The sequence below is a fragment of the Sphaeramia orbicularis genome, chromosome 9, assembly GCF_902148855.1.
Source record: "Sphaeramia orbicularis chromosome 9, fSphaOr1.1, whole genome shotgun sequence".
Classification (NCBI taxonomy): domain Eukaryota; kingdom Metazoa; phylum Chordata; class Actinopteri; order Kurtiformes; family Apogonidae; genus Sphaeramia; species Sphaeramia orbicularis.
This window is the reverse complement of record NC_043965.1, coordinates 47,829,356-48,117,713: the sequence shown is the minus strand read 5'-3', so window position 1 is coordinate 48,117,713 and position 288,358 is coordinate 47,829,356. Positions and strand designations below refer to the sequence as shown.

The following is a 288,358-nucleotide window of genomic DNA, read 5'->3' as shown; positions in this document are numbered from 1 at the left end:
TTTATTTGTTATCTTGAAGTCAAACAGAGGTAACTCATTTTTATTATGGAAGCAATCACTGGTAGCAGTTTATAAGATTTGGATCAGAATAATTCAAACCTTACACATTCCACCAAAATATACTCTGTTGGTGGGACTTATTCTCAAATATTGATTCTAATTTCGTTTGGTTTGTGTTTTCATTGTAAACATTCCATAAGGTGGTGCTATATCCTCATGCTGTGACAGTCAGATCATCATTTACATTTTTCCCTCACCAAAAAACTTTGTGGCACAATAAAACCACACAGGCTACAGATAACTTCCATGTAAAACAACTTAACTGTAAAATTTTCCACACAAGAACATTTTAACAGTACAGAAAAAATATAAAAATAATAAATAAGAATAAAATATATAAGTATATAATAAACTAGAATAAAACGAGGACATTGATAAAATGTGAATGCAAAATTGTACTACCCTACATGGTGTTTGTACACCTGAACTACTTTACAAATAGGAGTTGAGCTCCTTGACTCAAATCCACATCAGAACAATGTAAACAATAAGTGTGAACAAATTAACGAGATCCCTGGAATAATAAAGCAGTGCCATCCTATGTGGGTTCTACTGCCTCTCCTTCTTATCCTTTGGCAAATTTGAGTTAAGAAAGACAAGTGATCTGTCTTAGAGAAAACCCTTTCAGATGGAACTAAACAGAGCTTCTATACCATGACTTTAGTAAGACTGGGGTACACCAGGGCCCGGCTTTTCCACCACATAAGGGGATCTTCATTTTACGGGACGGCTGTGGCTCAGGTGGTAGAGCTGGTCGTTCAATAACTGAGAGGTTGGCGGTTCAAGTCCTGCTCTGTCCTAGTCAGTCCGTTGTGTCCTTGGGCAAGACACTTCACCCTCCCTGCCTCCAGTGCCACTCACACTGGTGTATGAATGTTTGGTGGTGGTCGGAGGGGCCGTAGGCACAAATTGGCAGCCACGCTTCTGTCAGTCTGCCCCAGGGCAGCTGTGGCTACAAATGTAGTTTACCACCAGAGTGTGAATGTGAGAACAAATGACTAATGGGTCAACAATGTAAAGTGTTTTGGGTGTCTAGAAGAGCGCTATATAAATCCAATCCATTATTTTAGGAAGACAGCTCAAACTTGGAAATGTCATTAGTCGTTACATGAAGGCAGCATGGACAACTCAGACTCATGGGGCACACAGGTGACGGCAATTTGAATATAAGAACAGCTTGCAACTGCAAATCAGTTCTTATCGTTATTTTAAAAGAGCCGTTCAAAAGACTTGATTCGTTTGCGAACATCACACCTTTATAGAGAATGTGTGGTTATACACTGTAATGGAAGTCAGATAAAAAACAGTCTGGTTTTAATGGAAGTCAATGAGGCATTTTTAGCCACAAAGGTTTCCAAAGGGAGCAACTGACACTACATAAAAAATACTGATGCAGTCAGATCTATTTTGTTAATAGTCTTGGACATATCCAAGACTAATCATCACCAAAGGCTCATCTCCGTACTATTTTTTTATATAGAAAGTCTTAAATGTATTGTGTTGTACTTTGTAATAAGTAATTCAAATAAACTGGCATTTAAAGGGTTAAAATCCTGAAAATGATCGAATGTTTGGTAATTTTTATAGCAGTTTTTCTTCATGTACATTTTTTGCCATGAAGGTGTCCAGAGGGGGGTAAGATCAAGCAACAATTATGTAATCCTACCCAAAAACAGTCAGTGTTGCCAACTTACTGATTTTTCAGATTTTCTTGCAGAGTTTGGAAAGTTTTAAGCCATCAGTGTGCTATACTTTTGTGGTGTTTCTGAGCAAAGAATCATGATGACCTTTTAGCATGTTGCAATACAAGTGGTGTGATAGGAAACTAGGCTCCCTCTCCACTGTTAGAGCAGTCACTTTGTACAAGCTGTAGAAAATCTGCCTTTGTGACTCGAGAATCATTGTTTTTGGAGGAAACTGGGGGGATAAATATGTGACCTTAATTATCCATCTACGCTAAAGATTCTGTTGTTGGAGATGTCATCTTAATACTTAGTCCTTTAACTTGGACAGAGTGGGGAGAGCTGCAGAAAAAAGGCGTGTTTTCAAATTCTGACATTTTTTTTCCCCCCTGATTTCTTCCTCCTGCATCTTTAATGATTTTCTTGTATCTGCTTAGTGACAAATAGAGCATTTTTCTACATGGTTCAGCTCTTTTCCCTTAGTTCAGGATGAGAATGTGTCTCAGGCTCTCTGCACAGACTTTTAATTACTGGAGCAGTAGCTCATTTATTTAACCAGATCAGCTCATGAATAAGCTGGTGACATAATTTACGACAAATGATAAATTCCCTTTGTTTGCCCAGAAACTCCTCAATTATGAACTACTTATGGCTGTTTAATTTGATATTTTGCAAAACAGAGAGTTTGTAAACTCATATGTAAATGGTGATATGATGATGTCACAGAACATGCAAGTTAATGAGACATTTTTTTTTCAAGCAGCTCTTTTGCATCTTTTATGTTGAAGATAAATGGAGATAAACACTGAACACTCTAGCTTTCAACAAGGAAATGTTCAAGTGTCAGGAAAAGTTAGATGGGTGTGAGGTCCAATATTCTGGATGAATCTGCTACAGAATGAGTGTGCTAGAAAATATTAAATATCTTGTTTGGCGAATGTTGTGGTTGTAGGACACTCATTGTTTATATGTCTTTTTTTTATATTGTATTTATGTTGTATAAAGGTTTTGAAATGGAATGTATTCACAGATGCATCAGCCAAATGTGTTGTTGTTGGTCAAAGAGACCCTCTCTGCGAGCCGTGAGTGGTCTTTTACATTTTACACTTGTCTTTTTAATAAATATAAAGTCTTCCACAGGAATGGATAGTATTTAAATTTGTCATGTCTTTTTGTGTTCACAGCTCTCTTCGTTGATCTGGAAGCAGATTTTCATGCCAGGGTCCCTGTGGTCATTTGCAAAGAGAAAAGAGGTGTGTTTGCATTTCATTTGGTCCTAGATATTGTTTAATTTTTCAAATCAAATGTATTGCAAAATGAAGTTCATTTTTGTTTAACTAAACCTCCCCTACAGTTCATCATTTGAAACACTGACCTTAGAAACAAAGATTATATTGTAGCCTGAAGAAACTAATTTGGCAAGATATCCCTTTGGTTTGTCCGGTTTAGCCTTCCAAAGCCCCATGCTATGTCAAGATGATGTTTGAATACATTTTAGAAGGCATCAGTAAATATCTGGTGAATTGAAAAATAGTGAATGTATCCCTTGACGCATGCAGAACGGCATTAAATCACTTCTGAAAACTGAAATGGGTCATTTCCCCCTTCAGTGGCCTGGTCTGCAAAGTGAGTGCGGGGAATGAAAATGCATTCCAAACCACCACCTTCCTTTCTGCCCTCGCCAGTCAAGAGCGCATCCTCCTTCCTCTGGTCGTGGGCCTGAGACGCTGGGCCCAGGTAAGTTCATAGTTGAGGTTGTAACCTATGAGAGGTTTGTTTGTGTAAAATGATTGATGAAATTGATGAGTTTGTGTTTTGACTTAGATTTGTCAGATTGACCGTCCAGAGGAAGGCGGACTGCCACCATACGTCTTTGCTCTCATGGTTATCTTCTTCTTACAACAGCGTAAAGAATCTCTCTTACACACTTATCTGAACCATGAGGTGTGTTTATTTCTATTTACAACCTGAAATCAATTAAAATAAATACCATATTTTTATGATTTGGTGCTTTCTTGAGTAACTTTTTTTTTTTTCTTTAGATTAAGGTGTTTTCACTGAGCAGGTTGTCAGACTTTAGCCTGAGTCATGTAGAGGATGGACATTTACACTGGGTCTACACTCCACCCTCCTCCAAAGAATCATCACAGCAAGCTGAAAGCTCCTGTATAAAGGGAAAGGTAATCGCTTTCAATGATTTACAAAGCATTTTAATAGTCACATCCTCAATTTAACAGAGGACTGTGCTTTTACTTTTCCATCTGTTAACTGCAAACAGTCTTCAAACAGGTGAATCTAAGCTCCCACTAATTTAGAATGGGTTTTAAGGATCAGCCTGCAATTTAAACTGCAGCATTTTCCCATAGCACCATCTGTGTGAGCCACCTCAGTCTGGAACTAAACAAACCTGAATCCATCTGTAGACTCTGCATTAGACGTAGGGTTGGAATCCATCTAACGCAGGTGGTTTTCACATCAGATCCACCTCACTCCAGAACAAAACCTCACAAAATACATTCTATTACTCAGTTTCCCATTAATGATGCAGACCATGGTGGACTGTCATAGTCTATGGTCATGTCCACACAAACAACATCTTTTCCTATCCGATCTTTTTCTTTGTCATTTTCAAAAAGTGCTCCGTAAACAGTAATTTTAGGAAATATCTGCATCCATACGAAACTAATGAAAACAATGTAGTACTGATGCCAGACCCGTATGGAGTGTTGTACTACTCTTGCAAAAAACGGAGGAAAACGACATGGAGCATGTGCATAAGGTTGCTTGGTTCTACCGGGTATGATCCAATATTTCCTCCTGGTTGCCCCTTCTATTTGCCCCCATCCAAGAGCATATAGTGAATATGTTTTCTATGGTTGGTTATTGCTCATTGTAATGAAGAGTAGCCAAGATTTTGATTCAATATTTCCAATAAGCTCAAAGAGCTGTTGTAGTACAAGCACTACTCTGTAGTTGTTGTTATTGTGAAGTGGTGTCTTGCTTCTGGGGTGGAAGGTTAAGAGAGGTGGGGCTGTGACATCGTTTTAGAAATGTTGCAGTTTGGTCGTACAGACATGAAACCGGGGTTTTCAAATTTATCCACTCTGGGACACTGTTTCGAAAAGTCGCGGTTTCAGTGTCTGAAAACGCCTGTTTCATGTTGACAAAAGGCCTATCCGATACAAAACTTTTGTGGATAAAACTATAACAGTCTTCGTATGGACAGGGCCTGTTCCTCCACTGTCGTCTTACAATCAACTGAAAATAGTGTGTTGAACAGTGTCGCATTCAGCCACGTTGCTAACTACGTAAAGTAAATTTGGGGCAAAGCTATCTTTATAACACACAGCAACGTCAATGATGCTTATCATACACACTTTTACAATAAGCAAACAAACAAACAAATAAATAAATAAAAGTGTGTGTGTGTGTGTGTGTGTGTGTGTGTGTGTGTGTGTGTGTGTGTGTGTGTGTGTGTGTGTGTCTGCACAAAATATACAACCAAACCAAGAACCAACAGCCTCTGAAACCAGGTCACAGCTGCAATTGAGAAATGAACCTACCTCAATAAGAGACAGATGAAAGCAACCAAGAAAGACCTTATGAAGCAAACAGCTGATCAGTGTGTTTATTCCTGAGATGCCCACCGGTCAGTTCTTTCTCTGATCACACACTAATTCTCACTGCATCAGCATAACTCTATAATGAGCAACCAACTCCTGAGAAAAAGAACTTCAGTACTTGGAACTTGCCCAAAGCAAAAGGGTGATATTAACAGAACAAAGACCACACAACAACCATGAGATGCAGCAGAGCTTCAAAACAGAACTGAAACTTAATGACATGGTAATGGACACACTGTATCGGTCAGTTATGTTACCTGTGCAAAATTCTAAATACCTTTATAGTAAAATGGAATAATTTTACCATGTCGCTCATAGTATCACATGTTAACCAACAAGTCAAAGCAAGAGGACAATGCAGCAACATAACTTTTACAATTTTATTGTCCAGTCTGAGGCTGAAAAATCAATAATGAGCATAAAAAACCTTTTAAATCTTCTTCACATAAACGCATTACAAACACAAATCTAGAGCTAAGATCATCATAATCATGGTCTTTTATGTGTATCTGACTTTCCCTACAGGTTCCCCTAGTGTTTCAGAGCCCCGCTCCCCTGTGGAGGTCGGTCTCCTGTGGGTTGAAATGCTTCGTTTCTATTCACTGGAGTTCAACGTGGCGGACAATGTGATCAGCGTGCGCACTAGTGCCGTCCTCTCCCGAGAGATTAAAGACTGGCCAAAGAAACGCATCGCTGTAGAGGGTAGGAAGAAGAGTTTTTCTGTTTGGTATATTGAAACAATGCACGCGAGTCCATGGAGGAAATACTCAAATTGAGTAGGAGTACCACTGCAGGTTTTCAGCTTAATTTAAATTATTTGATATACTGTCATTTGTAGAAACTTACAAGCTTGATATTTACACACTAAAGTCCAGTGAACCTGAAATGGTAAAGACAGTCTTTGTAGAAAAGGGCATTACACCTTTTTAACATATCAAAAACATGAGTGGATCAAAACAAGACTTTGTGCTAAAACATGCCTATTACTCATTAAACAGAGGAAAGTAGAAATAAAAACCTGTGTCCTCCTTCAAACAAAGGTCTCATACCATCTGCAGCTGAGAGGAATAAAGGAGTTAAAGTGGTATTTTATCTTAACATGAGAATTTGCTATTTGGTGGAGCTGTTATAAAATCTGAGTCTAATCTTCTGTTTTAAAAGTTGTTAACATTATCCACTAGGTCAAATCTGTATCTAGAAAGTAACAAAAGCTGTAAAATGAATGTGAGGAAGATCATGGAGTGGTAAAGTCAAAGTTGCATTAAATGAAAATTCTCAAGTACCCCAGTCATACGTGAATGCAGAATTTAACTATAAAGACCCAGAGCTACTTTTGTGTCAGTTTCCAAATGAACTTTTCTCTCTATTTATTATCTATTCTATCAAGACTTCATCACATCCCACATTAGTGTCTGGACTTAGTGCATCAATTAGAGTAAATAATCAGCCTTGACAAAAAAACAAAGGAACGGCCTGGATTTAACTAAGCAAGTAGTTCAGATCCTTCCATGGGTCAGTACTGCAGTGGTTCATAATGTTTCAGCTGGAACAGGTTATTGAACTCTAACTGATGAAGTTAAGTGTCCTCCCATGCCTTTAACGTCTAAAAGATTGGACAATGCCAGGATTGATCAGGATCATCAGGTTTTTGACAGAATGGTTCAGGGAGAATGAGACATCATTTTCACACATGGATTCGCCTCCATAAAGTCTGGACTCTAATTTGGGATGTGATGAAGACTTGATGCAGCGGTTGACTCTCCATCATCAATAATCCAAAATTAATGCAACTATGGATGGAAAAAATATTATAAACCTTATTGTGACACTACATAAGCATTATGTGGCAAAAAAGATGTGACAGTGAATGTCTCCTGTAATCAGAACCAAAGGTGGTGCAGTCAAATATTGCATGTAAGACTTTTTTTTTTTTTTGGCCGGGCAGTGTATTATCCTCTGTATTTTGCATTTTTTTTCTGTGAAAATCGGGTATTTTTCCATAATTTACCAATCATATAGATGTTCACAAAACCTCAGAGTAAAGTTGACTTATATTTTTAGAATATCAGAAACAGAAAACTGAAGGAAAAGTGAATTTTTCAGAAAAGATATCAAAACTGAATGTAAAAACACTCATTGATCCAAGTCCATGGGTTTTACTGGTGAATCAAAGTTGTAGAAGGTGAGTGTTCCCACGGTAACTACGGAGCCTCTGGATATCCAGATGGGTCATAACTGATGACCATTAAAAGATGACAAACTGCATTTTACACCAGTTATTTCCAAGTATTGATAGGATTAATGGATCAACAGGTATTAAACAGTTCCATCAGTAGATGGTTTAAGTTGCCAGCAGCTGTTTGGGTCTTTGAGGGTTAAATAAAGGTACTTGGTTACTTTCCTCCACCAGTACTAGTAATGTTATGTGTTAGGGAATATGATTGATTATTTGTGTTATGTGTGTCTAAAAGGCGAACCTTTAAACTGTAGGAATACTTTGTTTGGTATCTATCTCTTTTCAGACCCATTTTCTGTGAAGAGAAACGTGGCCCGTACAATGAACAGTCAGCAGATGTTTGAGTACATTCTCCACTGCATCAAAACAACATATAAATACTTTGCACTGCCACTCAACACGTCGGCTGCTGATCATAAAACAAAAGCACCACATGGACCTGTTGAAGGTGCAGACGCTAAGGATGATACTGAGGAACTCTTTGGCCTGTCAGATTTCAGTCTCCTCACTGTTCAGCCCCAGTCTGCAAGTGAACTCACAACTAAAGAAAATGGTCCTGAAGACGCCGACTGCATCATTGAAGAGGAGGAAATTGAAGAGGACAGCGACTCTGATGATGAAAGGGAGAGGGAAAAAGTGGACCGAGGCAAAAGCAGTCTTTCTGAAGATGAGGAAGATGATGACGAAGATGAGGAGGAGGATGATGATGGTGTCATACGGGCCAGACAACACTTGGATAGCTTCACTACAGAGGATGAGGAGCTTTTTCCAGTGGATGAAATATCAGGGGAGGAGCTCTTGTCTGATGAAGAGGGTCCAGATTTGGACACACCTGGCTCCATGGATGAAGAAGATGAGGAGGTAGAGGAGGAGATCACACCTGCCAGTCCTTCACCTCAGCTCGTAGTGAAAGATAAACCAGGAAATAAAAACCAGAAACGGAACAAACGATCATATGAATTCACCAAGCAAGCTTTTACAAGAGGCAAGGTAAGTCCTTCACAGGGTAGAAAATTAGTATCATTTTAACATAAAATGATGATTTAAAGAGTTGGTAAACCCCCAGGCATTCTTCCTCTGACCTCTACATGTTGAATACCTGTTATTTAAATGGGCTAAAGAAATACAGTCTTTCTATTAATTGTTCTGGTGTCAGCTGATGTTGCACAGATAGAGATGAACCAGAGGGTTACCGTCTTCAGTCCTTTACGCACTGGAAGCCTGATGAATAAATGACAGAAATGCAAAATATGCACCTTCAGATATTTCACATCAAAATGACTCACAGTGGCTGCGATAAAAGTTGGCAACAGTTGACACTTACTGAATAAACGGTTTGAATATATTTGCGCCATTTTACAAAAAAGGTGATTCAGCATCACTTCAAGTCTCATCTGCACCCTTTGTACAAGACATAAATGTGTTTGATTGACATGAGGTCCACATTACAGACAGTCCATGCCACTCTGGTAGCTGTTACTTTTGTTGATGGTACTCCACACTTTGTCCTTATACATCATTATCTTTTATGTATTTTATACTCAACACAGGTGCTAGGAATCAACACTACTCTATTATGGTTGTCACATGGTGTTGGTGTCAGATAAACAATTGAGCTATGCCTTTATTTGGCCGGCCAGGGCTCAGGAGGTAGAGCAGGTCATCCAAGAACCGAACAGTTGGTGGTTTGAATCCCACTCTGTCCTAGTCATGTGCCATATGTCCTTGGGCAAGACACTTCACCTATCTTGTGAGTGTCATGCACACTGGATGTATGAATGCATATGAATAGTTTGGTGGTGGATACAAATGAAGTTTTCCACCACCAGAGTGAGAATGTGAGAGTGAATGAATAATGGACCAATAATGTAAAGCTCTTTGGGTGCTGTGAAAAGGGCTATAGAAATCTAATCCATTATTATTTATTGAAGCTGTGAAAACTCAGAAAAAATGACCTTTTTCCATAAAAATAAAACATTTTTTTACTAGATAATATTTACCAATGACAAACAATAGCTCGCAAAAATGAGGTACAAAGTAAATTTTAAAAACTCTCCGGTATGTAAAGTTCTTTCCTCAAGCACTTTACTAAAAGTGAACTGATAGTGTATGTCTTTGCTCTTTCATTTGTTTCTCTTCATTCTCTTCTCTTCACTGCTCTGCCATTTTTATCTGTGGTGTTGTTTTTGTTGGTTTGCAGCTTAATTTAAACAGAAGCTGCATCTGTGTCTGGTACAAACTCCAGTGTCACTGGACACATGTTCATTAGCTGTGATACAAAACTAGTTAATTCCAAATGATTTTGGTGTTTACAAATAAACATCGAGGTTACCAACAATAAACCAGTGAATGAATCCTTTTGCTTTTGTTACCTTTAACCTTCTGTAACTGCATTTTTAAGTTTTTTTTTTTCTGTGGTCATCAGGAGTTTACCGACACTTTAAGTTTTAAATGTTGAATCTGTGGCAAAGCAGCCTGTTTTTAAGTTAAAGTCTGTTCAATCTTTTCTCAGTCCCACACGGTTGTGTGCAGTTTATGCAAGCGAGATGGTCATCTGAAGAAAGACTGTCCTGAAGATTTCAAGAAAGTGCAGTTACAACAACTGCCTCAAATGACACCAGAGTTTCTGAGGATCCTTAACCAAGTTTGTGAGCAGTGCTACTGTGAGTATTATGTGTTGGCATAAGTCTGGTAGAGTTTCATACGGTCTTTCATACACAGCTATTGCAGATAATTCATTTGTCAAGCCAGGGGTAGTTGTTTGTTTACCTGTTTTACTAGTTTCAGCTACTTCCTGTAACCTTCGTCAGGAGTGTCACAATGATCTTGCTGTGACGTGACGAAGGCTACAGAAAGTAGCTGAAACTAGTAAAGCAGGCAAACAAACAACTACCCCTGGCTTGATAAATGAATTATCTACAATAAATGTTAGCATAAGTGTTTTGTACATAGACATAAAAAGTCTACATACCTCTGCTAAATTTTCAGAATTTCAAAAAAGTGAAACGAAGGTTATGTCAGAGCTTTTTTCAGTGCTATTGTGAAATTGAAACCTGTATGGTGAAGGTGAATTATATCTTTTTTTTTTCTACAAGGAATACTGAAATTTTGTAAACCGTTCCATAAAATACAGTTCTTAAGCTAAAAGATGAGCCTATTTGAGAAATGATAGGTGAAACTTACATGTTTGACACTGTTCACTTTGGCTTGATCTGGCCCTAAAGTGACTCATAATATTCAACTTTTCCTGACTACTACTTATATGAAGTATTTTGTGCTTGGAGCTCGTATTTCTGAGCTTAACTCCGTTTTTAATCTGTCATATTGGTTATAATATACTGATGTCTGCTTTAAGGTTTCAGGTGGGTTTTCTGTAAAAATCCCCACCTTCATTGTGTAGACAGGGGTCACCAACCCTGGTCCTCGAGGGCTACTCTCCTGCATGTTTTAGATGTTTCCCTCTTCCAGCACGCCTGACAGTCGTTATCAAGCTTCTGCAGAGCTTGATGATAGGCTTATCATTTGAATCAGGTGTGTTGGAAGAGGGATACATCTAAAACATGCAGGATAGTAGCCCTTGAGGACCAGGGTTGGTGACCCCTGGTGTAGACCTTTGTTCCCCCCTCCTGCTCCTCTACAACTGTAACAATGTTCCACATCCATGTCCAACACAAACTCCATATAAACACACATATTTACCTAGAGCAACTTTGAAGGGCCCAAACAACTGTGCAGGAGGAAAAAACCATCACTCAACATGATCAATGGTAGGAGTGTGTAATTCTGTGTCTCTTTTAGTGGACTTTGCTCCAGATGAACTCGAAGTGGGCGTAAGGGAGCACATTCTGCAAGACGTGGAGATCTTTGTCAGACGACAGTTTGCAGGTGAAGTAAACCACTCGTTTAGCTTTGAGCTACCAGGATGATGAAATGTCCATTTTCAAATGAAAATGAGAATTGGGAGGGAAATGTACAAAACTGTTGTGTGTTTTTGTTTTTTAGGGGCAAGGCTACAGCTCTTTGGATCATCCAAAAATGGCTTTGGCTTCAGGCAGAGTGACCTTGACATCTGTATGGTGCTGGAGGGACAGGACAGCATAGGTGTAAGTTATTTCATTCCATCTCTGGGTTAATTTAACCTCCAAAATGTGTATATTGTGGGGAAAAATCTATAAAAATTAGGTTTGAATATAAGTTTAAATTTGGATCAACGTTTCTTCTAATTACCATTAAGTCAACCTGTTGGAGGAGAAAAACAAAACTGATGTAATTGGTGAAGTCATTTGTTGGTGTGATCTAATGTTTTCTTTGTTTCTGTCAAAGGATGCTGACTGCATTAATATCATTGAAAGCCTGGCAAGACTGCTAAAGAAGCACCCAGGTTAGGAAAACTAGAGTCTTGTTCATGGTAAAAACATCTTATGTGATGTTCATATGGCTTTGTTTTTGGAGTAAATGGTACTGAATCATTTAAGATAAGAATTCATTGATCCCACCACGGGATGTGTGAAATGTCACAGTTGGTAGCAGCCACATTAAAAAAGAGGATTAAAAAAAATAAAGTGCAGAAAGAAATTTGAAAGAAAATGTTAATATAAATGAAGTATTCTATAAATTAACACACTGCTGGTCAATGTAACTGTCAAATTGGATTGTGCACAGAATTTAACTTTAATGCTGAATTTGTTTTCACACCTGTAACACTCTCCAGGTCTGAAGAACATCCTACCCATCACCACAGCCAAAGTCCCCATTGTCAAGTTTTACCATGTTCAGACTGGTCTGGAGGGAGACATCAGCCTCTACAACACACTGGTATTCAGTTCACTGTTAATTTTCCATCCTGATAATATGCTAATTCTTGGCTTCTTTTTTACATAATCGATCAATTGGAAAAAAATAATAAAAATTCAGACTAGTCCATGAACAGTGTCAGCTTTGTCTCAGAACATTTTTTCAAGATGAGCTTTTTTTCTCCTCAGGCCCTCCACAACACACACCTGCTGGCATCTTATGCTGCCATTGACAAAAGAGTGAAGATTCTGTGTTATGTCATGAAAGTTTCGCCAAGGTGAGACAGCTGTACACCCATACACATGTGTGTGAAGTCATAATAATGCAGATTGTGTATTTACTTTGTGTATTACCATGATGTTTTCCCCTCTCATAGATGTGTGACATTGGGGATGCGTCCCGTGGCAGCCTCTCCTCTTATGCTTATACCCTCATGGTGCTCTACTTCCTTCAGCAGAGGAACCCACCAGTTATCCCTGTACTGCAAGAGGTACTAACATTAACTAGAAGATACCATTAGGCTCTTGAGTTTTACTTAAGTAATGGCAATATCACTTTTTTTTTTTTTTTTTTTTTTAAACATATGTACTTTTTTATTTTAACAGTAGTTATAGAAATAAATAGATTTTACACAATGATTCTTAAAATGCAGGCTTGTACTGCCTTTATTTTTATATTTTACAAATCCTGTCATGCAGCTCTAAAAGCATTCATTAAGATGGAGCTGATTACAGTTTTTAGCACTTGTTGCTGTAATTTCCCCTTCCCTCTATCTGTAACCTTTTGCTGCAGATCTATGATGATGAGAAAAAACCCAAGGTACTTGTGGATGGTTGGAATGTCTACTTCTTTGATGATTTAAAAGCACTGGTGAGTATTTTAACCTAGTTTGTGTATGCATGTCTATAAAAACGATGGCGTCATAATAACGTGTCATGCTTGGACTTGCAGCCCAGTCGGTGGCCACACTTTGGACAGAACACTGAGACGGTGGGGGAGCTGTGGCTCGGCCTGCTTCGCTTCTACACAGAGGAGTTTGACTTCAGAGAGCATGTGGTCTGTATCCGGCAGCTCGCCCGACTCACTACCTTCGACAAGCAGTGGACATCCAAATACATTGTCATTGAAGGTCAGTACGTGTCATTTAAAGCTGCGTATGATTTTCGTCATCAATTTTTCATCAAATATGTAAAACCCGAGTCATAGCCTAAGCATCACGAATCTCTAAGTCTTTTCGTGGTTACTCACCTGAATCTCTTCCCTCACGGTGAACAATTTCGAAGTGTACTCCACCATAAATGATATATTTGTTACAAACAGAGCCACTAGGTCACTCGGGCATTTTCTGAAATTTGTCGAGACTTGCACTGTGGGAAGCGGAGCTCCACGCAGCCGCATTATGGCCGCAGTGGCAACAACATGGAAATGGCTTGACTGCCTCTTGCTACTGCAGCTGCATGGAGCTCTACTTCCCACAATGCACTTCGCGACATGTGTACTGTTGTGTAGATTTTCTGGTATAGTAGGAACCATGACATTTAGGGTACTGGTCCACATTAATGTTTAAATCACAGCCCTATGTTGTAAACGCCTCCCTGTAACTCACTCACTCATTCTGTCCTCTGGTCAGGCTGTGAAAGTACAGGCTGTAGCCGACGCTATTTAGTGTAATTCATTACTTATGGGACACATTTTAATTTCAAAGAGCAGCAGACTATCAACTGACCTCCCAGTAGCATAACACAAGGAAGTGGGTTTAATGCAGAAGCTGTAGCAGACGCTGGAGCCAGGTCAAACCCACCAATAGAAACTCTTCTCTCATCCATCACCGTAGGACCTGCCCATTAAGTGCAGTTTAACTCACAAGCAAAACTTTTGAACTCGCAAACAAAGAGGACTGGTTTCTAAGCAAAATTATCCTTTTTTTGATTACCACTTACTGTCTTTTGCTCTCAAATCTCTTTTTTTGGTTGGGAATCTATTCTATTTGATTGATGAATAAAGAAACAAATCTCTCCATAGTGAGCAGGTTCTGTTCACAGTATTGTGTGAAAACTTTCTTTGGTAGATTACCCACAGTATTTTAATCTGTCAAAATGATGGACAGCCTTCAGAATTTTCCGTTATCTTTTAAAAAAAAAAATCTGTCAGTGATGGAATATTTTCAGTTAATGGGAACTCTGGTTTGGATATATTTTCAGTATGGACTACAACCGCTGCTGCTGACAAACAATTATGGCTTATGTACTCGGGGAAATGTTGGTTGAAAGTCTTACATGTGCTGATGTCGTGACGTAACCAGTTATAGACGTAACAAATTAAGCTGGAATTAAAACGGGTTGTAGAAATCCACTTGATTTTTGCCAGAATTAATATAAAGAGCTTTTCAGCACCTGGAGGTTTCAAATTCAAACTGTATGAAACTATTGGGGTCCAAATACACAAATAAATGAAGCAAAGACTAATAAAAGTGGGTTTAGCAAAATATGACCACTTTAAACACTGTAGCTTTAAGTCTTGCTTTTAAATGTATGTTCACCAAAAAAGTAATGGACTCAGTAATCAGACATTGAAAAACTACAAAACCAACATAGGAACCATAAACGCTAATGTCAGCTGTGCATCCTGCTCAGGACCAGACACCCACAGTGTGTCAGTGTGGAATGCACACTAACTAAATATCTTCCTCTATACATAATCTGGGTAAAACTGTTTCGAACTGTTACTTTCATAGAACATAGACAAGTGAAACTGAATGAGAAGTGGTGTGAAAAGGGTCTATTCAGATAATTCCTGGACAACTGTTATTTTCTTCTTTTGTGTTCATGTTGCAGATCCATTCGACCTGAATCATAATCTTGGTGCTGGCCTTTCAAGAAAAAGTAAGTTACACTTATATGTGCTTCTATTCAACTTTTTCTTGTCCTCCAAATATCTTTTCTCTTAGTCTCACTTTTCTTTGTTAATCGTCATTAAACAGTGACCAACTTCATCATGAAGGCCTTCATTAACAGCAGAACAGTATTTGGCACGCCGGTCAAAGTCTTTCCTCCAGAGTACCCCACTATGATGGTTGGTATTTGCCTTCTAGACACCAAATATGCATCGGGTTGGCATTACCTATTCACTAACTTTGTACCTTATCATGTGTTCAAGGAGTATTTCTTTGACCCTGAAGTTCTCACTGAAGGAGAGGTGGCTCCTAACGACCGCTGCTGCCGCATCTGTGGCAAGATCGGACACTTTCTGAAAGACTGTCCCATGAAGAAGAAGTGGGTTCTTTGACAGGACATGTTTGAATCTGTTTGTGTCAGGCTGATGTGTATATATTGTATGAGTAATGCTGTGGATAATTGTGGTCAGGTCCAGACACAGACGGGACCCAGAGAAAAGGCCCGAGATGCAGCGAGACCAAACGGGCCCAGGAGAGGACGCCAAGGAGCCCATCAAACACAAGAATGAGCACTGGAGGAAAAGAGATGCACTGGAAATGCGCTGCTGCTACCTGTGTGGATCAAGTACCCACATCAAGAAGGACTGTCAGCAGTACCGAGGCCCTGCAGGTCCACACCACCTCCCCCTTTAATACTGCCTCTATCAGACACATCACATGCATACGTGATGCCAACTTAGCACGTTTTGTAGCTAGATTTAACAACTTTTCAGATACCCTAGCAACTTGTTTTGTTTGGGTTTTTATCAAAAAGCCTGTAGTAACAAATTTAACTACTTTTAACATTAACTTGTAATCTTTTCTCATCTTTGCAAAGTGACTCAAACCCTAAAACTCACCCATTTTCCTGTAAATGACACCAAATGATTTCCTGTGTCCCAGTCATATAAACTCAGTATAAACTCACGGTCTGTCTGTAGATGGAAAAGTCAGTGTTTCACACTTATGCTCCTTTTCCACTGCACCTCTCCAGCACAACTCGACTCGACTCCACACTGTTTTAGTACTTCTCACTTGGGTTGTACCTGGTAACCGTACTTTTTTTTCGTACCACCTTTGGCGAGGTTCTATCTGATCTGAGTCTGCACTGAAATTTCACTGCCAACCCCTAATTGGTCACAGGGAGTGTTGTCGCACATGCTGGTCTTCAGCATCATACTTCTGTATGGCTTTCATGACTTTCCTTTGCTTTTCAAGCGTGTTTCGTCTCGCCACATATCCGTTTCTGGCTCTCTCTCGTCTCACCTCTTCTGTGACAAAAGCCACAGACCAAGCAACAGGTGCAGCATCACCTCGGATGTCATCCACTGTCGTTACTGTTCGCTGAGTGAGACTAAAAACGACATCACGACAGTTTTGACTCCGCTGACCACACCCATCTCATTCGCGCCGAGGTGATACCAATTGCAGTGGAAAAGCGACAGCATTGTACCAAACCTTGTAGAGTCCGTTGAGCCAAGCTGAGCTGGTACCATGCAGTGGAAAAGCAGCGTAAGACACTTGTTGGTATATTTAGTGATTTTTCAGACCCCTCTAGAGGACTGTTTATCCAAAAAGACACTAGTGACAAATCCTTTCCCTTTTTCTGGTGTTATTGGAGACTTTTGGAGACTCTGACGTGAAAACACGTATGGTCGTTTGTCTAAAACAAATCACTGAATATAAATCAGTCCCACTGACATTGTCAGTTTTCTCTATTGTCTCTTTTTTGTCCATTTCGATTGTTCATGTCAACAGGAACATTTACAACCAGAACATTTGTAATTTCAGTTTTATTGTGACTTGTCATCTCCTAAGTGGACTGTAAGGTTAAAAACCAAACCAAACTGAAGAAAATGAAGAGAAAAACTAAACCAATAAATCAATAACTAACTTCAGGTAACTAGTCCAGAGTGTCTCTTTTGGGTCACTTTAGCCGGTCCCCAAGCCAGATAAAGGAGGACGGTTGGAATTGGGACATTAAATAAAAACTAGAATTGACAGAGTATAGTTCATTTGGAATTCTAAACATATTTAGGCTATTTTTATTCTCACTTTTTGTCTTTAATACATGTTATTCCTCTGTCCTCGTCATTACAATTACTTGAACATTTACAATTATGCAAATTAGGTGATGTTGTCATTTCGTAACTTCTAGTGACTTTTTGGACAGAAAACGGATACTTTAATACTGAGGAGTTGGACATAATCCATACAAATAGCAGATTTTGTTTTTTGTTTTTTTTTTAAAGTGTAAGAGCTTAGTTTTCTTTTAGTCTGTTGCTTGGTTTTAATTTATACCGGTTGTTGTTTGGCAGGAAATATGAAGATGGAGAACTTTCCCTCTTCTTCTTCTGGCCACTTGAGAAATTTGAGAGAACGAGAGAAACAGGTAGGCTTTTCTTTTTTTTTGGTCAGATTTTTGTTAATCCCTTGACAATATGGCAGCCACCAAAGGACACACTCTGTGCTTGTGCCTTTTTGACTAGGGTTCCCCCATACAAGAAGAGAAGAAGAAACGGAAGCAGCAACATGTGATATTGAGTCCGCAGGCAGGTATGTACATATGAATCCTACTCAGCCTGAGCCTTCAATTTACACTGGTGTGAAAGTGCAGATGTTTAAGTAAAACTGTGAAGTCATTACTGTTGAAAAACCAAGGTAAAACAGACTGACGCACAACAGAACAAAAAAAAACAGAATTTTCACCATATTGTCATCTTGTTTGGTGCAGGAAGAGACGGTAAAACAGGCTTCTATGGGAAGTGTTTGCATGAAGAAAAAAAAATTATGAAGTTCACTTTTCCACCAAACGCAGTAACATTAGACTTTCTTAATTCAACCATGGGGAAATTTCACATTTGACAGCAGCAAATACAAATCTAAAGTGCAGGAAGACAGAAAATAAGCTAAAAAGATACAGGTGTGAAACATGAAATCTAAAGAGAAAACAGAAATCTGCTGTTTATATGAATATTTATATAAATTTAGATTAGACATAACTAATATATACATATTTACAATATAGGTGCACATGGTGTGATATTGGGGGGGTCAAGATAAAACTGATTTCCTGTTTACATTTTTGACTCTTCTTATTTACAAACACTAACAATGTATTCAAAAATAATAATGATAATAATAAACAGTTAAAAGATATCCCAACATTCCACAAAATGTTTGGGAAACCGAAGACCATACACCAAACTTTACATAAACATCTCCTAAAGGACCAGATTCCATATAAACTTTACACCATTTACATACATCAAATATGAGTCATTTGCATATTAGTTTAGCCTTTTTATATAAACATTCCCCTAATCCTCATTTTCAACAAAAACAAATGCACTGAATATTTCTGGCCTTTGCTTAGTTGCACCACGTCCTCCTGTTGGACCATGTCCTCTTGCTGTGTTTGATCTTTAAATAATATATGGACATCTAGTTATTTATCTATTTATGAACATATGTATTTATTTATTTCATACAAAACCCTAATAAAACAGTGTGTTACCTCTGTCCCCGCTGGCGTTGGGGAGCTGAGAACCACATCTGTGTTGGATCTGCTCCATGTCCACAGTCCTAATCTGAAACTCACTCTGTTTAAAAGATGACAAAGTCCTTTGTCTTCTCCCATGTCCGGTTGTCTGTCTTCTCCTATAGGTTCTAATGTTAACATGTAATTATAAGTTGATATTTTTAAACGCAAGTTATTTAATAATTAAAAAAAATATAATTTATAATTACATTGACACAATTTAATGAAAATGACTTAATAATTTGTCCAACAAATTGCACACTCTTGTCAGGATTTGCACCTGAAGTCTTCCACCCAGAGGATGGATGTGTTACTGTTACACCACAAGAGTTGTGTTTTTGTTTTTTCTTTGTTTTTGTGTTTTGTTTGTTTGTTTTTTTCACAAACATCTTAGATTCAGAGGATGTTTTTGGTTGGGGGGGGGGATTAACACAAGCACCTGAAATTCAGCTGATGTTTTTTTTTTTTTTTACAACAGCTTGAATTTTTTTTTTTTCCTTAAGTTACATTGGCAACTATATTTTTACATGTTTCCAACCTGCAAATGATTGATTTGTTTGTGTATGAAAATGTCAGAACTATTAACTGTTAAGGAACACAACACTTAACATAAAACAAGTGTTCACCAACAAATATTGTCATTTTTACTAACATTACACATTTTTACAATGTCCATTCTGAGATGGTCTGACGATACTGAACCAGTACACGTCACGTTCAGTCTTTTCACAATTCAAACACAAACACTCACATAGCACAGAAAAGGACACAATAAAACATGTATATATGTTAATTTTTTTAACTTACTCTTGGTGTCACGAACAAAACAAACTGCCGGTAAATTAGGTCACCTCAGTATGACAACTGAGCACTTAAATGTTTGAACAAAGTTGTCAACCTTGTACTGTAGCCATCCAATCAGAGGTGAGCTTTGCACGGCAGCCAGAAGGTGTAGCATATCCTCAGCACATGTCACCAATCAGGGAGCTGTCCGCTGAAGCACGATTTCTCAGAATCTGACAGGTTCTTTTGCTCCGCTTGTTGGCAACGTTTGGACCTGTGTTAGGATCTCGTTAGGAATTGTTGGAGATGTGTTAGGACTTTGTTCGGAACAATGAAGCTGTCCAATGCTGCAGGGTGAATGTCCACTATAAATGTCTCTTTATATCTTCCTCCCGTCTGTGATTGTCTCCGTGTCCCTCTGTTTCCACACGGCCACTGCTGTCTCCCTCATCTCCGTGTCCGACCCATGTCCCTCTGTTTCCCCGTGTCTGTGTCCCTCATCCACTATTTCTCAGTTGCAAACTCGAAAAGGTCCCTCTGAAGTTTCATCCTACCTTGAATTGTCGGAGTCTGTGTCCATTTTCAATCTTTAAGGCTTTTGAAACTGCATTGAGCTGGCATTTTCCCAAAGTGAATGGTGTTTTATACGTTGCTATGGGATACAGGGGATTGAGTTCAAAAACTTTACAACCAGTCCTTCATTTTTCTGGAAAACCTTTCTGTTTTCTTTTTTTGGACTAAGGAAAGCAGTTCACCTGATCCACAACAGCGCCAACTACAGTATAATAGTGAAAACACAGAGTGATGGAATATCTGGTCAATGGCAGGGAAAGAGTCAACACACTGAACCGAAAAATAACACAAAAAACATGAAACCAGAGCAGGGTTATTATCGTTAACGAAAACTAACGAAATGACGAAAACTAGAATTGAAAAAACATTTTCGTTAACTGAAATAAATAAAAACTATAATTAAAAGAAAAATAGTTAACTAACTGAAACTGTTTTGTGTGTTTACAAAACTAACTAAAATGTATAAAAATTATGGATAAAATTCCTTTGGTTTTCGTCTTTGTAAATGTCAGATTGATTTGAAATGGATTTATTACATTTGAGCAATTAGCTAGTGGCACCATACGGTACTTCACGGTCCGTCACTTCTCCTCACTTGTCGTTTAAAGTCATCCCCACTCTACCTGGAAACATGGAGACTAAAGTTGGGAGAACGCAGTAGAGTCCTGTCTGGGATTTATTTGAATACGACGGCGAAGATATGAAAAAATAAAACTAAACTAAAACCAAGCATTTAGAAGAAAATGAAAACTAATAAAAACTAGCAAACCTGCTCCAAAAACTAATTAAAACTAACTGAATAGAGAAAAAAAGTCAAAACTAAATAAAACTAAACTATAATGAAAAATCCAAAGCTATCACAACCTTGAACCAGAGTAGGAAAAGGTTAAAGTCACACAGGTGAGGTTGTGCTGAAAAATAACAAAGCCAAAAGTCAAAGTAAACAGTGTTTTAATTCTAAATATCCAGGCAAAAACAGCCAAGATACATTCAGACTCTGAAGAGTAAAGACATTTCCACATTTCCCTCAGGATTTGGTGTTTTTATTTTACTAGACGCTCTACATCCCACGTCTTATTCTTATTCTAATTATTCTGGAGATGTCAGGCTACGCCATACAACGACCCCTCTGAAAATCCAAAACTACCCCTTTTTATATTCATCATTATGATTGTAAATAAAGCAGGTCCAGCGGCACCGATCAGAATGAAGGTGTGTAACAGTAGATGTTTGATCTAAACCAGGGGTGCAGACCAGAACTCATTTTCTTTCAGGGGCCACATTCAGTCCAATTTGACCTCCAGTGGGCCGGACCAGTAAATTAATAGCATAATAGCCTATAAATCATGACAATTCCAAAGTTGTTTATATGCAAAAAATGATTAAATTATGAAATCATTTACATTTTACAAACTATCCAAACAAAAAAGATGTGAATAACCGGAGAAAACTGAAATTTCTGAAGAAAAATAATAAGAAAAATTTGATCAATATTATGCCGCAATTTAGGATTTATACGTGCATTACAGATCAGATCTACCAAGACACAAAAAGGGCAGAATATTGTTAAAATTACACATTTTTCTGTAGACATTTCAGGTTGTTCATATTTGTTCAGGTTATTGACATTTGACTATTAAAGGATATCAGAGTTTAATGTTCTTTGCAGTAAATCAAAGAGAAGAAATTGGAGTTGACATTATTTATAGGCATAACGTCATATCTTTTTTCACATTACACCAAGAACAACATTTGGAGTCATTATTTCTACGTTATTATGCTATTATGTTCAAGTTTGACACCCTCGACTGTTAATATCTTCTGCACTTTGCAAAGCGATCCCGCGGGCCGGATTGGAACTTTTGGCGGGCCAGTTTTGGCCCCCAGGCCGCATGTTTGACACCTGTGATCTAAACCCAGTGTGTGTGTGTTTTACAGGTAGTTTAGCCTGTCGAAATATGGGTCGCTCTGGTCCCAGGAAGAGTCCGGTGGAATAAACGGCAGCTGTTTGGAGACACGAGCTGCACAGACCACATGGTGTTCTACCACACAACCGGAGTCCAGACCCCCCCACCCCTTAAATCTGAATGGGACTGTAGGGCTGATAGGAGCCCATTAAAAGCCAAAGCCAGGACGCCTTGACTTGAAGCCAAATAGGGCCTTTTTATGTGTGTGACTGTGTTGTTTTATTTTGTTTTGTTTTTTTTTTCCCCCCCTAACACCCTCCTCCTCAGAGGAGCTTTTTAAAGTTTTAATTTTAACCAGACAAGCCATTTTGCATCCACCTCTCGTCATTGTTTACCTACACTGCCAGTCAACTTCTTTTAACCCATTACATTTCAAATAATTTCAGTGTAAATTGGTGTCAAAACTACAAAATAAGAGAAATGGGTATAAGTAAATTGAGAAATGTCTGTTTTATAATGCTAAATGGCTTAAATCTTTGAAAGCTTTATTATAGATTTCAGTCAATGGTCTCTCAGGAGTTACCCTTTTAACACTGTATAGGCACTGGTGACAAAAAAAAAAAAAACACTGCTGGTTGTACAAGTGAAGCTCACATTTTTCAATTTACCCACGTACCTCCTGTTTATTTATTAAATGACAAGGTTTTATGAAGAATTTTTTGTCCAGAGTTACTTGATTGTTTAAAAAAAGACCTAAGTTGTGGAGTCATGAATGGCAGTGTACTTATTTGTAATGGCCAGGATTTGTTTTTATTTTTAACTTTTTTATGAATTTGTTTTAATTCTCTGCACTGAAATCCATCAGTCTCTTTTCTTTCTTGCAGCATTGAAAGCAGCTCCACCTATGTCTGTGTGCTTTTGTCTGTTAGAAGAACCATGCTGTTGGTATATTTCAGGATCATTGTTTTAATTTTGTTGATCCACATGGTTTTATAGATGCTGCCCCAAACTGCCTGTAAGTATGAACTGAAGTAATAGTAAAAATTAACTTTTTTTTTTTTTTTTTTTTGCTAACCTGGTGTGTATATATCTCCAAACAAGCTAGGTGTTGTGTTGTAAGTTAAGTGGACGAGCACATGGTGAGCCAGTTTCATGTAAACCAGATAAAGTAATCCAGTTCAGTTGATGGCATACACTGCTACAGTCTCTTACAGATTAACTAGAGGTAATCTCAGTTGAGTGGGAAGAGAAATATATTTATCGTCTCAAGGCTACGTTTAGTTATGTTGGTGCCACAGATTTGTAGCTGCATGGTCGGGGCCCACGCCCGTGAAAAAATTTGCTGCTAATTGATGTCTGAAAGACCTGCTTATCCTTCAACTTCAAAAATGGCTTAATTGTTGTCTTAATATGGTTGAATTTTATTAAAAAAAAGTTGTGTTTTTGATGGTATTGTAACTTTTTTTTTTTTATTTTAGTTCATCAAAATGCTTTCTTCAATGCCAGCCTTAAATATTATTTTTGTGCTGGCCCCTAATGGGAAATTTAATTTGTTATTAAAGAACCCTGATCCTGCCAGGAAAGGCTTGCATTGCAATTTATGTCTCAATCAATTAAACTTAAGTCAAATCCCACTGAGAAATGTTATTTCATTTTTTCCCTGACAGAAAGGATTGAGATTTATGGAGCATATTGTTTCCAGGCCACAACATTGAAGACAAATCTGTATCATTTTGAAAAAAGCTGCTTATAATAACACATTTTCATCTGATGATTCCTTTATGATGATTTTCATATTGTAACTGTTTTCATTTGACATCCTATATTTTTACATGAGTTTTCACCTGTTATAACCAAAATTTTTGCTATGCTATGAATTATTACAACTTTATAATGCCTTGGTAATACTCAAGTTATTATCGTTAGTCTCAAAGTATAGTTGCCCAAGTCATACAGTTAGGTCCATAAGTATTGGGACATCAACACAATTCTAATCGTTTTGGCTCCAAACACCACCACAGTGGATATGAAATTAAACAAGATGTGCGTTAACTGCAGACTTTCAGCTTTAATTTGATAGTATTGACATTCCAATCAAGTGAACGGTGTAGGAATTCCAACAGTTTGTAAATGTGCCTCCTACTATTTAAGGGACCAAAAGTAATGGGACAATAGGCTGCTCCACTGTTCCATGGCCATGTGTTTGTTATTCCCTCACTATCCCATTTACAAGGAGCAGATAAAAGGTCTAGAGTTCATTTCAAGTGTGCTATTTGCATTTGGAATCTGTTCCTGTTAACTCTCAATGTGAGATCTGAAGAGCTGTCACTATCTGAGTATTGGAACAGTTTACCGCTCAACATAAGGGACTCACAATCATATGCCTCCTTCAAATCACAACTTAAACATTGGATGAAGGAAAACCAAGCCTGTGACCATCAGTAGATCACCCTCACTGTGTTGTTCTGATGTTTTGCATTTCTGTCTACTGTCTTTTTATGATGTCTTTTACGATATTTTGCCTTTTTGTTAACTGTCTTTTCTGTCACCTGCCTCGGGTCTACAGATGGAAATTAGCACTGCTGCTACAATCTGGCATATTTACAGCTGCAATTGTTGTAGATGTTTATTAATATGCACTGTCCCTATTAAATAAATAAATAAATAAATCAGTGAAGCAAGCCATCTTCAGGCTGAAAAATCTAAACAAACCCATCAGAGAGATGGCAAAAACATTAGGTGTGGCCAAATCAACTGTTTGGAACCTTCTTAAAAAGAAAGAATGCACTGGTGAACTCAGCAACACCAAAAGACCCAGAAGACCACGAAAAACAACTGTGGTGGATGACCGAAGAATTCTTTCCCTCGTGAAGAAAAACCCATTCACAACAGTTAGCCAGATCTAGAACACTGTCCAGGAGGTAGATGTATGAGAAGACTTCACCAGAGTGAATACAGAGGCTCCACAACAACATGTAAACCACTGGTGAGCCTCAAAAACAGGGAAGGCCAGATTAGAGTTTGCCAAACAACATCTAAAAAAGCCTTTACAGTTCTGGAACAACATCCTATGGACAAATGAAACAGAGATAAACTTGTACCAGAGTGATGGGAAGAGAAGAGTATTGAGAAGGAAAGGAACTGCTGATGATCCAGAACATACCAGCTCATCAGTGCAGTATGGTGGTGGTGGTGTCATGGTGTGGGCATGTACGGCTGCCAGTGGAACTGCTTCCCTTGTATTCACTGATGATGTGACTGCTAACAAAAGCAGCAGGAGGCATTCTGAAGTGTTTCGGGCCATAGTATCGACTCATATTCAGCCAAATGCTTCAGAACTCCTTGGGCGGCGCTTCACAGTCCAGATGGACAATGACCCAAAGCGATTCCATCACAAATGCTCACAAGACAAATGCCCACAGTTTGTAGTATGGCACTATTCCAAAGGGGGAACTATATGAAGCATGCAAATATTGCAGATATTTTAAGTCCACATGTACCGCAGATATCTACATATGTACTCAGTATTCAGTTGTTAAGCAACAATAGTCCAAATAGTTATGTCATTGTAACATTATTGAAACAGGATCTGAATTAAGCCTTTATTAGATAATAAGCCCTGTGATGAACTGGCGAAATGTCCAGGGTGTACCCCGCCTTCGCCCATAAGTAGCTGGGATAGGCTCCAAGCGACCCCCATGACCCTAGTGAGGATAAAGCGGGGTCAGATAATGAATGCATGAATGGATAGTAAATCAAAGAGAAAATTGTTTGTAGGATTTTGTTTTTCAGACATTTTTTAAGAAACCTCTAAGAATTATGTAAATACTCAGATCAATCACCCATCACATTTGAAAAACTCCTTTAGTGTTTTATTAGTATTGATTAATTAAAATTAAAGTAACAGTGTATACATACTACAGTTTTTCCATCTACAAAGACTCAGCTTTGAGTAGTTGAAATAGCTTATTTACAAATAAGTGGATTAATTTACCTACTAACAGTCATGCACTATTTAGTGTTAAAATTCCTTTGTAGTTGATTGATGTTTCTTAATTAGGTAATTAACTTTGCAGAGTGATAGTCACACAGCATGCACTGTGTATCACACCTTGTGTACTGTTTGGGCTTGTAGTCAGTGTTTGTACTCAGTTAAGGCTCACTGCCTTTTACCTCCATCCCATAAAGGGTTGTGTTGTCCACACCTTGATTTCTATAATCACTGCTGTATGCTTTCATATGTCTTTCATCCCTTTGATTTGATATTTGCATGCTTCATATGGTTCCCCCACTGGAATAATGCCATACTGCAAACTGTGGGCATTTGTCTCTTTTTTCATTAAGGTTGTGGGCATTTGTCTGCGCACCACCCAAAGCGTACTGCGAAAGCAACCAACGAGTTTTTTAAGGCAAAGACATGGAATGTTATGCAATGGCCAAGACCTGTGACCAGGTTTAAAAACTCCACTTCCTGGTTGGGGAGGGGCAGGACCTCGCCCCTCCTATCAGACCACACCCAACCATTTAAGAGGAGGGATCAGGCCCAGCCCATCCTCTTTTCCTCTGTTTGACTGGGAGCATGTGGCCTAAAGAACAGACTAAGACTTAAATGCATTGACTGGATAGATCAGACCTGGGCATTGTAAGGCCCAGGGGCCACATGTGGCCCGACAGCAGACCCTAACTGGCCCACATGAGGTCATTGGTAAATTAAAAGTCAATGCAAATATATATCATCATAACAGACGTAACCAATACAACACCACTGCTTTTATTTTGAAGGATACCGTTTTTTCCACACATACTTTTTGTACTTGCATAAAGCTTATGCACTGGTAATGGTAATGTCCATGCTTTTGGCCTCTCAATTTTAGAGAACATTCAGTTCCAGAAGGCTTTAGCTGTGAGGGACATTTTTCTCTTTTCATGCAGTGCATTGCATAAATGCAATATTATTACAATCTGAACTAAAAATATTAATGCCATTGATCATTAAATAAGGTTTATCTGTCTGTAATGTTTGAAAACTAAGATGACTATTCATAAGCAAGGAAATGCCAGCAGGGATTGCTTTGAATAACAGAGTTGTATTCTTTATTTGAAATATTGTTGAAATATATATATGTAAATATATATATATATATATATATATATATATATATATATATATATATATATATATAAATTTTTTATTTTATCTTTTTCCAACTTTATTGATAACATTTAAGTACACAGGATAAAAATTTAAACAAACAACAATATGTCAAAAGGGAAAAATCATTTGAACATTTAAGTTTAAGAAAATAATGAAAGATACAAAGCATAATATACAAATAACAGTATAAAAAAGTAAATAAATAAATAAAAATAACAGCTCTAACAAATATAAATAAATAAATACAGCAGAGAGTCCAGTCAGTATTAAATAATTGTTTATAAATAGCCAGGGTGTTAGAGCTTTTTTTTTTTTTACTATTATGGATAAATTCTAAAGATTTAATGTAATTTTTAAATTCCAATTGGAAGATTTTCAAATTTGGACGTGTTTTAGTGTATTTATTTTTATGTATATGAAATTTTCAAAATAAGATAAACAAATTCACAACAAATTCTAAATTATGAACATCGTGTTTAAAATATGTAATTACATTTTGGGATGTTATTGTTATCTTATTATTACTTTTAGATATGATATATTTTTCAATTTTGGACCAGAAATTAACAGAATGTTCACATAAAAAGAATAAGTGTAGAGTATTTTCAGGGTAAGAATGACAAAAGTTACATATTTCTTCCACATCAGAGAATCGAGACAAGATAACATTGGCGGGATATATGTTATGTAAAATTTTGAGATGTCAAATTCTAATTTTGTTTGTAATACAGTATTTATATAGTAATGTCCATGCTTTTGAGCACTCAATTTTAGAGAAAGTTAAATTTCATAATACAACGGCATTTTAGGGCCACATGAAAAAAAAAAAACCGCTTGTCACTACGAGAAAAAAGTCGTTATATTTCGAGAATAAAGTCATAATATAATGAGAAGTTGTACCAAATCATTGATGTAGAACTTGGAACATTTTGTGACGTTCTGCTGTCATTAGTCTGTCCTCCATCTACACATTAGAATAAGGACTTTGAAGTGAGTCTGCACACATTTGGGTTTGTTGTAAGAACTGAACTGATTTGTAGTTAATTTCCTCTTTTGTGGAGGAGAAACTGGTGAAGTGTTCATCTGAAGGACTATTAGTGGAAACACCAGAGAACTAAACACAGAGGGTCCGTGTTTCTCAAACAAACTGTGGGGATTCTACTCTGAGTTTTTCAGTCCAACACAAGGGAAAGTTACTGCTTCACTTACTGCCTTCGCCGTAAAGCCGGAAACTGTCGAATTTTCAAAATATTACGAGTTTAATCTCATAAAAGTACGACTTTATTCTCGTTAAATAATGACTTTATTCTCATGAATTAACGACTTTATTCTCGTTAAATAATGACTTTATTCTCATTAATTAACGACTTTATTCTTGTTAAATAAAGACTTTTTCTTTTTTTTAAACTACGACTTTATTCTCGTGGTGACAAGCGTTTTTTTTGTGTGTGTGTGTTTTGTTTTTGTTTTTTTTATGTGGCCCTAATACGCCATCGTACCATAGTGCTTTACCTTTGGGGGAGATTCTACTCTTTTCATGCAGTGTATTGCGTATATGCTTGTTATTACAGCTCGAGCTAAAACTATTAATGCCATTAATCAATAAACAAGGTTTAACTGTCTGTGATGTTTGATAACTAAGATGACTTTTCATAAGTAAGAAAATACCATTAGGGATTGCTTTGAATACATAGCTGTATTCTTTATTTGGAATTGGAAACTAATTTATTGTCATAAATTGTTCATATTATTGTTGAAATAGATGTTCCCTAGTTTATTATCCTCATCCGTCTTTAGAAGTTCTGTAAGCTCATTTGCTCTGGTTCCCGTCCTTCAAAGTATTAACCAATGGTTGAAGTGTGTGCTCGTTAGAGGCGGGTACTTAGCTTCTTGCCCCACGCTTGCGTAATATGTTATGGTTTTAGCGAGCAACATGTCTGCCTCCATGGTGCGGGCGACCGTCCGAGCGGTCAGCAAAAGAAAGATACTGCCAACTAGAGCCGCACTGACTCTAGTAAGTGTAAAACTGATGAAAAAGTTGTCTTTAACATTTTGCAAGCCGTCCGCTTTGGCTTTAACTTCAGCAGCTGGCAGGAATCGTTACATGATTTGAAGTTACCTAAGCTAGCTAACTAGCTAGCATATGTAACTTGAGGGTAAACGTCAAATACGTACCAAGATTCAGGGTTGTCTAGAGCTTTCCTCTATCTATGACTTGTTAACAAGGTATAGATAATGACTGGTGTTTACTCCTGATTTAATTGAGTTAATCTAAATGCTATAGAAACGGTTCAAGAAGTTGCCAACTGTTAGCTAACGGGTTACTGGGTAATGAGTCCGTGAACGCCCCATCTCCGATTTTGTGGTAAATTCATTCGCAGTATGATTAAGATAAAATTCTAAACTCAGAATATAGCTATCTGTGATATTATACCAGACTATAACCCACAGTACGTTGTTTGTCATTTGGAGTGGGCATTAAGCCGTCCACTGGTGTCATCCTTTTCTAGCATTGTCACTTTTGGAACATCATAAATAAAGCTTGATCATCTTCACATGTATTTTAGGTATCTTAGTAATCACGTAACGATGTGAAGAAAGTCGGATTTATCACGTTAAAACAGCATGGCAGTCAGGTTTAATGTTTTATTTACTGGCTTATTTGTCAGGGATATAGTACATTAACTCACATTTCTGTAAATGCACCAGAGTTAGTCCAGTGGCAGTTTTTCATCTGCAGTCACTGAGCAAATATGAAAATGTCACCGTAAACAATAAAATAAGGTTACAAAAATCCAATACAATGGACAACTGATCAAAACTGTACACAAATATCTAAACAGACAAATACTAAAAGAGTGTTAAAATGCAATTAAACAATACAATGCTCATTAAAGTAATAAAAGGAGATGAGTTACAGAGTGAGACTTGGAAAGTGCTAATGTAAGCACCACTGCTTATTAATGAACCAATTCTGTAAGTGAGTTTTGAACATATAAGAAGCAAGTAAAATAAGTAAATTTTATTCATAGAGCACTTTTCACAGACAGAGTCACAAAGTGCTTTATCAAATCAAAATCAAATCAAATTTACAGAAACCCAACAGGATCCTCCAGGAGCAAACACGTGTGACTGGTGACAGTGGCGAGGAAAAACTTCCCTTTAACAGCGGAAACCTCGAGCAGACCCAGACTCCTGGAGGATGGCTGTCTGCCTTGACCAGTTGGGGTTAAAGAGCGAGGGTAAAGGAGGAGAAAGAGAGAGCGATAGAGATATAGAGGCGGGGGGAGAGGGGGGAGGTAGGGGGAGACACATGGAGTACATGTAACACTGTAAAGTAGCAACTTTACATTGCGAAAAACGAATAAAACAGTACAAGTAAAATACAATTAGAATACCCGTAAAACACAATAAAGTACCATTAAAAACAATTTAAAATATGATGAATACATAAAGTGCAATCAATTTGTGATGGCCCTGTGTCAGGTGGGAAATTAAGAAGTAATTTTTCTGATGCTCGCTGGGATACAGTTCAACTCCAGTGCAGCTGTAACTGCAAATGATGACCGACCACATACATTTGTCTGAGTGGAACTATGCAGCTGCACTTCTCGTAACATGGTCCACTTTTTATTAAACTTCCAGGTACATCAATAAAGCTAACCCACAAACATATAGCAACAGTTTAGTGGTCACAGATGAACTGATTATCTTGTAGACTATGTTCAGACAGACAGCAGCACTTCTTTGGGAAAAAAAACTATTAGTGTTTTATCTATATCTGTTCAGCAAAGAAATTTTCTGATGGTGAATTATCAACCACTATCAAGCACTGCCAGTACTGCTAGTACAAGATAATGTTTTGCGCACTGTGTTCTGAGCTGATAAAGGCCTGAAGTTTTGGGATGTACCCAGCCGTGAGCAGAATTTTGTCTTATTTTTAAAATTTGCAAGGGCTGTGAACAAAAAAAGGTATAGCCACTGCAATAATTAGCTGTAATACAAATAACATCTGATTTTTTTTTTTTAATTAAAGTTTATCAGTAAGATTATGTGACAAAATTTGCAGGAGGTTATGTTTTTGCTGGCATCGGTTTGTCTGTTTGTTTGTCTGTCTGTCTGTCTGTGTGCAAGATAACTCAAAGAGTTATGGAAAGATTTGGATGGAAAATTTCATGAAATGTTGATACTGGCACAAGGAACAAATTATTAAATTTTGGTGGTGATCGGGGGTGGGGGGGCCACTGATCTGCTTTGGCGGAGGTCTGCGCTCTACGAGTGCTTCTCTAGAAAAGAGAGCGCAGACCTTTGCCAAGGCAGACCAGTGCCCCCCCCCCACCCCCGATCACCACCAAAATTTAATCAGGTCTGCACTCTCCGAGTGCTTCTAGGAGTTTGTGTAACTAGATAATAACATCAAGCAACACTGACAAACATTTCTAATTGAGAAGGCTGTGGTATGTGCACTTAATGTGGAAGGCTGACGAAGAGCCACTGCATTGAAATGTCTCAGCTACAATAATGGCTGTTCTGTCCACTTCAGACAGTCCATGAACGCACCATGAACCCAAAGTCTTCTGTCAGCTGTAGATAAATTCCAACATCAATGTAATGTTTGGACATTTAACCCCAAGATGAAAGCGTTGTATGTAAAGTGCAGGAGGACAAACCAGTGGATTTGTACTGGCAGACCTTGGTGCTGATGGGAGTGGTTTTTCCTGGTTTTACTGAATTTGAGAACAAACAAATAAAAATAATAGCACAGAAAATAAAAACTGATATATATTTATTTTTTTAATACTTTACAGTTCTGTTTTTTTCCAAGAGTTGACATCAAAGACAAACACAGACTGAATTAGTAGAATGAATTTTACCACCATCCTCATTCACTACTAGGAATGTCATGATACCAAAAATTCAGGAATCGATACCGATACCACTAAAAGTACACGATTCTCGATACCAGTACCTCAGTAAAAAAAAAAAGAAAAAGAATCCTAAGAACCCATAAACTTAAACAAGATATACTTTAAGTATTTGCATTTAAATGAATATTGCTATTGCCTCTAATGCTCTCATCTGCGCGGGGACCACAGTCTGCCTGCTGGTGACTGCTGGTGTGGTTTCTTGTCAGCATTTCGTATTAGCGGTGGCCTGAATGGGCCAGGCAGTAAAAACTGCATCGGGTCATTGGACCAGTGCCAATGTGGAGCCCTGATGACATTTATTGTCAAATGTTTAATACTTAGTCATGGAACTCACCTTGAATTCTTTAAACAGATCTGGGTGCCTGTCTCTAAGGTGCTATGCTAGGTTCATGGTATCCCCCCCATTTGAATTCCACAGTGGCAGCGTTTACACAGTGGTTTATGTGTGTCCATAACCAGATTGTGGTCGTCTACCTGAAATTCTTCCACACACGACTTTTGGTCCTTTTTTGTCCATTAGACGAGGCGGAGCTTTAGCTGCAGCTGTGTCCATTCTTTCATGAGTTGCTGTACCTGTTGTATGTGTGCTGTCAGTGCGTACCGCCCCCATCAACTCCAGAAGAATAATAGCCTACCGATGGTATCGATCCTTTAAAAAATGAGTATCTGCAGGGTTTTTTTTCATCATAGTATCAAATGGTATCATGAGTATTGGTTCTCATGACATCCCTATTCACTACACTTGAGTGTAGTGACTTCAGTCTACTAGGTGGCAGTAACAGACCTCTAACCTATTTGGACAACCTCATATATGCACAAATTAAGGATAAGAAGAAGCAGTAGTGAAGCAGTGCTTCTCAGGTTTAATGAAGTGAACACATAGTTCTGATTATGAAAGGCTGAAGCAGTGCCTTCATCAGCTTTGCTGTGACTTTAACACTGTTGTCTTATCTATGTTTTCAGCTCCTCCTCGTGTTTCAGGTCCAACATGTTGTAATATTGGTGCAGTTTTAGTTTTCTTTGAGACTAAAGTTACCACATCCCTCTCATCACCTTAAAAACACATGGACTTTGTAGGAAAGTGACACAATGTGCATCTGCTGATGTGATGTTTGTGTTTACAGTCAGGGTGCATCGGTACACATCGTACGGTTTGGTACACCCCTAGCGGTTCAATATGAGCATGTACTGTGGTACGGCTCATTTGTCATTTTAAAATGACATTTCCAGACAACTCATGTTTATATTAGAGCTTTGCAAGACGACTGACTTATAGAACTCTTCTGTCATTGGCTGGAGCTGGACGCAGAGTCGGCTGTGCACTGCACCCAGCCATTTGACTTGAACAGAACTCAGATCCAGTTCTGAGTAACGGCTCATTTATGCTCTACATTAAAGATGCAGACGGACAGAGCGCTCTATCCGTCCCCTGCTTATATTACATACATAATTCTTTCAGTTTTCCAGGAGCTTGTGGATCTGTACCCAGACAGAGAATTGTGGAACTTTCAAAGAGTGTACGAGTTAGTGAAAAACTTAGTGACATATTTATGACAACTACCCTTAATTATTAATTAATCAATATTTACATTAGTATCCACATTAGTAAAACCTCCTCTGTCATCACCATGTTTGTTATTATTGACTTTGTTCTTCTTCGTCTCAAAAAACTTTACTCCTCTTTGTGGTATTTGGCCAGTATGGTAATCAAGAGCGGTGCCCTCTGGTGGATTGATTGAAAAACGGTCATTCTAACGAACAGGATGCATTAAAGTATGAAGGAACTGACGCATGACAGTGTTAGGAACAGACGTACCTATTTACCTACATAAAGCGATCATAAATGATTATTAAGGCTCTCCATCAACTTCCAGTTACATTTTGGCACACAGCTGGGCTCTGCATCCGAACTGTACTGTGAACCGTGACTCAAGAACTGCAATATGCACTGAACCATGGCTAACCTGTACCGTTGCATCCCTCGTTTACAGTAAATACAATGTTGTGATTATAATATAATGTTGTTCTAATGTTGTGTTGTTGTCATAAGTTGATTAGGTTGCTCTGTTGTTTAATACCTTGATGCCATCAGGTTGGTTTAAGACATATTTTCTTTTGACACAGTGTCATAATGAAAAACATTGGATTGAGCCAGTCTGAATAAACCAAACCTGAACTGGAAACAGACCAAATGTTCAGTAATATAATCGATTCATTTGCTTTTTTTTGTCCAGTTGCACACATACAGATGGACACACAGCTGTTACAGAGGTTAACACCACTGGGCTTATGTAGGTGATGTGTCCCATATGTCTGAGCGTTAATCCAATCACAGGTCCACAGATGAGACGTACACCGGCCTAACTCATAAAACCTATGGATCCTGTATGTTGTTTTTCCTCATAGTATAATGTTTTCTTCCTTTTTTCTCCAGACACCTTCAGCTGTGAACAAGATCAGGTTGTTGTTGCAGGACAAGCCACAATATGTGAGTAACTCAAACATCCAGTGCGTTTGTTTTCCTGCATCAAAACAGAATATCTAATATATGTTTAGTTTGTGCCAACCACAGGAATTTTACTGAGGAAATTCTTATGTTTGTGACACATTTCTTAATTTTTTAATGAATGAATTGTTAATTAACTACTGGTATTTTTTACATAAAACATATCCAGTTGGATTTCTTTAATATCTTTGTTCTTTATTTTAATAGGCTGCTGTTCTTTGTAGTGGATTCCATGCATCATCAGTTTAACATATAATGGTATTATTTTTTTAAGGATAAACACATCCATGAAGCTCTTTCTACAAAGAGAACGTATCATTGATTTAAGAAAACATGTCATTTCAGTGTAAAATGTAAGTGTCCACTGAGGTGAATGTTATGAATCTGTGATTATTTTCTGGGAAACTTCAGTCACTGACACAAAATGACAAAAACCATAAGGATTAGACTGAACAAACTGTTCCCTAAACTGTAGATTATTAGAGAATTTCTTTGTAAAAACATCTTCATGATTCATTAAACAATATATCAGGTTAAAATAATATTTTATTTATCCCACAGTGGAGAAATTCAGGTGTCACAGCAGCATTTACAGTAAAGTGAATAGAACAAATATTAGAAACATGCAACAATTAAAGAGTTGGAGTCATTACTGCAAATAATGGAGCTTTAATTAAAGACTGAATAAGAGTGCACTGTGGTAATGTCATGCATGAAAGGGTTAAAATGTTTTATTACCCCTTCCCCCAAAGGGGAGGCAAGGGATTTTGTTTTTGGTTCAGTTTGTTTCTTTGTTTAACACTTTAGTAGTAAAACTATTGGTTGAATTCATACCAAACTGGGTTTATAGATTGCCAGTGACCCAGAATAGATCTCATTACATTTTGGGAAAAGTAGGTCAAAGTTAAAATTTTTTTTGAATTTTTAAATTTTTTTTCCCCCGTTTACTTATAATGGCTGAAATTACAAATATCTATAAAAAACATTAATTTGTTTCAATTTACTTTAAACTTGGCACATATATAGAGGCAATTGTTATACATCACTCTGACATAAAGCTAAGGCGTCTAATTTTATATAACTGAAACGACACAAAATCTTTCTTGAAGTAATCTCGATGTTAACCCTTTTTTGGTTCAAATGCTGACATTACCATGCGTACATGTAAACTATATTGCCAAAAGTATTTGCTCACCTGCCTTGACTCGCATATGAATTTCAGTGACATCCCATTCCTAGTCTATGGGGTTCAGTATGATGTGGGTCCACCCTTTGCAGCTATACCAGCTTCAACTCTTCTGGGAAGGCTGTCCACAAGGTTTAGGAGTGTGTTCATGGGAATTTTGGACCATTCTTCCAGAAGTGCATTTGTGAGGTCACACACTGATGTTGGACAGAAGGCCTGGCTCTCAGTCTCCGCTCTAATTCATCCCAAAGGTGTTCTATGGGGTTGAGGTCAGGACTGTGTGCAGGCCAGTCCAGTTCATCCACACCAGACTCTGTCATCCATGTCTTTATGGACCTTGCTTTGTGCACTGGTGCACAGTCATGTTGGAAGAGGAAGGGGCCAGCTCCAAACTGTTCGCACAAAGTTGGGAGCGTGGAATTGTCCAAAATGTCTTGGTCTGCTGAAGCATTCCCAGTTCCTTTCACTGGAACTAAGGGGCCAAGCCCAGGTCCTGAAAAACAACCCCACACCATAATCCCCCCTCCACCAAACTTTACACTTGGCACAATGTGGTCCGACAAGTATCGTTCTCCTGGCAACCGCCAAACCCAGACCCGTCCATCAGATTGCCAGATGGAGAAGCGCGACTGGTCACTCCAGAGAACACGCCTCCACTGCTCTGGAGTCCAGTGGCGGCGTGCTTTACACCACTGCATCCGGCGCTTTGCATTGCACTTGGTGATGTATGGCTTGGATGCAGCTGCTCGGCCACGGAAACCCATTCCATGAAGCTCTCTGCGCACTGTTCTGGAGCTAATCTGAAGGCCACATGAAGTTTGGAGGTCTGTAGCCATTGACTCTGCAGAAAGTTGGCGACCTCTTCGCACTATGCGCCTCAGCATCCGCTGACCCCGCTCCGTCAGTTTACGTGGCCTACCACTTTGTGGCTGAGTTGCTGTCGTTCCCAAACACTTCCACTTTCTTATAATACAGCTGACAGTTGACTGTGGAATATTTAGGAGCCAGGAAATTTCACGACTGGATTTGTTGCACAGGTGGCATCCTATCACAGTTCCACGCTGGAATTCACTGAGCTCCTGAGAGCGACCCATTCTGTCACACATGTTTGTAAAAGCAGTCTGCATGCCTAGGTGCTTGATTTTATACACCTGTGGCCATGGAAGTGATTGGAACACCTGATTCTGATTATTTGGATGGGTGAGCCAATACTTTTGGCAATATAGTGTATATAGACTTGATTATATCAGGACACGTATAGACATGATGACATCAGCTGGATCGATGCCAGAATAAGCCACAATACATGCAAGGAGTAGGGTTTGTTGTGCCTGGCACCACTTATTATTATTGTTATTATTATTATTATTATTATTATTATTATTATTATTGAAACTGTTGGTGGTTTTGTTGTAATATCAGTACTTTACAGGTGAGAAGATAAAAGTATTGTCTTTACCTGCTGAGTTTCTCTTTTCTCAGATTGGTCTGAAAGTTGGAGTGAGAACACGTGGCTGTAATGGGTTGACTTACACACTGGACTACACCAAGGAGAAGGACAAATCTGATGAGGAAGTGATGCAGGATGGTAAGCTTCCCAACGTGCACTCTGAATTTGTTGGATATTAAGTATTGAACATTTTCTTGTCGTTCTGTTCCAAAGGCGCCCGGCGTCCATGAGTTCTCAAATGTGTTATGTAGAACTGTAATGATTCGGGCTTGATTTACTGGCAGATGTTGGGGTTTCCTTGCAGGTGTGAGGGTGTTCATAGAGAAGAAGGCCCAGCTGACCCTGCTAGGAACAGAGATGGACTTCGTGGAGTCGAAGTTGTCCTCTGAATTTGTCTTCAACAATCCCAACATTAAGGGCACGTGTGGCTGCGGGGAGAGCTTCAACATGTGATGGTTTGCATCAGCCTCCATCCTACTGCTCCCGCCCCCAAACCCTGACAAACTAAGTGACTGCGAGTGTTAATGAGGGATTTGGACACGAGGACCCGCGGTCGTGCCTGAGCTTCTACCACAGCTCTTCCTGCCAAACACTCACCACTCACACAAACCGCCAGTCGTTATAAGGCCACATACGCACATCCATCGTTAGAGGAAGTTTTCAATCCAGTCTGGTAACCAGCGTCACCTTGGCAACACTGATTTTAGGTTCAGATACCTCTAATGTCTTCACCTGCTCTTTTTAATTCTCTGCTCTACATCTGCAGACCTCCCTTGGACCTCAGAAAGGACCACGTTGCAGTGTTTCTGATGTAGTCATTAGCTCTAATTTTACATGTACGCACATTATATTTAGAAATTCAATCAAGTCACACCATGGTTTATTTTCAGAAGGAAATGGTTCAGCATAACCCTAAACCTAACCCTCAATCACTGTAAAACAGTGTCACCATGTCCAACAGCCTGCAAAGGGGAAGAGTCAGAGTGTCTTGGACTGCTTTACCAGTGTGTATAGTCTTTGAACAGAAGTTAAAAGTATATATTTATCCTATGTGTAAATATTAAGAATGTACATTCACCCTTGAACCACGCAAACGCACAAAAACACGCACAATAACATGTAACCCTCATAAGTAGAGTACATGAGGTGTTGTTGGTTTCTTTTTGCTTGATCAAAACCAGAATTTATGTTTATATAGACTGTGTGCTCTTATGATTTTTGACCTGTGCAATATGTCTATGTACATATAATATAATAAATAAAATATGAAGTCATTTCAAGTTGTGTGACTTGTGTGTTACATGAACCCTCGATGACTTAAACAGCTGCCAACGACCTAAACCATCTACTGATCTAAACTGTTTAATACCTGTTGATCCACTAACCCTATCAATCCATGTAAATAATTGGTGTAAAATACAGTTTGTCATCTTTCTATGGTCATCAGATATGACCCATGTGGACGTTCAGAGGCTGCTTCATGGAGTGTGTGACTGAACGCACGTTATTGGCCAATTAAGGCATGTTGTTCATGGGACTGGTTATTGTTAAAGATGTTCATCTTAATTTTTTTCAAAGTGCAAATACAGCAGTTTCAAACCATCTCCAAGTGTTGTAACAATATATTTTTGCCTCATTGCTTTTAATTGTATCTTAACTGAAATGGGTAGATTACACACACAAAAAAAATTTACAATGAATATGATCACGGACAGTGCTCCATAGACCTGGCAGCATTTCAGCACAACAGGCTAGGATACACACTGGAGGTCTATCCTCAAACATAGACCACATTAGAGTAGTCAGACATTTACAACACTTACACAACCATTATTACTATTAATAATAATAATAATAATAATATTTGTGTAAGTTATCATTTGCCCAGGTCATCATTCCTCTTGGTGGTTCTTGGTTCAACTAGACTCAGTTAAACCAGTCCATCTGAACTGAGAAGAACTACCAATAATAATAATAATGAATATTGCCCTCTTCATCATTAGGCATGTTAATAGTCCCCCTTTTTTTTGGAGGGGGGCACCCACAGGAGGAAATTTCACATTCACAAAAGAATCAAGACCAACAACTCAAGATCGTCTAAACCAGGGGTGAACACACTTTAAAAATGACCATAACAAAGTGATGCACGTCCACCATATGTTAATGTATACCATATATATATATATATTATATTATCATACTTTTTTCTAGCTGTCCTACCTCCACCCCTGGTCTAAATGCATTGTCCATAGTGTCAGTGTTAAAGACACTTGTCAGGGACGTGTCTGACTTTAACAATAGAGTGAGTCATGGATAAATGTGCATGTTTGAAGGATAGACTCTGAAATTTATATATTAAAAATAAATGACTGAAAACACATACAATGTATTTTTATTTAAATTAATTCATATTCTAAAATAGTAGTGCATGTGTTTTGGCGTATCCTAGTGGTGGTACGTGGTTATAGCATATCCCAAAACTGACTACATACTGCACCATGAACCCACATGGATCCTCTCCTTACTGAGGAGCTGATAACACTGAACTGGTGTGTATTGAATGTCAAAGTATTGATGTTTCTTCTTTCATTTTTCGAGTTAAATTGGACTAAATATCTGCAGTATTTGCACACATTTAAGTATGAAATTGCAGTATTTATTATTCAAGATCTGGTGTCAGACTGTAAATGCAGAAACCATCACCTTTAAACTCTTCATCTCTGCCACTGGAGTTGAAGAACTGTTTTCCAGCCAAACACAGAGGATGTAATAACTGCATTAAAAGCATTTGGAAGGTGGAGGGAGGTGGAGCTGTGCTGTCATGGCGACCCTCAGTGTCATGTATGCAGAGAGGTTCTTCAGCCCCATCTGGTTTTGTTCTTTGTAACACCATTATGTCAAAACTATTGCACCAGTTTTTATGACCCTTGGTAAAACAGTGGGATACGAACCTAGGACGAGCATTTAACTTTGGAACAGATGCACTTTTGAATAGACCACCACAGTGTCTGAATGTCCAGAGGAGAGCCCCACCCACTCTGAAGGACCTCAGTCTCCTCAGCAGGAGGAGGTCACTCTGGTCCTTCTTGAACAGGGTGTCTGTGTTGTCAGTCCAGTCCAGTCCAGTTTATTGTTGAGGTACTTGGTGGAGTCCACTATCTCAGTGTACCAGCCCCAGATGTTCACCTGTGTGTTGGGGGGTGTAGTCTGCACAAGTCAATCACAATCTCCTTCGTTTTCCTGGTGTTCAAGAGCAGGAGGTTCTGCTCGCACCAGTTGGTCTGTGATGATCCCCCCTCCCCCCGTATTCCTGTTGGTCTGTGATGGCCCCCCTGTAGTCACAGCCAACAATGCTGGTGTCATCAGAGAACTTCTGCAGATGACAGTGTGTAGACAGCGATGTTGTGTGTAAAGTCTGATGTGTACAAACTGAACAGGAATGGTGAGAGCACTGTCTCCTGCCCCCCCACCCCCCACCCCTAGGGGACGGGGCCCCGTGTTGCAGACTACCACATCTGACACACAGTTGTGTAGTCTCACATACTGTGGTCTGTCAGTGGGGTAGTCGGTGGTCCATACAGACAGGTGTGGGTCCACACCTGCCTGAACATGACTGTCACAGTGGGAGGGACTCCAGGAGATAAAGGGCCTGGTGCAACAGATAGATGACAGCATCATCCACCCTGATGCCTGGACGGTAGGTGAACTGCAGAGGGTCCAGTGTAGAGCTCACCTGGGAGCAGAGGTGGACCAGGACCATCTTCTCCATGATCTTCATGAGGTGGGGGGTCAAAATGACAGGTCTGTAGTGGTTCAGTTCACTGGGGTGGGCTTTTTTGGGTACCAGAACCACACAGGAGGTCTTCCACAGGACTGGGACTCTCTCCAGACTGAGGCTCAGGTTGAACAGGTACAGAACCACCTCACTGAGCTGGTCTGGACTCTCCCTGGACCACCTGGAGCAGATGCCGTCTGGGTCTGTGGCTTTCCTGGCCTTCGTCTTCTTCAGCTCCCTCCTCACCTGGTCCATAGTGATGGAGAAGGGAGTGGGAGGTGACTAGAGGGGCTCCTCTGTGACATCTACACCACCCCAGAGAACATCTACACCACACTGAAGAACATCTACACCACCCTGGAGAACATCTACTCCACTCAATGTTTCAGGAAAGCCTCAAACTACTACTCAGCACACAAAATGTTTGATCTTCTCCCATCAGGGAGAAGATACAGGACCATCGGACCCCAGAGCAACCATTACACTGAACTCTGCAAAAACTGAACACATGAAATAATCAACAACAACCAACAATGTGCAACAATCATTCCCAACAATGTGTAATAACCAGTAGTGTGCAGTAACGATTATACTTACCTCTGTCCTCTGCACTAGCTAGGTATAAATGTGTGACTGGACTGAATGTGTGTGTGTGTGTGTGTGTGTGTGTGTGTGGGGTGTGTGTGTGTGTGTGTATGTGTGTGTGTGTGTGTGTGTGTGTGTGTGTGTGTGAGGGTGTGTGGGGTGTGTGTGTGTGTGTGTGTGTTTGTGTGTGTCAAGGTTATTATCATTAACGAAAACTAACAAAATGACGAAAACTAGAATTGTAAAAACATTTTCGTTACCTGAAATTAAAAAAAACTATAATTAAAAGAAAAAAAAAAAAACGATAACTAACTGAAACTGTACTGTGTGTTTACAAAACTAACTAAAACGGATAAAAATGATGGATAAAATTCCCTTCATTTTCGTCTTTGTCAGTGTCAGATTGATATGAAATCGATTTATTTCCCTCAAGCAATTTTAGTTGCTGGCACCATAAGATATTTAACGGTCCGTCACTTCTCGTCACTTGTGGTTTCCAGTCGTCTTCTGGTCCCCACTCTACCTGGAAACATGGAGACTAACGTTGGGAGAAAACAGCAGAGTCCTGTCTGGGATTTATTTGAATACGACTGTGAAGAAGAGAAAAGATATAAAGAAACTAAAACTAAGCATTTAGAAAATAACGAAACCTAATAAAAACTAGCAAACCTGCTCTAAAAACTAATTAAAATGAACTGAATTAGAGAAAAAAAGTTAAAACTAAATAAAACTAAACTATAATGAAAAATCCAAAACTATTGTAACCTTGGTGTGTGTGTGTGTGTATGTATGGGGGGGGGGGGTATTGTGTTTTGTTGTTTGTTTGGTTTTTTAAAAAAAATGTAATACTATTTAAATATTTTGCGTTGTATATTCCCTTTTTTTTACTCAAGAAGTATGGTGTCTGTAAAGTGAATCAGACTTTGGTTGTGTATGCTCTGTGTAGACAGTAGGAGGACTCTTCAACCTGGTTAGACTGGTGAGTTTTTGGGTTATATGTCAGATCCAGGGAGCCCAGACTGTGGTCATTACCATCCCTGCCTGTGAACATGACCCACAAACAGGTGTGCGTTTTCAGACAAACATGTGTGGGTCATGGGAGAGGGCACAGAGTCCTGGGTAATCACAGGTGAATTACAGGTGGAGGCTGAGTTTGAAAGCTTCTACTGCTCACCCTCATCCTCTGTACCTCTGACTCACTCTAAAATGCTCTTCTTTGACGTGCCCCTCCCCTCCCCTCCCTTCCTCTCCCCTCCCTTCCCCAGTTATGGTGGTCTATAACAGCGCTTTCATCTCAGACCTGCTGAGAAAACAGGATCCAGAACTGAGCACAGTGAACCTGAGAGGAGGATCTGAACACACCCCAGGTAAAAACAAACTCTATTACTGTTCACTGCTTTATTTCAGTTATTGTATTGAAATATGGGCCAACACATATATGAGGAACATAAAGCCATTGTTTTTATTACAGAAAAGAGCAATAAGAATCATGTGTAATGTTAATTTCAGGGAACATACAAATGAGTTGTTTATGAAATCAGGATTGTTTAAGTTTAAAGAGTTAGCTGAATTAAGGACATTGTTGATTGTGTTGAGAGTGACAAACAGACTTTTGTAAATTTGCATAGATTGTTTTAGTGTCACAGGATGAAAAACATAGAAGGAGGTTTAATTTTAAAACAGCAAAGGGTTCGGACTAATGTGAAGCACATGTGTATTTGTGTTGTGGGTGTCAGGATGAGGAATTCTTTGGCAATGGAAGAGAAGAGCTGTACACATATTTTTCAGTTTAAGAGGTTGTATAAGGACAGAGCAGAGAAGCTTTATAAAAGCATGTCATGAAATAATTTTACTAATGCATTTTGGATTTGTTTTACATTTACATTTATATTTACATTTACATTTATGCATTTGGCAGACGCTTTTTTCCAAAATGACTTACAGGGGAAAACTAATCAAATCAATCAGTCAATCAAATTTTATTTATATAGCACCAGATAACAACAAAAGTTATCTCATGACACTTTATATATAGAGTTGGTGAAAACCAGACTCTAAGCCAATTTACAGAAACCCAACAGAATCCCAACAGTTTTATTTTCATTGACTATCATGTAAATTGTTGTAAGCCCGAATTTGTATTTACTAAAATGCTTTAATTACAATGCACTTAAATGATTTAAGTTTTATGATGTTACTATAAAATGTTCAGTATATTCTACTAATTTGTAGACATAGTTGAAAGTACGAAAAAGTTTAAGTTGAATGGAATTAAATCACTAAGTTTTAGTCATGACCACACCTTTTTATCTTTGCATTGCATTGTGGGTATTGGACATGTTGTTGAAAATGTGTTATTTTTCTGTGCAGGGGTTCAGTGGGGTTGTGGTGTTGGTGTTAATTTGGATTTAATGTATGTATGGCAGTGTTTATTGGCCTTTTTGTGTTTGTTTTTGTATTTTTGTAGAGCTGCACCATGAGTCAGAGCCAGAGGAAGAACAATGGCTTTCCTGTTCATCTAAAACTGTTAATATATAAAGAAAACTACATATCTTATTGAGGTTAAAGCACTTACCTTGTGGATAAATGACTCTGCACAATCTTCCATTTGTGTTATGATATACAAAACTGAATAATTCCATAACTATTATAATCCGGTATAGGATTTTGAGTTTGATTATTTTAAATAGAAATTGTTCAATTAATGATAAAATCATCTGGTTGCAACTGAGAAAATCAGTCAGTGTAACCTAAAATGCTGAGTTGAATGGTTGGATAGTGGGGTTGATTTTACAACAGATTTAAAGTACAAATAACTTGTCTTTTAGTGTTTTCTACTTAATAGTTTAAGTTCAGTACTTTGAGCATTAAAGTTTAACCTACTTAAACCAATTGATTAGTCGATCATTACTCAAATCATTTAAGTGTAAGTAAATTTTTTGAGTAAACTCTACTTATCTGGGCTTACAGCGTAATAGCTGTAACGGCAGCTTATCTGATGTAAACAGATGTTTCAAGGAAGGGGCAGGTATTAGAAGTTTTCTTCATCCTGCTCCTTACCAATCATTTAGACTGGAATGAATAAATAAATGAAATAAAATGTACCTGTTGTATTACATTACATCAGTGGTTCTCAATCTTTTTCTGTCGGGCCCCCCTTTTAGAGCACGAAAAATCTCCAAGCCCCCCTCAACATTGTACCTGTGGTGCAATTATTACTTTTATTGAAAGAAACATCAATATTGTAAAAATACTTTTTGCTTTTCTTGAATAATTTGTTGTGCAAATTAAAAATAACGTAGATTTTTGATTGAACAATACAAATGAACTCAACAAGACTGCTCCCTGAGACATTATTTTTCAAAATAAAAATAGGAAATGTGTAATTATCTTACAACTATGACAATAAGGTAATTTTTTTTTTTTTTTAGAACAACAAACACATTTTGGTAACAAAGACGAACATTTTAACAATATCAGAGGCTGCAATGAGCCCGTTTACGTTGCACATCTCAGAACATCAAAGTGTAAACTGTACAAACTGTGCAAAAACAGAAACATTGCACATTTTTCTTTTCCAGTCCAATCCTTGTCCACTCTCCCAACCTAAACTCTTTGTCTAGTCTAGTCACAGATCACCATGGCAGTAGATTTGTTTGTTGTGCATCCCTAAAATGAGTCCAGGGTGCTCCAATGCTAAAACATTACTTCCACCTGCTGCATGTTCTAACCTGAAGAAAAAATAAACACCTAGGAATGATTCCATGCCCCCCCTGGCAAGCCTTCGCACCCCCCTGGGGGGGCCCGCCTCACTTTTTGAGAAACACTGCATCACATGTAAAATAGAAAGAGTTTACTTTTGATATGTGTAACATGTTTGTGTTTTGTGCAGGCTTAGTCAGAATTTATTTGGACATGTATCAGATTTGTTAAACTCACTTATGGGAGCTGACGTGAAAATTTAGAGTCAGTGAAAAGATATGGTAAGGCAGGGGTGTCCAAACTTTTTTTAAAGAGGGCCAGATCTGATAATGTGGAGATTGCCAGGGGCCAGTGGTCCCTTCAGACATTTTTTAAACAGTAAAAATTACGTATAAAAGCGCTGTTCTACAACAATTTTATTTTCATTGTCACAATATCATTTTTTAAAATGGCAATGTAACCAAATCTAAGCCACTCAGGTGTGAACAAATTAAAAAAAAAAAAACAAACATTTCTGCCTTCCTTTCACATCTGGAGTCAGATCACATAGAACAAACTGTGTGGAGTATCTTAAACGTCCAAGAAGTTTAAACAAATCTTAACCCCACATTCATTTTAAACATGACTTATATGAGTAATCATTACTCATATATTACTCAGTAATGCAAAGTCTGTTAACATTTAAGATGAAAACATATGACTCTTACTCTTGTCTTTCACAAAATCATTCAGAAAGTAATATTTTGTGTCACATCTACAAGTGCATAACACCAGCAGTTAGAGGCAACTAACCTGGCAACTTGGTAACCTGCCTTGGTGGCGAATTCACTGAACTCCAGGTTCACATGAAGAGTCACTGTTGTGAGTTTAAAGCAGCTTGAATTTGCTTCACTTTTTCGGAACGCTCACTCCCTGCTAGCTTGTCGTATGCGTTAGCATGTTTTGTCTGCTAGTGTCTCTTTTACATTGAATTCCTTAAACAAGGCAACAGTCTCTTGACAAATTAGGCAAACATAATCACCTCGATTTTCAGTGAAAGAAAATTGTAATTCCCATCTCTCCTGGAAGCGGCGGCCCTCACTGTCAACTTCGTTTTTTTATTTACAGGCGCCGTGGTTAGAAATTAGCGAAAAAGGTTCACGGCAAAGTCACAGAGCCAGATAGAGTTAGAGTGGTGCTGCCACCGAGAGGTGGAAGGAGAAACTGCATTTTGAACCTTTTATGATTCATGTACTCGGATCAACAGTCCAAGCGGGCCATAAATAATATAATATAAAACCCATGCTGTGGGCCGTATAAAATCTGACCGCGGACCGTGATTGGTCCCCGGGCCGGACTTTGGACATGCCTGTGGTAAGGGAAAGGAGTTTATAAGTTGAACTTCATCCCACTCCTTTTTGAATATGTTGCCTTTTTTATATTATTTTTTCTTGTTATACTGGTTTTAAAGGTTGATATTCAGAATAAACAACCACTCAGTCGATTGCTCGTGTGTACAGTTCTGACACCATCATGTATCTGAATGAAATCTGCTTAAATAGATTGTGTTTCCTCTGAACGGTCAGATGAAAGCAGCCAATCAGAGTGTGGCCTGTGATTCTGGCTTGAACCAGACGGCAGCGGTGACGGCCCAGGGTCCTCCGGTGTTAGTCGACGCCTGGCTCGTCCCCTCCTTCTTCGGCCTGATCATGCTGGTGGGTGTGGTGGGGAACGCGCTGGTCATCCACGTGGTGACCAAGCACCAGCAGATGAAGACCGTCACCAACTTTTACATCGGTAACATCTGTGACAGACGACAGAGGGAACTAGTTGGGCTTTTGTTGAGAATGAATTGACTGGTGTTGAAGTGTTTGATGGTTTGTTGAATTGCTTCTTATATTTTCCAGTAAACTTGGCCACCACTGACATCCTGTTCCTGCTGTGCTGTGTGCCTTTCACCGCCACGCTGTACCCTCTGCCCAGCTGGATATTTGGAGAGTTCATGTGCAGACTCGTCAACTACCTTCAGCAGGTCTATCTATCTATCTATCTATCTATCTATCTATCTATCTATCTATCTATCTATCTATCTATCTATCTATCTATCTATCTATCTATCTATCTATCTATCTATCTATCTATCTATCTATCTATCTATCTATCTACCCACCCACCCATCCCTCCCTCCCTCATCCATCCATCCATCCATCCATCCATCCATCCATCTATCGACCCATCCACCCATTCCTCCCTCCCTCCCCCCTCCCTCATCCATCCATCCATCCATCCACCCTTCCTCCCTCTATCCATTCATTCATTCATCCCTCCCTCCCTCCCTCCCTCCATCCATCGACCCACCCACCCACCCATCCCTCCCTCCCTCCCTCCCCCCCTCCCTCATCCATCCCTCCATCCATCCATCCATCCATCCATCCACCCACCGACCGACCCTTCCTCCCTCCGTCCATCCCTCCCTCCCCTCCCTCTCTCCTTCCCTCCATCCATCCATCCATCTATCGACCCATCCACCCATTCCTCCCTCCCTCCCCCCTCCCTCATCCATCCATCCATCCATCCATCCATCCACCCTTCCTCCCTCTATCCATTCATTCATTCATCCCTCCCTCCATCCATCGACCCACCCACCCACCCACCCACCCATCCCTCCCTCCCTCCCCCCCTCCCTCATCCATCCCTCCATCCATCCATCCATCCATCCACCCACCCACCGACCCTTCCTCCCTCTGTCCATCCCTCCCTCCCCTCCATCCATCAATCCATTCATTCATCCCTCTCTCCCTCCATCCCTCCCTCCATCCATCCATCCCTCCAACCACCCACCCACCCACCCTTCATCCATCCATCCATCTATCCATCCACACCTCCCTCCATCCATCCACCCACCCACCCTTCTTCCCTCCACCCATCCATCCATCCATCCATCCATCCATCCATCCATCCATCCATCCATCCATCCATCCATCCATCCATCCATCCATCCATCCACCCACCCTCCATCCATTCATTCATCCCTCCCTCCCTCTCTCCTTCCCTCCATCCATCCATCCATCCATCCATCCATCCATCCATCCATCCACTCACCCACCCATCCCTCCCTTGCTCCCTCTATCCATCCATCCCTCCCTCCCTCCCTTCACCTTGTGTGTGTTTCCAGGTGACAGCCCAGGCGACATGCATCACTCTGTCTGCCATGAGCGTAGACCGCTGCTACGTGACCGTCTATCCTCTACAGTCTCTGAGACACCGTACTCCACGCATGGCCCTGACCGTCTCTGTGTCCATCTGGATCGGTATCATAAACAAACACCATGCACATGTACACAGCTGTACAACACCACACAGTAGCACCACTGGTTCCAGCTCCTCAGTATTAAAGGATTTATTTTCTGTCCTAAAAGTCTCTAGAAGTTACTAAATGACATCATCACCTAATTTGCATAATTGTAAATGTTCAAGCCCTGCGATGAACTGGCGACTTGTCCAGGGTGTACCCCGCCTTCGCCCCTATGTAGCTGGGATAGGCTCCAAGCGACCCCCGTGACCCTAGTGAGGATAAAGCGGGTTCAGAAAATGAATGAATGAATGAATGTAAATGTTCATGTAATTGTAATGAAGGATGTAGGACAGAGGAATAACACTGTGTTAGAGACAAAAAGTGAGAATAAAAACAGCCTAAATATGTTTAGAACTCCAAATGAACTATACTCTGTCAGTTCTAGTTTTATTTCATGTCCCACTTCCAACCGTCCTCCTTTATCTGGGCTTGGGGACCGACTAAAGTGACCCAAAAGAGACACTCTGGACCAGTTACTGAGGTTAGTTATTGATTTATTGGTTTGTTGGTTTAGTTTTTCTCTTTATTTTCTTCAGTTTGGTTTGGTTTTTAACCTTACGGTCCACTTAGGAGACGACAACAAATCACAGTAAAACAGGAACATTTACAACCAGAACATTTGTAATTTTCAGTCGACAAGAACAATGGAAATGGACCAAAAAGAGACAATAGAGAAAACTGTCAATGTCAATGGGACTGATTTATAATCAGTGACTTGTTTTAGACAAACAACCATGCGTGTTTTCACATCAGAGTCTCTAATAACAGCAGAAAAAGGGGAAGGATTTGTCACTAGTGTCTTTTTGGATGAAGGGTCTCTAGAGGGGTCTGAAAAATCACTAAATATACTGTAACACCCCTGCAGTTGATGACGCCCGAGACAGAGTATAGTTCTTTCTTTCTTAGTTCTTTTAGTGCTTTCAGGCTTTATCAATGGACTAAGCAGACAGAACACAACTTAGGCTGCTAAAACTTGTCAACTGAACAACCACACAGCCGTAGGTCTCTTTTCTTTTCTCCCACTCTCTCTGCACATGTGCACAAAAGGCCAAGGCACAGGAACAAAACAGTCACTGCATGAACATGAATACCCACATAATGCAGAAACTCAAAAACACTCTTAATGTGCTTAACACAGGGTATCACAATACTTACTCCAGTTTTTCTCAGTGGTGTTGGTCCATTTCTCAGATCAGAGTTGAAATTCTCAAAACTACTCGTTCAATCTTCACATCATCGTGTCACTTGTGCACGTCAAAAAAGCAGTTTCTCATTTCTTCGAACTAGTTGCAAATACTTTGGTACATCCATGCAAATGATCATGTACAATCCTCTGCTGTTTCGTACATTATCAATTGCTTATGTCATGTTCATCACACTGTATTCTAATGGGTCTGTGTTGAATAGTCTCACCCCTCACAACATTTAGGCATTAGTTTATCACATAAGTCTTTACATGCAAAATGGTGGAACAAGTTGTCATAATATATGAAACATATTTCTATACATTTCCATTAGACTTTTTTTCAAAATCTGTCCTTAACTGGATAAGCCACTCTAAAAGATTCTTTTCATGCTGTATTGCAAAAGAAGATATTCGTTGTGATGTGGATGAGAATGTGTGGACGAACAGAACAGTAACATCAGGAGGTGTAGGAAGACTGCACTGGAATTCCTACAGCACTGCATGGACAGTTTTCCCTTAGGAGACTGTCCTATGTTCACATTTCTGCTTTTGTTTTTTTTCTTTGTGCTACGCAGTGCTGTGTTTTCCTTTCTGTATCACAATGACATGGTCTGTCAACAATTTACAGTACAAACAGTAAGAGTGTAAATGTGAACCTTGTCCAGTCTCTTGAAATCAGTTTCCCACATACACGAAGGTAGAACTTACATTTTACAGTAACTGTCATCACTGCCATAGTTGACATCAGAACATCCCTCCAGAGTCCAGTGTTATATTGACAACATGACTAAACAGTTAATCTGTCTTATCCGTACACAATAACATAAGGAATTGTCATTCTGATGGCACTGGCATGTTCATTCACACAGATATTTACTTTTGAGGGATGAACTAAGGATTCTGCCTTTTGCAGGTTATCCATGGTGTTTTGCTTTTTGTATGAATTGTTCCGAGAAATGCATTTACTGTTTTGCAAATGTGGAGGGTGATTTGAGAAATGTACCAAAGCAAAAGAGAAAAACTGTAAGTTTGTGTTTGTTCCTGACTGAACAAATGACCAAATCTCAACTAAAAATAAAAAATAGTATTAGCTGTAATCCTGGGGTGAAGGGCTCTGACTTCAGAGGCGTTTGGTTTGGACAGTGATGATGATGTGACTGATAGGGACAGTCCCGCTGTGCTCCAGGCTCTTTGCTGCTGTCCATCCCAGTGGCGGTGTACCAGCGTCTGGAGGCCGGATACTGGTTCGGTCCTCAGACCTACTGCAGCGAGGTCTTCCCCTCCGCCCGCCTCCAGAGAGCCTACATCATCTACAGCTTCCTGGCCGTGTACCTGCTGCCCCTGCTCACCATCAGCGCCTGCTACGCCTTCATGCTAAAGCGCGTGAGCCGGCCCAGCGTGCATCCAGTCGACAGCAGCTATCAGGTAAGGACACACACACCTGCGGACAGAGAGGAGGGGGTTTGTGATCAGAACATGGGTGTCTTCTTCCTTCCAGCTGGAAGCTCAGGCACAGCGTTCGGCCGCCGTGAGGGCCAGAGTCTCCAGGATGGTGGTGGTGGTGGTGGCACTGTTCCTCATCTGCTGGGGCCCCATCCAGGTCTGCATCCTCCTGCAGGCCTTTGGCCTCCGCAGTTACATTCTTTACAAAGTAAGCCTGGTGTTCATTTAGAACCACAGTGCACTCATATTTGTCTGTATCTATGTTCATACAGATGACAAATTAAAGGTCCAGTGTGTATGATTTAAGGGGGTTTAGGATAATAATAATAATAATAACTTTATTTATGTAGCACCTTTTAAAAACAAAGTTTACAAAGTGCTTTTGACAGACAAAGCAGAGGGCACAACAGCAGGATACAAGATGCAAGTAAAAACACTAAAACAGAAGCAACACAATAGAAGAGATGTGTACAACAAATGCAAAAACGTGACACTTTGAATAAATCAAGTGAGTACAAGTAAAGAGGGCTGGGATAACGTAACATGACGCTGTCAAATCAATGTAAAAATGAAGGAGTGAGATAAGACAACATCTTGTATGAGAATATAAATTAATAATCAAACAGGATAAAATTCAAATTTAAAAAAATTAAAATTAAAAATGAAAAGGGACAAACATCACATAAAAGCAAGTCTATAAAAATGTGTTTTATGAAGTGATTTAAAAGATGTCACTGATTCCTCAGCCTTATCTCCTCGGGTTGGCCATTCCAAAGTCAAGGGGTCCTGATGGAAAAGGCCTTTTCACCTTTAGATTTAAGCCTCGACTCTGGAACAGCCAGGAGCCCTCTGCCCCCCCGAGGATCTAAGGCTGCATACTGGATCGTAGTCAACTAATATCTCATCTATATAGCTAGGGGCCAGACCCATTCGAGCTTTAAAAGTGATCAGTAAAATCTTAAAATCAATTCTAAAACACACAGGGAGCCAATGGAGGGATGTGAGGATAGGGGTGATGTGATGTCGCCTGTTAAAACCAGTGAGAAGGATGATCTAATTGCAGAACTTGAAAATTATGTTTTTAGTATATTAATTATGTATTTATTATATTAACCCTTTCATGCATAAACTATGAGAAACTTAACCAAGATTTTATTCTAGACATTTGAGCATGAAAAAACAAAAACAAACAAACAAAAAAAAAACTATGCAATTGATTTTTTATGATCCTATTTTTCATGGAGTGATATACTATAGTGACTGGACTGATATATTGTGAGAAAACAATGAAATAAATGCTGATAATCTGATGTTTTCTCACATTTTAACATACCTACATGGATATAATATGCAAAAAAAATTTAAAAATTTTGTTTACCAATTCGCAATTTTTTACGTTCAAACATGTTACTGCAGATTAGGTTTATCTAGAACAGCAAAGTTACAGTAATTGTATGAATGTCAGCGTATGGGATGATGTATAAGTAGCCGCTGTGTTGGCTGATATGGAACTAAAACAACAAAATCCATGAATATACAAGAGAACACCTCTGAACAGCTGTCCACTGTAGTGACCACTGTGCATGAAAGGGTTAAAATATTCATGAAAATGGAACACAATGATTTGCATTTCATTATAAACCCATATTCATCCACAGCTGAACACAAAAAAACATGTCAAATGTTTAACCTGAAAAAATCTGCCATGTTAACAAAGATTGAGGCAATTTGGAATTTGATGAAAACAACACAAAAACAAAAAGTTGGGATGTGGCCATGTTCACCACTGTGTAGAATTTCCTCTTTCAACAACAGCCCATAAGACGAGCTGCTGCAACGCCATGTGTTGTTTATGTGGTTTAGCTTCATCCTGTTGAAATGTGCCAGGCCTTCCCTGACAAACACATCATCTGGATCAGAGCATCTTTCACTGCCTTTCAACACTGATGGTGCTTTTCCAGATGTGTCATCTGCCTGATCCAAAGACACTAATGCACCCCCATACCATCAAAGATGTAGGCGTTAGAACAGAGTCAGATGGCCCCTCTCCTCTTCAGTCTTCCTCAATCCACCTTTGGCCCAGAGCAGACTGTGGCATTTCTGCATATGTTTATATATGGTACCTTTTTTGATGCCATATGTGGGGAGGGGGTTGAATCTGTGTTGCATTGTCATTCTCTACAGTAGCTCAGAGCAGATCCCACCACTGTTTCCAACTCCTCAGTAGTGAAAGTATCTGTTGTTTGTCCTAAAACTCAGTAGAAGTTACTAAATGACATCATCACCTAATTTGCATAATTGTAAATGTTTATATAATTGTAATGAACAGTGGCGGCTGCTCGTCTTTCAGACAGGGGAAGCTCATTGTCGGCTTACATCAAAAAAAAATTGTCAAGTTATTTAAACATACATTCGTCCCTCCGTTCCTTTTTAAGAAAATGCTCAGTGACCTTATCGTACCAAGTAGGCGTCTTTTCCAGGGACTGGACCAGTGTCCTCTGAATGTCCAGCAGAGCTGGGCTGCTCAGACGGCCTTGGCCCATTGTGTTGTGGGTGTAAGACTTCAGCCTTTTTAAACTACAGATGCTCCTTTCACTCCGACCTAGCCGACAGTTTGATTGATTTAACTATCTACAAAACGATATTCAACTCGAACAAGAAATGATAAAATTATGTAACTGAAACAAGAAAATGCTGAAATTATGTTAAATTGAAACAAGGAAGTCCAATGAGTGTGTTTTATTTACAGTGCAAGAAGTGAACGGGTAATTTCGTAGTGGTTTCTCTGATTTCACAGCAGAATGTGTGACAGTATTAAACTGAACTGTGTCAGTGAAGGAGTAGATCTCAAAATAGCTGTCAATCAAACGGGATTCAGCCTTTCGACTGATACTCCAATCAGCATGTGAGATTCTGGCGTCCAGCCCGGCCGAGCTCCGCCCACAGCTCCATTCACCCCCAGAGACGCCCAGTGTCTGGGGGCGGGACAACATCGTGGCATTTATCCAATTACCGTCCAGTTTTGAGGCAGTGAAAAAAAACTGTTCCACTCAGTCCCATTGAAGCCCAGAGACGCCCGGCGTCTATGAGCAAATGCACTGAGCAGAGATCGAATGAGAAAACAGCGCAACGGGAATGTATGAGAAGTGAACAACATCGAGTCCATTGATTTGTGATAAAGCTGATTCTGAACGAACTCATCTTTGAGATGAACGTGTTCTAACACATTTGTAGTCAATGAAATGTCAACACAACCGTACATATTTAACCATTTAATTTTCATAATTTTAGGGGAAGCCAGGTTTCCCTTGCAGTCTGTGAGAAATCGCCTCTGGTAATGAACGATGTAGGACAGAGGAATAACATTGTGTTAGAGACAAAAAGTGAGAATAAAAACAACTGAAATATGTTTAGAATTCTAAAAAGAGCCAATAGAAAAAACTGTCACTGTCAGTGGGACTGATTTATATTCAGTGATTTGTTTAAACAACCGTACATGTTTTCACATCAGAGTCTCCGAAAGTCTCTAATAACACCAGAAAAAGGGGATATATTTGTCACTAGTGGTTTTTTAGAAAAAGAGGCTGTTGAGGGGTCTGGAAAATCACTAAATATACCAACAAAGTGTCTAAGTGGGAAACACTGACTTTTACAGCTAAGTTGCTCAGGTAGTCTGAAAAGTTGATAAATGTAGCAACAAAAGTGCTAATATGGCATCAGTGGACCCCTTTTCCGTTTAACCTTTGGTTTTATAGCAGGTTGCTAATTTTTTTAAGTCTATTTTTGCAATTTAACAAATAACTTTAAAAATGTCTTTAACATGCCGTGTTTATCTACATCCAAAAAAAAAACAAAACATGAACATTCCCTGACTGACATATGAGGTGACTTTAAATGATCCTGTGTTCTGTGGAAACTTTCACACGTTGTCTTCTGTTTGACTCTGATTCACAGCTGAAGATTTGGGGTCACTGCATGTCATACTCCAACTCCTCCATCAACCCGCTGGTTTACGCTTTCATGGGCAACAACTTTAGAAAGGCTTTCAAGCACGTTTTCCCCGCTGTGTTCATGTGGCAGTCCCGGAGGAGGGTCCGAGTCGGGACCATGGAGGCAGAGGAGGGAGGGGGGGTGGATCCCCAGGCACCCAAAGGACAAGCAGAGATGCACTTTCTTTCATCTGGGTCCTAAAGGCCACACTGGGCATTTGGACACTGGGTGCTCATTCTTTATTTATAGCTTGTTGTGCAGATGAGGACAGTCTGGTACATGTGTGCACTCTGAACACACACACACACACCTCAACACACCATTAAACACAACATGATACAAATGGTGTTATTTGATGATACCAACCACATCAGACTGGCACAATGTGGGCTTGAAGAACACGTAAAGAGCAGCAGTAAGTGACAGGTTTAGACACACAGAGAGGAGCACGGGTCATGTGACCTATCTCTTCAGAAACACAGTCCAGTTCGGGGCCTCTCGTGACATCTACGATCTGCTCAAAATACAATTATCTGTCACATGTTCTGCATTAGTCAGACTGGCTAATCAGTTGGAAAAAAAAAACATGAAGCTTTTGGTTTTATGTTCTTTACTTACTGAAGTGAAAAAAGTTAGATTTTAAAGTGTCACTTTTCATTCACTTTTTACTCATATTTAACTGCATGTGTCTGCTGAGAATAATGAAGGTAAAAATGGAATTATCCTCTGTGTCTGACGTGGTTGTTAAACTGTCCTGTGACCTATTCCATTATTTCCTCCAGGTTTCTGACATTTGGGTCAGCCATAAACACATAGACTAAAGTCAGTGTAATAACTTAGATAATGAATCCTCTGATCATACTCATTGCTGGACATGTATTTATCCATTAAAGAGCCAGAGGATTTACTTCTGAGTATGTATTTAGGCTGTATTTATTCATCCTTGTGTACATGTTATAATTTGTAAAGTCATGTCCATTTGAAAGCACCTTCATCTCTATATTCACTAGTGCTTATTAATTACAGACTCTTTGTATAAATATCTCACACGAGTTGGAACCATGTCCTTTTTACATTAACTTGAATGTCCAAATATGGAATAAAGAAAGGAACAAATAAAATGAAGAAACATTATTGTAGGTTTTCCAATAAAACCTTCTACTTGGAGCTTATGGCTGACTTGTGTTAAAAGAGTGTGTCCTCCACAAAAGTTCGTCTTCTTTGATTGATTAAACAAAAATACGAAAAAACAAAAAGCACATACATACAAAGTTCCACTATTTACATTATACTGTCCAAAACACAGCAAAAATACATATAAAACGTCCACAACACTGTCAGAAAAACCGTCAGCTCTCCTCGGCCCTAATGCCATATACCCTCCAGACCTGTCGCACACCCCAAGCTCCACCCATTGGCACACACAACAACCAAAACACCTTTTTAAAATGAAATTAAATTATAAAATCACTAATCAGTAATTAATAACAGAACTGAAATTAACAAATGGCACCTATAATTATGGTAACAAACATACTAAGACTTGTTGAACGTAGAGAGTTGATGGACAAACACTGAGTGCATTGAATGTTTCACCCATGTGTCCTTAATGATTGTGTATTTTGTTTCACAGAAGTCTGAAGGCCAGAGAAATTAATTAACCCTTAAAGACCCAAACATCCACTTTTAACCTAAACCATCTACTGATAGAACTGTTTAATACCTGTTGATCCACTAAACCTATCAATACATGAAAATAACTGGTGTAAAACACAGTTTTTCATCTTTTTCATGGTCATCAGATATGGACGTTCAAGGCTCCGTAGTTACCGTGGAAACACCGTCATCTTCTACAACATTTTTTTTTTTTATTAGTGATAGTTAACAAGACAATGACACATAACACATAAACAAAGGGAAACTCAAACAAATAAACAAACAAACCAAAAACAACAACAATGACAGAGTATTGACAAACAACAACAACAACGTCATATTACAAAGAAAAAGATCATAAATGTAAATAACAACTGAACCATATAGCTTGGTTAGGGGTGATAGGGAAAAGGGGAAGAGGGAGGTGTAAAATATTTAATAATACCAGTAGCCTAATTTGCTAGAATTATTGTGGCAGCGGTGGCGGCGGAGGCAGTCACAATACTACTAGTTAAACTAGAAGCACTCGGAGAGCGCAGACCTCCGCCAAGGCTGATCAGTGGCCCCCCCCGTGGGCCCCCCCACGCCAAGGAGGTTATGTTTTTGCCAGGGTTTGTTTGTTTGTTTGTCTGTCTGTCTGTTTGTCTGTCCGTTAGTGTGCAACATAACTCAAAAAGTTATGGACAGATTTTGATGAAATTTTGTGGTCTGCGCCCCCCCCCCCCCGTGGGCCCCCCCCCCCCCCCGATCACCACCAAAATTTAATAATTTCTTCCTTATCCCATTTCCAACAAACTCTGAAAATTTCATCAAAATCTGTCCATAACTTTTTGAGTTATGTTGCACACTAACAGACAGACAAACAAACAAACAAACAAACAAACAAACAAACAAACAAACAAACAAACAAACAAACCCTGGCAAAAACATAACCTCCTTGGTGGAGGTAATAATTGAATATTTGTAACAATGTATTTGTATCAGTTATTATCTGTTTTGAGTTTATATGAATCAATTTAAATTAATATGGAAATGGGGGGGTGGGGGGTGGGGGTAAATAACTGGTGTAAAACAAAGTTTGTCATCTTTTCATGGTCATCAGATATGGATGTTCAGAGGCTCTGTAGTTAGCGTGGAAACACCGTCTTCTTCTACAACATTGATTCACCAGTAAAACCCATGAAGTCAGATCAATGACAGTGGATGGACACACTGGGTTTATGTTCAGTTAATAATAGATTTGACTGAAATAGTCACTTCTTCTTCAGTTTTCTCTGTTTTGATATAGTAGCCCTTGAATTTACTTTTAGTTTTCATCCACGTCTACATGTTCAGTGAATTAAATGTAGGAAATTACAGGATTTACACTGAAAAAAAATCAAACTAAAGAGGATAATATTATAATAAATGGAGATAAATCATTTAAGAAAAGTTAAATATAGAGAAAATTTAATTCGGGAGCTGACACAGAATTACCACAGGGTCTTTCTGGGTAAAAACACAGAACAGCTGTTGTCCTGTGGGTAGAACACACCCCCAGTTCCACCCAAAGTCACTCCATCCTCATTTAGGAGATAACAGAAACCATGAGCCTTTCTTTGCTGGAGGAGGTCCTCTACTACAATCCTTGTGAGTCTTTAAGATCTACAGAATGACCCAGGCTGTGACAATAATAAACTCATTCAACCAGTGATTTATACATGGATCAGTTTTAAAGTATCTACATTTGTGGATGAAAAATTTTCCAAATGAGATTAAAATATTTAACATAAAAGTTGAATTCTCATGACCACATAGGCCAAATTTAACAGCCTTCTAAGTTAAAGGAGTAATATTTTGCTTTTTTAAAGGGAACTATGCATTTTAAAACATGTCCCTGTGGTCTACATAAACTGTAAATGCTCTGCTTGGGTCTGAATTCTTCATTAATTCAACTCCACAGGTCCATCTTCAACCCTATTTCTGAGTAATGACACCAGAAAGGTCATTTTGAGCGCTGGCCCTTTAAATGCACATGACCCACTTCAGGCCCCGCCCCCTCCAGGTTGTTGGCTGTGCTGCTCTGTTCCGTTCAACCAACAGCTGAACATTTTAGGTAACTGGCTCGAAGTTTGGACATACAACCGCTGCTGCTGACAAACAATTATGGTTGGAGAAATGTTCGTCAGAAGTCTTGACCTTATATGTGCAAATGTCATGATGTAACTAGATATAAAACGTAACAAATTAAGCAGGATTTCTAACAGGTTGTAGAAATCCACTCAATTTTTGCCGGAATGAATATAAAGATAACTTTGCAGCACCTGGAGGGTTCAAATTCAAACTTTTTGAACTATTAGGGTCTAAATACACAAATAAATTAACCAAAGACTAATAAAAGTGGGTTTAGCAAAAATATGAACCCTTTAAAGGTGGCGTTTCCACCCTCTTGGACTTTTAAGCCAGCTCCATAACTCATTCCAAATGAACTGTACTGGAATCCACAGAAAAAAAAAAAAAAATGCTCCAAATTTTCTATGTCGCTGTCACAGAACACACAGTTGTTCACTTCAAAGTTAAATCTTATTTTTAGAAATTCATTGGCTGGATAAATCTCATTCATTATTTTGAAATGGACCTGTTTCTATCAGTGTTCTAAGTGATACTCTCTTTTTAAAATTTTATTAGAACTGTACTTCAAAGAACACAGTTAACAAAGAACAAACATACCATCGACAAGGCCACATGAACTTAAAACAATCTTAACTTAACTCTTAACTGAAAAGGGGAAGTAGAAAACAAGACACACAGAAAACAAAAAATAAACAAATACAAAGTGATTCTTTAAAGGGGTCATATTTTGCTAAACCCACTTTTATTAGTCTTTGGTTCATTTATTTATATATTTGAAAGTTTGAATTGGAACCCTCCAGGTGCTGCAAAGCTATCTTTATATTAACTTTGGCAAAAATTGAGTGGATTTCTACAACCTGTTTAAATTCCTGCTTAATTTTTTACATTTATAACTAGTTACATCACAACATTTGCACATATAAGGTCAAGATTTCTGACGAACATTTCTCCAGTACGACATAGTTGTTTGTCAGCAGCAGCGGTTGTAGTCCATACTGAAAATATGTCCAAACATTGAGCCGATTTTTTAAAATGTTCAGTTTTTGGTTGAACGGAACAGAGCAGCACAGCCAACAACCTGGAGGGGGTGGAGCCTGAAGTGGCTCATTTGCATTTAAAGGGCCAGCGCTCCAAACCACCTTTCTCATATCATTACTCAGAAATAGGGTTGAAGATGGACCTGTGGAGTTGAATTAATGAAGAATTCAGACATCAAACATCTTCATCATTATTTAAAAATCATCTGAAAAGGACTATAATGTGCAAAAAAAATGTAAGGCTTTATACCATTTATGTTTATGTTTATGTTTATGCATTTGGCAGACGCTTTTTTCCAAAGCGACTTACAGGGGAAAACCAATTAAATCACTCAATCAATCAAATTTTATTTATATAATGCCAGATCACAAAAAAAGTTATCTCATGACACTTTATATATAGAGTTGGTCAAAACCAGACTCTAAGCCAATTTACAGAAACCCAACAGAATCCTCCAGGAGCAAACACTTGTGACTGGTGACAGTGGTGAGGAAAAACTTCCCTTTAACAGCAGAAACCTGGAGCAGACCCAGACTCCTGGAGGATGGACGTCTGCCTTGACCAGTTGGGGTTAAAGAGAGAAGGTAAAGAAAGAGAAAAAGAGAGAGCGATAGAGATAGAGACTGGGGGAGAAGGGGGGAGTAGGGGGAGACACATGGAGGCAGTTGAGGATAAGTGAGTGGTGATGATGAGGGCAGGGAAGAGGCAGGACCACCACAGCAGGTCCAGAAATAATTCTGGAAGAATCTGTGATAATCCTGGGAAAAACCCTATTAGAATATTTAAGATGGAATGTTTGGAAGTGCTAGGATAGGAGGTGCTCTCAGAAGAGCTGGGTCTTCAGGAGCTTCTTGAAGATAGGCAGGGATGCCTCTGTTCTTGTAGCACTTGGTAGAGCGTTCCACCAACGTGGAACGACCCATGAAAAGAGCCTGGATTGTCTTGTACAAGGTCTGGGGACCACCAGACTACGTTCCCCAGACGAGCGGAGTGGTCGTGGGGCGACATAAGCTTTTATTAGTGCACCTAAGTAGACAGGAGCAGACCCACGGAGAATTTTGTAGGCTAGGATTAAAGATTTGAATTTGATGCGGGCAGCTATGGGTAGCCAGTGTAACTCAATGAGTAAGGGGGTGACATGTGCCCTTTTAGGCTGATTGAAGACCAGACGCGCTGCTGCATTCTGGACCATCTGTAGTGGTTTGACAACACAAGCTGGGAGGCCCGTTAGAAGAGCATTGCAGTAGTCAAGGCGGGAGATAACCATAGTCTGCACCAGGAGCTGGGTGGCCTGTTCGGTTAGGTATGGCCTGATCTTTCTTAGGTTGAACAGAGTGAAACGACATGATCGGGTGACAGAGGCAACGTGATCCGTGAAGGTCAACTGATTATCAATCATGACTCCCAGGTTACGTACTACACTGGTAGGAGCCAGAGGTATGGAGTCAATACTGATGGAGACGTCCTTCTGTATGGTTGGCTTAGCTGGGAAGACCAGCAGTTCAGTTTTGGACAGGTTCAGCTGAAGGTGATGGGCTTTCATCCATGCAGATATGTCAGAGAGACAATCTGAGATCCGCACTGAGACTGTGGAGTCATCAGGTGGGAATGACAGATAGAGCTGGGTATCATCACCATAGCAATGATATGTGAAGCCGTGTGAGTGGATGATCTGACCGAGTGAGGTGGTGTATATGGCAAAAAGGAGGGGGCCCAACACAGAGCCTTGGGGGACCCCCATGGTGAGACGGTGAACTGCTGATGTGTGCCCTAGCCAGGACACACTGAAGGACCGACCAGTAAGGTAAGATTGAAACCAGGAGTGTGCGTGGCCTGTGATGCCCATGTTCCAGAGTATGGATAACAGGATATCATGATTGACAGTGTCAAATGCTGCTGATAAGTCCAGTAGAATGAGTACTGAAGACTTGGCTGCTGCTCTAGCCTCTTTCAAGGCTTCTGTCGCAGACAACAGAGCCGTTTCAGTGGAGTGGCCGATTTTGAAGCCAGATTGGTTGATGTCAAGGAGGTTATTTTGGGAGAGGAATTCTGTGACCTGTTTGAAAACTGCCCTTTCGATGGTTTTCGAAAGGTATGGGAGGAGTGAGACTGGTCGGTAATTCTCCACTTGAGTGGGGGTGAGGGAAGGTTTTTTGAGTAGTGGTGTTACCTGCGCTTGTTTAAATACTGTAGGAAATGTTCCTGATGTCAGTGAAGCATTAATCACATGTGTGATTGGTGCTGTGATAGTAGGGGCTACAGACTGTAAGAGGTTGATTTGTATTTTTTTTTTTTACTTTAGATTATTATTTCAGTTATATCATGTATTTCTTCTTCTTTTTTTTCCCCCCTGTGTATTGTTTACTTCTGGGGAAGTATTTCTATAAGCCTTTTTTGGCTTCTATCCTCTCCTGCACAATGGTGTTACTTGCATAAAAATTGTCTTTAAATTTTTTTTTCTTGCTCTTTGTGATGTGCAAATAAGTAAAATGGGAAAAAAATACACCCAAACATAACATTTACAGTTTATGTAGACCACAGGGAAATGTTTTAAAATCCATAATTACAATTTAAAAAGCAAAATATCACTCCTTTAACAATTAATTCTCTGTAAAATGTTCTTCATATACACTACCAGGCAAAAGTTTGGACTCATCTTCTTATTTAAATGACATGAGATGGACCACAGATGGCCAAAAAGTGCTCAGCATCATTTGGAATTCCTTCCAGACTTTTGGAAAACATTTCAGGTGACAACCTCATGAAGCTCATCAAGAGAATGCCAAGAATGCACAAAGCAGTAATAAAAGCAAAATGTGGCTATTTTGAAGAATCTAAAATATAAAACATGCTTTGAGTTTTGTCACACCTTTTTAAACTACATAATTCCATATGTGTTCATTCATAGTTTTGATGCCTTCAGTGAGAATCTACAATGGAAATAGTCATGAAAATAAAGAAAAAACAGGTGAGTCCAAACTTTTGCCTGGTAGTGTAGTTTGACAGTCTTATTACATTTGGGGTAGTCTATAAGCTTAATACTGCATATGTAACGTTCAAATTCAGCCAGAAGTCTGTGTAAACTGGGGGTCATTTTCAACACTCTGGAATTTACTAAACAATAGTAATAAGTTGATAATTTACTCAATACTGCTGTCTTGATGAATAAAATATGTCATAACAGACTTACAAGTTCAAAGTGTCTCTCTAAATACACAGTACCTACTGTTTGTTTTTGCTGTGTACTGCATACAGACGTGGAAAAAAAATATTAGACCACCCTTGTTTTCATCATTTCTTGTTCATTTTAATGCCTGGTACAACTACAGGTACATTTGTTTGGACAAATATAATGATAACAACAAACATAGCTCATAAAAGTTTAATTTAAGAGCTGATATCTAGCCTTTTTCTGTAGTTTTCTTGAAAACCAAAATCACTTAACTCTTTAACCCTTTCATGCACAGTGGTCACTCCAGTGGACAGTTATTCTACAGCTGTTCTCTTGTATATTCATGGATTTTGTTATTTTAGTTTCATATCAGCCAATAGAATACACAAAACACTGCAAGTGATAACATTACTGTAACTTGGCTGTTCTTGATAAACCAAATCTAACATGTTTGAGTGTAAATCAATTCCTTGTTATTGTTATTAGACTGTAATTAACAACAAAAGGTTTGGTTTTTTTTGTTTGTTTTTTTGGCATATTATCTCCATGAAGTGACCAGTATTGGAGTTCACTACAAAGAAAAAGTTAAGGATATTTCTTTTTGTTTTTTGTCTTTTTTTTTTTTGTTGTTTTTGCCATTTGTAAATAAAACTATGTTTGGTCATTAAAAAAATGTGTTTCAATTCAGTTCACACACACAAAAAAGTAAAAAGCATTGTGCAAAAATCCCAACTGAAAAAAAAAAAGCTCCAAAAATTTTAAATATCCATAACTTTTTGTTTTTAGTGTATGTTAAATGTGAGAAAACATCAAATTAGAGGCATTTAATGTTTTTAGTTCATAGTTTTCACACAGTCTATCAGTAAATACACATTTCGTTGCTTTAAAAATTAAACACACATTTTTGCAACTCCATGAAAAATAGCTTCATTAAAAAAAAAAAAAATCAAAAAAATAATCTCATTGGTTTTTAAATGCCTAAAGAGGAATAAAGAAAAAAAATCTTGATTAACGTTCTCATAATTCCTGCATGAAAGGGTTAAAACCTGATGTGTCATTGCTGACACACCCTTTGCATATGCAGTTTGGATGGCTGTAACTCTTTCAATGTTTGTGCCATTGGAAAAATTCCAACAGTTTCTGAAACCTGAGACGTTGATCTTCATAGGTTTTATTGGGTCATTGTGGTAATTTTACTCATGCCTGTACAAGAAGCTGGAGAAGAAGCTGTTATAGCAGTATTATAACATGCAGTAAATTGTAAATGACTGCTAGAGTTTGAAAGATCTGGGGGGATAAGGTGCTCTGGAAAAATGGGCAAATGGACTCACAGCATATTTTCTAACCTTTTTATAGTAAAAATAAAGGAAAAAAGTCCAGGTGGACCATTTTAGGCTTAGGGTTTAAAGGGTTACAGTCTTACATCAATAACTATGGCACTGTACTGACAAAAACAGTGCTTTTAGGCATTCCATGTTTTCTTTTCTGCCTGTTTTAGTCACATGATACACACAAGAGTTAGTACTTAGATAGATAGATAGATAGATAGATAGATAGATAGATAGATAGATAGATAGATAGATAGATAGATAGATAGATAGATAGATAGATAGATAGATAGATAGATAGATAGATAGATAGATAGATAGATAGATAGATAGATAGATAGATAGATAGATAGATAGATAGATACTTTATTCATCCCATAGGGAAATTTACAAGTACAGTACTTGATTGCATAACCATTGTTTTTGGTGTGTTTTGGTTCTAAGTCTCTCTCTCTCTCTCTCTCTCTCTCTCTCTCTCTCTTTTTTTTTTTTTTTGTTTTTGTTCCTAAGTGTCTCTCTCTTTTTTTGTTTGTTTGTTTGTTTCTAAGTGTCTCTCTCTCTCTTTTTGTTTCTAAGTGTCTCTCTTTTGTTTGTTTGTTTGTTTGTTTCTAAGTCTCTTTTTTTGTTGTTGTTTCTAAGTGTCTCTCTCTCTCTTTTTTTTTGTTTCTAAGTGTCTCTCTTTTGTTTGTTTGTTTGTTTCTAAGTCTCTTTTTTTTGTTGTTGTTGTTTCTAAGTGTCTCTCTCTCTCTTTTTTTTGTTTCTAAGTGTCTCTCTTTTGTTTGTTTGTTTGTTTGTTTGTTTGTTTGTTTGTTTCTAAGTCTCTTTTTTTGTTGTTGTTGTTTCTAAGTGTCTCTCTCTCTCTTTTTTTTGTTTCTAAGTGTCTCTCTTTTGTTTGTTTGTTTGTTTGTTTCTAAGTGTCTCTCTTTTGTTTGTTTGTTTGTTTCTAAGTGTCTCTCTTTTTTGTTGTTGTTGTTGTTTCTAAGTGTCTCTCTCTCTTTTTGTTTCTAAGTGTCTCTCTCTTTTTTTTTTTTTTTACTTTTTTTTTCTTTTTTTTTTGTTGTTGTTTCTAAATGTCTCTCTCTCTTTTTTTAAATTTTATTTTGTTTGTTTCTAAGTGTCTCTCTCTCTCTTCTTTTTTTTGTTTGTTTGTTTCTAAGTGTCTCTCGCTCCCTGTCAAACCGGTCTGTGAACATCACCTTCTTCAGGAACGTGCGTAAGTGAGCGCGCCCGTACGCGTTGTCTCGTGGCGTGACAGCGGCGCCAATCAGATTACGTCAAAAACACACTAACCAATGAGAGGCGACATCCGGAGACACATGTGACAACAGCCAATAGGATGGCAGGATGAGTACTGTGGAACCTGTGCTGCTTTTCTGGTGTCGGAAATATAAACACTGTGTTTATATGTTGTTTACATTTCACAGGGTTAGCAATAGCCATAAAAATAAATCCACTTATGCACTTTTAATTCTTTTTTAATGTCATATATTCACATTTAGTATTCTTTAATAGTTACAAACACAGTCTAGGGCTTGTACTCACTTTTTCCTGTTCTATTTTTTTGCGCAGAATCGGCAGCGGGACTTCCTAAAGAGCACCTGAACGCATCATTTAATAGCCGTCCACGCTGAGGGTGGGAGTCCACAGACACCAGACTGAAGAGGAAGACACACCATCACTCTGAGTCCAACTGAAGCCAACATCACTTGGTTCCAAACAGTTTTAGATTATGGAGCAGAGACAAACCATTAATTTCGGCGCGGGGCCTGCGAAACTGCCGCAGTCGGTGAGTTTGGATCATCATGGTGCTTTTACGATGCTTTAGAGAAAACCTACGCAAGACGAGCCTACAAACGCATCACTGGGATGTTAAATTGCTCTTTTATCCACAGCTGTTATTTGTGGATAGAATATTCTGCAGATGTGTGTTCAGTAGGATCACTTTCAGGATTTTCCAGAGGCTTTGTGATTTTCTGCTTTTTATTTATTTATTTATTTATTTATTTATAATCTTAGAAAACAGAAGTGTATATTTTTCTGATTCCTTATGAAAATGTCTGATTTCTCTCTTGTAACGACTGAGAGCTGTGCAGATCCGGTGGAAAACAGTGTCTGTGTTGATGCTGTTTTCGGCTCGGCTTCTGTCAGCAGCTTCCAATGGCTGAAAACACTGTGTTGAGTTGCATCAGCCTCATTCATTCATGTGGAAACCTGCGCCTTTGTGCACAGAAGCAGCACCACATGCAGCCTGCAGGGGGCGCACAACACCACGTCTGCCTTCAATTAAATCAGGGGTGTCAAACTTATTTTAGTTCAGGGGCCACATTCAGCCCAATATGTTCTCGAGTGGGCCAGAACAGTAAAATAAGAACAATGAAAAAAGTAAAATCACACTATGGTAATGTTTACATCTACAATATTTCCTTAAAAATCTGAATAACATGAACAACTTGAAATGTCTTGAGAAAAACAAGTGCAATTTGAACATTATTCCGGCTCGGTTTATCAATTTATAATTTACACATGTGCATTACAACTTACATGACAATTACAAACACACAAAACATGTAGTAACAGGCAGAATATTGGTAAAATTGCATTTACTTCATGTAAGACATTTCAGGATGTTCATATTCATGCTACTCACGTTTTGTAAAAGGATAGTTTGTAAATATAAACATTTTCATGTAATTTTACTTTTTTAAGATAAAATCTGCAGTTGTCATTATTTATAGGTTATTATGACAATATTTTACTGCTCTGACCCAATTATCATCTTATTAGTCTGTATGTGGAACCTGAATTAAAATGGTTTTTACACCATTGATTGATAATTTCTTCAGTGTAATTTTTGCATTTCACAAATTCATCCTACGGGCCAGATTGGACCCTTTGGCGGGCCGGATTTGGCCCCCGGGCCGCATGTTTGACACCTGTGCACTAACTCATAGCTCTCACTACAGTCTGTCTATTTTCATCTGGTCTATTTAAATCAGGAGGCTCAAACTCATTTTCCTTCAGGGGCCACATTCAGCCCAATTTGATCTCCAGTGGGCCGCACCAGTAAAATAATAGCATAATAACCTATAAATATTGAAAACTCCAAATATTTGTCTTTGTTTTAGTGCAAAGAAACTCAAATAAATTATGAAAATACTTACTTTTATAAACTATCCAAACAAAAAAAATGTGAATAACCTGAAAAAACTGAAATTTCTCATGAAAAATAAGTGCAATTTTAACAATATTATGCCTCAACTTATCATTTCTACATGTGCATTATGGAACAGATCTACAAAGACACTGAACACTTAGCAACAGGCAGAAAATTGTTAAAATTGTGCTTAATTTTCTTTAGACATTTCAGGTTGTTCATATTTGTTCAGGTTATTCACATTTTATTGTTACAGGATAGTTTGTAAATGTAAATATTTTCATAATTTAATGTTATTTTTTGCACTAAAACCAATCAAAACTTTGAAGTTGTCATTATTCGTAGGCATAATAATATTAGGTAACATTTTTTTCACATCAAACTGAAAAGAAAAAATGTGGTCCTTATTTTTTGTAAATTATTATGGTATTATTGGTCTGTATGTGGAACCTGAACTAAAATGAGTTCAACAGCTTTGACTGTGGAATTTTTGTACTTTGCAAATTCATCCTATGGGCCAGATTGGAACCTTTGGCTGGCTGCTTTTGGCCCCCAGGCCGCATGTTTGACACCCCTGATCTAAATGGTCCTAAAAACAGTAAAATCACCCATCTTACTACTTTTTAATTTAAGTATTAAGTTCTGAAGATGTAAAATTATAGACTGCAGAACGCACACACTACTGGAAATGCTCTGCATCATATTTATGTATGTATTAAAGGTACTGGAGAAAATGTGTGACTTTAATGATTATTTCTTGCATTGCTTTTACACTAAACGACCTCATGTTGCAACAGACAGATGTGTTTTTGTCCTTGTCAAACTGTCCTTAAGGTCACAGACTTGACACACACTTCATATTTTGCTGATTTACCTCTTAACAAGTCTTGTATTGTATCATCTTCTTATTCACTTTTGGAATAGCGTACATGTAATGCAATCTGTTCCAGGTGCTGCTCCAAGCACAAAAGGAGCTCCTCAGCTACAGCACCACTGGCATCAGTGTTCTGGGTAAGTGAAACTAAAGCACAGGAGACACACAAGTGGCATTATTTCTGTGAGGTTGCACAGCAGAGATTATCTTTTAAACCTCATTAAATAACTGTAACCAAAGATATAACACACCACATTTAAAACTGTCTTAAAATGAAGAGATTACTGTTAAATCTCTCTTTAAACCTCAGTTTAATTTTGTTCTAAATACTATGACACTGACAGTGAAATCCCATTAATATGTGCACCAACGTAAGCTGTAAAATTATACATGATGTAGTTAACCTTTTAATGTGACCTTTTTGCTCAAACACCATTAAGTTTTTACATTCTATGAGATACCCATAGCACTCAATTAATTCAGCAGCCAGGACGTTTTCTCTGAGGAGGTTAGCCAGCTAAACTTTTTGGTGGCTAATAAACAATGCAACCTTTAGTTACTCACAGGGATGCAAATATATTAGTGCTGGGCAGCGATTAAAATTTTTAATCGCAATTAATCGTGTGGATTTCTGCGATTAATCGCAATTAATCACATAGTTATGGGGGTGGGGGGGTGCCGGCATCAACAGCGTGTTTTGCCTTTCAGTGATATTTCAGACTTGAAGTACTCTGGTGATAAAAATAATTCCACGTCAGTGCTTCCAAACAACTGTGTCCTTCTCAACCCCACCATGGACATTTAAAATGACAATGTCCATGGAACAGACTGCTACTTTCCTCCATGTTTATGCCCCCACCAGTTTATTTCTGCTTGTGAGTGATTGACAGGAGTCTTAAACCCACTAATAAGTACTAATACTAATAACCCCAATAATATGTGATGTTCAGTTGTTCAAAGCAAGCAAAAGGGGCCCTGAAGTGGTCAGAATAAGTTGCACTAACGTATGTTTTGTCCTTTCAGTGTTACCGTAGTCAGTTCAGACATAAGAAGGAACTAACAGACACATTTCTGTCACTCTGTTTGTATGGCCTGTGAGTATTTTATGTTCAGTTGTTGTAAGAATGAATAGTATAAAATATATATAGGCTGGCATATTATACCTAAACACAACCAATGAATTTACATAAACTTAACATGAGCCTGCATGAAGAATTAGTAACCCATCTCCGACTGCTAGCATAAACAAATTGGCTTAAACATGTTAATAACACATTGTAAAAAACACATCCAAAATAACGTCATAAACATGTTTCTAACGGCACATTTGCATGTGAAATTATTTAGCAAACAATAGAATGATTGATACATACAGGCGTTGCTTCTGCAGGAGTTACACAAAGTTTGATTCAGCATTACTCGGAAAGTTTGCTTTCTCCTCTCAGCTCTGTGCATAGTTCACACAGAGCACCGGCATGTGGAGCACCAAAATAAAAGAATGAGTTTCAAAATAAGAGTCCGTATGTATAAATGAACTAAGACTTGCTTGAAAGGTAGAACGGCATTAACAGGAGATTAAAAAAATTGTCGCCGTTATTTAGTGAATGAGTTAACGCGGTAATAACGTGTTAACTTGCCCAGCCCTAAAATATACATTTTTTATTAATTACATTTCTTAAAAACAATGACCTGGGCAAATGAACACCTACACAGACATTTTCTTAAACACTTTATAGTCAGTATTAACTTAAAATACACTGTTGAGGAAGAGCCATTCTGTGGTTGATTGAGCAAAATAGTCAGGTTCCTTAAAGAGAATTTGTAGGTTCGTCTTTTGTGATTGAATTGCTTCTGTATCAGCTAGAAGTGACCATATTTGAACATAAGAAGAACTATGGGAGCCCAAGGGGTCAGAAGTGCACTAGAATACAGACTCAGTAAAACAAAAAAACTACATGGGGGGCAGCCATGGCCTAGATGGCTGGAGAGTCGGCTTGTGACTGATGGTCACTGGTTCAATTCTCTGGACTGGCAAAAGGTTGTTGGCTCATGTGCCCTTGAGCAAGGCACTTAACCTCCCTTTGCTCCCCAGGCGCCTGATATGGCGAGCTTCTAGTATGCAGTGGGTGATGCATGATCATTTCTTGGTGCTTTTTGAAAAAAGTTGCTCTGGTTGTCTGAAAAGTTGCTAAATCTAGCAACAAAAGTGCTAAGTTTGCATCAATGATTTGTTAGGAAAAATGTGTTTTATAAAGCGAATGGAAACTTAGAAAGTCCAACTCTGCAGTCGAGTGAGTTGTCCAACGGAGCCTGACATGGTAGAAATTAAAATTTTGTGTTTGCTATGAAATCCTATTTTTAAATTCAAGTTTTTGAAGAGACAATAAAGTAAAACAGATTAGACCAGAATGAGTCCTGGAATAAAAGGAATTAAATGTAAGTCTATGGGAGCTTGGATTTTTGAAGCGAACCCCAGTGGCATTACAACTGTTTAGGTGTTTGTGCACTGACTTCATTGTGGAGCTGAGATCCTTTTTTCCCAACAAGCTTTAAGTCAGGCAGCCTCTCTGTTTTCTTTTGCTCCATTTGATCCATTGAAACAGTCTGTGTGGTACTGCCAGGAACTCTACTGTTTTGTTTCCTTTGACTGTTCCGTGCCGTCGTCTTAAGGAATATGGGTGCTTCTATGAAAGTGGTCCTAAAAACAGGACATGAGGGCATAAAATTCAAACCAGATGTAGACTAATGTTATGAAGCAAGTTTGGAAGCACTTTGGGTCTATTTTAAAAATAAATACTTACTGAGATAAAAGAGAAACTGTTTTTTCAGATAAAACACATTTTTATATTATATTTAATACAAAAATCCACATGTAACACAGTCAAAAGGACACGAAAATTACGTGCTACTGTTTTTTTGAATATCTCTTAATTCTCTCACAGGTACATTTTGGGAATTGAACTAATTATGCAAGGCAGAGTGTTTCACAAAAATGACCGCTGTTGCAAAATCATTTGCGATTTATATGTGTTTAACTGGGCAGGTTCTGTATGTAACGCAAGTGGACACAATGAATTACATACAAAACCTGGAATGAGACTGAGATTCATGAAAAGCCCAAATGTCTGGATTAGAAAAAACACTAGGATCATCAATTTTAACACAGTGTCTTTATTTATAGCAGTGTAAAAAACCATTTACAGCCATGTTTTCCAGATCAAATGCACTGACACCTAGGTAGCTTTTCATGTCTCAATTTTGGTCCTATTTTTGGCCCCAATATTTTATTAAAAATTCATTAATTTTGTGATGGCTCAGAGCAAGAGTACATTTTTTTGCATTTATCTGAGGTCATCATTAGGTACATCCTGGGAAGAAATATGTCTAAATTTTTCTTTTATTATTGGGTCTAAAAAGCTGGCAAAGTGCCAGGTACCAAAATGTACCCAGTTTCATAAAAGCACCCATTTTGAACAGTGTTTGGCTCCTGTTTTATACTTACTGGTTTCTGCAAATCAAAAAAATTGTCTTTACTTAAAAAAACACTTAATAGTCACTTTAGAACTTCAGTCTTTGCTGTTGAGGTGTTTTCCTACATTTCATGTTTTTAATCCACTGTGTCTACTGCCATGTAAGAGTTACTGATACCTTACCTGTACAGGAGCACTTGGATCAGCAGCTCATCAGGCACATCAGGCCATTGTTTGATGAAACATTTAATCACTGCGTTTGTTTCACCAGAGATGAGTCACCGATCATCAGACTTCAACAAGATCCTGAACAAGACGGAGAGTCTGATGCGAGAGCTGCTGTAAGTGTTTACGCACTCATTCATTTCCTTTTCTAATCCTCTGCAGGTCTGAAGACATACACACGGACGTACACATACACACAGACAGACTTTATTTGTCATTCCAGATTTTAAATCAAAAATGAAATTTCGATGCAGTTGACTCAGGAGGCAGCAGCAATAAATAAAACAGGCTTTATACAGGGTAGAGCCCGACCGATTAATCAACATCGGCCAATTTGTAGCCAATGTTTAAACTTTTTTGCTGCACAGAGATTCTGTCGCTCGCTGCTCCTGTGTATCTGTGCTGCCCGGAGAGTTAGAGGAATAGTAAAGTGTGTCAGTTTCACTTTCACCTCCTCTCTGACAATCACCCCCCCCCCCCCCCCCCAATCACGGCCAATAGTTCGTCCGTGTCACTATCAGCCATAACCATCACAACACAACTTGAAATCCATGTGACGTGGACGTGAACCGACGCGATGTGTCTGCATATAACCATATCCAGAGCCGTTGAATACTCTACAACTCTGACTGCATCATATTATATAGATACGTTCTAATCCTTCACGATCTAATATCATCATATCACACACCCCTATTTGCTTGTCAGTGATATTTTTTAGGCAAAAAATGAGAATAATTTTCCAGAAAAAAGGCTTTTTTTATTTTCTAGTAAATCCTTTTTTAAAGTGAGCATGTAATTAAGTGAGTTTAGATTAATGAACTTGATTACTTAAAAAAAATACTTAGTAAAATTATTTTGCAGATATGAAGAGTTATTTGCAGAGTTTCTTATGTTTGATTTCATTCAGTGAGTTTTCCACACCACATTATTTCACAATAAAAGCCCTGTTAAGAAAACAAGGGGGCTTTTAATTTGAAACATGTACAGGAAGTGTTATTTGTATCAGTAGCAGCATAAAGAGTAGATCTTTGTGTGCTATTTTTGGTGAATTTACCCACTTTGTCATAGATTATTTTTGTCATAGAAGTACCAGTACCAGAAAAGTCACTACTTTATGTTTTATTTAGGCAAAATCTCAAAGGATGGTTTAGGAAATGTGATTTTTGAAGCATTTTATTCACATAATTGGTGAAATAAAAGACTTGTAGATGGACCCCTTCTTTCTTTCTTTCTTTCTTTCTTTCTTTCTTTCTTTCTTTCTTTCTTTCTTTCTTTCTTTCTTTCTTTCTTTCTTTCTGTCTGTCTGTCTGTCTGTCTGTCTGTCTGTCTGTCTGTCTGTCTGTCTGTCTGTCTGTCTGTCTGTCTGTCTGTCTGTCTGTCTGTCTGTCTGTCTTTCTTTCTTTTATTCATTCATTCCTTCCTTCATCCCAAACTGGGACATTGGACTACAGCATGACAAGCAGTAATAATCTAATTCAAGAATAACAAGTGGTTCCAGGCGCAACACACCCCACTTCTCGCACGTATTGTAGCTTATTTTGGCATCGCTCCAGCTGATGTCATCATGTCTTTGTGTATGCTGAAGTCAGCATAGACGACATAGGTAAATTTTGCCTATTAAAGTAAATGGGGAAACAAAAGATTCCTAAAAAATTTGAACTTTGACCTACTTTTCCTAAAATGTAATTACATCTATTTTCGGGTACAATCTATAACCCAGTTTGGTATGAATTCAACCAGTAGTTTTACTGCTAAAGTGTTCACAAACAAACAAAGAAACAAATCGAACCAAAAACAGCACCCCTTGCCTCCCCTTTGGGGGGTGTGGTAACAAATCCAACACAAGACCAAACACATTACACATAAGAAAAACTCACCGTGTCTGAATTCTTTTGGACTAGTTGAACCAAATGTGCAGGTTTGTGTTTCATCAATAAAAAACATCAGTGAGACTTTCCTCTGTGTTCTTTTAAACATCTTCTTTCTGTGATACAAACTTTCTGCTCCTTTTCCATTAGTCTGTTTCCTCTGTCTGTGATGAACTCTGGGGTGGTGACTGTAAACAGTATCTGATCTGTGTCCACAGAAATATCCCAGACAACTATAAGGTGATGTTCCTGCAGGGGGGCGGGTCTGGACAGTTCAGCGCTGTTCCTTTGAATCTGATTGGCCTGAAGGAGGACAGGTGTGCCGATTACCTGGTGACTGGTACATGGTCGGCCAAAGCTGCCAAAGAGGCGGAGAAGTACGGCAAGGTCAACATCGTCCATCCCAAGTTGGATAGTTACACAAGTAAGTCGGTGTGTGTTTGTTTATAGGGAAAAAATTAGAGCTGAAATGATTAATTGACTGGAATCATTTAAAATATGTACTCTTTGTTTCGTTGGTTCCACTGTTGTTTCACACAGATGCTTAAGATGCAGATTTTGTGGTCGGGTACTGTCCATGCATCCCATCCTGCATTATGGTTCAACTTCAACCGATCCGATTGTCTGGTCCTACCTGGACTAATTCAAATCAAGCCATATTTTATTTATAATAATTATATCATTAGAATTATAATTTACCACGTCCATCCATCCATTTTCTTCTGCCTCTCTGGGGCCAAGTTGCAGAGGCAGCAGTCTAAGCAGGGATGCCCAGACTTCCCTCTCCCCAGACACCTCCTCTAGCTCCTCTGGGGGGATCCCGTGGCATTCCCAGGCCAGCCAAGAGGCGTAGTCTCTCCAGCTTGTCCTAGGTCTTCCCCGAGGCCTCCTCCCAGTGGGACATGCCTGGAACACCTCCCCAGGGAGGCGTCCAGGAGGCATCCGAAACAGATGCCTGAGCCACCTCAGCTGGACCCTGTAGATGTGCAGGAACATGTATAATTATATAATTTGGTGATACCAAATTATAACCAAAGTTATCTGATGACACTTTACATTTAGAACTGGTCTAAACCAGTAAATCTACTGGTCTCCAAGTTCAGTCTGCCAGTGCAGATTTTATACCTCCAGTTGTGTCTTGTTTGACCTTTTGTGTTGATGAATCTTCATGTGGGTTGTATGAGTTGGTGATTGTCATTCGTGCTGCATTAGCGCGGTCCCTCTGTAAAGTCTGGCCTCGTATCCAAGTGTTATATAATGAACAAAGGGGTCCAGTAGCAGTGAAAGGCTCTGGAATGCAGCCTGCTGTTCCACATGGTTGGACCCCAGAGGGGCTGTCAGTAGAACTTATACATCCAAGTATGTCTGCAGGCTGGGGAAGGTGTTCTGAGATGGAATTAGAAATATTCAATTCATTTAAATACACTTTGGTATTGTTCCCACTTAGGTATTAAAATACTTCGTCCTTCTTTGTTCTCAAAAAAACAAAAATCTGACTACACATCTATGTCCACATGAAAACACAAAACACAACTTGTGTTTTTTACCAAAGTGACACAATCCTTAGTCAGTCAGAAGCCAGTTCACATTATGCACATACGCTGTGGTCCTCAATAATATGGACCAGTAACTGCATTTATGTGGAAATATGTGAAAAGTCCATCCCACTGTTTGAACCATGTCTGCATTAAAGTGCCTCATGTTGTAGTTTTCTTAAAGGTCTAAATCCAGTGAAATATAACTGAAAAAATAGACAAAAAGACGCCACAATGCACAGAAACAGACAAAGGCTCCTCAAATCTATGTTACCAGACAAAATGACTCGATCGACTCAGATGTTTGAGTTGGATCTTGTTGGAGTCAGAAAAGAGGAACTGAAGGATTCAATGGTAAAGGTTTCTATTATTTGTACTAACAGTTGCAGTAGTAGTATATCCACTGTTAGTACTTGTATTTGGATTAGTAGCATTAACAGTTATGGGTATTTATTTAAGTAGTTAACAGCAGTTTTAGTTTTTACCCCTGCGCCAACTTCAGGTCGAAGGGGTATTGTAATCGTTTGGTCGTCTGTCTGTCCGTCTGTCTGTCTGTCTGTCTGTCTGTCTGTGTATTCTACAACATAATCACATTATCTGAAGAATGCGTTGACATATCTGCACCACATTTATACTGTGGATGCATGTTGGCATGGAGCAGAAGACTGTTGAACATCGGTGACCTTGGCCTACTTTTTCAAGGTCAAATGGCCTTGTGCAGTTACAGTATCTGAGTACTTTCAAATATAAATATGTATGTTATACGTTTTACACAAAGACAATCTAATCTGAATTATAGGGCAGGAACTTTCAACAGAACCTTACACTATATTTGGCCGAGAGGGATTAAAAGTGTGCAGCAGGTTATTTTTTAACAGTGCAGTTTGCTGTGCATCCAAGTGTACCCCCCCCCCCCAGTAATCTACCTTTCTCTCGCTCACTCTCTCTGTCTGTCTCTCTCTCTCTCTCTTTCACTCTCTCTGTCTGTGTCTCTCTCTCTCTCTCTCTCTCTCTGTCTCTCTCTCTCTCTTTCACTCTCTCTCTCTCTGTCTCACTGTCTTTCTCTCTGTCTCTCCTTATCTGTCTTTCTCTCTCTGTGTCTGTCTGTCTCTGGCTGTTTCTCTCTGTCTGTCTCTCTCTCTTTCACTCTCTCTCTCTGTCCCCCTCTCTCTGTCTCTGTCTGTGTGTCTCTCTCTGTCTCTCTCTCGGTCTCTCTCTCTCTGTCTGTCTCTCTCTCTTTCACTCTCTCTGTCTTTCTCTCTGTCTCTCTCTCTCTGTCTGTGTCTCTCTCTCTTTCACTCTCTCTCTGTCTCACTGTCTTTCTCTCTCTGTCTCTTCCTATCTGTCTTTCTCTCTGTCTCTGGCTGTTTCTCTCTGTCTGTCTCTCTCTTTCACTCTCGCTCTCTCTGTCTCTCTCTCTGTCTGTCTCTCTCTTTCTCTCTCTCTGTCTCTCGCTCTCTGTCTCTCTGTCTGTCTCTCTATTTCTCTCTCTCTGTCTCTCTCTGTGTCTCTTTCTCTCTCTGTCTGTCTCTCTTTGTCTCTCTGTCTGTCTCTTTCTCTCTCTCTCTCTGTCTGTCTCTCTGTCTGTCTCTCTCTCTCTCTGTCATCGAGCTCTAGAACATTCCTGACAGTCTTCACAGTACAAAGCCTTTCCTGTTCCCTGTGTCAGCAGGTTTTTGGGTCATTTACTGTTAAATGTGATGTATCAGGAGCACCTGAGTGATGACCACTGTAAGACACAAGGATGAACTGAGCAGGTCAAAGGTCAACTGTTCTGTCCATGTCATTTCTGCCTCTAAGTGGACGTGCATGTTTCAGTGTTCAGGAGTCTGACATGTCAGTTTAGTGACAACTTCCATTCCACTAAAAACACACTTAAGTGGTTGGCAGAGGGCGACAACTGCCACTTCATGTTTAGTATTATTTTTTACTTATTATCTATATAACCATTACTTAGTTATTTATCACCATTTATTGTAATATTTTTAGCATTTTTTCCATTGAAAATCATTATATTATTATTATTATTATTATATCAAAACAGAGAAAATTGAAGGACTTTTTCAGCAAAATATATCATTAATTCGAAATAAAAAGAAGTGTCTACAATCATTGTCATTTGTCAAAATACATGAACCAGTGTTACAGAAGACAATGATGTTTCCATGTCCACTACAGAGACTATGGATATATCTGAAAAAAAAAAAAAATCTGATGCTGTTGAAATACTGAGAAACTGCATTTTACCTGAATTATTTATGTGTATTGACAAGATTAGTGGATCAAAAGTTCTTTAAGGGGGTCATATTTTGCTAAACCCACTTTTATTAGTCTTTGGTTCATTCATTTGTGTATCTGGACCCTAATAGTTCATACAGTTTGAATTTAACCTCTCCAGGTGGTGCAAAGCTATCTTTATATTAATTTTGGCAAAAATCAAGGGGATTTCTACCACCTGTTTGAATTCCTGCTTAATTTGTTATGTCTTATAACTAGTTACATCAGGACATTTGCACATATAAGGTCAAGACTTCAGACGAACATTTCTCCGAGTACAACATAATTGTTTATCAGCTGCAGCGGTTATAGCCCATACTGAAATTATGTTCAAACTTTGAGCCGATTGCCTAAAATGTTCAGTTGTTGGTTGTATTACTGAACACAAGTGGCTGAACAGGACAGAGCAGCACAGTCAACAACCTGGAGGGGGCGGGGCCTGAAGTGGCTCATTTGCCTTTAAAGGGCCAGCGCTCAAAACCACCTTTCTGGTGTCATTAGTCGGAAATAGGGTTGAAGATGGACCTGTGGAGTTGAATTAATGAAGAATTCAGACCTAAGCAGAGCATTTACAGTTTATGTAGACCAGAGGGAAAGGTTTTAAAATGCATAATTCCATTTTTTTAAAAAAGCAAAATATCACTCTTTTAACAGTCCAGTTAGGTTCATACTGTCTGCTAGAACTTATGCAGATTTCCTTTTCTTATTTGTCAGACAGATGGAAAAGAGTTAATTCTCAAGGTAAAAGAATTAACTCTTTTTCTATCTGTCTGACAAATAAGAAAAGCAAATCTGTATCACTCCTTTAACATTTGAGATCAGTTGATGCTTTTGGGTCTTTAAGGGTTAAAATAACCACAACTGGCTGTTTGCACAGAAAATGCGAGGTCTGTCTCCTTTCACATCCATAGTAATGAATAGAATAGAATGTCTTTATTGTCATTGTATAGGTACAACGAAGTTACAAAGTGCAATTGTCCTAGCTGCCATAAAAAAAAGTATAAATAATGTATATAAAAGAGTATAAAAACTAAAATATAAAAGGAAAACTCTGACGGCATAAATATCTAAAAATAGGACCAATGCCCCTCTAGCTTACCGGCCAAATTAAAAGCTTTGGGAAATGTATCCAGATGCCAGATGAAATGGAATTAGCAAACATCAGCAAACTTAAACACAAACTTAACAGTTTGTGATCATAAGCTGAGTGTTACAGCTCAAATCCCTTATAGTCATAGTTCTAGTTTTAAATGTATTAACCCTTGCATAAACTTCTATATTTTATAATGTCTATACTGTACATATCTACAAGGTTTCTGTAAGTTTGATGCACAGTTAATTTATTCTTAGAGATCGATGGTCTTTTTCTGTTCTTAAAATACAGTGAGGAGATAAAATGGGAACCAACTGAAAAAATAGGACCAATGGTCCTGTAGCTTACCGGCCAAATTAAAAGCTTTGGGAAATGTATCCAGATGCCATTTATTATCACCCAGTTATGCGTATTTATTATATTACAGAAATAGCCCAAGTTTTGGTCATATTCCAATCAGATCTGTAAAAAATTCAAATTCCAACTTGATATCATTGATACTTACTGATTTATTGGATCAGTCCACTTCCTATCTGTTATAATGGGAAAATTTTCAAAGTGGCACGAAATCCAGAATCAGATCTGGATCGAAATAATTTCAATACCTTGTGTTGACATCATCATACAGAAGCTGTATACCAAGTTTGAAATCAATCAGAACAGGAGTTTCGGAGAAAAAGACGATTGAAATTTTTCCCCATAAGAGCCCATGTTAAATTTTCCATAAGTTCCCGGATCCAGAAGAAGATCCTGATCAGCATGTGGACATTATGTTTTGGTCATCTCCCCATCAGGGCTGGACTGTAGAAATTTACACTTGATATCATTTATATTTACTGAGTTATTGCATCCATCCACTTCCTATCTCTTATAATGGGGAAATTTTTCAAAGTCGCATCAAATCCAGAATCAGATCCGGATCCAAATAATTTCACTAACTTTTGTTGACATCATCATTAAGAAGCTGTATACCAAGTTTGAAGTCAGTCAGAATTGTAGTTTTGGAGAAGAAGACAATTGAAATTTTTGTAACGGACAACAGACGATGCATGACGACAATGGCTTACAGGCGGTCAGTCGGTAAGCTAAAAAGCAGCATAAAAAAAGAGTGTTACTAGAAGTACAAAAGACACATAAAACATCATCATATACTCTGGACAACATTCAGCATTCCACACAATTAGTTAATGTCCAGCAGTATTCTGTGCAGTTATGGCCCTGGGATCAAAACTGTTTTTTAGTTTGTGCCGGCCTTTAGTGTCTGGAAACGTCTGCCAGGGGGAAAAAGTTCAAAAAGTGGAAAGCCAGGGTGGGTTGCATCTCTGATGATATTCCGTGCCCTCCTGAGACAGTGGGAACTGTAGAGGTCCTCCAGGGAAGGAAGGGGGCAGCCGGTGGTCTTCTGGGCCATAGTGATGACCCTTTGGAGCGCCTTCCTGTCTGTACAGCTCCAATGCCACACACAGGTGCAGGACATCAGGATGCTTTGTATGGCACATTGATGAAAAGACACGAGCAGTTTCTGGGAGAGATGGTTACTCCTGAGAGTCCTCAGAAAATAAAGTCTCTGCTGTGCCTTTTTAATGATGGCTCTGGTGTTGGCGCTCCAGGTCGGGTCATCCTCGAAGTGCACGGCCAGGAATCGGAAGTTGGAGACCCTCTCCACACACTCCCTGTTGGAACCATTTATATTATTTATTAATATTTTGGATAATGGTAAATCAAAATAAGGCCAATGGTCATATTGATTAATGAATTATGATTGATTTCATGTTGTTTTCAGCTGCTCATGCCCTCCTCCTGATCGGACCGTCCTCCTCCTGTGATTAGGGAGAGAGGACAGCTGGTTCAGGCCTTTTGTCTGACTGTCATGAGGAAGGAGTGAGGAGTGAGACAGTTTATCTACCACTAAATACGCTATATCTGCTCAAGGAGTTTTTTGTTTGATTATTGTGAAGTTGAAGTCAACCACGGAGAATATTTTTGGTGGTGAAAATAAATTTTGATCATTTTTTGAATATAGAAACATCTCCGCGAGTGCTTATTAAGGAATTTTGTGAGTCAGAGACCTCCTCCTCAGACTACTCTGCAATTTTTATTTTTTACCCTTTTTCTTTTTGAATGCAAGAGTAGCTGTAACACTCCCCACCAATAAACAGGAGCTGAATGTCTGTTTTTCTCCTCCTGAAGTCTAAGACCATCTCCTTCGTTTTGGTGGTGTTCAGGATCAGGTTGTTGTCCTTGCACTGCACCAACAGCCGTTCCACCTCGTCCCGGTATGCGGACTCATCCCCTCCTGAGATGAGCCCTACCACAGCATCACCTTCATATTGTGAACAGTTCTGAACGTGTCTCTGTTTTCCTGCAGAAATCCCAGAGCCCAGCAGCTGGACTCTGAACCCCTCCGCCTCCTACGTCTACTACTGCTGCAACGAGACCGTTCACGGCGTCGAATACAACTTCACCCCTGAAACAAACGGGGTGGTCCTGGTCAGCGACATGTCCTCTAATTTCCTGTCCCGACCGGTGGATGTGTCCAAGGTCAGACCTCTTTCCTAAATATTTAGGTCAGCTTTAACATCAGACTTGGCTGTCTTAAAATTTTAGGAATTTGGTTTTCGAGATGATCCGTATCTACACCAACATGTGTAGAAATACACTATAAAGTAAGAGATAGATGTACTTTATTTATTTCCAAACTGGGAAATTACAGTGTAGTGGCAAAATGACACATACAATAAAATTAGAACATAGAAGACCACAGCAAACACCAGTAAAAAAAGAAATACAACACAAGAGCAAACACTATACATAACAAATTAGAAGTATAAAAAAAATCTGGGTAGAATCTGGATGATAACTGTACACTGCCAAAATCAAAATCTTACCAAGTGTATTTTTCTCATTTCTAGTCAAAATGTCTCATCACACTTAAAATAAGACATAATCACCCAAAGAGTAACTTTTCAGTGAGATATAATAACTTATTTTTAGACAATAGATCTTGAAAATCTTATTTCAAGAAATCTTACCAGATTTTTTTTTTTGAATCAAGCAAAAAAATCTTGAAATAAGCAAAAAAAAAAAAAAAACTGCCAATGGAACAAGTGAAAATTATCTTGATAAAATTTCTTGAAATAAGATTTTCCAGATCTATTGTCTAAAAATAAGTTCTTATATCTAACTGAAAAGTTACTCTTTAGGGGATTATGTCTTATTTTAAGTGTGATGAGATATTTTTACTAGAAATGAAAAAAATACACTTGGTGAGATTTTGATTTTGCAGTGTAATGTGCTAAAATAGAACTGTAAGGTGCAAAACAAGTTGTTATATTCAGTAAAATTAAACTACCTGTTGTGAATGTTCATTGGTTTCCATTTCATAGATCCTGTATAATCCTAGCAGTTTCGTCTGTAACTTCCATTATATCTCATTGTTGAGTACTAAGTCACTGCTCCGTCAGTCAAACCTGGTCAGACACATGTTTCCTTCTTCACTGGCTGTTCCAGTACCAGTACTGACCCAGACTGGTTGTATTGTCCCATTACCTGGGCTCAGATGGACTGGTCACTGACCCCGTGCAGCAGACACCAGTCTAAGATGACACATTATCCCCCAGTGCTGGATCTCTAGGACAATGGTGGAATGGAAAGGTTTTGACTGAACAAACAACAAACACCAACACGTACTTTAACTCAGTCTGTGTCACTGACTGGCACTGGTTAACTGGTGCTGACCGCCTGGAAACAACGATGGTACGTCACTTACAGCTGAGTTACAGAATGCTGTGACTACATCAGCTGAAGAGAAAAAGGGTCCAGTCATGCACCTACAAGTGTGTGTTGCTGTGGTTTTATTGTATAGAGGAAGCACAACAGTCTCAGGGATGCACCGATACCGATACGAGTGTCGGCATCGGCTCCGATACTCAGTGTGTGTACTCGTACTCGTAAAAGTAATCCGATACAAATGCTCCAATACCACTTACGGCCGTTTGACATTCACAGTTCAGTGCAGCAGGTACGAGGAGGAGGAATAATGTGTGGGGAGTGTGAAGAGTGTGGAGATTTTTCAAAATAAATGACGGTGATAAAAGTAACGCTGACTGACAGTAACGTTATAGACACAGACAGATACAGACGCAGCGTTCTGTCCGTGCTCTGCGTACATTCCATCCGTTTACCAGGTGCTCACAGATGCGTAAACAGAATGAAAAAACCAGCGGGAGTACGGAGCAGTGCGGACCGCCGCCAACAGAAGTGAAACCCAAACTTATCGCTCATTTCTCTTTTCTCTTCCTGCTGAAGCTAAACTGTTAAACCTTACCAGTGAAAACACTGCAACATTAGTATCACATTAGTGTTACCTCTGTCGTCTCCATGTTTGTTATTACTGACTTTCTTCTTCTTCTTCTTCAAAAACTTCACTCTTCTTCGTGGTATTTGTCCAGTATGGTTAATTCAGAGTGGCGCCCCCTGGTGGATTATTTGACAAACGCTCATTCCAACACATTAAATGTCAGTAGCAGCACTTTGTTCCAGTCAGACTAATGACAACGACAATAAAGCACATTTACAAAAGGAACTAAGAACTGGAATGGGATTATTAAGCACTCGTATCGGTGCTCGGTATCGGCAAGTACTCAAATGTAAGTACTCGTACTCATACTCAGTCTGGAAAAAAGTGGTATCGGTGCATCCCTAGTCTCAGTTAAGCATTCCTTGTATTTTTAATTGCTTTGCTTTAATACAAGTTTTATGATGGAGCCGTCAGGTGAGCTCCCCCTGTTTTAAAGACCAGGAGCTGTCACTGACACATGGAGCCATAAGTTTAATCCTGAAAAGCTAATCAGTGGACATTTATCTGTTTTTCATCTGTAGTTTGGACTGATTTTTGCCGGAGCTCAAAAAAATGTGGGTTGTGCCGGAGTGACCGTGGTCATTGTGCGAGAGGACTTGTTAGGACACGCCCTCAAAGAGTGTCCCATCGTCCTGGACTACAAGGTGCAAGCTGAAATGAACTCGCTGTACAACACGCCACCATGTTTCAGGTACAAGGACGCTTCTACTGTTATTAATCACTTAACTCTGGGGTGTCAAACATACAGCCTGCGGGCCAAAACCGGCCCACCACAGGGTCCAGTCCGGCCCATAAGATGAATTTGTGAAGTTCAAAAATTACACTGAAGATATTAACGCTTTCATGCATGAATTATAAGAACCTTAGTTAAGATGTTTTTTTCCTGAGTGTTTTTATTCGTCTTTAAGCATGAAAAAACAATGCAATTGATTTTTTTTTTTTAAATGGATCTATTTTTCATGCAATTACAAAAATGTCTACTCAGCTGGACATTATGTGTTTGATTTATAAAGCAAAGAAACATGTATTTAAAACGCAATATCAGAAAGTGATATGCTGTGTGAAAATTTCATGCAGCTAATCTGATGTTTTCTTACATTTTATCATACTGTAATACTAGTTATTTCTCACTTTATGGAGATAATATATTTTTAAAAAAAAACCTTTTCGTTTAAGAAAACTGTTAATAACAATTAGCAATTGATTTACACTCAAACATGTTAGTGCAGATCAGGTTTATCTAGAACAGCAAAGTTACAGTAATGGCATGAATTGCAGTGTATGTGATGGCGCATAAGCGTCCACTGTGTTGAACTAAAACAACAAAACCCATGAATGTACAAGAGAACAACTGTAGAATAACTGTCCACTGTAGTGACCACTATGCATGAAAGGGTTAACAATCAATGATGTTAAAATCGTTTTAGTTCAGGTTCCACATTCAGACCAATATGATCTAAAGTGGATCAGACCAGTAAAATAATAACAGAATGACCCATAAATAATGACAACAAATTTTTTTTCTCTTTGTTTTAGTGTAAAAAAGTAAAATGACATGAAAATGTTTACGTTTACAAACTATCCTTTCACAAAAATGTGAATAAACTGAACAAATATGAATAACCTGAAACGTCTTAAGAGAAGTCAGTGTCATTGTACCAATATTCTGCCTGTTATTAAATGTTTTGTATATTTGTAGATCCTCTGAGAACTGTAAGATCTAATGAACATGTGTAAATGATAAACTGAAGCAGAATATTTGTCAAATTCCACTTATTTTTCTTAAGAAATAACATGTTGTTCATGGTTATTGATATTCTTTACTCTAAAACACAGAGAATAGTTTGGAGTTGTCATTATTTATAGGTTATTATGTTATTATTTATTTGGTCTAATCCACTGTAGATCAAACTGGGCTGAATGTGGAACCTGAACTAACAGTACAGGTGATATGATGTCTCTGATCTGACCTCACATCAGTTAAACCTTAACTTTGTACCAAAACTCTTCATATTTCACCCAGAGGTAACTCATGCTGCTGTACCATTACGCCCTCTGCCATAAGACATCTGTGTTGGAACTGAAGTATTACAGGTTCATACATTGTTTTGTCTGTTTTGGCTGGTTTTCTATAATTTATTGTTGCAGGGAAAAATATGAGGCATATGTCTGACAGCTTTTATACTCAGTTACATATTAAGGCCAAACAAATACAGTAAATCTGAAATACAGCTGTAAGCTCCATGATAGCTCAGGGCTACATTTTTGGTAATATTTGCTACTTGATTGATGTGCTGTGTCCATAATTCTGAACCATGGTGTCCTCTGTCTATGTTTGTGCTGCTTCATTAGTATCTACATTATGGGCCTGGTTCTGGAGTGGATCAAGAACAACGGCGGCAGTGCTGCCATGGAGGCTCTCAACAAGCAGAAGTCGTCTCTTATTTATGACATTATCAACAGCTCAAATGGTTTCTATGTGTAAGTATCAGAAAATCCCAGCAGTGGATCTATGAATATATGTCTAGGAACTTTGTAGGACAGTTTAAAGCATCATCACATTATCACTGTAATGGACAAAGTAATATGTTTCAGCCTGTTTTATTTAGATTAGATTAGTTTAGATTAGGGATGCAAAATATTGATTAATTCATAAATCACTAGTTGGTTGCCCTTATCGATCGATTAATGATTAATTGATAAGAAGCGATTTTCCCGAGAACCTGAATTTCTTTTTCAATATGGTCTATAAGAATAAAAGCTAAATATTATTTATACACTTCATGAAAAAAGCATGTCATATTCCTTAATGACTGACTTTTTGAACCATTGGATACAGTCAGTGTTTCCTGTGGAATTCATCTGTTGATGTGGCGGTGTGTAATGGGGGATGCACGCACGTGCGTTTGACCAGTGGGTGGTTGGGTGCATGCTCGTGCATTTCGTTGAAGACTCGCACGTGCACAGTACGGCCGGGGGATGCGTGCGTGTTGGTTGGTAACCGTGTGCATGCATCACTTTCCGTGCTACTTCTAATACTATGGGGGTACGGTGCAGTCCGTGCCCCTGCAGAAGTGAAAGCGAAACTTTCACTCATTTATCTTTTCCCCACCTCCCGAAGCTTTGCAAATGCTCGACATACCTGTGGCCCGGATCAGGAGCCTGGAGGATTTTTTCAACTTCTGTCTCACTGACCGTGGACTACACCAACCTCCAGGGAAAACGCTCCGATACCGACCACGCATTTGTGCACGTATTTATTCAGGGGTGTACCGCTCCCACAAAAAGACAGGTCAGCCTGTGCTTGGCTCCACCATGTCCATAAAAACATTCTAACTCATCAACGCCATGATCCGATTCAATGACCGGCTATCCCAGCCGCGGACAAACCGGCAGCCTTCGGACAGGAGTGGACAGGTGTGGACAGGTGGAAAAGGGCAATTGACCAACAATTAATAATTTAATCGAGCAAATTCTTATTGACAATTAATTGTTAGTCGATTAATTGTTTACATCCCTAGATTAGATTTGATTCAATAAAACAAATTGCAAGAATTTATATTTTGCACTGTTGGATCTTAAAAAGGTTCTAAGTAGAGTTTCAAAATGCAAAAAGAAGAAATGGGAGTGAGACAAAAACAAATTTGCAATAAGCAATTTATTAAAAATAATTAAACTGAAATAGGCTGTTCATCAGCCCATCAAAGGTTTAAGAGCACAGCCTTTGAATCCACATTTTTGCCCAGATTTTGGCTTTTAAAGTTATTTTCTGTCAGACATTCACACTGTCATGACCTCCTGATGCCAAAGGCAAAAAAGCTTTCTCTCTTTGAACATGGTCAGATTGTTGAGCTGCATAAAAAAGGCCTCTGGCAATGCATCGCTGCTGAGGTTGGACGCAGTAAAACAGTCATTTTGAATTTCTGAAAAGATCCTGAGGGTTATGGAACAAAAAGTCAAGTGGTAGACCCCAAAAAATTTCACCAGCGCTGAGCCGGAGGATCTGATTGGCTGTCTATCAAGACATAAGACGATCCTCGCTCCAACACTGTTCGCATCTGTTTTTATTTGACTGATTTCCATATTTTTTTTTTATAAATACAGACATATAGATGAACTGTTAACTCTGTGACATGTAGAGTATATAAGTGGTCTGATCATCTCTGCTGGCTCTGTTGGTCCAGGTGTCCCGTGGACACAGCGTGCCGAAGCCGCATGAACATACCGTTTCGTCTAGGAAAGAAAGAAGGGGACGAGGCCTTGGAAAAGGAGTTTCTAGATGGGGCGTCCAAACGTGGAATGATTTCACTCAAAGGACACAGGTTAGAGTTGGTTGGAATACTCGCCCCTGACTTTTGTTGGAAGTCAGTTATGTTTTTGTGTGAGGTTGTCTGTGGTGTTACTGTTTCAGCTGTGATTCGTCTCCCCCTGCAGGTCAGTGGGGGGAATCCGTGCATCCCTCTACAACGCTGTGACACTGGAGGACACTGAAGCCCTGGCCAGTTACATGACAGAGTTCCTGAAAGATCACCTTTAAAAACACCACTCATGCAGACTGTTTGCTGTAAAAAAACAACAACCCTTTGGTTTATGTTTAGTGTGAGATCCATGTTGGATCTGGAAGGTGTTCCTTTAGACACATGTTTTGTAACACCCTTTCACTGTTCCTGGAGCTTTAACCACTGCTGATGCCAGTACTGTCTGTCTTAAACCTGTGATTCCTAGATATTTTACAAACTTGTTAACTAACACGGTTTAATGTACATATAATAGGTTATTCTTGTTACTTGTATATTTACATTCCAGTAAACATAACCTGGCGATTTGTCAATTCTCTTAGATGCTCTTTGATAGTTTAAAGGTATAATTTGTAATATTTCTACTATCATGGATTAATAAAGTAACTAAATGCATCATCAGAGTGTAAAGATGCAGCTGATTTGGTGTAATGTCAAAGATGTCAAAGTTTTTCTTATGCTTTGCAGAGATATTCACTGCAATTATACTTCTCTTTTTTCTTTTGTTCAGACAAGGTATAGGTTTTTAGATGTTACCTGCTTGACAGTTTTGACTGTGACTCCAGTCTTCCTCAGAAGCATCATCCGACATGCTGCTGACGTGTCATTTATCAGCTGGTCGGCTCAACGGACCAATCAGAGCCCGTCGAGCCGACCGCGCCTCCTCCACCTTGGATGGTCTCTGGAGGAGGGACTCCCAGGTGTCTTCTGAGGAAGACTGGAGTCACAGTCGAAACTGTCAAGTAGGTAACATCTAAATAACTATAACTTGTCTGAACAAAAGAAAAAAGAAGTATAAATACATAAACAGAAGACAAAATGAACGTCATTAGCGATATTCACTGCAGTTTTCATGCTAATTCAGCTTCAGCTTTGCACCTCTAGAGGCACAGACACTCACTGTACATGTCCGGTCTGCCCTTAATGACAAGAAGCAACGTTACTGTTCAGGTTGGTGTCATAGATACATCAACATACAGTATTAGTGCTGCCGCAATTAGTCAACATACAGTAATTGACCATGAAAATTGGTCAACAATTTTTTTAGTCGATGACTGGTTTTACTGTTGACCACTTATTTGTTTTTGGCTGCGGCACCTGGGAATCATGCCGGCATTGGCACCTGCACTACCTCAGAGAGAGAGAGAGAGTCCCCTGTCTTATAAGCATCTGATAACCCCCCCTCCCAGGTCTGCGGATCTGTGTGCACCTGTTCATCCCTTTCCATTGTATTAAAAATAAATTGGACACAAAATAACAAACACTTCAATTTTTAAAAAATTATTTAGATTTGTCGACTCATTGAAAAATTAGTCGAAAAATATTAATCATCAGAAAATTAGTCATTAGTGGCAGCACTATACAGTATAAGTGTAGTATGAGCTAATACTGCTAGCTTACCAATGCACGAACCACAGTTATAGTTAGCATCTTCTTTTAAAATGCTACATCAGAGGTGGCCAACCCTGGTCCTGGAGAACCACTGTCCTGTATGTTTTAGATGTTTCCCTCTTCAACACACCTGACGGTCCTTATTAGACTTCTGCAGAGCTTGATGATAGACTCATCATTTGAATCAGGTGTGCTGGAAGAGGGATCCATCTAAAACATGCAGGATAGTGGCTCTCCAGGACCAGGACTGGACACCCCTGTGCTACATCTTGAAACAAACTATTGACCTTCAGAATGTAATGTAACATTCATCTCATTCCAACTGGTGCTGATGCACAGAACTTCCACTGACAGTTAGTGAACACTATATATTGTTTGATGGTCAGAGACTGAACAGAAGCAGAGTTATATGTGTGACATTTTGGGCTGAAAATGCATCTCAGAAAAGACCACAGTTTAGAGCAGGGGTGTCCACTCCTGGTCCCCGAGGGCTACTATCCTGCATGTTTTAGATGTTTCCCTCTTCCAGCACACCTGACGGTCCTTATCAGGCTTCTGCAGAGCTTGATGATAGGCTTATCATTTGAATCAGGTGTGCTGGAAGAGGGAAACATCTGAAACATGCAGGATACCGGCCCTCGCGGACCATGATTAGACACCCCTGGTTTAGAGTTTAGTTAATGAATGATAGTTTGGTCTTTTTACATTCATGTCTTTGTCTCTTCTGTATCCTTTCCTCCAGTTAAACACTGTATACTCATAGTTACACCCAAGTGTAACATCTGTGTGTATGAACACAACTACACCTGCACCATGTCAGACAAAAAAAGTACAACAAAGTTTAACCCTTTGGTGTCTGTACTAAAACTCTGGCTTTGCTGCAGCTGTTTTCTTGCTGATTAACATTTATTTGTCTCTCCAAACCCCCAGATTCCTTTGACAAATCCAGTAATCCTACAGAACTCAGTAACTGCCAGTTCACAGCATCAACAGTCGAGTTTGGAGTTAATTTGATTAGAAACTAACATTAAAATGCACAATAACCGTTTTTTTAAAGCAGCTAGGTGGTTTTGATGAAAGTTTCAGGGCTTCAGCTCTTCAGCCAGTGGAAGTAGAAGTGGTAGAAATATTCTCTACGTCAGAAGTGACCCACTCTGGTCTTAGAGAGCCACTATCCTGCATGTTTTAGATGTTTCCCTCTTCCAACACACCTGACGATCCTTATCAGGCTTCTGCAGAGCCTAATGATAGGCTTATCATTTGAATCAGGTGTGTTGGAAGAGGGATCCATCTAAAACATGCAGGATAGTAGATTTCAAGGATCAGGGTAGGTCAGGGGTCGGCAACCCTGGTCCTACAGAGCCACTATCCTGCATGTTTTAGATGTTTCCTTCTTCCAACACACCTGATGGTCATTACCGGACTTCTGCAGAGCGTGATGATAGGCTTATCGTTTGAATCAGGTGTGTTGGAAGCGGGATACATCTAAAACATGCAGGATAGTGGCTCTGTAGGACCAGGGTTGCTGACCCCTGGGGTAGGTGATCCCTGCTCTAGAGTTTCTACAGATGAACAGTGAAGACAAACGCCTAAGACTGCTGGTGAAATGCTGCCCTCTGGTGGAATGAGTGAATCTTAAACTACTGCTGTTACTTTGGGCTGATCCATTTTTCGGGTTGCCACAGTCCCTTCATGTCCTCCTTCACCACATCCATAAACCTCCTCTTTGCCTCCTGTCGATAGAGAACATCTTCATCATCCTTCATATTTACTATCCCTCCTCTGCACATGTCCAGCCATCTCACTCAACCTCTCACTTTGACCCCAACACCGACGCCAAATTAGCTTTGTGTTGTTACATAGATTGACCAATTGAATAGATCTTTATTATCACAGTCACAGGAATAATGAAAATTCATTTAGCAGCAAAAACAATTAGTGCAAGAAAGGACTATATAGAAAATGTCACAGAATACTGAAAAATGTCAGCAATGTACAAAAGCTACAAGATAAAATATTAAATGTACATATATGACTGAAGTAGCCACTACAAAAACTACTGAAATATACAAAAGCTAACTCTATACGACAGCTGAGCAGTGACTTTTTTTTCTAAAGCTCCTTGAAACAATTTTATCTACTTTTCAAATCTGTTAATCTTTTCTCATTTTTGTAAAGTGACTCAAACCCTCAAACTCACCCATGTTCCTGTAAATGACACCAGATGATTTCCTGTGTCCCAGTCATATAAACCCAGGGTCTGTCTGTAGATGGAAAAGTCAGTGTTTCACACTTAGACACTTTGTTGGTATATTTAGGGATTTTTCAGACCCCTCTAGAGACTCTTTATCCAAAAAGACACCAGTGACAAATCCATCCCCTTTTTCTGGTGTTATTGGAGACTTTTGGAGACTCTGACGTGAAAACACGCATGGTTGTTTGTCTGAAACAAATCACTGAATATAAATCAGTCCCATTGACACTGACAGTTTTCTCTATTGTCTCTTTTTGGTCCATTTCCATTGTTCATGTCGACTGAAAATTACAAATGTTCTGGTTGTAAATGTTCCTGTTTTAAAGTGACTTGTCATCTCCTAAGTGGACCGTAAGGTTAAACATAATGTGGACTCACTTGAAAACCCTTGGCGTTCAGTCCACGCCAAAGTTTTTGCACATACAGACAGACGGATGGACGGACTGATGACCTGTGGCAGGGGCAGAGGGTAGAAACCAAACCAAACTGAAGGGGAAAAAAATAAGAGAAAAACTCAACCAATAAATCAATAACTAACCTCAGTAACTGGCCCAGAGTGTCTCTTTTGGGTCACTTTAGTCCAGTGGTTCCCAACCTTTTCTGGCTCATGACCCCATTTTAACCCATAAAGACCCAGTGTGACTTTTGTGTCAGTTCCCAAATTACTTTTCTCTCTATTTAACCTTTCCTAAATGATTTATCACCATTTTATTATAATATTATCCTCTGCATTTTGCATTTTTTTCTGTGAAAATCACTATTTTTTTATTTTCTTATTTTTAATTCACTGATCATGTAGATGTTCATCAAAGCTCAGATTAAAGTTGAAGGTTGTTTTTTAAAAAACTGAGAAAACTGAAGAAAAAGTGACTTTTTCGGAAAAAATCTACCATCAACTGAACATAAACCAAGTGTCTCCATCCACTGTCAATGATCCAGCTCCATAGGTTTTACTGGTGAATCAATGTTGTAGAAGATGACAGTGTTTCCACGTTCACTATGGAGCTTCTGAACATCCAAATGGATCATATCTGATGACCATGAAAAGATGACAAACTGTATTTTACACCAATTATTTACATGTATTGATAAGATTAATGGATGAACAGTTATTAAACAGTTTAGATCAGTAGATAATTTGGTCTCCGGTGGATGTTTGGGTTTTTATGGGTTAACATCACAAATTTCTGGTGACTCCAGACATTCAAAACAGAGACATTTTTCTTTGCTAAAAATTTGTTTTTGATCATGTAATAGATTGCTATACTATGTTACAAATAAACATTAATTTTAGACAACATTTAGTCTATATAATGAATATTATTATGGACGGAGGCAGAAAAGCCAGGTGTAGATTACTGCACAAAGTGAGAATTGTATTTTCCTTGGTCAGGATATGTACAGTCAGTCCAGCTTGGATTTACAAGGCTGACAATTAATACTGAACAAACAAGAACTCAAACTATGAATTATGAAAGAGCTGCAGCATCTGAAACTGACCACAATGAACATTTGAAAGATAAACAGAACCACAGTGCTTCAGTTCCAGACTCACAGTTTGTCATGTACTTTATGTATTGGGATTGTGTCTCTCAACTCACAATATATTTTTTATAAGTAAGTTGTTTTTTTTGTTTTTTTTTATCAATTACCAAATTTTTCAGGTGAGCCCAAGGTTGAAAAACACTGCTTTGATTGGTCCCCAAGCCCAGATAAAGGAGGACGGTTGGAAGTGGGACATTTAAAAAAAAAAAAAAAAAAACTAGAATTGACAGAGTATAGTTCATTTGAGTTCTAAACATATTTAGGCTGTTTTTATTCTCACTTTTTGTCTCTAACACAATGTTATTCCTCTGTCCTACATCCTTCATTACAATTACATGAACATTTGCAATTATGCAAATTAGGTGACAAGGTCATTTAATAACTTCTAGAGACTTTTAGGACGGAAATCAGAAATTAGTGCAGCTGTCTCTGAACCATAAAAACTACATTTGTGAATCCTAATATTACACATTATTCCTTTAATAATAAACATAAATCCTCTCTTGTTAAGTGTAAAACATCCAAACTTTTCTGTTCTGTGCTGGTTTCCTTGAAAAATATAAATTCAAAAGTATTTGAACCTTAAATCAATGAAGAATAAATCATTCAGGAGACAAACACCACAGATGAGATGGAAACCTGGCCAAATAAAATGAAAGATGGAACATGTGAAGTAACACCTCCACCAGTGGAATGCCTGTTGTACTATTACAGTCTGTTCCCTGTGGGGTTGATAAAGCACTGGCCCCTGACAGCAGGACCAGGGTCTGTGCTGGTCCAGGTCATGACAGAACCTGGGTCTGGTTGTATTCCGTTCATTCAGGCTGACACTGACACTGAAGACGCTCCTGTACACCTGCACTGATATGGTTACACCTGTGACCTTTGACCTGCCTGGAGGACGGAGCAACACAAGAAACACACCAGAAGAATAAAGTTAAACAACACATACAGAAAAGAGCACAGTGTTATTATGGACCAAGGAAAGACACACTGATGGGACTGTGTGTACTCTGGATGACTGTATTTTTATTTTTGTGATTCTTAAAACAGAACCAACTGCAAACACTTAAAGTTTGTTGAACTCACAAAGAAGCAGAGCGACCTCTGTGTCAGTTCACAAATTAATTTTTCAAATATTTAATTCAGTGATGTTCATTAAAGCTCAGATTAAAACTAAAGGTTAATATATCAGAAACAGAGAAAATGGAAGAAAAGGTGAGTTTTTCAGCAACATTGTCAAGAACAAAAATGAAACCTGACTAAATATCACATAAGATACATTTGTCGCCTTTAACCCTTAAAGACCCACAACTGTTGTTGTCACAACTTCCAAATGATGTGGTTTTTTTGTCTTTCCCATGTGATTTATCCCTATTTATGATGATAATATTATTCTCTGTATTGGCATTTTTCATTGAAAATCGTGCATTTTCCATATTTAATTTACTGATCATGTAGATGTTCATTAAAGCTCAGCAAAGAGCGTAAAGATTGTTTGATTCATTGCCTTTGTTCTTTGGATGCTGCCAGCGGGAAACTCGCCTTGCCCACGCCAAACAGACGCTCACCTTCCTCTCCGAGTACTTTTCTAGAAAAGAGAGCGCAGACCTCCGCCAAGGCAGATCAGCCCCCCCCCCCCCCCCCCCCCAACCCCAATCACCACCAAAATGTAATCATTTGTTCCTTGTACCAGTATCAACATTTCCTGAAATTTTCATCCAAATCCGTCCATAAGTTTTTGAGTTATCTTGCACACAGACAAACAGACAGACAGACAAACAAACCAACACTGGCAAAAACATAACCTCCTTGGCGGAGGTAATAAAAATGGATTGGACTGGATTATTTATGTTAGGACACCTACCTCAAGTCCAGTCCTTGCTGTGCGACCAAACATCAGGAAGAAGGGTGTATATTTGGTCGAGGCCTGTTTCTGAGTACGGATGCTGAAAGCCACCAGGTATTCATCCCAGCTGTTCTGTTGATCATTGATGAGTTTGCTGAGTCGCACTTTCAGAGTCTGGTTTGTCCTCTTGTCGAGACCATTGGTTTGGGGTGGTAGGCAGAAGTGACACTGCGTTTGACACCAAACTCGGCACAAACAGCAGTGTTGACCTCTGCCACAAACTTCCTACCCTGGTCTGAAAGACGAGGAGGAGGTTTACCCCATCTGAAAAGAAAACATGCCATTATGTAAAATCATGGGACAATATGCAAACGTCATTTAATTATTTACAAAAATACATTCCACTTACCGACAGACAAACGTTTTGATTTCCTTTGCCACACCCTGGGCACTTTTTGTTGACAAAGGGAAGAAATCCACGAACTTGGTGAAGTGATTTGTGAACGTCAAAATGTACCTGTGGCCCCTGGCTGTTTCTGGATACAGACCTGTGCAAAATATAAATGTTTTGTACATGCAAACAGTTTCCAAAGACAAACATTAATGAATAGTATCGAGTAAATAACTTGCCCATGAGCTCCATGCCCAGTAGCTCTAGGGGCTCTTTCACAGTGATGCACTTTAACTCAGGGGCCTGACTCTTAAGCTTCATGTACATCTGACACTTCGGATAACTAGATACCTCCAAATAAACTAAATATTGGACATATACTATGGTATACAGATTTGAAAAACATCTTAACTAATATACATGTATTACTTGTATCTGTACATTATGTGCATATGCATATTGTGTACTAACATATTCAATCACATCTACCTTCATGGCCTTCCACCAGCAGTGCTGGATGATCTTTCCAGTTGTGGCATTAAAACCACTATGTCCTCCCATAGCACTACCGTGGTACTGTCCAAGGATGTCCTTCACTTCGTAAGGGTAGACCACTGCTTTCATCAACAAAGAAGCTGACATACGACACATCAACTGATCTGAAACATAAAAATTAATAAGCAACCATTCAACAGAAAACATTAACTCAGGGTGTTTGCTCTTTATCCACATAAAAATTCCAGACTTTTTCAAAAGTGCTATTTTTCCCCAAGACCTTGACTATATGTACTATTATACTTGAGTGTCTACTTTTTTGGTTGAAATGGTACCTGTTGCGTGTAGTAGAAAAATTCATGTTGATAAATGTATGAATGAATGAATGCATAAGTCGCAGTAAGTTATGTTTTATTAACAGAAATATTTTCAAAACATCAGAAAAGTGCATGGATATCACATAAACAAGCTTCACTAAAGAACAGCCACAAGTCAAAACACATGAAGGTATTGATGGATGGATATATAGTAAAGTAGCAAATTTAATCAATTCATAATAACAATTACCATGTCGGCCAACAGGTCTGTGTACAACCTACTGTAATTACACATCATTTTTATATGCTTTCCTCCTGTGTTTCTTATGTTACAAAATAAGAAACCCGTTGTGTGTAGTGGAAGGGTTAACTTAAGTTTGTGTTATAAGGCCACATAATTAAACTGCTTTTTATTTAGGCTCCTGTGTCATCTGGTGGAGATCAATGTAAATACACTGACTTGAAGTTTACTGAAGTGTGAAATGTAATCAAGATCTGGAAAATAGCGTCTTGAAATTCCATACTTTTTAAGACTTTCAAGACCTGTGCAAGAACCTTGTAATAGTTTAAATAATACACATGACACAGTATTTCATGACTTAGTGTTACTGTCCGGGAAATGGGTCTGGGCTTGGGTTCTGATGTTGTGTTTCTGGGCTTTCTTCAGTTCAGGGGGATACTGCCCCCTACTCAACTATTTGATCAATATCTCCATCTGCTCCTTGAAGGCAGACCTCTTCGACTGCATCTTGAAAAATCTGAACATGATCTGCACAAGTAAAGTCCATCTGACAGATTTCACTACCGGGTGACTAACAGATGTTACCTGATGGGAGCATGCGCAGAATTCTTACAGGGTAAAAGACACCTGGCTATAGAGGGAATGCACATATGTCACTGCCCCCCTGGGCCACGCCCCTCTAAGTCAGACTGAGTGGCAAAAACAAACCGGCTCAACATGGTGGAGCATAGCAGTAACTACAGCGAGACCCGGAAAAATGTGGAATATAACATGAAATTAAAGACAATTGGACTGGACATGGATCCATACTCACTATTCTAGACACCGAAAAATATGAAAAATATGTGGGGTGTCTTTTTTTCTATTTTTTAACAACCATGCATCAAGCATTTTTAACCCTTTACACTGGCGGCGATGTTGTCCCAGCTAGCTGTGATTGTAGACCGGCTAGCGGCGATGTTATCCTGCCGAGCAATGGTTGAATCCCGGCTAACGGCGATGTTGTCCCGGCTAGCGGTGGTTGTAGCCCGCCTAGCTGTGGTGCTGTCATGGCTAGCTGTGGTTGTAGCTTGGCTAGCGGTGATGTTGTCCCAGCTAGTGGTGGTTATAGAGGGAATGCACATACGTCACTTCCCCCCTGGGCCACGCCCCTCTAAATCAGACTGAGTGGCAAAAACAAACCGGCTCAACATGGCGGAGCATAGCAGTAACTACAGCGAGACCAGGAAAAATGTGGAATATAACATGAAATTAAAGACAATTGGACTGGACATGGATCCATACAAGCTACCAAACAACAAGTGGTCTACGAACATTGATATGTGGACAGAAATCACGTATCCTGACATTTATATGAACCTGATTTCAATGCCGGGAAAATCCCCAATGCAAAGGCTGAAAGCATACAAAAGCCAAAGAGTTGTTGACATCCTGGTCATCGTTAATTAGAGGATTCCAGCTGGTGAGTGCTTTCAATTCAACATACTATTGTTTTGGAGGTTTTCTGTCAGTGCAGACGTATTTTCTTGGCGGTAATTTCCAAGGTAAAGGCCCAACAGTAGTGCTCACAGTTCACTACTGATTTACTGGAGTTGAACCCTTAGTATTGACCCAAGTGAGTGGATGATCTACTGGTACTGTGGAGATTTAAGTAGAGTTCACATCAAATACTTGATACAACACAGATACAACAGCTTTGTGCTAGAGTACCCCCTTATTTGGAAAACTAGGTTAGCCTCAGTTTAAGCTAGTTTACAAATTATGTAGAGCACAAGGTTCAGAATCACACAATTGAAGACAAAAACGTTTCAGTTATGAAATATAGAACTAAATGACAGATGCTAACATTAAGAGCTTTACTAAGAAGTAACGTTAGCCAAAACCATGTGTAATTGAAGGTATGATTTTACACAAGAATACAGCATAAATTAATACCTGACACGAAATGCCAACCACAAATCCAGGTTTCGTTGCCTGGATTCCAGTTATTTCTACGAATTGCAGCGATCCATCTGCTTCTTCTGTCTTTGGCTTTAGGTCACCATTAAAACGATAGCTCCGAGTGCTTTTAAAACCTATTTGTGCGATCAATGGCACAACAGCTCTGCCCCATTTTTTAGATTGTTCTAAAGTTTAAAGCCGCTACTCATCTGCCTCTTTCTTGTACCCCCTTCTTTCTCAGAGAAAGAAGGGGGTACAAGACAGAAACTGAATTTACCAATGTATTGTGTCAGAACAACTACAAATGATGGAAGTCGAACAGATGAATTAAAGCAAAATAAAACTAGAAGCACTCGGAGAGCGCAGACCTCTGCCAAGGCTGATCAGTGGCCCCCCCCCCCATGGGCCCCCCCACCCCCGATCACCACCAAAATTTAATCATTTCTTCCTTATCCCATTTCCAACAAACCCTGAAAATTTCATCCAAATATGTCCATAACTTTTTGAGTTATGTTGCACACTAACGGACAGACAAACAAACAAACAGACAAACAAACAAACAAACCCTGGCAAAAACATAACCTCCTTGGCGGAGGTAAACATAAACCAGTTTAAAGAAATATGGGTGCTTCTATGAAACTGGGTACATTTTGGTACCTGGCACTTTGCCAGCTTTTTAGACCCAATAATAAAAGAGAAATTTAGACATATTTCCCCCCAGGATGTACCTAATGATGACCTCAGATAAATGCAAAAAAATTATTCTCTTCCTCTGAGCCATCCCAAAATTAATGATTTTTTAAAATAAAATATTGGGGCCAAAAATAGGACCAAAATTGGGACATGAAAAAATACCGAGGTGTCAGTGCATTTGATCTGGAAAACATGGCTGTAAATGGTCTTATACAGTGCTATAAATAAAGACACTGTGTTAAATTTGAGGATCCTAGTGGTTTTTCTAACCCAGACGTGGGTTTTTCATGAATCTCAGTTTCATTCCAGGTTTTGTTTGTAACCCATCGTGTCCACTTGCATTACATGCTGAACCTGCCCAGTTAAATGCATATAAATTGCAAATTATTTTGCAACGGCGGTCATTTTTGTGAAACATTCTGTCTTGCATAATTAGTTCAATTCCCAAAATGTACCTGGGAGAGAATAAAGAGATATTCAAAAAAATTGTAGCACATAATTTTCGTGTCCTTTTGACCGTGTTACATACGGATTTTTGTATTAAATTAATGTAAAATAATATAAAAATGTGTTTTATTTGAAAAATAGTTTCTCTTTTATCTCAGTAAGTTTTTTTTTTTTTAAATAGACCCAAAGTGCTTCCAAACTTGCTTCATAACATTAGTCTACACTGGTTTGAATATTTAGCCCCATGTCCTGTTTTTGGGGACCAGTTTCATAAAAGCACCCATGTATAAAATAACATTTTTAAAAATATATAAGGATGAGGAAAAGCAGTTTAATCGAGGACAATAATGGATACTGCCATTGAGCTACACTTAAAATTTTAATTTTAAAAAATAAATCTGGCCGTATAGTTCTGTTAAAGTTTATCATCTTTTTTTTTTTTTTTTTTTTTTTTTTTTTTAACTTGTCTTGTCCATCATCATAACAGCAGAATGGTGGTCTGGATCCTTGTGATGAACAAATATTCCACTGTTTTTATTTTGGGTTTTTGTTGAGCCACATTTTGATGTCGGACCTGAAAGCAAGAAACCGGTTGGAGAGAGAAGAAAGACAGAAGAAGGAGAGAGCGAAGGGGGGAGAAAAAAAAGGACCTTCACCCAAGAAAATATCAACAATTATAGTGACAATAATAACAGTAACAACAATAGTACTAATGATAAAGTTTTATGACAACAATAAGTGACAATAAATAAATTAACAAATAATAAAATAAATAAATTCCAAAAGTTTATCATCATTAAAACCATCACCTACTATGTTTGAGTGTGAACCAGAGTAGATCTGTGTTTATTTACATCCACCTTAGACCCCCCACACACCCCTTTCCCATTAAACCCAACTCAAATGAATTTGTTTAAATAAAGAACAGAACAGCACAAACAACTAATTCTGTTGTAATAAAAAATATGATTCTTAGTTTGCATTATGAATGACTGAAAACATTTTCATGACTATTATAGTGATTTTAATTTTAAATCATCTAATACGTCATTAAAAACCAACGATTAGAGTAAAATGAAACTTTAACTTCACTGTTGCACTTTTATTGTCTATTTATTGTCTCCTCAACCCCCTGCTGTTTATTGTTCTATTCTATTCTATTCTATTCTATTCTATTCTATTCTATTCTATTTGTAGCTTTTTGTATTTGTTCTACTCTGTTCATTTTGCACTGTGGGGTTTTTCTGTATGTGACGTACATGAGGAAAAACTGACAATAAAGCTGACTTTATTGACAGGGGCCATGGCTCTGATGGTAGCGCGGGTCGTCCAATAACTGAAGGGTTGGCGGTTCGAATCCTGCTTTGTCCGTGTGCTGTTGTTGTCCTTGGGCAAGACACTTCACCCTCCTTGCCTCCAGTGCTGCTACTCGCACGGGTGTATGAATGTTTGGTGGTGGTGGGAGGGGCCGTAGGTGCTGATTGGCAGCCACGCTTCCATCAGTCTGCCCCTGGGCAGCTGTGGCTACAAATGTAGTTTACCACCACCAGAGGGAGAATGTGAGAGCGAATGAATAACGGATCCTCTGTACGTGGTTTGAGTATGCGTTCATAGAAAAGCGCTATATAAATCTAATCCATTATTATTACTTTGACTTGGAGTAAAATCCATAAAGTGTGAACAGATTCTCTACTCTCCTGTTAACCCTTTTATGTGTACTGGTCACTACAGTGGACAGCTATTCTACAGCTGTTCTCTTGTATATTCACGGATTTTGTTGTTCTTTTTTTTTTTTTTTTTAAACACATATCTCTATTAAAGTTTTAAGACACTACATAACATCTTTTCTGACATGAATTGGTAACATTATGTTGATCTCCCCTGAGCATAAATTCCCAGAATCACAAGCCCTCCCCATAGTTTTCACACAATTTATCAGTAAATACATGTTTCTGTGCGTCAAAAATTAAACGTGTGGTGTCCAGCTGAGTGGACATTATTGCAACTTCATGAAAAATAGGTTCATAAGATTTTTTTTTTTTAGTTGTATGTATTTTTTATTTTATTTTTATTTTATTTATTTTTTAAAATTTATTTTTCAGAAGAAAAGAAGAAAATTTTCAATCACATTGTGTTTTTCATGCCTAAAGATGAATAAAAACACTCAGGAAAATTTTTTAATTAAGGTTCTCATAATTCGTCCATGAAAGGGTTAATTATGTGATGAGCCCACAGAATTATCTGGTGTCTCTGCTGGTAAAAGTGGATATCAGATAATTTCACCTCCAGCAATTCCAACAGTAACACTGATGCGTCACTATCAATAATTTAATCAGATCAGTGATAATAATAGATAAAACTTTCTTTTTCTCTGTAGCACTTTGAGATTCCTTTGAATGAAAAGTGTTTTATGAATTCAATTTATAATAATAATAATAATTATAATAAATGATAATAAATATGAATCAGAGGAAACAAACTAATACTTATACTGAAAAACATTAACTACATTTTGATGCTAATATTGCTGTACTTTTACACAACAAAAGGTTCCAAATATGTTTCCTGTCACCCACATGTTTCATCCTGGATCTTACATTAAATGTTTGACTAACATAGATGCTTTGACTGCAAATGTCCTCTAGGTGGAGGTGTTTATCTGGACATTCGTATTTGCAAATTTCCAAGCTGTAAGGTGAGGTGACTCCTTCACAGTGGTGTCTGATATTATTCCTCTAATATTTAATGACATTAAATCATTGCATATTTACTCCATTCTGTGGTCACGTGTGTATGAAATGAGTGACAGTATATAGCAACAAATCCATGATACCGACATTGTTAATCAACGCAATGTGTAAAATATCACTTTAAAAAAGACAAAAAAGGTAATGACTAAACAGAGGAAGGCTTAAAAATAAAAAGCAGGCTCAGTTTGCTTCTCTGTTTTTGTTTCATGCACATAAAACACATACATTGCTGTGGTGTCCTCTGATAAGGTCATGTCACTACTACAAGCAGAAGGTCCTCATCCAAACAGTAAAGTCACTATCCTCTCTAAAAACACCTTTCTGCTTTACAGGGTTTGGGCAGAAAAACATTTTCTGAATGTTTGTAGTTTATTTTTTCCAATCCAAACAGCTTTGAAAAAGAAAGTTCTCATTAAATGTTCGACTTCCTTGTGTTAAAAGGGTGTCAGTAACTAGTGGACGTGATGGTTGAAAAATGCATCATGCACCATTTGGGAGCCTTTCAGTGTGTTTTCAGACCTGCCATTAGTGTTATTTTGCAACCAGCTTTTGTTGAAGCAAGATGTTCCGTGACATTTCTCCCCTCGTAGATTTAATAAACCTTTTGAAAAAATACCTTTATGGCAGGAGATCATGAATTGGCTGCTTTTGGCTCTCTAGTCTAGTCAAGACTATTTTCTTACTTTCATTTTGAAATATAATGAAAAAAAAAATCAGAGGACACAAGGTAAAGCAGATCCAGGAGTTATTATTTTATATAACACCCCAGATGATTCTTTCCAAAAAGTAATTTTGGCTGTTAGCAAATATCAATACCAAGAGCAGGGGAGAGAGTCTGAATGCTGGTGTTGACTGTAGATCCCATGAGCCGCAAACGTTGGACGGGATACAAAGGTTTGTGTGCTGAAAGGTAAAAATGTTCTGCCAGAGCAAGGTATGCTGTAAATTAGACGTGTTCTCCATCTGTATGACACCTCCTCATCATGGAGATCTCACTGTAAAAGCTTGTTGTTGTACCTGATCATTTGCATCTGTGGCTTTGATTGCTGTTCTGGTCCACCAGGTGCATAAAGTCTGCTCTGTAGTGTCATCTAGTCCAGTCTGCTGTAGACCCTGTTGTCTCCTCCAACCTTTTCTTGAAGCCACAGCGGCATCAACCTCCATCTCACCTCCTTCACTTCCGTCTTCTCTGGAGGCTCATCTTCAGTGTTCCCAGACCGCAGGCTCTCTGCAGATTGCTTTGTTATTTTATCTCTGTCCCCTTGTGTTTTTAGCTTATTAGCTTAACGACCAACAGGCCGTAAGCTATTGTCGTCATGCAGCGTCCGTCGTCGTCGTCTGTCATCCGTTACAAAAATTTCAATTGTCTTCTTCTCCGAAACTACAATTCCAATTGATTTAAACTTGGTATACAGCTTCTTTATGATGATGTCAACAAAAGTTAGTGAAATTATTTGGATCTGGATCTGATTCTGGATTTGGTGCCACTTTGAAAAATTTCCCCATTATAAGAGATAGGAAGTGGATGGATGCAATAACTCAGTAAATATAAATGATATCCAGTGTAAATTTCTACAGTCCAGCCCTGATGGGGAGATGACCAAAACATAATGGCCACATGCTGATCAGGATCTTCTTCTGGATCCGGGAACTGGCGGAAAATTTAACATGGGCTCTTAAGGGGATAAAATTTCAATCGTCTTCTTCTCCGAAACTACAGTTCTGATTGACTTCAAACTTGGTATACAGCTCCTTTATGATGATGTCAGCACAAGGTATTGAAAATATTTCGATCTTGATCTGATTCTGGATTTGGTGCCACTTTGAAAAATTTTCCCATTATAAGAGATAGGAAGTGGGTTGATGCAATAACTCAGTAAATATAAATGATATCAAGTTGGAATTTGAATTTTTCACAGATCTGATTGGAATGTGACCAAAACGTGGGCTATTTCTGTAATATAATAAATACGCATAACTGGGTGATAATAAATGGCATCTGGATACATTTCCCAAAGCTTTTAATTTGGCTGGTAAGCTACAGGGCCATTGGTCCTATTTTTTCAGTTGGTTCCCATTTTATCTCCTCACTGTATTTTAAGAACAGAAAAAGACCATCGATCTCTAAGAATAAATTAACTGTGCATCAAACTTACAGAAACCTTGTAGATATGTACTGTATAGACATTATAAAATATAGAAGTTTATGCAAGGGTTAATACATTTAAAACTAGAACTATGACTATAAGGGATTTGAGCTTTAATACTCAGCTTATGATCTCAAACTGTAAAGTTTGTGTTTAAGTTTGTTGATGTTTGCTAATTCCATTTCTAAGCTAATGCCTACTTTTGTGGACAGATGCCACACTGTATTTGCAGAAGCATTTAAAAACTCAGAGACAAGTGTGTGGATTTTCACTGAAAAAAAATCAGTGTATAGCATGTTCTGATGAATATAGACAAGTTTAGAACTAGCGTTAAAATGTTTGTCACATCGTGATAATGGCATAGTGACATTGTGAGATGGTAATGAGGGTAAATTGAGCTGTTGTAAATGATATTTAATACATTCTAACTGAAATGTGACCTCCAAGCCTTAAGCAAGTTGGTCCATAAATGTGGTCTGTATGTTTCTTAATGTAGCTGGCAACTCCATATATAATAATTATATATAATTAGGTGAGTTTTAGTATAATCGACCTACATGAGATTAATATGTGGGGTTACACTGACCTCTGAGTTTCTACAAAAATCCTTAGACTTGTTCCTGTGTTCCTCTGTGTTCCTCGTTAGCTGTGTTTAACTGTATTTAATGTACTTTTTAGAATTTCACTCTGGAAAATGTTTATGGAAACAGCAAAATTAGAAAAAAATTCCCAAATTTCACAAAAAAAAAAAAAAAAAAAAATTGTTGGCTTAAATGTGCAAGTAAACACACATGAAGGAAATGGAAAAAAAAAACAAAAAAACAAGTGGTGCCAGGCACAACAAATCCCGCCCCTCACACGTATGGCAGCTTATTTTGGCATTGATCCAGCTGATGTCATCATGTCTATGCATGTGCGGATGTCAGCACATCTGGGCATGTCCTGATATAATCATGTCTGTATACATGTATGTATGGTGATGTCAGCATTTGAACCAAGAAAGGGTTAACATTGAGATTACTTTAAGAAAGATTTTGTGTTGTTTCAGTTATATATGATATATGCCTTTAGCTGTATGTCAGAGTGATGTATATCAAGTGCCTCTATATATGTGCTAAGTTTGAAGTAAATTGAAACAAAATTGATGTTTTTATAGACAGTTGAGATTTTGCCCATTATAAGTAAATGGGAAAAAAAGATATTAAAACTTCATAAAAAATTTTAACTTTGACCTACTTTTCCCAAAGTGTAATCACATTTTTTCTGGGTCACTGGCAATCTATAAACCCAATTTGGTATGAATTCAGCCAATAATTTTTCTGCTAAAATGTTAAACAAACAAAGAAACAAACCAAACCAAACCAAAAACAATACCCCTTGTCTCCCCTTCGGGGGGGCGAGATAAATAAAAAACATATTCTAACGTTATGAACATTTGATGAAGTCACATGACTGATGAGACTGATTTATTCTTGTTTTATCCATGAGAAAAGTTATCATTTATGGATGGAAACCAACAGCAGAATACTCTGCGTCTTCTTCTGTTTATTAACCTTCTGTTTAATGTAGACTGCAGTGCCACCTGCTGGTGACACGACTCAGCCTGCATTATTCACTCCAGTCACTGTGTAGAAACAAACATAATTCATATTTTAGTTTCTGTGACTTTTTTTGAGGTTCACTTCAAAATTTCATGACATTTTATGGAGATACACTTTTGGTTTCTCTGATGCTTTTCTGAAATAAAAAAAATAAAGTGGAGGTACCTCATGTCAACAAACGCCTTCAAACGCAGCAGGTTTCAAAGTCAAAAACTAAATAAATCTGTTTTTGGTAAAGCTACTGACTAGAATAAGAAATCAAAAGACAAACTGAACATCTTAATAAAACCAGGAAGTAATGACAACTACATTACAGTATTAATTGTGATTTTTACAGATCTAACCTAGAAAAGGAAATCTGTGAATCTATACTGATATACCAGCCTCTAGTCATTTCTCTGAAAGTGCATGCAGTTTGGCGGTGACCTCTTGTTCAAGCTGAAAAACAAAGAGATCTATAGTTGCCTAAAGCAACAGAGGTAAATGACGCAAAAGGGTTAGTGCCAAAGCTTTCATCTCAATGTCTCTGCCTCTACAACATGTTTTAGGAATGGGAAATGGAACAGATTTTTAACCCTCTAAAAAAACAAACACAAACAAAAACGAGGGAGATATAAATACATGAAAGAGTGGAAAGAGAAAATCTATTCCTTTGACAATCGCAGATTTAGGAACGCTTGTTAAAACCGTTGATCGTGAAGCCACTGAGACATAATAACAGCTGCTGCAAGCTACGATAGCCACTGGAGGAAGCAATAATCAATAACAATCCTGCATTTATTTGTGCATGTTTGCAGGTACATGGCTGTTGAACAAAAGTAGCTGCTTAGTGCTCATGGCTGTAAACCAACATGTGCACTGTTCCAACAGATGTAAAAATTAGACAACTACAGCTTACAGGGAAGACAATGCAGACGGATGCTGAAGTGTGATACCAACAATAATGGCCCAAAATGGAGTCACTCTGGTTGTATTAGCTAGAGTGACCAAACGTTCTCTTTTGCCCACACATGTCCTCTTTTCATGAGCAAAAATGTCCAGTTTTCATTGTTTTTCACAGGAAAAACTCTTTAAATGCGTATGTATAGGCGCAGGCGCAACTTCAATGTCTGTCACTGTCACAGTTCGTGCAATTGGAAAAATTCCAGACTTTGTGCTTCCCAGTGATATGTGGGACATTAGGGCAGTGAAAGGCACTGATCCACATCAGCCTGTGGCTGTGGGGATGGACGGACCTGTCCATAGACGCACTATAGCAGGGGTGTCAAACATGCAGCCCCCGGGCCAAAACCTGCCCGCCAAAGCTCCCAATCTGCCCCATAGTATGACTTTGCAAAGTGCAAAAATTACACCAAAGTTCTAAAGTAATTAGTCAAAGGTGTCAAATTTGTTTTAGTTCAGAGGCCACATTTAGGCCAATTGTGATCTCAAGTAAAATCTATATTATAAAAGCCAAGTGGCCTTTTTGTGTGTGTGTGTGTGTGTGTGTGTGTGTGTGTGTGAGTGTGTGTGTGTGTGTGTGTGTGTGTCTCAGGAATCACACAAAATCCATTCAGAGCTGACTGCTGCAGTTTGTCATACTTACAAACCGAACCGTATTTTTGGTCAAGGAAGACAGTAGCGAAAACGGCAAGTTGATAGGACCAATATTTTGGGAGATATTAGTAATTTTGGAATACAATAGCCTTACAATCACGTTGCTATGCCCAGAACACTTCAGCAGTGACTGCTGGACAAATACGGTACAGCATGTTAGAATACACAACAGCATAAACACTACCATAACTAGAACCTGTGGATCCCCAAAAGTCAACACACTAGTAAATACATAATAACTTATAAATGACTCCAAGTTTTCTTCTTGGTTCAATGTAAAAAAACATAAAATGAAAATTATATTATGGCAATAAATAATGCAAAAAACAAAACAAACAAACATTAAATTATGAAAATATTTACATTAACAAACTATCCTTTAGCAATAAAATGTGAATAACCTGAACACATATGAACTGAAAAAGGACACAGCAGCTTTTATGACACTTTTACAGCTAGAATAATAAAATAATTCCAAACAACCTGTTTCACTGAAATACTTTCTCCGGGTTTATGATAACATGTGATCAAGTATCTCGAGGCGGAGCTGAGTGTCCTCTTTTTTGGAAATCAAAATATGGTCACTTTACATTAGCTTCCTTTGAAACCTCTAGTGAGTCTACTGGTGTCTGACAGGTGTTACTACACCTGTTTATGGAATAAAACGGCTGGAATATAAATCTTTAAAAATGCATAAATGCTGCTCTGTAGTAATACCACTTTGTAACACCGGAGTGAGTCATGAGCTGCTGTAGCACTGAACTGGTTCCTTTCTTTTGTCATTGGTGTGGAATAATAAGTCGTCCCTGAGAGGAACATGAAACAGCAAACAGGAAACACAAGAACACAGAGGCTTTTGCAAAGAAACCATAATCACCACCTGTTACCAGTGAGAAACTCCTTTCAGAGTCAACCAGCTGAGGTTGAAGTGCAACTGATGATCAGACTGTAGACTGGCAAAACGTTAAAGTTGACAAATGATTCTAAGGTTTCCTTTGTAAAGATGGAGCTGAGCCAGTCTGCAGGTCCAGCATAAACTATAGTCCAAAGTGAGCCAGAGCTGGGTTACAAACATGGCTGGTAAACAATGAGTTAGTGATCCAGTTCTGTGACTGGAATTAGTTCACTTGAAGAAAAGCAGGTTTTTGATGCTACAGCACAGATTTACATGCACATTATACACTATGACCCCCTGAGGTTGATAGAACTGTAGTAGTATAGTGTTGTTGTTGTTGGTGTTTATTGCTGGTGTTTATTGTTGTTTTTACTATGTATTGTTAGTGTTTATTGTTGGTGTTACTGTTTGTTTGTGTATAACCTTGTTCTGTTCTCCCATCAGGTAATATCCGTACAGTAATAAACTTATTAAATCCAACCAATAGGGGGAATTAATCTAAGGCTCAAAACCCTCTTAGATCAAAACAGTCAAGCGACTTGTGGCACCAGTCCACACACATACACACACATACACACCTACAGGGGTTGGACAAAATAATGGAAACACCTTCACCTCAAGATGATAATGCCCCAATCCATACAGCTAGAATTGTTAAAGAATGGCATGAGGAACATTCTAATGAAGTTGAGCATCTCGTATGGCCGGCACAGTCCCCAGACCTCAACATTATTGAGCATTTATGGTCAGTTTTAGAGATTCAAGTAAGACGTCGATTTCCACCGCCATCGTCTCTAAAAGAGTTGGAGGGTATTCTAACTGAAGAATGGCTTAAAATTCCTTTGGAAACAATTCACAAGTTGTATGAATTAATACATCAGAGAATTGAGGCTGTAATTGCCGCAAAAGGCGGACCTACACCATATTAAATTATATTTTGTTGATTTTTTAAGGTGTTTCCATTATTTTGTCCAACCTCTGTATATTGGAGGACAAATACCTGAATAGGTCAGGTAAAAAAAATGTTGAATTTCAAAATGACAAATAAGTCTTGTAAGACAGTGTCTAAACCTTAACTGTTTCATATTTAAGTAGACGATCATTTGCAGTGTATAGCTTTAGGTCAGGGGTTCCCAAAGTGGGGTACACGTACCCCCAGGGGTACTTGGAAGAAGCCCAGGGTGTACTTGAAATTTTTTTGGAAAAATACGTTAAATAAGTCATCATGCACCGAATACAAAATAAATAATGAGAATTAATGCTGAAATATAAAACACAATAAATACATTCCTATAATGGTTTTATTGTCAGTCATATTGATTAAGCTTTAGTAACATTTGAAGAACATTTCTATTTTATATTATTCAAAATGAGTTTATTTGAGTAGCTAAGTAATTATTTTTTGTTGATGAAAGGTTTATTTATTAATTAATGATCAATTTATTTATTTTTCTTATCAGTGAAAGAGTGCACTTTTCAGTTTATATTTTACATACAAAATTTACTTTAAAAAAATGTATTATTTTTGATATATTACAGTTAAATATATGTTGTTTGTTTACAAAGTTTTAAAAATATGAACAGATACCTTTGGCACAGGAATACATTTTGCCTATTTTTTTTTTTTTTTTTTTCAATAAAAAATGCTGAAGTGAGAGTTGGGGGTGCTTTGCTACAAACTATATTTCAGGGGGTAGTTCACTGTGAAAAGTTTGAGAACCACTGCTTTTAGGTCCTATAATCTTCCCATGTTCTCTTTTCAGGTTCTTCATGTTCAGGTTCTCCATCAGGTGTACACATACTTTTCCCCGCCTAAATGGAACAAACTGCCAAACCTCTTAGTGATTTCCCCCCAAACTATTGTCCCTGACCCTGCAGCAGATCCCTTTAGAGGAGAAACACCTCAGCGAACATGAGGAGTGTCAGAGGGGCTTTAAAATGTGAGTAGGGTTACAGCAGAGATGGGAAGTTGCGACAGGATCATGTGGTGATTCTCGTCCTGTCGAGCCCACTAATGTCGAGGTAATGCCACCAGCAGACTGCAGTAAGACGGTGATAATGAAAAACACCGGGGAAGACAATATCAAATGGCTCCTCTACATCCTACAGTGGAGATTAGTCGACACAAAAGTCTGGTGGCAGAGGCAGAGGAGGCGGAGGCAGGCTTTAGTGCTGCTGATTGAGTCTCTTGTGGAGAGCTCCACGCTCACACGCTGAAAAGTTACTGTGACTGACATCCTTTATACAGTCTATCTCAGACACACACTTACACACACACACTTTACATTTCCTCAGAATCTGTTTTCTATAGATACTGTACGCTGTCTGCTCAAAAAGGAAGATTGCTGAATTGTGAAATTTGTTCTCCCTGGAAGTGCTCAGTTTGCATTAAAGAGTATTTAGAGCATCTTTCCCCATGAAAGAACTGTATTTGAAGGTTCAGTATGTAACATTCACACATGCAACTGGGCTTACATGAAGTTAGTGCTGGAGCCTGTGATGTGTCGGGAGCTCTTTTATTGTTGATGGTAGCTTATTCAATTTCTAAGCTAACAGCAGCTAGTGCGGTACACTGTCACTGCTGTAGAGGAGCAGAAGATTGGCATTCAGTTCATTAATGTTTTCACTGAAAAAGCAATTAAAATGAGTGTAAGGTGTTATTACAGATGCAGTCGCTGACAGACGTTAGCTTAAAGTGGAGCTAGTGTCTACAGACCATGCATATGTCTCAGACTGAACCAGAAACTTAAGCTTTTTGTTAACTATAATGATTCTGGTACAGATATCTTATATATCTTATATGTTATATAACCTTCATATCTACAAGGTTTCTAGAAGCATTATAGACCTGCAGCTCAATATTTCTTCATATTGAAAATCCTCCATTGACTTGAGAAAGTATTAGGGCTGCACAGTTAATCATATCACAATCATAATCACAATGTCAACCTATGCTACATTATAAAAGGGAACTGGACTCTGTCTGTGTGTCTGGGGCATCACACAAAATCTGGAAAGTGTTGAATGCTGCAGTTTGTCATACTTATGCATTTTTGGTCAAGGAACACACTAGCAAAAAACAGCAAGCTGATAGGACCAATATTTTGGGAGATATTAATAATTTTGGAATAAAATGGCCTCCCAATGGCCAGTCATGTTTCTATATATAGATATATGATATATATAGAATCATAGAATTGAAATGGGTTACCTAGCAACAGATAAACAATAGGGCCACATTGCCATGGTGTCAAATTTCATGTGCAGAAACAGACATACCAGCTGAGAGGTTATTCAACTGAAAATGCCAGTGGAATTTACAAAGAAAGTAAAGAAAGTAAAGGAATGGATCTAGAAGCCATGGTTCCCACGGGTCAACATGCTAGTGCAGTTATGTTTCACAAAAGGTTGTGAAGGCACAAGATTTACAGTTATCGAATGGTCGACATTAAAAAGAATAAACACGTCCTCTGTGACACTGACACTGAGTATGGGAAACATGCAACTTAACAGGTAGGACTCAGAGTGTCCAAGCAGATGGACACAAATCAGACTTTGTTGAGGTCATTAAAGGTGTGCCCCAAGTAGGGCTGTGCAATTAATCGAAATTCAATTACGATTTCGATTATTACACGCAACGATTACAAAAATTATGTAATCGAGAAAAAAAGATTATTAATTTTGAGTTGCTTTAATTCACGCGCACACAAGCTCCCATGAGCTGCTCAGCCCCGCCCCCCTCTAAGCTACTGCTGCCAGCTAGCCGGCAGGTCCACCCCAAGAGGAAAGTTGTACCTAGTGGTCTGGAAAAAAATCTATAGCAGTTTAATTACAGTGCACTATTTATTTACAAAAGGAAACATACTTGAATTTACAGTACACTTATTTGCATTCAAAGATTTTTTTGTTTCATACAAAAGTGAACATACTTTGTTTTAGTGGTTAAAAGCTTTATTTATGTTTAAAGAGTATATTTTACATTGCTTTGCAAGAAAAAAATAAACAACTTTAAGGTTAACAAATAATCGTTTTTAATAATCGTGATTTCAATTATTGCTAAAATAATCATGATTTTTTTTTTTTATATATAATCGAGCAGCCCTAGCCCCAAGGCTCCATTTTGGCTCCTATTTTATTTTGTATTTTTTATAAATGATTTAGGTAAAGACATTCAAGCCAAACTGCGTCTGTATGCTGATGACACAATCATTTAGCTTTTGATAAAATCATAAACTCTGTTTTCTGGGCATTTAAAACTGTTTTTAGACCCTTCAGATCTGTTTACAAACACTGAAATGCAGCCCGGCCAATGCTGCAGATGTATAGGACTGATGAACAGCTCTTTTTTAAAGTTCATATTTCTAATGTAGTTAAGAAAGTCAAATCAAAGATTGGCTCCTATTTTAGCCACCCACCTCTGTTTACTCAGATACATCACCTGACCCATGTCATCAGTTTCCATTGGCTAAGGACTAGCATTGACTTCCACCGTTACTCTTCATATTTGACATTGATGCTATAAGAGCTTGTGACCTTACACCAGTATTTGATGACTTGAAATAATAGGCTCACTCTGCTCCATAAGTCATCACTAGTTCAACATGGAAACTCCCGTAACCATCAGTTTATATTTACTTTTTTTGATTTGGACACAGAGAAAGGATGTGTATTTTCAAATTCTGGCATTTTCTTCTCATTTCTGCTTAAAGTGATATCTTAGGTTCCGATGAGCCAAACAGTTCCATGTGGGGTTTTTTAACCCTTTGAAGTCCCTAAATCCACACTTGGATCCAAATCACAAACCGATTTAAGACAATATATGAGCAGACTTCACTTCCAAAGTGCAGATGTTTAAGTAAAACTGTGAATCAATCGTGTTGAAAGGACGAGTAAAACCAGACTAATGATACACAATAAAAACAGAATTTACACCAATATTATCCTCATGTTTGGTGCAGGAAGAGACGGTAAAAACAGGATAATAAAGCATAAAAGTGAACTACACTAACCAATGAGATGTGTGGCATCATGTGACACCTGATTGTTGTTACATATAATTGTATATAGTTTTGTGAGTTATATAAATGGTTCATTGAACATGTTTATTCATCATATTGCGACACCTGATTGTTTTGTAAAGGGTTTTATATAGTTTTCCTAATAAACACCTGAGGCATTGCCTGCATTTTCATGTAAATTGTTGGATATAACTTTGCTAAATTTGTACATATTTTCTTCATGTTTTCAATTTATATGTTAATTTTCAGGCAAGCCACAAGGAGGTCATCTGTCATTGTCATTGGCTTCTGCTATCTTTGTGCGTTTTTGCTAACTACGACTCACCTCGATTGCAAGAAGTAGACTTGACAACCGATGTCAAGACTCTGTTGTGGCAGTCAGGTCAGGTCACACACGCACACTGAGGCAAGATTTCAATATGCAGGTTCCATTGTCGCGTACAATTTTTACCCCTGTTTTTTTTTTTTTTACCCCGTAAGAATTATGCACATGCGCAACCACATTCTTTTTGATGTAAACATCTGGTAGTGAAAGCTGCTGTATGTTTATTTATCATTTACCACAGTAAATGTCACTTTATTTGGATGTTCAGAACTACATAGTTAATAGGAGTAAACATAATACGGGTCTAAAACCAGCATGCTGTGTACGGTACCAAATTTACCCACGTAGTGCACATATGCAAAAATACCAGAAGTACAAAAATAATACAGGGGTAAAAATTGTATGCGACACCGCATGAGGACAGCCGACCTGACCTGACAGATCTGACAGCCACAACAGAGTCTTGATAACTGTTGTCAAGACTACTTCTTGCAATCAACTGACAATTAGTCCGCGATGTACCAGTCATTCATGAAGTTATAAAAAATGGTTTGTTCAACATGTTCTTGGTGAAAAACATGTTTTTGGTGTGAAGAATCTAACTCTTTCCTACTTGGTTTTCTGTGTGATTTTAGGTTCCGTGTTAATACAACATGTCAAATGAAAAAACAAAACAAAACTGTAAAGTCACACAGATGAGGTTATGCTAAAAAAATGATTCCAAAAAAGGCTAAGTAATTTTTTTTTAAAATGATAAATATAAAAGCAAAATCAAAAGTATTCAACACCGGCCCAAATCCACCCAGACTCCTGAGGACTACATGTCTGGTTTCACTGGACCAAGCAACATGTTTTCATCTGTTTAAATCCATGTTATTTTCATCATGTGTCAGTGTATCTGCAGTTTATTCATCGCAATTCAAATCTGACAACTCAAGTACTTCTGCTTCATTATACATATTAGTTCAGAGAAACATGCAGGAGTAACATTATTTTGTGGGTTGTAATTAAACACAGTGGGCCTTGGCCTGTATGAGTGTTTGCTAAACTCATAAAACAGCTGATATCTTAACTCCACTCTGGTGATTCAGACAAGAAAAGGAGTAAATGAGGTTTTGCCTGAATCAGAAATCCACATTTTCTCAGTTGATTATTTGACAGTTTTTCCTTCTCCTTTGGCCTCTTCCTTTAACTCCATTAGTCTCCACCACCACTCATCTACTTTCACTTCTTTTTCCTCATGTTGTGTCATTTTGGTCTCTGGACACTTATTTGAGGTCCTTATATTGACACTATCTTTCACCTTCCAACACCTCCTAATACCTTTCTCTGTTCAGTGGCTTTATCTTACCCTCTGTGTGTGTGTGTGTGTGTGTGTGTGTGTGTGTGTGCCTGTCTCTGTGGTAAACTCATTGCTCCATGAGGCTAATCTTGTTAGCACCTAATGCACCATGTTCCACTAGCTCCTCTTAATTGCTGTTGTGTTATTAATGAGTGGGGAGTGGGGAAATCACTCTTAATTAGCTTGTCTCATTCGGCAGGCATCTCAAGTGAAGCGGCGGCAGCGGCGCTCAAGCACAAACACGCTGGGGATAATTAAAGTACTTCACTTGTCGGAGTATTTATCTAAACCAAAGAGCAACAAGCCGTTCCCGCAATTAGCCTTGTCATTCATTAGCAGCAGAGTGCCATTGATTGAAGTGTTACATTGTCATTTTGCCACTGCTGCTGACACTCATTCATTCAGATTCTCTGTAGTGCAAGTGTGTTTTACAGTCATAAAGTCACAGTGCAAACAGTCACATACATGGACAGAACAAACCAGATGCAAGCGGAACACAGTGGCACAAATATCAGATGATGTGTTCTAATGACCTACAAAAATCTTACTTGAATTCCACGTAATGCAGTCAAACTAAATGCCTACAACACTACAGCTACAATGATGTTTTTTATGGGCTAGTTTCAGATAAGTACCTGTCAAAACAGAAACCGGATTAGAAGTGTGCAGCTCTGACAGCAAGACAAATTCTGGAGGAAAAGGAACAATATTTCAAGAAAAAAGGTCATAATATTTCAAGAATAGTTAGAATATATGGAGCAAGAGTGATAATATTACATGAGAAAGGTCATGATAAGTGCAGGAAAAAATATGATGTTAATATCTTTTTTGCAGAAAATCAGAATATTACAAAAATAAAAGTCATAATATTCACAGAAAAAAAACTGATGTGACAAGATAAAAGTTGCAGTATTTGGAGAAAAAAAAAAAGAAACTTGGTAAGCTTCATATTAAGAGAGTTGACCATTTGAGTCCAGCAGCTGGTGTTTGTATTAAATAGATTCAGTTTTGCATCTTTAGTCAGGAGTTTATTGTTTCATTATAGTATTTCATTCTACAAGATTCTTAATTTCTATTAATAAATGTTAAACAACTATTCAATTTTACTTTATTTTTGATTATTTTTCCTATCGATATTGTCATTTTATTCAGGTAACATCTTGACTTTTTCCTCTCTTAATAATCAGACTTTATTCTTGGAATATAAGATTTTTTTTGGCCCTGGTACTCCGTTGTACATGATGAGATTATACTGTTCACAGCAGGAAATATTAAATGAGTGTGCGTGTGAGTGTGCATGTGAGTGTGCATGTGAGTGTGCATGTTAGTGTGCATGTGAGTGTGAGTGTGCATGTTAGTGTGCATGTTAGTGTGCATGTGAGTGTGAGTGTGCATGTTAGTGTGAGTGTGAGTGTGCCCACCTGCCTTTGTCTCTGTGTGACAGTGACATGTTCTTGTATGACGAGGAGCGACCGGTGACAGTGCATTAAGACAAATTTAATTTGCACCTTCAGCTCTGTGAGATAAGGGAAGCCAACTCTTACGGGGCAGGACTAATTGCTGCCGGGGGGGTCTGTGTGAGAGTGTGTGTACATACATGTGTGTTTGCCTGGCTGTCCTCCTGCCAACTTAAACACTTTAGTGAATATTTAATGCATGTGTTTATCTGTATGTGTGTGTGTGTGTGTGTGTGTGTGTGTGTGTGTGTCTGTCCATGTGTGATAACAGAATGTCAGCAAAGACAGAGGAGTTAATGAGGCCTTTTTTTGCCACTGGGTAAGAAATGGGGAAGGTGCACACACAGCTCTGTGGGCACTGGGATTATGAATGCAGAGTGAGTAATCTGTGCAGCAGCATCCACAACGCATTCACAGTGTAAAGAATCCATCCACTTGCCAAACATAATGTTGATATTTTATATTTCTTTAATGTGCAGATCGCTCTGTCATCAGAGCAACAAGACTGGTATCAGACTCATCATGTAATAATAATGTGTGTTTCTTTGGTTGTGTGTGGGATCATTGGCGCCTGTACGTCCGTACGGCTTGTGCGTACCTCATGTGTACAAAGTAAAATTAGAGAGAGAGAGAGAGAGGTACGGCGTGGTACTTATGGAGAGCTCCCTCCCCCCGCTCCTCTGAATTATTTCCCCCATTTTATTCAACCCCCCTGTACAATTCTTAGAGGAATTAGTAAAGCATCTAAGTTTCACTTTCACTTTTACAGTCGTACGGTCTGCGTGTACTCGTTGTGAGGTACAGCATGGACCCCCCACCCCCGGTCTTACAATTCCCAGTCCAGACACACCTGTGTGGGTTAATGATGCTACGACAGTAATAGTGTTACCGTTTTGTCTTGGAGAACTGATCTTAGCAGTCTTAGCAAGTGATCTATACTGTCCAATATGTTAAAATATGAGAGGGATCTGGAAATAATTTTTATTCACAAAAAACTTAAAATGTTCAATATTTGATGCAATGACTAATTAAAGGAAATTAAATCATCCTTTTGAAGTTATGGAATGAAAATGCACTTATTCACCTTAGGTTTCTTTAGGTCTACCACGTCACTAATCAATAACTTGGGTCTGAGTCTGAGATAAAATCTGGAGTTCCTCAAGGTTCTGTATTAGATCTACTTCTGTTTACATTTAGCTATATATGGTAGCTCATGTGTGATTTTGTAATTCTTTCAGTCTGGAAATGTTTTTTGCATGTGCTCACCACCAAAGCCTGACATCGCCAGAAAAAAAGGTGATGCTCGCCGACCTGGTCAACCAGTCTCTGAACTGTCCAGTGATGCTGTTATTTAGTGATAAAATCAGTGGGAGGATGTCGAGGTGGACAAGGTGGAATAACAAAGCCATTGCACTTACCCATAAACTCATCATTATAAATGTACCATGGCCTCAGCCAATTTGTATTTGACCTTAAACCGAGTCAAAACCTAAACCACAGTATTGTCTTGGTGTAAATCTATGTCGTTTACTTAGGTTTATGCACTGTCACAACATTTCCATCGTTGTTTGGACCAATGGTTCTTAATCTGGGGTGTGCACCCCCCAGAAATGTATTTTAAAAATATATTTGTGCATGTTAAAGGAAAAAATACATATACACCCAATGAGATAATCAAAAGTCTGAATGAACCCACTCAAAACATATTTTGTCCGCATTTAAAAATATCAAGTTATTTAGTAGCCCCACCCTCTTGACTCCTGAAACTTCGTGACCCCCACAGCCAGAGCAACAGTCTGTTCAGGTCAAATTGATAATTCATCTGAGGTTTTTTTCTCCGCCTGTAGTCCTGTTATCATCATATGTATAGAAAGTTATGTCTGAGAAACATAAAAATGCCAATGAATTATCAGTATCCAAACTACCTTGAGAGTTGCCTTTGGTTTTATTGAAGGACAGGACAGTTTTAGCTCAGGATGGGGGGTGGGGTGGGGGGGCTCCAATGACGAAAGTTTAGGAACCACAGGTGTAGACACGTACTGTTACTGAACCTAGACCTGACTGACTGAACCAACCCCAGATCATTCCGCTGCCCCCACAGGCTTGTACTGTAGGCACTAGGCATGATGGGTAATCATTTCATCCTCCTCTCTTCACACCCTGATGTGCCCATCACTCTGGAACAGGTTCAGTCTGGATCAGTCAATCAATCAATCAATAGGCTGTATGGGGTCAGCACGCAGATTGTGCTAACTTTTCACAGAGCTATCTGAGAGAGCCTCATTAGATACAGCATCACAGCCTAGAACAGCAGCTTATCAGTCCAACTACAGAACAGGCTGGACAATATGCACAAAGCAGCAATGAAGATTATAGGTATGAGAGAAAATAAATCCATAGATAATCTGCAGAACCAGTCAGTCATGAAACAAGCAACAAAAATCTCTTCAGACCTGACTCACCCATTGTCCTCTGAATACGAACTTCTTCCATCAGGAAGAAGATTTCGTATGCCAAAGTGCAAAACCAACCGCCTCAAATTATCATTTGTCCCAACGTCCATTAAGCTGCTGAACAATGTTAAGAACTAGTGCAATAGAGCAACGTGCAAGAAACACACAGCACTTTAGCACTTAGCACTTTTTTTGTCTCCCTGCACTTTAGGTGTCTTTATATGTTCTGTGTTGTGATTGCCATGTGTAGTCCATGTCTGTTTTAAATGACAAACCAACTGTCTTTGTTATAATGTGTCCATGTGATGATGTTTTTTATCTTGTCTGTGAAGCAATGATATGTAGCACTGTGCCCAAGATGAATTTCCCCCAGGGGACAATAAAGTTTACTTTACTTACTTTACTTACTTTAATAGAGGGAGGAAGAGAGAAAGAGAGAGACTTTGGGGGAGGGGGCAACAGGGGGAGACACATGGATGCACAACAAACTGAACTATAACTGTTATAAACTATGAACTACTGTTACTCGTATAACTACCAGTAACTAGTACAAATTCATTCATTCATTCGTTTTCTTTTATTTCGAGCATTTACAGAATACATGTAAATTCAAAATTCCAAAAATCATTCATCTATACTCGAAAAGGAGTGGGAAGAAGAAAAATGTATGTAATCCCACCCCCATTCTCATTATCGAATAAGTTGACATAATAACATTTTAAATACTCACTCCTGTCCTGTGACTTCAAGCCAGAACAATGAACAAAATAGGCTTATACCAAATTAGAATGAACTCATTTGACAGTATTTACATTGTATAACCAAAATGTGTGTAAAAATAGAAACAAAGTACATTCCTGGTGGTGTAACCACAGCTAACAGTTAACCGTCAACTTACATTATAATAATTTTATACCAACAATGATAAAAACAAAGAACTACAATACCACAAGTGGTAAAGAACAGCAATAATTACATACCAACAATGGTAAGAAGAAAAAAAACAAAAAAAAACTACAATAGCACTAATGGTAAAGGGCAGCACATACCAGCGATAGTAAGAACAACAGCAGATGGTAAAGGACAACACAGACACACTAGATGAGGACCAACAAGCACACATGAACATTTAAGACAGAATATTGATGGAACATCAGTTTTAAGACCCTCCATCTTTATACTGGGACCAGACCATATTTTTGTATACCAGTTTAAATCAGTGGATATTATGTCACTGCTTGTGTTGGATGTCCACACTGTTCCAAAGTTTCACTCCACATACAGACAAACAAAAACGTTTGTGAGTGGTTCGAAATTTGGGTAATGCGAAATCTCCAAAGCCTCTCAAATTGTGAGTACTCTCCCAAATTGTGAAGTTTTTTGTATATTACTTGGTAGCGATGTGTTGAATGCTTTAAATAAGATTGTTGCTGTATAATATTTTACAAGATCATGGATTTTTAATAGTTTTGACTGAATAAACAGATTATGAGTGTGTTCTAGAAATCCAACCTTATGTATGATCCGTACTGCTCGTTTCTGTAATATGACTAATGGATTAATGGTGCATTGGTAACCATTTACCCACACTTCAACACAATAAATACCCTTAACTGTTAATACTACTACTCCAAATACAAGCACTAACAGTGGATATACTACTACTGCAACTGTTAGTACCAGTATTAGAAACCTCTAGCATCTATGGAACTATATAATAAACACTATCATAACTATATGGATAAATGGACTCAACAGACCACATGACTGTCCTATATTAAACTCTGTCCAGTTTTTATGCTTCTATCAAAGTACTACATCAGTTAGAGTTAAAGAATATGTTGTAACTGAAACATATTAATTACCATCAGTAATTATCCAATGGAAGGATCTGAACTATTGACTTGGTTAAGTCCAGGTGGGAACTTCTCAAATCTCACAATTAAGTCACTACCATTAACTTATTACATATATAATCACTTCTATTAAAACGTGTGAGGGATGATAAGGAACATCACTGATAGGACATGAATATTTTTCACTTCTTCGATTGTAAGAAAACCTTCCACACATTTTGTTTGCAAGTGAGAATAAAAGTAGTGTCAGGGGTAAAACTTTAGTTGTGTGTAATCTCATCTGATGTGGTGCTGCAGTGTTTCCTCGTCTCTGCACGCGCATGTCCTCAGCAGGCAGGCTCATAAATTGGACAGCTAAGCCTTTCATAAAGTTTAATAAAGCGCTGTTTCGAGGCTCAGGGGAGCTGGTATTAGTGACGAGAGCCACCGCTGCCATTCCAGCAAATCACATCATCATAATGAGGCTGTTCTATGGGAGTCCGACATCCACCCCCCACCTCCTCCTCCACCCCTTTGTTTTCTTTATCGTTCCTCTGACACAATACCATGTCTTCACTTCACAGCATTTTTCCAGTGGGAATATGGGGATAGCGTTGTTTAAACGTCGTGGCCAGCTTTGGACAGACTAGGGTTATTTCTCATTTAGTAAAGATCACAGACGCTGTAAATGCTGCGGCAGCATGCCGTGAATGCCAACAGCAGCGTGATTGGCAGGTTGACGGCGGCGGCAGCATTTGCATGGCATTTAGCTGGGCGGGCGATGGCCACCCCTAACGCCAAGGTGGGTAAATAAGATGACTTCTCTGTTCACACAATGCACACACCAACACACACCCACATACAGGCTTTTTGCACTCACACATGCAATCTCACTACACTCAACAACCCCCAGCCATCTTTACCCCCCCCCCTCCCCCCATACACACACACACAAACACACACCTGGAGCCACTCATAATTGTGTGGCATTTAGACAGAGAGAAGGGACATCTAGTCATGTGGGTAAGTGGGCCACTGAAAAGTCTGAGCCTCAGTTCTACGTTTTAGCCCATTATGTTTGGATGATTAAGCACTGTTGCAATTTCCATAAAGTCAAATGAGTGGACTGGAAATGTTAATGCAACCTGGAAAACAGCATGTGTATTTGGAGACCAATACAAAACCCTAATGTTTGGGACATTTTTGAAGAAATGGAAATGAGCAACTCAACAGCACAACAAAACTTGTGGTGGTAAATGGAACTAAAGCTAAAGTCTACAAAGAGGATTGGATGACCCCTGAGTTTCTAGCCCCTTTTCCACAGCACTTCTGTTCCAGGAACGACGTCTATGTAAATTAAATGGTGGATCATTTGGTCCCACCTCTGTCAGGCCTCTGTAACACCTCTGGAGATAGGAACAGAGCCCTGATAAAGGTGGAATCATGATTCTGGAACACTATGTAAAAGGAACACCTCTCGTTGCACAACCAAGGTGCGATGTTTTGATGACGTATTGCATATGCGACCCCTGCACCGGGAGGAATTTGAAAATGAGTGTGGGCCTTGTACAGTAAACAAACATATCAATGCGACGTGAAAGATGTTGAACTGGGGAGACACTGAGATCCACCAGCTGTTGTCACTTCAGGCAGAAGAGTCTATCCATGCTAGCATTTGTGGAACGGGGAAAGACAGGCCGACTCTGGAGAGGTTAGCAACACCGCTATACTAGAGGTATTTCCGACATGCAAGTTATACGTCACATTATACGCTGCGCTGTGTCACCACCCCTTTGATTCCAGAACGCAGGTCCGCTGTGTACAAGTCCAGCCTGTCTCACCTCTGTTACGCCTTTGTCTTGGCTGTGGAAATCAGTGAAAGGTGGAAAAAAGATGGGATCACCATCTCACCTTTTTTCCAGGATCTCTGTGTAAAAGTGGCTCTAAGTCCGACTGCTTTTTTGTATATATCGTTATCCTCATATCATAATTACCTAAGTCATACACAAATGGACAAAAGTATGTGGACACGTTAAATTAAGGTATTTTTTTTCTAACAGAGGTCTGGGATACAAAACAATAATGGCTAATATCAGAATATAGTTTTATTTTGGTATAAATATCATTGTACTGGTTAGTTTGGTTTAAATTGTTTTCTTTGCTTCCAAAATGCCTCACAGATGGTTTTTACTTCATTTCTCTCATCCTTGATTTTTTTTTTTTTTTTTTATATCCATGACTATAATTTTAAATGTTCTACCTCTAAATTTCTAAAATATTTTTCACGCTCTGACTGTAAATAATAATTTTCTACCACAACTAACCATCTACTTTCTTCACATCTCAAAAAAATCTCCCATTAAACTTTAAGGAAATATTGAATTCACTTTGCACCTGGATAATTTGCACTGAGAAAAATATTACAAATAACTTTGTGTGCAGATATTTGCTGATCATTCTCTTTATATAAATTTTAGTCTTGATAACAGTGGATTTCATTGTGTTTCAGTGTAAATAAGTATTTTATTCTCATCTCTTCTCATTTATATTCTGTTTTATTTTTCTGTGGCTTATAGAGACACTGTTTCATTGCTTTATACAATGAAGATACTTCAACTTAAAAGAATTCAGCTTGAAACAGTCATCCTTTGTGCAGCAGTTTGCATAGATGAAAGACAGAGCAGATATAGAAACAAGGTGCAAAGATGTGTGTTTGTGTTTTGTTCATTTCTGCAAAGAAATGGATGTTTGTCAGTGAGAAATGTTCTGTGGTATTATCATCATATGGATGTGATGATGATGCCAAGTTTATTATGGCAGCTGGTAAACTTTTTCCTTTGTCAAAAACACCATGTTGCTATTTATACAAATACCTATGGTAAGGCTCAAGTAATGTTCAGTAAGTCCACTGCTGTCATACAGTTTCTCATCTTACCCATACCTGCTGTAATAGACATCACACTGCAAAAAGGGGCCTGTCCAAAGTAAGAAAATTAAACTCATTATTGGGTTAAAATGTCGTATTTCAAGTAAAATAATCTGCCAGTGCAACAAGAAAATTGCACTTGTCAAGTTCACTTAAAACTTAAAAAAAAAAAAAAAAAAAAAAAAAAATATATATATATATATATATATATACATATATATATATATATATATATATATATATATATATATATATATATATATATATATAAATATACATGTGACAGTAGAGATTGAAATCCAGTAGGATTCGTAATCCTACTAGGACAGATAGGAATTTTTGTTTGTCCTAGGACAAACTAAAATTCCAATCTGTCCTAGGAGAATTTACAATCCTACTATGCAAATGTGTCCATTTACATACCAATGACATTTACATACGGCCAATGAATAAGGTTGGACCAGACAGCTGGCACCCTGGTTACAATGTGTATTAACCTAAGGGACATATACTGTATCTAAGATATGAAAATAATTCAGCTGGAATATTGATGGCGAAATTGTATGCTTACCTATGCTGAAATTGACTGGAATTTTGGCTGTGAAATGATTCAGTCTATTTTCCATACATTTTGATATAATCTGACATTCTCCTAATAGAATTTGAGATTGTCCTGACAGAATTCTTATATTTTTTGCCGTAGGACAGACTGAAATTCCAATCTTCAGATCCCACTTCCAAATAGGTAACACCACTACTCAAAAAACCTTCCCTCACCCCCACTCAAGTGGAGAATTATCGACCAGTCTCACTCCTCCCATACCTTTCTAAGATCATCGAAAGGGCTGTTTTCAAACAGGTCACAGAATTCCTCTCCCAAAATAACCTCCTGGACATCAACCAATCTGGCTTCAAAATCGGCCACTCCACTGAAACGGCTCTGTTGTCTGTGACAGAAGCCTTGAAAGAGGCTAGAGCAGCAGCCAAGTCTTCAGTACTCATTCTACTGGACTTATCAGCAGCATTTGACACTGTCAATCATGATATCCTGTTATCCATACTCTGGAACATGGGCATCACAGGCCACGCACACTCCTGGTTTCAATCTTACCTTACTGGTCGGTCCTTCAGTGTGTCCTGGCTAGGGCACACATCAGCAGTTCACCGCCTCACCACGGGGGTCCCCCAAGGCTCTGTGTTGGGCCCCCTCCTTTTTGCCATATACACCACCTCACTCGGTCAGATCATCCACTCACACGGCTTCTCATATCATTGCTATGCTGATGATACCCAGCTCTATCTGTCATTCCCACCTGATGACTCCACAGTCTCAGTGCGGATCTCAGATTGTCTCTCTGACATATCTGCATGGATGAAAGCCCATCACCTTCAGCTGAACCTGTCCAAAACTGAACTGCTGGTCTTCCCAGCTAAGCCAACCATACAGAAGGACATCTCCATCACTATTGACTCCATACCTCTGGCTCCTACCAGTGTAGTACGTAACTTGGGAGTCATGATTGATAATCAGTTGACCTTCACGGATCACGTTGCCTCTGTCACCCGATCATGTCGTTTCACTCTGTTCAACCTAAGAAAGATCAGGCCATACCTAACCGAACAGGCCACCCAGCTCCTGGTGCAGACTATGGTTATCTCCCGTCTTGACTACTGCAATGCTCTTCTAACGAGCCTCCCAGCTTGTGTTGTCAAACCACTACAGATGGTCCAGAATGCAGCAGCGCGTCTGGTCTTCAATCAGCCTAAAAGGGCACATGTCACCCCCTTACTCATTGAGTTACACTGGCTACCCATAGCTGCCCGCATCAAATTCAAATCTTTAATCCTAGCCTACAAAATTCTCCGTGGGTCTGCTCCTGTCTACTTAGGTGCACTAATAAAAGCTTATGTCGCCCCACGACCACTCCGCTCGTCTGGGGAACGTAGTCTGGTGGTCCCCAGACCTTGTACAAGACAATCCAGGCTCTTTTCATGGGTCGTTCCACGTTGGTGGAACGCTCTACCAAGTGCTACAAGAACAGAGTCATCCCTGCCTATCTTCAAGAAGCTCCTGAAGACCCAGCTCTTCCGAGAGCACCTCCTGTCCTAGCACTTTCAAACATTCCATTTTAAATATTCTAATAAGGTTTTTCCCAGGACAACCACAGATTCTTTCACGATTATCTCTGGACCTGCTGCGGTGGTCCGGCCTCTTCCCTGCCCTCATCATCACCACTCACTTATCCTCAACCGCCTCCATGTGTCTCGCCCTACTCCCCCCTTCTCCCCCTCTCCCCCAGTCCCTATCTCTATCACTCTCTCGTTTTCCCCTTCTCTACTCTCTCTCTTTAACCCCAACTGGTCAAGGCAGACGGCCATCCTCCAGGAGTCTGGGTCTGCTCGAGGTTTCTGCCTGTTAAAGGGAAGTTTTTCCTCGCCACTGTCACCAGTCACAAGTGTTTGCTCCTGGAGGATTCTGTTGGGTTTCTGTAGAATTGACTTAGAGTCTGGTTTTGACCAACTCTATATATAAAATGTCAAGAGATAACTTTTTTGTGATCTGGCGCTATATAAATAAAATTTGATTGATTGAGTGATTTAATTGGTTTTCCCCTGTAAGTCGCTTTGGAAAAAAGCGTCTGCCAAATGCGTAAACATAAACATAACATAAACATAAATAGAATTACAATCTGTCCTAGTAGGATTGCAAATTCTCCTAGGACAGATTGGAATTCCAATCTTCAGATCCTAATTTCTTGTAGGATTTCAGTTTGTCCTAGGACAAACTGAAATTCCTATCTGTCCTAGTAGGATTACGAATCCTACTGGATTTCAATCTCTACTGTGACATATATATGAAGATATAATGACTCAATAGATCTGTATTGGCAAAACTGCATAAAACAAGTACAAATGTCATGAGGGCAAACAGTTAGTGTGTCTGCCATCCTTATCTCCTAACAATGGAGTTTGTTTTGTTATAAATATTGCTTATAATTAGTCATAAAATCTACGTGGGGTAGCTCAAGATAAAAATTCTTGGAGCAAGCCAAACAATCTTAAGTCTCAATAAGTAAATAAATCTAAAAAATAATCTTTCAAGATAAATATTCCAAATTCAAGTCAGTTAGACAATCGTTTTTTGCAGTGCAGCCATCCTAAACTGGTTTTAATAGATACTGATATGGTTGGATACCGCAGAAATGAGGACAGACAACCTTCAATTAAGTCAAGCATGTTTCATTTAATTGAGACTTTCCCACTCATGAACAAATGGGACACATTTGAGTCTGATTACATCAATTCATGTGATACATGTTATCACTGAAACATGGGTTATTTGGTTCAGGCACCCTCCAGTATGCCTCCTAACTTTACAATGTTACCCACCGCAATTTAATTAGGGCTTAGAATACATTGGATTACTACAACTATGATTAATTTACACTGTTGTTCGTCATTTTTCAAAGGCTGACCACTTGATTTAAAAAAGAATGTGCACAGCATGCATGATATTTAAGTCCATCAGTCAAACATCCTGACATGAGAAAAACCTTATAATCCCACCATTCAATCAAACGTAATTTACTGATTCAGAGATCTGGCTTTAAATCTGATGAAATCAGCAAAAATTTAACAAGGGATGTCACCTGTCTTTGTATTAACAAGCTTAAATAACTGCCTCTATGATCCAGTGATACAGGGGCTGTTTAAACAGTTGGACAGGATGAACTAAGCAGACAAACAGCTGGTTGCATAAGCACAAAGCTGGCAGCATGAACCAAGCATGGAGTATGGAGGGGAGAGAGGGTCCTCCTCAAAACACCAAAGGTGCCCAAATAGTGTGTATGAACTGCAGGTGCATGTAAGTGAACTCTGCAGGGTTCTAAAACAGTACATAAATAGTACAACGTATTCCTTTTGTTGGTGACATTTGTAGATATGGGGCTACTTTATTATTTTTATTCAAGTAATAACACTAAAATGAAGTTAAAATGTCAGTCATCAGATTGTGAGGCCACATTTGAAGGTATCGCAGGATTTACTTATTTATTTATGTATTCATTTTGGTATAAAATATTAATAGCATAAAAAACACTGTATGGCCAAAAAAAAAAAAAAAAAAAAAACACATTCACAGTGGTATTACAACACTTACACAATGTCACAATAAATGTTCCAACATTTATTTCTATCCTGACTTTATTTCTATTTTTTTTTTTTTTTTTTTGCAAAGATGTTGTATTGATGATGGAGAGTTGGACCATTTCATTGAGTCTTATTCATCCCAAAGACAGTCCGTAGGTTGTGGACTCTGTGGAGGCCGATCCATGTGTAAAAACGATGCCCTATTCTCCCTGAAACACTCGATCAATCTGAGCCTGATGAGTCCTGGTTTTCAACATGCCTGTGCCTTCAGGACCGAAAGAAGGTCCAGGATGGATTTATGGATGGATAACATGATTTTGGAAAGTAATATGTCAATATAGCTGCTATTTATTCATACTTGTTTTGTAGATTCTGTTCAAAATGTAAGTAAAAGTACTGTTTTGAAAGCACCAATTGCAATACCACAAAATACTAATGGACCAATGTTTGATCTACATACTGCATCCCATCTGGAAATACAGAAGATTATCAATGGTTTGAGAAACTCCAAAGCCAAATATGCATTCGTCCAGATAAGACATTTCTCAAGAACACAAACAATCACTCATTGCTTTTATCAGCAAGATCATAAATGAGTCTGTAATTACCTCCACCAAGGAGGTTATGTTTTTGCCAGGGTTTGTTTGTTTGTCTGTTTGTTTGTCTGTCCGTTATTGTGCAACATAACTCAAAAAGTTATGGACAGATTTGGATGAAATTTTCAGGGTTTGTTGGAAATGGGATAAGGAAGAAATGATTAAATTTTGGTGGTGATCGGGGGTGGGGGGGCCCACGGGGGGGTGGGGGGGCGCAGACCACAAAATTTCATCCAAATCTGTCCATAACTTTTTGAGTTATGTTGCACACTAACGGACAGACAAACAGACAGACAGACAAACAAACAAACCCTGGCAAAAACATAACCTCCTTGGCGTGGGGGGGCCCACGGGGGGGGGGGGGGGGGGGGGGGGGGGGGGGGGGCACTGATCAGCCTTGGCGGAGGTCTGCGCTCTCCGAGTGCTTTTCTAGTTGAAAGTATATTCCCAAACACCTGGAAGCTCTCAGTGATTACACCAGTTTTCACCAGTACAGTGTGTTTAACTTTTTCAATGAGTACACTGGCTTGTACTGTTTTATGGACTGGGGTACTGGATTGTACTGTTTTATGGACTGGGGTACTGGATTGTACTGTTTTATGGACTGGGGTACTGGATTGTGCTGTTCTACATGAACTATGTTGTTTTCTGTTGGGACTAAAGATGGAAATTAGTCTTGGCTATAATCTGGGTGTATTATTGGCACATATCGTGTTCATTAATACGCACTGTCCTTTTGATAAATAAATAAATAAATAAATAAATAAATAAATAAATATTAATTAAATTAAATTCAGAACCCAAATGGCTGGCTCCCAACACAAGCATTCTCCAAAGATAGAAAACCACAAAAGCAGCTATTTTTACCAAATTCAATGAAGTTGATATAGAAATATGTATTTGTTACTATCTTCATCTTCTCACTTCAACACTTGACAGATTTAATGATTTATTTCACTAAACACTTTATTGCAAACGTCATACCGTCCAGTACAGTACTTTGTCTAATGGGACATAGTTCCTTTTGTGTTGGTAGATGCTAGAACAACAGCACTCAGACCACTGGTATCATTCATCAACTAATTAAAACCTTTTTCCTTGAACCATTTACACTTTTGCATCTCTGCTCTAACTTTGAATCCCTGTGAATCGGTCTCTGTACATGCTCTCATGCGGTTTTTTCTATTCCCAACGCACATCTCTTTGGATGTCAGAAGTCATATTAACCTCTCCAAGTCATCTCATTTTCTAATATTTTATCCAGCTGCAGAATAATCACACGCTACCACATTTACACGCCGTCCCTCAACTTTTATTCACCTGAAATGATTCTGAAATGACATTACGGGTGACAGCCCAGGCAATAACAAAAGTACAAAAACTTCTGTGAAAAACAATAAATCAATAAGCCTTGCCAACATATCCTGTTACATTGGCGACTCCTTGACACCTGAAGCTCATTAAACACAGCCTAACGTCAACTTAGAAGAGGAGAGTACACAGACGCTCGCCTTTTCACAGCCTATCACAATAAGAGCTACTGAGCAACCTTGATATATTGTATATACTAGAAATAAATATGATTGTCCTTTAATCTGATTTTATTATACTGGGGACTCCCGCTGGCAAATCTACTGAGGGCTGATAGGCTGTAATCTTATTGCAGGGGGCGCGGTGTGTTTCATATCCCCTTCCTGATGGTGTTTTATCATGTCAGGACTATTATTGTTCCTATTGGTATATGTGTTTCTTCATTTATATGCGCTGGTGTATATAACCTAATAAATCGAGTTATTGCACATTCTTGAGCGTCTGTCTCTGTTTGCATATGTATGTGTGCATGTTTGTGTGCACCCTGCATTGCCTCTAGTCCCTCCAGCTCAGTTGTGGGTGCTAATCCCCCCCCCCCCTTCAGCAAGCCAAGCTGCTTTGAGGGTTCTGCTCTGTTTATGAACCAGGCATATTGACCCAATTTGTGGCCTTGGCGTTTCCACTCTCTCTCCTCTCTCTGTGTCTTTCTCTGTTGTCTGCTTGCCTGCCGGGCCATATTGTGAGCCAGCATGGCTGGAGAAACGGGCGCGTTCAGACTGAACTAAATGGCATATGCATCATTGAGCAGCATTACCAAACTCTCCCTGCTCATCACTCTGGCTGGATGCTGCAGGTGTGTGTGTGTGTGTGTGTTTGTGCATGTGTGTGTGTGTACACTATAGGCCTGTGTAGAAGGCCACGTTAACTAGAAGGTCTAATAAATCAACCTGTCTGTCCACAGCCCCCTCCCCTCCTTTGCTCTTACCTCCTCCCCCATTACTTCACATCCCTCCCTGCTCATCTTTTTTTTTCCTTTCTCATTCCTCCTCTCCATCGCTCTCTATCTCTCTCCTTTATGTCCTGTAATTCTTCTTTTAAAGCTCTGGGGGTGGTGTTGGAGGCATTATGTGCCTCCTGATAAATCACTGTCTGGGAGCCGACCAGAGGAGCATGGTCCTCTGCACTTCAACTTATTAAGGATGTGGGGAGAACGACAGTAACATGAAACACTTTTTTTGTGTTTTGTTTGTTTTTCTTACACTTGATGACTTCCCAGTTACTCCGTTTGTAAGACAAGAGTGTAGTTAACCTGTGCAAATTAACCCTTAAAGACCCAAACATCCACCTTTAACCTAAACCATCCACTGATGGAACTGTTTAATACCTGTTGATCAACTAATCTTATCAATACATGTAAATAATTGGTGTAAAATACAGTTTGTCATCTTTTCATGGTCATCAGATATGACCCATTCAGATGTTTAGAAGCTCTGTAGTTACCATGGAAACACCGTCATCTTCTACAACATTGATTCACCAGTAAAACCCAATGGATCAATAACAGTGCTTTTAGATGCTTGAGTTTATGTTCTATTAATGATTGATTTTGTTGAAAGTCACTTTTTTCTGATTTGATCTAATATGCTTTGAATTTACTCTGAGCTTTTATGAAGCTCCAGTGCCGGATCCCCCCAGCCTGTTCGATGGGCACGTTTGTCCCATGTACCTGAAACACAAAAACATCATCAAATTTAATATAGGAAAATACTTGGTTTTCACTGAAAAATGCAAAATGCAGAGGATCATCTTATAATAGATGGTGATAAATGACTTTGGAAAAACCAAAACATTTGGAAGTTGTGACAAAAACAGTTGTAGGTCTTTAAAGGTTAATGCCATTTCAACACTATCTGTATCCCTGTGATACGTACTGTATATTTATGGGTCCAAACCAGAGTGTTCCGAATCTGAACCAGAACCTGTCTTCAGACATCAGCCTCTGTGAATCAAACATATTAAACTTTGTCTAACATCAATAACATCGTAGAGTCTACCCACTAAGCAAAAGCAACTGATGGCTCTAACAGCTAATGCTGGATGTTCACCTGGAATTATAGACATTACATTACCTTCACCGCAGTTTTAACCAAAGCTTTAACAATGACCTGTTTTTAATCACTTAAACACTTAGCTACAGTTTATAATACTGCACTAGTTTAACAGTGAATTAGTTTACTACTCAGATATGATATAGACATGATAGCAACCAAGTTCATTAATGCTTTGTAACATTCTAGAGGAATACTAAAGTATTACACATCAACTGTCCCCATTTTTAGGTGTTTATATTATATTTATGTTACATTAACTCGGCTGTTTTCAAGACAGTAGAGTTAATATAAAACAGAAGATGAATCTACAAATATCAGACGTAACCGAGTTTATCCTTGATTAGCTCTGTCACTGTCACACAAGCTGCAGCCATAAGCACCGAGCAGTGTTTACAGCTGAATTCATCTCATTTATACCAGTAATACTATCTGTCCAAGTACATTTAAGTACTAAAATATTAATGACAAAAAAAACACTTAATTAAGGTATTTAATCTACTGATCTATTTATCTATTCATCTTGCATTGAAGGTTCGACGTTGATGATGATGAACGCAATGTTGATGATGATGATGATGATGATGATGATGACAATGACAATGACGTTGATGACGATGATGTTGACTGTGACCATGATGTTGATGACATTGACCATTAAGAAGATGATCATGATGATGATGACAATGATGATGATTATGATGTTGATGACGATGACCATGATGTTGATGACGATATTGATAATGACCGTTATGTTGATGACGTTGACCATGATGATAATGATGATGATGATGAGCATGATGTTGATGACAAGGACAACGATGATGATGATGATGATGACTATGATGATAATGATGATGACAATGATGTTGATGACGATGATGATGACCATGACCGTGATGTTGATGACGATGAAGATGACGAGAATGATGATGACTATGATGCTGATGACTATGATGATGATGACAATAATGACAATGACCATGATGTTGATGACGCTGGCTATGATGATAGTGATGATGATGACCATGACCACGATGATGATGATGATGACTATGATGTCGATGACCATGATGATGATGACGATAATGACGATGACCATGATGTTGATGACCATGACCATGATGATGATGATGATGATGACTACGATGTTGATGACAAGGACAATGATGATAATAATGATGATGATTATGATGATGACCATGATGCTGATGACGATGATGGCGATGACAATGATGAATAAATATAGATTGTAAACAGATACAGCTGTTTCATTGACTTCAGATCCTGTCAGTTGAATACTGAATGGATGCCTCCTCTGACACTTGCTTTGCTGCGCTCATTAGATCATGAGAAGCTCAGTCTCTATTGATCTTTCTCATGCATTGCTTTTTTATATTGATCATATCAGAATATCAGAAGATAATTCTTGAATATACAGTACATTTATTATTCTGTAAACTGATAATGATAATGTCTACAATAGCAAACAAAAACATTTAATATACATTTTACTGTGTTAAATTGAAATTTTTTTCTGATTTAAATACAGTGACAGATGGGTAGAAGGATGAATTTGCATTGCATAACAAAAATCCTTTTTGCCATCACTCTCCACATGCTTCCATCTATAGAGACGTGAGGTTGATGTTAGAGTGGATCACTAGGATTGTCGACTGTAATTTGTTGTTGCTAATACTCTTCTCCATACCTTATACCTACACCTTTCCCAATCTTAGGGTCATGGAGCTGTTTTTATTGGGTCATCAGTTGCTCGCCCTTAACAGTACTATAATATGTGATTCATTTTCTGAATTAAAATAGAACAGATTAAACTGTATGTAAAAGTAGAGCTGAATGGTAAAGTTTGATTGAATGAATAATTATATTTTCATAACTGTCTCTTTAAAAAAAAAAAGTAATAAAAATACCAGCATTTCAAGGCTCCATCCTTTTAAATGTGTGAATATGCTGCTTTTCTTCTCCAGTCATTTTGACCACTCAAGGGTTTGGGCTGATTGAGTATTGAGATGGTGCTACCTTGAACTCTTGGGACTATATTTTCTGAATTTTTACCAACCATTCATTTTAGGTGGCATAGAGACCTGCTGAAACCATTGGTGCTTCCAATCAGGGTTGTAAAATGCCACTTTTTTCTGCTAGTACTTTTATCCTGGGACCTGTTTCATTCAAATGCACAGTTCTAAAGCAGGAAACTTATCATGTTTAGCATTTAGACAACATATTCTGGTAGCAGCTAATGAACCAATCACAGCAGAGCAGAGCAGAGTAGAGCCTCCCTCCTGATCTTGAGGATTGTGAACCATACTTCCTTAATCTGTGGTCACATGACCACTGTTTATTTTAATGGTCATCCAGATTCAGGGCTGGCTCATTTTACCTACCAGTTTGACTTACTCCGCTCTCCCTTACATGTGGACATTCTGGTAATACTTACCATTGTAGCTGTGATTGTCTTCTATTATATCAGTGTGTATTTGGGTGTGTGTGTGTGTGTGTGTACATGTGTCTCAGGTGATTGTATATTATGGGCAGCGTGAGCGTGCATGCATGCATGCACTACAGCTGAATGCAGTATCTGGCCAGTACTGATCTCCCTGTCCTGCTGAATGGTGGCTGATTGAGACACATGGACTGCCTTTGTGCCCTGATCTAGTTGCCATTGATTACCTATCAGGGTTTTTGATTGCATCCTGGAAGTAATTCTTTTAAACAGGCCCTAATGGCCTCCAATCTGGGCTGATGACGACCTCAGAGAGTCCAATCGCAGATCCATTTAGGCCCTTTCAGACCCCTCCATGTATGCTGTGAAACTCTCACTCATTGCTCACCCCCCATCTACCCCCCCACCCCCACCCCGCCTCTCAGCCTTGTGTCGTGTCAGCACCAGATTACTATGCTCTGTTACTCATGCAAAAACACGGCAACAATGAAATCTGTCTGTAGGTATGGGGATCTTACAGATTCATTGTAAAGGAGCGCCGAAGAAGATTATGGCTGGAAATAAAAGTATTTAAGAATAAAAGCGAGGAGGGGAACAGGTTAAGGATGACACAAATCAAGTGTAATCTTGCTTTTAACTGAAAAAAGACGAGCTAAGAAGGAGACATTACAGCCTCCAGATCTGCAGAAAGAAGAGGAAAATGAAGCCACAGAGAAAGAATAGGGATGACAGATCTGTTAGGGATAAAGGGGAGATGTAAAAAGGGGGGGGGGGGGGGGGGTCGTTAGTATGTCAGGCTGTGTTATTATAGTGGAAGCATGAGGCATGAGGGGGTGGGGGGGGACTGCAGCAGACAGGAAGAGGGCTCGCCGTCTAATCCTCCAATTTTCTTACATTACTGCTCCCCCTCCTTCTCTCCACCTCCGTCCTTCTATCCACCACCAACCCCCCCACCCCCTCCCTCCCCCGCTGCCAGGCAGGCCTGTCGACAAATGAAACTGGAGATAGCGGCGGCTTCACAGAGATTGACTTGAAGGAGTAAAACACACACAGAAAAGAGAGAGAGCGAGACAGAGACCTTGTGCACCTCTAACAACATAAATGTACCTAGAAAACCCCAGCGACTCGCTCATCTATTGTTCACCGGCTGGAAAAACACTGTGTAGGTTCCTACATGTGCTGCCTATATGCTTTCTGCAAACTTTCCTTCCCACTTCTGTCAGCAGTCAAATAAATCCCAGGTAAGTACGAGCAGAGCAGATGGAAATGCTCCTGGTGATTTGACTGACGCTCAGTGTTGTTGTAAAAGCAGCTCCTGAACATGATCAATAACTTCCTGCTGATCAGGAGGAAAACCTGATGACAGAATATTAAATTAAAGAGATTGTTTTACGCTGGGAACGTATTAACAGCTCACTTAGCAGAATTACCAAGCAATGATGACAAACAAGGCTCCTTTGCCAGGCAGCAACGCTTGTTCATATATCGAACCTTGTTTATTTATTGATAGAGTTTTTTCCCCAGGACAGGTTTTTTTTTTTTTGTTTTTTTTCTTAATTCAGAGACTTACCGTACCTGACCTGGCACTGATTTGATGAATGGCTGCTGCTGATTAAATCTGGACGTCAGAAATGGTAATGAACCTGAGCTTTTAGGTGAATTAAACTCACAAATGTAGAGTAATGTTCCTACAATTTACAGTCGATTTCCTCTGGCTAATAACAATCGTATCCAACAATGCAACCCATCAGACTTGAATGTGTGTGTGTGTGTGTTTTCCCTGTCGTACAAAGACAACTTTGTTTTTCTTTTGTCAACATTGATCCTGGACAAAGTTAGTCTTTATTCTTCACACCATTGCTAATTCTGCTAATGGTAAACAGATCCCAAAATTGCCTTGAATCTGGACTTTTCCTGCTTTTGTCCTTTTACTTAAACAAAAGGACAGGTTGATTGTCACTGACTTTCACAATGACGTGAGATTTAGGAGATTTGCAGGTCCGGGATGATGGATTAATGCAGCATGAAAAACTGGACAAAAGGCTGAATGTGGGCATCGTACAAAACAATGTGAAAAAAATAACAGTTTTACACTGTTGTAGTGTTTCTGTTAGAGTTAGTTAAGTTTAGGAACAAGAACAACTTGGTTTTGGTTAGGAAAAGGTCATGGTTAGGGCAAAAATAAATGACATAGTTGAAGTAATCATGGCTACATTCCCCAGTTTTCTCAACAGGGACGCATGTATGTTCAATAATTTTACAAATTATTGGCCATGTTTGTTTTGCTAGCTATTGTATAAATGTGGTACAGTCTACTCTCGTTAAACCGCCCGCCGTTATACCGCCATTTTCGCTCACCGCCGACCAAAACCATTGCACAAAAATCCCCAATGCATTATTCCATTAGCTACCGCCATTTCCGCCTATCGCCATCCGCCAGCCCAGTTCCATGCACAAACAACACTTATACCATTGATTTCCCGACCGTTATACCGCCAGCGTGATTGCCATCAAGTACACATAAATTTTAACAATGCACTGAAACAAACGCGCCAGACGCTGATCGCGACAAGCTACGAGTAGGTCTACGGAACGGCCACCGTTCATTTATCGCAGAACACTCAGTAGGTCAGGATGTCGGGAAGAGGACGTGGGATTAAGCCAAAATCTCAAGATGATGGGGTGTCATTTCCCGACACGGTATAATAATGCTTAAAATGTTTCCCCACTTTAAATGATCCCTTACAACATAACAGAATCAAGATTTATTTGGAAACGCAATTAGAACGGGTTAATGGAGGCAGACATCATATAGTAAAGACATGCACATTATGGACGCAACCCGTTGTAACGTCATTTTCGCTATACCGCCAATTTGGCCGTGAACGGAAGTTGGTGGTATAACGAGAGTAGACTGTATTTCATATTGAACTGTTGTAACCCTGTTAGCTCATTGGCTACTTTAAGAAGTCTGTGCTTCCATTTCCCTCCCATACTGTTATTTAACTTAAAATGTCACTGCTCAGCAATTCAGTGTGTAAGATGTAGTGACATCAGTGATGAAGTTACTACTTTCACACGCCTCTCCAAACACTCCCCTATATGACGGCTGCTGAAAAACCTAAAAAGACTTGTTTAGTCCCATGGTTGGTTTTTCTGTTCTGGGTTTTTTGGTTTAGGGGATATTAAACCAGGTTCCAATTAGAGATGTAACGATTACCGGTATAACGATAAACCGTGGTAAAAATTTCCAACAGTTAGTATTACCGCTTAAATTCTAATTATCATGATAACTGTGTTTGATTGCCGCACTTTGAAAACTAATGGTACTGCTCATTTCCTGGAGAAGCAGCAGCACTCCAGGCACTAACTAACTAACTAACTATCTATCTATCTAGCTATGAAAAAGAAACTCAAACAACTCAAACTTGATATGAAAAATGGTCAAACAGTAGCCATAAGGTGACATCTTTAATGCACATTTGTATATTTGATTGTTTACATGTTCATACTTTAATGTTTCTGCCAACAGAAAGTACATTGTGGCTATTATTTAATTTTATTTATTTATTTATTTTTTTAATTTTCAAAATACAACTTTGTTAAATAATTTCAGTGTGTGTATTAGTACTTTTTGAACATTTTGAGCACAGTTTCAACAATATCACGATAATAACGATATCCGTGATAATTTTGGTCACAATAACCATGATATGGAATTTTCATATTGTTACATCCCTAGTTCCAATATAGTAAGTGACCCTAATTCACCTCATAGCCCTATGTAACCCACAGTTAAACAGAGTAGAACAAGTAAAAGAAGAAGATTCCTGTTCTGATGTGGACTCCATGGAAGAGGATATCATTAGCCTCGTATAATAATTAACAAAAAAAAAGTTATACACAAATGGACAAAAGTATGTGGACATGTTGAATTCAGGTGTTTCTTTTCTAACAGGGGTCTGGGATACAAAACAGTAATGACATAATGTCATTTTATATTAGGATAAATATCATATTGATTACTAATATTGATGTTTCTATGTCAGATCCTCATGGACAGGACATCTTACAGCTGATGATATGTCCCAATATTTATGTCCATATAGTTAATAAACATCAGTATTTCCTTAAAGTTTAATGGTAGATTTTTCTTCCTCAGTGAGATGTGAAGAAAGTAGATGGTTAGTTGTGGAAGAAAATTATTTTTTACAGTCAGAGCACAAAAAATATTTTAGAAATTGAGAATTAGAACATTTGAAATCATAGACATGAATTTAAAAAAGCCAAGCAAAAACAATGTTGAGAGAAATTAAGTCAAAACCATCTGTGAGGCATTTTGGAAACAGAGATAACAATTTAATCCAAACTAACCAATGCAATGATATTTATCCCAATTAAAACTATATTATGACACTTGTCATTATTGTTTTGTATCCCAGAGCCCTGTTAGAAAAGAAACACCTGAATTAAACATGTCCACATACTTTTGTCCATTTGTGTATGAGTTAGATTATCATGATATGAGGCTAAATATATGCTTTTTATGTAGATATTAACAAGTCCTTCTAAGGTGATGAAAACACCTAAAATGTTCATACACAAACAAAAAAATAATTATTATGGATGTTCTTCTTCTCTCATCTGTTTAAAGTCTCCAAAGGTGGGAAAATGACCCCATCACTAGTCTACATATTTGTTACACAGCGACATCCACCTCAGTGTCCTCCCACTGACAGTTTATTCCCATATAATGACGTCAGTAGAAGGTTCACAGACATTACAAGAAAAACAACCACACCGGCTGCTTTAACCTCCTTCAATAACTGAACAGTTTTGTCAGTTTTCAGGTGATTTCTCTATCATTTTACCACAAAAAAGCTGACATGATTTTTTATGACCTCCCGAAATAAAACTTTATGCTGTATTGTTATTCCTCCCTCTTCACCACAATTTAATGATTTCCATATCTCCGCCCTCTTGATTGATTTGCATTCCAATCACTTCTTATTGGGCGAAGCAGAACCCTGACTGAGTGGGACTAATTTGCCATGCTAATGAGATGGCTCCGACAAACAGAGCCAGCTGGAGACCAGAGTAAATGATCCTGTCATCAGTCAAGAACACAAACACGGCTAACAGCTAATTAGCTCGCGGCAGTTTGTAGAGGTGACATTCTATCTGATCTGTGCCGCTGTGGAGAGGAAGAAGAAGAAGAAAAAAGGAGGGGGGAACAATAAACGGGAGGGTAAAGGAGGCAGGGAGGCAAGCTTTGGCTCGTTGATGAGTTTGGCTTTCTGTTAACTCCCAAAACACACTTGTGTTGCAATAAACCCCACATATACATACACATACATGAATGAAACACACGCCCACCACCATCTACACCTTTCTGTTTCCTTTGTATAGTGCCATGCAATAAAGATAAGAGCGAGTATGTGCCATCAGAAGGGAGAAAATATGCTAAGCAGACAATCAGAGGTGTACCCCCCGGTGCTAAACAGCCAATCATGGCTGTCTCAGTGTGTGTCACCAGCCAGCAGGAGGCAGAATTAGTCCTGGTTAGCAGCCAGAGCCCTGCCGAGTGGCTGATTAGTCTTTTAGACTGAAGAGGAGACAGAATGTTAAAAGTCCAACTGTCTATCCCAGACTCTTCTGCACACCAGACAAGACAAGCCCAGACTTTTTGTGCTCAGAGGAAAAGTTAGCAGTTACATTGTTAGCTTGTAAATTCATCATGGTTTTTATTGTTTAAAATTCATTTGGAGACGTTCCTTATCACGATGGAGCGTTCGTTCCTTCACAGTTCAGGGACAAAATTAATCAGTTGCAGTTGTATGTGATAAGTACTTTTCCTTGTTAGCTTAAACAAATGGTGTAAAAAGGGTTTTATCTTTATAAATCTAACATTCTGTGTGTTTTGATACATGTTTGGTCCATGTCATGTTATTGTCATGTTCTTTGAAAAATGCACACTGTAATGGTCCAGTGTGTAAAATATGTAGAGACTTTAGGTGGAACATAATATTCATATGTATTCACGAATGTATTACCATACAAAAACGGGAATCATGTTTTTGTTACATTAGCCTAAGACCTTTACATTTTATCTATAGAAGTTGTGTGTCATTATTCAGAGTCTGCCATGTTTCTACAATGGTTCCAAAATGACCTTCTTGTCCACTTTTTTTTTTCTGCTTTACAGCATTTGACACAAACATTAAGGTGTGTCACTGTCACCTACTGTAGTAATAGAGATAACACTGGCCCTAAAAATCCCAGGACAGACCAAATAAACACTGGTTTAACCTTTTGGGCTTTTGTGGCCACCATAGATGAGGGTGGTGGAGTGTAACCAGTGGTGTAGTGGTAAGTATACTCTCAATTTTTGGCTTCTTTTTTTTTTTTTAAGCCCAGAAAAATGCTGTTTTAGAAACAGTGACATGTCAGACTACTCTATTTAAAATCCATCAGTAGTATTTGCTCACTATTATAAAATTATCATGACTTGATCAGGAGCAGTTTGTAGGTTTTACTGGTCACACAAGCAGCTGCATGAATGTAAATGTATTCAACCTGAGGCAAACACAGGATAACGTTAACCTTTCATAACGTTAGCCTTTCATAACGTTAGCCTACAGTTTAACTAATGGTGACAAAATCTCTCCTCTAAATGTGCAGTCATATGGGCAGTAGTTTGAAACAGTGACTCATTCTGAAACCACCTTAAAACTTACCTCAGAATTATGTATTACTAATTCGCATTTCCAATAATCATGCATCTTTCAAAGAGATGTGCAGTGACCTGTCAATCAACTGTGGTGGCACTGGCACCTGAGGTGTCCAGTCAAGTTCCAGAGATGGCCAGCGCTAGTTAGCAATATTTTCCTGGGCATAACCCGCCCTACTCTGCCTCTGATTGGCTCATCAGTCCTCATGCCTTCAGTTAACCAATCTAGTCAGTGAATGCAGCGAGTACTAGCCAATTAGAGGCACAGTAGGGCGGGTCATGGCTTCACCATCCTAGGGGAAACTAGAAGCATTCGGAGAGTGCAGACCTCCGCCAAGGCAGATCAGTGCCCCACCCCCACCCCATCCCTGATCAGCACCAAAATTTAATCATTTGTTCCTTGTGCCAGTATTAAACTTTCCTGAAATTTTCATCCAAATCCGTCCATAACTTTTTGAGTTTTCTTGCACACGGACAGACAAACAGACAGACAAACCAACGCCGGCAAAAACATAACCTCCTTGGCGGAGGTAAAAATGGGCAGTTTGGCTCAGATACTACTGAATGGTGCACATCAGGGGGATTTAGAAGAGGGTATACCCAATGCTGATCGAAAAATAAGTGGGGATACTCTGTATACCCCCGTATACCCTGGACTACACCTCTGAGTGCAACTTCATTGCTCAATATGAATAAATTTGACACATTTAACCTTTAAAAATGAAAAGTTTTAAGACACTCACTGATGTAACTTATATGTTTTTATCCCAACTGGACGTCCTTATGTACTCTAGTTTATTGAACCCAAAGACGCGACAGTCTGATATGCAGTGGTTCAGTTTGATCTTCATTTAGAAACTTCTGACACCTTTCAACACCTGATTTCTTGCTGTGCAAAAGAAGTACATTTCTCTCTAAATAAATGTAAAAGTTCAAGATTTCTACATCTTCATGTTCGTTTTCACTGCAGTATGAAGTATTCCACTGAGAAGATTTGAAATGAACTCATGTCGTACTTTTTGTAACTCTGATTTGCTCGCTGCATTATTTAGACCCTGAGGAATCCTTTTTTTCCACTCACTCTTGATGTCACCACTTCCCTGATAATTAATTGTTCCTCATTGTAGGTCTGTCGCCCTTTTTTCAGCTTTCAGCATCTCGGTCTGTTTGTCATTTGCTCGCTGCATGCTGTTTGGGTTTTATCAGAACAAACGCTCACATCCATTCATTTGTAATCTAATAAAGAAATGGCAGCAGTCTGTGTGTTCCTTTTTGGGACTGGATGACTTTGAGCACCAGATGCTGATGTTCCCCCAGAGTCATTACGGTGATGGAGCCCATCCTTAACTGTCTCCAGTAAAGACACAGTTTTCCTGGTGCACGTCGCCTCCCCTCGGCTCACTCAGTGTGAAGGCAGGATTAACCTGCCGGTAGTGGAGTAAATCCAACGCCATGCTGCCTCCTCCCTCTGTCTCCGTGTCTGAGGAGGCCTAGTTATCCCTTCACACAGCTCCCTGTTCAAAGGGGCGGCCGCCGGGGATTAATGACGTGTTAAAGGGGCAACCATGGGGGATTTAGACACAGCTTGCTGTAAGGACAGGAGATTTAAGAACACGGAGCAGTGGTTAGTGCTTATTGAAGTATGATTAGGTAGACATCAAACCCACCTAGGCGGACGCTCACACACATACACACACATACCAACACACACACACACACACACACACACATACTCACACAGTACCTGTTAGCCTCTTAACTTATTTCTGATTTCTTGCTGTTATCATTTCTACTCATTTATCTTATCAAGTTGGGTTCATGTCTGTGTTGCAGCTGCGTCTTTCCTGGTTTTGGAGGCAGCTGAGTTTGTTTCAGTTGTGTGTTTTGCGTACATGTGTGTATGTTGTATAATGCAGTATGTGTGGTTAATTTCATTGCAGTGGCAGCTGCTCATCTTTCAGAGAGGGGAAGCTCATTGTCAGCTTACATAAAAAAAAAAAAGTCAAGTTATTTTAACATAAATTCGGCCCTCTGTTCCTTTTTAAGAAAATGGTCAGTTGTCACATCAGCCCCCAGACGTTAGTCTGGTTTTGTCTGTCTTTTCTGTCATTTCCTGTTCTATTTTGTTAAGTCCTCCTCATGTGTCATGTCTGGTGTCTTTGCTTCCTGTTTCTCATTACTCCCACCTGTGTGATTACCTTTCCCCGCCCTGATTTGCTACACCTGTGTCTCGTTTTCTCCCCTCCCTCTTGTGTATTGAAGCCCTGTGTTTCCCCTTGTCCTGTGCCAGTTCGTATTCTCCTCTGTGTGATACGTACCAGCGTTTTTGGATCCTGTCTGTCTGTTTGCCTGTTTTTGACCTGGATCGCCTTTGTGACTCCTGCCTTTTGCCCGACCCTTGTCTGTGCCTCTGCCTCCAACAGTTTCCACGTGTGTTCGACCTTTCGCCTGTGTTTCTGGTACGTGAGCCTGCCTGTTCCTAATGTCCTGTTGCCTTTCCGTTTGCTTCCCCGTGTATGACCTGGTTTGGATACTGACTGTTCTCTGCTCTCCCCTAGTCGGGTTACCAACGCATGTTACCGGTCCGGGCTGTGAAGTCCAATCTCCGGTCCTTTCTCTGGATCCTGTGAAGAGTCCGGGACTCATTGCCTTCAAGGATCTGCTTATTTATATTGTCAGTGATTTGTCAGTTATTATTGTGTTTAATAAACACTGTGAACTTTTACGTCTGTCTCCGGGTCTTGCAATTGGGTTCAGTTTCCGTACTCAGACCATTACATCAGTGACCTTATTGTACCAACTAAACAAGAAAACATTGAAATTATTTTAAATTGAAACAAGGAAGTACAATGAGTGTTTTATTTACAGTGCAAGAAATGAGCAAGTAATTTCGTAGTGGTTTCTCTCTTGATTTCACAGCAGAGTGTGCGACGGTATTAAACTGAACTGTGTCAGTGAAGGAGTAGATCTCAAAATAGCTGTCAATCAAATGGGATTCAGCCTTTCGACTGATCCTCCAATCAGCACGTGGAAGCCTGGCGTCCAGCCCGGCCGAGCTCCGCCCACAGCTCCATTCACCCCCAGAGACACTGAGCGTCCGGGGGCGGGACAACATCGTGGCATTTATCCAATTACCGTCCAGTTTTGAGGCAATGAAAAAAACTGTTCCACTCAGTCCCATTGAAGTGCATGGACGCTGAGCGTCTACGGGCAAATGCACTGAGCAGAGATCGAATGAGAAAACAGCGCAACGGGAATGTATGAGAAGTGAACAACATCGAGTCTGCTGATTTGTGATAAAGCTGATTCTGAACGAACTCATCTGTGAGATGAAGGTGTTCTGACACATTTGTAGTCAATGAAATGTCAACACAACCATACATATTTAACCATTTAATTTTCGTAATTTTAGGGGAAGCCGAGCTTCCCTTGCAGTCTGTGAGAAATCGCTTCTGTTTCATTGTCATTGTTATGGATTGTAACGATACTAGTGCGCTTCAAGTTTGTCCCAAAATTAATTTCCATCATTAGTATCATGGTCCAGTAAGACTTTTCTCAACACATTCTTTTCAGTTCATCTTAAGACCATGACAGTGCAGTACGCCATAGTCTGTATCATTAATGTGAAACACTGTAACAGCAGACCAACCACAGTTTACCTCAGTTTGGGTTAGAGATGTGTAGGCCCAACAGAAAAGACACTAACTTTTAAACATTGAACCTTGGATATCAGCGGGTTTTCTGACATGAGTAAACATCGCCAAAACAACCTTTTCTAGAAGGATGAATGGATGTAGAAGAATATGTGTGACTGTAGTTCAAGAAGTTAGAAGTTAGAAGGTAGTTCAAGAAGTTAAATATGAATGAATGTTGTATTGGAACAGCAGTAGACATGCATCATGGATGGAGTACTGTGGTAATAGTAGTGGCACAGTTGTATGTAAATGGGAATGTTAGTGAAAAACTCATCATTATCAGTCATTGTCTTGTAATTGAAAATGTTGTCAGAGATCAGTTTTGAGTCCTGTTTTTATGTGTCATTCATTCATTCATCTTCTCAGCCACATTATCCTCAAGAGGGTCCCTGGGGTTCTCAATCCTATCCCAGCTACATTTCAGGAGAAGGTGGGGTTCACCTTGGATGTGTCACCAGTTCATCACAGGGCTGAAATATAGAGTCGAACAACCAATCACTCTCACATTCACACCTACAGGCCAGAGAATACCCCCCCCCCCCCATCAGCCGGTGTTGGAATTGAACCCAGGACCTTCTTGCTCATACAGTTACGGAAAATATGATTACACGACCCTTGTTTTGTTCAATTTCTTGTTCATTTTAATGCCTGGTACAACTAAAGGTGCATTTATTTGGACAAATATAATGATAACAACAAAAACAGCTCATAAAAATTTCATTTAAGAGCTGATGTTGTGGTGTCAGAAACCAGTATTTTAATCAAAAGTATTTCATTTGTATTCAAAAGTTATTCTTAGTGTAATGTGAGGATTGTACCAGAGTAGCTGACTTTTTTTCCTGGGAGAACCGCTACAAAAAGACATGAAAAGTTTTCAGATCATGGTGGACAAAAGTACACATGAGTGGACATTTTGGGCATTCTGGGAAATAATTTACATATTCTAGGGCAAAGTTACATATTTATACATGATAAACTAATACTGGGAAATAGTTGCATGCAGCCCAATCCAGACAGACACCAGCAAAAAGTTACCCTATCTGAGAGGAAGCCAAGAAAGAGGGCCTTCTGACGTGACTAGATTAATGCTGAAAATACGATAAAAAAGGGAACATAGGGGTATGGTCTATACCAGGGATGTCAAACTCATTTTAGTTCAGGGGCCACATTCAGCCCAATATGATCTCAAGTGGGCCGAACCAGTAAAATAATAACAGTGGAAAAAAGTAAAATTAAATTATGATTATGTTAAAATCTACAGAAATCTGAATTACACGAACAACTGGAAACATCTTAAGAAAAACAAGTCCAATTTTAACAATATATAATTATTATTATTATTATTATTATTATTATTATTATTATTATTTTGCTTAATTCAATTTTTTTTTTTTGCTAAATTCATTTTTTGTTTTTGCTTAATTCAAGATTTTTTTTTTTTTCGCTTAATTCAAGATTTTTTATTTTGCTTAGTTCAAGATTTTTTTTGCTTAATTCAAGATTTTTTTGTTTAATTCAAGATATTTTTGCTTAATTCAAGTTTTTTTTTTTTTTTTTTTTTTTTTTTTTTTACTTTTTTTTGCCTTAATTTAAGATGGTTTTTTTTGGCTTAATTCAAGATTTTTCTTTTTAACATCTACAAAAATCCAAATAACTCGAACAACTGGAAACATCTTAAGAAAACAAGTCCAATTTTAACAATATTATGCCTCAGATTATTAGTTTATCATTTACACATGTGCTTTACAACTTACATTACAATTACAAATGCATGAAGCACTTAATAACAGGCAGAATATTGGTAAAATTGCATTTACTTATCTTAAGACATTTTAGGTTTTTCACATTTTTTGGAAAATAACAGTTTTTAATATGAGCATTTTCATGTAATTTTACTTTTTTTTTTTTTTTTTACACTAAAACAAAGATAAAATTTGCTGTTTTCATTATTTATAGGTTTAATATGATAGTATTTTACTGGTTCTGACCCACTTGAGATCTAATTGGTCTGTATGTGGAATCTGAATTAAAATGATTTTGACATCAGTGTAATTTTTGTATTTCACAAATCCATCCCATGGGCCAGATTGGATCCTTTGGTGGGCCAGATTTGGCCCCCGGGCCGCATGTTTGACACCTGTGGTCTGTACTTTACACCCAACCTATTTTTGGTCAAATAACAGCGGTCTCCCAGAGCGAAAAGTCAGTTGTTTCTGCAGATGCAAACAGAGCCCACTGGTGTGTGAATGTGTGTGTGAATGGGAGGAATTGTAAAGCACTTTGGGCACCATTAACCCTTTCATGCATAAATTATGAGAACCTTAGTGAAGATTTTTTTATTGAGTGTTTTTTATTCCTCCTTAGGCATGAAAAAAAAAATTGCGATCCAGTTTTTTTTTTTCTCATGGAGTTACAAAAATGTCCACGCATTTAATTTTTGAAGTAAAGAAACGTGTTTTAAACCCAATATCAGAAAGTGATATGAAAACAATGAAATAAAAACATTCTAATGCTGCTAATCTGATGTTTTCTTACATTTTAACATATTCTAATGCTAGTTATTACTCACGTCATGGAGACAATATGCAAAAAAAAAAAAAACTTTTGGTCTAACAAATAATTGATTTACACTAAAACATATTACTACAGATCAGGTTTATCAAGCACAGCAAAGTTACAGTAATGGTATGAATGTCAGTGTATGGGATGATGTGTAAGTGTCCACTGTTTTGGCTGATATGGAACCAAAACAACAAAACCCATGAATATACAAGGGAACAGCTGGAGAAGAACTGTCCACTGGAGTGACCACTGTGCATGAAAGGGTTAAGGTGTAGAAAAACGCGCTATTGAAGTTCAGTCCATTTACCATTTAGATGTCAACTCAGTGTTAATTTTGTGTATGAATAAACACTTTCTGTGGCTCAAATTCTGCTGGATCTCTGAGTTTGTCTTTGGCTCTGTGTGGCTGTTACTCGACGAAGCTCCACTACATAGATGGGAGTACAGACATAAATTCAACTCCTAGAATACAACTGAGGAAGAACGTCAAAGAGACCACAGATGTCTCCCACTTGCAGCCGTAAATTTTACACGACATTATCTATCCATTTTCCATGTTTTCTCGATAATAGCCAAAATCACTTCAGTTCTTCCATCAATATCTATGGCATCATACTGCCAAAAACAGTGCTTTTAAACATTCCATGTTTTCTGTTCTGTCTGTTTTAGTCACATGACACACACAGGAGTCAGTACTTAATTGCATAATCTTTGTTTTTGATGACTTTTGATGGTCTAATATTTTTTTCCGTGACTGTATGTATCAATGCATTTAATATTTTATTTATTTGCTGTGTTGTATACAGGGTGGGGAAGCAAAATTTACAATGAACATTTAGTTGTTTTTTCTCAGCAGGCACTACGTCAGTTGTTTTGAAACCAAACATATATTGATGTCATAATCATACCTAACACTATTATCCATACCTTTTCAGAAACTTTTGCCCATATGAGTAATCAGGAAAGCAAACGTCAAAGAGTGTGTGATTTGCTGAATGCACTCGTCACACCAAAGGAGATTTCAAAAATAGTTGGAGTGTCCATAAAGACTGTTTATAATGGAAAGAAGAGAATGACTATGAGCAAAACTATTACGAGAAAGTCTGGAAGATACTATTAAAGAAGAATGGGAGAAGTTGTCACCCCAATATTTGAGGAACACTTGCGCAAGTTTCAGGAAGCGTGTGAAGGCAGTTATTGAGAAAGAAGGAGGACACATAGAATAAAAACATTTTCTATTATGTACATTTTCTTGTGGCAAATAAATTCTCATGACTTTCAGTAAACTAATTGGTCATACACTGTCTTTCAATCCCTGCCTCAAAATATTGTAAATTTTGCTTCCCCACCCTGTAGGTTGGAAACTAGAGCCAAATGTAGAGAACACCACCTGTAGACTGCCTGATGGGTTTGCTGAATGTCAACCTGTCGTAGTCTAACAAAAAAACATGTATAATGATGGGTGTATTATGATTCTAATTTCAGCCTTACAATCGATGCAACTTGATCATCAACACTCCTTTTTTGTAGATAAATGTCTTTTATACCTGTTTAACTCTTGGTTTCTTTCCTTCTGTCTAGAAGCTGTATTCAGCCTGTAACACTGTGGTTTCTGAACACAAGCCCAAGGTGGAGCCTCCCAAGGAGAAGACAGACAACAGACCAGTAAACAGGCAGGAGGGAACGGACAACCCAGACAAAACAGCATCAGCAGGTACCGAACAGGAAACAGTGGAGAACAAGCTCCCACAAATGGACGTCGACTAACTGTTGCAGCTTCAGTCTCTGTATTTTCACCTCCGTTCATCCTGCTACTCGCTCCGATTCTGTCATTTTTCTGCGACCGTTACCGATGACACAGTAGCGTCTGTCTTTGAGACTTGGAAAGCAGTTCCCTGATCAGTACTATTCATAATCAGCCTCTTTGGCAGGATTTTTCTTTTTCTTATTTTTGTTTTGAGGAATACAAAAATATTGCATAATATTGATATTGAATGAACTACTTTATAATGTAAAAGTTGTGAGCGTTGGCTGGAAAATGCTTTCTCTGTGTTGCTTTGATGGTCATTATGTTAAAGGATTGTTTTATTTAGCATCTCCTGAACACATTTAAGAGAAGAATGACAGACGTAAAGAACTGTAAGAAGCAGTACAGAAGAAAAGTAGTAATACACACAGGACTGATGAAAATGTAAAACACTGCAGTATGGCTAAATGAGGCAGAGACAATGAAAACTGTAGGTAAACATGGATTATTCTAAGTTGTACATGAAAATAGTGCTTTTTCACTACAAATGATTAGTGCTGCCACTAATGACTAATTTTGTAACAATGAATCTTTCGACTAATTTTTCGATTAGTTGACTAATCTAAATGACAAAAAAAAAAAAAAAAAAAAAATCAAGTGTTTGTTATTTTGTTGTGTCCCTTTTATTTTGAATACAACTCAAGGGCCAAAACATAAAATGTCACCTGTGCCATGGTAAATGTAAACAATATAAATAACTTCAATATTACCCAACAAAAAATTACAAAGAGGGATGCTCTCCACTGTCCAAAAAAAAAAAAAAAAAAAACTGCACAAAGTTATTCAAGTAAATGGCTAGCTGTATGAATATGAAACAAAATATCAATATAATAGGCCCTCACAATTTCCAGTGAGTATTTGCTTAACAGTGCAAATATATACGGTGCAAATATAGTCTCATATCTCTGTCAGTCATTTTCAGGACACTGTCAGTGAGTACTGATGCTAGTTGTGGCATGCAGTCCTTCATTGGAAGGATGAACTCAGTCAGACTACTTCACCTACAACTAACAAGAGAAGAGAAAAAATACACTATATATATATATATATATATATATATATATATATATTTCTATTTATCCCAGCAGTAATTATTCAGTAGGAGGCTCTTACCTACTTACACTGTAAGCCCAGACTTTGTGTTTACTAAAATGCTTTAATTACAATATACTTAAATGATTTAAGTTTTATCACATTACTATAAAATGTTCAGTATATTCTACTCATTTGTAGACATAGTCCAAAGTACAAAAAAGTTCAAGTTGAATGGATTTAAATCACTAAGTTTTAGTCATGACCACACCTTTTTATCTCCACATTGCATTGTGGGTATTGGGCATGTTGTTAAAAATGTGTTATTTTTATGTGCAGGGGTTCAGTGGGGTTGTGGTGTTAGTGTTAATTTGGACTGAATGTGTGTATGTCAGTGTTTATTGGCCTTTTTGTGTTTGTTTTTGTATTTTTGTAGAGCTGCACCATGAGTCAGAGCCACAGACTGAACAATGGCTTTACTGTTCAACCAATATTATGTTTGTGCTATGTAAATCTGTGTACTTTGCTGAAACAAAGGATTTTATTATGCTGGCAAATTACTTTGAATTAACTTCCTGTCCAACTTTCATCCACAGTACAGTATATTAGGATTAAAAATTATACAAAGTAAGTTGTATTGCTAAATATTTTATTTTAAACCAGTTTGGAATTGTGTACCATTAACTGATGATATCCAGTTAATAATTATACAAAGCAATTGACACTGCAACAAACTTTAAGTTACATTAACTTTGCATTTAGTGTGTTGTACTTAAAATAGAAATTCCATTCAAATCAAGCATTTAAGTTTAATACACTCAAGTTGTCATTACTCATTACTTACATTTTTTAAGGTAACCGGTTTACTCAAATTTTTTAAGTAAACTCAACTTATTCGGTCTTACAGTGTACTTACTTAAATACAGGTGGAGACTTTAACAAACATCAAATTCAACATTAATGTGTACTATACACACACACACACACACACACACACACACAATGACAGACAGGTGCTATATTATTATTATTCTATACTGTATACCCAGAGTATGGGGAGGTGACCGTCCCATCGTGCTGGTCCAACAGTAAATATACCTGTCCGTCCCCACTGACCTGTAGGACAACAGCAGGTTCATCCACTCACACAACACCAGAGTCTGTCGTCAGGTGTGAAAGCGCAGTGGTTGGTTTGTGTTTAATGCAAACATTTCTTCTCATATCTGTTAAATTCTTAGGCTGTGTTTCATTTTCCAATACATGCAAAGCATCCAGTTTAGAGTCTCTAAAAGTCTGATATGTGTTCAAGTACTGTACATGAATACTTGAACCATCTGGTACCTGACCCACAGAGGTCCTTTTAAGCACCATAATCTGCACAGTGCCATAGTAATGCCAAAAAATGTTTTTCATACAGTTTGTTTTTAACTTTTTTTTTTTTAATTTATTTTATTTTTTATTTATTTATTTTTTTAAATATTTCCTGTATTTCATCAACTTGAGCCCTAAAACAAAAATGTCAAATACTCAGTTGCAAATTTTAACCCTTTAATGGCCATGTTTATAATGTAAACAAACCATATTTTTAAATATAAAGGTACAGTGTGCAACATTTCCACATTAAAATGTCTCCAAAACAACTAGACCTATGTCAAATATTTATGTTGACATGTGTATTCATACTTAGAGATGTCCTTAAGTGTATTAGGTTTTAATTTTATTTATTTTCATTTGGTCACTAGAATTATGTTGCCTTTTCTAACCTTAACATTTTATCACTTAATGCAATTAAACTTTAATACATGACATCATCACATCACATAAATATTCATCTATAATGGACCTGAAAATGTCATCTTCCATAAGCCCATGCTACGTCGCTACATGGTCTTCTAATGCATGTTAAGATTTTGTTTTCATTGAGACAGTCCAGCAGAGTCTAGCAGAACATTTTGTTATCCTCATATCATAACTGCCTAACTCATACAGAAATGGACAAAAGTATGTGGACACACTGAATTCAGGTGTTTCTTTTCTAACAGGGGTCTGGGATACAAAACAATTATGACAAATGTATAATATAGTTTTATGTTGGGATAAATATTATATTGACTATTAATACTGAGGTTTATGTCAAATCATCATGAACAGTACATCAATTTGTGTATGAGTTAGGCCAGTGGTTCTCAACCTTTTTTCAGTGATGTACCCCCTGTGAAATATTTTTTCAGCCAAGTACCCCCTAACCAGCGCAAAGCATTTTTGGTTGCTGTGCCATCAGTGTCTGATTTATTAAACTTTGGAACTCCATTTGTAGTGGTCTCTCTTGAACTATTTGGAAATAAAAACATATAACTAAAAAAAGGAAGAAAGAATTAGCTTAATTATAAATAAAGATTTGTGCACATAAAAATAATTCTCAACATAAAGTGTCCTCCTTAGGGATCATAGTAAAGATCTGTTTGCAAAAACATAACATACTAATCTTCAAGATACAGGTGGAATTTTGCCGGCTCTGCTTTGGCCTTCTTTGCCACTTGTCCCTCCGTGTTTTCAAAAGAATTACAACTCCACTGTTTGAGTTTTCAAGTGATTGACAGGTGATGCTAGGTGGCATATGACAGGTTGGGTCGAACCATTCTGGTATGGGGGAGACTCTGGGTTTTTAGGATGAAGAAAATTGAAATAGCATACTGACTATAAAATTTATTTTATTAACTTATATATTTTCCTGAAATATTTAATTAATTTAATAATTATTTTTAAAGGATTTTTACATGGATGCAACTTTTTAAATATATTTTAAAATCTCACATACCCCCTGGAGTGCCTTCACGTACCCCCATTTGAGAACCACTGAGTTAGGCAATTATGATACAAGGATAATGAAATGTTCACCAAAAAGTAGATGAATGTAATAGTTATATAATGCTAAAAAAAAGTCATTTAACATTACTTAACTGTGTGTAAACTACTATATTTCAACAGTAACCATCCTTATACTGTAGGTGTGGGGGGGCAGTAAACTGACTGATGGTGTGAACTTGGAGCCTGTGCTGCCATTCACTGTCTCATTAACCTGTGCTTTCCACTGAGACCTTTGGAGTTACAAACTGCGAATGTACAAACCATGTTTAGCCCACCTCTGTCATTGATGCTGCACTGATGTGTGGATGTGTGCAGTTGGAACAATGAACTTTGCTGTTACTTTGTGATGTCCCCTTATTAAAGCTGAAATAGAGCCAGTGCACTATTTAAACTGCATGAGGCGCCGTGGATAAAACAACACCGACAGCTTTTATGATTTTGGTGTTAGTGAGCATCAGATGAAGTCCAGCTGAGTGAACGTTGGGCTTCATGTATGTGTGTGAGCACGTCATGTCACACACATTCTGTGCACAAGTAGAAATAGAGACACCTGAGGAAAAGAAAACTGGCAAAAGCCAAACGACTGATTAAACTGCAGGAAAAGTTAAGAATTGAAGTAGAAGTAGAAAAGTGATCATTTCTATGGACTGTTTCTACTTCTGTTAACCCATAAAGACCCAGTGCTATTTTTGTGGTAGTTCCCAAATTAATTGTTCTTTATATATTATTTTTCTTAAGTGATTTATCATCATTTATTATGATATTCTCTGTATTTTGCATTTTTTTCTGTAAAAATCATGTGTTTTCCTAGATTTAATTCACTGATTATGTAGATTTTCTGAAAAAGCTCAGATTAAAAATAAGGGTTACTATATCAGAAACAGAGAAAACTGAAGAAAAAGTGTCTTTTTCAGCAAATATATGAAAAACTGAATGTAAAAACGGGGATCAGAAAGCACTGGAAGACGCTATGAAAATGAACACAATATAGGTGTTTATTATACAGTTCCATAGATGTTCTAGTTCAGTTATCTGTGCATCAACTGCATCCATGTGTCTCCCCCTACTTCCCCCTTTCTCCCCCTCTCCCCCAATCTCTCTCTATTTCTATCGCTCTCTCTTTTCTCCTCCTTTAGTGTCTCTCTTTAACCCCAACTGGTCAAGGCAGACGGCCATCCTCCAGGAGTCTGTGTCTGCTCCAGGTTTCTGCTGTTAAAGGGAAGTTTTTCCTTCCACTGTCACCAGTCACAAGTGTTTGCTCCTGGAGGATTCTGTTGGGTTTCTGTAAATTGGCTTAGAGTCTGGTTTGGACCAACTCTATATGTAAAGTGTCATGAGATAACTTTTGTTATGATTTGGCGCTATATAAATAAAAATGTATTTTATTTATTTATTTATTTTTTTGATAGGATAAATGGAAGGACAAGTTAGTGAATAATACAGGGAAGAATAGGAGAAAGAGACATGTTTTAGTAGACATTGTGACATGAGGTGACTGATTTTCTGAGAAAAGATGCAAGTTTTCAAACTGTGGGGTCGACCAGGTCACAGCTTCAGGGTCTACAAATGCAGACCAGAGTCTGTTTGAATGGAGTCCTATTAGAGAAGTGGCTCAGTTCAGTGAATAGAACCAGACAATCTCTGTCTTTAATGTCCTGTCCATAGACTGGTAAATGATGACACCACCTGATAAGATCTAATGTGAAGTAAAACTCGTTTGTGAGATGAGGACCAGATTGAGATGCAGCAACGTGACGGTCATAAAACAGAGCAAAGGCAAATGCATTTCCACATCTCCTCTGTTCTTTAATTTGTCAAAAATAACCAAACCCACCAAACGTGTCACTAATCTCTCCCATCTGGGCTAATTAATCCACTCTGCTGTACGACATGTCTGTCATAAACATCAGAGAACCAATCCCATTGGCTCACAGTGATGCACATGATCAACATTTACGTTCATTAGCCTCAGGTTCACCGTTACATTTTCAACAAGAGTTAATCTGGTCAGCCTGAAATCATTTGGCATTAGTCTAAATGTCTTTGGCTGTGAAGTGAGTGTCCTTTCACCATTTCTGATTCCGGTACGTTTACAGTGGCTAATATGATTTGAGGCACTCATCAGAATGTACACACTGTGCAGTTATGTACACTATGCATGTATGCAGTGTAGTATAAGTACACTAATGCGAATAGTCCATTTGGGACATAGCGCTGGAGTCTGTGGGATGTTTGTGTTGGAGTCTGCATTGAGCTGGGAGCCACTTACCTGTTGATGTTAGGAAACTCCCTTTGTCTACAGAGAAATCTGTTTATTTATTTAGTTATCATGCATGTAGGCGACTGAGACAGTTATTAACTTAGAGATGGAAGATGATAGGGTCAACCACTGACTGTCCTCAAACACAAATGAATAACAACATACATTTTGCTCAAGTGTAAACAAATTACATATTGAACCTTTGTATATGAATCTTGTTGAACCTCTAAATACAATAGAGCTGCAGATATTGATTATTTTCATAGATTCGATTTCATTAATTTCAAATGGGTGAAAAAACGTCTGAAAATGTGATACAGACAAACAGCTGAACCAGCTGAAACAACGACAAAAAGTATCAAAGTTAAAGGATTTATCAAAAACTGGCGCATTGACCAGTGGTGATCCACAGGTTCTAGATGTGGTAGTTTTTATACTGTTGTGTATTCGTGCATGCTGTACCACATTTGTCCAGCTGTCACCGCCAAAGCCTTCTGGCCATAACAACGTGATTGTAAGGCAATTGTATTCCAAAATTACTAATATCTCCCAAAGTATTTGTCCTATCAACGTACTGTTTTCGCTACTGTCTTCCTTGACTGAAAATACATAAGTATACCAAACTGCAGCGGTCAGCTCTGTACGGATTTAGTGAGTTTCCCGAGACACACACACACACACGCACGCATGCATACACACACACACACACACACACACACACACACAGAGGCCCCTTGGCTTTTATAATACAGCTATCTATACAGAACTAACAACAATAATAACAGTATAAAAGTATTTATAGATATAAACAAAATCAAACCATTCCAATGGCATCTACAAACAATCTGTCAGGTCAGTCTTTAACACATTTGGATCCAACTGACTAATTTCTACCAACTGAGCATGGAACTAACATACAACTGTGTGTTGATCCTGGCGTCATGTGCATCACAATAAGCGTCCGTGTGAAACACAACAGTGGAACCAATGTTTAACAGCAGAGAAATTAAGGAAACAAAGCTTCAAAGGAAATTTGTAAATGAATGGTTTTTTTGATCGTTTCGAATTGATTAATCAATAAATCGTTTCAGCTCTAAAACACCATTTCCCAGGTTGTACTTTGTGACCTTCCACCTGTGACAGTTAGAAGTAGAGAAAAGCATCTATGACCGACAGCGATAGTGAGGATCTGCTCTGACACATGTACAGGTGCTGATGTCTAGTCAGGATCAGGTTGTTAAGGCCAGGTCTCCTCACCCCAACCAACATCAAGCCCCCCCCCTTAACCCCCCCACCCCCCCTCTCTCTTGATAAGCCACTCAGCCCCTTCATACACACATCCAGCCTGCTACCCATCTACCATCAAAATCCGCTCCTGTGCAATCTCCCGTGCATCAGCTGCCAAATGAAGTTCCTCTTTAGAAAAAAAAAAACAAAAAAAACTTGGCTGTGGAATCGTCTGAGGCATCGCGGCTGGCGGCGAAGGCAGCCCTTGTGTTGAAGCCAATAATCCGGCGTCAGGGCTTCAGGTGCGCAGAGGGCCGTGATTGACAGGGCTTGATATGAGGCCCTCGCCTCACTTGACATTTGGGTTTCATAAGGTCTGGAACAAAAGGCAGGGGCAAAATAATCAGAGAGGGGCGCAGGCAAATAAATCTGTTTATTCCTCTTCACCTGCCCCCCCCCCCCTCCCTCCCTCCCTCATCTCTCCGCCTCCCTTGCTCGCCCACATCACAACTGAACCCTTGGAGGGGAAAAAGGAGGGAGGGCACGATATTACCTTTTCTGAGCCTTAGTGGATTCACGCACCACGACAGCAGGTCACTTTAGACCCTGTGCTTACCTGAGATATTAGTTTGTATGTGTGGTAGATAGAGGTGTGTATTTGAATGGACGGGGCCGTGTATATGTGTGCACAACGCCTTGTATGTATGAGGGACAGACAGAGACAACAGTAAAGAAAGAAACAGAGACGGAGACAGACGGACACAGAGGGAGGATGGATGTGGTGTCATATGGAAAACCATTTGTGTCTGAATGAGGAGGAAAAACATGGGAGGGGATGTAACGTTAACATATAACTGCGTAATACAACGACAAGTAGTAACAAATTCAGACAAAGAGAAACAATGGTCAAGGCACCAAACGACACATTATCATTAAGCTTTTGGATAGAGTCAGTTAGTGCAGCTCAAAGGCAAAGCGCTGACCCTGGACCAGTGTGTTTCATTTCATACTCACAATGTGGGTAGACACACACTAGCTGCCAACAATGAACTAAAAAAGGACTGTATGTAAATATTATTACAGTTTATTTAATCTGTAAGAACTGGAGGAATTAGTCTGACTGTGGCTTTATACCAGTATTAAGTCAACCAAACAACACTGACACATGTTTCAGTAACACTTTACATCTAGAAGTGAATGTATATTGTTGTTATTTTTGAATGGATGTATATGTATATCTTTATTCTGTCGCTGCCTTGACCATTGAATTTCCTCATTGTGGGATCAATAAAGTCTCAAATCTAATCTACGCTAGAGCTGCAGCTGTTGATTATTTTTGTAATTGATTAATATATTGATTTTTTTCTTTGATTTGATTAAAGGATTATTTGAATAGGTGAAAAAAATAGAAAAAATGTGAAACAGTTGTGTGAAAATGACAAACAACAACCGCAAGAAGTTTAAAAGTGAAAGGATTGAAAAAAAAAAAACAATAGAAATAACAACAACAATAAAAACAGTTTAAAAGTTTATATAAAAATATCTATGGATATAAACAACACCAAACCAGTCCAATGACATCTGTCAGGTCAGTCTTCAACACATTACTAACTCCTACCAACTGAACATGGAACTAACATACAACTGTGTGTTGATCCTGGCGTCATGTGCATCACAATAAGTGTCCGTGTAAAACACAACAGTGGAACCAATGTTTAACAGCAGAGAAATTAAGGAAATGAAGCTTTGATTCAGGAAAATTGTGATCAAAAAATTTTTGCCATCGATTCAAGTTGATCAATCGATTAGTTGTTTCAGCTCTAATCTATAAATAAACAGTTTAGTACAGTTTTGATCACTTAATGGGGTCAAAAGTCAGTGATATTGTCTTTGTATCAGTGGTTCTTGGGTTTTTATTCTTGGAGATCCACTTATTGGGATCCAACACCCTTAAACAATAATGATTCCAACTACATGTTAAAACTAACATCACTTACACTGATTTCCTTTTTTCTTTATTAGTGGTTTTATTTATTAACCCTTTAAACCCTAAGCCTAAAATGGTCCGCCTGGACTTCTTTTCATATGTTGACTATAATAAGGTTAGAAAATATACTGAGTGAGTCCATTTGCCCATTTTTCCAGAGGATTTTTTTTCCCCAGATCTTTCAAAATCTAGCAATCATTTACAATTTATGTCATTAATGGCTTCTTCTCCAGCTTCTAGTACAGGTGTGAGTGAAATTACTGTAATGACCCAATAAAACGTATAAAGCGCAACATCTCAGGTTTCAGAAACTATGGGAATTTTTTCCAGTTGCACAAACACTGAAAGAGTTACAGCCATCCAAACTCCATATGCCCAAGGTGTGTCAGCGATGACACGTCAGGTTTTAAAGAGTTAAGTAGCCAATTTATAAACAATCTTTATTAACACTTAGATCATCTACCCTATTGACTCCCCAGGAAAAAGAATATTATAGTTTTATTTAACATGCTAATTCAATTTTAAGAACCAAAGTCTTGTAACCCACTGTGATCTTCACAGACCTGCTGGGGATGAGGTCCTGGACCCAGATTCAGATCCATGTGACAGTTCAATGACAGGCAAAGTCAAACTAACTCTCATCTCATAAGCTCTTGAATTAATACCCATGCTATATCTCTGTTGCGTTTCCTGTGTTCTTAAAGCAAAATAATGTTTTCTGAAGATGACAAACCTGTGCATAAATTGCAGGTGCATCAGGGACAAATATAGTACGTAAAGTGTATTTCTGATCCAAGTGCAGTAAGATAAGACATTAACCCTTTCATGCATAGTGGTCACTATAGTGGACAGATATTCTCCAGCTGTTCTCTTGTATAGTCATGGGTTTAGTTGTTGTCCTCCTGAGACCCAGCAATGGATTTTTGTCCTCTGTAGGGGACTAAAGTTTGACAGCTTTAATTAAAAAAAAAAAAAAAAAAAAAAATGCTGTTCATTGCAAAGGACATTCCATTAAAAAATAAATAAATGAAAATAATTTCAAAAAATGTATCTGAAAAAACTGTTGCATTATGCAGTTTCCAATCAAGATGACTGTTTAATGTAAAAAAGATGAAGATTTTCACTTCACTGGATCTCAAGAGGATATCAACCAACACAACGGATGCTCATGCATCATCTACACTGACATTCAGACCATTAATGTAACTTTGCTGTTCTTGATAAACCTGATATGCACTAACATGTTTGAATGTAAATCAACTGCTAATTTTCTCAAACAAAATTATTATTTTTTTTGCATATTATCTCCATAACTTGTATTAGACTATAACAAAAATGTAAGAAAACATCAGATTAGCTGCATTAAAAATGTTTTTATTTCATAGTTTTCACACAGTATATCACTTTATGATGATGGGTTTTAAATATGTGTCTTCGCTTCAAAAATTTAATGCATGCTGTCCAGCTGAGTGGACATTTTTGTAACTCCATGAAAAATAGGCTCATAAAAAAATTCAATCGCACTGTTTTTTTTTTTTTTTTTTTCATGCCTAAAGAGGAATAAAAACACTCAGGAAAAAAATCTTGCTTAAGGTTCTCATAATTCATGCATGAAAGGGTTAAATACACACTGTAAAAAAAATCCTGTTGCTTTTACAGAAAAAAAACACTGGCAGCTGTGGTTTCCAGAACAATACTGTAAAAAACACATCCAACTGTAAACAAATTTACGGAGTAACATGTAGATTTAACATTTTAAACATGTAGATTTAATATTGGATTTAAATGGTAAATGGACTGCACTTATTTAGCACATTTTCTCCACCTTCATGGTGTCCAAAGCACTTTCCAAAACCACCAGGTCCAACTGGGACCAGTTTAGGGTTCAGTGTCTTCCATGGACACTTTGACAAATGGACAGTCAGACCCAGGATTGGAACCACCAACCCTTTGGTTATTGGACAAGCCGCTCTACCAACTCTACCAACCCATTCATTTACAAATTTAAAATGTATTGTTAAATGTTTACTTTTTATTTTATAACTTATATATATATATATATATATATATATATATATATATATATATATAAAGCAAATAGGCCGTTATTTCAACATTATGGTCTTGCAATTTAACCGGCACCACAATGTTTTTCAATTTACAGTTCATTCATTCATTCATTTTCTGAACCCGCTTTATCCTCATTAGGGTCACAGGGGTCGCTTGGAGCCTATCCCAGCTACATAGGGGCGAAGGCGGGGTACACCCTGGACAAGTCGCCAGTTCATCGCAGGGCTGAACATATAGAGACAAACAATCACTCTCACATTCACACCTATGGGCAATTTAGATTAACCAATTAACCTATCAGTGCATGTCTCTGGATGGTGGGAGTACCCGGAGAGAATCCACGCAGACACGGGGAGAACATGCAAACTCCACACAGAAAGGTCCCACCCCCCGTCGACTGGTGTTGGAATCGAACCCAGGACCTTCTTGCTTTGAGGCACAAGTGCTAACCACTGTACCGCCATGCAATTTACAGTTTTATTTTCTAAAAACAATAGAAATCCATCATTTCTACATACAAATCTGGTTTTGTTCACATACTCTTCCTGTAAAAACTACAGCTATGTTTGATTCAGTCGCTGACACAAAAATCTTTTCAAATAAACAACTTTGCATTGTATTGTCACTTACAGTTTTTTTTTTGTTGTACTTTTACTTGGTGTTAATTCTACATTTATTTTTTACAGTGCAGAAGGACAGACAGGACAGAAGAACACCATATTGTTGGTCTTCATCCAACAGGACCAGAGTAAAAGTCACAGAATAAACATGTAGAGGACACAGTATTAACGTCCAACATGAACAAACAGTGATGCAGCCTAACTAAGTGTTTCAAATGGATGTCCTCAGTGTTTGCATTACCTCCTGCATCCTCAGTATTATTTATACTCAGACACAGAAGAAGGCAGCTCAATGAGAATTTAACTGCAGGACCATAAATGCAATCTGGGAAGGTAAACGCAGACTGTTTTAATAGACGATTCAATCAAAAAGGAACAGGAAAAGTACAAGATACCTAGAGGCTATATGATCCCCTCCGCCCGGACGTCTCTCTATAAAAAAAACACACACATAAGGTAACAGATAGTTTCCAGATTAATCCCTGTGACATGTTTTAGTGCCACACTGAGCCCCACGTGGGGAGTCTGCATAAATTGCATCCTGTTGGCTCTGATTGGCCAAGGAGTCTGTGATTGGCACGGACATGGAGCGCGCATCCCCTCCGCTATTGGTCGCCTCTAATGGCCGCTCCTCCTCGAGGCCACACACCATTGGCTCCCAGGGGCGTCGCGGAGCTGCCGGGAAGTTGTAGTTCTTTTCGGAAGACGCACATCTGTAGTGCTTATTATCGGCTAATATGAATTAAACTACACGTCCCGACGTCACGGTTACGGGCTCATATAATTGTTGTGAATATGTAATTGCGCTCGTGTACGACTGGTTGCTTTCTAAATTTGGCTTCACGAGGGGTAGGCTGCTACAGTCGGTGAGCCGCTCGCGCCGCCGCCGCCGCTTCTGTATGGATGCGACTATTAACGGAGACTGGAGGAAATTAACCGATTAATGCGTGACAATGGGACGCAGCAGAACGGCTTGGACAAGAAGGGTCATAATGTGAAAGAAGACGACTTTCAACAAGGGAAAAATAAAAAGAAATAGGGAAAGAGTGTTGGTGCTGGCTGAATTTGAAGCTTTTGCGCATAGAATAATAACGCGCAGGAGACTGTGGCAAAGGAGGAACTGAAGTAACTCCTACACTGAATGGACTTTTCTAATACTCTCCACAAGACAAATGTCCGAGGATGTTTCCAGACCGTCCGGGGCGCGCACATAGCCTGCCCACCGGACACTGACTGACCTTTACGCACGGGAAAACATCCGTGCACCCACACATTTGATTTTTTTTTTCTGTTGTAGATTGATGAACTTTGTAATACATTTTTAATGATTCGTGATCTGAGCAAGATGTACCCCCCGGCGCGGCATCCGGTAAGTAGCCAAGACACAATCTGTCAAAACAGTGCGAGATGAACAGCCGCGCGCCTGATGCGTAATCTGTTTAGATCAAGTTTCCGTGCCACCGCGCGCCCGCACGGACAATTGCGCTCATTGTCCGAAGTGCTGCAGCTGTATGTGAGTGTGTCTGCTGTGGAGTGTGCGTGGGCTAACGTGTGAGTGAAGGAGACTGAGTGAAACCCGAAAGGCCATCCGAATCAGAGAGGCCTATTGTCAGCCACAGTCTCGCCTTTGTATGCGTGTGTCGTGACACTGAACTTTGGTGGCTCAGTTGTTCCTCTCTTTCCCCCTCCACGTCGCACGCTTTGGTTTGGGTTCCTGAGGTCCCACACCAGCCGGGACAGCCGTTCAAATTCACCGTCACCGAGTCCTGCGACCGGATCAAGGAGGAGTTCCAGTTTCTCCAAGCCCAGTACCACAGGTGAGTGGAGCAGGACCTGGGAAATAAGGAGGCAACGAACTGTTCTGCTTTTCTGATTTAGCTTTTAAAAGTCCAAGATCCAGATGAGCTCAGCAGACATTCATTCCTCTGGTGTCCATTGACTTGACTCTCACAGGTCAGAAATGTCTCACCCTCTATGACCAAAATCTTCTGGGAAATGCCTGACGCAATAACGTGAAATTTAAAGAAAAAAACAACAGCATCTGATTGATTAAGATGTAACTGAAAAATTAAACCTGAACAAACATGCACCTAGGAGGTTCTGAGATCCATTAGGATCCTGTTCAGTCCAGTCCCTCTGTAAAGGACTGGACTGAAGCGCATTTGTTTCAGGTCAGTCCTGTCCGCAGGTAAACCCCATCAGCCTTGGTATTCACATCTCTCTCCGAGTGTAAGTGGTGTGAAATACTTTTTACCCAACATGATGAAGTGTGAAATACATTGCTTGGGGGCAGAACCATAAACATGATACCAATGCATAATAATGGCCCACCTCTGGCCGCCTCAGTAATTATTGAGCCAATGGCCTGGTGAGATGAAGCCGCCGTCCAGGTCTGTGGGGCCGGTTCCTGGGGCTGAATGAGCTCAACCCAGTCTATTTACTGTCTGCACACCGCCATGATCCAACTGCCACACAGCAGCAAGACAGAAGGCAATAGGACATGGAGAAAAACACGGCACGTTGGTTATTGGGAACATCATCTTGTACTAATTTAACTCCCGCTAAGATTTGACATCATTTAAGAGATGAAAACCTGAGTTTCCTCAAAACTCTGGCTTGAGAAAATTATTTATACACAAACAAAGATGTGCCATCAGCACCCGAAAAGACTTTCAGTTTAGAAGACACTGATTTTTTTTTTATGTGTTTATCCAACATTTTTACACTTTTTAGTTGATTCTTCACATTCACACATCAGTAATTGGCAAAAACGTTTCTGCAGCAACTGCTAATTCTTTTTATTGAGTAACCTGCCAATGATTTCCATCATTAACTCTTTGTGTGATTTATAAAATGTTACAAAGTGATGAAAATCAGTGCTTGATCAGTGCTTCCCTAGAGGTTTCATAAGATGACAAATGACTTTAATCACACGTAGTCACTTTAATATCATACAGGAGAAAAGTAACTCTAAAATAGTCCAATTTAAGAAGCTGAAATAACAGAATTTAGACTATTTTTTAAATTCAGATTGCTGAAATTTATTATCAAAACGTACCGTTCTATTCCGCCACCCACAACTGTTTAAGGAATCATTGCAGTTCTATATAATGTCTCTGTCTTCACTGTACTTGATAAAATCGTGCACCTGACCTTTATCTCATGAAGCAGATGTTGGAGGAAAGCTTTCCCGTAATAAAGCAACATTCAAAGCTTTTGCGTGAGCTCAGTTGTAAAATGGATCCTCATTACAGGGTTGCTTTTTTGTTGATGGTGCAGTTTGGGGCATCTACTCACACTGTAAGAATATATGATGAGGTTTGTGTGGTTGTATATTGATCCATTAATTACTGCACCTACCGTACCTGCTGAGTAAGTGTCTGTCTGCAGAGAAAACTGGTATGATTCACATCTAGATTTTTTTGTCTTTGCTACTTTAGATCTAGAAATGCAAAATGAAAAGAAAGAGGATGTAGTCTCTCGTGCTCAGTTTTATCTGCTATAAATGGTATCTCCAGTTTAGAGTCACATTTTGTTAAATTTTAAAACATTTTTAATTCACAATAACCCATGGATGTTCTTTTACATGATCGTGATGCACAATAGTTTAACATTTTCCTTCTGCCTCACAGTCTGAAACTGGAGTGTGAGAAACTGGCCAGTGAGAAAACTGAAATGCAAAGACACTATGTCATGGTGAGTTTCACCGAGTGTTTCTGTGAACACAAATGCACATGTATTTTCGGCAAAAAGAGGAACAGAGAGGACGCCTTTGTTTGACTTTGCTTTGATCTTTGTGTCTTTCAGTACTACGAAATGTCGTACGGACTCAACATTGAGATGCACAAGCAGGTAGGAAGCAGATTTTTCAGTCACTATGCAAATATAGAGGGCGACAAAGTAGAAGTGGTTAGAACAACATCAGTCCGTAGCTAGGAATTTAGTTTTGATTGAATCATTTATTTTGGATTTGATCCTTATTAAGGTAATGAATAAATATATACATGTATTTAATGGTATTTATCATACAGAAAATGGGTAGTCTAACACACATGCTTAAAAAATAGAACTCTAAACATATTAGGTACCCAAAGGCCCAAAAAAGAAAAACAAAACGCGCTGAAAAAAAAGAGGTGTAGCTTATTATGCCTACTCTCATCTCATACACTTTACCCACCTAACCTAATTTATATAAGCTGTACAGTTCAACTGTACATTTGAAAAAATCACACTGTAATTTCAAATTATTTGTTTAAAATATATTTGTCATATATTTTTAATGATCCATAAATTTAATATTAGAAAAGCCATAAGTGTTGCAATGTGATTGTTCTGCATTAAAATATCAATACGCTGTATATAAAATAAGTTAGACAGTTTTATGCTGGTTGACTTTTGTATAAAAAGTAAATTATAGCAACTGTTTCCATCAGTGATCCAATTCAGAAAAATCCATACTTTGATCCAATGTAGTTGGCATTAAATATCTTTTCATATTACTGGTGGAATGCAGTCATAAAAATTCAATCTACATCATTAAACATAATGTGAACACACATTTAATACATTATCTCAGCTGTAGTAACTCAATCTGTGTGGGATGCAAGAAATACAGCGGTTTTTCGACAACAGTGGTAAAAACCACAACCCCCATAATCCCATGCAACTTCATGACATTATCCGTTAGCACCTCTTATTACTCGTATGGAGAGACCCCTAGAGGCAGTTTTATGTTTTGTTTCTCCATGTTGGCTACCTTCTGAAGCTGATGTTGAAAAGTGTGATACATAAAGTCCGTGCATGCTTGTATGTTAATGAGAAGTTTATGTTAGAGCTGGAAATATATTGACATTAGCTAAATCCATGTCTAAGCTAACAGTATCTGGATTTCTATGTACGGGACTTGTACAGGTGCTTTTGCAAAACTATGCTTTTTGCCGTCTTCGTCACTGTCTCCCCTGTTGTATTAACTAGCTGCAATTAGCGTTGAAATGGAGTAAGTGACTATTAACAAAAGACCAGATCCCAGCATAGCCTCAAACACAGTGTAACATAAGTACATAAGTATGCATGGATTAAGTAGAGTACAAAGTATTTGTATAATTATATTTAAAATACAAAAACAGGACAGTTGTTAGCTTAGCCGTGGAGGATGCTAATGTTAAAATGACCAGCTCACTGAAACAAAATCTTCACTTTATGTGAGCATGTGCAAATCTTACATATTGAACCTCCAAGTAAAGTCCAAAATATTGATGATCTGTTTCATATCTGAGGTCTGGTGCAGGGCTAAAGAACAGTGGCGCTGCAGTAATTGATCCCATTTTTCACTGATTCCATTGTAGTCTGTTTGCCTGCTTTGTTGTGAGGTCGGGGTAGAAATTCCACACATGAAAAATGATTTCACCAGTGTAACCGAATGAGAAAAAGGGCTGAAAAATGACTCCAGTGAATGAGGATTTCACCTTTAACGAGCCTTTACATTACCGCCGCCTTTTTCTTTTTTTTTCTTTTTCCAACGCAGAGTCATTAGCATAAATGTCTGTGTTAACCACACATCAGCTGCCAGGTTAAATGGACCACGGCAGCTACACATTCATTTCCAGACAAATGGTGTGTGTAGCGAGTGTGTGTGTGTGTAGTTGTGCTACTGTGCTTGGCCTTTGCCTTGCACTGTGTTTGTGTGTAGCTGTGTGTTTACTTGGCTGTTTGTGCGTATGCGTGTGCACGTGTTTGTATGTGTTTACCCATGTATTCATTTTTGTGTAGCTGTCACACTGTACATGTTTATTTTGTATGTGTGTGTGTTGTGTGTGTATATGCTCATATACTGCAGACATTTACTTAGAAGTGTTTGCTGGTTGTTGTTGTGTTATTTTTGTGGGCTTCATTCATGTGTGAATGTGAACACACACATGCAGCTTTCGACTGGTGCACTAATCAGACTGGTCTGATGAAATGTGGGTGTACACTATAAATCCTACTGTCTGTTGTTGATGTTTGTGTTTGTATGTGTGTGTGTGTGTGTGTGTGTGTGTGTGTGTGTTGGCAGAAATAAGACACAATGTGGCCTGTAGCTCTGTGTGGTGCCCGATGATTTCTGTCAGGAAAGAGTTTTGGAGAGTGAATCCCTAATTTCTGCCAGCATACTGTGTGAGGATGTTATTGTGTGTGTGTTTCAGTGTGTGTGGGAGTTTTTTTGTATTATTTCAGTGTGCAGGCTGCATTTGTGTGTGCACTTCAATGCCAGCTTTCACAGGCGTTAATGTGTGTTTTCTATCTCTGGGATATGACGCTACGATGTGTGTGGCTCATTGAGTGGATGTGGAGATTGAAAGCAGGGCGGCTGGGGATGTGGGGTTGGGGTGGGGTGGGGTGGGGGGTGTCGGTCTACAGTCCCATTAAGGCCAGTCGTTCTCCGCTACCAAGCGAATTGCTAATATTGCTTGTTTAGCATTTTCTGGGGGTAATAGGCCCATTGATTTTTGGCTGTGCTCTCTGTTTTATTTACACAGAAGGGCTTCGGGGCCCGGGGAGTGAAATGTAGCTCTCGTTAAAGAGAAATTGACTCGTAGACAGAGGGACGGACCAGGAGGCGGGGAAGGTGTAGAGGGGATAAAGAAGGAGGAGGGCGGGGGGGAGTAGAGCATGGGACTGAGCTGCTGGAGGACAGATAATCAATTGCAAATTAGCGAGACGAAAGCAGGAATAAGGTGAGCGGGGGACTGGGAGGAAAGGGAGGCAGAATGTGGAGAAAAAAAGGAAGTAATAAGACGTTTGGATACTGAAGACTGGCACTGTTTCCAACGAGGTCTGACATCTCATTTTAACTGCAGCACGTACAGAGCCATTGGTTTGATTTGGACATTTTTTGTCATGTATTCTTTCCTCTACACCCACATTTTCTAGTTCTTCATCATAGGGTCGTTGATGTAAATTATTTTACACACGTCTGATGATGACTGAGAGAGACCAGCGAGGAGGGACAAAGAGAGCAGGACTGCTTTACTAATTACTTAGCCCTACATGGTCTGGACCCTTCATACATTTCCGACCCCTTGTAGCCCTATTCCTCCTCTAGGCCACTCCCATTGTCCCACCAAGGTCTCTTATTTATACCCTGCTCCCTCTGCACGTTCAAGGGTGATTGTGCTCTCGCCGTTAGGGCTCCGTCCCTGTGGAACTATCTCTCTTCCTAAGTTAGACAGTTCAGACACCGGAAAAAATATGTTGCCATTGTGCATTTCTGCTCACCATGTATCATCCAGGGCTAAAATGGAATTGAAGTATCTGCAAAATCCAAGACTTTTCCATCAGACACTAGAGTTCGACTTCAAGCTCCAGCAGGTTTTTAAGGTTAGACAAAAAACACCCGCTATAGTTAGGTTTAGGAAAAGACTACGGTTTGGTAGAAATGTCAGTAATACACTGTGGATCATTTTTATCTTTCCAGTCTTTTTTGTACATTAAAGCTTCTACACAGTGTAACATCCATCTAAAAAACAGTGGCTACGACACCTACCAAATGCACGTGACCATGGATGTACACAAGTCAGTGTCCGCGAACAAAATGAGCTCAGGGTGTGATGTCCAACCTCACTGCTATAGCGGTTAAGAAGGCTGAAGAATGAGGAACGTGGATGTAAGGAGGGTATTTATCTGGAAGTGGAACTCTTAAGAAATCTCAGGTTGATTTTATTCACATTTTTTGAAGGATAGTTTGTAGACGTAAACATTTTCAGTGTGTAATTTTACTTTTTTTCGTTATCAATCACAGAGAAAAAGTTGGAGTTGACATTATTTATAGGTATTTATGTTCTTATTTTACTAGTCTATCCTGCTGGAGACCTGAACTAAAATGAGCTGGACACCTCTGATGTACAACAATCAGCAATATTTACTGAATAAAATGACAAAAATGTACAAATGTTCATAAAATACACTATACTCACCAAAAACACAGATTTTTTTTTTTTTTTTTAGTTTGTCTGCAACCAAATTCATTTCTTCTCCTCTGTTGGCCATTATGGGTTGAAAACACCATATTCTGAAATCATAACTTATGGTCAAATAGGTCAAAGGAGTCAAACTACATTTCTGTAGAAAATTTAAGGACAAGCTATTGTGGAGATGTTGTATAATGGGCCCTTATGGATGGACTGACAGTCAGATGGACAGTCCTTATAGAGACACATGGACACGTGAAAAACTCCAAAGAATGAGACAAGAGAACTGATGTGTGTCATGTATGTGGATTAGGAACAAGGCCAAAGCCAGTTTTACAAAGACAGCTCAGATAAGAAATGAACATATAATACATCCAATGTCTGACTTCATGCTGCATGTGTACTGCACTTCCACTGTGGGACGGTCACAATGATCCACTGTGACCACTGCTGAAACCTAATTCTACAAATGAACAGAATTTCTGAGACATGGTTTAAAAGCATCATAATGACATTGATATAATCGATGTATCTGGAACTGTTCTCACAGATTTTTGATTCAGAAACAATGACATTATCTGTATCCGTGGATTACAGAAACGCCTTCATCGTTCATGTCAGCTCTGTAGTGGGACACAGATGTACTTGCCTTTACAGCGTTGGAGTAAAGATGCTTAAAAAAAAAAGCTCATATCACTTGTTGAAGGGAGAATATTATGAAAGATAAATTAACTTAATATATAGTTAAAAACATAGTTTTTATTAGTTGATGCATAGTTTTTATATGCATATTTATTTGATCTTATAGTGTTTGTTTTATTTCTTCCTGCTGCCCTCTGAGCCATTGCACTGAAATCTCATTTTGATATAATTCTAAAAATGTCTATGACTTGGATAAGAATATCAACAGCTGCATGGAGATGGTGTGTGTGTGTGTGGTGGTGGGGGTATTAATTCTTATTAACCCTTTAATGGCTTAGTACAAATTAGGGATGTAACGATATGAAAATTCCATATCATGGTTATTGTGACCAAAATTATCACGGTTATCATTATTATTGCGATATTGTTGAAATTGTGCTCAAAATGCTCAAAAAGTACTAATACACACACTGAAATAATTTAACCAAGTTGTATTTTGAAAATTACATGAATAAAATTAAATAATAGCCACAATGTACTTTCTGTTGGCAGAAACATTAAAGTATGAAGATGTAAACAATCAAATATACAAATGTGCATTAAAGATGTCACCTTATGGCCACTGTTTGACCATTTTCCATATCAAGTTTGAGTTGTTTGAGTTTCTTTTTCGTAGATAGCTAGATAGATAGATAGATAGATAGATAGATAGATAGATAGATAGATAGATAGATAGTGCCTGGAGTGCTGCTGCTTCTCCAGGAAATGAGCAGTACCATTAGTTTTCAAAGTGCGGTAATCAAACACGGTTATCATGATAATTAGAATTTAAGCGGTAATACTAACCGTCGGGAATTTTACCGCGGTTTATCGTTATACCGGTAATCGTTACATCCCTAGTACAAATATTGCCTAATGTTTGTTCAAACTTGGTACAGTTTTACAGTTGTCAAAAGCCTAAAAGATCAGGAAACACAAGTTGAGTGGAAAATGAGAGCAGCGTCAAATCAGCAGCAGATTTAATGTGTACATGGTGTTTACTGGCCTCTTTATCGCCCCCTTTGTTTCCTGTGTGTGTCTCTGTCTACTTATCTCCAGTCCTTTGTCTTTCACACACCCACTCACACACACATGCGGTCTCGGGGGAGTACAGCCGGTATATGCTGGGGTCCATTAGGTGTATTAGCCGGCGCTGAAAAGTGGTGCTGATGTGGTGCTTACAAAGCTCCACAGGGGAGGTGGACATTTGATCTTCTATCTGACCCAATCTGACTCCAGGGTTCCTGCCTGATCTAATTTCTTTGTTGTAAGGAGATAAAGTGGAAGCATTTGTGCTGTTTTTTTTATTTTTGATTTATTTCTTCGGTGGATCTTTGACGATACCTGGTGAGAGGCACGAGTATTTTTGTACTTTATATCATCCCTATGTTGTTATTACACTGAGTGAAGTGGCACAACAAGCTAAAGGTTATAGATAGAGTTCAAGGGTTGGACCCATAATATTAGGATGAACACATGCATCGGCCAATCAGCGCCTTTTAAACTGCCATCAGCTTAACACAGAATATGTTGACACTCACTGATGACACTGGGAAATATTTATCTGCTGTCGTATCAGCTCTTTGCGTATTGATTTTTGATGAACTGATACTGTTTTTTTTTTTTTGGAGCTACTGTAAATAAATCCAGTTTAATTTGATTTGATCTGATTTGATATACAGTCTATCACCAGAGCTGCAGCCATCAATTATTTCTGTAATCAATTAATCCATTGATTATTTGCTTCAATTTGATGAAGTGATCATTTGAATAGGTGAAAAAAAATTGTATAAATGCGAAACAGATGTGTGAAAATGACGACTCATCCTTTATTCCAGAACCAGAAACAACCATAAAAAGTATTAAAGGAAAAGGATATATATATAAAATGTATGTATACAGGGTGGGGAAGCAAAATTTACAATATTTTGAGGCAGGGACTGAAAGACAGTGTATGACCAATTAGTTTATTGAAAGTCAAGAGAATTTATTTGCCACAAGAAAATGTACATAATAGAAAATGTTTTTATTCTACGTGTCCTCCTTCTTTCTCAATAACTGCCTCCACACGCTTCCTGAAACTTGCACAAGTGTTCCTCAAATATTCAGGTGACAACTTCTCCCATTCTTCTTTAATAGTATCTTCCAGACTTTCTCGTAATAGTTTTGCTCATAGTCATTCTCTTCTTTCCATTCTAAACAGTCTTTATGGACACTCCAACTATTTTTGAAATCTCCTTTGGTGTGACGAGTGCATTCAGCAAATCACACACTCTTTGACGTTTGCTTTCCTGATTACTCATATGGGCAAAAGTTTCTGAAAAGGTATGGATAATAGTGTTAGGTATGATTATGACATCAATATATGTTTGGTTTCAAAACAACTGACGAAGTGCCTGCTGAGAAAAAACAACTAAATGTTCATTGTAGATTTTGCTTCCCCACCCTGTATAGAAATAACAGCAACAATAACAACAGTATAAAAGTATATATAAAAATATCTACAGATATAAACAACAACAAACCAGTCCAATGACATCTATAATCAATATGTCAGTGCAGTCTTCAACACCTTACTAACTTACACCAACTGAACATGGAACTGAAACCAATATTTATCTGCTGTTGTTTCATAAATTTACACCATTGAGTTTATGCACATGTGACATTTATTTTCCTGGTGAATAAATAACAACAAAAACCAAAAAATATAAAAACAGGAAATCTCATTTATATTGACACTGGTTGTTATGGTAACATCACAATCAGTATCTGCCCAGATTTTTGTAATAGATGTGTTGCTATTAATTAAAACCTAATTCATTGATAATAAGTAATAAAAAGTAATATAAGTAATATGTAAAATACTTCACCTCATGCACTTTTGAATGTTTCTGCCTGTCTTTCTGCACTTTGTTTTTTTGTATTTTTGCTGCTGTAAACACTGCAGTTTCCCCGCGGTGGTATCAATAAAATCTTATCTTATCTTATCTTATCTTATCTTATCTTATCTTGTCTTGTCTTGTCTTGTCTTGTCTTGTCTTGTTATATGTTATGACAGGAACAAAACAATACTGAAAACATTGAAAAGTAAACACTCTAAAACATTGGTATCGGCCTATTGCTATTGTCCCAGAAAAAAGTCGTAATGAAACTAAAATTGGAACAAATTTAAGAAAAATGGTGTAAAATTGTAAGAATAAATAATTGTTTTATCTGTATGAAATAAGACGTCTAAACTAAAAAAAAAAAAATCAGCAGCAGCGATGTTTCATCTTGGAAGTGTGACAACTTTTCTGTCACTTTGTAATTTTAGATTATTCAAATTATATTTAGATTGTTTATTGAAATTCAATAATTTTCGTTGTAGTATTTTAACATTTTTCTCAAAATATCACTTTTTTCTTGAAATAGTACAACGTTATTGTTGAAATATCTATTTTAATCCTTAGTGTGACATTAAAACGTAAAGTTGTAATATACTGAAAGCATATTCAGTGGTAATTTCCACAGGAGCCTTTTCTTTCTGGTGGTAAATCTCTTTGGCTCAGGGAAATTACACTGTTTATTTCAAGTTGTTGATCTGCTTATGAGAGACAACCCATAAAATAAGAGGTCTGATTGTTAACGTGTCCTCGTTGCTCGACTGCTCACTGTTTTTTTTTTTCTTGTTTTTTAACTGCAGACACATTTCTACCGTGACTCACATGAAGGGTCAAAGGCATTCTGTGCACATGACTTTCCCTGTGAGGTTACTGGATTTTCCGTGACCACAGGGTCCTTTAATCAGGCAGTAGTCCGATCGACCTGGTTTTAGTCCTGACCTTAGAGGACCCCCTGCACCGGTCGGTTCTTATTATTTATTCACAGGCTGGACTTTGACAGGTCCGGGTTGAAGTCCAGGCCATTTCACTGCAGAAACAAATCCTAAATCCACCAGGTTTGTACACGACATAAGGCAGTTTTATAGCGGAAAGAGAGCAGGACTGTTTTTGGTTTGGACGTGCAGTGAACAGGCATATGTCATATCATTATCCTCATATCATACTTACCTAAGTCATACTCTATATCACAGGTGTCAAACATGCGGCCCGGGGGCCAAATCTGGCCCGCCAAAGGTTCCATTCCGGCCCTGCAGGATGAAAGTGCAAAAATGAACCTGAACAGTCCAGGTTGTCCAAATCATTTTGGTTCAGGTTCCACATACAGACCAATGTGATCTACAGTAAAAATAACAACACAATAACCCATAAATAATGACAACTACAAATTTTCTTTGTGAAAAATTATGTGGAAAAAATTGAAGTGAAAAAATAAGATTACACTGTGAAAATATTTACGTTTACAAAACTATTCTTTCACAACAAAATACAAATAAATACATAAATAAAAACAAAGATGAACAATCCCAAATGTGCAATTTTAACAATATTCTGCCTGTTACTAAATGTTTTGTGCATTTATGGATCCACTGTGATCTGTAGTTGTGTTAATAATAAGAGATGTAATATTGTAGAAATTCTTCAAATTTTAGTTCCAAACTCCAAAATTGTAACAATATTCTGCCTGTTACCAAATGTTTATGTAACACTGTGTGTAATGTACATGTATAAATAATAAATCAAGGCATAATATTTTTAAAATTGCACTAATTTTTCAAATGAAATTTCTTTTTTTTCAGGTTATTCACATCTTTTTTGTAAAATGTAAATATTTTCATAATTGAATTGGGGATTTTTGTTCTAAAACAAAAAGAAAAACTTGGATCTGTCATTATTTATAGGTTATTAAGTCATTATTTTACTGGTCTGGCCCGCTTGAGATCAAATTGGGCTAAATATGGCCCCTGAACCAAAATGCGTTTGACACCTGTGCTCTATATAGACAAAAGGATGTGGACCTTCAGGAATTCAGGTGTGTCTTAACAGGGGTCTGGCGCACAAAACAATAATGACAAATGTCATAATATAGTTTTTTGGTTGTTTTTTTTTTTTTTTTTACAATTTTTATTTATTTTTCATTTTTATCAGTATAATCCAATCCAATCTCTTCAGGTTGAGGAGCAAGAACAGAAACAAAAGAACAGAAAACAAACTGATGAAACGAACAGCCTGTGTTGGTGTCAGAATGTGTTTAGGTCCCTTTATAGACACATTTGTCCCTGAATGTCAGCAATTTTCCCCAGTTTTTTCTAAAGAGATTTTCTTTCATCTTCGGTTTATGTAGGAGGATCTTGACAAGAAATCTGTCTCCTTTATGGACTGTTTCTTCCAAATGTCTGAGGTAAAGAACAAGACCAGAGTTTTGGGTTGCATATCTCAACACATCACAGAGAGCTGAGTGAACCTTCCCCTAGAAGGGTTGAATTTTTCTACATTTCCAAAATGTGTGTGTGATCTGAATCCATGTGATTACAAAGTGTCCAACACAGCTGTTGAGTTTTCATTTGTTTACTTTTAATTTTAGGTGTGATGAAATAACGAATTAGATTTTTCCAATTAAATTCTCTCCATTTAAATGATTGTGATTTTGACTGGTGTGTTTGCCACATATCATACCATGTTGTCTGTGGGATCTCCTCACCCAGCTCTCTTTCCCATTTGGTTTTATCATATAATGCTGACTCTTTTCTAGAATCCATCACACAACAATACAGAACTGACACAGTTTTTAGGATAGCATTACCATAAGCTGGAACAATTAGCTTTATGATAGGATGTATTTTATCCTCACTTGTTCGAATATCTTTGATGTAATCGTCCCTCATTTGCAGGTATCTAAAGAAGTCCTGATTAGTTCAATTATATGGATTTTTTTTTGCTCCTGGAAGCTTTTCATTTCTCCCATTTTTTTTAGTCGTGCATATGGCTGTAATTCCCTTTTCTGCCCAATTTTTTAATCCATCGTCAAATTTTCTTGATATGAATTTATCATCAAATGAAATCCATTTTAATAGTCCAATTTCCTTTCCTATTTTATTTTTTTTTTTGCCATAATATAGTTTTATATCGGAATAAATACCGTATTGATTATTAATATTGATGTTTCTATGTCAAATCCTCATGAACAGGACATCTTACAGCTGTAGACATGATGTGTCCCAATATTTATGACCATATAGTCTATAAACATCAATATTTCCTTAGAGTTTAATGGGAGATTTTTCTGTGAAGAAAGTAGATGATTAGTTGTGGTAGTTTAGAAATCTAAAGCTAAAACATTTAAAATCAAAGTCACTCAAAAAAACGACAACAAACAAAATCAATGTTTAGAGAAATGAAGTCAAAATCATCTCTGAGGCATTTTGGAAGCAAAGATAACAATTTAAACCAAACTAACAAATGCAATGATATTTATTCCAATATAAAACTATATTATGATATTAGTCCTTATTGTTTTGTATCCCAGACCCCTGTTAGAAAAGAAACACCTGAATTCAGTGTGTCCACATACTTTTGTCCATTTGTGTATGAGTTAGGCTATTACTAGTGCATTGACCCATGGGGATCTATGGGTTCTAGATGTGGTCGTTTTTATGCTGTTGTGTATTTGTGCATGCTGTACCGCATTTGTCCAGCAGTCACCGCCAAAGTGTTCTCGGTTCATAGCAATGTATTTGTAAGGCTATTGTATTCCAAAATTACTAATATCTCCCTAAATTTTGGTCCTATCAGTTTGCTGTTTTCACTAGTCTGTTCCTTGACCAAAAATACAGAAGTATGACAAACTGCAGCAGTCAGCTCTGTACAGGTTTTGTGTGATTTCTGAGACACACACACACAGAGGCCACTTGCCTCTTATAATATAGATCAGTGTTTCCCAACCTTTTTTGAGCCACAGCACATATTTTACATTAGAAAAATCACAAGGCCCAGCACCAAACAAAAATGTCACAAAAACTATATTTATAATGCAAATCAAGTCTCAGTTTATCAGTTTACAGTTTAAAGCCCACCTCGCATAGATCGGTTGTGGAGAAAGGGAACAGAACTGAAATAGCTTTGTTTACAAGAATGAGGAACTCCTTGGTAGCAGTCACCAGACACTCTCTCAGGGGGATGCGAGATATCGGGGATGTGGGAGCGACATTTTTGCAGGAATGAGAGAGCTGAGAGGGGTGCGTCAGTGATCCCTCGGATGGACCGGTTTACGGATTGAGGTCTGTCGTATAACAGTAAAATAGAGGCATATCCTCCCCACCCCAACCAGATCCATGGGTCCCATGGGTAACCCACTGAACCACGCATCACCGGGGGGGGCACCACATTGGGTCCGGTTCACTTTCACTTTGACTGTTGTAGAGTGGATCATTGGTGTGTGCAGTCGTATATACAGTATCACACTGTTCGCTTGCACCAATCAGGTGACACTGGATAATCTTCCACGTCACACCTGATGATTTCTCACGGCACACTTATGTGGTTGGAAAACACTGATACAGATGATTGGAGACTAACAATCTGTTTCCTGACATTGGTTGTGGTTGGGTGCATTATTTTCCGTTTTGGTGGAAACAGTACAGGGGCAACTTTTTAAAGTAAATTAATTGTAAGGAGTGTTGGGAAAGTGGTTAATGAGAGCTGCTTTTTTTAGTCGTCATTTCTGTTTTCCAGGCACCTGCGTTGTATTTATTATCTATTTATTACCTATTTGTTGGAGTGTTTGTGAATAGTTACAGAGATCACCTAACTGCAGTACAATCACATTAAGCATAATGTGTCAGATAACACAAGCACGTTTCAAGAGTTTGTCAATTAATACATAATTATTTTACCTGCTGTGACAGTCATGACATTTTAGCTGATGATTACTAGACATTTAAATAACTGGGATGGATGATAGGCTTCTGTTCATCTGTTATAATACAAGCTCCCAAATGAAATTTTCTCTCAATTTAACCATTCTTAAGTGATTTATCAACATTTATTGAAATATTATCCTCTGTTTTTTTGCTTTTTTCAATACAAAATAAAGTAAAGGACTACCAGGAATAAAAATTACATTTGGGTTTGTCTTTTAATGTTTTTAAATCCAACAGATCTCCTGGAAAAAGTTGTTGTGTTCTCCTATTTTTAGTCCAATGGACTATTGGCATCAGTTGTTGTCTGTAAAAAATGTTTTAAGACGCTTCTTCTCCAAAACCGTCTGCCAGAATCAATTGAAATTCATAGCAGAGGTTCCTTGGGGCAAGGTCTACCAAGTTTGTCCAAAGAATTGAGAAATATTGTTTTTTTTTTAATGTTTTAATTTTTTATGATTTTTTTTTTTTAATTTTTAAAAATCCCCATTGGTTTATAATGGGAAAAATTTCAAAGCGCTATAACTTCAAAACAGTTGAAGATATTGATATTATTACTATTGGCAATAGATAGGAAGTCACATATGGGCTCCCATTTGGTGCCATGACCTTTGATCTTGACTGACCCTGAAAGGTCAAACAAATGTCAATTAATGTATAATAATGGACTACAGGACCCTTGGTCTTAGTTTTGTAGCTGAAAACCAAGAACAGTGGAGTTTGTGATTGTCAATAGATTCTCATTGAAATACATTTAGTTTAATATTATAAGTCTGCATCTGCATCAGTTTGTGTGTGTGTTAAAGAGATGCTCAGCTGTTTACACTTCTTTAAACATCATTTAACCTCATTTAACCTCATCATTGTCAAATTCTGTGAACCAGACATGAAAAGGCAGTGAGTTAATGCATGTCTGCTTTTTGACCCTAGAGCGGTACTGTAGATGACTGTCCAACAAATATCAAACATCGTAATAGTATCACGAGCAACGCGTCATGATATGAATGTTTCTAGATACTTTCTCAGTAACTTCTACACAGTTGGAACAGCTGTTCAGTAGGTTTTGTTGTTATTGCTTTGACACTGTGGGATAATCTTCACTGAATGTATGTGCTTTTGGGAGAACATCCTATACATTATTATCTTCCCACATTTTCTGGGAGATGGTCGTTTGCTGTTGTTATTAACTCTATTTCTAAACCAGTGGTTCCCAACCTTTTTTGGCTCATGACCCCATTTTAAGTTCACAAATTGCTGGTGACCCCAGACATTCAAAAAGGAGACTATTTTTTTTTTGCTAAAATAATTTGTTTTTCATCATGTAATAGTTTGCTATACAATGTTGCAAAAAAACATGAATTTTAAATGATATTTCTATATAATGTATATTATTATGGACGGAGGCAGAAAAGCCAGGTGTAGATTACTGCACAAAGGGAGAATTTTAGTTTCCTTGGTCAGGATATGTACAGTCAGTCCAGTTTGGATTTACGAGGCTGACAATTAATACTGAACAAACAAGAACTCAAACTATGAATTATGAAAGAGCTGCTGCATCTGAAACTGACCACAATGAACATTTGACAGATAAACAGAACCACAGTGCTTCAGTTTCAGACTCAGAGTTTGTCATGTCTTTTATGGATTAGGATTATCTCTCAACTCACCACATATTTTTTATGAGAAAGTTTTTATTTTTATTTTTATCAATTACTAGAAATTTCAGACAACCCCATTTGAATTCCAGGCGACCCCACATGAGGTCTTGACCCTAAGGTTGAAAAACACAGTTCTAAACTAATGTTGTGGTTTCTTCCATAGTAATAATTTCTGTTATTACAATAACTAAGAAATGGAGTTAGACTATGTCAACACAAACTTCGCATTAACCCTAAAAGACCCAGTGATACTTTTGTGTCAGTTTACAAATGAATTTTTTTTCTCTATTTAACCTTTCTTAAGTGATTTATTCTAGTATTATCCTCTGTATTTTGCATTTTTCAGTGTAAATCATGTATTTTCCTATATTTAATTTATTGATCATGTAAATGTTCATGAAAACTGAGTAAATTCAAAAGTTATTATATCAAAACAGAAAGAAGAATAAAACATGACTTTTTCAGTCCAATCTCTCATAAACTGAACATAAACCCAGTGTGTCCATCCACTGTTATTGATCCAACTCCATGGGTTTTACTGGTGAATCAATGTTGTAGACAAACTGTATTTTTCGCCAGTTATTTACATGGATTGATAAGATTCGTGGATCAATAGATATTAAACATTTTAGATTGATAGGTGCTTTTGGGCCTTTGTACTTTGTCACTGACCTTTACTTTGGTAAAAACTGTGGTTTGAGGACAGATGAGGCAGCCGAGACACTTGTTACTCTAGAAATTAGTGATGTTTGATGCCACGAATTTCCTTCCGATCTGATACCCAGTAAAATTCTGGCTGGTATCAGTGATACCAATCCAATATTATAGATTATAGAAAAAAAACAATAATCACGATTATTTTAGCAATAATTGAAATCACGATTATTAAAAACGATTATTTGTTAACCTTAAAGTTGTTTATTTTTTTTGCAAAACAATGCAAAATATACTCTTTAAACATAAATAAAGCTTTTAAACACTAAAACAAAGTATGTTCACTCTTGTACGAAACAAAAAAAAAATCTTTGAATGCAAATAAGTATACTGTGAATTCAAGTATGTTTCCTTTTGTAAACAAATAGTGCACTGGAATTAAACTGCTATAGACTTGCCATAGGACTGTAGCAATAAAAAAAAAAAACCCTCACATAAAGTGCAAATTATAACTTCAAGTATGTTCGACGTAGTAGCAGCTTGTGTAAAATGTTGTCTTGAAGGCAAAACATAGCGTTTGTCCAGTGTATTCACCATTTGTCTGAAGCCCGAGTTGTCACTGGTGTTAATGGAGCACATACCTTTTACCTTTGCCTTTTTTGTTTACCAAACGCTTCTGCTGTGATTCTCCTGCCATTTTTCAAGACCACTAGGTACAACTGTTCTGGTGGGGTGGACCTGCCAGCTAGCTGCCAGCTGGAGCTTAGAGGGGGGCGGGGCTTAGCAGCTCATGGTAGCTTGCATGCGCATGAATTAAAACAACTCAAAATTAATAATCGTTTTTTCTCGATAACATAATTTTTGTAATCGTTGAGTGTAATTATCGAAATCGTAATTGAACTTCGATTAATTGCACAGCCCTACTGTCTTCAAATATGCTTAACGTCTGGAAAATCTAAAAAAAAAAAAAAGGTGTTTCAAATCATAACTTTATAAAATTACAAGACATGAGTAATTATTGTTTAATTATTAAGAACTATTACAAAAATGAAAACTTGCATATTAATTTACATTACATGAATGTGTGAACATGATACATGAAAATACTGAATTGAATTGCATTGAATTGAAAAATCTTTCATGTCCCCAGAGTGCAATTTGATTTGCAACAAAAGTGTACATATCTCACATATCACCAAAACAATCAATCTCACATAGTACAATAAATACAACAAATACAGTAAATATATAAATAAGTCATCAAAGTTAAAGGGGCATTGTTCCCAACAGGCTCGTCTACAGGCTATTTAAAAAAAAAAAAAACTGAACGGCAGATGGGCCAAATGATTTCAGATATTGGTTTGATTTGGTTCTGCAGGGACAAATGCTGCGTTTCCACTACATGGAACCGGCTCGGCTTGACTCGGTATTCCTGGAGACCGTTCCCATTACAAGATACTACTGACTTTACAGTACCTGGACGTCATAGTGATGTGGCGCTTTACTTCTGTGTCGTCTGTTCAGAGAGTTGCAGAAAACTTGCTCGCTGCGTGTTGTCTCGTCTGAATTTTTACGTCGGCCACCAAAGACTGAATCTCCTGGACCGACCATGGTGTAGTTTTGGGCTGTTATCATGTGGATTAATGTACCGCTATATTTACTGTCAAGTTCCGCATCTGTTTTTTGTGAAATGGCAGGTCACAGAGAAAACTGTCTGACCAATCAGTGGTCTGCAGTGTTTACACGTCACGTTTTAGTATCTGGTCCCCAGTCCTGGAACCTCGGCGGAGGTGATACCAAAAAAGTAGTACCGGGTACCAGATTCCAGGTCCTTTTTCATAATGGAAACGCAAAAAGGCCGAGCCGAGTCGAGTCGAGTCAAGTCGAGTCGAGCTGATACCACGCAGTGGAAACAGGGCAAAAGTGTACCTTCTCTGAGATGGAAGAAGCTGAAACTCTGAATGAAGAGGATGGGGAGGGTTTGCCAAAATGGCCTTTGCACTCTGAACATGCAACACTTCAACAAAAGCATCCAACACTGAGACTTTCCCTCATTCACAAGTTTTTGTTTACTGTTTTCCCCTTTAGTCTGTTCAGTTTTTTGCTCAGTACAGACTGAGTCAGAGTTGACTGATTAAGAAGTGTGACGCAGTACACACTTACCCAGGCGGAAGAAGAAGTAGTTCCCTCCAATCGTGTATCATTTGGACAAGATCCCAATAGTTTATCTACTTTCCACTGTGTTCCTGATGTAAATTACCTCAAATGACCGAAGTACCAAAAGTATCGATACTTTGATTTGTGAGTCGATTCCAGAGTGTAAAGTGTAAAGCGTGGTGGCGTGGTTTGGTCAGATCTCAGTTGCAGAGAGAAATTCACTGAATCAAATAGTTAGATGGTCCAGTCGCCTGATTGGTCCAGAGGATGGCTTCATCAGTTCTTAATAATGACTCCCATCCTTTACGAGGTGAATTTCAGCTCCTTTCCTCTGGACGGAGGTTCTTAGTCCCAAGGTGCAGGACACAGCGTTACAAAAACAGCTTTGTTCCTGTTGCCGTCACTGAGCTCACTGAGCGTCACTGAAATTGTGACATTGCACTTTATTAACTTATTTTTAGCTATTTATTCTATTTCTTTGCTCTATTTATTATTATTGTGACTCCAAATTTTCAAATTTTTAAATTTTATGTTCTTATCCTGGTTTTTATCCCAGACTGTTTTTATCTTCTCTGGGTTTTTATTATGTTTAATTGCATCTTGTTTTTATTTATTTAATCTTATTTATTTATTTTATTCTTTTATTTATCCATGCTGCTATACTGATGAATGGTGGAACACTGAGCAATTTTTGTCCTGTCTGTAAGCTCGATCAAGTACCTGCCTAACAGGTTCAGTGTATGTCTTGTATGTCTTGCTGTAATGCCAAAGCAATCACCTCGACTGCAAAACAGATCTACTCACGGGTACAAATAAAGTAACCTTGAACCTTGATCTGGTATCAGAGTTATCAATATTTCAGTATCGATCATTACTACTAGAAATGATGTTTCCTAACTTCAGCAGATATCAGCTCCAACACACATTTCTAATAAACGTGCAGATTTGACATATTGTACCTTTTAGCTGCAGTCTGAGCTGTGCTGGTGTTATAAACAACCATCAGTTCATTTCCCAGATGTCAAACACTGAGTGTTGCAACTGAACAAATGCTCCCTTTCCCTTGCACTTAACATTAAAAAGCCCTTGAGCAAGGCACTTAGCCCTCAACTAACAGCTCCTGTGGAGTTTCTGGGAGGCTGATATGTACTGGGCAGCTCCCCGGTGTGTTTGGATGTGAAGTAGAACGGAGCTGAAAAAGGGCATGTGTGAACAGCAGGTCTTCCCTGGATAAACGTTAAATATAAAAAGGAAAATGTCAGTGTTTTAAGTCGCCTGTGGGACTGTGTGCTGCTTCAGCCTCGCACTTCTTACTTGAACGAAAGCTCTAATCCTTTTGCCTTAGTCACATCTGACACATGAAATGGCTCCTTCACTCCTCTGTCTCACAAAACCTTTCAAAGTATACGTCGACGCTTCCCTCTGCCTTGTCTTAAAGGTGCAACACATCTGGAATACTTGAATAATGAGAGGAGCGGAATGATGAGAGATGTCAGAAATGCCTTAGGATATTTTATTTCCTGACAGATTCCTGCAATCGGAGTATTCAGTGGAACCTTTTAATTACATTTATCTCCGATCTGTGGGACTGACTGTTTGTGTCATGACTGAAATTGCTCATAGCGTTGGTGCTTCTGTCTTTTCCCTTCACATTTTTGTAAAACACAGCTGCTTCTCCTGGCAGAGCCCCATTTTATGCAGCATCTAGTTTAATGGGCGAAGCTTTTATGTGTGCTGGTGCTACTTACTGAGAGAAAACAGTTTTTGCTAAATATGTAAAAGTCAGCTTTCAGCTTTGGACTACAGGTCTGTAAAACATAACACGTATTAGAAGTAATACACTGGTCTGTTTGTTTCTTTCTGAAAATCCTCTTAACTTCAGCCACTGGACTGGAGGTGAAAATCTTTCTCTCACAACACTGATCCATGTTTGTGCATCCGATTTCTTGTTGATCCAAATGGCAGCAGTATAGTCATATCAGTAAAACTGCTAAGCAGAGCAACATCAATCTTGTACAGTAAAGACTGTAAACAGGGAAAAAGCCTTTAGAATACACTTTAGCATTATAGTATAATGATACTGCACCTATCAAAAAATACTGGAGTGGACACTTCATGAAAAGTCCATAAGCACGCTCTCAAAATACTGAAATGATGACATTTATTTGGTCAAATGGTTCCACATAATTTGTATCTTGTTAGTTTAAAGCAAAACTGTATAGATCAGCTATAAAAGCAAAAGTTACAGGAGCTGGAATCACAGGCAAAATACCTGAATATGAAGCAAAACACCTTATTACTGCAGCTTTCTCCTATTTGTCCAGTTCAAAATACTAAATATAAAAACAGATGGACCTGATGTTATTTCATGTTACGGAAAATTAAAACTACTTGTTTAAGGTTTTGTTGAGAAACGGAGCAGAGGGATAGATTCACATCCAAGTTTCATGGGATACAGATGATCAGTCATTGGTTTTCACAGCTGTCAGTCATGTGTTCAAACTCCTTATCCATCCAACAACATTAGTGATCACACAGACAGATTACACACTGTCTTATCTTATCTTATCTTATCTTATCTTATCTTATCTTATCTTATCTTATCTTATCTTATCTTATCTTATCTCATCTTATCTCATCTTATTTTAACTTATCTTAACGAATCTTAACTTGTCTTATCTCATCTTATCTTATCTTATTTTAATGTCTCTTAACTTGTCTTATCTTTCTTATCTCATCTCATCTAATCTCATGTCTTCTTATCTTATCTTGTTTTGTCTAATCTTATTTTATCTCATCTTCTCTTTACTTATTTTATCTAGTCTTATCTTATCTCATCTTATCTTATCTAGTCTTATCTTATCTCATCTTATCTCATCTTAACGAATCTTAACTTGTCTTATCTTATCTCATCTTATATAATGTATCTTAACTTGTCAACTTGTCTTGTCTTATCTCATCTCATCTAATCTCATTTCTTCTTATCTTATCTCATCTTATCTTAACTTATCTTAACGAATCTTAACTTGTCTTATCTTATCTCATCTTATCTTAACGTATCTTAACTTGTCTTAACTTATCTCATCTTATCTTATCTCATCTTATTTAATGTATCTTAACTTGTCAATTTATCTTATCTTGTCTTATCTCATCTCATCTTATCTCATCTAATCTCATTTCTTCTTATCTTATCTTATCTTATCTTATCTTATCTTATCTTATCTTATCTTATCTTATCTTATCTTATCTTATCTTATCTACATAGTCATCTGGTTTGCAGCTCCCGGTGCTAAACTGACAAACTTCATGAAAACACAGTCTAACGGTTTGAACCTTCCCTTTTTACTAGTTGTCTTGACTTGAATTCTAGTCTGCCAGTGGTTTCACATGAGTTCTGTACTCCGTATTAGTTTGTTTCTTTCTTTACTAATACAACACTGGTTCACTCAACATTTTTATGGCACATTATCCAGACTAATACACTAACAGTAGTTGTTGAGGCCAACTACAGTCTGATACGCTTTCAGTTTTCACTTCTTTGTCAGCATTAATTATTGATGTCAACTTTTGTTTTGGTGTCGTAAAATAATTTTAAAAAGGCATAAGTCTTGTTGCAGCATCAAAAAATATCTGGCAATGAAGCATCACATTGAATATAAACTGAAGACCCTGGTGCTAGAAGTACTGAAGTCACATTTTTGGACAATTCAAGTTGAGCATATAAACATGTTTTATTTGTTTATCTAAGTCCACCCTATAAATAGTTTTAACAGACTTTTTTTGTGACTTGGAGTACTTTTAGCACCAGTGTCTGCAATTTGTATTCAGTTAGAAAAGATCTTTCACTTTAAATCCTTCAGGTTGAAGTCAGAGGGTGGACGAGCCAGGACAGGTACTGATGCTCATTACTGTAACCCAGGAGAGGTCTGTCTGTTGTACATGTTTAGTCTTACAAACCAGAGAAGGATCTGCTCGTCCCTGTGGGCTCCTCAGTGTGTATTTCAGTGTGAAAAGCAGCTTTTGTCTGTGTGTGTGTTTTGGTGTGTACTGGATTTGAGTTACACTGCTAGCACTCCCTTTGGGACAGTGGATCAGGCAACTTCCTGTTGGAAGAAAAAAAATCCTACCTGATGGGGGTGAGAGAGAGAGTGGTGTATAATCTTTAAAAGCCAACCCAAGGGTTCTGTGGAAACGTCTGATGAATACAGAGGAGGCTGTGAAGGTGTGGATCTGCTGCCAGTGTGTGTTTGGGTTTGGATGGCTGTTTGGTGTGTTTGCGGCTCTGCTCTCGTGGCCTGGGGGGGGGCTTCTGTTACTCCTGATACCAGAGCAAAGATCACCTCTGACAAGGTTACACACATGAAACAGGTTCTTGGCGAGGTGAGCCTGCTCTGTGTTGGGTGTTTTTGTTCCAACAGTCTGAGTTAATGGTGGTTTTGTAGTTGGTGAATGAAGTTGTGGCTTATGTGACATGGTTTTCTGTCAGTTGTCTGCTCATTCCACTCTCTGTTCTCCATATGGTCTTAAAGGACCACTTAATGTTGGTCTCCATAACCTTCCATAGATATAAAACATCTCAGTCTTTTCATCATATTTTATGAAACTACTTGTTTTATTGAACAGAAGCAAAACGTGTGGCAATGAAATCCTAATAAAAGTGCCTGTGAAGGGATGTTTGGAAGGTTTTCATCTTGATTTTTAGCCTACTGACTGACAAGCCGTAAGCTATTGTCGTTACGCAGCGTCTGTCGTCCGTCGTCCGTTACAAAACTTTCAATCGTCTTCTTCTCCGAAACTACAATTCCGATTGACTTCAAACTTGGTATACAGCTTCTTTATGATGATGTCAACAAAAGTGAATGCAATTATTTGGATCCGGATCTGATTCTGGGTTTGGTGCGACTTTGAAAAATTTCCCCATTATAAGAGATAGGAAGTGGATGGATGCAATAACTCAATAAATATAAATGATATCAATATTTATCACACTGGAAGAAAAATCTAAGGCACTCTCTTTCAACATTAAAATGCCTTTATTATCATGGCTTGGTCATATCTAGACCTAAAAAACTTCAACGCGTTTCGGCTTCAAGCCTTCATCAGGAAGTCAAACAGGAGCCTGAAAAACTGTAGGTTCCTATATAGTAGGGTCTAACCAATAAATGATATCAAGTGTAAATTTCTACAGTCCAGCCCTGATGGGGAGATGACCAAAACATAATGGCCACATGCTGATCAGGATCTTCTTCTGGATCCGGGAACTGACGGAAAATTTAACATGGGCTCTTATAGGGAAAAAATTTCAATCGTCTTCTTCTCCAAAACTACAGTTCTGATTGACTTCAAACTTAGTATACAGCTTCTTTATGATGATGTCAACACATGGTATTGACATTATTTTGATCCGGATCTGATTCTAGATTCAGTGCGACTTTGAAAAATGTTCCCATTATAAGAGATAGGAAGTGGATTGATCCAATAAATCAGTATCAATGATATCAAGTTGGAATTTGAATTTTTTACAGATCTGATTGGAATATGACCAAAACATGGGCTATTTCTGTAATATAATAAATACACAGAACTGGGTGATAATAAATGGCATCTGGATACATTTTCCAAAGCTTTTAATTTGGCCGGTAAGCTACAGGGCCATTGGTCCTATTTTTATTGTTTATTAACAGTCGTGTCTAATCGCTCTGTAGCTTATTGTAAGAAGCTGAGTAGGTGTACAAAGGTGATGTTACTAAACCAAAATTATGTTTCACAGTGACATTTCAAGGTGCCAGCATTATAATACTCAGCCATTCATGGTGTATTTTGTGCAAATAATAATAACCATGTTACTCAGAAATGACCTTTACATGTTTCCACCAAAAGAACTGCCATCACAATAGAGCTGCACAATATATCGTTTGAGCATCGACATTGCGATGTACGTGTTCGCAATAGTCACATCGCAGGTCCTGCAATGTTGGAGGCAAATGAATGAACTTAATGTGTTCTCATCTAATTTCAAGGGTACCTGACACACACTGCACACAGTGGTGCACCAATCACAATCGTTCTTAATCAATTTGGAGTGAGTCGCTGGTAACAATATGAGCAACAAACAAGAGAAAAACACCGTAAATGAAGACTTGGTGCCAAAAAAACCCAACGTCAGTTATCTGGAATTATTTCGGCTACAAGAAGGATGATACACGTGTTCTGTGTCGATAGTGCCTTGCAATTGTTGCCACAATGAGAGGAAACAGAACTAATTTGTTTGACCATTTACGTCTGCACCACACAGCTGTTATATCCTCCTGAGTATTTTTTCATATTGCAATATATATCGCAGGGTTAAAAAAATTGCAATGTCAGTTTTTTCCAATGTTGTGCAGCCCTTCATCACAAATTAATGTAAGTTAACTGAAAGGAAAAGTAGCAGTGAAAAATAGAATTGTGTTAAAATAAAATAAAAGTGAGGAGTTCAATGGAAACGAACTAACCAAACTGATGCAAGATACAGCTTCAGGTTGTTTCCTTTAAAGTTAATGGTTCATGGATGGTCGGAATAAAATGCTTTGCATATAATGCACAATATGTTTTTCGACTTTTTTCTCAGGGAAATTCAATTCATAGTAGAAAAAGACATGGAATTTACAATTGAATCCACATGGTCTCACAATTTTATAGGTAAATAAATAGGAAACGCAGCCATATACATATACACACACTCATAATTTATGCTAACATCAGAAGTTCAGACCGTAACTATGGTGACATGACCTTAAATGTTTTCTGATATAATATATGTGTTGTCCGGTTAAATAAACAATAAAAATGTTTCACTGGTCACATCTGGTCTTTGGGAGTGGATGCTCTAATAAATAGTGGTTTTGTAAATCATGTTTGATTTTTACCAGCATTTGTCACAACCTGGCTCTGAGGTGGTGACCAAAATGGAGACGGAGGTGATGAAAAAGTAACAAAGATTTATTAAGTAAATTAATAATAACAAAAACACAAAATGCTGAAAAACGCCAGCCAGGAGGAGCAGGGCAGAGCAGGACCAGACCAGACAGCCAGCAGCACCGAGAGCGAGTTGACCGGGCCAGACCAGAGAGAGAGTGGGAGCTGGACCAGAGAGAGAGCCCATGATCATCATGGGCGAGCTGCTTAAATAGTCAGGCCTTGGCTGCCACAGGTGTCACCAATCATGAAATCGCCGTCTGTAAAAGAAAACTGACAGTGCCCCTAGTGCCTGAAAGGTGCGGGGCCGTCACACATTTAAAACTAATAGTAAATCTAAATGAAACGCAGCTCAAGTTGTTCAGTACCTTAAAATCAAACTAAAACTACATGAAAAAATTTACCAAAATGAAAGAGTACATTCAAATAGAAGTCATGACAACTTAACAACTTGATTTACATTTCAGCTGGTTGTTGCATCAGTACAATTCACTCTTTTTTTGTTAAGTTTAGGCACTGACAGTACTTGGTTAGGTCCAAAACTGGCAATGTCTCTATTAATATTTCAACCAAACCATGGTCTTTTCCTAACCCTAACTGATGAGCTGTTCTCTGCCACCAAAACCACCTCCTGTGAAGCTTCACACACTGTGATTAATACTAATAGTTTCCAGCTGTAACTGCCTCTGCTGTTCTCAGTGTGTTATAAATGTACTGATGTGTAATTGCAGAGCAGATGTGTATTCATCTCCAGAGGAATATGAATGTGTTTTTGTATCTGATGAAAATGCTGTCTGTAAGTGGTATGGGGTTGCACAGTGTATTGTTGTATTGTTTCAGGATCATCACAGCAGGACGGAACACGTGAAGTAATTGAACACAAATATGACATGCTGCAACTTGATAGAAAAGACTAGCATAGTAAGAGAGGTCTGGGTGATGTAACATGATTTACTCTGATTAAAGGACTCTAGGGGCCTGATTTACTAAAGGTTTGTGTGTGTAAAAACGTGCGCAATCATGACTGCGCACGCAAAAACATGTTGAAGCTTATCTGTTAAAGGCGGCCATACACTGTGCGATTATTTCAATCGTTGCACGCAGCTTCATCTCAAACTGTGCGACTCATTCGTAAGGTCAGACTCACGATTCATGTTCTCACACTGTACGAACCGATGCTCGTACGCGACCTGACTGCTCACACTGTAGGACCATACATCAGAGTACGCACGACACGTTCGAGTGTTGTATCCGGAAATACAAAATACCAAGGAATCCAAAAGTGCATAGATGATTGTGTATTGGCGTGAGTCACGAAATGATAGTGCTAAACAAAAAACAATGAGCTGCTTTGGCAATATGTGCCATTATCTGCGGGGAATCAAAAAAGAAGAAAAGACGGTGACGTGTTTGGGGCGGGAATTGGTTGGCCAGACGTGGACAGTATGGGCTGTCAATCCTACAGCAAAGGGAACTAGAGGTAAACTGCAAAAGCTAAACTGCACTAGGCCAATAGCCAGCTACTGTTAGCTTAGAATTAGCTTACAGTAGCTGGCTATTATTGTATTTGCGCATGCACAGTGTGAGAATTTGAGGCACACTGGCTCGTGGCACTGCTTTGACAGTGCGATACACTCATGAGGAGCGAGCAGGATTTCAAACAGCTCCGTTTTCCTTGCGAACACACGATTGCTGGTCGTGAGGTGGTCGTGAGGTGCTAATGGCTTCTCTTTACCCCATGTACACTGCACGAAGCACGACACACGATTAGAGGCACATCGGGCCCGATCCCAGAAATAGTCGCATGAGTGAGAAATCGTCTCTAAACTCGCACAGTGTAAGGCCGCCTTAACAGGACGCACCAAGGGTTGCATCTCTCAAATGGGCATAATAACTCGCGCAACCCATTTAGCGTGTTTGCCTTGATGAATATGCAATATGGGCGTTTCTAACAGAACGCATAAAATTATTGGGACGAGTAAATGCAAATATTTTTTGGGGGCGTGAAATGGGCTGAAGTTTTTATACTACTGTGTGGGTCTTTTAAAGGTGCGGGAGACTTTCGTAACCAATTTTTCATCAAATCTGTAAAACCCCATTCACAAATCTGTAAGTCTTCCTTTGATTACTCACCTGAATCTCTTGCATTACGGTGAACAATTTTGAACCTGCATTTCCCACAATGCATTTTGCAACAAAAAATTCTGAAGATACCCGGGTTACCTCCCGGCTCTGAATGTAAACACATGGTTTGTTTATGGTGGATGGCACTTCGAAATTGTTTACCGTAATGCAACAGATTCAGGTGAGTAATCACAGAAAGACTTACAGACTCGTGATACTTAGGCTATGACTGAAGTTTACAGATTTGATGAAAAATTAGTCACGAAAGTCTCCCGTACCTTTAATGTGCAAATAAATATATATAAATAAATAATTAATTGAATCCTAGACAGCTCAATTTGTGCCCTTACATTCAGTAAAATAAAGGGTTACAAACAGGTATTGAAACCTCCCTTTGTAGGGGTCATATTAACAGTTGGGTGGTGTTGTTTTAAATGTGCTATGAAATTTGATGTGTTACCCAAAATATAACTGATCTTCACTAGGGGTGTAAGAAAATATCGATTCTGCAATATATTGTGATATTTCCTTTCACAGTACTGTATCGGTATCAAAAAGTACTGTATCGATATTTTTAGGTATTTATTCAAATGCAGATATTGTGGAGGTTCATTTTTGTTTTTTGTTTTCTTTTTTGTTTATATTTTATTTATTATTATTTAACACTCTTTTATTGACTAATGTTAGTTCCTGTGTTGGGATTGAACTAAAATAATGTTCTGATGTTAGTTCTGAACTAATAGAATATGTTCATTTGAACAGGATCTTAAACCGTAATGTCCATAAAACATCATTTAAATTTAAACACAGGAACATTTTGTGATATAGCATTAGATTCTGTTGTGATCAAATACAAATGTGTTTAGTATTTGTGCATGTTTCTGGTGTAATTCAGTTCTTCAAGGAAACAGTCATTTTAACCCTTTCATGCATAGTGGTCACTACAGTGGACAGCTATTCTACAGCAGTTCTCTTATTGTATTTTCAAGGATGTTATTGTTTTAGTTCCATATCAACCAACACAGTGGACACTTAAGCATCCTCCCATACACTGCAATTCATGCCATTACTGTAACTTTGCTGTTCTTGATAAACCTGATCTGCACTAACATGTTTGAGTGTAAATCAGGTGCTTGTTATTGTTGTTAGGTTGTCATTAAGATTTTTTTTTTTTTTTTTTGCATATAATCCCCATAAAGTGAGTATGTTAAAATGTGACAAAACATCAGATTAACAACATTTAAAAACTGATTTCATAGTTTTCACACAATGTCTCGGTAAAAACATGTTTCTTTGTTTCAAAAATTAAACATATGGTGTCTAGCTGAGAAGACATTTTTGCAACTCCACGAAAAATAGTGTAATAAAAAACTATTTCAATCGCATTTTTTTTTAAACATGTCTAAAGAGGAATAAAAACACTCAGGAAAAAAAACTCAATTAAGGTTCTCACAATTCATGCATGAAAGGGTTAAAGAAAGAAACAAAAAAATTGCCTTTTTAACAGTATCATGATATATCGTGATATATCGTATTGTGATCCTAGTATTGTGATTTGTATCGTATCGCCAGATTCTTGCCAATACACAGCCCTAATCTTCACCAACCAATGCCGGCACACGGCTCTTGTTTTATCCACTTGTCTCTCTTCATTGACATAACTGACAAATCATAGATCTTAGAGAAGACGGAGGGACTTCCAACTCTGGCTTTGTACCCATGACGCTGCTCTGAGCTGCCACACTGGTTCACCTTCTGCATGTGGATGGTGTGTGGACCACTTAGATGTCCGTCTAGGACCGGGCTGTCAAACTCATTTTAGTTCAGGGGCCACATTCAGCTCATTTTGATCTGAAGTGGGCCGAACCAGTATAATAATAATATAATAATATAGAAATAATGCCAACTCCAAACTTTTCTCTGTGTTTTAGAGCAAAAGACGTAAATTTACATTATGAAAAGGTTTACATCAACAAACTATCCTTTCAAAAGATGTGAATAACATGAACAAACTGAAAAAATAAGTGTAATTTTAACAATATTCTGCCTCAGTTTATCATTTACACATGTACATTATAACTTACAGATAACAGTGGATCTATGAACACACAACACATTTCAATAACAGACAGAATATTGTGAAAATTACACTTACTTCTTTTAAGACTTATTCACATTTTTTTTTTTTTTTTTTGTTGCAAAATTATACTTTGTTTTAGTGTAAATACATGAAAATATTTACATTTACAAAGTGAAAAATTTGGAGTTGTCATTATTTATATGTTATTATTATAGTATTTTACTTGTCTGACAGACTTTAGATTGAATTGTTCTAAATGTGGAACCTGAAATAAAAGGATTGTTAATGTCTTAGTGAAGATTTTGCATTTCACAAATGCATCCCAAGGGCTGGACTGGACCCTCTGGTGGGCTGGATTTGGCCCCCGGGCCGCATGTTTAACACATGTGGTCTAGGATATCAAATATTGCACATGGGTTCTGCTTGCGTCCGCCCTGCTCATACTGTGTGCGTTCTGCTTTAAGGTTCATGTGGAAACTTAAGGCGGGTGTTTGCGTTCTTCACATAGACTACATGTGTTTGTTTGGTACACCTCCGAAACGGTTCAGTACAAACAAGTGCATCGTTACACTCCTACTCTTCACATTTACTTTCCTTTTTTTGCTTTTCTGCTAGTGTTTTTTAAAGAGTGTTTTTTTATATGCAACTGAGTTATTGTGACCAAGTAATTTCCCTTGTGGATCAATAAAGTTTGTCTAAGTCTAAGCTGAACTGGTACAATAAGAAGAAGAAGAAGGAGGAAAAGAAGAATAATATTATTATCGTTATTATTACATTTTCAATTATGTCTTGGTTTAGTTTTTAAATAATTAAGTGAAATAGAGATTTGGGAAGAGATAAAAAAAATCACACAGCTAAAAATAAAGGTAGAAGATTATGCTTTGCAGGTAGTTGACATGGTGGTGTAATATTAACCCTTTCATGCATAGTGGTCACTCCAGTGGACAGCTATTCTACGGCTGTTCTATTGTTTGTTCATGGGTTTTGTTGTTTTAGTTCCATATCACTCAACACAGTGGACTCTTATTCATACAATTACTGTAACTTCACTGTTTTTGATAAACCTGATCTGCAGTAACATGTTTTAGTGTAAATCAGTTGCTAATTGTTATTAACCTGTAATTAACAGTTTTCTGAAACAAAAAGTTTGTTTTGTTTTTTTGCATATCCTCCTGAGACCCAGAAATGCATTTTGTCCTCTGTAGAGGACAAAAGTTTGGCAGTTTAACTTAAATGCTGTCCATTGCAAATGACATTCCATTAAAAAATCAATCTATAAATAAAAATGATTTTAAAAATTAATCTGAAAAAACTGCTGCATTATGCAGTTTCCAATCAAGACAATTTTTTAGTGTAAAAAAGCTAAAATTGTCCATTTCCTGGGTCTCAGGAGGATATTATCTTCATGAAATGAGTAATAACTAGTATTTGAGTATGATAAAATGTGAGAAAACATCAGATTAGTGCCATTAAAAATGTTTTTATTTCATAGTTTTCACACAGTATATCATTTTCTGATGATAAGTTTTAAATACATGTTTCTTTGCTTCAACAATTAAACGCATGGTGTCCAGCTGAGTAGACATTTTTGTAACTCCATGAAAAATAAGTTCATAAAAAAAAAAAAAAAAAAATCAATTGCATTGCTTTTTTCATGCCTAAAGAGGAATAAAAACAGTCAAGAAAAAATATTGACTAAGGTTCTCATAATTCATGCATGAAAGGGTTAAGTACATTGGTAAGTGCAGTTGCTTCACAATAAGAAGATCCCTGATTTGAGTCCAGCACCATATATATGTATAAATGTTATGCAATTAATCATTTGTCTTTCCAGAGATAGTTTTCTGCAGACTTTCTGTTTGATTTTTGGTCTTTGTTGCTGCACATTTGTACATATTTCTAGTCCTCCGTCTGCTGAATGCAGTGCTTAACTAAATGTCTCTGGGAGCTAAAAGGTTCATCATACTAAAAGCCAAACAGACGTCATGTTTCTCTTCATATTCGCTTCATATCCATGGGCTGTGTAAAAACCATGTGGGCTATTACTTCCATTTTCACACACGGCTGCTGTAAGAGGTTGTAGGATGTTTGTGTTGATGCTTGGCCAATTTGAAGCTGATTGTGTTTTCTGCGCCCACCTCTCTGTCTTGCAGGCGGAGATCGTCAAGCGTCTGAACGCGATCTGCGCCCAAGTCATCCCCTTCCTCTCTCAAGAGGTAAGACCCGAACGCCTGTCACTGCGAGTTAAGACGGAGGTGGGTGAGAGCGAGAAGAGGGAGGGAAGGAAGGCGGAAGACAGATAGGAACCAGAGAAGGTGAAAAAGAAGAAGAAGAAGAAGAAGTGTGTGGTGGATTGTGAGGCAAAAAGACACACACACTCACACAGATTATCCTGGGCTAATCCTCTCTGCTCAGGATAGCCAGATATGCTCTGAACTTATTAAATGTCTCCCACTAACATATGCAGGAGCCAGCGGCGGAGTGTGTGTGTGTGTGTGTGTGTGTGTGTGTGTGTGTGTGAGTGTGTGTGGAAATTCTCTTGTGTTTGAGTTTATTTTGTGTGTGAATGTTTGTCCACCTGCACGCACATATTGTATTTGAATGCACATACAGTGGTGGGTGAGAGAAGTGTGTCTTTTAAGAGTTGGTTTATTCTGGATTCTTTAGGTGTGTGTGTGTGTGTGTGTGTGTGTGTGTGTGTGTGTGTGTTTGTAGCTGATAAATCCATCCTCTGGAGGAGTTTAAGTGAATGTGTGTATGTTTGTGTGTGTGTTGAGGGGTGGGAACAGCAGGAAGAAGTGAGTGTGGACTCCAAAGCTCTCCTTCAGATTAGCCATGGATTAGGAGGGTTTAGGTGGATTAGGAATAATGGCATTAGACTGTGGTGCAGCTACACAGCCCTGAGGCCCACAGAGGGGGAGGGGGGGGGGGGGCACAACAAGCTGCTTTCACTGCATTGTTTTGGATGCACAGCCTCGTTTGCTGGATGTGAATATGAAATGGAACACAGTCATGTTATTATTATCATGTTGGGTGTGTGTGTGTGTGTGTGTGTGTGTGAGAGAGAGTGTGAGAGAGGCCTTATTGTTTTTATGGCTGTATCTTTAGTTTTGCCATTTCCTGTTATTGTTCCCTATTGTGTGAACATTACAGAGTTGTGGTTCTTCCTCTTTGATCAGATACTTGATTATTCAGACAGCGATTTATCTAAATTAGAGGAGTTTTTTCCTGACAAGCTGTTAAACATAACCCAGGCCCTGTCCACACATGGTTGAAACTTTTCAACTGAATAAACACAAGCTGTACTATATGGACAAAAATATTACCATGACAAATATTTTCATATCAGTTAATAAGGGCTGAAACTACTGACTTTTTCAACAGTTGACGAGTCATCGACTACTGTGACAATTTGTCGACTAGTCAGATTATGAACTGCAAAAAAAAAAACAAACAAAAACAAACAATAGCTCTTATTTATATTTATTACAGCAATAAAATAATAAATTTTATTTCTGTTAAGAAGAATATTTGGTGTACAACAATTAGAATGGTTTGTTAAACAAATATTCTGTTCAATATCAACAAATATTGCAACAGGAATAAAATACTTTTTTTCTTTAAATTAAAGTGCATTTTGTGCAGAACAAGTGTCTAACAAAGTTTGTTAAACAACTAAATGCTCAAGAGTTGCAATCAGCAATAAAATAAACATTTTTTTCTCCAACAAAAGTGCATGATATCACTAACAATCTGTCGCTGACTAAATTAGTTGTTAACTAATCATGCTAATCATGCAATCAGTATTTGTCAACTAGTCAACCAGTCATTGCAGCTACAGTCAATGTTGATGATTGTCATGTGTTGCCAGTGTAAGCGCTGATTTTGGTGCTGAATGAAAGTTGAGGAAACCAGCCCATTACTTGTGGTTTGAAACTGTTCCTTGTTGTCAGAACCTGACAAACACTGGCTGAACAGTGCAGCACTTCATACATTTATAGGGGGAACATTTATTAAAAAAATGTTTGCTTAACAAGCACTGTTGCCTCACAGCAAGAAGGTCCTAGGTTGGATTCAAACACCAGGGATCTTTCTGTGTGGAGTTTGCATGTTCTCCCCGTGTTTGCGTGGGTTCTCTCTGGGTATTCCGGCTCCTCCCACCATCCAAGCACATGCACTGATTGGTTAATTGGTTAATCTAAATTGCCCATAGGTGTGAATGCGAGAGTGATTGGTTGTTCATCTCTATATGTCAGCCCTGTGATGAACTGGAGACTCATCCAGGGTGTACCCCGCCTTCACCCATAGGTAGCTGGGATAGGCTCCAGCACCCCCCCACGATACTAGTGAGGATAAAGTGGGTTCAGAAGATGAATGAATGAATGAATGAATGGATTAATGAATGCCCAACATTAAGATATGAACGAGTGAATCTATGTAAAAAAACTGAAATATGTAGGAGTTTTAGTTGAGAATGTAAACAAAATAAACCCAAAAGACAAAAGATAAATATAATTATAGTAATGTAAGAATTCGGGCTTCAACTAATGACTGTCTCAATAGTCGACTAGTCATTGACTACTTGAACGACTAGTCGACTAGTCAGTTTATGAACTGAACTCCTTTCTCATCCACTCGGTGCATTACAGACAGTCAGTAACTGCTGAACTTTCCAGTAGTATCATTAACAGATCAATTACTACAGATTTGTTAATGTGTTTTATGTTTAGAATTGACTTGGTCAGAGCAGCAGTGTGTTGACGAGTACACGTCTGCTTTTCTGTAAAAAGCCATCCATGGCTCCCCTACTATTCTTAACGCTGCATAAAAGTTATCATTAAATTGTCAGATCAAATGACAAGATTACTCTTTAAACTGTCATAGTCCTTGACACACACATGCACGCACACACTCACACACACACACACATATGCAAACAGTAATAGACTCACTACTAACATCAGAAATAATTATGTCGTGAGGTTTGTCTAAATCTTGGGAGGAAGGAAAGGAAGAAATGATTAAATTTTGGTGGTGATGGGGGGGGGGCAGATCTGTCTTGGCGGAGGTCTGTGCTCTCCAAGTGCTTTTCTTGTTTCTTGTAGCCTCCCTTCAGCGTCCTCTACTACTGCCCCCTTCTGTTCATGGTCATTAGTGCAAATGTGCAGACAGTGCATCAAAGATTGGGCAAAAGTCAGATGTCTCACTCTGAGCTACTTCAACTGACAACAGTCAATCATTGTTTATTATGGGATTGGGTACATGCGATGATGTCACTAATGACCCGTCCACTACTAAACTAGTTGTTGACTATTAGTCGACTGGTTGTTGCAGCATGAGTATAACTATATCCCATTAGTGAGAAGTATTCTTTTATCTTTCAGCCTTAATCGTGGACAGTTTTCATTGTCCAGCAGTGACCACTAGTGTTCAGGGTTCGGTCCCAGTTGTGTCATTTCCACTAGAAGGTCACACTTACCACATGAGTTTATTGTCAGACAACAGATTTGCATAGTTAACTATGAAAACAAAAATGTTTCAGGAACTATGCACAAGGGCAGGTCAGTATTTCACATTCATTTGAGTAATCCAGGTTTTGCTGTGAATGTTGAGAAAATTGCAAATGCAGATTATTCCCCTGGAGATGTTTCTCTCTGAACAAAATTTCAGAATACAACCTGTTTACGTCTTACTGTGACTGTGTTTCTGCAGCTGTATGTGGACCTTAGTTTGACTAAAAAAAGAGTATTACCTGTTGTATGTAACTTGTGAAAGTTCAACAGAGTGAGGAACATGGACACTGGTCACAACAGCTGTCTTCCACCTCCTTCTAAGGGTTCATATGACGTCTCTGCACTCTTGTGTCTCTTTTGATGGTTGTTTCCATTTGTATTTAGCACAGTCCACCTGTTCACCTATGATGGATTTTTAAAGCCTAGTGTTTGTGGGAAAACCCCTCTCTTAAAATATGGCTTAATTTAATAGTTTTAGTTACTGTAGGTGTACTACTGCTCTATTGTAAATGTTTGAGTTAATAATTCATTGATTTTTAACTCATAAAGACCCAAACATCCACTGCCGACCAAAACCATCCACTGATGTAACTGTTTAATACCTGTTGATCCTCTAATCCTATCAATGCATGTCAATAATTGGTGCAAAATACAGTTATTCATCTTCTCATGGTCATCAGCACAGGCGATTTCTCATAGACTGCAAGGGAAGCCAGGCTTTCCCTAAAATTATGAAAATTAAATGGTCAAATATGTACGGTTGTGTTGACATTTCATTGACTACAAATGTGTTAGAACACGTTCATCTCACAGACGAGTTCGTTCAGAATCAGCTTTATCACAAATCAATGGACTCGATGTTGTTCACTTCTCATACATTCCCGTTGCACTGTTTTCTCATTCGATCTCTGCTCAGTGCATTTGCCGTAGACGCTCAGTGTCCATGCACTTCAATGGGACTGAGTGGAACAGTTTTTTTCATTGCCTCAAAACTGGACGGTAATTGGATAAATGCCACGATGTTGTCCCGCCCCCAGACGTTCAGTGTCTCTGGGGGTGAATAGAGCTGTGGGCGGAGCTCGGCCGGGCTGGACGCCAGGATTCTGTGCACTGATTGGAGGATCAGTCGAAAGGCTGAATCTCATTTGATTGACAGCGATTTTGAGATCTACTCCTTCACTTGACAGAGTTCAGTTTAATACCGTCACTTCTGCTGTGAAATCGAGAGAGAAACCACTACGAAATTACTCGTTCATTTCTTGCACTGTAAATAAAACACACTCATTGTACTTCCTTGTTTCAATTTAACATAATTTCAATGTTTTCTTGTTTCAGTTACATAATTTAATCATTTCTTTTTTGAGTTTAATATTGTTTTGTAGATAGTTAAATCAATCAAACTGTCGGCTAGGTCGGAGTGAAAGGATCATCTCTTGTTTAAAAAGGCTGAAGTCCTACACCTGCAACACAATGGGCCAAGGCCGTCTAAGCAGCCCAGCTCTGCTGGACATTGAGAGGACACTGGTCCAGTCCCTGGAAAAGACGCCTACTTGGTACGATAAGGTCACTGACCATTTCCTTAAAAAGGAACGGAGGGATGAATTTATGTTTAAATAACTTGACATTTTTTTTAATGTAAGCCGACAATGAGCTTCCTCTCTCTGAAGGGCAAGCAGCCGCCACTGGTCATCAGGTATGACTCATTTGGACATTCAGAGGCTCTGTAGTTACCGTGGAAACACCGTCATCTTCTACAACATTGATTCACCAGTAAAACCCATGGAGTTGGATCATTGACAGTGGATGGACACACTGGGTTTATGTTCAGTTAATGAGAGATTGGACTGAAAACGACACTGATCAGTGAATTAAATATGTGATTGAAAAAAGCAAAATACAGAGAATAATATTATCATAAATGGTGATAAAATCACTTGGGAAAGACAAAAAGAAACATCATTTGGAAGGTGTGACAGAACTAGCTGTGGCATGTGTATCCTATGTGATATTTTACATTTAAAATCCAAGGCCAGGATAATTTCTTGGGTTTGTTAAAGGCAAGTAATTGTCATAATAGCTGGTGATAAGTGTAGCACATTAAAAAGGCTAAGCAGTTTCATAAACCAGACGGTGCTGCTATTTGAACAAATATTCTTTTGCACAATATGTAGATGTTCATTAAAAAGACACTTTGAGTTTTAAGACTAGAGGAGGCTGTATGTGAGCAGCAGTAGTTCATGTTGGTGTTTAAAAGCCTTTTGCGTCTTCATGTAAGGGGTGTTTGTTGGTGTGTTTGTGGCGTTCAGGCTGCTGGTGTCCGTCTGCAGAGGTGTAGCTGAACCTCATGCTCAGGTTCATTTCCACTCCTGATAAGCTCTTTCATCTCTGGCCTACTTTGATGTGTTGTGCTCCTGGTCGAATCTGGCTGCTCAGCCTCTCGCTCTCGCTCTCCCTCTGTCTGGATCTGTCTTCCTCTCTCTGTACCCTTTGGATGACTTTGCTCCATTAACTGTCTGTCTCTCAGCATATTTGTCTCTGACGCAGACTGGATAGAAAACAGGACGGGTAAGAGTCCAGTGAAGACAACAAACCGGTGAAAACCCACCATAAAACATATGACTGTAAGGTGATATGTGTGTGTTTTAATGTACACAGGCGTTCATTCACTTCCACTAAACAGGTGTTTTATTAGGACGCCTGGCCTCTTGGACCACTGAATAAACATGAATCTGTAACTAAGTACAGACGCTGTTTCATTTGCATATTCCACTCCCAAAAGATCCAATCAGCTGCCTGTGTGTTTTATATTTAAGTAAACTGCATATCCTAATATTCTGTTCCTGTAATGGACACAGTGGTCAGTATGTTCAGGGCTGCTTTTGAATCTGGACACTGTTTACACTAGGGCTGGGTATCATGGCCAATTTCCATAATCGATTTGATTTCGATTCATAAGGTTTTGAATCAATTAATCACGATTTGATTCGATTTGTTTCAATATCAATTCGATTCAGTATTAATTGATTGATTCAGATTAATTTAGTGATACCAAAGTACAATTTTGAGTTGTAACCTGATTATTTGAGTACCACAGGCATGCAACACATCAGTACTGGGATCAATATTGATATTAGAAAGGAAATAAATATGACATTTCAGCAGGAAGCAGCTGAATCTGCTCTGAAATAATGAACAGGACACAAACATTGCCATGTTTTTACAGTGGATCAGAACAGACATCTTTATGTCAGACTTTGTGTCATCTTTATTATTATTACTTATTACTGTTTTATAGCTGGAGGCACACACATGGGGGGGGGGGGGGGGGGGTGTTTGCGTGATTGTTGGGTGAAGCAGAGCAGGGGTGTCTGCGCTCCGTGAATGTTGGTCGCGGGGGGTGTGTGGGGGGTAGCAGCGTAACGGTCAGACATTGTTGCTTTACTCTTCCTCTAACTCCATACTCAGCCATAGGTGATAGTATGGATCCAAGTTTTTATTCCAAGAATGACCAGCTTCTGCGACTTGCCGGGCATCCAGTTCCTTCACACTGCAGGTTCAAGTTTGAGGCCAGAGGACCTGCTGCAGAGGAGGTTTCCCCTCTGCATCTTTTTCGCGTCTTTTTCGACAGTAAGACCAACTCTTCCTCAGGGGTTCACAAGATGGAGCCGCCCGCGGTTCCGCGTACACCCGGTCCTGCTCTGAAAAATTGATCTCATCCACTATTAATCGATAACGCAAAATTAAAATGAGATCGATCTAAAATCGATTAAATCGTTTTTTTACCCAGCCCTAGTTTACATGATATCTGATGAAAGTGTAGATGATTGGCTCCAGAATGATGGAAAACTGCTTTTCGTCATTGTTGGGTGGAAACCTTGTAAGTCCATTTTCATTTTTTTTTTTTGTAACGATTCTATTGGTCAGTCTTCACATTTGCCTGATGGTTTTACAAATACACTGCCCGACCAAAAAGAAAGTCACACATGCAATATATGACTGCACCACCTGTGGTTCTGATCACAGGAGACATTCACTGTCACATCTTTTTTGCCACATTATGCTTACGTAGTGTCACAATAAGGTTCATAATATTTTTACTAGGGATGCACCGATATCACTTTTTTCCAGACCGAGTACGAGTACAAGTACTTACATTTGAATACTTGCCGATACCGAGTACCGATACTAGTACTTAATAATCCCATTCCAGTTCTTAGTTCCTTTTGTAAATGTGCTTTATTGTCGTTGTCATTAGTCTGACTGGAACGAGGTGCTGCTACTGACATTTAATGTGTTGGAATAAGCATTTCTCAATTAATCCACCAGGGGGCGCCGCTCTTAATTAACCATGCTGGACAAATACCACGAAGAAGAGTAAAGTTTTTTTGAGAAGAAGAAGAAGAAAGTCAGTAATAACAAACATGGAGATGACAGAGGTAACACTAATGTGATACTAATATTGCAGCGTTTTCGCTGGTACGGTTTAAAAGCAAAGCTTCAACAGGAAGAGAAAAGAGAAATGAGTGATAAGTTTCGTTTTCACTTCAGCTGGCGGTGGTCTGCGCCGCTCCATACCCCCCGGCCCAGCCCTGGGTAGTTGTCCTAAATGTGTCAGTAGTTTTTCTCTAACTCACACAGTGGCTCTTTGAACAGATCCTCTACCTTCATGGTGTCTGCTGGTATTCTCCGTCTGGGTACACATCCGCCAGCAGCTGGAAAACGGATGGAATGTACGCAGAGGACGGACAGAACGCTGCGTCCGTATCTGTCTGTGTCTGTAACGTTACTTGCAGTCAGCGTTACTTTTATCACCGTCATTTATTTTGAAAAATCTCCACACTCTTCACACATTATTCCTCCTCCTCGTACCTGCTGCGCTGAACTGTGAATGTCACACGGCCATAAGTGGTATCGATGCATTTGTATCAGATTATTTACAAAAAATGAGTACAAATACAAGTACACACACTGAGTATCGGAGCCGATGCCCAGTACTCGTATTGGAATCGGTGCATCCCTAATTTTTATCATCCATAGTTGGTAACCTGTTCCAGCTGAAACCTTCTGAACCACTGCAGTACTGACCCGTGGAAGGATCTGAACTATTCGCTTAGTTAAATCCAGGCAGTTTGTTTTTTTTGTCCAGGCTGTTCATTTAACTCAGTAAGTGTCTTCTCATGTCTTTAACGACTGAAAGATTGGACAATTCCAGGACTGATCAGGATCATCAGCTTTGTGACAGAATGGTTCAGGGAGAATGAGACATCATTTTCACACATGGATTCGCCTCCTTAAAGTCTAGACTCTAATGTGGGATGTGATGAAGACTTGATGCAGCGGTTGATTCTCCATCATCAGTAATCAAAAATTAATGCAACTATGGATGGAAAAAATATTGTGGACCTGATTGTGACACTACATAAGCATTATGTGGCAAAAAGATGTGACAGTGAATGTCTCCTGGGATCAGAACCACAGGTGGTGCAGTCAAATATTGCATGTGCCACTTTTTTTTGGCAGTGTATTTAACCAATGAAAAGTGCTGAAAACAACTTTTGACTACATCTCTTAACTTCATTCATATATTTACAATATACATCGTTTTTTCAGTTTCCTGAAAAATAAACGTTTTGGACATAAGAGGTTTTCACTCGGCAGTGACGATCTGTAGGCACGACACTGTACAGCCTATACTGGGCTTTCATTTGCGTAAACTCCACGGCTGAAAAATGAAACCAGTAAAGTTGCAAACTGACACAGTGGTGCAGTGGTAGTACTGTCACCTCACCATACTGAAGGTCCTGGGTTCAGCTCCAGCACCAGCCGAGGGGGGGCCTTTCTGTGTGGAGTTTACATGTTCTCCCCATGTTGACATAGGTTCTCTCTGGGTTCTCTGGCGTCCTCCCACCATCCAAACCCATGGACTAGTAGCTGAATTTAATAGGTTAATTAGATCATCTAAATCACCCATAGGTGTGAATGTGACAGTTATTGGTAGTTGGTCTCTGTGTGTCAGCCCTGGAATGAACTGGAGACACGTCCAAGATGAACCCCGCCTTCACCCGAAATGTAGGTGGGATAGGCTCCGCCCCTGCGACCTGTTGTAAAACTAGCAGTGGCCACTTCACAGCCTGGTAAAAAAAAAAATTATTTAGTCTTTAGGGGTGGGAGACCCTGGTCCTGGAGAGCCACTATCCTGCATGTTACCCTCTTCCAGCACACCTGACAGTCATTATCAGACTTCTGCAGAGCCCGATGATAGGCTTATCATTTGAATCAGGTGTGTTGAAGAGGGATACATCTAAAACATGCAGGATAGTAGAGCTCGAGGACCAGGGTTGGACACCCTTGCTCTAGAGCTAATTTCATTGACGCCAACATTGGCACTTTTGTTGTTTAGGTTTAGCAACTTTTTTCAAAAAGCCTATAAAACAATTTGATGTACTTTTAAATTGAGTTTGTAATCTTTTCTCATCTTTTGTAAAGTGTCTCAAACCCTAAAACTCACCCATTTTCCAGTAAATGACACCAGATGATTTCCTGTGTCCCAGTCATATAAACCCACAGTCTGTCTGTGGATGGAAAAGTCGGTGTTTTACACACTTACACACTTTGTTGATATATTTCGTGATTTTTCAGACCCCTCTAGAGACTATTTATCCAAAAAGACACTAGTGACAAATCCATCCCCTTTTTCTGGTGTTATGTGACTTTTGGAGACTCTGATGTGAAAACACGTATGGTTGTTTGTCTAAAACAAATCACTGAATATAAATCAGTCCCACTGACAGTGACAGTTTTCTCTATTGTCTCTTTTTGGTCCATTTCCATTGTTCATGTCGACTGAAAATTACAAATATTCTGGTTGTAAATGTTCCTGTTTTACTGTGACTTCTTGTTGTCTCCTAAGTGGACCATAAGGTTAAAAACCAAACCAAACTGAAGAAACTGAAGAGAAAAACTAAACCAACAAACCAGTAAATCAATAACTAACCTCAGTAACTGGTCCAGAGTGTCTCTTTTAGGTCACTTTAGCCGGTCCCCAAGTCCAGATAAAGGAGGACGGTTGGAACTGGGACATGAAAAAAACACAAACAAACTAGAATTGACCGAGTATAGTTCATTTGGAGTTCTAAACATATGTAGACTGTTTTTATTCTCACTTATCTCTTAACACAATGTTATTCCTCTGTCCTAAATCATTCATTACAATTACATGAACATTTATAATTATGCAAATTTGCTGATGATGTTATTTAGTACCTTCTAGAGACTTTTAGGACAGAAAACAGATCTTTTAATACTGACGAGTTGGAAACACTGGCTAAGTTTTCCCTTAATAACAACTGTGTAGAGTTTTAATATAACTCACCATTTTATATGATACTGAGGCTTAAAGTTGTACATACTGAAGGGCTGACCTCAGGTGTGACTCAGTTATCTCATCTGCTAAAACAACCTCACAGAGGTTCAGCTTATTGAAGGAAACAAGACTAGTGGAGTTATTGGTCATGAGCTTCACCAGTACTTACGTAACATATGTTATATATTAGCATAACTGCTATATTAGCTAATGTTGACATTTAATAGATATTTCCTGATAAAGTCTCAGCCTTTGGGTGTTCGTAATGGCACCTAACTGTCTAAAAAAATAACCCAAACCCTAACTGTCAGGGGTATGAGACAAATCATTTTTGATTCCATTTGAATTGTGCTTCTGACGACGCGTAAGATGTTTTAAAAGATAATTGAAAGTATTTTCAGTCTGATTCTTCAGCAGTTTTTCACCAAATTGTGACTTTCATGATTTGTAAAATGATCTTAGATTGACAAACATGTAAACATGGACACAGCTCAACTGAAATTGAAAAATTACTCTCATTAACTATCATTCATTTTGTTTTCAGTTTTCAGTTTTTTAGTTTATTCTCATGGGGCACAGCAGGAGTGATGGGACATTGACTTTCCATACAGTCATTTTTGACTTAAAAAAAAGCTGCTAAAATACCTAAAATAAGACCTCACAACAGTAATCCACAAAGCGAAGGGTGTTCTGGTGGCTTTGTCCGCTGCTTTTATATGTTTTAAGGTAAGAGCGCTGTTTTCCTGGCTACATTGCTGATCGCTGAATGTAGGCTGTAAATCGTGACAAGTTCCAGTTCCAGTTTAGTGCTTGGTCTTTGGGTTTGAAAACAGTACTTTGCATCACAGTTTTTAGTACCGATAAAAAAGGGAAAAATAAAGGTAGTTTGATTTTTTTTTTTCAGATGTTCAGAACATCCCTCAGATAAATCTAGTATTCCATTGGTAATTTATGTAGTAGGTATACATTTGTAATAGTGTTGTGGTAGTTCCCTCTCAGAGATGGCACATTACTCTTTTAAAATTCCAGTCTGAATGTCAACCTGGTCTCACAGAGTTCCATGTAATGACTACAGACCCTTAACTCCAAATCTGTGACGGTATCACGGAATCGCCCCAAATTCTGTGATGGTTCCACAGAAGTGATACCAGTGACAGGCGTCAGCCATGGTCCATGCACAGATCCACTGTCTCAACAGATAATGCAGATTTGTAAGCCAGTTTTTATTATTTGTCTTCTATTTTCATCATCATCATCATCATCATCATCATCATCATCGTCGTCATCGTCATCATCATCATCATCATCATCATCATCATCATCATCATCATCATCATCATCATCATCATTTCTAGAAACTCAACATTTTTTTGACCAAGTCTTCCAGGGCAATTTTCATCAAGCCTTTAACCCATAAAGACCCAGTGCTACTTCTGCTGCAGTTCCAAAATACTTTTCTCTCTATATTCAACCTTTCTTAAGTGATTTATCACCATTTATTATAATATTATCCTCTGTATTTTGCATTTTTTCAGTATAAATCCTGTATTTTCCTATATTTAATTCACTGATCATGTAGATGTTCATAAAAGCTCAGAGTAAAGCCAAGGGTTATTAGATCAGAAATAGAGAAAATGGAAGAAAAAGTGTCTTTTTCAGTCAAATCTCTCATTAACTGAACATAAACCCAGTGTGTCCATCCACTGTCATTGATCCAACTTCATGGGTTTTACTGGTGAATCACTGTTGTAGAAGATGACACTGTTTCCACGGTAACTATGGAGCCTCTGAACATCCAAATGAAAAGATGACAAACTGTATTTTACACCAATTATTGACATGTATTGATAGGATTAGTGGATCAACAGGTATTAAACAGTTCCATCAGTAGATGGTTTAGGTTAAAGGTGGATGTTTGGGTCTTTCTGGGTTAATGTTGACCATATAGGTTATTGATTACCATCTGTTGCATATTCTACCTGACATCCCACCATGGGATCATGGAATTTAAGAGCTTTGTCGTTGGCTCATTTGGAAACTTAAACTCTTCTTGTATTAGGCTGCAGTAGCAATTTGATAGTAGGCCTAAACTGGTATTTTGTCCTTTCATTGTAGGTCTAACATTAAATCGGATAATGGTTATAGGCCTATAATTATGAGTCAATAACTGAAACCTGTGATTGGACCACGGTGGCCGATCCCTCGGCAAGGTTATTATCATTAACGAAAACTAATGAAATGAAGAAAACTAGAATTGAAAAAGCATTTTCGTTAACTGAAATAACTATCATTAAAAGAAAAAAACAATAACTAACAGAAACTGTATTGTGTGTTTACAAAACTAACTAAAACGTTTAAAAATTATGGATAAAATTCCCTTTGTTTTCGTCTTTTTCAATGTTGGATTGATACGAAAGCAATTTATTTTGCTCTAGCAATTTTAGCTAGCAGCACCATACCGTACTTCACGGTCCGGCACTTCTTGTTACTTGTTGTTTATAGTCAGTTTCTCGTCTCCACTCTACCTGGAAACATGGAAACTGAAGTTGGGAGAAAGCAGCAGAGTCCTGTCTGGGATTTATTTGAATATGACGGAGAAGAAGATAAAAGATAAGACAAAACTAAAATTTATACTAAAACTAAACTGAAACTAAGCATTTAGAAAGAAATGAAAACTCATAAAAACTAGCAAACCTGCTCTAAAAACTAATTAAAACTAGAATCATTCGGAGAGCGCAGACCTCCGCCAAGGCTGATCAGTGCCCCCCCCCGTGGGCCCCCCCACCCCCGATCACCACCAAAATTTAATCATTTCTTCCTTATCCCATTTGCAACAAACCCTGAAAATTTCATCAAAATCTGTCCATAACTTTTTGAGTGATGTTGCACGCTAACGGACAGACAAACAGACAGACAGACAGACAAACAAACAAACCCTGGCAAAAACATAACCTCCTTGGCGGAGGTAACTAACTGCAGCAGAGAAAAAAAGTCAAAACTAAATAAAACTAAACTATAATGAAAAATCCAAAACTATTATAACCTTGTCCCAGGGCAACAGGTCTGCCAACCAGTACTGAATATTACTGTTCTTTTCTGTTCTGTCTCACTGTCTGTGTCTGTCTGTGTGTCTGTCTGTCTGTCTGTGTGTCTGTTTGTCTGTCTGTGTGTCTGTCTGTCTGTGTGCCTGTTTGTCTGTCTGTGTGTCTGTCTGTCTGTGTGTCTGTTTGTCTGTCTGTGTGTCTGTCTGTCTGTGTGCCTGTTTGTCTGTCTGTGTGTCTGTCTGTGTCAGCATCAGCAGCAGGTGGTGCAGGCGGTGGAGAGAGCCAAGCAGGTCACCATGGCTGAACTCAACGCCATCATTGGAGTGGGTGTTCTGCACACACACACACACACACACACACACACACACACGCACACACACACACACACGCACACACACATGCACACACACGCATACACACGCACAACGAAAAAGAAAGTGACAGAATATAAAATGCTCAAAGATCCAGAAGAAAACCTGACACAGAGAAAACGACAGTGGAATTAAATGAGTCTGAGAAGAATCATCCTTTACATTTGACTTTTATCAAATCTCGTTGTGACCCTTGTTCTGCGTTTTCTCAGCGTTCTAAACAGAGTGTGGGTTTCCAGTTTCATCAGATTCCCAGGCACAGAAACATACTCATTTATGTGTTATAATGTGGACGACAGTGTAGAGCCTCCTCTTTATTAATTCACTGGTCAGTTTTAACAACCCTAAGTTTAAAATTATGTTTAACATACACTAAATAAATAGTCTAGAGCTGAAATGACTAATCGACTAAGCGATTCAAATCAATTTAAAAAATGATTCCATTACTTTTTTCCTGAATCGAAGCTTCGTTTCCTTAATTTCTCTACTGTTCAACATTGGTTCCACTGTTGTGTTTCACATGGACGCTTATGTACTCTTCTCACTAGAACTGCAGCTATTGATTAGTTTTGTAATCAATTAAATCTATCCATTGTGTTCTTCGCTTTGATTCAATTCAATTATTCGAATAAATGGTTAAAAAAAATTGTAAAAATGTAAAACAGACATCTATAAAAATGACAATTTCTACCTTATGCGAGAACCAGAAACAACACCCACAAAAAGTATAAAAGTAAAAGAATATATAAAAAAAATCTATGTAGAAGCAACAACAGCTGTTAACAACAGTATAAAAGTATATATAAAAATATCTATAGATTTAAACGACACTAAACCAGTCCAGTGACATCTACGAGGGGCGACTGAAAAGTTTTGAGCCTAACATGGAAAGGATTAAGATATGAAGACCAAATTTGATCCATGAAATCTTTCACATATCTTAATCCTATCCACTAAATTTCTTGGTCATAGCAATCTTTTCCCCTGTTTTACAGCTCCCTGAACTTTCTGTATCAAGTGTTTCCTGAAAAATGGACAAACTTGAGTATCGGGCTGATTTGAGACTATGGATGAGACTTGGGTCCATCACTATCAGCCTGAGACCAAGGAGCAGTCAAAACAATGGAAACATCCCATGTCACCAACCCCAAAGAAGGCAAAGGTCGTATGCGTACTTGGTGACAGCCCCATACTCAAATTTGTCCATTTTTTCAGGAAACACTTGATACAGAAAGTTCAGGGACCTGTAAAACAGGGAAAAAGATTGCTATGACCAAGAAATTTAGTGGACAGGATTAAGATATGTGAAAGATTTCATGGACCAAATTTGGTCTTCACATCTTAATCCTTTCCATGTTAGGCTCAAAACTTTTCAGTCACCCTTTGTATAAACAATATGTCAGCGCAATCTTCAACAAATTTGAATCCAACTGACTAACCCATACCCCGAGGTGTCAAACATATTTCCATTCATTCCTCAGGTAGAAGTATAGATTCTAGGGTTTAAACAGACTTCAGAAGCTGAAGTATCAACTCAAGCTTTTTACTCTAATAAAAGTGTAAAAGTACTGGTTTCAAAACTACTTAAAGTATAAAAGTAAATATAAGGAGGAAAAAATGTCATTAGGACAAAAGCTTAGGCGGCTCCACAGGGGCCTGTAGTACACTACCCCACCTCCTAAAAAACATGTTTCTAAAGGCCATAATGTTATAATGTTACATTAAAATGTTAATGTAGAAACATTTGGGATGCACTAGTCTACCTGTTTCAGCCACATGTATGAACACTGAAAATGAACGCATTTTAGAACAATGCAAATGTATTAAAGAACCATAAATGTGTCCTACTGAGCATTAACATGTGTTTGATGGAGCTGAAGATATGACTAGTTGAATATACGTATTGGGATGGTGTAAAAAAGTCAGGTGGGATGGATCATGTACAAACCAATAGGGTGTCAGAGTGGTATATGTTTATACTTCTAATCCAGTCACAATCAAATTCACTCTATCTGGATGGAGCGATTCATCTGGATAGTTTTATTTATTTGAACGATGACAAGCCAGAATGAAATAGGAGTAACGAGGCTATTTTTCAAATGTAAGGAGTCAAAAGTACAGATGATTGTGTGAAAATGTATGGAGTTGAAACGTGTACAATGGAGGACCCAAGAGCAGAACCACAGAGCTAGAGTCTGTAACATTCTTTATTAACAGTTAAACAAGCAACAGGCAAGGGACAGACAGCAGGTGAGTCTGGGACAGGCGATGGGTCGGGAACCGGGGTATCCAAACAGGACCAGAGGGGCGAAGGCAGGAGATGTGGTCGGGGACGGGAGGCCGGTTGATCATCCGGGGTTCAGGCAGTGAGACCTGGTCAAACAAAGGCAGGTCGTTTACCGGGGAAGCGGACAGGCAGGCAGGTAGGAATCCAGGCGGCAGGCAGGTCGGGTCAGAATGAACAGGGTCAGGATCAGAAGGTTCAGGCAGGAGAAAAACACTGGAGAATAACACACGAATGAAGAAACAATCTGGCAAATGACAAAGAGCAGAGGGGTGAATATATATGGCCAGTCTAATGGGCTTCAGCTGAGGACACAAGTGGACGGAGTTAGGCTGATTGGAAGGTGTGGCTGAGAGAGAGAGAGAGAGAGAGAAAGAAAGAGAGAGATGAGAAAAGGGAGCAGAACAGACAGGGATCTGACAGGAGTACAAGTAAAAAGTCGGCTGAAAAATAATTACTCCAGTAAAGTATAGATAACCAAAATTTCTACTTAAGTAAGGTAAGTATTTGTACTTTGTTACTTGGCACCTCTGCTTATTGAGGACTTGCAGCTGACGTCACTGGTCATGTGATTGTTGTTTACACCGCCATATTGGTAGGCACGCTATCTGGATCCAGAAAGTCAGAACTGTTGCTTTATATCGTGTTTTTCTTTGGACTCATGTTTGCGTGTTTTGTTATTTGCGAGTATGTCTGCTTGTGATAAAGGCACCATAGACGAGTTTCAGTGTTTATTAACAACAGTGATGCGCGGGCAACTCGGAGGCAAAAACACGAGTACCAGCTCCAGCCGGCTCACATCAGCCGCGTACACCTCCAAGCTCTGCCCCAGAACTCGTGAATGAGCCGATATGTTAGCTCTAAAACGGTCCATTAAGTGTCTCTGTCCAAAAGCCGATCCCATCTTGTCTTTCACGGCCGCATAATTTGACTTGATCGCATCAGGAAGGCTGTCCCATAGTAGAAAAGCAGACTTGCACAGACAGGTGGGGAGTATTGTCACCAGCTCCAGCTGAACTCACCGGTGTCGCCCGCCGTAGCTCCGACTGCCACTTCCAGCTCCCTCACCAGCAAAGGGAGCAGGTAGATCCACAATCACTCTCTCTCTATGGGATGATAGTCCAGGGGAAGCCCTCCTGGTAGGTTTAAAGGGGTCTTCATCACCGTACCACATGATGACAATTCTTTTTTCCCATGCTGCTAAGCACCACAGGCACGCAGGCTAACTATACTGAGAAGCTACGCTAACCGCGGTAATAACTATAAACAGCGGTTAGCAGAACAGAACCACCGCTGCCACCAATGGAACCCAGCGGTCTGTATGCCGAACTTATACTTGGTGAAAGCTAAGGAATAAACGGCACACAGGAGTTTAGCAGGTCCATCATTTAACACATTGTACAATCCAAGGAAAGCTTGCCTACCAATATGGCGTTGTAAACAGAAAACCATGTGATCATGTGACATTTGTGCAAAACCTCAATACCAACTGAACATGGAACTAACATACAACTGTGTGTAGATCCTGGCGTCATGTGCATCACAATAAGCGTCCGTGTGAAACACAACAGTGGAACCGATGTTTAACAGCAGAGAAATTAAGGAAATGAAGTTTTGATTGAGGAAAATTGTAATGGAATGTTTTTTGTAATGGATTGGAGTGGATTACCTGCCCAGTCCTGTGAAGCCTTAATCATGTGTGTGTTTGTGCTTCAGCAGCAGCAGCTCCAGGCTCAGCACCTCTCCCATGGCCACGCCATACCTGTACCCCTCACCCCCCACCCGGCGGGCCTCCAGCCCCCACTGCCCCCCGGGGCCAGCGCCGCCAGCCTGTTGGCGCTCTCATCAGCCCTGAGCCACCAGCTGCCACTCAAAGACGAGAGGAAACATCACGACAACAACAGCGAACACCAGAGAGGTAAACACATATACAATGTTTAAGTTCATCTGTGTGTGTTCATAAGGCGGACGGTTCAGGGTTATTCTAATGGGATGTGTTCTATACATCATATTATTATATCATTTTTACATTATATTAGGATAATTTTCAGAGACTGTTGCATGTGTTTATACATTTTTATTTTACTCTTAGGGTTTATTTTCTCCACATTGTCACGTTAACCCATAAACACCCAAACATTCACCTTTAACCTAAACCATCTACTGATCTAAACTGTTTAATACCTGTTGATCCACTAATCCTATCAATACATGTAAATAATTGGTGTAAAATACAGTTTGTCGTCTTTTCATGGTCATCAGATATGACCCATTTGGACATTCAGAAGCTCCGTAGTTACCATGGAAACACCGTCATTATCTACAATATTGATTCACCAGTAAAAACCATGGAGTTGGATCAGTGACAGTGGATGGACACACTGGGTTTATGTTCAGTTAATGAGAGACTAGACTGAAAAGAACAGTTTTTCTTCAGTTTTCTCCGCAACTTCAATCTAATCTTTAATGAACATTTACATGATCGGTGAATTAAATATTGAAAAATACAGGATTTACACTGAAAAATGCAAAATACAGAGAATAAGTTTATAATAAATGGTGATAAATCACTTAAAAACGGTTAAAAATGGAGAAAAAATCATTTGGGAACTGACACAAAAGTAGAACTGGGTCTTTATGGGTTAAACAAACTTTGTGTGTATGTAGTTGTAGTTCACAAAAATAAAAATACTGTCATCCAAAGTTTATGTTCAGATAATGATCTATAATGATATGTGTTTTCTGATTTACTCTATAACCTTTGAATTTATTCTGAGCTTTTATGAACATCTACATGATCAGTAAATCAAATATAGGAAAATATCTGATTTCACTAAAAAATGCAAAATACGGAGGATAATAAACTGTTTGGGACTTGTGACAAAAATAGTTGTGGATCACAAAATACTTTGATGGTTATATCCTTTTTAATTATAACTGAAATTCCATTCATTTATTTTGATTCAGTGGCGTGAGATCTATCACACACACACACACACACACACACACACACACACAAATACATATTAAATCACTGAACGTGACACTTGTCGTCTTGTTGCGTCTTATGTTTTTTATGTTTTGTCATGTTTCGTCTTTTATATTAATTTAGTCTTGTTGCATTTTTACACTGTTTTTATCTTTTTGTGTCTTTTAAGTGTTTTTTTTCCCTTGTGTTTTTTTTTTGTGTCATCTTCATTTTGTTTTGTCTTTTATGTTGCTGCTGTTGTTGTTGTATCTTTCACAGATACCTTCAAACTACAGCTGGTTTGTCCAGTTTTCATTCAGGACCAGAAAACCAGCCTTTAAACTAAAGAAAAGATCATTTGGCATTTATTGTAAAAATTAATATTGACTGATACAAAAACATTTTATCATGGTAACATATGACCCAGCCTTGTGTGTTCATGTTTTCATGTTTTTTCACACAGTCTTTATCAGTACCGGTGCCTGTTTTGGTTTTGTTTGGTTACTACCATCATGTTTATCTATTATAAATATCTACTGAGTTAAATATTTTCAGCTCAAATTGAGTTACACCTAAAAATGATGCACTCACATGAAAGATAAAAGACATTACCAGTGCGTGTGTTTAAATTTGATTTCCATGGAAGTGCTATTAATTAGAAGTTCAGAAATAACAACTTACGTCACGTGAAAAAAATATGACAAAGTTATGTGTGATCCTCTTAATTTGTACATAAATGATAATAATAAATAACTGAAGCATGCTCAGTTGTGCTTTATTTTTTGTTTGGCTAATGATCACAGTTTTTTTTTTTTTTTTCTCGGAAGCTTTGAATAATCACTTAAAGTAATGAATTATAACTACTTGCGCTGACAGATGCTTAATTGTTAGTGCTCTGAATGAACAGCAGTTAAAGCAATTAAAAAATAATTTGTCATTATGCCATTTTAATTGGACTAATAGAGAGCGAGACACAACCACCATGATGCCTCCTTTTCTCTTGTATACACACTCTAAATCTTAGCGCCGCTGACTTTGAGCTCAAGCATTTAATTACAGTACACAGAGACTCTGTGTGTGTGTGTGTGTGTGTGTGATGGAAACAGTATGTGCCAGCTCCTAATTACTTTGTTGCTGCTGTGAGTATTTTTTATTTTATTTATTTCTTCCTGTGCAGTAGAGCAGTTAACCTTGCCCTTTAGCTACAGCAGAGCTAACAGCTGCTAATTCAGCCAATACATCCCACCGTCAGAAGCACAATCAATAACAAAGCACTTTCATCTCTGGCTCAGGTCCGGTGTGAATGTCAAGAAAAACACCGTTATATATTTGCTTTATTTTTTCTTTAATTAATACTCTTGCCAATATGGTTGCTGGTTTGCGCCGATACCGCTCACTTCATTTACAATTCCAGCTGCTTTTATTTGCATTTTTGGAGCCTGTTTTCACATGTTAACCTTTACAGGGGGCATATTGTGACAAACAAGGTGTGAATTTCTAATGCAATTATAAAAGAGGTCTGGCGTCTTTAGAAATATGTTAAATGATCAAAATGATCACTGGACAGAAAGAAACTTGCACAGCTAATTCTCAGATAACTGAGCCTGAAAGAACCCTTTTTTTTTTTTTTAATTTCTATACCATTATCAATACAGGACAAACAGGACAGACCAGAAGCACCAAAATCTTTGCATCCACAGAATGTCTATATCAGGGGTCTCAAACATGTGGCCCGGGGGCCAAATGCGGCCCACCAAAGGTTTCAGTCTGGCCCGTGGGATGAAATTGCAAAAATTCCACAGTCAAGGCTGGCAAACTCAGGTTCCACATACAGACCGATATGATCTACAGTAAAATAATAGCATAATAACCTACAAAAAATAATGGCTTCACATTTTCTTCTATAATAATATTACATTATGCCTATAAGTAATACAAACTTCAATTTTTTGTCTTTGTTTTAGTGCAAAAAATAACATTAAATTATGAAAATATTTACATTTACAAACTATCCTGTAACAATAAAATGTGAATAACCTGAACAACTTGAACAATCTGAAATGTCTAAAGAAAATTAAGCACATGTTTAACAACTTTGTGCCTGTTACTAAGTGTTTAGTATCTTTGTAGGTCTGATCCATAATGCACATGTAGAAATGATAAGTTGAGGCAGAATATTGTTAAAATTGCACTTATTTTTCTTAAGAAATTTCTGTTATTTCAGGTTATTCACATCTTTTTTAGTTTGGATAGTTTATAAAAGTAAGTATTTTCATAATTTAATGTTTTGGGGTTTTTTTGCGCTAAAACAAAGACAAATATTTGGAGTTGTCATTTTTTATAGGTTATTATGCTATTATTTTATTGGTCCAACCCACTTGAGATCAAATCTGGCTGAATGTGGCCTCTGAAAGAAAATGAGTTTGAGACGCCTGGTCTATATGATGGTATCTATGGCACTGACAGGAAAGGACAGCAGCAGCCTATATGCATTTAAAGCAACAGGCACTGAAATTTGGGAACATTTGGAACAGGACTGTAAATCATGTGCACAGATATGGTATAATGTACAATCTGAGACAAGAATCAATATGAGATATTGAACTTAAGCACAGTTGTAAAATCTGGACTTGTTAAAAACTAGTACTTTATGTCCCCTTTAATTCTTATTTTAAAAAAACAACATTATTGTGGATTAATTTTGATTAATCACAATTAAATATCATTCATTTTTAATCTATATTAATAGTGTTTCATTTTGCATGAGCAAGCAGACTCAAGAAAGAAGGGAATATATATCGGCTAAAATTTACTTAGGGGGTCAAATGAGTGGCCATTTTTGTCAAAAAAAAAAGTTGTAAGAAATGCATAGAACTGTGTTGAAATAATGCTAATAGACTTGTGCACAGACTACTGATGTTATTTGACAGTGGACGCTATATTTTGGAAATATTGGATTTTGAATATGGTATAATAGGGTTAGGGTTAATATGGTATGATAACCCTAACACCTATTGGGGGTGGGGGTGGGGGGGGGGCGGCGGCTTTGAAATTAATAAATTCAGTATAGAACAGAATGTAGCATAGAATATAAAATAATAACACAGAATAGAAGAAAATAAATTTGAGTAGAATTCTTAAAATAGCAATAGAAAGAGCATAAATAACTGGTGGACGGACGTGACATTACCCATGATGATCTGGTCAGTACCAGTACTTTATTAGTAATAAACTTATAGACTTACTATTACTAATTCTCCTCTTATTCATAAATATTAGTATTGTGGATCTAAAACAATAACAGCTGACACAAAAACACAAAATGTGGCAGTGGACGGATGTGACATGGTTGTTACAGATCCCATCATACTGATGCTCAGCAGCCATGTCACCGTTTCCACAAATGATCCCTGTGCAGAAACTAGGATCAGAATTATTTATTGTATAGTTTATCATCATACTAAAGAGTAAATAACTATATAAAATTGTTATTTCTTATAAAAATGGTTATTATTAGAAAACTGTTGATTTAAAAAGTGACGTGTGACATTCTTAATGTATGTATTGGCGTAACATAAGCAGGATGGATCAGCACCATACTCCATATTGAACCTGTAAAAATAAAACATGTGACATGTAGCTTATAATCTTGTAAGAAAAACTGGGGAATCCTAAAGAATAGAATATTTGTTTATCAGGTAAATTCAGTTAAAATATAACTTGGCCATTTGTGACATGAAAATATAGCATTAATTGTGATGAAACTGGACATTTTTGAGCTGAAAACATAGTTCATATGACCATCAACATGTTGCAACAGAACTGAAATCCTGTAAATTTGCATAACTTGCATTTAATAATAATAAATAATAATAATACATTTTATTTATAGGCGCCTTTCAGGACACTCAAGATCACCGCACAAAGTTGTTAAAAATAAATAAAACACAATTAAAATTATATATATATATACATATATAAAACACATAGGTACATAAAATGGCAGTAGATAAAAGTGAAATTATGGAATAGAGTAGGCCTGTCTGAATAAATAACACAAAGTTCCTTTAGGGATTCACTTAGATTGATTTCTTATGCACTAAGACATAAATAAGACCTCTAAGCAAATTTTAGCCGAAATGCACTTAACATGTTTATTAAACACCTTCAACAGTTTCAACAAAACAACTTGAAACAAAACAACTGTAAACAGCTGTTCCATCTTGGGGTTTTTTGTCCTCATATTTCCATCCAGAGGGCCAACGTACTGTTTAGTGTCTTCCATCTTTATGGGTTGGTTCTGCTGCCTGTCACTACCGATCAGCTGACCATTTGCGCATGTCTGACAGGGTCTTAAAGCCGGACCAGTTGAGAACCACTGGTGTCGTTTACAGGCTGGTTCTGTCTTTTCTGTCTGTGTCAGAATTGGACTCACATAGAAAGGAATGAATGCATTGTACCTTCTAAACTCTGAAGCCAGCAGACGTCATGGTTCATTCAAACACATGTACCACACACCCAAATCTATGTGTTTAGCCACAAACTTTACTTCAAACTGGAAAGGTTATGGTGCATTTTAATATTTCAAAATTTACAAAATAAACCTCTTCTCTTCAGATATCTACACTGGTAAATATTGGAAAATGTGATCCATATTTTTGTCATATCATGCATCTAGAACGTCCCAGTGAGTGCATGTGAGTCCACTTTGTGTTTTATTCGTGGTCTGAGACTGAGATGAGGGCAGAGCTTTTAGACCCAGAGCTGCTGAGGTTTTGCCAGTATTCACACAGAACCTTATCACAGTGTTGTGCAGAGATGGTGGAGAAACTTAGATATTTAGATACTTTAGAACGCTGTTGATCACAGAATAAAAGTTGATAAAAATAATAAAAGTCATTTGTCTGTTTCAGAGCTTTGTCCTGGATAGTGACATCTGTTTTCATCATTATGTTCTTTTATGCTTTTTTGTCACATTCCTTTTTCTGTCATTTGTCTTTTTTGTTTTTATCTTTCATGGCATTTTCATCATGTAGTGTGTTGTACATTGTTTTCATCTTACTTCATTGTCACTTTTTGTTTCCTTTTTTCCAGTTTTTGTCTTTTCTATCATTCATATCTTTTACATATTTGTATTTATCTCAGTGTCTTTTTTTTCTTTTCTTTTTTCTTTCTTTTTTTTTTTTTACATAGTTTCCTATTGTTCTTGTGGTTTTCAGCTGATGCTTTGTCCCTCATTTCTGGGTCAGATCTGTTAGTATGTACTTGGTGGTGTTTCCAAGACTCCTGAGAATCAGCACAAATACAGTCCACCACCTTTCTCTGTATCTACAGTATATGTGTGTTTTATTAGATGTCTGGAGTCGTCGTCTTTGTGATGTCATGTCTTGATTTCTACTTATTGCTAAGACTTCAGATATCTTGATCAGTAATTTTATTCTCTTCTTTTCTCCCTCTGGCTCCTCAGACAGAGACTCAGTTAAGGTAAGTCCTTATTTTTTGTTATTATTGCTGAAAGAGCTGTTGATGTTCAGGTCAACATTAGAATTATTACACCCTGCAAAGCTGAGCCGTAATGATATGCGTTATTTAATATTACAGACATCTAGTGAAATTTTCTTATTTTTTCAAATTCATTATTTGTTGTCATTCGTTACACAGCTGCTGATGGCTGAGGTCAAATATTTGTATTGTAAAGTAAAGTATATGATATCTGCTCTTCTACTTAACCCATAAAGACCCAGCACTACTTTTATGGCAGTTCCCAAATTGTTTTTTCTCTCTATTTAACTTTTCTTAAGTGATTTATCACCATGTATTATAACAGGGGGTCCCAAAGTGGGGTACAAGTACCCCCAGGGGTACTTGGAGGAAGCCCAGGGGGTACTTAAAATTTTTTTGGGAAAAATATATTAAATAAGGCATCATGTACTGAATACAAACTAAATAATGAGAATTAATGCTGAAATATAAAACACAATAAATACATTCATATAATAGTTTTATTGTCAGTCATCTTGTTTAAGCTTTGGTAACATTTGAAGAACCTGTCTATTTTATATTATTCAAAATGAACTTATTTATTAATTTATTAATTAATGACCACTTTATTTATTTTCTTATCAATGAAAGAGGGCACTTTTCAGTTTATATTTTGCATAGAATTTACTTTAAAATGTGTTATTTTTTTATATATTACAGTTAAATATATGTTGTTTGTTTAAAAAATTTTGAAAACATAAACAGACACCTTTGGCACAGGAACAAATTTTGCCTAATTTTTTTCAATAAAAAACACTTAAGTGAGAGTTGGGGGTACTTGGATAAAAAAGTATATTTCAGGGGGTACTCCACTGTAAGAAGTTTGAGAACCACGGTATTATAATATCCTCTGTATTTTGCATTTATTAGTGAAAATCATGTATTTTCCTATTTTTTTAATTCACTGATCATGTAGATGTTCATAAAAGCTCAGATTAAAGTTGATGATTATGTCAAACAGAGAAAAGCTGACTTTTTCAGACTAAACTGAATCTGAACATAAACCCAGTGTGTCCATTTACTGTCATTTATCCAACTCCATGGGTTTTACTGGTGAATCAGTGTTGTAGAAGATGACAGTGTTTCCACGGTAACAATGGAGCCTCTGAACGTCCAAATGGGTCATATCTGATGACCATGAAAAGATGACAAACTGTATTTTACACCAATTATTGACATGTATTGATAGGATTAGTGGATCAACAGGTATTAAACAGATCTATCAGTAGATGGTTTAGGTCGATTCAGTCCGTTTGGGTCTTTAAGGGTTAAAATTAAACAGAGACATAATGTTATTATGACCAGTTTACCCTGATGTTATTATGAATAAAACAGCTTCTTTCTACGAGTTTCTTTTTTATTATTTACATTGATAATTTCTATAATCATACTTCTTCATATTTGATGTTAATACATGCAGTTAAAATCGTGAATCCGCCTCATCACATTCAAATTTATCCGCATGGATCCCAAATATGAAGTACAATTACTGAGCAAGAAGTATTGCATTTAAAAAGCTTGATTTCTGTAAATGGAGACAAAGAGTATAAAACAGAAGCAGATGAAAGAGAAACCCAGAGATAAGCAAAGAATAACGTCTGTTTAGTGACGGCGTGAGCAGAAACCAGCGACAGAGCCACGTTTACATCCACCGCTTGTAGTAATTAGTCCCTTAAGCCGAGGCTTTTTCCCAAGGCAAACATTTGGTTTGTTGAATACTCAATGAGCAGATTAGCATTTCTTTATTCCAGCAGCCTGAGCTCCGCTGTTCAGCACACACACACACACACACACACACACACACACACACACACACACACACACACATGAATTAGTTGAGCGGAGCAGTGTTTTCTCTGGTGTTTTTGGAGTATTGGAGACAAGAGGAATGTTTAATATGTTATCTCCTGCCCCCCATGTAGTATATCCTCCTCCACACACACAGACACACTCAGCGCTGCAGGCGGCATGATGGGAGCGATTAGCAGCATGCGTGTGTGTGTGTGTGTGTGTGTGTGAGGTCTTCAGAAATCAGTGGTAAAGATAGAGAGACCAGGATGATGAATGCCTTTCATTAGTGCAATGCATGAAGACACACACACACACACACACACACACACACAGAGCTGCTCTTTGACATGGCGGCCAACAGTCACTTCATGAAACCAATAAGCCCCTTGTCAGTGGTCTACAGTTGCCTTGGCAACCATCCATTGGGTACAAGTGTGTGTGAATTGCACGAACATCTGTGCCTTAACGTCCTTGGTGGTAGAACCTCACCGCTGATAAAGGTGTGTGGGCGTGGATGCCATGTACACGTGCATCTGCGTTCTTATTATCAGGGCAGACAGTCAGCGATGCGTTCAAGGACTGCAGCTCTTTCGGGGGATTGGATGTGTATGTTCAAATTAGAGCTCAGTTGATTGAAAAAATAACCAGCAGGTGTTCCCAAATTGATTATTACAGTCAAATGTGACATTTAGCCCAATTTTCTGTCCATTTATTGTCTTAAATGAAACATCGTTCTGACTTTTAATGAATGAATAAGAAAAAAAATGCTGAAGACATTATTTTGGGCCAGAGGAGATAACCATAGTTTTTTTCACTTAAAAAAAAAAAAAAAAAACCCTGTTAATTGTGTAAATGTCATTGAGAAAATAATCAGCAGATTGACCAGTAATAAAAATAATTGTCGCAATCACGAATGAATCAAGAATGAAAGCAAAACAAGAAACCTGACTCATCTACTGGTAAGATGAGGGCCACGTTTGTTACATGAAAACAAAACATGGAGGTTATGTTTACCCACAATGCCCTGGGCTGTAGTCCACTTCCTGCATTTGGTCCACCTGAAGTGGACCAAGACCTGTGTTTTCAGATGGACCAGAGTGAGCTTCTGTGATCCGCATCAGAGTTTGACTGCATATTCACACAAACCAGACTTAACAAGCACATGAGCTAGAGCTGGATTAAACAGAGCTGGAGTAGTGTGTGTGTGTGTGTGTGTGGGGGGGGGGGGGGGGGGGCAAGGTAGGGAAAAGCTGCACAACAGCGGGAGGCTTAGAGGACTTTGTAAAGTGTCTATAAGTTTCACTTTCAGTTTGTGATTGTACTCTTTTAGGATCCGGTTGTGATGCACGAGTTGGGTTTTTTTTCAACCTGCAGGGCTTTTGTGGAATTATTTGACCCCACCCAACCCGCCCCGCAAATAAACTGACATTCTTTTGACCCACCCCAATCCGACCCGTGAGTAACCCGCTTTACATCACTAATGCATGGCACGGAACGCACCCCCATATAATACCTGGATGGACCTGTGCATGGACATGCTACAACAGTGGAAAACATAAGGTTCTAATTTGTCCCACAGTATGAATTTAGAAGGTGCAAAAATTATACTAAAGTTCTTAAGAGTCAAAGGTGTCAAACTTGTTTTAGTTCAGGTTCCACTTTCAGCCCAATTGTGATCTGAAGTAAAGTAATAGCAAAATAACCTCTAAATAATGACTCCAAATTTAAATCAAAATTGAACTGTAGTAAGTCCATATCGGATCAGTATTGGATCGGTATTGGCAAAACTAATCCCAAAAAAAAATCAGATCGGATTGGAAGCAAAAGTATCCAGATCAGGACATCACTAATGTAAATAGGGGCAGTAACCCCCAAGCTGAGTGGATGGAACCAGCAGATACCAGGAACATCAGAAATCTCTGTCCAAAAGAGCGCAGTCCTATTAACAGCTAAGATCCTGAACAGAACCCTCAGGCTTTCAGGACTCCATCCTGAAGGATCCCACCCAGGTGGGCCAGAACACAGTTTTAGGTTTTTTATCACATACTGTATATACAGTATATATATATATATATATATATATATATATATATATATATATATATATATATATATATATATATATATATATATATATATATATGTGGAGTTTTACAACACCCCAATTTTTGCTGTTTTGTATTGAAATTCAAGCAGTTCAAGTTCAATGAACAGCTTGAAATGGTACAAAGGTAAGTGGTGAACTGCCAGAGGTAAAAAACAAAAAAAAAAAAAAAAAGGTAAGGTTAAACAAAACTGAAAAATAAATACATTTCAAAATAATGTACATTTCAGAATTATACAAAAAGGCAGACAAGAAATGGCAACTTAAAGCAGTTCTGCAGCAATGGAGGTTGATACCATTACCGTTACCATACCGTTGTGAGCATTATTTGAACAGTATTGTACTGCAGAAAGTAGTGTGTTACTATAAAAATGGAAAAGAGGAAAAGGCAATTAACGATAGAAGAGAGACAGACCATCAGAACACTCAAAAATGTAGGTCTGTCCTACAGAGAAATGTCCAAGAAAGTCCAGGTGTCAGTAAGTCCAGTTTCCTTCACCATCCAAAGGCACTCAGAAACTGGAGGAAATGCTGACAGGAAGAGGTGTGGCAGAGCCAAAGACACAACAGAATCAGAAGACAAGTTTATGACAGTCAACAGCTGGAGTGAGAGGAGACTCACAGGACAACAGCTTCAAGCACAGTGAAGATAGTGGTCGTAGAAAACAAGTCTGAGTTTCAGCTGTGAACAGAAGACTGAACAGTTGCAGGTTTGATGGGTCGAGTTGCAGCAAGAAAGCCAATGCTGAGACTTCAGAATAAAAAACAGAGGCTTACCTGGGCCATGAAACACCAGCAGTGGACTACTGAAGACTGGAAGAAGGTGTTATGGACTGATCAAACCTGCAGCTGGAAGTCTTCTCTTCGTGTTGCAAGATCTTGCAATAGTTTGTTACTGAGCCAGAGAAACAAAGCCCCAAACAAAGTTAAAAAAAAATGTCATTTTAATGTCAGAAATGTTAGAATTAATGTTGTTTGTGGAAAATGGGTTCAATATTTACTTGGGTAACTTTGGGACAAAAGAATCAGTTGAAATCTTTTAATCATATTCACTTTTTCTATTGAAATATATGGGACCAGATTGGCCTTGTGTCTCCTAAAGGGGCAAGACAGTGGACAAAACATTAGACACAGAAACATAAAGTCACTCTTACTCGTTCTTAGGCATCTTGGCTACTACTTGTACATATGTATATAGTCAGTATAGTTCTTATTACTATTCTTATTATTGTTTTATATTGTTTTTTGCACTATCTTTATGCATGTACACTTTTTCTTGCACTTTATTCTGTTGTTACCTTGACCGTTGAATGTCCCCGTTGTGGGATCAATAAAATCTAATCTAATCTAATCTAATCTAATATAACATAATATAACCTGATCTAATCTAATGTAATCTAATCTGATCTAATCCATTTTTTGTTACTGTTGTGATACAGAGACCCCTAGTGGGGGTCAGTCAGATACTGTTTGAAGTACTGAATAAAAATCCTCCTGGCCCATTCACATACTAGGATAAATTACACAGATATGCTTTGTACCATCACACTAATGATGTGAACAGATATTTTCATCTACGTATGGGTCTCTTGTCTACATGATCACTGTGTGAAGATATTTAAAAACTCTGGTTGGTGTGTGTCCATGTGGACAGGAAAAAAAACAACAAGCATTTTGCTCATGTCTATTATTGCTTTGTGTAATTAGTTTAGATTCGATTCGATTCCTTTTATGGTCATTGCAAATAAATACAGCGAAATTTTAAAGCACAAAGTAAAAAATGGGACCTATAAAAAAGTATAAGAACAATAAACACAAAGAATAAATTATTCCATTCATACTCCACCCCCAACACTACACACATGCATGCAAAACAAGCAGGTAGTGCCTAAAAATATGTAGTGATCATAAAATAAGACATTAATGCATAAAATAGTCCCAGATTATTGCACAGGCTCTTATGTTTTTCGTGTATTATTTAGTTTGGTGATGGCTGCGTCAGTTGATAGTTTACATTATAGCTGTGTTAGCTTAGCTCAGTTATCTTAGCTGTGTTAGCTTAGCTCTGTTTTAAGACAGAAACAGTAAAATCACAAATCTCCTCTGTTTTCTGTAGTTTGTGTTGTCTGGAGCTGCTCTAAAGGTCAGAAGTGTCACAGTTTACTTTGAATTGTGGATCAAGATAATACCATCCCATAATAACTTTCTACCTGCTTCTGCTACGTCCAGTATTACCCATGATATCCAACAGTCAGTCTTTGTACCAGGTTGTTGTTGCTGGTTTTGTGTTGTCACATAGACAAGATATTTTTTAAACCAAACATTTTCAAAAACAATGTGACAAAAGAATTTGATCAAGTTCACTCAAAAGTACAAATTTGAAACACTCCTCCAGGTTTTGTTTGACGTTTATAGACCCTGTAAAACCAGACACATGTTCACTTGAATCTGATGGTGCAAAACTATTCAATTTTACATTCATATGATCATATTTACAATATATGTTTATTTGTTCAAGCTCATTAAACTTAATTTTTTTTTTTTTCAATTCAAATGTGATGATTTTTGTGTAGGTTTCTGTAGGTTAAAGTGAAAAATAAGTTATCAGATCATATAGTTGCAGTTGTGCTGAAAAACAAAACACCAACACAGGTATGTGGTAAACATTTTTTGTTGTAAAATGAAAAAAAAAGAACATTATTTGATTATGATTTATTTATTTGCACATAATAAAAACAACAAAAGAAAAACAACATTCAAACAAGTAACAAGATTGTGCAGGAAAGGTTAGAAGCCAAAAAAAACGCTTATATGAATACCTCCCCCCGAAATGAACAATACACAAAAAAAATTAAAAATACAATATAACTGGAATAATAAACTAAAGTAAAAACAATAAAAATGTAATCCACATTACAAATCATCAAATACAAGTCAAATGATATACAGCCTTTCATTTTTTCATGAATTACAGTCCTTTTCAGATGCTTTTCAAACAATGATAAAACTAGATGTTGATTGAAGTTCAGGTCTTACATTATTCCACAGATTTGGTCCAGGATATTTCAGAGAATACTGACAGACAGAAGTTCGGCAGTACGGAAGATGAAATTTGCTTGGATATCGTGTAGAATAGTTGTGAATAACAGAAGACAACATAAAGAAATTCTGAAAAACTTTGGTCAGAAATGTTTTTATTTATTAGACTGGTTTGGTCAGGCTGGGCTTCCATACTTTTATTTATAGACAGACACAAGGGAGTCTTATTAAGTAAAAAAAAAAAAAAAGTGAAACAGCACAAGTTAATAGGTGTCATTATCAGGATTCAAATGGGGAGCAAATATAATTATGATGTGCTGGTAAATGAATACCTTCACCCAGACACACTGTACGTTTATTATTTTTTTTCTTTCACAATGCATTGTCTGCCAGTGGGACTTTCATTTGTTTTCACAGCCAAATTAATTTGCCCTGATGTTTTTGAAACAGGTAATTTGCAGCTAATTAATCTAATCAGAGTGGAAAGGGGAGGAGACGGAGTGAGTGTGTGAACAGAGGCTCAACCCAAACATACCTGTACACACACACACACACACACACACACACACACACACACACACACACACACACACACCAAAGTCTTGACTCCTCCCTGGCTGAGTCTTTGTCATCAACACTTGCTGCACGCCAAAGGGCATTGGAAAGGTTACAGGCGTGAGTTAGTGAAAGGTCGAGTTAAAGGTCCTGCTTTATTTTTCCTGTCTCCGGCCGCCGTCTACTGGGTAAGGACCGCCTCCCAATGAGAGGAGGACATCTAGCAGAGGAGGATCAGGAGGGACAGGCCGGTCACCAGGGGACATGCTCACATGACCTTATTTTAATTTTCCCTCCTCAAAGCAAATGAATCCTTCAGTAATGGTGTTTAAAAGACGCCATGTTTGATTCAGTGGAGAGCGCCACTAACTCACACTGAGGGCTGGTTGTCATTCTGCTGAGATGAAGCCTTAGTGGACAGTCAAAGTGTGATGAGTGCAGAACTGCATGGATGGAGAAAAAAAAAAGGAAAAAGAGGAAAAATGAAAATGTTTTGACAGGCAAGTGACGGAAAATCCATGGATGGAATTAATCATATGCATTTGCACAGTTCAGTCACTGACAGGACATTAGAACCTTCACACCCTCTATTATTTTATTATTACCCCCCCCCCCCCCCCCCCGAAAGGGAGGCAAGGGGTATTGTTTTTGGTTTGGTTGTTTCTTTATTTGCTTGTTAACACTTTAGCAGCAAAACTATTGGTTCAATTCATACCAACTTGGGTTTATAGATCACCAGTGACCCAGAATAGATGTGGTTACATTTTGGGAAAAGTAGGTCAAAGTTCACATTTTTAAAGAATTTTTTTTAATGTTTTTTTTTTTTTCCCATTTACTTATAATGTCCAAAATTTGTCTATGCTAACATCGGCACACACATAGACATGATGACATCCGCTGGATCGATGCCAAAATAAGCTACAATACATGTGAGGGGCGGGGTTTGTTGTGCCTGGCACCACATGTTTTTATTTACTACAGTGGTATTGGGTCAAACTATTTTTTTTCACACTGATGAAAGTATTTCAAGTAGAAATACATGTTTATTGTAGCCTGAGAGTTGTACTGATTTATGAGAATCTGTTCTGATTGATGTTTACATGAATGACAAAAATAAAAGAAAAATCACCACATTTTAAGCGGTAGCTCTTACTGTTCTGTCGACTGCATTTAATATCTAAACACAGGAAGACAAGCATCTTGTGGATTACTTAGAGGAGGTCAGTATGCAGGGTGTCTGGCACATTCATTGCAGCAAAACAACTTGGTTGAGAATGAGGTTGATTTTCTGCCATGATTGGTAATATAACATCAATTACGTAGTTATAGCTGAAAAAGCAAATGAAGTCATAACATGTTGACCTTTGATTCTTTATTTGTTTGTTAACACTTTAGCAGCAAAACTATTGGTTGAATTCACACCAAATTGGGTTTATAGATTGCCAGTGACCCAGAATAGATGTGGTTACATTTTGGGAACAGTAGGTCAAAGTTCACATTTTTAAAGAATATTTAAAATCTTTGTTTTTCCATTTACTTACAATGGGTGAATTTTCAAATGTCTATAAAAACATCAATTTTGTTTCAATTCCCTTCAAACTTGGCACATATATAGAGTCAATTGACATACAGTACATCACTCTGACATAAAGCTAAGGCATATATCATATATAACTGAAACAACACAAAATCTTTCTTTAAGTAATCTCAATTTTAACACTTTTTGGTTCAAATGTTGAAATCAGCACATGCATATATATGCTGACAACAGCTGGATTGATGCCAAAATAAGGTATAATGCATGTGAGGGGAGGGGTTTGTTGTGCCTGGCACCAGTTGTTGATTATAGTATAGTTGATTAACCCATAAAGACCCAGATGTCCACCCTCAGCTTAAACCATCTACTCATCCATAATATTTAATACCTGTTGATCCACTAATCCTATCTATCCATGTAAATAATTGGTATAAAACACAGTTATTCATCTTTTCATGGTCATCAGATATGACCCATATGGACGTTCAGAGGCTCCGTAGTGAACGTGGAAACACCGTCATCTTCTACAACATTGATTCACCAGTAAAACCCATGGAGTTGGATCAATGACAGTGGATGGACACACTGGGTTTATGTTCAGTTAATGACATTTGACACTTTTTCTTCAGTTTTCTCGGTTTCTGATATAATAACCTTTGAATTTACGTTGAGTTTATTTACATGATCAGTGAATGAAGTATAGAAAAACATCTGCTTTTTACTGAATATACACAAAATAAAGAGGATAATGTTACAATAAATGGTGATAAATCACTTAAGAAAGGGTAACTATAGAGGAAAAATTCATTTGTGAACTGCCACAAAAGTTGCACTGGGTCTTTATGGGTTAAGTGAGAATTTTAAGGAATCAAAATGTGAATAAAGCATGAACATTTCTGGGAGCTGAGACACTTATAATTTCACATTTCAGTGGCGACAGTCTTGAAACTCAAAATGGCTGCTACCAAGAAAACAGTGACGTGCAGTGGGGTTCATGGCTGGGGAGGCACTGACTCTTTCAGAGCCAGATCTACAAATATATGGTGGCCTGAGAACAGTGGCGGCTGCTCGTCTTTCAGACAGGGGAAGCTCATTGTCAGCTTACATAAAAAAAAAAAAAAAATTGTCAAGTTATTTAAACATACATTCGGCCCTCCGTTCCTTTTTAAGAAAATGCTCAGTGACCTTATCGTACCAAGTAGGCGTCTTTTCCAGGGACTGGACCAGTGTCCTCTCTGCTTAGATTGCCTTGGCCCATTGTGTTGTGGGTGTAAGACTTCAGCCTTTTTAAACAACAGATGCTCCTTTCACTCTGACCTAGCCGACAGTTTGATTGATTTAACTATCTACAAAACGATATTAAACTCGAACAAGAAATGATTAAATTATGTAACCGAAACAAGAAAATGCATAAATTATGTCAAATTGAAACAAGGAAGTACAATGAGTGTTTTATTTACAGTGCAAGAAATGAACGAGTAATTTCGTAGTGGTTTCTCTCTTGATTTCACAGCAGAATGTGCGACGGTATTAAACTGAACTGTGTCAGTGAAGGAGTAGATCTGAAACTAGCTGTCAATCAAACGGGATTCAGCCTTTCAACTGATCCTCCAATCAGCACGTGGGATTCTGGCGTCCAGCCCGGCTGAGCTCCGCCCACAACTCCATTCACCCCCAGAGACGTCCGGCGTCCGGGGGCGGGACAACATTGTGGCATTTATCCAATTACCGTCCAGTTTTGAGGCCATGAAAAAAACTGTTCCACTCAGTCCCATTGAAGCCCAGAGACGCCCAGAGTCTACGGACAAATGCACTGAGCAGAGATCGAATGAAAAAACAGCACAACGGGAATGTATGAGAAGTGAACAACATTGCGTCCATTGATTTGTGATAAAGCTGATTCTGAACGAACTCGTCTTTGAGATGAACGTGTTCTAACACATTTGTAGTCAATGAAATGTCAACACAACCGTACATATTTAACCATTTAATTTTCGTAATTTTAGGGGAAGCCGGGCTTCCCTTGCAGTCTATGAGAAATCGCCACTGCCTGAGAAACTGGAATAGAGAGAGTGAGCAGAAGGAATGGCCTGGGTATATGGACTCTGCATCAAGTCAGCATAGGTGGACTGGCAGGAACTCAACAGGAAACCTTCAAAAAGAGCCATTTCAAACTAAAAATAAAAAAAGTTTATGGTCTTACCTTTATTTGTACATGAAATGTAATTTTTGATGAGGTGAATTGAAGTGTGTAAAAAAGAACGAAGAAGATTATAAGCGCATGAATGTGTGGACTCACTGGCGCCATCTATCATAAGGCAGGGGTACTGTTTGCCTCCCCTAGTGACTTTTTCACTGTGGTTTTCTGATTAATCTGCGAGCCTAAACACATTACAGAAATACATTCCATATGTTATGCAGATTATGGAAGGATAGAGCATATAATCAGAGTGTTTGAAAGCATTTGAACTGCGATATACAGAGGGACAGCGACACAATATTTTCAGCAGAGTTCATGAGGGGAGGAGACAGTTCTGTGGGAGGCACAGCACAGGGCTGCCTCCTCCCTGTATTTGAACGGAGCATGCGGAAATTCTGCTATTCTAATTAACAAAAAAAAATAAATAATAATAATAATAATATTGGATTCAAACGGAAAATGAGTTTATAGGACATACCAACTGAAAACTATCAACATTTATTATATTTTATGGTTAAGTATTTTTTTCTTTTCAAGAATGACAAGGGAGGCTCTGCCTCCCCTGCCTCGTCTGACTGCACGTCACTGCAAGAAAATGTATCTGCATGCCAATTTTCACGCTTTATTCACATTTTGAACAATTTTGACCTACTCTTCTGTACTATTAGAGCCCTGTGTAACCTTGCCTACATCGCCACCTGCTGACAACACAATGAAGCAAAGTTTAGAACAGAAATGTTTATGGAAACTCATACAGTCCGAATTTTTGTTTTTGCAATTTTTTAAACGTTGACTTCAGTCGCCGTCTTATGGAAACATGGCCAAAGAAAGTAACTGGTAGCTGCATTCGGAACCTGAAACATCCCGCACAATTGAATTTCAAGCTCAGCTGAGTGGATTTGAAATGTTTATCTGCAGATTTAATTCACTGGCAATCTCAAAAACAGCTGCAGCTTTTAATAAGGTGGAACATTTTCTTGTCTGTTAGTCACTGCATGAGGTGAAGGGTGGAATTCTGTCCACCTTAAATGTGCATCTGTGTCAACACTGTAGAGCTTGAAGCAAGTTATGGATTTAATGGTGGACCATAGATATCGTAGTTTCATCAGAGTGGTGTTATTCCTCTGGTGTTGAGGTTTTGGAATTTTCAGAGATCTTTAAAATGCGTTACAATGATGCTGCTGGTGTGTACGTTTTACAGAGGATATCAGAGAAAAAGGAACATTTACATTTGGGCTACACACTAGTAAGACAAAGACGTACAACACTCACTAGTCACTTTTCCACTGACCTTCAAATTGCGTGAATATAACTTGCGGATAGAAATTTGCCTAATGGAAAACGACAACTGGTTTTTCGCTGAAAAGTTTTTGCTCTTACAAGAGGTGGTTTTTCGGGTGTAGTGAAATTGGTATATCGCGCAAAACTGCAATGGAAAGACTTTTTAGCGCAACTAGAGTCACGTGAACAAAAAAAAACAAAAACAAACAGATGTTGATGGATGTTACAGCAAGCATAGAAAGAGTTTTAAAACAAACATGGCGCGGTAGGTGTGGACACACGAGGAAACCGAATCATTTTTTAATTCAGTATGTGATAGAGGGGTAACGAACATTCTAGATTCAAAACAACACATATTTAAGTTTGTCGCCATGTTTATGGAATGACTTCTCGTGACATCTCACAATAAGAAATGAACAAATCATCATATTTGTGGTTCAATGGAAAAACTTACATTACACGCTTCTGTTTTTTTTTTTTTTTATATTTAGTAAATATCGTAAAGTTTTGCGCATATATCCAATGGAAAAGTGACTACTGTTCAGTCCCACATTCAGTATCTAAGGAGTAACAGCCAATGAATTAATGACGGCCAATATCAGGTTGTCTCATCTAACTTCGTTCAAGTTATTTCCATGTCGCTATCTTTGCATTTCAGTCTAATTTATCCAACCTCACTTTCAGAATGAACTGAGTATATTTTTCACACTTCTTACTGTATAATAGGATTAAAAATGGCAACCATCACATTTTATGCCAGAGCTTTGGTAAAGTATCCGTGTAAAACCAGTATTACTCTTGTTCCGTTCTCCTCGGCAGCTGCAAAATACTTTACAAAAACTCCTCACGCAAGTTAAAATAGACTAAATGAGTCAAATGCGCAAAAATAACTATAAACTGAATAAATGAACTGGAGTAGTAACATAACGTTTCACAAATATAATGCAGCATCCTCTGTATGATCTGTATTTACACTGGAATTCTACATAAAATGAATGAGTGGAATAGTGAGGACATGAGGCATTAGAGCTGTGTATGTCGTTTAGTTGATAAACACACACACGTTTTATTCATTTTTATTTATCAATGATATGTTAACAGACAGATTGAACTAGGGCTGAAAAAGACAACTTTAAATCTATGGTGGTTTATAGATTTAGAATTTAGAAAGGATTCTTACTGTAGTGTTAAATTTAATTTATATAATTAAATTGAAATAATATCATGAATCAAAGCCAAGGGGATTTTTTTCAATGATACACAACCCTCGTCTCTTCTGTAGGTGGTCGCAGTGTGAATCTATTTTTTTTCTCATATTAGTTTAACAGAAGCATCTGGAAACATTTATAGCACTTATGAGACATGTTTCAAACGATAACATTTAAGTCCTTTTAACAGACCAGTTCATAGTTGACATCACGGTCTGTCATCGCAGTTGTGCACACAATCTGGTGGCAGAAAAACACTGTATATCAACAGGGGTAAACAGAGATCAGAGAGAATAGAAAGAAAGGAGAGGAAAATGTCTTGTTGTGCTGTAGGTTGTTAGAATAGAAATACTAAAAAAAGCAACCTTCACTTTTACCGAATACCGTCATTAAACGGACTGAATCAGCAGCGACTGACATTGTTTTAATGTCCATTAAACAACACTGACCCAGCCATGCAAGAGCAGTTCACTGTCAGTAGAGAGTTGGTCGACTTGTCCATGATCGCCCACGTCTTGTAAAACTGTATTTTATGTCCTTGTGGCTGATTAGGCAGCACGATGGTTGTCAGCACATGAAAACCATTAGACAAATCTCGGCGTTATGTATTCCAACCTGTTATGTGTTCTCTGTAGGGGTGTGTATTGGCAAGGATCTGGCGATACGATACAAATCTCAATACTAAGATCATGATACGATATATCACAATATATCATGATACTGTTAACAAGGCAATATTTTTGGGATTGTTTTGTTTCTTTTTTTAAATGTTTATTTCTTGGAAAACCAGAAATATGCGCTAATAATAAACAAAATTGTATTAGATCAGAATAGGATCTAATGCTGTATCACTAAACGTTTCCTCTGTAAAAACTCAAAATGCAGGATTTGGATAAATACAGTTTTAATATTAATTTAATGAATTACTTTTTTTAGTTTACAAACAACAGAGAAAAATACCCATGTGAATATATAAACAAAAGAGCTTGCAGGATTCCCAAAAAAATATAAAGAAAAAACAAAAAATGAACCTCTGCCTGCATTTGAATCAGTACCTAAAAATATTGATACAGTACTTTTTAATATCGATGTTATATTGTCAAATGAAATATCACGATATATTGTGGAACCAATATTTTCTTACACCCCTAGTTCTTTGTGCTCTTAAACTGAAGGCTCAAACAGGACTCAGGGCTCAGCCCACCCAAAAGTTCGTCTTGCCCACTCAAACAAAAGTTAAGGGAAAACGTTTATTCAATAGAAAAATATAACAGACTACCCTACTATTGGGTCTTATTTGTGATTGGGTGGGCAGCCTACAGCCCGCCCTATTCTGTCAGTGATTGGTTGTCATCTAAGCGCTTCATTCGCTCATACAGCAGCTCACTGTCTGTTGTCTGTTTCTGAGCTGCGGGGAAATAAACGACCCCCCTCATTTTCTGCTGCCCCTGTTGGGGTTTCTGTTTAATACCACGATTCTCTCTATCAGAATTCCACTGCATCTGTGACTTTTTGACGTGCTCTTGGGCTGAGCACCGTCTCTGGGCTCCTGCAGAGCAGCCGGTCTGGTGCAGCCCCCCCCCCGCACACAGACTAAAGCAACACCAGTAAAACACACACAGTCTGTCACTCGCTGCCCAATGAAGGAACAAAAACTGAGTGATGGGCAAACGATCTCTATCACTACATTATATTAATTATTCTAATACTTTTGTCCTGTTGGCTTACATGTATATAGTTCTACTGACATTTGAGTCTAAAGTTCAGGGTTTTAGGTGGAAAAAGAAAGATTTGTTGTTTTCTTTGTCATTTGTCACTTTTCAGATTGAATTTGAATAAGACTTTTTTGTTTATGAAACATAAAAAAATTAAATCTAGTTATTTTATTTTTACTTTTGTGTGGTTGTTCTATTGTGCCACATTTCAATCTGAGTTTGAACAAGAGTAGACTGCCTTGTTTTTGTGTAAATTCTGGCCACAGTGAGAATAATTTATTTTATTAGTATTTAACATTCATTCTTTTATTTTTCAAGCTCATCCAATGAAAAGAAATATGCATGAAGGACTTCTAAAATGATTTTTATTTTACATTAAAGAGTTGAGCTGCCCAACAATTGAATTTCTCTTTTTGGATCAATAAAGGAGTTCTTATTCTTAAATAAACCCCCCACCACTTCTTTTCAATGCCGTCAGGACTGCAGGTCAAATTGTCAGCCTTCAGGACACTATTCAGCTTAGCTATCATCTGTACATACCAACCAAGTTTCCCACCTGTTATTTAAACAGCCCACCCTAATGTGACTGGACACAACCAGCCCTGATGTTCACTAATAAAAGAAAAGAAAGATTTGTTGTTTTCTTTGTCATTTGTCACTTTTCAGATTGAATTTGAATAAGACTTTTTTGTTCATGAAACATAAAAAAATTAAATCTAGTTATTTTATTTTTACTTTTGTGTGGTTGTTCTATTGTGCCACATTTCAATCTGAGTTTGAACAAGAGTAGACTGCCTTGTTTTTGTGTAAATTCTGGCCACAGTGAGAATAATTTATTTTATTAGTATTTAACATTCATTCTTTTATTTTTCAAGCTCATCCAATGAAAAGAAATATGCATGAAGGACTTCTAAAATGATTTTTATTTTACATTAAAGAGTTGAGCTGCCCAACAATTGAATTTCTCTTTTTGGATCAATAAAGGAGTTCTTATTCTTAAATAAACCCCCCACCACTTCTTTTCAATGCCGTCAGGACTGCAGGTCAAATTGTCAGCCTTCAGGACACTATTCAGCTTAGCTATCATCTGTACATACCAACCAAGTTTCCCACCTGTTATTTAAACAGCCCACCCTAATGTGACTGGACACAACCAGCCCTGATGTTCACTAATAAAAGAAAAGAAAGATTTGTTGTTTTCTTTGTCATTTGTCACTTTTCAGATTGAATTTGAATAAGACTTTTTTGTTTATGAAACATAAAAAAATTAAATCTAGTTATTTTATTTTTACTTTTGTGTGGTTGTTCTATTGTGCCACGTTTCAATCTGAGTTTGAACAAGAGTAGACTGCCTTGTTTTTGTGTAAATTCTGGCCACAGTGAGAATAATTTATTTTATTAGTATTTAGCATTCATTCTTTTATTTTTCAAGCTCATCCAATGAAAAGAAATATGCATGAAAGACTTCTAAAATGATTTTTATTTTACATTAAAGAGTTGAGCTGCCCAACAATTGAATTTCTCTTTTTGGATCAATAAAGGAGTTCTTATTCTTAAATAAACCCCCCACCACTTCTTTTCAATGCCGTCAGGACTGCAGGTCAAATTGTCAGCCTTCAGGACACTATTCAGCTTAGCTATCATCTGTACATACCAACCAAGTTTCCCACCTGTTATTTAAACAGCCCACCCTAATGTGACTGGACACAACCGGCCCTGATGTTCACTAATAAAAAGTGACACGGGCTGCGTATGTGATTTTTCTCTTTTGTGTGAGTTGCCACTATATTCCTACCCTTAAAACGTCCGGTGCAACAAAGTTATAGGCACTGAGGGATTTGTATGCCTTGAGCTTTTCTTTTGTGTAAACGCTGGTTTTTTCAACCGGATATAAACAGATGTCCGTCCACTGCAGCTTCAGCCATTTGGTTGGCTCCGCCCACTGAGCTGACAGTGAGTTTGGATCAGGAAACCTCACCCCGCTGCTAATGGTCAACTTATCTGTGTAAGACACCTTGTCTCTCGTTGACAGTTAATTCAAATAATTGGAGAAGGCCTCTGTGTCTTCCATTACTCTGTTTCTGTCCTGAATTTAGCGTTCCTGACACCGGCTTCCATGTACTGTTGACACGACAATTGTCACTTTCTGCCACCTGCCCACAAAATACGTCATCAAAATGTTTCCTCACTGGATGTTTATCGGCTAAAATTTGCTTAGAGGTTTTATTTATGTCTTTGTGCATAAGAAATCAATATAAGTGAATCCCCAAAGGAACTTTGTGTTGGTAAATGCAAGTTATGCAAATTTACAGGATTTCAGTTCTATTGCAACATGTTGATGGTCATATGAACTATGTTTTCAGCTCAAAAATGTCCAATTTCATCACAATTAATGCTATATTTTCATGTCACAAATGGCCAAGTTATATTTTAACTGAATTTACCTGATAAACAAATATTCTATTCTTTAGGATTCCCCAGTTTTTCTTACAAGATTCTATCCTACATATCACATGTTTTATTTTTACAGGTTCAATATGGAGTATGGTGCTGATCCATCCTGCTTATGTTACACCAATACATACATTAAGAATGTCACACGTCACTTTTTAAATCAACAGTTTTCTAATAATAAGCATTTTTATAAAGAAATAACAATTCTATATAGTTATTTACTCTTTAGTATGATGATAAACTATACAATAAATAATTCTGATCCTAGTTTTTGCACAGGGATCATTAGTGGAAACGGTGACATGGCTGCCGAGCATCAGTATGATGGGATCTGTAACAACCATGTCACATCCGTCCACTGCCACATTTTGTGTTTTTGTGTCAGCTGTTATTGTTCTAGATCCACAATACTAACATTTATGAATAAGAGGAGAATTAGCAATAGTAAGTCTATAAGTTTATTACTAATAAAGTACTGGTACTGACCAGAGCATCATGGGTAATGTCACGTCCGTCCACCAGTTTTTTATGCTCTTTCTAATTCTATTTTAAGAATTCTATTCTAATTTATTTTCTTCTATTCTGTGCTATTTTATATTCTATGCTATATTCTGTTCTATAATGAATTCATTAGTTTCATTGCTGCCCCGTCCCCCCTGCCAGGTGTAAACAAATATAACCAAATGCGGTTTTGGTACAAAGGGCAATATTACAATTTTCAAAAATTTCTGAAAATATAGCTTCCACTGTCAAATAATATCAGTAGTCTGTGCACAAATGTATTAGCATTATTTCAACACAGTTCTATGCATTTCTTACAACTTTTTTTTTTTTTGACAAAAATGGCCACTCATTTGACCCCCTAAGTAAATTTTAGCCATTATGTATGTTGGTAAATAATAATCTGTAATGGGTTTAAAATGCATGAACATTGTCAGATGTAAATCCATCTTAAGTCAAAAAGCCTTCGTCTGAAACTTTCATACAGTAGATTTGTTTTTTCTGTGTCCAGTTCATCAACACAGGAAGACAAAGAGCTTGGATACAGTATAGGTTTATGCTGAGTCTATGTCACATACATACAGTAATTGGACTTTTTTTTTTTGGGTGACACTAGTGTTTTTTTTCTTCCAGAGCTCATCTGTGTCTCCGTCAGCCAGTTTTCGGACTGGAGAGAAACACCGGAACTCCAGCGATTACACGTCTGACACCAAGAAACAGAAGACGGATGAGAAGGAGTTGGCCTCCACACGTTATGTGAGTGCAAAGCTGACTTTTTGTGGCTGAGAGTCGGCATATATGTCTTTAAACGTATTGTTTTTGACAGAAAGACAGATGAATGGCAGAAACACATGATTATCCAAGAACCATATGGTGTCATATGGCCTCTGCACCTCCACAACTACATTAATGAGAGGTTTTGTCAAAACTACATGTCACTTTAAAGCTCCCAAAGATCCAATGATCCAAAAGTCAGTTTCATAACAGAAGAAACACAGAAGGAAAGTTGTAGCTCATGAGCCAGATGCAAACTTTTTGAACAATCATCAATAGAAAAACACAGACAGAAAGACATGATGGCATCTGAGCCATCTGGATATGAACTCAAAACTAAAAATGAGGAAACAAAAACAGGACAGAGGCGGTTAAAGAGTCCAGATTGTTATCCTTATTACTGCATGAGCTTTTTAGATGAATAAATCCACCTATCTGGGACATTCACTTTCAATAAATGTATACAATTTGAGCAAAACAAAACGGAGTATGAAGAATACACAGGATTTATTTTCCTATATTCAAATAGTCACAGTTAAAACAGATGAGGTGTAAATAATTTAGTATCATTTGTCAAATCTGTGTTCAGTCTCCAAGTTCCAAGTCAACAAACATACACACCACAATGGACTGGTGATGCATTCAGGAGTGCCTTGTAAACTCTTGCTTCTGTATGTACAACAAAGCATGTGGGGATAGAAAAGACATCAGAACAGAACAAAAATATTATTAAAATTAGACTACTACATCACTACTACATCTACTGATATGCATTTATTTATTTTTGTATTTTTATTTGAGATCAAAACAATAGCAAGAAATCACCAACAGCCCCTGAAACTCTCCAACACTGAAAATGTGTCTTTCACATTATTATAAACCGGGCATTGTCACTATTTCCAGGATAGAAAATTAATATGAACTATCATCCATTATTACTGCCAGTATCTGCAAATATATGTAAAAGGTCCTATTGATTATTTATTAATTAGTCTGTCACTAAAAATTGGAAATGTGTTTTTTTCTTTTAAACTTGACACTGTTATGTACATGAATGTATTGCTGACGTTTAGTGTTGCTCTAGTGTACAATTATAGTTTATGTCCCCAGACTGATTCCACCTAAATGCACCACTGAACCACACAGGAAATCAGTCCTGCCTGTGTCCATCAGACTGTTTACCTGCACCTTAGAAGCACAGAATTAGAATTACACACAACTATATTTTTACACTCTTATTATGTATACTTCTTTAATTATCATGTTGATAATATATTGTCTAGTACATATTGAACAAATTACTGTTTTAATTTTGTGTCTTAATAATCTTTAAATGTGTGTGTATATATTTTATTTATTTATTTATTTATTTATTCTATTTTAGCACATTACAGTTATTATCCAAATTCTACCCAGATCTTTTTATTCTTCTGATTTGTTATGTATAGTGTGTAGTGTTTGCTCTTGTGCCTATCTATCTATCTATCTATCTATCTATCTATTAAAACAACAGAGGGTACTTTGTACCTCAGAAAATCTAAAAACAAATCAGTCCAGATAGAAGAATAAAAGTAAAGTGTGTGTTTTTTCATGTCAATCTCAGGAAAGTGATGGAGAGAAGAGCGATGAGAACTTGGTGGTGGACGTCTCTAATGAGGTACAAACTCCAGCCAACACGGTGCCTTTATTGTCCCTGGTTTGAAAAGATTCAAATCACTTGGTTTTCTTGTCTTTGTCCAAACACAGGATCCGGTGTCTCCGCGAGGAAGTCCTGCCCACTCGCCTCGGGAGAACGGATTGGACAAGAATCGCCTCTTAAAGAAGGACGCGCCCCTCAGTCCGTCATCCATTGCCTCGTCCAGCAGCACGCCGTCGTCCAAATCCAAAGACATTAATTTAGTGAGTCTTCTGGGTAAAAATAGCCTTTGTCTTTTTTTTTTTTTTTTTTTTTTTTTCAAACTTTTTTCAGAATTGTTTGGTAATAACAGTTTGAGGTGAACAGATGATAAATCAGAAGTGGAACCAGAGCCTGCCTCAGTCATCTTCCTCTCCTGTTAGATCTGATGTTAAATCTGTGAATAGGAGGAGAACAGCGCCCTCTGCAGTCAGTGTTTAGACCCCTCTTGTATTCTGTTGCTGTTTAGAATGAGAAGTCCACGACGCCTGTGTCCAAGTCCAGCACCCCGACGTCACGCTCCGACGCCCCCACCCCCAGCAGCGCCTCCACCCCAGGCCTGAGGACAACGTCTGCTAAACCAGCAGGAGTGGAGACACTGGGTGAGGAGCATGGACACTGATTTACCCACAACAGAAACATTCAGCTGGATTCAGCTTCAGTAGATTGAACACAGCCTGGCACTGGAGCAGATAAAGGAAAGGAAAACAACTGTGGTAAAGTTCCCCTGAGGTTCCAGGACTCGCTCTGTCCATCAGTTTGACTGAAAGGATTGTAAATCAATAATGCATTATTACCATTCTGTCATTTTTATTTTATTGAGGAATGAATTAGATACATGTTTAATAGCAATTTCCAAAAATATCATGATCAAAACTAGAAGCACTCGGAGAGCGCAGACCTCCGCCAAGGCTGATCAGTGCCCCCACCCCCGATCACCACCAAAATTTAATAATTTCTTCCTTATCCCATTTCCAACAAACCCTGAAAATTTCATCCAAATCTGTCCATAACTTTTTGAGTTATGTTGCACACTAACAGACAGACAAACGTGGCCCCCCCCGTGGGCCCCCCCACCCCCGATCACCACCAAAATTTAATAATTTCTTCCTTATCCCATTTCCAACAAACCCTGAAAATTTCATCCAAATCCGTCCATAACTTTTTGAGTTATGTTGCACACTAACGGACAGACAAACAAACAAACAAACAAACAAACCCTGGCAAAAACATAACCTCCTTGGCGGAGGTAATAAAGATGTTCCATGCACAGAGCTAACATTCAGACGATACATTTATAAGGTCATTGAAAGAAAAGGTGAACAGACATATGTCAAGAGCAGATGAAGCAGATGAATATTACACTAATACGAGTGAGTGTTAAAATACCTACACTAACCAAAAAGAAAAAATGTAAGCAACAATCCTTGATTATGTGATGGAATATGCAGGTTTTTATGTGATTTTATTTGGTGAAACTGTGGGAATCTGCAGCAAATGCGCAAAGTTGCGAAAATATGCGGGAACTGGAAAAATATGTTTCACTGAAAAAAACTGATTCTTCTCCCACACCCTGTTCTAGTTACATCCTATGATCAGCAAACATACATGAAGTAAGCATACACTGCATCCCAGAAAGGGCCGGTTCTGTTTTAGCTCTTTATTTTCCAAGCGTGGTTCAAATGTGGCACAACTGAGTCGGAAGTGTCAAAAATAAATTAATCACTTCCTGCTTCACAAAAGGTAGAACAGACCATCTGTTTGAAGGTTATTAGAGCATTTAGGTTCATACAATATTGTTATCGCTGCAACAGAAACCATTTTCAAATGTTTCGTGCTGGAGAAGTGGCTCGTGTTCCAACGTACAGCTGCATGGGCTGTAAAATGTGTCAGTCTGCCCCAGGACTTGGCTACAAATGTACTTTACCATCACCAGTGTGTGAATGTCAGAGTGAATGAATAATGGATCTGTAATATAAAGCACTTTGGGTGCCTTGAAAAGTGCTATAGAAATGTAATCCATTATTTTTAGTATTATTAATAAAATAGTATGAACCTGCTTTCCTGTAGGACATCGGGTACTGGTTTGCTCTGTCTTTTGTAGATATTTACGTTAGCAAATGAACTGCATTTTTCATCATCTTGCAGAGGTTTTCCTGAGGCTCGTGGTTAGTTCACCTTCTGTGGATGTGCGAGCCCATGACGTTGCGCGTCGCATGTTACATCACTACCTGTGTCAAGTTACAATGCAATATTTTTTCTATAATTCAAGTTTTTATTAGTTTTCACTTGGATCATGACATTCATACAATGTTGCTTAATAATAACATTGAGGGCTTCTGTAAATACATGAGAAGTGTCAAAAAAAAAACAAAAAAACTACAAAGCGTGGAAGGTCTCAAGAAAAAAAAAAAAAAAAAAAAATAGATAAGTAATTAATTAATGAATTAATTAAATACATGAGGGAAGTAGTTCAACTATCATCCTGCTGACTGTCAGTCATAGTTAGGTAACACCAGAATGACTCACAAACTGGTGCTGTGGTTCCATCCCTGTTATTGACCGTATGGAGCATACATTCATATGAAGCAGTCTTTATCACCCAGACAATGCAAAAGACAATGCAATATTTTTTAAACTTTATATGTGGAAAAATGTGGGGATTATGAAATCATGTGAGCCCCGCATATTTTGCGTATTTTTCATGGAAACATACTATTATTGCAGTGAATATGCGCCCTTTTTGAAAAAATGCAGACCCCCTCATAATGTCTGCTATTTACTTGATAATGCACTGAATTATGCGATCACATAATCATGTTTTTCTGGAGGGACTGACTAACAGACCAAAAGGATGAATATTTTAATATGAGTGAGTGTTAATAAACCAACACTAACAGACTAATAGGATGAATATTCTGCAGTTTAACTACACACTTTGGTATTATGATTTTTATTTTTTATAAACAAAAAAATAATGTCAGTAGGTTTTGGATAGATGTCTCGATGACATCTTGTTCTGAACATGTGCTCTTTTATCAAACTGGAGAATGGCTTTAACCCTCATCAGTGCAGACAGAGGTTTGAATCCAGTCACTGGACCAGACTCTATGTGGGGTTCCCTGATCCTCCAAGCAGGAAAATCCCACAGCATGTGTTCCCTCTGAACCAGTAAAACTGAACCCCTCTGTGACCACTGACTCCACACGTGTGTCACAATATGCGTCCGTGTGAAACACAACAGTGGAACCACTTTTCAGCTCCAGTTCTAACAGATAAAACACTGAAGGGGTTAATATGACGACCTGTTAAAGGTGAATGATAGAATGTGTGAATAACTTCAGGACACTACACCAGAAAATGAAAAAATACAATGATATAAATGTCACACTGACACATTTACATGATGTTGTTTGTGTTGTAGCTCCTGGTCTTCGAACGCCGTTGGCTGTGCCCTGCTCGTACCCCGGTCCGTTCGGGATGGTCCCCCACCCGGGTATGAACGGGGATCTGAGCGGAGCAGGCGGGGCCTACACCGGTCTGCACAACATCTCACCACAGATGAGCGCGGTGGCGGCTGCCGCTGTAGCAGCTTATGGACGCACACAAGTGGTACCTGAATACACACCGACACACATTTACACTATATCAAAGTTTTCGATATCAGAGTAGCAACACTTCCATAGACTCCTGCTGTAGAAAATGGCGGACGAAATATGGACCTACTTCCGGGTTCTGGTGGGGCCGGTAGTTCCTACATTGAGAGTAATGCTGTGGGAACACATTCATTTCTATTGCAGCTGATCTTGAAATTCCAGTACGTAGTTAATAAGATATCTTCATCTTTCAAATTATTGAGTGTATTTCCTGTATTAGTGGACATTTATGTTATGAATTTTGTTTTCTTTGGTATGTGTGAGCATTTGTATAAATTTATATCTTAAACAACTGTTATGTTGGATTTTCAGCTGTAGCCCTATCGTCTGCTAGCTGACTTGGCCAGCTGTTGAAATTTAACCACTTTGACCACAAATTATGAAGTTTTTAACATAAGGTAACGTTAGTACAAATGTTGTTCTTGGTGGTTTTTATATTAGTTGCTTTGCTGAACCTGGTGGTGTTTGGTTAAGTTTGTCAGCTGAGTAATGTGCTAATGTGGAGGAGAGTTGCTGTAGAACTGAGCTCTGCCAATAAAAATTCATTAAAGTTATTATTCGTGAGTTAAAGGAAGAGAAACTTCTGTAACTTGGCCTTTGAAAGATCCAACTCATCCTATAAGAATTCTGTTGAGACAAGTTTGCTAATGTTGAGTTTTTAATGAGTTTAGCATCAGTGCTAACGCTAGCATGCTAAGTTAGCCGCTATGCTATCTGCTAGTTAATGTCGTATTGTGTGTTATCAGAGCAGAGCTTGGCAGACAGTATTCACAGCTAACCACTGTTTTCTGCTTGTACCTCAGTCCTATAAAAGTAAAACTTAAATATGATAAATTGTCCATCTCCTTATGAGTACATTACAATTACAGAGTGAATGAACTTGTAAAGTTAGCACCACTCACGTACGTAGCCTACCCAAGCTAACACCAACCCTTCCCCCCAAAGTAAAACACACAACAATATATGCAATTGCAACAACGGTTGTGTATGGTTTATTTTCAGATTTACCATGCTCACTGCTGATTCTCCCATTGAATAACATAAGAGTGCTCAGTTCATTTGGAATAATTCAGGATTACATGAACCATGTGATCACCGGCAACGTCAAAGCGACATCTGCACTGTATGTTCTCCATGTGCTGATGCAGTCAGGGTTTCATAGTGATGATCACTGAAGATCCTGCAACAATGATGTATGTAGATGTGAATGAGACCACCGACTATGCACTTCAACGGCTACACATCAAAGCAAAAACTACAGTTTGTAGAAAATAACAGTTTTAGGTGTTGACAGGGGTATAATTAGAGTTACACCCTTTAGTGGAGCTGGAATCTCTGTCATTTTAATCTATAAAGACCCAGTGCTAATTTTGTGGTAGTTCCCCAATGAATTTTTCTTCTTATTGAACCTTTCTTATGTGAGCTATCACAATTTATTATAATATTATTCTCTGTATTTTGTAATGTTCACTGTAAGTCATGTATTTTCCTATACTTAAATTAGAAGCTCATGAAAACTCAGAGTAAATTCAACGGTTATCACATCAAAACATAAAAAACTGAAGGAAAAGCGAGTTTTTCATCAAAGGTATATCCTTAACTGCACATAAAAACAGGTGTCCATCCACTGTTATTGATCTAACTCCATGGGTTTTACTGGTGAATCAATGTTGTAGAAGATGACTGCGTTTCCACGGTAACTATGGAGCCTCTGGACATCCAAATGGGTCATATCTGATGACCATGAAAGTTTCCTCTTGTACAGGTCCACAGAATAATCATGCTTAATTTAGTCCCAAACATTTCTCGATATTTAACCTTTCATAAATGATTTATCACTATTATAAGATTATCCTCTGCGTTTTGTGCTCTGTATCTGAGTGAAAGTGTTTTGATTATGGTGCATATTTTTTACAGCGTTCAGATCATAGAGGATACACACTGCAAAACTCAATCAATTCTGTCGATAAACTCAAACTAATTATTTTATTTGGGACATTAATGTACTCTGTCAAGATATCAGCGGTAATCTAGTGAAATTTTTTTTTTTTTTTTTTTTAAATCATGTTCTGTAGGTTGGATTTGATCCTCATCACCACATCCGTGTGCCTGGCCTTCCCCCAAACCTGTCAGGCATTCCTGGAGGAAAACCGTACGTTCAGCAGAGTAAAATGTCTCTAGTTGTTTGTTAGTTTTCCATGTCTGTCCCCTCACATCCCCTCTGTCATGTAATGGGACTGGTACAAAGGCTGAACCCAAATGCAAGACCAGAACGCAGATGACCAATTGAGAGTGTTTATTAAACACAATCACAGTAGGAAAAACACAGCTTTGAATTGTTAACACGTCTGTAAAGGCGTGTGAATCTGGACTCGTCATCCGGGCTGTGAGCGGGGAATGTGGGTGGTCAGCACGGCTGAGCCGGAGGAATCCCGACAGGAATCCCGGGCAAAACAGGATAGTCAAAAAACGGGCCAGGTCATACACAGGAGGGCAATTCAGGAGGCAACGGGAAATGAGGAGAAGGCTACTCACGGTCAGAGTCCAGGCGAGGGTCAGAACACAGGGTACACGTTGGAGGCTGAGGTAATCAGGGGCAACGGCAGAATCAGAAGTCAGATGAACGAACCAGGTCAGAACCAGACGGACAGGCAGATGAGGAACAGGCAGAATCGGTGGTCGGAAGGCAAAACGGGCAGACAGACTGACAGGATCCAAAAATGCTGGTAAGTGAGCACACAAGTGTAGAACACAAACTGGCAGAGAAATAGGGGAAGACACAGGGTTTAAATACACAAGAGGGCGGGAAGACAATTGGACACAGGTGGAGACAATCAGGGAGGAGTCAGGTAATCAGCACAGGTGGACACAATCAGAGAAGGGAAGTAAAGACACCAGACATGACACATGAGGGAAACTTAACAAAATAAAACAGGAAATGACAGACAACTTAAAAGACAGACAAATCCAGACCCAGTCTGGAAGCCGACATGACATGTCAGCTCATGTCCCCTCACATCCCCTCCTTCCCCTCACTTCCCCTCCGTCTCCTCACATCCCCTCATGTCTCCTCACATCTCCTCATGTCTCCTCACATCTCCTCACGTCCCCTCACGTCCCCTCATGTCTCCTCACGTCCCCTCTGTCCTCTCACGTCCCCTCACGTCCCCTCGTGTCCCCTCTGTTGTCCAGGGCCTACTCGTTCCATGTGAGCGCTGACGGACAGATGCAGCCGGTGCCTTTTCCTCCGGACGCGCTGATCGGCCCGGGCATCCCACGTCACGCACGACAGATCAATACTCTGAGCCACGGAGAAGTGGTGTGTGCCGTCACCATCAGTAACCCCACCCGACATGTGTACACCGGTGGAAAGGGCTGTGTCAAGGTGTGGGACATCAGTCACCCGGGCAACAAGACCCCCGTGTCTCAACTCGACTGCCTTGTAAGTTCACTCTGGTTTTAACACCTATTATTATGAATTCACCTCAATATTCCACTGTTTTTGTGATAAGGCGCTGCTCCACACTGATTCATTTCATGACGTTAGACTGATCTTCAGATCATTTTTGTTTTGTTTGGATTGTTGGCTGGAATAACTGACCAATTGCACCATCCGAAATGATTAATCGATTAATCGATTGGCTCCAATTGTTTAAAAAAAGGGATTCGATTACAGTTTTCCTGAATCAAAGCTTCGTTTCCTTAATTTCTCTGCTGTTAAACATTGGTTCCACCGTTGTGTTTCATATGGACGCTTATTGTGACGCACATGACGCCAGGATCAACACACAGTTGTATGTTAGTTCCATGTTCAGTTGGTATAAGTTAGTAAGTTGGATCCAAATGTGTTGAAGACTGACCTGACAGATTGTTTGTAGATGTCATTGGACTCGTTTTGTGTTTATAGATGTAGATATTTTTATATGTACTTTTATTAGATTAGATGAACCTTTATTGATTCCACAACAGGGAAATTTACTGATCAAGGCAACAAGGTAAAGTGCAAGAAAAATGTACATGTATAAGGACAGTACAAAAAACAAACAATTATACAAATAATAATAATAATAGTAGTAGTAGTAATAAAACCCTATAGGTTATTACAGAAGTAGAAGTGCGATATGTCAGGCAGTACTGTTGTTATTGTTGTTATTTCTGTACATATATATTTTATATATCCTTTTACTTTTAATCTTTTTGTGGTTGTTGTTTCTGGTTCTGGAATAAAGGGCAAGTTATTTGTCAGTTTCACACGTCTGTTTCATGTTTGTCAAAAAATCTTTTAATCAAGTTGAAGAAAATAATCAATAAATTCATTAATTACAAAAATGATCAATAGCTGCAGTTCTAAAAATAGCCTACATGTCTGAGACTGGAAAATACTTTAATTACCATCATGACAATTACAACAATTCTGCCTAATGTTACTAATTTGCATCATCTTCATTATAAGTCCTATATTCATACAAACAATCTCCACTTAATCTAGGATCTGTGTCACAGCAACGACACAAATACATGTTTTGTATCATTTAAGTCCATTCAGATCAGAAGTATTGAACATTCTGTCATTTCTAGTTGGTGCCAGTGACTGATGGGATGCATTTTTTGCTTGTTTGTTGCATTAGAACAGAGACAACTACATCCGCTCCTGTCGACTTCTTCCTGATGGGCGGACTCTCATTGTCGGCGGCGAGGCGAGTACTTTATCCATCTGGGATTTGGCCACACCCACACCACGTATCAAGGCAGAGCTAACTTCATCAGCCCCTGCCTGTTACGCTCTGGCCATCAGCCCAGACTCCAAGGTCTGCTTCTCCTGCTGCTCTGACGGAAACATTGCTGTGTGGGATCTGCATAACCAGACTCTGGTTAGGTATGTGTGTGTGTGAGTGTGTGTGTGTGTGTGTGTGTGTGTGTGTGTGTGTGTTGGGGGGGTTCATAGGACTGATCCATGTGGAACTCAATTATACACAGGGTGGGGAGAGTAACCACCATATACAGGGTGGGGAAGCAAAATTTACAATGAACATTTAGTTGTTTTTTTCTCAGCAGGCACTACGTCAATTGTTTTGAAACCAAACATATATTGATGTCATAATCATACCTAACACTATTATCCATACCTTTTCAGAAACTTTTGCCCATATGAGTAATCAGGAAAGCAAACGTCAAAGAGTGTGTGATTTGCTGAATGCACTCGTCACACCAAAGGAGATTTCAAAAATAGTTGGAGTGTCCATAAAGACTGTTTATAATGTAAAGAAGAGAATGACTATAAGCAAAACTATTACGAGAAAGTCTGGAAGATACTATTAAAGAAGAATGGGAGAAGTTGTCACCCGAATATTTGAGGAACACTTGCACAAGTTTCAGGAAGCGTGTGAAGGCAGTTATTGAGAAAGAAGGAGGACACATAGAATAAAAACATTTTCTATTATGTAAATTTTCTTGTGGCAAATAAATTCTCATGACTTTCAATGCAGTAATTGGTCATACACTGTCTTTCAATCCCTGCCTCAAAATATTGTAAATTTTGCTTCCCCACCCTGTATATATAAATATAAATAAATAAATAAATGAATAAACTGTGTGTGTGTGTGTGTGTGTGTGTATAGATAGATAGATAGATAGATAGATAGATAGATAGATAGATAGATAGATAGATGAACACAAACACTATCCTTGGAGAAACACAACTATAAATATACTACTGTATTCTATAAGTACATGGAAACACAAACCCACTGTGATGATGACCTTTTATTTTCCACAGCATTAAGAGTGAAAACCAGTTGACAGAGATGAAAATAACTCATTTTAGTAACAACATTTTTTTCACTTGGCCACAGAAAGGCAGTTTTTACCTTCTATGTTTTCCCTCAGTAGTAAATGTGTCAAAAGCAATAAATAACAAAAACATACATTTGCTGTTCAAGCCCATGTGCAACTTGAGATCCAACCAATACAAATGTACTCAGTGTCACAACATTTACTTGTATCTGCAAATAGAATTCTATTTCCCTCACAGCAGGACTGAACAGTTGGACAGATTCAAACAAGATGCAAAGACGTTCAAACATGACAATAGTCCTGAGAACAGATGTGGCATTTGACATGGACGTGCAGTAACAAAATCCCATGGACAGGAGTGATGTCTGTGAACTTTAAGGGTTTGGAATTTCAAAGCAAATGTAAGGAAAGTCCATTTAAAGAAGGTAACAGTGTTTTGAATATCAGCTATTACAGTAACATACTGTAAACACATTTACTCATATTTTGTATTCCATGTACAGGACTATGTACAGGTCTTAGATCACCTCTAGCTTTGTTGTCTTTGCAGATTTCAAATGATTATACGTATTTATTTCTCATTCTCTTTTCTTCAGATACAACAAGAAAATACAGGAAATATATGCACAGCTCTAAATGACACATAAAAGAAAAAACACACTGAACTAAATGAGCTCTAGCGGTTAAAGTCACTATTTAGTGTGACCTCTGACCCCATGATAAGAAGCCGCGAGACCAGTTGGAAACATTCGACATGTGTTGAATGAAACCAGGTCTAAAACATCAGGAAACTAATGCAGTAAATCTCATGTTGTCTGAACAAAAGGATTAAAGACATGTTAAGGTCACAGTGAGGTCACACTATATACTCTAAACACTGACACATGCACATGTGGACTTTAGAACTGGGTTAAACTAACAAACATGATGGACCAGGACTTCTGCACATGTACTGTACATGTGTTCCTGTCCTCTCCAACACTAATATGATGCCTAATGACAACGGAGTCAATGATTTCAGTCTAATCCAAACTGGTGTGTACATGTGCTACATTATTTCTGTGTGATCAGAATTATAATTATACATTCTACATTATAATGTTTTGCATTCAATCTCTGAGCTCAAATCTCAGCTGCACTTAAAACCAGCCAAATATACAAATATAAGACTATATACAAATATACAGATTCAGCACAAATATAAGGATTATATACAACTATACAGATTATGTACAATACATAGATTATATACAAATATACAGGTTATATACAGATGTACAGATTAAATATACAGATAAGTTCAAAGTTTACAAGTGTCACAAACAGTGAGTGTGTGTTTCATCAGCCCATGGTACATATATGTATGGTTTTATTAGGTGAATCATGTGTTTTTATGGTTGTTTGTGTTGTTTTTGTGCAGGCAGTTCCAGGGCCACACCGACGGGGCCAGTTGTATAGACATCTCCAACGATGGGACCAAACTGTGGACGGGGGGTCTGGACAACACCGTCAGGTCCTGGGACCTGAGAGAAGGACGACAGCTGCAGCAGCATGACTTCACCTCACAGGTACACAACACACAACACACACACACAACACACACACACGCAGGGCCAGGTGACAGAATGTGTATATAGATAGATAGATAGATAGATAGATAGATAGATAGATAGATAGATAGATAGATAGATAGATAGATAGATAGATAGATAGATAGATTCAGAATTATACAAAAAGGCTTTTTCAGCGAACAAGAAATGGGTTACTCCTCCACATCAAGAGGGGCCAGATGAGGTGGCTCGGGCATCTGCTTCGGATGCCTCCTGGACGCCTCCGGGTATGTCCCACCGGGAGGAGACCTCGGGGAAGACCTAGGACACGTTGGAGAGACTATGTCTCTCGGCTGGCCTGGGAATGTCTCAGGGGCCCCCCGGAAGAGCTGGAGGTCTGGGCAGAGGGAAGTCTGGGCATCCCTGCTTAGACTGTTGCCCCCGCGACCCGGCCCCGTAAGAAGCGGAAGATAATGGATGGATGGATGGATGGATAGATGGATGGAAGAAATGGGTTAACAACTTAAAGCAGTTCTGCAGCAATGGATGTTGATAAAGCCTCTAAAGTTGGTGCTACCAATTCCTACAGGTGTCCCAACATTTGTGAATTCCTTCCAACCCCCTGTGTTTGCATAACAGTAGTGTTGGAACACACTTTGGTGCATACCGTTGTGAGCATTACTTGAACAGTATTGTACTGCAGAAAGTAGTGTGTTAGTATAAAAATGGAAAAGAGGAAAAGGCAATTAACGATAGAAGAGAGACAGACCATCAGAACACTGAAAAATGTAGGTCTGTCCTACAGAGAAATGTCCAAGAAAGTCCAGGTGTCAGTAAGTTCAGTTTCCTTCACCATCCAAAGGCACTCAGAAACTGGAGGAAATGCTAACAGGAAGAGGTCTGGCAGAGCCAAAGACACAACAGAATCAGAAGACAAGTTTATGACAGTCAACAGCTGGAGTGAGAGGAGACTCACAGGACAACAGCTTCAAGTACAGTGAAGATAGTGGTCGTAGAAAACAAGTCTGAGTTTCAACTGTGAAGCGAAGACTTTCAGTTGCAGGTTTGATGGGTCGGTGACTTGTACAGAGTGAAAGGCACCCTGAACCAAAATGGCTACCACAGCAGTCTGCAGCTATGCCATGCAGTACCCTCTGGGATGCGCCTAGTTGGCCTACAGCAACATAATGACCCAAAACATAAGTCCAAGCTATGGCAGAACTACCTTAAGAAAAAAGAAAGAGATGGTACGCTTCAAAACATGGAGTGTCCAGCACAGGGTCCAGACTTAAACCCCATGGAGCTGGTTTGGGATGAACTGGACAGGAGAGTGCAAGCAAAGCAACCTACAAGTGACACACATTTATGGGAACTTCTGCAACAGAGTTGGAAGAACTTTCTGAAGAATATCTGATTTCTATTGTAGAAAGAATGCCACAAGTGTGTTCAACTGTTACATCTGCCAAAGGTGGCTACTTTGATGAGTCAAAAGTACATTTTGGTTTCTAAAGTGATTCCATGATTTCTTTTATAACTTCAGTTGTTTATTTGTTCTATGTTTTAATTTCAGAGTACATTGAAACATTAAGGGCATCATTTTCAATGAAATTCTAGAAAAATTAGGGTGTGCTAAAACTTTTGACCGGTAGTGTATACATAATAATAGACATTTTGCCCAATCATGCCAAAAAATCACAGGGTAAGAATGTGTGTAAGCTGACATGCTGTATTGCTGTATGAACCCAGCTCTACAGTTACACGGTAGGTTTGGATGAACCAAAACTGTTGGTTTTAGACCATTTTTATTGGATAAAGTAAAATGTACAGATCGGGGTAAATTGTACATTACAGGAGAAGTCACAGCTTTCTGCAGTTTGTCATTACACACTCAGGCTTTGATTTAGTGCAGTAATTTACAAGCTCAGTTCAGAACATTTAACCCACGATGAAGGCCAGGCTGATGTTCCAGCCTCTACTCAAACACCTTTTACACTAATACCACTGAACTTAGTTTTTTTTTCAGGTAAGAAGTGCAGCAGTAATAGACCATTACTGCAATTTTCCTCAAAAGGCCCATTTTCTAAGCTGAGGGTGGACAGGAGAAGGCCAGTGTGTATTTAAGGGAGTTCACACACATCTACTCATGTTTTAACTCCAAAGAAATCAGACTTTGTCATAAAAAATAAAGAAAAAAATACAGAAAAATGAAGGGAGACAAACCAGACACTTGAGTAATTTGACATACAGTGACTTTGTCAAACTGTCCTTCAGGCACAAGTGAAGGACAGGTTTAGTGGGTTCATTTGGACTGTGTTGCAGCTTGTGGCACGAATTCTGGCCAAAACATTTCTTTTTAGTTAAATTTGTGACATGTTTTTTTTGTAGCAAAAATGTACATGAACAAAAAAAAAAAAGTCATATGTGTGTGCATGTGTGTGTGTTGCACAGAAGTCGCTCCCTTCAGACATCGTTCAGCTGGTCAGAGCTGTATATGATTCAGAACTTGGGACTTGTAGCTGTAATGGTCTGAGCACAGAGACTGAACCCACATGCAAGACCCGGAAGCAGGCGTAAAGGTTTACAGTGTTTATTGAACACAGGTTTAACAGACAAGTCTCGGATAGTGATTGTATACAGATTCTTGAGGTCACAGAGTTCAGGGTTCTTCACGGGGTTCGTGAAGTGGACCGGAGACGGACCCTCACAGCCCGGACCGCAAAAAAACACATCAGGGATCCGACTAAGGAAGAGCAGAGGGATGTCAGTAAACAGACCAGGTCATACACGGTAAGGCAGACAGACTGGCAACAGTACATGGGGGACAGACAAGCTCACGTACCAGTAAGACAGGCAGGAAGGTCGAACACACGTAGAGTCAACTGTAGCTGAGGCACAGACAAGGGTCGGGCAAAAAGCAGAGGTGTTGAGAAAAAACAGGCAGACAGACAAACAGGATCCAAAAAACGCTGGTAAGTAACACACAAGGCGATATGAACTGGCACAGGACAGGGGAAACACAGGGCTTAAATACACAAGAGGGAGGGAAGACAATTAGACACAGGTGGAACAAATCAGGGCGGGGACAGGTAATCACACACAGGTGGAAATGATTAGGGAAAGGAAGCAAAGACACCAGACATGACACACGAGGAGAACTAAACAAAATAAAACAGGAAATGACTGACAAAACACACAAGACAGACAACCAGACTAACGTCTGGTGGCAGACGTGACAGTAGCCACAGCCATGTGGGTACAGTCTCTGCCTGCTTTGAGATGTCATTCACCAGGTTCTTGGGGTTGCCTCTCTGACCCCAAGCATCCCCAGTGCTCTCCAAAGTGACTGTCCAGGGAAGTCCCTGCAACCGACCTCCACTGGTAGATTCCAGGCTCTCCACCCCCTCTGCTGGCTCTAGGAGATGAGGGACTGGTATTTACCCAGCTTGTGCTCATGTGCCTCCTCGATCCTTTCCTCCAGGGTACCGTCAGCTCTACCAGGACCACCTGCTTTGTCGTTTGGGACCAGAGCATAATGTCTGGTTGGAGGCTGGTGACAGTAATCTCCTCTGGAGACTTGAGTTGCCGTCTGAGGTCAACTCTCATTTCCCAGTCCTTTGCTGTACTGAGGATACCTGCACATCTGTCCTTTTTGCCCACCTTCTCCCCAGGCCTGAGAAATCCAATGAAGCAGGGGCCTTTGTCTTGGGCCTTCGTTATATACTGTATATATAATTTTTAAAAAATCTCTTCAACAACTTGAGCCCTGTTCCAAACTACCAAACATTCAATAATTTTCCGGATTATCCGGATCAATCTACAATGGGAATATGGTTGAATCTGGTGAAATACAGTAAAAATGTCAAATATCACTACTTTTCTTCAAAATGAAATGTTGACATTAGAGAATGTGTGGTTATACACTGTAATGGCAATGAGATTAAAAGAATCTGGTTTTAATGAAAGTTAATGAGGCGTTAGGTCTTCAAAGGGAGTCACTGACACTACATAAAAAATATTAATGCGATCTTTGACATATCCAAGACTCTAATGCCCCACCCCCATATTTATCATATGGAAAATAATTAATTTTTTTTAAATTTGTAACTCCCTTTTATTTGGTTTACCGGACAAATCTCTTCATAAACTGCAACTGGTTCAAAACTCTGCCACAGGTATCATCATCAGAACCCCATCCATGAGTCATGTAACACCTGTCCTGCAACAACTCCACTGGCTTCCTGTTAAATCTCACGTCATATATAAAATTCTACTTCTTACATTCAAGGCCATAAACCACCTCGCCCCTCAGTACCTCAGGAACCTCATCAACATAAACATTCCCACCTGCAGTCTCAAGTCATCTTCATCTGTCCAACTCACCCTCCCACCTGCCCGCTTGACTACCATGGGGTCCAGAGCTTTCAGCCGCTCAGCCCCCCGCCTCTGGAATGCCCTCCCAGAACACATAAAAAACTGTGACTCTATTACCACCTTCAAATCCCAGCTTAAGACTTATTTATTCAGACAGGCCTACTCAATTCCATAATTTCACTTTTATCTACTGCCATTTTATGTACCTATGTGTTTTATATATGTATATATGTAATTTTAATTGAGTTTTATTTATTTTTAACAACTTTATTTGGTGACCTTGAGTGTCCTTGATAGGCGCCTATAAATAAAATGTATTATTATTATTCTTATTATTTGAAATAATTCCTTATTCAAATCATGAAATTGTCATTTAAATGGTTAAAATCCTGAAATTATTGAATGTTTGGTAATTTTGAGCAGGACTGAAGTTGTTTAAGAGATTTATGAAAAAAAGCCATTAAAAATATGAATGTATGATGATTTTTATGGCAGTTATTTTGTGCATGTACATTTTTGCCACAAAGGTAAATCTGAGGAGGTGATGTTTGAAATCACACACTCAGAAATATAAAAGAGTTATAAAAGTATAACAGGATTATTACAGGCATGCAAGTAGCTGTAATAATGAAATCCAATCCATCCTTTTGTTGCAGATCTTTTCCCTGGGGTACTGTCCAACAGGGGAGTGGCTTGCAGTGGGCATGGAGAACAGTAACGTGGAAGTCCTACATGTCACTAAACCAGACAAATACCAGCTGCACCTGCATGAAAGCTGTGTGCTGTCACTCAGATTCGCCCACTGTGGTAAGAGTTAATACATACGGGATGATTCTGTGTGAAAGGCTGCTGATGAACCCTTCAGAGTCCACAGATGAACTAAAAATAAATACACTTTAACTGGCATCCAATTATAGCTTTAGATACATTGTGTAGATGTTGATACAACATGGCTACTTCAATATATATAAATTAAATAATATTTAATTAAATCATAATGCACTTTAACCCTTAAAGACCCAAACTGTTATTGGCAGTTATCTAAATAACTGTAATAAGGATTCTGTGAGTTCTTTTAAAATGCTTATTAATATATTATGTGTCAGTTGGACTGATAAGTATTAATCATGGCACCATAAACATTTCATACAACATTTAAAGCACATTTAAAAGCTTTTTACATTCATAGACTGTTGTTTATTATGTTGTTTAAACTTTGCTTATCTTACTTTGTCATATCAACAATAATACATATATTGTATTTACTAGCTGTTATATTACATCTTACAGCTACCAGTTTATAATGCTTTTAACAAATACTTTTATTAACAGATGACGTTAATAAGCATCTTGTTAGCAGGATATACCACATAACCTCTTAACTTACTATAAGAAGTTTTATTTATTTAACTCTAAAAGAAACTGTTTAGTGTCTTCAGCAGGTTGTCTGGAAGACACTACCATCTTGCTTTTTGAACAAATAATAATTGATTCTAGGGATGCACCGTTACCACTTTTTTCCAGACTGAGTACGAGTATGCGTACTTACATTTGAGTACTTGCAGATACCGAGTACCGATACGAGTACTTAATAATCCCATTCCAGTTCTTAGTTCCTTTTATAAATGTGTTTTATTGTCGTTGTCATTAGTTTGACTGGAAAAAAGTGCTGCTACTGATATTTAATGTGTTGGAATGAGCGTTTCTCAATTAATCCACCAGGGGGCGCCGCTCTGAACTAACCATACTGGACAAATACCACAAAGAAGGTAAAGTTTTTTGAGAAGAAGAAGAAAGTCAGTAATAATAAACATGGAGATGACAGAGGCAACACTTATGTGATACTAATATTGCAGCGTTTTCGCTGGTAAGGTTTAACAGTTTAGCTTCAGCAGGTAGAGAAAAGATAAATGAGTGATAAGTTTCGTTTTCACTTCCGCTGGCGGCGGTCCACACTGCTCCTTACTCCCGCTGGTATTCTCATTCTGTTTACGCATCCGTGAGCACCTGGTAAACGGATGGAATGTACGCAGAGGAAGGACAGAACACTACGTCCGTATCTGTCTGTGTCTTTAACGTTACTTGCAGTCAGCGTTACTTTTATCACCGTCATTTATTTTGAAAAATCTCCACACTCTTCACACTCCGCACACATTATTCCATCGCTGTGTACCTGCTGCACTGAACTGTGAATGTCACACGGCCGTAAGTGGTATCGGTGCATTTGTATCAGAAATCTTTTACGAGTACCAGTACCAGTACACACACTGAGTATCGGAGCCAATGCCGATACTCGTATCGGTATCGGTGCATCCCTAATTGATTCATTGCTATCAGGTATTTTCTCACTAAGATTTATATCAAAAAAGCTCCCATTGAAACAGTTAAAAAAATTTAAATTGAGAGTTGTTTTTAATCATTTAAGGGATTTTTTTCTTTGTAACCCATAAAGACCCAAACATCCACTGGCAATCAAAACCATCTACTGATATAAACTGTTTTTAGATCTGTTGATCCACTAATCCTAACAATCCATGTCAATAATTGGTGCAAAATACAGTTCTTCATCTTTTCATGGTCATCAGATATGACCCATATGGATGTTCAAAGGCTCTGTAGTTACCACGGACACTTGCTCATTCTCGACAACATTAATTCACCAGTAAAACCCATGGAGTTTGATCAGTGACAGTGGATGGACACACTGGAGTCACTTTTTCTTCAGTTTTTCTCTTTTTCTGATATAATAACCCTCAACTTTTGTCTGAGTTTTATGAACATCTACATAATCAGTGAATTAAATGTGAGAAAATATATGATTTTCACTGAAAGAGCACAAAACAGAAGATAATATTATAATAAATGGTAATAAATCACTTCTGAAATGTTCAATATAGAGAAAAAGTAATTTGGGACTGAGTTAAACATGATGATTCTGTGGACCTGTACATGAGGAAACTTTCAACGTGCTGATGTTTTGATCCATTTTTCTTAATGATTTCAGTGAAAATATGGAGAATCTAAGCCTTCTAATTAGGGATGTCCTGAGCTGATCTAAAGATTGGCATTTTTTTAGAGCATCGGATCAGATTTAGTCACGAGATCAGGCCGATCCGGACCCAGTTCAAGGTGGGGGCAAGAGGGGACAATACCCTCTTAAACAAACGTCCTGTCCCCTCAAATGAACGTTGCTAAAGGTGGGGAAAAGGAAAATGAACTGCACAACAGCGGGAGACACAAGGCTCCCACAGAGTCATAGAGTCAGGCGTACTGTGAGTGGCACGGACTCCACGCACACTGTCCACGGATGTTTGAGGTTTCATAGTTGAGCGTACCAATTTCACATTTAAAACAGGTCAATGTGAAGATTTCCCACCGAGCAGTCTATTGTGTGACACCGAGTGCGTGTACACAGAGTCCACACGGCCGTAAAATTGAGCTTTGCGCCAACATGTCCGGTGGACGGCATGGAACGCACCCTCGTATAATCCCTGGTCTGACCTGTCCATAGACGCGCAATAGCAGGGGTGGTAAACATATGGGCAAAATCCGGCCCACCGAAGGTTCTAAATTGTCTCACAGTATGAATTTGGAAAATGCAAAAGTTGTACAAAAGTTATTAAGAGTCAAAGGTGTCATGCTTGTTTTAGTTTAGGTTCAACATTCAGCCCAGTTGTGATCTCAAGTAAAATAATAGTATAATAACCTCTAAATCACAGGTGTCAAACATACAGCCTGGGGGCCAAATCTGGCCCGCCAGAGGGTTCAGTCCGGCCCCTGGGATGAATTTGTAAAATGCAAAAATTACTGAAGATATTAATAATCAAGGATGTTAAAATCATTGTAGGTCATTTCAGTCTAAAGTGGATCAGACCAGTAAAATACTATCATAATAACCTATACATAATGAAAACTGTAAATTTGTCTCTTGTTTTTAGTGTAAAAAAAGTAAAATTACACAAAAATGTTGACATTTACAGACTAGTCTTTTACAAAAAATATGAATATCTGAAATGTGTTAAGAGAAGTATGTGGAATTTTAATAACATTCTCCCTGTTATTTAATGTTTTGTGTATTTGTAGATCCACTGTGATCTGTAAGTTGTGATTCACATGTATAAATGATAAACTACGGTGTAATATTGCTAACATTGCACTTATTTTACTACAGAATTTTCAGGTTGTTCATATTTGTTCATGTTATGTTTAAGTACAGTTCATAGATTTAATAATTTTCATTGTAACAGAATTTCCTTTTTTCACTCAAAAGTTCTTATTCTATTATTTATGTTATTTTACTGGTCCCGCCCACTTTAGATCATATTAGGCTGAATGTGGCCCCTGAACTAAAATGAGTTTGACACCCCTGCTCTAAATAATGACTCCATATTTAAATCAAAATTTCCCACACAGGCCTAAACAGTGACGCTTATGGTCAAAATGATACAGTTTGTTTGTAAAAGGCTCTAACTGTGACAAAACATTTAAAATATGAAACAACAGCTAATTTATCAACTTGTAAACAAATGTGTGGGCTCTTCCAATCAATTATTACACAATGAACAATAAAATACAAACTACACATTCAGTGTGTATTAGTGTTACCATTGGTTGTAATTGTGTGTCTTTCATACCTGTTCCATTTGTTGTCTTTCTACATCGACTATGGCACAAATTTACCATCTTACAAACAATTGGATCCAGAATCAGAAATACCTTGAAGCAAATGTTATTGATTTCATGGCGTTCTTCTATTCAAACTGTGGCTAAAAACTGAAATACTGTAAATATGACAGATAATAAACCCAAATCCAATCTATTCCAGTTTAATCAATGAGTTCAAATATCCGCTATAGAGACTGAGTCTCCTGCAGAACGATGCTGATGGTAGATTTGTGTCAAACAGGTGCTTGAGTCATTTCAGACTGATCTAGGTCGTTTCTAATAGTAATAATAATAATAATAATAATAAACTTTATAGCACCTTTCATGCAGAAATTGTAGCCCAAAGTGCTTCACATTGATTGAAAAAAATACAATATTAAAATACATTTAGATTTGATTAGAAATACAATAAAATAAAAATAAATATAAAAACAGCGCACATTAAAATATTTGATGATGCATAGAATTTTTGAAGTGCAAGAAATAAGATGAAATTTGAAATACAGTAAAATAAAAAATAAAAACAGAAATACAATAAAATAAAATAAAAATGAAAAACCGCACATTCCTGGTTTCTGAATTGTGACCCCATTTTTATCTCCTTTCAAAGGCTAATGAGAATAAAAATGTTTTTAATTTGGTTTTAACTATATTCAGTGAACTGGCTTCTCTAATGTGTTTTGGAATTGTATTCCATAACTTTGGTGCATAGTTAGTAAAGGCTGCGTCCCCCATTTTCTTTGTAATATTTCTGGGAGTCGCTAGTAAACCTGCGTTTGATGACCTCAGTGTTCTAGTTTGTACATAATTGATCAGTGAGTTTGCAATGTAACTTGGTCCGGTTCCATTTAGAGCTTTATACGTGAGGAGTAGTATCTTAAAATCAATTCTGTAGGTTACCGGTAGCCAGTAGTCAGAATATATGGTTTCTCTTTGGTTACCATGGTGACAAAAGTGGAGATTGGGCTGCTTGAATAACATCCGTGTCACCCGTATTTACAAAAGGGTGTAAAAAATGTGTCAATCCAGTGAGAAAGAGTTAAAACATTTACAACAGATGAAAGACATGATGAAACCAAGTGGATCCAGTTTCTTTAATCAGGTCAAAGCGATCTAGAATAACTGTAACATGGTTTCCAAACGTTCATCCTAGGGAACTGATATGTTGAATTTAGGGGTGTGCCATCTAAGGCATCTCATGATTTGATTAGATTCTGATTCAGGGTGTGTTGAGCCGCATTATGTAATAAATTCCCATTATGTAATAAAAGTTCAAAATGTAATAAGAATGTCACGTCATCTTGTAATAAAGCCGCATTATGTAATAAACTGACGCATTTCGTAATAAACTACGTCATTATGTAGTACATTTTTTCACATTGTGTAGTAAGTTATTACAATTTGAGAAATTTATTACAAAATGCGCTTGACAAATTTTTATTAAAAAAATGCCATAACATGGTTCATTATTTAATAACAATCCAAATTAATATAATTTCAGAGCAATTTAGAAGACATTAGTCAAAGGAGCTACAGGTAATGGAATCAGAACTTTAACCACACAGTTTAAAGATTAATTTAGCACATTACATTTTCCTGAAAATAAAAATTTGTCAAGTGCATTTTGTAATAAAGTTCTCAAATTGTAATAACTTACTACATAATGTGAAAAAATTTACTACATAATGCACTGAGGTAGTTTATTACAAAATGTGTCAGTTTATTTCATAATGCAGCTTTATTACAAGATGACGTGACATTCTTATTACATTTTGAACTTTTGTTACATAATGGGAGGGTGCTATGATTCAATTAATCAACGATTATCACACTAATAATGATTATAACAATTATTCCAATTAAAACGATTTTTACTGCATCTTTTTTCCCCTTTCACGATTTTTTTCTCCCTCTGTGGCTACTTCATACTTTTAAACCAGGTATATTTGTCAGTATCTATAAGTTCAAGTAATCAAACAAATTTGCCTCCATTATCTTTTATTTCTGTCAGACCACTGAATGGTCTAACATATTTTCCACCAGAGAACCAACAGAACAAAGGTAGCAATGGCATATACAGCAAAAGCTGTTCTTATTCACAAATACAGATTTCCAGTTACCTGCCATACATTCACTGTATCAAAAGCAATACTTTTCAAAAATATATACCTATCAACAGTACAAAAAAAACTTTGGTGGAATGAAGTCCATATTTTTATTATTATTTATTATTCCTTTAGTACGACAGCATATTAGGCCCACATAGGAAAAATAAAACACCTGTAATTACGAGAATAAAGTCATAAAATATCAAGATAAAATTTGCGAATAAAGTCAAATACAAAAACAGTCATAATTTTACGTGAATAAAGTCGTAATATTTCGAGGATATACAGGGTGGGGAAGCAAAATTTACAATGAACATGTAGTTGTTTTTTTCTCAGCAGGCACTATGTCAGTTGTTTTGAAACCAAACATATATTGATGTCATAATCATACCTAACACTATTATCCATACCTTTTCAGAAACTTTTGCCCATATGAGTAATCAGGAAAGCAAACGTCAAAGAGTGTGTGATTTGCTGAATGCACTCGTCACACCAAAGGAGATTTCAAAAATAGTTGGAGTGTCCATAAAGATTGTTTATAATGGAAAGAAGAGAATGACTATGAGCAAAACTATTATGAGAAAGTCTGGAAGATACTATTAAAGAAGAATGGGAGAAGTTGTCACCTGAATATTTGAGGAACACTTGCGCAAGTTTCAGGAAGCGTGTGAAGGCAGTTATTGAGAAAGAAGGAGGACACATAGAATAAAAACATTTTCTATTATGGAAATTTTCTTGTGGCAAATAAATTCTCATGACTTTCAATAAACTAATTGGTCATACACTGTCTTTCAATCCCTGCCTCAAAATATTGTACATTTTGCTTCCCCACCCTGTATATGCCTGGAAAGCTTATAATGTGTACACATAACATGCCAGTTAAAAGTGGCGTGTATATTTTTGCGATTTCATGATGTCATGTTGATATCTTACAGTTTGTTACCCCAGTGTGTTGGATCTTGCGTTGCTTTTTGAGATGTCTTTCCTTTTTAGCCGAACATTTTGCTCCTAATTTTCCAAATACCACAACACTATTTCTTCCTGAATGTGAATCGCTTTAATAAAATAAGGATTTACACTCATTAGCCCAGGAATGACTGTTCAAAATGTCCCAATTAAATGTGTTTTTAGTGAGTTTCTGATCAGACAAGTTTATTCCAAAGCTGAAGCATCTGTTTTTTTGAACATTCTGTCTGATGTTTGGACGTTCCCGTCCCAATCTGTTCTAATGGCCATAACCCAAAACATATCAACTCCCCAAAAATTACAAATATTTCTCGGATACACAGTGTTCTAACTTAAAACACGAGAGTCATAGTCACATACAGGACATTTTAGAGTAATGACTGAGTGTTTTCCCTCTGGTAAAAGAAGCGTTTTGTGTTCGTTAACTTTCAGAAGGATTTGTGTGTGTTTTCGAAGTGACCTGATGTTGTTTGTCGTCCTCTACAGGGAAATGGTTTGTGAGCACAGGAAAGGACAATCTTCTCAACGCCTGGAGAACACCGTACGGGGCCAGCATATTCCAGGTAAATATGATGTGGACGAGTACGGTGGCCCCTGAGGGTCAAAGAACAGAACAGAGGGGACAGGAAACAGATCACACACTACACATCACAAAAACAACGTACACCAAATGTTTCACAAAACACAGCTTTTAACAAAATTGAACCAAATGATTTTCCATAAAATATTTTACAAATACTCATTTGGCAGCAATCAATATCTGGCAAAACACAAGCTTATTCCAAGTTAATGTGATGACGAGTACGGTGTCCCTGAGGGTCATAACACAACAAAAAAAAGTCTGAACAGACTGGACAAAAAAATGTATTTCACACAACACAGCTGCACACAAAACATGACTTTCCACAAATCATATTTTAGAAAAGCATGTAATTTCACAGAACACAGTATTTAATGAAACACAGCCTTTGTCAAAACACATTTTATCAAAGTCAACACATTTACACATAAAAACACAACATTTCACAAAACCCACACAACATCCCATCATTTCAGGTAAATGGAACGAGGGAGGCATCATCTCTCGTTTATGATTTGACAAAAGCTCAGATGATTCAGAGTTTATTCAGTGAACAAAACTAGGAAATGACACTGAACCGTCACTAGAGACCTCTGTCCAATCAGAAGAAACAACAGTTGAGTAATCTGAAAGGTCATGGGTTGTGAAACATTGACTTTTGTGTGATTTGTGAAGTGTTGTGTCACATGTACAGTAGGTCACATATGTGTTGGTCTTTTATCATCATTAACTTCCCCGTCTGGTGTAAGGACAATCAGCGAACTATCAGTCAACAACAGATGGGAACAATGTTGAATACAGTCAAATCAGACCCAATACAATGCAGATGTGGAACACACACAAACACCCCCTCCGTGGGACTGGACTGTCCATCATAGATACTGACTGATCATGGCCTTTTCACAAGAAAACATCCATCGAAATGGGAGTCTGTGGTTGTACGTAGTCATTATGGACCAGATGTTTCATTGTTGTTTTACATAATGGCTCATTTAACATCTGGCCAAGGGACATCAGCGAGCAAACCATTTATTGTGATGTTGATTAATGTGCATTGTCCCTGGAAAAATTTGATTTGATTTTGATTTGATTTATTTATTTCGAACATGCAAAGAAACCAAATAAAACAAAACAAAATAAAAACAAAATGAAACATTCAAATGGACAGTATCTATCTTCAAGCACATACAAGTCTGAATTTTGCATGGTCCAAAAAGGGGTAGGAAGAAGTATAAACGTATTTAATCCTACCCCTCAGTGCTTTTACACCTTTATCATTAACTTGATACAAGAATCAAACAATACTATTTTCCTAATTTTAGCACCAAACCACAACAAATACATAATACAGTAACTGAATTATACACAACAATATGATCATGGCAGTCTAGTCATACAAACAGACTCAACAGTTCAACCATTTTCTTCACTAATTACAGCAGGTTTATCAGTACAACATCCATAAACAAACAGGCCTCATTGTCATTAAATACTGGACCTTTCAAGAATAATTTTTTTATATCTTTTTTTCAACTGAATTATGTTTGATATTTGTTTTATCTCCACACACAATTTGTTCCACAATTTAACTCCACAGATGGTGATACAGAAACTTTTTAACGTGGTGCGTACTTTATGAATCTTTAAATGTAACTTTCCCCTTAAATCATAGCCTCCCTCTCTTTCACAAAACATTTCTTGTATATTGCCCGGCAGTAAGTTATTCTTTGCTTTATACATTATTTGAATAGTTTTGAATTCCACAAGGTCAATGTGTTTTTAAGTTTTAGAATGTAAAAAAAGTGGATTTGTGTGTTCATGAAAACAAACATTGTGAACGATTCTTATTGCTCTTTTTTGCAGTAGAAAAGTCTTTGTAATGAACTTGTATATGTGTTTCCCCATACCTTCAAACAGTAACTTAAATAGGGTAAGATCAATGAATTATACAAAATCTGAAGTGATTTTTGATCTAACATCCCCTTTGCTCTGGCCAGGCCTGAGATGCTTCTGGATAGTTTGTTTTGTACATGTTTTATGTGAGGTTTCCAGCAAATTTTATCATCAATTACACTGGGTTACAAAAAAATGTTTTTTGCAAGTTGTCTAGGTTTTTTCAACTGAATTAGGACCATTTTGCACCGCTAAATCCAAAAATGACATCTGTTTTTCTCAATCAGGTCAGGTTTTTTTTGCTAATTTGATTTTGAAAAATTTGATCTTCTCACAAAATATAATAATTAATACCAAAATAAGATTGGCAAGCACACTTTATGAAACTTGTGACTTGATTCCTGTTAGGTACAATGGTGTATTCACTGCAGATGTAGCAGAATACATCAGGCTTATTTTTGCAAGATCTTCTAGTCAAAGCCATTTCATTCACCTGTAATATTAAAAAAACAATCATAAATTGGCAAAAGTAAAATCTTCAGAACTCGTTTATTGCAAGAAATATGAAAGAATTTTCTATCATATGATGTGAAAATGCCCATAAATGTAAGCAAAAATGTTAAAAAGCCAATATGTAGCATAGTTCAGAAAGTTGACCTGATTGAGCAAAATTAATGTGATTTTGGATTCAGCACACCAAAATTATCCTAAATCAGCTCAAAAAACTTAAACAATAAATTTGTTGTTGACCAGTGTTATCAACTAAAAATTAACCCAAAAAAAAAAACAAAAAAAACAATTGGAGACAGAAATCGTAAGCCTCTGTCTTTAAGACTGTGTTAAGAGCATTTGATGAACTTTCATCTTTTCTTGACCTTTCAGTCGAAGGAGTCGTCATCGGTGCTGAGCTGCGACATCTCCATAGACGATAAGTACATAGTGACGGGCTCAGGAGATAAGAAAGCCACTGTCTACGAGGTCATCTACTAGGAGGGTCACGGCCATGACTCCGCCCCCTGTACATTATCTACTGTATTTAACTTGGATTTCACTGGGATTCACCACAGTTTGGTTCTTTTCTTGGACTGTGACTCTACGACCTCTCAGCTCATCAGTTGAACAAAAAGCAGAACCAAGCACAGACAGTTGTGTTGTTTTTAATCAAGTGTTTTGTGAGGATGAGTAAATGTTGATATCCACTGGAAGCAGAACCCACCTGATGTCCCTGTATGTGAAACATCTCTGCTCTGATTTGTTTTCTATGTTCAGATGGACTTGAACAGCTTTATTTAAAAGGCTTTTTTTGTTGGTTCAGTCTCATTCATGCCTTTTTGTAAACTATTACCTCATACCTTTGGCTTTTTTTGTTGTTACTTTCATTTGTTTGTTTTAATCCAGAGTCATTCATTCATTTAATACATTTGATTCGTCATCTTCTGAACTGCTTTATCAACCAGAGGGACACAATTCTAACCGTTCTCCTTTATTATCCGGGCTTGGGGACCGGCTAAAGTGACCCAAAAGAGACACTCTGGACCAGTTACTGAGGTTAGTTATTGATTTACTAGTTTGTTGGTTTAGTTTTTCTCTTCATTTTCTTCAGTTTGGTTTGGTTTTTAACCTCATGGTCCACTTAGGAGATGACAACAAGTCACAGTAAAACTGAAAATTACAAATGTTCTGGTTGTAAATGTTCCTGTTGACATGAACAACCGAAATGGACCAAAAAGAGACAACAGAGAAAACTGTCAATGTCAGTGGGACTGATTTATATTCAGTGATTTGTTTTTCAGACAAACAACCATATGTGCTTTCACATCAGAGTCTCCAGAAGTCTCCAATAACACCAGAAAAAGGGGCTGGATTTGTCACTAGTGTCTTTTTGGATAAAGAGTCTCTAGAGCAGGGGGGTCCAACTCTGGTCCTCGAGGGCCGGTATCCTGCATGTTTCAGATGTTTCCCTCTTCCAGCACACCTGATGGTCGTTATCAGGCTTCTGCAGAGCTTGAAGATAGACTTATCATTTGAATCAGGTGTGTTGGAAGAGGGATACATCTAAAACATGCAGGATACCGGCCCTCGAGGACCAGGGTTGGACACCCCTGTTTTAAATATTTCCCTCTTCCAGCACACCTGGTTCAATTAATGATCAGCTCATCATTAAGCTCTGCAGAAGTCTGATAATAATATAATGGCAACCAGGTGTGCTGGAGGAGGGAAATATCTAAAACATGTAGGATAGTGGCCCTCGAGGACTGGATTTGGACACCCCTGCTCTAGAGGGGTCTGAAAAATCAAGTGTGAAACTCTGACTTTTCCATCTACAGACAGACTGGGTTTATAGGACTGGGACACAGGAAATCATCTGGTGTCATTTACTGGAAAATGGGTGAGTTTTAGGGTTGGAGTCACTTTACAAAAGATGAGGAAAGTTGACAAACTCATTTTCAAAGTAGATAAAATAGTTTCTAGGTAATTTTTGAAAAATAAAGTTGCTTGGGTAGTCTGAAAAGTTGCTACATCTAGCAACAAAAGTGTTAATTCGGCATCAGTGAGTGTCACATCCACAGACCTGTACCGGACTAGTCATGGGGTCGACTCTCATACTTGTCTTCTGGTTCTGGGTAACTGTTATTCTTTACTCAGTACATCCACGGTGCAGGCTGCAGAACGTGGCCCCAGTAAAACCAGCTTAGATCATGGGCAGCAGTGAGACGCTAAAGTGGGGAAGTACAGGGTGACACAAAAAAACGGGAACTTATTAACAATCCAATAAAACCAAGAGTGATGCAAGAAAAATATTTTATTCATAGTAATTGAAACCTTAAAACATGCCATTTAAGAAACAATGATGGAATTTTCATTTTTTAAAAAGTTACTTCCTGTAGATGGCGTCCTCCTGTACGAATGCATTCTTGAAATCTGCTGTTGAGATTCCTCATTGACCGCTGCAACATCTCAGCTGGGATACTGTGAATTTCATCCTGAATTCTCTGTTTTAACTCATCCAGAGTTCTTGGTCGAGTCGTGTACACTTTACTCTTGAGATAGCCCCACAAGAAAAAATCACAAACGGACAAATCTGGCGATCTAGGGGGCCAGGGAACGTTACCGAATCGTGAGATCACACGGTTACCGAACAATTCTCGCACAGCCGCCAATGGTTACTAAAATGGGGGCGTGTTTACTTGCTCAAGGTCACTGTTTCGCAGTGCTGCCACTTGTTCATGTCTGCCAATGCGCACTTCAAAATTCCCGTTTTTTTGACCATAGTAACCATTGGCGGCTGTGCGAGAATTGTTCGTTAACCGTGTGATCTCACGATTCAGTAACGTTCCCTGGCCCCCTAGATCGCCAGATTTGTCCGTTTGTGATTTTTTCTTGTGGGGCTATCTCAAGAGTAAAGTGTACACGACTCGACCAAGAACTCTGGATGAGTTAAAACAGAGAATTCAGGATGAAATTCACAGTATCCCAGCTGAGATGTTGCAGCGGTCAATGAGGAATCTCAACAGCAGATTTCAAGAATGCATTCGTACAGGAGGACGCCATCTACAGGAAGTCATTTTTTAAAAATGAAAACTCCATCATTGTTTCTTAAATGGCATGGTTTAAGGTTTCAATTACTATGAATAAAATATTTTTCTTCCATCACTCTTGGTTTTATTGGATTGTTAAAAAGTTCCCGTTTTTTTGTGTCACCCTGTAGATGTGTTTTGAACCTACATACAGAAAGGCATTATGGGAAGTCTATGGAAACCTATTTCTAACACTGTGATGAAAATAAATCCAAGTGTAATGACATTCTACGCATCTCCAAATTATGATCAGTTAGTACCTTCGTATTATAAGATTACAGACTAGTGAGGAAAATGAGCCAAGGCTGAGTTCTATTAGAAACTCAAATTGACAAAACAGAAGGAATGTGGCTATCATCACTGGATGTATTTAGCTCTGAAGTGTAAAAATGGAGTTGGATGCTTAAGTTGCAGCATTTCTTCTACACGTGTGATTGTGATAATGAACCTAATGAATGTGTAAAGTGACTGTTATGTTCAGACTAAACTGTGACAGTTCTTTAGTGCAGCTACTGATGGCACAAACCTCAATCCCAGCTGCCAGAGGGGGAAGGTGGGTTCATCCTGGACACAGAACAACCCTTCACTGTCACATCCACACCTACATGATCATTAACCTCCTAGTGCATGCTGGGATTGAACCCAGGACCTCCTTACTCTGAGGTGAAGTATTCATTTATGTACTTCAGCCCTATTTGCACCAGAATATTAGAATCTCATAACCTGTGGATCTCTAAATGTGCCAGTGGTCTGTGATCTGCCACGTCTGTAACGTCCCTGTTTCAGTTCCATGTTCAGTTAGTTCCATGAAAATCTACAGTTTAATTTGGTGGATGTGCAACATTTTGTTTCCATTCTGTATTTATTTAGACTATTTCCTGGTTTAAGACAGTGATGATGATGACGAGTAGAACTGCCGCTATTGATTATTTTTGTAATCTATTGATCTATTAATTATTTTTCTTCGTTTTGATTAAACCATTATTTGAATCGGGGAAAAAATATAAAAAATGTGAAACAGACATGTGTGAAAATAATAAACTACCCGTCCTTTATTTTAGAACCAGAAAAAGCAACCACAAAAATTATAAAAGTAAAAGGACATATAAAAATATCTGTATAGAAATAACAACAACAGTATAAAACAGGGGTGTCAAACTCATTTTAGTTCAGCCCAAAATGATCTCCAGTGGGCCGGACCAATAAAACAATAGCATAATAACCTGTAAATAATGACAACTCGAAATTTTTCTCTTTGTTTTAGTGCTATCAAAATTAAATTATAAAAATATGTACATTTGCAAACTATCCAAACAAAAATGATGTGAATAACCTGAAAAACAACTGAAATTTCTTGAGAAAAATAAGTGCAATTTTAACAATATTACACCTCAACTTACCATTTATACATGCATATTACGGATTGGATCCACAAAGGCACAAAATATTTAATAACAGGAAGAATAATTAATAATTAAAATTTCACTTTCAAAATTTCAGGTTTTTCACATTTTATTGTTAAAGGATAGTTTGTAAATGTTAATATTTTCATCATTTAATGTAAGTTTTTACACTAAAACAAAGAGAAAAATTTGGAGTTGTCATTACTTATTTATAGATGTAATGTAATATTATGTTTTTCACATTAAAGTAAGAAAATTTGGAGTCATTATTTATAGGTTATTATGCTATTATTTTAGTTGAGATCACATTGGTCTGTATGTGGAACCTGAACAAAAACAACTACGACATCCTTGATTGTTTATATCTTAAGTGTAATTTTTGCTGATTCATCCCGCAGGCCGGATTGGACCCTTTGGTGGGCTGCATTTGGCCCCCGGGCCGCATGTTTGACACCCCTGGTATAAAAGTATATTTAAAAATATCTATAAAAAACAACAAACTAGTTTTCTTTTTCCTACTGTTGCCCCCTCTTGAAAGGGATAGGGGTTGGTTTGGGCATCGGGGGGGTAATATAAAAGGCAGTGTATAATGTATGCACTGTAATTCCACTCCTTTGTATGTAAAGTTACATTGCTCAAAAAAGATTAATTAAAAAAAACAACAACGACATCAAACCATTCCAATGACATCTATGAACAATCTGTCAGGTCAGTCTTCAACACGTTTTGATCCAACTTACTAACTTCTACCAACTGAACACGGAACATGAACATGTGTGTCACAATGAGCGTCCGTGTGAAACACAATAGTGGAACCAATGTTTAACAGCAGAGAAATTAAGGAAACAAAGCTTTGATTCAGGAGCATTGTAATGGAATAATTTTTTTAATCGATTTGAGTTAATTAACCGTTTCATACTCTAATGACGAGGACTTCATTGATGATAATAAATCATGATGATAAAGCAGTGTTTTTCAACCTTGGGGTCGAGACCCCATGTGGGGTCACCTGGAATTCAAATGGGGTCGCCTGAAATGTCTAATAATTGATAAAAAATTAAAAAAAAAAAAAAAAAAAAAAAAATCCTAATAAAAAAATCTATGGTGAGTTGACAGAGACAATCCCAATCCATAACAGACATGACGAACTGTGAGTCTGAAACTGAAGCACTGTGGTTCTGTTTATCTGTCAAATGTTCATTGTGGTCAGTTTCAGATGCTGCAGCTCTTTCATAATTCGTAGTTTGAGTTCTTGTTTGTTCAGTATTAATTGTCAGCCTTGTAAATCCAAGCTGGACTGACTGTACATATCCTGACCAAGGAAAATAAAATTCTCACTTTGTGCAGTAATCTACACCTGGATTTTCTGCCTCCGTCCATAATAATATACATTACATAGACTAAATGTCATCTAAAATTAACATTTATTTGCAACATAGTATAGCAAACTATTACATGATCAAAGACAAATTAATTTTGGCAAAAAAAAATGTATCTGTTTTGAATGTTTTGGGTTGCCATGAATTTGTGATGTTAAAATGAGGTCACAAGCCAAAAAAGGTTGGGAACCACTGTGATAAAGTGTTTTTGGTGCACATTCAGGAGCCTTATGTCATAAAATAACACAAATACTCACTGAAAAACTGAAATCCTTCCGAGGAGCCACGTCTCAAAAGATGATGAGATGGATGACATGACGGCAGATCAAGGAAAGAGCATGTTTGTGTCTTTGTTTTCTATAAGTAGTGATTCTGCCTTTGACATCAGAACCAGAGGAAAACAAACATATTGTCCTTGTCCCTGGTGAATGTGCCACAGGACACACCGACGTGGGGGTTCACTTAGAAATCACCAGAGGTCTACGGGTTATCTGGAGAAACTATCAGTATTCTGAGACTATCAGCTGTTGCATTGACTTACAGCGTGTGTTTGTTTCATCATAGTGGTTGAAATGGGCTCCAATAACAGCTGTAGAAGCCCACACATTTCCTAAACCTGAACAGTCAGTTCAGATGCTGGTTGAGTCTGAATATTTCAGTACAAACGTATTAAGTTATTTTTTACCTCCTGAACGAAATGTCCATTCATTCATCCTTCACGTTTATCTGTTTTTGTATCATTTATCCTTGAATGCTTTTACTTATTTTTATCAAGTTTAGTTCATGTCTTCTCTGTGTGTGTGTGTGTGTGTGTGTGTGTGTGTGTGTGTGTGTGTGTGTGTTCTCCTGTGGGCGTTGGACAAGCAGAACTAACCCAGATTGCCTTCAGTGCTCTGACTACTGACTGACCTTTGACCTTGGTTCTGCCTCCTCAGTTCAGACTCTTGTGGATTCTCTCTGACAGATAACAATGAAAACACTGTCTGGTTGGTGTTGAGAGGTCAACCAGCCCTACACTTTCTGCCTGGATTTTTCTGTTTGGAACTTTTTTTCCTTAAAAAAAAAAAAAGAAGAAGAAGAAAAAACCCAGTGGTCAGCGATCTGGTTGTGATTTCTCTTAGATTTTCTTCTGTCTGCTTGTAGAAATGACTCAGTGCCTTTATGCTGCTGCGCGTCTGACTCTGTTTTCATCCTCCGGCTACACAAAGAGCTGAAAACTGATGGACTTCGCTCACAACATGGTTTTTAAATTACTTTTTTTGTGCACATCTCACAACCTTTCAGAATGGATTCGGTGAATTATCAGTCCCATGTGGTCTAGGTTTAGGAGTCTGTCGTCCACTTGGACAGAATCAGGACCAAACCAGTCTTTGCTGAAGACATGCATGTAATATTCATGGCTGTTTCAGATTAATTGTTTGAAGAATACTACATTCTTTTCTATTTTTTCTTTTTTTTTTTTTTTTTACATGCACATCCAAACCTGTTCATCATTAACCCATAAAGACCCAAACATCCACCTTTAATCTAAACCATCTACTGATCTAAACTGTTTAATGCCTGTTGATGCACTATTCCTGTCAATACATGTAAATAATTTGTGTAAAATACAGTTTGTCATCTTTTCATGGTCATCAGATATGACCTATTTGGACGTTCAGAGGCTCTGCAGTTACCATGGAAACACCGTTATCTTCTACAACATTGATTCACCAGTAAAACCCATGGAGTTGGATCAATGACAGTGGATGGACACACTGGGTTTATGTTCAGTTAATGAGAGATTTGACTAAAAAAGACACTTTTTCTTCATTTTTCTCATACACAGAAAAATTCATCTAGGAACTGCCTCAAAAGTAGCACTGGGTCTTTATGGGTTAATATTCTTTACAGCCCAAGATTCAGTTTTTTGCCATCATGTGAAAGAGTTAAACTTTTTCGGTGTTTTTTTTTTTTTTTTCATGGATCTGCTGACACTGACTGCTCTACTCTGCTTGTGAATGAGTCACTACATCAAATACCACCTTTTGTAATGTATTAAATACCCTGCAACCTTCGACCATATGAATATAATGGAAACGTATCAGATATAGTTTTGGTTCTATTAATGTCAAACACTCAACCCTGAATGTGTGTTGTGTCCTGAGCTGATTGTTCCTGTACGTTAGCTGGCTAACACCACCACATGCACAGCCGATGTTGCATACAGTACTGATGTAGAGCATTCATGAAGGTACCAAACATGTAATTATTCAAGCTTACAGTGAAAAGAAGACTTCCTGTTGCTAGTTGAGCTTTTTTTCTTCGATACAAATGCCTTTGCTCTCTTTTTTCTAGTCTGTGGTTGATTTTATTAAATTATTGTGTGGAATTTCTGCTCTGACTCATGAATTTATTCCAGACAAGCAGAGGCGATTTCCCACAGACTGCAAGGGAAGCTCGGCTTCCCCTAAATTTACGAAAATTAAATGGTTAAATATTTACGGTTGTGTTGACATTTCATTGACTACAAATGTGTTAGAACACGTTCATCTCACAGACGAGTTCGTTCAGAATCAGCTTCATCACAAATCAACAGACTCGATGTTGTTCACTTCTCATACTTTCCCGTTGTGCTGTTTTCTCATTCGATCTCTGCTCAGTGCATTTGTCCGTAGACGCTCAGCGTCCATGCACTTCAATGGGACTGAGTGGAACAGTTTTTTTCATTGCCTCAAAACTGGACGGTAATTGGATAAATGCCACAATGTTGTCCCGCCCCCGCACGCCTGGCGTCTCTGGGGGTGAATGGAGCTGTGGGCGGAGCTCGGCCGGGCTGGACACCAGAATCCCACATGCTGATTGGAGAATCAGTCGAAAGGCTGAATCCCATTTGATTGACAGCTAGTTTGAGATCTACTTCTTCACTGACACAGTTCAGTTTAATAACGTCGCACATTCTGCTGTGAAATAGAGAGAGAAACCACTACGAAATTACTCGTTCATTTCTTGCACTGTAAATAAAACACACTCATTGGACTTCTGTGATAACGTTAGTACAAACACAGAATCCAAATGCAGAACTCAGACAACAAAAATTAGTTCCAAAAGATTTATTATTCACACACAGGTGAAAAAATATTTTGAGTGACAGAATCTTGAGGATAATGGTTGGAGATTTCCTCCTCTGATTCGTCCTCCGGATCGAGGGCAGCAGCCCGTCTCCCCGAGCGGTGTTAGGAGTATTTTCCCCGACTGGGGAAAAGCAAAGGGAGGTCAGGGACGGAAACAGGTCATACACAGGCAGGCTAACAATCGGGCAACAGGACATTAGGACAAGGCAAACTCACGTACCGGTAGTCAGGGCGAGAAGGTCAAAACCAGATCAGATGAGGCAGACAAAAACCGACAGGGATCAGGCAGAAGACGAGAAACCGAGGAATCCAAAACAGGTCAAAAACAGGCAAGCAAACGAGCAAACGAGGTCAAGAACGCTGGTCTGAACTACTGGAGTTACAAACTGGCGACTGACCAAAGGAAAAGACAGGGTTTAAATACACAAAAGGGAGGGAAGACAACTAGACACAGGTGGAGCAAATCAGGGCGGAGACAGGTAATCAGGACAGAGGTCAGGATGAACGGGGAACAGGAAGTAAGACGACAGACAAGACACATGAGGGAAAACTTAACAAAATAAAACAGGAAATGACAAACAAAACATAAAAGACAGACAAAACCAGACTAGCGTCTGGCAGCAGGTGTGACAACTTCCTTGTTTCAATTTAACATAATTTCAGTGTTTTCTTGTTTACTTGGTACGATAAGGTCTCTGACCATTTTCTTAAAAAGGAATGGAGGGCTGAATTTATGTTTAAATAACTTGACAATTTTTTTTTGATGTAAGCCAACAATGAGCTTCCCCTGTCTGAAAGACGAGCAGCTGCCACTGCAGACAAGGACTCATAAACTGAAGCCTTTATTGCAGTGTTTTTCAACCTTGGGGTCGGGACCCCATGTGAGGTCACCTGGAATTCAAATGGGGTTGCCTGAAATTTCTAGTAATTGCTAAAAATTCAGGAAAAAAACTTACTAATAAAAAATATATGGTGAGTTGAGAGAGACAATCTCAATCCATAAAAGACATGACAAACTGTGAAGCTGAAACTGAAGCACTGTGGTTCTGTTTATCTGTCAAATGTTCATTGTGGTCAGTTTCAGATGCTGCAGCTCTTTCATAATTCATAGTTTGAGTTCTTGTTTGTTCAGTATTAATTATCAGGAAAATAAAATTCTCCCTTTGTGCAGTAATCTACACCTGGCTTTACTGCCTTACTTGTTAAAAAATTATTTTAGCAAAAAAAATGTCTGTTTTGAATGGGGTCACCAGAAATTTATGATGTTAAAATGGGGTCATGAGCCAAAAAAGTTTGGGAACCACTGCTTTATGGGTTCTTAAGCAGAACCCGCACTAACGCTTTACCTCTGTTCTCTGTTGTCACACATACTTAAATGTAATACACCCATCATCAGTTTGACCAGTTGGAGCTGTGTTGTTGACTAGGGGTGTAACGGTGCACTCGTTTGTACCGAACCTTTTCAGTTTGGGGCCTTCGATACAATACAGAAGTGTATCGAACGAATACATGTAGCTTATGTGAAGAACGCAAACACTTGGGAAGCAGAGGATGGCCACAGGCAGAACCCATTCAGCAAAAAACCAAATAAACACTTTATTCTGAGGCTGGGGTGCCGATAAGAGGGATTAAACATGACAACAGAAAGTATAACAGAGGCACAGAAGCCAGGTCAGACGTTCGAAGTGTGTGTGTGGTCAGATTGTATTGCCTTGGCTGAACTCATGTATGTTTCACTGACAGGAGAACAGAACTTCACTGGGCTCCGATGTAGAAGAATTCATATAAACTTTAGTCCACAGTATCCTTTTACAGAAACTTCAACTTGTCGTTTTCCTAGTCAACAAACAATACAACAGTAAGAAAACCGTGTGGCTCGATCCATGTAAAATCTGTGACTGACTGAGAGCTCCTGATTCAGCCGTTCACGTGCCAACACAAACCCTCTTAAAGCCACAGTAACCTATTTACACTGTTCCAACCAAGAGTATTATCGTTAACGAAAACTTACAAAATGACAAAAACTAGAATTGTAAAAACATTTTCGTTAACTGAAATAAATAAAAACTGTAATTAAAAGAAAAAAACGATAACTAACTGAAACTGTATTGTGTGTTTACAAAATTAACTAAAACGTATAAAAATTATGGATAAAATTCCCTTCGTTTTCATCTTTGTCAATGTCGGAATGAACGAAATCGATTTATTTCGTTTTAGCAGTTTTAGCTGCTGGCACCATATGATATTTAACGGTCCGTCACTTGTTGTTTAGAGTCATCTTCTGGTCCTCACGCTACCTGGAAACATGCAAACTAAACTTGGGAGAAATCAGAGTCCTGTCTGGGATTTATGGGAATAAAGCAACTAGGAAGATAAAAGAAACTAAGCATTTAGAAAAAAATGAAAACTAATAAAAACTAGCAAACCTGCTCTAAAAACGAAATAAAACTAACTGAATTAGAGAAAAAAAAGTCAAAACTAAATAAAACTAAACTATAATGAAAAATCCCAAACTATTATAACCTTGGTTCCAAGCAGTGTTAATATAAAGCTGTATTTCACAAAATGTGTTCTTAAATCAACATGAATTATCAAAAAAATATTTTTAATAGAATTAACATGGTTTAAATGACTTGAACTACATAATGAATTACAATTAAAATATTAACTTTCAAACAAAAATATTTCCTGTCATTATTTGACTAAACAAATCCAAGAAGTTACTATTGTCTCCCACAGCGTGTTCAGTTTTCACTTTAAGTTTTTGGTAGTTACAGAGCACCCCCACCATCACCCACCCCACTGGTCTCCTTCACTGTACCAAAAACGTATCGAAAATGTATAGAACTGAAACTTTTCTGCACTGTTCCAGCCCTATTGTTGACATTGCACTAGCATTAGCAGAGAGAAGCAGCTTTTAGTTTTTATGCTCCACACATCTGGAACAAACTACCAGAAAACTGCAGGTGTATGGAGAGACATTTGTTTCTTTATTCATCAGTCAAATAGAATAGATTTGCAACTAAAAAAAAAAAGAGATTTGAGAGCAAAACACAGTAAGTGGTAATAAAAAAAAAAAGATAATTTTGCTTATAAATCCGTCCTCTTTGCTTGTGACTTCAAAAGTGAAGTTAAGATAGAGAGCAAGTCTCACATTGCTGAACACCACCACTAAACATCTGGACTCTCCACACCCTCACACCAGGATTTTATTCATGGACTTCTCTGCTTTAACACTGTGCACATGGACACCCTGCTGTATGCTCTTTTACACCTCCAAGTTCACTCCACACTGGTTTTATGGATTAGGAATTTTTTAAATGACAGGCCACAACAGGTGCTTTTTAATGGTTTTAAATTAAACATGTTGATTTTACCCTTTCATGCATAAGTCACAACAGTGGACAGTTCTTCTCCAGCTGTTCTCTTGTACATTAATGGGTTTTGTTGTTTTAGTTCCATATCAGCCAACACAGTGGACGCTTACGCACCATCTCATACCCTGACATTCACACCATTACTGTAACTTTGCTGTTTTTGATAAACCTGATCTGCACTAACATGTTTTAATGTAAATCAATTGTTATTTGTTAGACAAGAAGGTTTTTTTTTTTTGCATATTATCTCCATGAAATGAGTAATTACTGGCATTAGAATTTGTTAAAATGTGAGAAAACATCAGATTAGCAGCATTAACACGTTTCTTTACTTCAAAAATTAAATGCATGGATATTTTTGTAACTCCATAGAAAAAAAAAAACTCAATCGCATTGTTTTTTTCATGCCTAAGGAGGAATAAAAACACTGAAGAAAAAAATCTTGACGAAGGTTCCCACAATTCATGCATGAAAGGGTTAAACACAGGTGTACCCCAAGGCTGTGTTTTATCTCCTGCTTTCACTCAACCTGTGACGGTGAGGGAATGAACCGTTTTACCTCCGCCAAGGAGGTTATGTTTTTGCCAGGGTTTGTTTGTTTGTTGGTTAGTTAGCAACATAACTGAAAAAGTTATAGACGAATTTTGATGAAATTTTCAGTAAATGTCCGAAATGGGATGAGTAACATATGAATAGACTTTGGAAATGATCCGGATCACTGTCTGGATCCAGGAATTTTTAAAAGGATTCTTTATCATTGGGAGATAGGGATATTTTAACCCTTTCATGCATGAATTATGGGACCCTCAATCAAGATGTTTTTTCCTTCGTGTTTTTATTCCTCTTTAGGCATGAAAAAAAGCATGCCTAAAAAAACTTTTCCTATGAACCTATTTTTCATGGAGCTGCAAAAATGTCCACTCAGCTGGAAATCATTTGTTTAATTTTGGGAGCAAATAAACATAATAATTACATGTGGAAGACAGAATGAACCTTTACCAGACATGTTTAATGCTGTTAATCTGATGGTTTCTCACATTTTAACACTCTAATACCAGTCATTACTCACTTTGTGGAGATAATATGCAAAAAAAACCAAAACTTTTACAAAAACTGTTAATTACAGACCAATAACAACAATTGATTTACACTTAAACATATCACTCTAGATCAGGTTTATCAAGAACAGTAAAGTTACAGTAATGGTATGAATGTCAGTGTATGAGATGATGCATGAACATCCGCTGTGTTGGCTGATATGGAGCTAAAACAATTAAATTCATGAATATACAAGAGAACAGCTGGAGAATAAGTGTCTACTGGAGTGACCACTATGCATGAAAGGGTTAAACATATGTATGTGTAACTCCACAATGAATGGTCAGAGTGCTTGGTAAAAAAAACCAAAACAAAATAAGTTCCCGACAGGTTCTACAAGATATTGAAGATTGAGGATCCAGAACAATCTTCGGTGGGGGGGGGGATTTTTGTTTGTTCGTCTGTCTGTTAGCAAGATAACTCATAAAATTATGGGTGGATTTGGATGACATTTGCAGGAAATGTTGATACTGGCACAAGGAACAAATGATAACATTTTGGTGCTGATGGGGGCAGGGACTGATCTGCCTTGGTGGAGGTCTGCGTTCTCCGAGTGCTTTTCTAGTTGAATATGCAGATGACATGGCCCCTGACTCCACTGCTCTGGTTCAGTATGAGCAGGCTGTGGAAAACCTGGCCCAGACTTTTCACCAGCTCCACCTTGAGTTAAATGTTGCCAAAACCAAAGAGGTGTGTTGTGGGGGCAGAAGAGAGTCAGCAACCACTCTCTGCAAACCTCTCAACATCTAGGGACAGCTTGTGGAGCAGGTAGAGTCTTTTAAATACCTGAGAACTCAGCTGGAACACTGCCTCTCCTTCGCTCAGCATGCAGACACCATTTTTAAAATGTCCCAACAGCGCCTCTACCTGCTGGGGAAACTAAGGACCTTCAATGTCAGCACACATGTTCTAACTCTGGTTTATAAATCTGTCATTGAATCCATACTCACCTTCAATATCTCTTCATGGTACAGTTTCCTCTCATCCAAACCAAGGTTATTATCGTTAACAAAAACTAATGAAATGATGAAAACTAGAATTGTAAAAACATTTTCGTTAAGTGAAATAAGTAAAAACTATAATTAAAAGAAAAAAGCAATAACTAACTGAAACTGTATTGTGTGTTTACAAAACTAACTAAAACGTATAAAAATTCTGGATGAAATTCCCTTCGTTTTCGTCTTTGTCAATGTCGAATTGATATAAAATCGATTTATTTCCCTCAAGCAATTTTATCTGCTGGCACAATATGATATTTAACGGTCCGTCACTTCTTGTCACTTGTTGTTTAGGTGTCTTCTGGTCCCCACTCTACCTGGAAACATGGAGACTGAAGTTGGGAGAAAGCAGCAGAGTCCTGTCTGGGATTTATTTGAATATGACGGTGAAGAAGATAAAAGATATAAAGAAACTAAAACTAAACTAAAACTAAGCATTTAGAAAATAATGAAAACTAATGAAAACTAACAAACCTGCTCTAAAAACTATTTAAAACTAACGGAATTAGAGAAAAAAAGTCAAAACTAAATAAAACTAAACTATAATGAAAAATCCAAAACTATTATAACGTTGATCCAAACACAAGACCAAACTCTCCCGCACAGTTAAGCAGGCCAGCAAAGTCTTTGGGGCACACAAACCCCCCTCGCAGTGCTGTCCAGCCGGTCTGTGACCAGGAAGGCCACCCTGATCACAGAAGACCCCTACCATCCCCTTCATCAGGCAAACACTAGAAAGTTCCACTGGCCCAGAAGAACATCTATAAACAAGAAAAGCACTCGGAGAGCGCAGACCTTCGCCAAGACAGATCTGTGTCCCCTCCACCCCCCGATCACCACCAAAATTTAATAATTTCTACCTTGTGCCAGTATCAACATTTCCTGAAAATTTCATGAAAATCCATCCATAACTTTTTGAGTTATCTTACTAACAAACATACAAACAAAGAAACACGCAAATACACAAAGCAAAGCGATCACAATACCTCCTGGTGGAGGTAAAAATCCTTCATTCCCTCCCCAATAACTATACCGAATAATCTAAAATGAACATTTTGCTGTTTTTTAACTGCACCCCTCCTCCTTTTCAGCATGATTGCACCTGAATGCAGTTTTAATGTGTTTTATTTAAATGTTTTTGTTTTTAAGTGTGTTGCTGTATACAAGCCTGTCAAAGAAGAATTAATAAAATCTATCTATCTATCTATCTATCTATCTATCTATCTATCTATCTATCTATCTATCTATCTATCTATCTATCTATCTATCTATCTATCTATCTATCTATCTAAATAAATAAATAAATAAATAAATAAATAAATAAATAAATAAATACAATGAACAAAATGAAAAAAAAAAGAATAAAAATTGTTGTAGACACTTGTTTTTATGTTCAGCTCATGATATATTTTGCAGGAAAAGTCACTTTTTCTTCGTTTTTCTCTGTTTTGATCTAATAACCTTTGAATTTGAACTTTCATAAACATCTATATCGGGGTGTCCAATCCTGGTCCTCGAGATCTACAGGGGTTGGACAAAATAATGGAAACACCTTCACCTCAAGATGATAATGCCCCAATCCATACAGCTAGAATTGTTAAAGAATGGCATGAGGAACATTCTAATGAAGTTGAGCATCTCGTATGGCCGGCACAGTCCCCAGACCTCAACATTATTGAGCATTTATCGTCAGTTTTAGAGATTCAAGTAAGACGTCGATTTCCACCGCCATCGTCTCTAAAAGAGTTGGAGGGTATTCTAACTGAAGAATGGCTTAAAATTCCTTTGGAAACAATTCACAAGTTGTATGAATCAATACCTCGGAGAATTGAGGCTGTAATTGCCGCAAAAGGCGGACCTACACCATATTAAATTATGTTTTGTTGATTTTTTAAGGTGTTTCCATTATTTTGTCCAACCCCTGTACTATCCTGCATGTTTTAGCTGTATCCCTCTTCCAACACACCTGATTCAAATGATAAGCCTACCATCAAGCTCTGCAGAAGCCTGATAATGACTGTCATGTGTGCTGGAAGAGGGAAACATCTAAAACATGCAGGATAGTAGCTGTTGAGGACCAGGGTTGGACACCCCTGATCTACCTGATCAGTGAATTAAATATAGGAAAATACAGGATTAACACTGAAAAATGCAAAATTCAGAGGATAATATTAAAATAAATGGTAACAAGAAAAGCAATCAGAGAGCGCAGACCTCCGCCAAGACAGATCTGCCCCCCCGATCACCACCAAAATTTAATCATTTCTTCCTTGTGCCAGTATCAACATTTCCTGAAAATTTCATGAAAATGTGTCCATAACTTTTCGAGTTATCTTGCTAACAAACAAACAAAACACGCACGCAAACACACAAAGCAAAGTGATCACAATACCTCCTGGCAGCGGTAATAAATCACCTATGAAAAGTTAACTAGAGAGAAAAAACAGTTTGGGAAATGCAAGAAAAGTAGAACTGAAAAGTCTGGAAAGGACTCTAATTCTTGAAAAAATATAAGGCTGTATATCATTTGATTTGTTTTTGATGATTTGTAATGTGATTTGCATTTTTATTGTTTTTGTTTTAGTTTATTATTTCAGTTATATTGTATTTTTAATTCTTTTTTTCTTTTCCTTTCTTTCTTTTTTTCCTGTGTATTGTTCATTTCCAGGGAGGTATTCATATAAGCCTTTTTTGGCTCCTAACCTCTCCTGCACAATGACATTACTTGTTTGAATGTTGTTTTTTTAATTTTCTCTTGCTGTTTTATGATGTGCAAACAAATAAATAGAAATAGAACTGGGTCTTTATGGGTAAAAATATCACATACTAGCGTTGATGTAACTTCCTTCACATTCAGTCTAGAATCATCACTGCAATAAACATTTAAACCCCTCAATCAGAAACAAACTAAACTCAGTATCCAACACTATTAAAGGACGATACCGACACGAACGCCAATAATTACTACAATAAATTCTCTCTTCACTTTTCTGCCCCAGAACCTTCCACCTGTGACTTGGCGCTGTGTGGCGGGCGTACGCTGCATCCACACTGGAGTGTTTCTATGAGGTGTTTTAGTGCCATCTGACAGGTCTGTGTTGGTTTGAGTGTGGCCTCCCATTGTGAAGGTGTGGTGCTCATTTGGAGCTCAGCGCTGCACCGTTGGAGTAGATGAAGTGATGTAAGTGAGGGCTGTGGAGGAGGACGCTCCAACACTGCAGTGAATGATACTCCTGGTGCAGCTTTCCAACCGCCACTTCACCGCCAAAAGGGTGAGAAAAGGAGGAAAGGTGGAGATGCAACGTGGGAATGAGCCACTCTACTTCAGCGTTTTATATGAAGAGGCTCTCACAGCTTTGTAAATGTCCCACTTTCCTGGCAGAGACATAAGCTGGATTAAACAAACAGGACACACAGTAGAAACACAGCCTTCACAGTTCTGTTCTGTTCTGTTAAATGTGGCTCAAATGGCTGCGTAAACGCCATTGTCTGTACATGTAAAGACACCTGGAAGACAAAAGTTTATCTCTCGTTTGCATCTTTAATGCCCAGACCTTGATGACCACGTCAGTGACCTGAGTCTGCCGCCAAAATGTTTGGAAAGAGCCACTTCACAGAACCATTACAACACTTCACTAACGGAAGAGCACTGTCCAAATCAGAGTGAAATAATAAAAGGACCGACGCCTCTGTAAGAGGATTAGAGGGACTGGAACAAACCTGGATCAGTCAATGAAGCAAAAGACACAACACCTACAGTACATCCCCAAACAAAGAGAGGGACTTTATTCAGCTAAATGCATCTCAGAATACTGAAGATGTCAGGAATGGAACCCATGTTTGGGTGAATCCAACAAAACTAGGAACAATCTAAACAATAGCGGAGTGATGGCAATGAGGAGACAGAGAGAGAAGCTCCTTTTCAGGTCTGCTCTGTGTTCCCAAAGTCAGAACTAAACATGGAGAATCAGCGTTCAGTTTCTATGCTCCGTATATCTGGAACAAACTACCAGAAAATATCAGGTCTGCTGAGAGTCTGAGTTCTTTTAAGTCCAGGTTAAAGACTCACCTGTTCACTGCTGCCTTTGACTAAAAGGCTTTTGACTTTTTAAATTTGATATTCTCTTTTGAAACTCTGCACTGCAACTCTTACTTTAATATATGTGTGTTGTTTTGTTTTGTTTTGTTTTTTTTTTATTTTATGTGTTGTTTTCTTACTTGCTGTTTTTAATCACCTTGTACATGTTTCTTTTATAATGTTTTAAATGTGTTTCCCTGTTGTTGTATTTCAATGTCCTGTGTGAAGCCTTAAATTGCCTTGTTGCTGAAATGTGCTATACAAATAAACTTGCCTTGCCTTCCACTGCACTTCTGTTCAGGGAATATTTCACCTTTATTCTGGAACAAAGTCTGTGTAAATGAAATGCTGGATCATTTGGTCCCACCTCTGTCATGGCTCTGTAACTCCTCTGGAGGTAGGAACAGAGCCCTGATAAAGGTGGAGTCATGATTCCTGAACGCTATGTGTTGCACACTCAGACATAAACAGAGTTCCAGGCGTGCATGAGTTTTCTGAAAAAAGGTTTACTTTCTTCCGTGCAGCAAATCAGACATACACTTCAGACACTTAGCTGTTAATCACATGTGTTTCTCTTCCTGTCTCACCTGAGGACCCCCTCAGGACCTCTGCCCCCACAATGCCTGTATCAACCTGTCTCAGTGTGTGAAAAATGGAAAAATAATAAGCCCTCCTTCTCTGGTTTTATAAACAAATTTAACATTTTTGTCTTGGCCCTAGGAAAATTGGAAAAAAACAAAAACAAAATTGCAATGAAAATAAACCAGAACATTGATCAATACTTATTATTTTAATTTTAAAAAGTCTTCAATTTCATCTCTGCTCCTTTACTTTAATTTAACCCTTTCATGTATACTGGTCACTACAGTGGACAGCTGTTCTACAGCTGTTCTCTTGTATATTCATGGATTTTGTTGTTCTTTTCGTTGTTTTTTTTTTGGTTTTGTTTTGTTTTTTTACACATATCTGTATTAAAGTTTTAAGACACTACATATCTTTTCTGACATGAATTGGTAACATTATGTAGATCTCCCCTGAGCATAAACCCCCAGAATCACAAGCCCTCCCCAGTTTTCACACAATTTATCAGTAAATACATGTTTCTGTGCGTCAGAAATTAAACGTGTGGTGTCCAGCTGAGTAGACATTTTTGCAACTTGATGAAAAATAGGTTCCTAAGAATTTTTTTTTTGTCATTATTATTTTTGTATGTATTTTTTATTTTATTTTATTTTTATTAATTTTTCAGAAGAAAATTTTCAATCCCATTGTGTTTTTTCATGCCTAAAGAGGAATAAACCCACTCAGGAAAAATTTTTGATTAAGGTTCTCATAATTTGTGCATGAAAGGGTTAAGTTGCCTGATTATTCACACTGTATTGTATTTGAATATATTTTTTTGTTCTTGCCATCCGTATCCCCATGATTTTTGCACTTTATTATATTTATGTTCATTTGTATTACTATGTTGTTGTCCTCAGTGAGAGTTTATATTTTTTTCACAAGTTCAATTAAAAAAAAAAAAAAACTGTCTCAGTGTGCCCAAAAATATGCCTAGAATATAACATCTGCTACTGTAAATAAATGAAACAATTAAACAAAAATAATAATGGGGGTGACCAGTGTTCGTTGACATTGACATTAATTACTCAGGGCCACACATACGTAAAAGGAACACCTCCCATTCCACAACCAAAGTGGGACGTTTTGATGATGTATTGCGTCTGTGACCCCTGCACCGGGGGGATTTAAGAATGAGCGTGGGCTGTGTACAGTAAACAAACATATCAATGCAACCAGAAACATGACAAACTGGGGAGACGACGAGATCCACCAGCTGTTGTCACTTCAGGCGGAGGACTCTATCCATGCTAACATTTGTGGAACGGTGAAAGATGGGCCGACTCTGGAGAGGTTAGCAACACCGCTATGCTCAGGGTATTTCCGGTGCTTTAGTTAAACGTCACACTATACGCTGCGCTGTGTCACCACCCCTTTGATTCCAGAACGCAGATCCACTGTGCACAAGTCCAGCCTGTCTCACCTCTGCTAACCCTTTGTCTTGGCTGTGGAAATCAGTCAGTGGTGGAAAAAAGGTGGGATCACCATCTCACTTTTTTTCCTGGATCTCTTTGTAAAAGTAGGAGAAGAGAGAGAAACAAAACTGTTAATAGCCTGTATTTTAATTGCCTTATCTTTATTTCAATATTACTACTACTTAATTGTTTGTAGTGCCAGTAAAGCCTTTTTTGAAAGAGAGAGAGCACACAGCTGCTCCCTGTTTCCAACTCCTCAGTATTAAAGTATCTATTGTTTGTCCTAAAAGTCTC

The 288,358-nt window shown here is 38.2% G+C and overlaps 5 protein-coding genes and 1 long non-coding RNA gene across 7 annotated transcripts in view; all 6 read left to right on the top strand.

The window, feature by feature from the left end:
- tut7 (terminal uridylyl transferase 7) overlaps positions 1-23,762 on the top strand; it is a 26,604-nt gene extending 2,842 nt beyond the window's left edge. Inside the window, 24 exon segments of the mRNA XM_030142584.1 lie at positions 2,773-2,824; positions 2,927-2,994; positions 3,351-3,479; positions 3,567-3,686; positions 3,785-3,922; positions 5,891-5,912; positions 5,915-6,067; positions 7,888-8,591; positions 10,114-10,264; positions 11,400-11,486; positions 11,604-11,704; positions 11,925-11,982; positions 12,313-12,416; positions 12,584-12,665; positions 12,764-12,885; positions 13,188-13,265; positions 13,347-13,524; positions 15,230-15,277; positions 15,376-15,467; positions 15,552-15,667; positions 15,759-15,958; positions 17,646-17,719; positions 17,817-17,883; positions 22,163-23,762. Of these exon segments, the coding sequence (XP_029998444.1) occupies positions 2,773-2,824; positions 2,927-2,994; positions 3,351-3,479; positions 3,567-3,686; positions 3,785-3,922; positions 5,891-5,912; positions 5,915-6,067; positions 7,888-8,591; positions 10,114-10,264; positions 11,400-11,486; positions 11,604-11,704; positions 11,925-11,982; positions 12,313-12,416; positions 12,584-12,665; positions 12,764-12,885; positions 13,188-13,265; positions 13,347-13,524; positions 15,230-15,277; positions 15,376-15,467; positions 15,552-15,667; positions 15,759-15,958; positions 17,646-17,719; positions 17,817-17,883; positions 22,163-22,221 (3,003 nt within the window). The 3' untranslated portion in view covers positions 22,222-23,762.
- A 5,427-nt stretch (positions 23,763-29,189) lies between these two features.
- On the top strand, positions 29,190-38,636 carry isca1 (iron-sulfur cluster assembly 1). Its single transcript, XM_030142583.1, has 4 exons — positions 29,190-29,300; positions 34,649-34,702; positions 37,389-37,494; positions 37,661-38,636. Exons 1-4 carry the CDS (start codon positions 29,202-29,204, stop codon positions 37,807-37,809), a joined length of 408 nt encoding a protein of 135 aa, XP_029998443.1. The 5' UTR covers positions 29,190-29,201; the 3' UTR covers positions 37,810-38,636.
- Positions 38,637-44,420: 5,784 nt separating this feature from the next.
- Positions 44,421-55,656, top strand: kiss1rb (KISS1 receptor b). Its single transcript, XM_030142574.1, has 7 exons — positions 44,421-44,436; positions 46,994-47,194; positions 47,305-47,429; positions 48,573-48,708; positions 51,125-51,363; positions 51,437-51,589; positions 55,336-55,656. Exons 1-7 carry the CDS (start codon positions 44,421-44,423, stop codon positions 55,570-55,572), a joined length of 1,107 nt encoding a protein of 368 aa, XP_029998434.1. The 3' UTR covers positions 55,573-55,656.
- A 10,660-nt stretch (positions 55,657-66,316) lies between these two features.
- On the top strand, positions 66,317-88,450 carry psat1 (phosphoserine aminotransferase 1). The gene is made up of 9 exons (XM_030142573.1): positions 66,317-66,463; positions 68,782-68,842; positions 72,447-72,516; positions 74,490-74,695; positions 81,545-81,717; positions 84,058-84,227; positions 85,889-86,017; positions 87,721-87,858; positions 87,971-88,450. Exons 1-9 carry the CDS (start codon positions 66,407-66,409, stop codon positions 88,071-88,073), a joined length of 1,107 nt encoding a protein of 368 aa, XP_029998433.1. The 5' UTR covers positions 66,317-66,406; the 3' UTR covers positions 88,074-88,450.
- Positions 88,451-90,127: 1,677 nt separating this feature from the next.
- LOC115425212 (uncharacterized) lies at positions 90,128-91,389 on the top strand. Its single transcript, XR_003936205.1, has 2 exons — positions 90,128-90,582; positions 91,003-91,389. It is a non-coding gene; the product is annotated as an uncharacterized LOC115425212 (long non-coding RNA).
- A 70,912-nt stretch (positions 91,390-162,301) lies between these two features.
- Positions 162,302-268,449, top strand: LOC115425186 (transducin-like enhancer protein 4). 2 transcript variants are annotated; one of them, XM_030142568.1, is made up of 20 exons: positions 162,302-162,818; positions 163,169-163,266; positions 165,082-165,145; positions 165,257-165,301; positions 195,658-195,720; positions 209,673-209,747; positions 213,799-213,997; positions 220,515-220,531; positions 239,607-239,729; positions 241,351-241,404; positions 241,494-241,646; positions 241,892-242,024; positions 244,847-245,034; positions 247,154-247,230; positions 248,271-248,520; positions 249,707-249,954; positions 252,292-252,439; positions 257,449-257,599; positions 265,018-265,094; positions 267,887-268,449. In XM_030142568.1, the coding sequence occupies exons 1-20, from the start codon at positions 162,774-162,776 to the stop codon at positions 267,992-267,994; spliced, it is 2,316 nt and encodes a 771-aa protein (XP_029998428.1). In that variant the 5' UTR covers positions 162,302-162,773; the 3' UTR covers positions 267,995-268,449. The 2 variants fall into 2 exon arrangements, with proteins under 2 accessions (XP_029998428.1, XP_029998427.1); XM_030142567.1 differs by having other exon boundaries at positions 213,796-213,997.
- The last annotated feature ends 19,909 nt before the right edge of the window (positions 268,450-288,358 follow it).

Excerpts from the sequence above, each read along its gene's own strand:
- isca1 (XM_030142583.1), top strand. The coding sequence starts at position 29,202 with ATGGTTTTAGCGAGCAACATGTCTGCCTCCATGGTGCGGGCGACCGTC. Across the intron at positions 29,301-34,648 it reads CTAGAGCCGCACTGACTCTA|ACACCTTCAGCTGTGAACAA; the intron begins GTAAGTGTAAAA and ends TTTTTTCTCCAG. Across the intron at positions 34,703-37,388 it reads TGCAGGACAAGCCACAATAT|ATTGGTCTGAAAGTTGGAGT; the intron begins GTGAGTAACTCA and ends CTCTTTTCTCAG.
- kiss1rb (XM_030142574.1), top strand. Across the intron at positions 47,430-48,572 it reads TCGTCAACTACCTTCAGCAG|GTGACAGCCCAGGCGACATG; the intron begins GTCTATCTATCT and ends GTGTGTTTCCAG. Across the intron at positions 51,364-51,436 it reads CAGTCGACAGCAGCTATCAG|CTGGAAGCTCAGGCACAGCG; the intron begins GTAAGGACACAC and ends TCTTCCTTCCAG.
- psat1 (XM_030142573.1), top strand. The coding sequence starts at position 66,407 with ATGGAGCAGAGACAAACCATTAATTTCGGCGCGGGGCCTGCGAAACTG. Across the intron at positions 68,843-72,446 it reads CACTGGCATCAGTGTTCTGG|AGATGAGTCACCGATCATCA; the intron begins GTAAGTGAAACT and ends TTGTTTCACCAG. Across the intron at positions 72,517-74,489 it reads AGTCTGATGCGAGAGCTGCT|AAATATCCCAGACAACTATA; the intron begins GTAAGTGTTTAC and ends CTGTGTCCACAG.
- LOC115425186 (XM_030142567.1), top strand. The coding sequence starts at position 162,774 with ATGATTCGTGATCTGAGCAAGATGTACCCCCCGGCGCGGCATCCG. Across the intron at positions 242,025-244,846 it reads AGCAGGAGTGGAGACACTGG|CTCCTGGTCTTCGAACGCCG; the intron begins GTGAGGAGCATG and ends TTTGTGTTGTAG. Across the intron at positions 248,521-249,706 it reads TGTCTCAACTCGACTGCCTT|AACAGAGACAACTACATCCG; the intron begins GTAAGTTCACTC and ends TTGTTGCATTAG.